Raw genomic sequence first — 243,613 nt, 5'->3', positions numbered from 1 at the left:
TTTTTTTTGGTGGGGCGGGGTTCGAGACAGGGTTTCTCTGTGTAGCCTTGGCTACCCGCGAACTCACAGAGACCCACCTGCCTCTGCCTCTGCCTCCCTCTGCCTCTGCCTCCGGAGTGCTGGGATCACAGGTGTGCGCCCAGATCTCCACACTTTCTTTTGCCCTTCCCCCACCCTGACTCCCTGTCACCGGTTTCTTTCAGAAGAGTCAGAGACAGAAGGTAAGCTGTTTTCAGAAGTCTCCCTCCCCTATCACAGCAGTGTGAGCAAGGGTCAGGGCCATGCCTCACTGGGCTTGCTTGAGATCCTTTGGAACATCAGTTTTGTAATTTATGTGCTAATCGGCCCAGGGTTGGGCAACTTCTCTCTGGAGAGGAAGGAAAGAAGCTTCCAGATGAACCGACCTGTCCCTGGCGGCACAGCAGCCTGGCCTTTTCATGATTTGGCTCCGGCATCCAGGCCATGCAACCTCTGATTCCTCCACTTCCTCCGCTGTAAAATGGAGGCGCTCCTTCCTATCCGGCACTGCAGGGCGTTGTAAAGAGGAGCAAATACTGACGGACAAGCAGTCTGCAGCAGACAGAGCCTCAACGTTCAATTCTAAAAGGTGTCAACAGTTACCACTCAGGGAGATTCCCTAAGAGCACTAGATGGCCATACCGGCGGATTTAAACGCTATTGAGCACTCACTACCTCAGTTTCCTCTTTGGAAGATAATAATAGAGCCTTTCTCACAGAGCCATTCTGAAGCATAAATGTGCAGTATTTGTTATCTGTCATCGACCGAGGTTCTTCCCACCTACCTTTCTCGTTTTATGCTTTAGCAAAATATCACCAATCCATGATAAAAGGCTGGAGTTAGGAAAGGATCCTAGAATGATAGATAAGCATTCACTCATTCAACAGACCAGGGTCAAAAATAACCTGAGTGGGGGCCGGAAGGCTCCCCTAGCCTTTCTCAGGGCTAGTCTTTTCATCAGTGAGAGGACAAGAGTTACAACTTAAGCCTTCCAATTTTAAGTTCCATGCATATCTCCATTTCCATTCCTCCAAAGACTGTTGGTATTTTTGCCACTAGACAACCCTTCCTAATTCTGATTTTAACCCTGAAATCTGTTCATACCATTAACTGCTGCACGACTCTCCCGCCTCCCCCTTACCGGACAGGGAAGGTAGTACTTTCTCTCAGACTCGAGGATGGCACTAATGGGGACAGCAGGTGAAGGAGGAGGCTATGGAGCCAGCAGCTGCTGGCAAAGGTTGCCCTAGTAACGGTGCAGGCTCCATTCAGGAAACCAGCCCAACTTTGAGAAGGAAAATGATAGCCTTCTCTGGCTCCTTACAAGCACAAAGAAGCCGGTAGGGTAGCAGGAAGAAAAAAGAGGCACAGGCAGGGTGAGGTGAGGGCCCATGCTGTCAGTTCCAGCCTCCCACCTTTCAGAGCAGAAACAGAAGAAAAGCATACAGCTCTTTGAATCTCCTGCCCTGTGTGAACCGTAAAAAAAAAAAAAAAAAAAAAAAATCACCCTTTTAACATGAACCCCTTTGTGGGAATAGAGGAAACAGGCACCCCTGTGTTCACCAGCTTTATGAAGCAATATGCCACGAGGGAAGAAACCCCAAATATTGCAACTTTACGGGGGCCCTAAACTCTCCTTGCTCTGTCTCCTCACTCAGACTGGTGACAAAGACCATTTGCTCTCAATTTATTGGAAACTTTTTTTTTTCACAGCTTGAGTTGCTTAAATGCTACAGCTCCCCTCTCCTGAACTCACTCTCAGACACTTGCTGAATGGGCCAGGCTCAATTATGCTCCCTCCACAGGTTCAGCTCACACTGTGACCCCGCATGGCTTCCTGCTATTCATATGTGTTACTTCCTCTTTGTGGTAATGGCTTGTGGCACTTGGCCAGAAAACATTATTAATTTCAGAAGTGGACTGACAAACAACAAACCCACAGTGAAACAAGAGGAAGTGCTGGGGAGGCCAGCTGTCGGCTGGAGCCCAGCAGTAGGAACTCGGTGTATGAAAGTTCTGGGAGGAATAGAGATGATCCACGAGGGGAAACTGCACTAACATTACCACAATGCACCCCTTCCCCCTTAATGGAAGAAAGAACGAAAAAAAAAATTCAAGAGGAAAGACAGAAGGATAGAAAGCACTCAGCTACTTGAGCTGCAGCTGGACAGCAAACGCTGCTTGCAAATCCCTGCTTTGAACCGGCAGTTTGGGGAATGCCAGGAGCGGAAACTCTTCAGAACTGGATTAACTGGAGCCAAGTTGAACTGCAATCCATTTCTGCTTTCTGGGTTCCTGCTGACTTGGGACAGCCAAATGGGATCCTGACTTGGTTACTTTTTCTGCAGTTTGGTTTTTGTACTTAGATGCTTAAAAGTGACTCCCAGTCAGGTTGACACAATTGCTTATAGAATGACAGCCACTTGACGACTACAGGTAGACTGCCAGAGAGCACTGGCAACAGTAGTCTCCCAAACTGCCTGGGAGAAAAGCTCCTTTTCCTGTTTCAAAATGATGAGATCAGGTGTGACATCCCAAAATGTATGTTCCAGCACTTTCATTTCTCCTATGCTCACCTCCTTTTACCTTTGGTTTACTTTACATATTTCTGTCCTTAGAAAAAAAGGGCTCCAGAAACTGACAGGATGCCTAGCCTTTTGCTCAGGAGGGAACTTCAGAAGTCTGTAACTGAGATTCAATGGCTGTTCTGGCCTACATCCTAAAATAGCCAAGCACAAAAGCAGACTTGAATTTGGAGAGCAAGATGTCATCCTAAGTGAACATAAACACTTAAAACCACATGCAAGTCCACGAGAAAGCCAACATACTATTAGAATGTCATGTGCATGAAAGAAAGGGACCCATTCTAGCTAGTGCTAGGATAATTTTCATTAGAACCAGACAGTCTGGAAAAAAATGATTATCTCTACTTCCTGGCATGTCCAAGACTATGGAGCTTAGAGATCCTGGAGGACAGAGGCTAGTATGTGGCTGCCTTGATCCTGGGACAGCCTTCTTGGGACAACTTATCAATACCCAAACCTCACACTCTAACAAGGGATATACTGCAGGCTTCATTTCTCTAACAAGGAGTAAAGAAGAAAACTTTCATTAAGCCTGAATCACTTATAAAGCATAATCTGTGTGCTGGACACAGTCAACCCTATGAGGTCTTGACTTGAAGCAAAATTTCACAAACTATCTGAAAACCATTGGTAACCTCACCCCGACAAGCTTTTATCAGTCCCCACTTCTTAAGTGTAGAACTTCATATACTAAGGAGACATTTACAAATAAAAGCACATTCAATAGCCAAAATAGTTATTTATTAATAATTTAAGGTTTTACATTCTTATAATAAATTCCAGCTCAAAACTTTACACCACGAACATCATGGAGCAATGTTAATTCTCCCTTCTTCATGATTGGATACATCCCACCTACCAAATGGGTACCCATGCTCACACACACACATACACACTTCCAGTTTAATTTTTTAAAAGAAACCAACCTAAAGTATTGCATTTGAGGTGACACTCCCTGAAAAATTTTGTACAGAGGTAATATGCTGTTTAGCACAGCTGAAGTTGTAAAAAAAGAAAAAAAGTGAGCCCACAATTTTGGTGTCTTTCCAAGATACCCCCTTTGAGACAATATAAGCCAAATATTTACAAAGGTAAGGCAGAGTCAAAACTACATTGAAAAAAAAAATCGCAAGGAAGATATACGTATGAGACCAAAGACTGCACCATAACAAAGTCTTAGTGATAATAATATCCATAAAAATGTCATCAGAATTGGTACAATAAGGTCAAGCATGCTGCAAATATACCCTTTGGATTCAAAAAGAGCAAATTTTTCCTTATTTTTTGTCTTAAGAACTGGTGTACTGCTCTTTCTCCCTTTGGATTTCTTTTAAACCCATCAAAGATAAAAACACAAGCCAAACGAACACTGTCAAGTTATTAAAGATCAAATATTTACAATAATCAAATGAAAGTATCAGTTTTGATTTGTTTTCCAAACCGATACCACAAGCACAGAGCTAAAATCTCTTTGGCTCCACTATACCCAAAGTTGAGTCAGTCTTCACTGAAGACAATATATAGTTAGTTCCAGATGCAATAGGAAACAGCCATACAAGGCCCTAAAGAACACTTGCTCCTACCCTACTTGGTCCTACCCTCTTTATCTGGATGGATGTCCAGTCCCTGCTTGGGTAGGCTGGGGTACAGAAGCAAACCTATTTCCTGGATCTAGACAGCATGTCCTGTCCTTCCGAAAAGAATGAATGGAGCAAATCTCTCCTTCTGTGATAACCAATTTTGCACTTGGCAACCTTGTCTAATAGACAGCTGCTGACATTTTGACACCTGGGGCCACACACAAAGAAAGCAGCCTGGTAGACGCTGCCCAAGAGAAACTGATGAAGGCATGGGACACTCCCGGCCAGGAAAGGTGGGTGCCTTTCACGTAGACTGCAGGGAGTCCACCTGGTAGACATTCTGGTTGGCGGGGGTGGTGAAGTACAGCTGCTGTGCCGGCACGCGGTTGTCACAGGGGCTGCTGAGTCCCAGTGTCCTTTCAAAGTCCAGCAACTGGCCCATGAAGTTGAAGTTGGGGGAGATGTTGGATTTCTTCATCTTGACGATGTCGTAAGCATCGTTCATGGACAGGTTGAGCTTCTGCATAAGGTAGGCCACGGTCACGGTGACGGAGCGGCTGATGCCCGCCAAACAATGCACCAGGACACCACAGTTTTTGCCTCGGGCCTCATCTGCAAACATAAAACGGCAAAGATGTCACCACACCGAAAACCACCCTTTGCAAACGCTCAGCCTAAACGCTGAATTAAGAAGGAATACCAAAAACAATCGTGTGTGGCAGTGGAGCCCCTGAAGGCAGCAGAAAAATGTGTAACTGAGATAAACACGTACGCTGAACACAATTACATATTTCAGATATTTCCTGTAAAGGGAGCTTTTGTATTAAGTTTCTACCAACAAAAAATTCCTTAATGTGTACATTCTTTGCCTCAGCATGTGAATACCAGAAACCCTGCAATATGGTCCTGAATGGCTCTCATACAGACAGGCAGACTGCAAGGGTCTATTAAATTATTCTCCAACTGTTGTGCAACTAACAATGGGGGTATTCAGGCATTTTAAAAGAGAGAGGGAAGTCACAGGGGACAGCCCATTAGGAGGAACAGGATGTCTACACGGCCTGAAAATGAGTTCCTTTGTAATAGGAAGTGCACTACAATGCCTGGAGATTCGCTTCTCTGAGGCTCCTAGCCCACAGTTCTTCCTGCCGGCATCAGGTTACCCAGAGGCTCACAGGCACCAGCACAGGGCAGTATCATTCAACCAGGTAACAGTTAGTATTCAAACAGCTTTCCAACAACTAACTTGGGCGTCCTAAAAAAAAAAAAAAAAAAAAAACTACTAGGTTTTCTTTTCTTTCTTTTTTTAAATTATGAAGCAACAGTAGGATTCTTGTCTATAAGGGAGTGCTTCTACTGAGCTCTCTCCCTTCATTCTCACACCCTACCTAGAGACGTGGAAAATTCGGCTGATGGGGAACAGTACCCCTTTAAAAATACAAATTAAATGGTTTTAAGAAAATGTTTCAAATAATCCCCTGATCTGCCGTGTCAACGGGCCCTGTTTCTCCTTTAGCAGGAAGAAAAACCACAACTAAGAATGCTCTAGGAACAGTAGAGACCTGCAGTCCAGCAAAGCAGCTTGCAGAAACACAGATTAACATCTTCAACTCCATGAGTGACTGACTGTAAAATACTCTCACCTATGAAAGAAATGGCCTCAGGGAAAAACTGGGACAGGTTTTGGCTCCAGTGATCCGAGATAGGGATTTGCTTGTATTTGAACTCCCCTGCGTTCTCAAACAGATTGGGCAAATTGGGGGTGACATTCAAGATGTACTTGATGCCAAACTCCTCCAACACGTCCAAGTTGGTAGAGTCCTTGGCACAGCCCAGGTACAGGAAGGGCAAAATCTCCACCGGGAAGGAAGGCTGGCTGTTGGACAGCGGGCTGCCATCCGAGTCCGTGGCACTATTGGGGTCTCGGTCAAGGTCAGATTCAATGTCCGAGGAAGAGTCGGAGCTGATGCGCAGGCCCCCAAGACCCAGCACTGGCAAGGGCGGGGAGCTGCTGCTGCACGAGCCGTCTAGATTGGTCTCGCAGTGCAGGGCGAACTCGGCCTGGAACTTACTGAAGCCACCTGCCAGAACAAGAAAAGCAATCCTGTAACCAGAGATGCCGTAGTAAATTTTCAGCCGCAGCTGGGTGCAGAAAACCACCACAGGTAGGTACCCTATGAATCTCCTGCAGAAGCAGGAGAAACACTTCAACGTGCACCTTTAGGGACATGACCGGTTGCCTCGCCGGGGAACATTTATTCTTCCGAATCCGGAAATGCACAAAAATGACAACCTCCCTTAATAGTCTGAGGGGCTAGGAGGTGCCTAGCTGCACCCTAAACCACCCTTCCAGTCCTCCGAATCTCAACTCGAAACCGACCCAAAGAAAGCGAGGCGAAAGTGGAGGCGCCTGGCCAGCTCCCCTCGGCGGAACACGCGCGGCAATCGCCTGCGGCTTCCCCAGCCCGGAGCCCGGCACCCGGGGCGCGCCACCTACCTTCCAGGTAGAACGCCCGGCAGCCTTCGTCCTTGAGCTTTTTGAGCAGCAGCCCCAAGACCGACTCTCCACCGGTGTTCTCATTCCAGTCGCTGCTGTTCTCGTCGTAGAGCACCACGGTGTCGGTGCCGCAGCGCCTGGTAAAGCGGTCGCGGTCCTCGCAGCGCGTGAAGAGCGCACGCACCGGCAGGTTACCCTTCTGCAGGCGCCGCAGCATGATGCCGGGGATGGCCACGTTGATGGCCGACTCGATGTGCGACGACTCGTACAGCTCCTGCGGTCGGCAGTCCATCAGCAGCAGCCGCTCGTTGCCCAGCTCCAGCTGCTCGTTGAGCCACGCCACCGTCTTGCTGATCGCCATTTCCGACGCGAAGGGCACGGGTCTGAGCGTATCTATCATGGGGGTCGAGCTGCAGGAGAAGACGGGGTGCCTAGCAGACGCCCCTCGAGGCAGTCATAAGCCGAGCACGCTGCGCGGAGCTCCCGCTCGCTCTCGGAGCGGGGTGTCGAGTCCGCCTCGCCTGTCCCAAGCCGAGGCTAGCGGGTAGGGAAGGCGACAGCAGAAACCGAGCCGGTGGTCCCTCCGCACCGGGCTGCAGCGGGTGACTCTCGGAGTCAGCGAATCTCCCTGAATGAAGGTGCCCAGTTCTGTGCCTCCCCAGTGAATGGAATCCAATTAATTCGGACTCCGTGCCACTGAGAGGAGAAAAAGGAAAAGCAAAGCCTAGCAGCTCCTAATCCTTCCCTCCGAGGCTGAGCCTCAGACCAAACCCCGGGTTTCTCGCCGGATGAGTCAAGGCTGGGTTTGCTCACAGTCCCTAGCACTCGGCGAGAGCACACCCCCTGTGCGAGGCAGCTCCTCAATGGATACAAACAGGCTGCGTCTCAATGGATACATTCTCTCGGCCAGCCAATGAGCGCGCTGCGGAAGGGGCTGTTGCCGTGGGGACGGGCCGGCTGGAACAGGTTGTGTTGATGAATTGTTAATGAGTTTGTCATTCACAAAAACGGAAAGGAATTTCCGCTCCGGATAAGCCCCAGTGCAAACAAGCTGCAACTGCGGGCTCGGCGGGAGGAAGGAGGTAGAAGAGGAGGCGGCGGTGGAGGAGGAGCAGGGGCGCAGGAACCAGGGCACTTGAGTTGTCTCGTGTTTCCTTCTGCTCAGAGTTCGCACTTCGCGTCCAACTCTTGCGCACCGCTGGTGCAATTAGCAAGCACAAAAGCCCTCCTTCGCAGCGCTTGCGCTCTCAAGCTAGTTTTAATAAAACTTGAGTTGCTTTTTTTTTTTCTTTTTTTCCTTTTCATTCCCTCCAAACTCTAGACCCAAGCCCGCCATAGCTCCGCCTCTGCCCCGAACCTCCACCCCCGTCTTCCTTTAGATCCTGTGTGGCGTTTGTTTGGGTCTTTTGAAAGTCTAGTTCTGTTTGTTCTGATGTTCTTTTTAGCCGAGGCTGTGTTGGGGCTGGTGAACTGCCTGGGCTTTAGCGACCCGACCAAGTGTTAAATGCTAATCCAACATCTTTCGAAACAAACTGGGGTTTTGTTGAAACATTTTTAGAGCAACTAAACAAACAAACGTTTGGATTGTCCAGAATCGGCCCAAACCCGGGTTTTCTCAACTTTTTTTGGGGGGAGGGCAAGAAAAACCTCATCAGCTAGCCCTACACTTTTCTGCTCTGCTGGCGTGGGGGGCCATTCGGAGCCACTGTTCCCAGAATCTTGCAACCCAACCAACGGTCACCCACCGAGCCTGGGGTGTGAAGCTCCCTCAATGATTTGGGGCCGGGAGGACTGCGGTCTGGCAGGGCAGCCAGGGCTAGGTGCCTGGGACGCCTGGCCTCACAAACTATCCCCGCAACCCCGGGGGACTTGCAAGGCTGAGGAAACTCGAGCACAAACGGCAGCTGGCTAGTGTGGAAGGCGATGCCGGTCCCCTATCCCTTCTCGGCTCCTGCGGGGCCCGAGACCCGCACAGAGCACGCTAGAAGCTCCAAATGCGCTTGCGCTTCTGGCCACAGCCCGGCTGCCCGGGGGGAGGGGGGCCAGGAGACGACCCTGGGCGAGCCTGTAGGGTGCGGGCGGAACTGTCACCTCCCGGAGCGGGAAAGGAGCCAGGAGTCCGCGTCCGGACCCCTCGGTTCCCGGGTTGGGGTGGGGAGTCTCAGGGACGGCCTGCGCTGCTCCGCACCGCCCGCAGGCGGCTCGGGACGGAGGCGGCGCGGCTCCGGGGCCGGATGGAGGCGTGACCGGCGGGGGTTAGAGCGCATCCCCGGCGAACACGGCCCCATTGTTATATAAAAGTGCGGCGGCCGCGTCTCCCGGACGGAAAACCACCTGTGTGCGGCGGCGGCGGCGACGGGCCCTGCGGAAGGCGCGCGTCTCGATCCGGTCTGCCCTCCCGGCCCCACGGAAAGAAGCCGGCCTTTGTCCCGCCCCGGCCGCGAGGCGGAAGCGCGGGCTGGGGCCCTTCCCGAATCCGGGGCGCGGAGGGCGCCTTAGGTCATAGGATCGCCCCGCACCAGCGCCGCGCGCCCGCGTCCTACCTGCTGTCGCCCGCACTGCTATTTGCATTTTTTCATCACCCGCCTCTTCCGGGGCCTGGGAAATGTGGGCTAACCGGGACGGCTTCGAGGTCCCAGGTTGCCAATTTTGGGGGCTCTCCCGCAGGCGGGCGCCCCTGGGGGAGAGCGTTTTGATGAAAACGGGGGTCGCCTCCATCTTCTCTCCGCGCCTTTTTTGGGCAGCAATGGGAACAAAACGCCCATATTTCACTGGATGGCTTCCAATCCCCGCTGGGGTAGGCCAGCGCTGCGTGCGCTGCATCTGACGCCCCCGGAGCCTTCCCCATCTGTCACAGGCTTTCCCACCCCGAAACGTTTCAGTCTGTGGGACCAGGGGCTAGGAAGAGAGTGGGGCGCTCTGCCGCGGAATGGGGTGAATGAATGGGGTGTCTCAACCTCCAAACAGAGGAGGGAAACAGGTTGGGTCTCTCTTTACCAAACTTCAAAGTGAAGCCACCCGAGATTTGGAAGGATGATTGCAACGTCTTGGCATGCAAGGAGAGCTCTAAGCTTTTCTTTTTTCATGTGTTTCTGAGTTTGAGTTATCTCCCACTTCAAGGAACTTGACCTTTTCGATCTAACTGTACTCGGTCACATTCTCTCTCCTGGTCACCCTTGTATTTTGTGGGGTCTCTCTACAATTAAATGGGCCCAGTGATGGTAATGGTAATGGTGTGCCGTTAGCTGGTGGGATTATATATTCCATGCTAACCTGCAAAAATGGCCTGAGCCCTTTGGGAGGTGTTCAAAGGGTGTGGCACTCCCTTTGAAGCCCTCCCGACAGCCTGCCCGGTTTCTCTCCCAGCCAAATCCTCGGAGGACTGCTCAAACCAGTTTAATTTACGCCAGTTTAATAGTGGAGCAAAACAGGAGATGTCCCAGGCCAGCCTCAAATGACAGTTTACCCAGGTTAACTGGGTGGAGGCTGCGTTTTTAAAAAACGTGGTTCATTGCACCAAACCAGGACAAATGAAATGGTGTGTAGGAAACAGTACTGTAAATTGGGCACATCCTTGTCTCTGTTTCTACCTGAATATTTTGGACAGCCTTTAGGAAACTTAGGTAATGGAGGTTAAAAAAATTTGCCTGAAGCTATACAATAGCAAAGAAAGTGCTCAGAGCTTGAGGCCAGACTCAAGACCAGGGCCAGAAACCATTAAGCTTCTATTTCCTGTTAAGACACACAAGTGTTTGTTTTGTTTTGTTTTAAGATTTACTTATTATAAAAAAAGATTTACTTATTTACTTTATGTATATGAGTGCTGTGCTTTCATACACACCAGAAGAGGAAATTAGAATTCATTACAGATGGTTATGAGCCACCTTGTGGTTGCTGGGAATTGAACTCAGGACCTTATATATGAATGCTTTATTCACATGCATGTCTGTCTTACAGAAGAGAACATCAGATCCCTTTATAGATGGTTGTGAACCACCATGTGGTTGCTGGGAATCTGAACTCAGGACCCCTGGAAGAGCAGACAGTGCTCTTTACCACTGAGCCATCTCTCCAGCCCCAGTGCTCTTAACTGCTGAGCCATGTCTCCAGCCTTGACACATGAGATTTTTAACTTGCTAAATTGCTACATTTGGATTTTGACCACAGATCTCTTACACACATTCCACATGTGTTAAGGGAGATTAATCTCTTTGGCCCATCTAAACAACAATGGTTTTCTTCACTGGTCCTCCCTTAACAAGATGGACTGCATTCTTTCTTCCTTAAGGTATATATCACAGATTCTAACCCTCACAGTTACAGTTGGTTACCTAGTAGCATGGGCTTGGGTTCAAATATTACCTCTGTCACTCACGGATAGTGAGGCAGCCCTACTCGGTCGATACTGAACTGTTCCGGGTCTCACTTTCTTCACTCACTCCAGGTTCCAGGAAAGTAGTGTGAATGAAGCAGACAAGAATGGATAGAGAAGTGCGTGCTTTTGTTCCAAGTAGGAGGATCAGAGTTTGATTCCAGAAAACCCATGATTTTGGTTGTTTTATTATTATTATTATTATTATTATTATTATTATTATTAAAATTTAAAAATAGATCAACACTTGATACTAGCCCTAGGGAAGCAGCGATAAGCAGACTGCCAAAGCTTACTCTCCAGAGCAGGGCCTGGTTGCTGAGTTCCAGGCCAGTGAGAGACCCTGCCTCAAAAAGCAAGGTGAGCAGCTGCCTTAAGGAACAACCTCTGAGGTTGTCATCTGCCTCCAAGGTGACCTCGAACTCACATACATACAAATACAAATATATTTTTAAAAATTAATATTAGCTTACCTTTCTTGAGCTTAACCTCCCGTAAGTGCAGAAATAAATTGTTCTGTTCTGTGTTAGGAAGTAAAAGCGCTACACAGAAAACTAAGCAAGGAGGGGAATCCAGAAATGTGTAAAGTTGGGACTACGTATACTCGCTGAAAGGACCTTCAGGAATGTGAATATTTACTGAAAGGACTATGGAGATAAGAGACAACTCCATAGCATAGGATGCAAAGACGGGTACTCTACTCATTTTTCCCTGTGTTACTAGAGACGCTTGGAGAGTGCTCCCTGGTCCTTTTAAAATTGTTTATTTTGAGAGAGTCTTGCCGAGTAACCCGAGTAACTTAGGGTGTGTATCACAGATTCTGTAGCCCTCGCAGGCCTTGCTTGAACTTGCAAGTCTCTTCTTCCTCAGCCTTCAGAGTCTGGAATTACAGACTCTATCTGCCCTGGGCCTGGCCAATTCGATGTTCTTTTAAATCGCTTCTCGGATAAAGCTAACTTGCTGCTACAGGTGACCCTTAACTGCTCAGGCCCCCAGGAGAAGCTCTCTCTCAAGATAAGAGTTCTAGCCGTGAGTAGGACTACAGGCTTTCTTGATGATTATGGCTTCTGTGCCTTTCTTAAACGTCATGGGTAGGAGGTTTTCTTATTTACTCACTGTAGTGCTGGAAGTTGAAACCAGGGCCTCGAATGTGCTCTGTATGTATTCTACCACTGAACCACATTCCCCAACCACAGGACTCTGTTTTAAAAATCAGAATGCAGAAAGTCACCTTGGACCCACTCTCCTGAGTATAGAGATGCACTTTGATCATCAACGCTAATGGTTGACATAGCCTAGAACGATCTGGGAGAGATTGTCTAGCTGGAATTGATCTGTGAGGTGATTTTATCAATTATGTTTAGTTCGTGTGGGAGCACGTAATCCCTTGTGGGCAGCACCATCCCATAGGCCAAGGGTTCCGAAGTATATTCATGGAGAAATTGAACTGGACATACGTGAGCATGTGTGCATTCATTTCTCTCCTCTTGCCCATGGGTGCCGTGTGGTTAGCTGTTTGGAATTCCTACCTTGACTTCCCCCATGATGATGATGTACTTGGAAATATAAGCTGAAATAAACCCCTCTCCCCTAATTTGCTTTTTGTCAGGTCTTTTATCATAGCAGCAGAAATAAAGCTAGGTCATGCACTCCCATGATCCTTGTTTGGGGTTGGGGGCTGGGGGGGGGGCTAAGTACCTGTTGCTGAATTTCTCTAGGTGTTTTGTTCACCCTGGAAAGCTTTTTAAAAGTTGTTAGTAAGTCTCTTGGTTACAAATTTTCTTTAGGCCCTTGGCTTTGCAGGGATTTTCCTGAGTTTAAGAAGCCTTGAGACTTGTAGGACCCAGATGAGTTGGCATGACCTTTAATCTTCTTGGAATAATCTCTGGATACAATGACATTTATTAACACATCATGTGAAAATAGCTGAGCAGATTTTCAACAAACAGGAAGAGGGTGTTTTGAAAGCACTGACTTAAATTGTAATATATTCACAATTTTCTGTTAAGATGTCCCACGGGGCCTTCAAAATTGCAACAGCTTTTGGAGCAGTTCAACCTCAAAATGGAATCTAACTTTATTTGAAGAGTACAGTTTAAAATTGCCTGATTTAAAATGAAGGTATATAAGAGTGATGAGATTCATCCTGAGGTCTAGGAGAGGCCAGTTGATTGACCTTGCAGATTCCGTGGAGATGTTATCTAGAGGATGCCTTTGAAGCTGACAGTCTCTAGCAAGGGAATTCATTTAAAGATAATGTTAATTCCTTTCATCAGTTTTGTTCCATTCTTTCCATTAGAAAACAACAACAACAACAAAAACCACCCATTTCTTTCCTGTTACAATTCACTTTCACAAAGTCAGAAATATACAAGTATATAGTTCGGCAATCACCAGGAAGTTGGCATTTCTGCCAGCTCATTTGCTTTCTTTTCTAAAATGGAGTGGCAGCCCCCAATCCCCTGCCTAATTGTGTCTGAAAGTCCCGGCCATCTACATACATACTCCTCTCTCCAGAGTCTTTCTGAGAATGCACCACGTGTGTAGACTCATGGGGATTAGCCTGAGTATTTGCCCCTGCTTCCGTTTATTGGCCTTATGGCTCTCCTTTCATCTTGTGTTCCTTAGTTACATGGGTGTGAGCAGCGAGCTCACTGCTGTGTTACCTACCACTCCCCACCACCCTGTCCTTCCCTCAGCAATCAGAAAATGTGACCGTGTTCATGCTTTGACTCGGCTTCTCGAACTTTCCTCAGAACCTCCTCCCCACGAATACACCGGTGAAAGCCCTGGATTTCAGTCTAAGCAGTGCTGCTGCAAGCCAGCTGGGCGCGTCATTACAGTCAAGTCTTGGTACATCACGGCGTAATGTCATGGCTACAGTTTATCTGTACCCATTAAATCTGTGGTGACTGGACTGGTAAACTAGCTTGACAGCTAAGGGTGCTTGGCCCGCAGACTTGAGCTCAGTCCCCTGTTTTAGAAAGAGCGAACTGAACTCCTGCCAGTTGTCCTCTGACCTCTACGTGCAGGCCGTGGCACGCATGCTCCACCTCCCCAGGAAATAAATACATGCAAGACAATTGATCTGTCTTGATAACCCTACAAAGCAGGTATATCATTACTTAGGTTTTACCACTGGGAAGTCAGAGCCTAAATGTCAGGAGCCCAGTTCACATCCCAGTTCCTTTGAAGCCTTGTTGGTTTGTACGGCATCCTGCCCAGTAAGGGTGGCACCAAAGCAGAACACTGCTCAGCCTGCTGTGAAGCCAGCCTGTGGTACAATGGCAGTGTCCACGTCATTAGTTAAATATTATCCTACTGGTCAACACTGGGTGTTTGGAAGTTGGACCAAGCTAGATTCTAGTCCTGGCTCAGCAACTTTGTAGTCGCTGACTTGAGGGAAATCGCTTCATCTCTTTATAGCCCATGTTCTCCATCTGTGAGATGATAACAATCCTATTCTACTGGACTACTGCAGTCATTGGGTCATATTTGTAAAGGGGTTAGGTATCCTGAAATGAGAATAACTGATAGTCTGCTATCTTGTTTCCAGTGATCACACAAACACCCACACCCACTCCCTCACCCACACCCTTCCACAGGTGTTTATTAACACTGTCTAAAAGGATCATATAATGAGAGAAAAAAAAAACAGTTTAACACTCAGGAGTAGATAAAAACCCAATTGTACAAAATTTGAGAGGAAAAATAAAAGTTAAGAAGGAAGGCAAAGTGGTTCAGCAGATTAAAAAAGTCACTTGTCACCGATGGGCAAGGGTAGCACACACCTTTGATCCCAACACTCAGGAGGCAGAGGCAGGCACATCTCTGTGAGTTCGAGGCCAGCTTGGTCTACAAAGAGAGTTCCAGGACATCCAGGGCTACACAGAGAAACCCTGTCTCCAAAACCAAAAACAAAGAAAGAAACAAAAAGTCACTTGTCATACAACACTGGTGATCGTAGTTGAATCTCAAGACCCCTGTAAAGGTGAAAGAAAAGAACCAACTCCAGAAAAGAACCAATCCCACAAGGTTGTCCTCAGGCCTACATCTGGGCTCTAACATGCATCTCCCTGACAGTGCACACACATTAATAATAGTAATAATAGTGAGGATGATGGCTGGGTCCCTCTTTACCACTCCTTTTCACTGCTCAGGCAAACTGCCAAGTCAAATCTTTGGGTGCTCTTTTCTTATGAAACCGGATCTCAGTAGGTAACCCTGGTTGGCCTGGAACTCCCTGTGTGTAACAGGTTGGTCTAAACTCACAAAGATCCACTGTACCCTGCCTTCAGAGTGCTGAGGTGAAGGTGTGCACGACCATGCCTGGCGAAGTTTGGTGACCTGTGGAGAAACCCAAGTAAACCAGGATGATGCAAATGCAGATTGCATTCCAGAGGTTTCTTAGAACACACCTGCTGAAATAGCAGGTGCTCTCTCTCCCCTGTCACCCGGCAGCTCCTGCTGCTGTGGACTGCACCTTCATTTTACCAGAGAGGGCTTGGAAATCTACTGGGTGAACCATGGATCCCTCATCTATCTCCTGGTGCTCCGAGTTTGTATGGCTGACGGGAGCACGCACTGAGCTGGGCATAGAAGAGATCTCACTCTCTGGGAATTTCCATGCTCCCTTGACTTAATGCCCTGCAGGAGCTTGTCAGATGAAAGGGGGGGAGGCTCAGAGCTGGGTGTGAAGCCACTCTTGTGTGACTGAAAGAAATCTTCCATTCCTGGGCGAGGAAGACTGCTAAGATCCACAGTGGGAGTTTATAGCCCGCTCCCAGGGAACACTCCACCGGCTTAAACAGTTTCTACAGCAATGTTTACAGTCATGTGACTACAAGATTATCTCTATCAAATGTCTGGCAAGCATCTGTCTTTTGGTCTCACCCATCAGGTGCTTATAAACCCACCAAAAGCTTTAGATTCTTCACCCAAACATCAAAAGTCTAAATAAGTACTTGCTATGCTGTGCTCCTACCTACCCAGTGTCCCAAAGAAAAGTGCTTTATGATGGCATTTCTCTGTTTCTGTTATGACGTCTGTATGAGATTTTTCTTTTTATGTAAATAAATATAACCACTACATAGCATAGTATATCAGATCTTTGATTTTTCTTCACACACCCCCCCCCCACCAATTTGGCTTTTCAAGACAGGGTTTCTCTGTATAGTCTTGGTTGTTCTAAAAGTCACTCTGTAGACCAGGCTGGCCTTGAACTCACAGAGATCCACCTGGAACTCACTATGTAAAACAGGTTGGCCTGATCCACTTGCCTCTGCCTTCAGAGTGCTGAGATGAAAGGTGTGTACCACGCGCCTTTACTAGTACAGGCTGCAACATTCTTTATCATGAATCATCTTAGTGACCAGAGATTTTTTTTTTAAGTTAGCATCAAAGATATTAGATGAAGTCTCTCCTCTGTGTGTTCCTGCCCTAATGCTTTATATGTGCCAAGGTAAGTACTGGCCCAACCTTTGTTTTGTGACAGGGTCTCACTAACTTAACCAGGAAGGCAATCCCCCTGCCTCAATTTTCTGAGTATAGGGGATGCCAAGCTTGTAAAACTGGGCCCAACTGAAAAATTATTTCTATTGCTGAAATTGATGGGCTTACAATATGTGATGATTAGAGGACTTGTGACCTTTTGAAGGAAGTCAGGCAGCTCACTGAAAGCATCATGGATCATCTCTAGTTATGGAGTCTAACCTCTGCCTCCAGGAAACCAAAGGACCTGCTGCTCAAGCAAGACAGCTTTGTGCCTTTGGGAGACAGAGGCAAGGACAGGACCAGGACAAAGACTATTTTCTTGCTGTGCTCATGGCCAAGGCTAATGGGGTAAAGCCCGGTTAAATGTGGTATGAGTTTCACTTTCATCATGAGAAATGCAGTAAAGAAGGTAACCTAGATGCGGGACCTGTGGCCACTAACGTCTAAGACTCCAGATTTAGCCAGGCAGGGGTGGCCCTCACCTTTAATCCCAACACTAGGGAGGCAGAGGCAGGGGGTTCTCTGTAAATTCAAGGCCAGTCTGGTCTACAGAGTGAGTTCCAGAACGGTAATAGTACACAAGGAAATCTTGTCTTGGGGGTTTGTCATACCCAAGGGTATGGGTATGACCCAGGTACTGTCATACCCAGATCCCCAGGAGAACTTCTATTCTAAAAGTCTACAGAGAGACCCAGGGAACTACATTGAGGCCTAGCTTTGACCTGAATTCCAGCTTTGACCTGAAAAATTTGGTATTTACCTTGCACCTTTACTGACTCAGAAACAGCTGCTTCTTTCTTTCCTGCTTTTCTTCCTTCCCTTCTGTTTTCCCTCCTCATCTTCTTCCTTCTGCCTCCTCTTCTTCTTCTCTCCCTCTCTGTCTGCAGTGCTGACAATTATACTGAAGGCTTTGGGCATGGTAGGCCAGTTCTTCCGCTGAGATATGCCCTTAGGATGCTTTTTCTCTTTACTTTTGGGTTTTGAGACAAGGTCTTACTAAATTGCCCAGACTAGTCTTGAACTCACTCTTCATTTGTTTGTTTCTTTGTTTTATTTATTTATTTATTTATTTTTTTGGGACAGGACCTCGCTTTGTACACCAGGCTGGCCTCAAATAGAGAGATCCACCTGCCTGTCTCCCAAGTGCTGGGATCAAAGGTTTGTGTCACCACTAACTCCCTCTTTTACCCTGGCAAGCCCTGAACTTGCACCTCCCGCCTCATACTTGAGTATCTAAGATTATCTAACTATGCCAGGCCCAGCTCAGAAGCAGAACTTTCGAAAGATATAGATGCCTCAGGCTTCCTCTTCAGGACTCCAATTTAGCTGATCTGAAGTAGGTTTCAGGGCATTGGCACTGTTTCAAAGTGCCTGAGAAATTTCTAATATATGTAACCTAGGCTGAGAACCAGTAGCCAAAGATTCATGAAATCTGAACCCACTGGCTCCTTGTCTAGACAGAGGCTTGCCTTGGGCATGAAATTAGTAAGCCTCACAATTACATGTGTGGGGACACCTGTACTTTTCTGTACTTGGAATGGACTTGGACTTCCTCAGAGGCATTCTGGCTTGTTTGTTTTGGTTTTGTTTGTTTTGGTTTAGGTATTTCAAGACAGGGTTTCTCTGTGTAGCCCTGGCTGTCCTAGAACCCAATCTGTAGACTAGGCTGGCCTCAGACTCAAGAGATCTGCCAACCTCTGCCCCCAAAGTGCTGGGATTAAAGGTGCTTGTCACAATGCCTTGTTTGTTTGCTTTTTAAATTTCTTTCTTTCTTTCTTTGGTGTGTGTGTGTGTGTGTGTGTGTGTGTGTGTGACAGGGTCATACCATGAAACTAGACTGGCCTGGAATATGATATTAGACCAGGTAGGCCACAAACTTACAGAGATCTGCTTGCCTCTGCCACCCAGGAGCTTGAGTTAAGGGCAGGTACTGTCATACCTAGATCCCCAGGGGAACTTCTATTCTAAAAGTCTACAGAGGGACCCAGGGAACTACATAGAGGCCCAGCAGCTAGGAAGAGCTTAGATAGGTGGACCACACTTTGAGAAGCTCCACGTAATGTCCCATGCAAGGAGCTCCAGTTATGGAGTATAGGAATTACCTTGAAATTCACAGGAAAGATAGATCAAACATTACCTTTACCCATACAGGTCAAACTTCATTCAAACAGACATAATTTTGTTATGCCCAAGACTCACAGACCCCAAAAAATCACCAAGGAGTTGATTCTGATGCAAATGCAGTGGGATCTTTATTACAAGCTCGAGCTTCTGCCCACACCGTCGCCTATGCAGTGGTTTTCAAGTGTAGAGCCTCAAGCTCAGGGAGAGAGGGGTTTTTATTTAGGGCTACAGCAAGGTAACAGCTCGGCAGTTCTATGACTGACTGACATTTAGCAAATATCAGGTGTGTGGAGGGCCAAACCATAATTGTTTTACTCATCCTATTGTAAAGAACACCTGGGTAAACTTCAGGTATTCACCAATTAGCCGTTGCCAGGAGTGATGGTTAAATATTACCAGAGGTGAGTGGTCAAAGCAGATTTTTGTGGGTTTTTTCTACTTTTTGAAACTGGAGTTTATGCCTAGGTCATTTACCCGTAAGACAGGTTCTTTTTCAGAAATGGGTTACACAGGCCTCACAATATTAAACATAACTTATCCACTTGTCTTCATAGACATAGCTTTCTGAGTTTATTCAGGTGACTGGAACTCGGTATTCAGATGTATCTGTTGGTGTGCCTGAAAGAAAGTTGTCCTAGGTAACAACTTCTAGTGTTTCCTGAGAACGAGATACATCCTAGGGCTGAAATGACTGCTGTAGCCTAGGAAATGATTCAAGCTAAGTTATCAGCACAGAAACCTGACCTGGGAAGCTAAATACATGCCTCAGTAGCTAGAATTGTGTGTGTGTGTGTAAATGTCATTGCAACAAAGAGGAAGTAGTGTGGAAACAAGAGGAGGAAGTGTTTCCTGTGAGGGGGAAGTAGGGTTGGTAGGGGGAAGTGACCCAGAGAACCTCTAGATAAGCCAGATGCCCGTGGAAGACCAGCGTCCCCCACCCCAAGGGTGACCAGAGCCCCCCACTCCAAGGGTGTTAGCATTTGTTGCTGGGACAAAACACCTGAGGAAAATCAACTCGAAAAAAGAGAAACGTCTTTGGAGTTACAGTTAAAGAGATTTTAGCTGTGGGGCTGAACACATGGCTTGCCCGTAAGAACACTGACTGCTCTTCCTACAGGACCTGGGTTGCGGCTCTCAACTGTCTGGAGCTCCTGTACCAAGAAATCTAAAATCCTTACACAGACATATATGCTGAGGAAATACGCAATGCTTATTTAAAAAGTAACAAATAGATTTTTAAAAGAGATTTTTAGGTGGTGGTCACATGGCTTTGTTGGTCTGGGGCCTGTATTGACGCAGAGAGAATAGCAGGGGCACTATTTCGTGGTGGCCAAGAAAGAAAGAAAGAAAGGAATGGGTTGGTGTCCCCATTACCGCCTTCAAATGTGCACGTCCAGCAATCTAAGTTTCTTAACTCGGCCTCACTTCCTAAAGTTTTTACCATCTCCTAGCATCTCCCCAGGCTAGAGATCAAGCCTTCAACACGCAGGCTTTGAGAGACATTCAAGATCCAAACCATAACCCCAAGAGGTAAGGAAAGTAAGGCACTCTTGGGGAGGGACAGAGTTGAAGCTGGGAGGGATGAGCATGCGTGGTCATCAGCGTGTAGCTGAGCAATGAAGAGGTAAAGGCCAGGCAAAGAACACGGGCAAGGCAGTTTAGAATCCCAGAAATGCACTTCAGATCCCACACTAAAGAATCTGAGCTTGAGATACTCCCTCCCCAGGGGAAAAAGCATAAGAAGTCACCAAGGGGACATGACATTATTTCAGAATACAATTCTGCTAACAGCGGGGTGAGCACGCTGCCAGGAAGAAAGGAACCGGGGGCAGGAAAACCAATTGGGAAGCTGTTGCAATTGTCCAGGAAAATGAGGCTACACCAACACACTTGTCCTCTTCCTAAAATAATGCACTCATCAGCCAGCTTCGTTTTCATCCTTTTATTTCTGAGGCTGGAAAAAAAATCACTCAGTGACTCAGAATCCCTCCCTAATAATAGAAGATGACAAAATACTTAGCTTACCTCATGCAGAGTGGTACTGAGAGATGCTTGCAATTGTAGCCAGGAAAAGGGAGAAATGTTATTTTAAAGGTGAGTCGCGATCATTTTTGTTTGGGGAAAGGAAACTGCCACCGCCCCCTAATGGTTTATTACATAATTTTTCAAGCCTACTGAGAAACTGAAGATTGAGCCAAGGCAACAGCATAACCTCTTTGAAGGATTCTTTTGCAGAAACGCCTAGTAGTCTCTCACCAGGAAGTGACATCTTCCATAGAAGTGCCTGTTGCTTTCCAGATGAAAGTGTTCTCACAACTTGCTTGGTTCCAGACACTGTTCTGCAGAGAGAGACTTTTGTAAAGACAGGCCTGGATTTCCCATTATGAGCAAAGGTTTAGTGGATACTGTTCCTATTATTCCTCTTGCAGGATTATGGGCTGGACACACTGGGAGGAGGTTATACAACATGGAAGTTAAGAATCAGTCATAACGTTTTCAGGTCTTCCTTTGTCCTTTGAAGCTAACAGTCTGTCTTTATAGTGAACGGCACCTAGCCATGACCTTCCCCCCAGCTGCCGAGCCTTTTGCCACCACTAGGAATCCGATGCCCTGGACCGTATGTTATTTCTCTGCTCATATTGATTGGAAAAGGATCGCTTGAATCTGTGAGAGAATGCACAGCATACTGAGACTGGTTTAAGTCTTGTCAAAATGAGTTTCTCTTCCACCTTAGAAGACATCTTGTCCTCAATATTAGTGCTGAGTTTGTGTCAGACATTCTGGAGATGGAAAGCTAAATCATATAGGGATGCTTTACTCAAGAGAAGAACAGTTAAGAGCCCAGGCCTGGTGGTACAAGGCTGGAACTTATGCTACTTGGGAGGCTGGCATAGGAAAATTCTAAGTTCAAAGCCAGTCTGGGCAACTTAGTGAGACACTGTCTCAAGATAAGAACTAAAGAAGAGGGATGGGTTTGTCATTCAATGGTAGATCAATTGGCCAAAATATTTGGGGCCCTCCATTCGCTCCCTAGTACAAAAGAAGAGGAAGAAGAAGAAGAAAAATGAAAGAAAAGGAGACAAGACTATTATCTAAGACAGAAGTCACGATGGTCGTACTCAGTGCTGTTAAACAGTGTCAGTACTGAAAACCCAGAAGGATGGCTATGTTGCATGACTGATAGGGTCCTAGTTCCAAGGATGGATTATCTGAGCTTACTCACAGTGGAGACCTCCAAAGTGCTTCATTTTCTACATGAAAACTAAATAAGATTTCTCAGTAAAGATGGCAGGCTAGCAGCTACCTCCATGTGCCGGTGAAGAAGAGATCTGAAATCATAAAGAACAGAGTCTAGTCTAAAAACAAATGAAAGAGCATTGGAAATCCACAAAGGAAATCAAAGAACCTCTGAAAACTACAGAGAAAAAGATTGGTGGTATATGAAAAGGTGATCTGAACACAGTTTCCACTGTGCAGCTAGCTCCCTGGAGGAGCAACAGAAGGTGTTTCTATGAGTTTTTTTTTTTTCCAAGTAATACTTCAATCTGAGAAGGCTGTTCAATAAGACCCCTAAATAAAAGTGGAATCAATATATACAAATCAACAAATATATATATTGCAACATGAAAGCACAAGGAATATGAAAAAGTAAGGCGATGTGACTCCTTAGCGACAGAACTCAAAGATACTGAAATAGGTAAAATGCTAAATGATTTAAAAAAGCAAAAATGGTTCAGTTACCAGAAAGATGGTATAAACAAGCAAGGAAATTCAGTTTAGGACCCGGAGAAGAAAAACAGCATTGTACAAGAAAAATTCAGCAATGTTTACAAGAAAATTAGCAACATAGACAAAAAAAATCAATAATGTACAAAAGAAAGTCTAGCAAGGAAACTGATGTTTTTGAAGAAAAATAAAAACTAAATAGAAATGTTAGAAATGAGAACATAAAAAACCCAATAAATAAAAACAAAGAGAGAAATGAGGGAAAGCATTATCAATAGATTTGACCAAGCAGAAGCTGAAATATCAGGGGTGGAGGACAACGTAAAGAAAATCTATACTCAGACATCAATGATGAAAATAAAGTCACCGAGCACGATCACACTGTCCTAGAACTCTGGAATACAGTCAAGGGAAACACGAGAATACACCGGACAGAAGGAGCTGAGAAAAACAGCAAAGGCACAAAGAATATGTTCAATGACGTTATAGCAGAAAATCCCCCAAATCGAAAGAAAGATGTAGACATTCAAACCTAAATAAATAAATAACAGGCACTTATTTATTTACCTTTAATTTTTTTCAGTTTACATTTTGATCACATCTCCCTCCTCCCAGCTTCACCCTCCCACCCTCTTCACCATTTCTCCCCTCCCCTTCTCCTCAGAAAAGGGGAGCCTCCCCCCTTACCAACCTACCCTGGCACATCAAGTTGCATCAGGACCAAGCACATCCTCTTCTACCGAGGCCAGACAAGACAGCCCAGCTAGGGGAAAGTGATCCAAAAACAGGCAACAGAGTCCATGTTAGATATGACCCCACTTCCTCCACTCGCTTAGGGACCCACATGAAGACCAAGCTGCCCATCAGTTACATATGCGTTGGGGACCTAGATGTAGTCCATGCAGGCTTTTTAGTTGGTACTTCAGTCTCTGTAAGCCCTCACGGGCCCAGGTTAGCTGTTGGTCTTTTAGAGTTCTTGTTGCTTCTGGGTCCTTCTAGCCTTCCCCACAGCCCTCCATAAGACTCTCTGAGCTCCACATAATAGGCATTTATAATCCCAAACAGACATGATGTGAGAACTTCTCCATGACAGATTATAGTCAAGATGTCAAAAGCGTAGAGCAAAGAAGCAATATTGAAAACTCTAAGGGGAAAATGCCAATCTACTGACAAAGGCAGAGACATCAGAATAAACTCTCGGAAAGCATGGGATGATGTACTTCAAGCCCTGGAAGTAAATGAATGCCAACCAAAATTACCGTATCAATCAAAGCCACCTTTTAAAACTACTGCAGAAATAAGGACATTTCAAGATAAATATGAATGGTAGCTGTTCTTGATCCTTTAACCAGCACTAAAAAGAGACTTAAGGGAATACAAAATACAAACAGTTTTCAACATGTGAATCGAGACCCCATGGGGGTCAAACAATCCTTTCACATGGGAATGGTTAAGGCCATAGGAAAACACAGACACTTACATTACAATTCATAACGGTAGAAAAATTATACTTATGAAGTAGCAACGAAAATAACTTTATGGTTGGGGGGCTCACCACAAAATGAGGAACTGATTAAAGGATAGCAGCATTAGGAAGGTTGAGGGGCACGGCTGTATACTGACTGATAGGGAACAGAGTCTCAGTCACAGGAGAGATGAACAAGTGAGAACTAGAAAGGAAGCCATTGTGAGGGACAGAGCAAACCAGCAGAGTCTATCCCTGATAGGGGAGAAAGCCAATGACAAGTAATCAAAGCAGCCGGGAAAACACAAGCAAAGGAATTAGCAATCACTTCACAGGAATTAGCAATCACTTCAACCTCAGAAGTGAATGCCCACAGTTCACCAATGAAGAGATGAGGCTGGCTGATTAGATTGAAAATACAGATCCAAGCAGGGTGTGGTGGCACAGTCCTCTAATTCCTTTAATTCAATAAGCGGGGAAGCAGAGGCAGGTGGATTTCCATGAGTTTGAGGCCAGCCTGGCCTACATAGCTCACCCCTAGGCAGCCAGAGCTGCACACTGACCCTGTTGCAAAAGCAAACACAACAAAACAAAAACACTAGACAAAATTATTGCCTATGAGAAACATAGCACACCGGTAAAGACATCTAGAGACTGAGGGTCAAAGAATGGAAAATAACTGATGAAGCAGATAGACAGAACGCAAAAGCAAGCTGGTGTAACTAGTCTGTTACATGACAAGGTAGATTTCACTCCGAAGTTGGCCATAAGAAATTTTAAAAGCCATGTCATGTTAAAATAATGAAGGAAAAAAAAAAAACCTTTCAAGGGTGGGGCAGATAACATGTGACACGAAAGCAGAAAAGAGGGCTCCCTGGAGCCAGGCAAAAGGAACAAAGGAGCACAGTTGAGGGCAGCGGGCTTGGGGAATGTGCAAGAACAATGTCTAGCCGGGAGGTGATGGTGCAGGCCTTTAATCTCAGCACTCGGGAGACAGGGAGACAGATCTCTGAGAGTTCCAGGCCATCCTGTCCCTCAGAGTGAGTTCTAGGATAGTTAGTGCTAAACAGAGAAACCCTGTTTCGAAAAACAAAAAACAACAGCAACCAAAAGAAAAAACAAAAACAAACAAAAAGAACAAAGTATGTGCATTTGTACAAAAATGCCACAATAAAACCCCTAAGTGTGCTAACATAAACAGTTAAAAAAAAAAAAACATAAAAACCAAATAGTACAGCATGATATAATGACGAGACATCTGGAACGCACGAAGAGACGATAATAAGATAACAAACACTTCCCTCCAAAGTACATGTGCATAAGTAATAAATGATTAGTTCTTTCAAGCGGAAATATTTGCACTAGTGTACTGAGTTATTCTGATTCATTTGTTTCCTGGAAAACGTCGTGGTGAAATTTGTCACAAAGCAACTGGAAGATTACAAAGAACAGAAGAATAAGCCTCATTAATTCTCACACCCCTCCCCCCCCCCGTTCTTATTTTTAAGGACAGTTGGAATATCACAGATCTCGGCCTGCTCTTGAACACATCCTTCCGTGTGCTGTTTTGATTCTGCAGAGAACTCAGAGAAAGCAGCCGGAAGCGGCCTGTGCTGACACGTGGGAATCACGCCTGCCTGCAGGGGAAGCGAGGAAGATTCATTTATTCACAAACACAGTACAGTGGGCAGCTACTTGATAGTTCTCATTCTGGTATAATTTTTAAAGCTGTCTCATGTGATTTAAAAAAAAAATGTATGCGGTTGCCATGGGATTTGGAACTACAAAGTAAAGTTTACCCACACAGCCAACAAAAGCTCCTTTCAAATGTCTGTATATATTAAAACTTTGGTATAAATATGCACATGTTTTTATGGAGTAAAAACAAAAACAAAGTAGGAAAAGCTAAAACATTATTGATTTGTGGGAGGGCGCACATAATACTTATGCATAGGATAAAATTCAAAAGGAAGGGAATAGAATAGAGTGAGGATGAGTCTCTCCTTAGACCATCCCTTTCCCCTCCCAAGAAAAGCATTATTAGCTGGCTTCCAGCATGTCTGCTCAGGCAGAGTTTATCTACAAGAATACGCATCCATACACATATTTATTATTATGACGCAGGTATAATAATAAATAGCATACAAAACTCAGGGAAATACAGTTAGAGTCTTCTCTTCACACATTTTGGAGATGGCTTCCTTGCAGAAAAGAGCATCCTCATTCCTTTCTTTCCCCTGTGCCTCAGGCGCTACCACTGAACTGTATCCCTAGCCCTTTTTTTTTTTTTTCACTTTTAAATTTTGAGACAGGGTCTCACTAAATTACCCAGCCTGGCTTCGAAGTCACACTGGATAGCCCAGGCTGGCAATCTTCCTGCCTCAGCTTCTACGCAGCTGGTAAACATTTTTGTGTTTTGTTTTCTGTCACCAGGCCCAGCCTCTTTCAGTCTTTATGTGCTTTTTCTCATTTATTTATTTGTCTCTATATGGGGTGGTGCCATAATGGGCATGTGGGGAGCGAAAGACAGCTTGGAAGAGTCAGTTCTCCCACCACTGTCTGGATTCTGGGAATCAAACTTAGGTTGTCAGAATGGCGGCAAGTGCCTTTTCCTTCTAGGATATCTTTCTTGGCCCCTCGTTCTTTTCAAGGACGCACAGCATCGTGTTACATGCTCATCCCCTAATTTATTTAGCTAATCAGAATCAGTTTTGCTAGCCCGAGCTGTGACTTACCCGTACACATCCTTTTTTTAAGTGAGCATATCTACAAATCTTAGATGTAGAGTCTTTGCTCAGAGTACATGAGCTTAGAACTTGATGGGGGCTATTCAAATGCCCTCTTTAAAGATTGCTAGGTTGCATTCCCACCAGGAAGCTATTTCCAAAGCCCTGTGCTGAGCTGATACTGACAATCACATAGTAACTTTTGATCTATACATCCTTTGTTAAAGGGCAAATTATTAAATTATGTTAATTTATTAAATTATTATAAATTTATCAAAGTTGAGCATTTTCCAGATACTTAAAGGCTATTAGAATGTCCTTTGTTCTTCTGGGAATGCAGCTCTGTGGCAGGGTACTTAGCTAGCCTTGTCTGGGTTCAATCAAAAACCAGAAAGCAAACACATTTTCTTTCTTCGGAACTACACACTCCTATTCTTCACCCGTTTCTAAGTGGATTTTCAATATTATTTTTATATCTTGTTAACCAACTGTAGTAATATATTCATGATAGTCAGTAGATTTAAATACCATGAATCAACCATTATTTTTATAAAGGGAAAAAAATAAGTGTAGAATTACTTATTTTCAAGTGCACTTTGAGACATAATTCAGTGTCTGACTTTTTCTTTCCAATCTCAAATTGCAATGGAAACTGTCCTCAGTCTTTAGGTTCCTTGTGGGGTTTATTTGTCATAAACTCTGTCTCAGCCATAGATTGTCTATGTAAACTTATTAAAAGATTTAAGTCTCTAAGTGAAGAGCTTTAATATTCCAGCATCACAGTTCCTGCCTTAGTGGGAGCAGAAAAGAAAAAGTGATACTTCCAAGTATTTGAAGTCCTTAACTCTTCCCCTCCGCCTTCAAGAAAAAGATAACATCTCACCCATTTAGAAGGAAGTGGGAAAAGTCCCTTTGCCTTTTTCTCCATCTGGTAAGGTTTTAAGTGTCTGTTTACCATCTCTAAACATCATATTTTGTTTGGCAGCTGAAATCTACACAAACTAGAATGAGGGAAAAAAAATTGTGAATGAGAAAGATTTTAAATACTACTCTGAATAGCTTTCTCTTAGGTAAGGAGTGGGAGTTACTGCTTGTGAAAAAGAGGACAGCCACCTAGGTAGCCGGTTATAAAGAGATGGGCAAGTGGCGTGTCTACACTGCAGGGGGCACTTGCATGAGAAGCTCTGCCAGGCTAGACTAGCCACAAACGATTCACCCAACCAAGTAACGAGGAGCCTACAAACAGATTTGATTTTCTTCTTTTCATGATGGAGATTAATCCCTGGCCTTCCCACGTGCTAAACAAGTTCCCTCCCTGGGGTTAACTTCCGGCCAACATCTGACCACAGACTGATGAGATTAAAGTCCCAGGTAAATTAGAGGAAACTCATCTCCTTGACACAGAGACAGTTGACCCAAACAACTCTAGCTAGCCTTAATAAGATTACAGATCGGCATCTACCTCCTCGGGAGGAAACGGACCGTTGGCAAGAAGCCAAGTTGAAGGCAGCCAGATAGAGATGCAAATAATTCTTAGCAAATATTCTGGAAAAGAAAACCTATGTCAGGAGATAAAAACCCCAAAGCTGTAAAATGAAGGAGGGAGAGGTGAGGCAGGGAAGGAAGAAATTCGAATGCTAGGTGTTGCCTTACAGACCTCATCACAACTCTGTAACAAACACAGCCAGTTGCTGTGTCCTGCAAGTCACCTTGATGACCTGTTGAGTGGTGAGAAGGGGTAGTGGAGAAAGACAGAGGGAAGTTTCTCCTTGAACTCAAATCCCTTGATTTAAATTTTGGCTTCCCTATACTTTTGGGTTGTTACTCAGCCATTTAAAAGAGAGGGTGGGGAAGCTAGATTACAGATCTCACCAGAGCGCCTGGAAGACGAGAGAGGGAAGCAGCCTCAAGGTGTGAGATGTGTGAGCTCATTCGAGCCACGCCTGTGTCCCGAAGCCACAGAGGTTCCTACTGCTGATGGCCAAATTCCACCCTCTCCCCAGATTGCCTGGAAAGAGCTAGGACTTTTAAAAAAGCGTGTTTTAAAAGAGCGAAAAGTAATTAAGATCTAAGAGTTACTCTCTCTGTGGCATTGATCTGAAAGACCGTCAGATTAAAAAGTCACCTAAATCATAATTTATGAGTGTGGGGGTGGTAATTCTACTCCTAACAGGATTTATGATCTTGATTTACGATTTATGAAATATATTCCGCCATCCTATATTTTCACCTCTGCACTGATTGCTCAGGAGCAGTCAGGTGATGTTTATTATTTATTATTCCAGGTGAATGTGGGCATTTGAGACCAAGGGTGGATGTCACCCATCTTCTTCACTGCTCCCTACCCTGTTTTCGAGATAGGGTTTCTCACTGTATGTGAAGCTTACCTCCATGGCAAGACTAGGCAGCCAGCAAGACCCAGTGATCTTCCTGTCAGCTTTCCCAGCTCGAAGATGCATGCTGCTCTGCCTGGCTTTTTGGGTGGGTGCTTGGACCCAGGCTGAGGGGCTCACGCCCACCGGGGAGGAGTTGCAGAGGAAGCCCCCTCCTCTGCCCGCTGAAGGCGTCTTTCAACATGTCCACCAGTCTAACATTCTAGACCTTTGCCTCCGAGTCACATGTACCAGTCTGCGCTAAGACATATCCCAAACCTGAGAATGTGTTTTATCCAAACCCCTCTTGCCTGAAAGGAATAGGCCAGAGACTCTTCTGCATACATGTGTGCTGTGGTTTGGGTATGGAGGGCAGATGGTGACGGCTGAAATAGAAAGAAACAGTCGGAGACAGTCTGTTAATTAAGTGAGCATATACATGAAGAAATAAAATAACAAATATTTTCCCCTATCATGTACATGGATGACCCCTGACAATTTAAATGAAAGAAAGGGCCAAAATGAAGCCTTCTGAGAAAGACTCTTTTTTTTCTTTTCTTTTCTTTTTTGATTTTTTGAGACAGCGTTTCCCTGTGTAGCCTTGGCTGTCCCGGACTCACTCTGTAGACCAGGCTGGCCTCGAAATCACAGAAATCTGCCTGCCTCTGCTTCTCAGAATACTGGGATTACAAGTGTGCACCACCACGCCTTGCTTGAGAAAGACTCTTTCCGGCTTTGATGCGGCTTTGATTTCTAGAACTCTAGTCCACCTATTCAAGCGAAAGAACCACAATTGCCTGGACACATATATCAGGCAGCTAACTCTAATGAGCGTTCTGGTCAGCACTGGTCCCCAAGCATGGAAAACTTTGTACGTCCTTTCCACACACCAACCACCACAAGCTCCAAGACAAGCAAGCTCAGATTTTCTGTTTAACCCATCTTTTTCTCTGCGAGCACAATCCGAGTTTTCTAGCAGCTTTTGCCAGCCCCTTATAAGGCCAGGGAGCTGGAGTTAGAACACGAGGAGTACCCACACGCTTACTTCATATCCTGCAGGAGAGAGAGAGAAAAAAAAAGACGGCATGAGAAATTCTGTTGTCATGAATTGAAATAGTTTTTCACTTCATGTCTAGTCTAGAAGGTCTAATGTCAAATAATAGTCCAACCTGGGTTTGGGCCTGGGGTTTGGATGACTACACGAATCCCAGCGGATGTGGACTGGCATGTTAGTACCTGACGGCGGATGCAGCCCCCACCCTGGAATGAATATAGGCTTCCAAAGGACTTGTTTCCAGAATGTAGCGGGAGGAACAACAGAGACAACTATGTGCCCACACGCTCAGCCATCTGCCGTTCCAACCACACTCCTTCCCCCCCACTTCCTGCAAGTGATTCATCTCTGCTTTTCTGCCTTCTTCAAAGATAACTGTGTAGGCATTTAAGGAGGGGAAAGTCATTACGAAAAGTGGAATCTGGAGTTATTAGGATGAGGTAGGGCAGATTAAACAGTCTGGAATTTCACAAAGCAAACAGTGTGGGGTGCAGACAGGATTCCTGTCTCGCTTCGCGGGGTGCTTCCTTTCAACAGGTACGCGTCCGTCGCCAACAGGTCACACAAGACGGCACGCAAGTTGCTAAAGAACCGAAGAGGAATAAACAGCGGAGGGATTCTGGACAGTCCAACTAGAACCTCCACACGCTTCAACCACCACGCTGACAGCGACTGACCGAGAGCCACTGACTGCTCTATACCAGGCTGTGGGATCTTTATGGCTTTTTCCAGACAGCAGGTTAAATAATAATAATAACAACAACAACCTTCTGTGGAAATCACACTTTGAAAGGAAATGCTGAAAAAAAAAAAAAAAGCCATGGAAGGTGATTGTGACTGTATCCCTGACACCAGAGTATTGACTGCAACATGCTCTGTGGGACGAGCTCAAGCGTGCCAGCCTGTTCTCCGGGTATTCGGGAGGTACTGAGCTACGTCACACTGGAGCCAAGCGCGCCTCAGCTCCAATCCTCACTCTGCTTCCAGCCTCTAAAACATCAAATTGCTAAATCTTTGAGGCCCTCTCTAGTCTCAAGAGGAGACTGTGAGATACCGAAACCTAATCTTTTAGTGGAGTGAGACAAAAGGAGAATGTAACATACTTACGTGGCCCTGAGACAAGGTAGCTAGGTCAAAATGAAATCCCTCTGTTTGTGGTGTTAGAGATATAGCCCTCCCCGTCTCTGTGGGTCTCTCCCTCCTTTCTTTTTCTTTCTTTCTTTCTTTCTTTCTTTCTTTCTTTCTTTCTTTCTTTCTTTCTTTCTTTCTTTCTTTCTTTCTTTCTTTCTCTCTCCCTCTCTCTCTCTTTTTCCTGTCATTGTTTTGTTTTTCCAGACAGGGTTTCTCCATGTAGCTGTCCTGGACTGGCTTTGTAGACCAGGCTGGCCTCACACTGCCTGCCTGCCTCCCAAGTGCTGGGATTAAAGGCCTTCACCACCACATGCGTTCTTCTCCCTGATTTCTTGTCATTTCGTTCAGTCTCTCCTGGGTTCCATATCCTAAGGCTACCAGGGTAAACGACTTAATGGAGAATTAGAGCCTCTGGTCTAGAAGTTCTCAGCCTTCCTAACACTGTAACCCTTTAATACAGTTCCTCAGGGTGTGGGGACTCCCAAACATAAAATTTTTTCTGTTGCTGCTTCATAACTGTAATTTGCTAGTGTTTTGAGTCATAATGTAAATACATGATAAGCAGGATACCTGATATGATATATGACCCCAGTGAAAGAGTCATTTGACACCCCCAAGGTGGTCACAACCCACATGCCGAGAACTGCTGCTCTAGTGCTTTCTGGGGCGACAGGGAAAAGGTAAATGTGTGTGCCCTTCCACCAGGACCACACAGGTAACGCTGTCCTCACTAATTCAAGATAGGGGAAGAACGGAGGAGACACACGGGTCTTGAAAGTGCTTTCTCTACCATAGATGGCAGTCCTGCCCCTTGTGGAATGTGAAGTGTGCCAGGAAGAGTGGATCCTCTGACTTAGGAGAAGATGGAGATACCATGTCATACCAAATTCTTCAAGACTCCAGCATAATACCTCCACTTTCTCATCTGTATGATGGGTGTTAGAACAGTACTTCCATTTTGGGTTGCTGTGACAGCAAAAATCTACACAAAGGGCCATGCACAAGGCTCAGGATGGCCAGTGTTATAGGTTACACTGTTGTTTTTATTATTATTATTATTTCTTGCCAGTAAGTGCTTTTGGTGGACTATTTACTGATTACATACCTTCATTTATTAAGTGGAGTTTTAATGACGATTTTATCTGAGAATCATTTGTTCACTCAGCTCACCCACTCATTTGTTCGTCACCGCCCGCTTACCAGCATCCCAGTCAGTCTGTGCTGGTGTCGCCCTGGACTGGAGAGTTGCTGAGGGGACTTGGGTAAGAAGCTGGGAGACAGTTGTGGGAAGCAAAACCACTCAGGATGTGGTGTAGCAAGTGTCCTTAGGGAAACCCTTATAAAGCACTGCAGAACCCTGAAACCCAAATGGACTTCCCAGAGAATTCCACTCCATAGGATAAGCAGCTCTCAAAATTCAAGCTGAAGAATTTCAGGCAAGAAAGCCAGCTTGAAGGAAACAAAACAACAACAAAACAACTTTATTTAATATTTCATGTGCATTGGTGTGACCGTGTCAGATCTGCTGGAACCAGAATGGTGAGCTGCCCTGAGGATGCTGGGGATTGAACCTGGGACTCCTGGAAAAGCAGCCAGGCCAGTGCTCTTAACCACTGAGCCATCTCTCCAGTTTGACAGTCTCCAGTTTGACACGTGATAGGATTTGTCTATACAGTCTGGAACCTTGTGGATTCCGAAGATCAGGATCAATCCCTTGATGGGGCTGTGGGAGCCGCCTGCAGCTGTGTCCCCACCCCAGGCGGCAGCCTGTCTGTTCCTAAGCCCCAACGGAAGGTAAGCAGCCCTCGGAGTTCAGCGGTGGCTCCTCCATGCTCCAACTACTGTCCACAGCTTCTGCTCCACTGCCAGCTGCAAGACCCTTTCTAACTCCTGTCACAGGCTTTACCTCTGTCCCAGTTCTTCTGGTTTTTTGTTTTGTTTTGTTTTGTTTTTAATGTGGGACTTTGGGTTGTTGTGTATGTGTGTGAAGGCCAAATAACGGCAGAAGGTCATCCTCAGGACCACCATCCAACTCCTTTGAGACAGAGTCTCATTGGCCAGGAGCTCGCCAGTTAGATCTGTGCTTCCTGCCGACACACCCACCATTGCTAGGCTGGTTCTGGTTAAATTCCAGTCTCCATCGTTGCAAGGCCAGGGATTTACCCACTGAGCTATGTCCCCAGCTCGTGTTCCGTTCTGTAGTTAGGTATCTGCCTTGCTTCTTCCTCTACATTCTGCCGGTAAGTTTCTCTAAGACAGAGTCTGTCTTTCCTGTCAGTCCTTCCTGTAGCATAGGTCCTTCCTCTTGTCTCCCAGGTCCAAGCTAGGGCTTGTTAATGGTCACCGCTCACCCCCACTCGGCCCTTTGCAAGTGGAGAACAGACTGACAACTTCTTGCAAGGCCTTGATTACAACTAAATGGCTGAGCAGCCATTATGGCCCAGACATCAACTCCCATTCATAACCTGTTTCAGGCTGCCTGTGGGAACTGTCTTGCTGAGTCTGGTTTGCCTTAGAACTGATAGGTTTCTCAGTATGGATTCTTCGCATAATGAGACCCTTTCATGATTGAGGTCCAGCTGTGCGTATGCTCAGCAGCTCTTCATCCCAGACATTTTCTTAAGCAGTGAGCAGAAGACTGGACACCAATCACATTGCTATCAGCCGCAACTTAAAAACCAAACCAAACCAAACCACCACCACAACAAAAACTTGGGTATAAAGTCACAGGAGGAAATAAAGACCATTTGGAAATTTGAGAACACACATGTTCTTTTCTTTTTCAAGAAGATTTTCAATATTTCAACCTGTTTTAATGCCCGCCCTTCTGGCTGCTTCATTAATAAAAACAGCGGCATCTTCTGATGCTCTTTTTGAAGCAACAGAATTTTGCAAATAAATAAATAATAGAAAAAAGAAACAAAGAAAACAAAGATTCACACAGAAAACTTTTTCCATTTGATGCACCATATTTTTTTTTTTTCTAAGAAAAAATGAATCCTGACTGGAGGGTACTTTGGAGTGAGTATGTTCATAGAAATATTCGGTGAGTCATGCCTGGTTGTTGCACGTCTATTCTGCTGTGTGGGGTTTCCAGAACAATTACATAAGTGTTAACAGAGGCAGGAACTTTTGACATTTGTGGCAGCTTAATGGAGTTCTTCTCATCATTGAAAATATCCTAATTGTTGTTTCCTTAAATTGAAAATGCATAAAGCTGGCAGAGAGGCCTGCATTGACTTTGAGGCATTTCTGTCAAGTATGCTTTGTTGGCAAAGAAACTGGAGGAAACTTGTTTGAAATGAAACCCAGCTGATCAAGCTGCAGCAAACACAGTGATCTAAGTCGAATTATCAAGTAAAAGTTACGTGACAGCAGAAGTATGAGGAGATGTTTTGGCTTTTGTCCTGTTACTACCCATGAAAATGTCCTTTAAACCTCAGCTATCCACAGAACGTGGCTTCCTTGGACAATCTACTAGCATCCACTGAGGGCTTAGGCATGTAGGTCCATTGACAGAGTGTTTACCCACCACACACAAAGCTCTAGGTTTGATCCTTAGCACCACATAAACCCAGCACGGCTTCCACTAATAAAGCCCCAGCACTTGGGACATAGAGGAGGGGATTAAAATTCTAGATGGTTCTAGACCATAGAGTGAGTTTAAGTCAGTGTGGGGTACAAAAGATCCTGTCTCAAACATAATTTTTTAAATGAAAATGAATCACTGAAGAAATAATGAGCTAATCTAGGTACCATTCAAATGCTTATTAAAAATATCAGTGTCAGACAGGTGTGGTGGCACACACCTTTAATTCCAGCAGTCAGGGAGGTAGAGGCAGGTGGATTGCTGTGAGTTTGAGGCCAGCCTGGTCTACAAAGAGAGTCCTGGGCAGCCAAGGCTACACCGAGAAACCCTGTCTCGAAAAACAAAAAACAAAAACAAAAAAAAAAAAAGAATTTTATTTTTCCTTTTAGGTAGCCAGTTTCCAAGATATCTAAAATGAGAAACTAAACAAAAATCTAACAAGATTATGAACTTTTTTTTTTCATCTCAAAAAAATGGTCCCTCAAATCCAAGGGTCTAAGAAGTTCTTATAGAGGCTGGCTCAGAGATGGGTGCATGGCTTTGCTACTGGCTCATTTTTCTGCAGATAAGATATTACAGGTCTGGGTGTTTCTGTAATTATTGGTTCAAAAGACAAAGGACAAAGGGCAAGCAGGCAGTGGGCTCTGACTCATAGAGCCTGTGTCCTGTGAGCTTCTGCTGAGGGGACAGCACAGCCCATGGAGTACATCTGTGCTTGCCCAAGCACTGCTGAATTCTCTCCTCGTGACTCCAAGCACTCAAACACCTTTCCCGAGCTGCAGACCCAACAGCACAGAGCACCTCACAGGGGCGTGGGCGAGGCTGTGTGAACCGTGTGGGCCGTGGCCGCAGAGGTGAGCGCGCAAGAAGGAATGTTGATTTAGTACGTATCGTTGTGACACACAGTCATTCTTCGAGTGTGCTTGTTGACGCTGGAATGTGGCTCACTCTTCCAGGACTGTTTCCAAGAACCTACTTGAACACATATCCTTGGGCCTTTGGGGAGAAGATGGAAAGAGTCATTTAAATGTGTCTCTGCCAAGCTTCTGGATAATATTTTAGGAGAGGAAATGATCCATACTTCGCAAGGCTCGGAGGATGGTGATGGAAGAGGACATTTTTGGTAAATAAGAACTTGCTGCTCATGCTGTTTTTATTACTACGGCTCTAGAATCTAACTTGAAAGCTGTTGTGGCAATCCCTCCAGTGTTTGTTGTTTTTCTCCAGATTACAAAGGCAATTTTGGGTATTTTGTGGTTTCATATGAACTCTAGGGTGCTTCCCCCCCCCTATTTTCTGTGCAGAATAACATGAGGATTTTGATTGCAATTCCATGGAATCTATAAATTTGCTTTTTGTAGAATGGTCATTTTCACAGTATTAATTCTACCAATCCAAGGCTGTCCCCAACAGCTGTCTAACTGGTAACCAACAGCTGGTTAATTGGATTCAAGGTCCAGTTAATAGGAGGAGATTCCTCCTTAGTACTGCAAACATACCTAACTACTGGTGAGGTCATATGCCCTAAAAGGTTTCCTTCCATTACTTTCCCCAGCAAAGGTAATTCTAATCACCTTGTAATTTTTATCAATACAGTTCTGGACTATAACCATTCTACACACTTAGAGACTTATATCCACAGAGAAATGTAGTTCTCACCCCCCCCCAAAGAAGCTTTGTTTTCTCAGCAGACTGAGATCATTACAGAAAGCCATGAATGGTAGAAATGAAGAGAAAAACTGACCCATGTGTCCAAGCCCAGCTTGGACCGCGCCACAGCTCCTGCACTGAAAGCTCCAAGCAGAGGGAGAGCAGAGACCGTATGTGTGAGGGAATGAGGAGGTCGGCTGTGAGAAAACGTCTTTCTGTATACATCCAGGAAATTACGCTCGTGAAATCTCAACAGTATGGTCACCTATACAGGATCTGCACAACGACAACAGAAGGGCTCGCGCCAGTGTGGACGGGGCGAATCTCGCAAGGTCTCACCGCTAGATGAAGAGCTACATGCAATCAATGGCTGTTGAGAAAGGGGGAACCTGGCTAGGCCGTGACAAGACACTTCATGGGATATCTAATTCTGTGGAGTTAGAATAGCTCTAAACATGTGTACATACAAGCAACACTAAGGATACACACATGTTCACATATATAAAAACATGCAAATATACATATGTAACAATAATTCAAATGAGGCCATGAGTCTGAGACTGAGTGGTAAAGACATGAAAGGAGTTGGCAGGAGCTGCTAATGCTGTAGGTAGAGCACTCATGTATGAAATGGTAAAAATAACAGTAATAATTAAAAATTTTTAGAAAGACAGTGCTGTCCAAACCAATGTGAAGTCAGAACACACTGTCAAGATGAACACAAAGACTGTCAGGGGAAATGTCTTGTTTTGCTTTCCTGAAAAGTTTTTCCTCTTACATCTCATAATCTGTGTCCAGTAATCACGAAGACCAGCTCTGCAATCCTCTCTGAGTCTGGCTTCTGCCCTAACTGCTCCACCTTTCCAGCCACTTCATTCGGTGTCTCATGAGCATTTGCCTGGGTTTATTCTTCGAACCTGACTCACTTTCCATCTTATTTCCACAACACACCTCACCAGGGGGATCTATCTTTCCACTGTTTAACAACCGAAACTTACTGTGTTTCTCTACATTCTCAAGGTGCAGACGAAGACTCGTAGATGGTGGGATGGGCTACTCCAGGATCCATTTAATTAACTGTCAATACACCCACCAAACAGGTGCTCACCCATGACTTTTCCATCTTTCTATCATCTCCCTTCACTTTAAAAAGTAAAAATTGTTCCAACATGGGTCAGGCGGCTCTTTGTTGATTATGGAGTAGTGATAGTGCCTGCACTTGACAGTCTCACCAGACTTCCCACAGGTATGAGGGTGAGACAGATACTGAGTTGTCAATCAGTGCATATCCCTAATGTCCTAATTATAGAAGAGGCATTTAAGTGCAGTATACAACATATTTTAACTTATTCGTAGTTTTCAAATCTCCCTTCCTTCTTCAATACATATGGAAGTACTTGAAGAAAGTACCAAAAAAAAAAAAATAGAGTTCATAAGATACCTTTTTCATTGTTGTATGTCCAGACACCGACAGGCATGTGCTGAGAATTCATTATATGAAAGAATGAATGAATGTCACTGGAAGAGAATGCTTTATTTGGCTAGTCTCTAAGCTTTCAGAACGGCCTCCTGAGCCCAGTGTCCCATCACAGTGGTCCGTGGTCTGTTCTTCTGACCCAAAGCTGCTCATCAGTAAGTTCAGCAGCTGTCCCTCTGCTACTTTTCAGGTGCCCCTTAAGGAGGTGGAGAAGCATGAGGCAAAGCCTTTCTTTAGACTTCCATACACCTCTCTCTTTCAGCATCATTTTAGCCTGCATGGGCTCTTTGCACACGTAAAGCTCGTGCTTAGGAGTTCTTGATGAACTACTATCTAACACCATATCTGACATAATCAACAGATCATGCTCTGAAATCTGCTAGATGTGTTGTCCAACATAACCTTACAAATTGCTAGTTCTTTGACCCTGGGTACTTTATAAAACCTTTCTGGATCTCGAATGACATCCGTGGAGAGTTCTACAGTGAAATAACACGAGCAACGATACTTATAATGCCTGGTGTGTGGCAGGTGTCTAGCGACTGTTGGCTCCATCCTGCTTTAGTGCCTCCTGGCTGTAGGGATGAAGACTTAAGGGAAATCATCTGCAATGAAACTGAATGAGGAAATAAGAATGAAATCCAAGCGAACATGCTGCATTGCTCCAATGTGAATTAATATCAATTGCTAGCTTTTTATGTACTACATAGGACAAAGTTAAGAAACAAAAGTTTTAAAGGATCTAGCAAATAGGATTAAAGGAAAAGTTAGTCCATGTATTGCCTGAAGAGCAGCAGACAGCTATTTCTCAATCTAAGACATGCTTCAACATCTTATTTTGTTGCTACAAACTCTCCACCTGTGTGTGTGTGCCTGGTGCTCATGCGCACGCACACACACACACACACACACACACACACAAAACACGCTTGTGGAGGTCAAAGGTAAACTTGCAGCAGTGGGCTCTCTCCTTTTATCATTCGAGTCTCAGGAATCGAAATCATCACCTAGTGGCAAGTGCCTTTCTTTGCTGTGCTGTCTCACTGGCTTTCTTTTCTTTTCTTTAAATAGGCCTTCAATGTATATCCTAGGCTACCCTGTAGCTCAGTGAGTGGTCCAAGCTATCTGATCCTCCTGTCTCAGCCTTGTTGGTATTGGGGTCATAGGCCTAAGCCACTATTCCAGTCAAGCATCTTATTTCAATGAAAAGATTTCTTTCCCAGTAGAGTTGTTTTGTTCCAAATGGGATGCGCTAGGGCAGAACAAGTTGCATTGTGGCCTGATCATTTATCACCTAAGAAGTTACCTGGGTGGAAACAGAGAAACAACTAGTCCTGAGTCTCAGAGTTGGGCAGCTGCCTCCTTGGGAAAAACTGACCCAGCAGCTTTTCTCTGCTCCTTCCAAACTCCCATAGTGTTTTCTTTGTCCACTCAATAAAAGAACCTGCTACATTAGTTATGTACCATATGATGCAATAAAGCACAGCCAGTTCTAGAAAAAGGAACGAGAGAAAATGCTGCTGACATTTTGTGTTTTGTGGGGGCCTTTCCCTTTATGTCACAGCAGCGCAAGCTACATCCGAAGTGCCGATATAGAAATGGATGTCGGATTCTCTCAAGTTAAGTCAAAACTCTGCTGCTTTGGGGGAAACTGCAAACAGTTTGTGTCCTCAGGGAGTCACGATACCCACCATGCCTGCAGCCAACCTTTCTCCACCTCTCCTTTCAACATTTTAAACTGCCTGGGGTAGCCATGTCCACCACACGGATTCAGACTTTGGAAGAAAGAGAAGGAACGAGGCTGAACTGGAAATGTTGAGCTGACCACAGTTAGGGCGACCTCTGTGTGTTTTCCTGGCACCGCTCCACAGCTCTTCCCGCCAAAGAAGCTGCCATATTACTACACGATGTGTAAAGAGATTTGATTTTCTACAAGGGATCCAGATTACTTTTAACGAAAAGATCACAGCAATTCCCTCTTCCTGAACAAAGTGATGTGAGGCACTCAGCAGAAGCTAGGCCTGTCCAGTGCTCTTGGCCTGGAATTCCAGTGTCCAGAGAAGTGACACAGAAACAGAATGGCTTAAATAATTTCATCCCAACAGTCTCAGGACACAGGAAATTACATGATCCCTCAAAGCTGAATTCCCAGCTTGTTTCACATGGATTTTTTTGGTTCTTGTTTTTATTTTAAGAAACCTGATTCTTTGACTTTTCCTTCTTTACCGTGAGCTATTCTAGATTCTTCTAATACATTTGCTTGTTTGCTTAACATATCCTGTGTCAGCTTCAGTTACCCACATCCCAGGATTCTGACCAAAATAGCTCCTCATATGCTTCAGGCTCCAACATACAAGGCTAAAGATTAAACTGTGGGGTGGGAGGTGGAGTCATTGGGTCAAATATTTACCAAGCCACCAAGGTCAATTTTTTTCAGGCCATTCATCTCCCAAATGTTGGCTTTACAGTGTCTCTTACAGGACGGTGACAGCTACACATGGGAGGAAGAGAAACCCTGGAGCCAAGTTTCCTGGAGTCAACTTGATCCCAGGCACCAGGTTCCCTAGTTCTGCCAATCATGAGCACTAGGGATTCTGTGGAGATGTCAGCGGTGCTGATCTACAGAGCAAGTTTCATTCAGTCTTACGAGGCAAAGACAAAGTCACATGGCAATTATGTAAGAAGTTATGATGCAAGAGCAGCCACTGAAGTTAGACCGACTCGTGTTTTGAAAAAGCACTGTGTGGGGATGATTTCAAACTCAGCCCTCCATTAGGAGCCTACACTATCCTTCCATTTGCACAGCAAATTCACTGCTTCCCCAGAAGGGTCAGGTTAATGGTGTTTCAAGGTCATAGTCCTTTGTATTCCTGTAACTTTTGCTATGTTTGGGGGTTATTTTAAGCTTTGGTATAAGAAAAGAACCCGTGATCAATAATAATCAGCCCTCTATCTTTGGAGTTTAGAGAATAAGAGAAAGGAGGAAATGGAGTGCTTAGCAGGGTCTTCTAAAAATTTGCCAAAGTTCTTTCCAATGTGTCCACATGTCTTCTTGTCTTCTCTCTCTCTCTCTCTCTCCTTTCTTCTTTTCTCTTTCCCTCCCTATTTCATCTTTGCTCTGGGTGTCAGTTGGCAACCTGCTGGGGAAGTCACATCTGCATATTCTTTTATTCAACAAACATTTACTGGGCTCCCACTAGGGCCGGGCGCCATATCCTGTATGAGGCACTGGTGAATTAAGCAGTTTGCCTATTTGAGTTTCTATTGGCGTGGAGGGAGACAAAAGCAATCGGGAGGATCTCACAGATCCACTTGGCCCACAGATAGAAAGTGAGTCTAGCATGGTTGGGGATTTGGATGGTTTTTCCAAGTGGAAATGGATACCTGTGTAAATTAACAGTTAGTATATGACATACTCTTAAACTAAGGAAAATTATGGAAAATGGAAATTGCCAACTTCAAAGAAATGCAAAAAGGTAAAAATATATGAGGGGAGCTTTTGTTTCCATGGCCTTATTTCAGTGTTTCTTTGTCTTTCTAGCTGAGGACCTTGACATAAGCACCCTGATTCTGTGAAATGATCTCTGATAATATGGAGACCCTTCTTCTAGTACTATCGCTTGATTTTGTGAGAAGCAACGATCAGGACTTTTCCTAATGTTGCAGGTCAGGCAACTGAAGTTCAGATAACTTCCTCAAGTGTGGTCGTTTACTTCAGATGTGACTAGAAGCTGGGCCTTACCTTTTCCTAGTCAACACTATGGTCCTCGTGCCCACTCCCATCTTGCCTTCATCTTCCTTCCTTCCTTTCTTTCTTTCTTTCTTTCTTTCTTTCTTTCTTTCTTTCTTGCCTTCTTTCTTTGCCTACCACAAAGCACTTTGATTCTGTTGGTTCTGTTGATGTGGGACTGGTCATTATATTCTGACTGGGACACAGAATACCCCTCCCAAATGTCACACATCTCTATTGAACACACACACACCTGCACTTTGCCACTATGGCTTGCCAAAAATTATTTGTTGTTCAAATATACTTTGAGGAAAGCATGAACTCAGGGACTATTCTGGAAAGACTCAAATTTTCATTGCATTTTGTTCATTCATGGGTTGTCACAGGAAAAAGGTCAAAGTGGACATATCCATCTAACTACTTTTTTTTTTCTTTTTTGTAAGTTAGGGACGCCTCAGAGCACCAGTTGCATTCCTACCACTGGAATCACACATGCTAGCACATTACCTCGCAACTGGAGAGAGGCTAGAATAGAGCTTTCGGTATTCGCCTAGGAATTTACAAAGGAATATCTTTTGAAAGCTTGAACAGGAATATTAATGTCAAATAGCATGGAAACTTGACAACCTTGTCCTAAAAACTCAGCTATGAGGTTATCTACTCAATCACAAGAGGCATTTCTGGCATTTCTGTTTGTTTGTTTGTTCGTTTGTTTCGAGACAGGATTTCTCTGTGTGGACAGCCCTAGCTGTCCTGGACTCACTTTGTAGACCAGGCTGTCCTCGAACTCACAGAGATCCGCCTGCCTCTGATTCTGCCTCCAGAGTACAGGGCATTTTTGCAGAACCCAAAATGGGCCATTTCCTAGGAATCTCTGTCTCATGTGGGTCACTTAGTGACAGTAGCCACAGAAAAGGACTGCTTTATAACTATATATTTGTCTCAAGCTTTCAAGGGAGTCCTCTTTGAAAAACTCAAAAGCAGGAAGTTAATTGTTATAATGTGCTAATCAAAAATGGTTCAGATGTTAGTACTTTTATTTTGGTTCCTTTTTTTTTTAAATTAATAGCTCAAAAAAAAAAAGAAAAGAAAAAAAAAAAAAGAACCCACCCACACAGCAGTTAGCAGTCTATCCCCTCTAAAGGAAACATTTTTAGCTCCAAGAAAATTCCTGTTTCTTCCCAAATCTGAACCCACAAGCACAAAAGCTCTGTTTTAGGAAAAGGCTTAGGGCTGGCTGTTTCCACAAGATTAGCCCCATTGATCCGAAGCACCTGTGCTTCTAGAAACATAGGACATTATCCACTTTTTTTTTCTTTTTACCATTTGTTCAGGAAGTTGTGCTTGGACTAATATTATTTATACAGCTGGGTGTGCTGACTAGGAAAGAGAAGATCAAAGTGGTTGGAGATTGTATAACATTTGAGGCGGACTCTGATAATCAATCAGGCCTAGCATACGGACCTGATTACAAAGTAACATCTTAAATTCTGTCGGGATGTTCTGTGAAGGCCCGAGCAGTCAAAAACAGCTGTAATCCACTTCAGATAATATGAGGACCGACTTTTAGAACATTTGCTCTTTTTGTTTTCTCGGTAGTGAGCGCTCATGAGAACGCCAGCATAGCATTAGGCATCGTGAGGGTCCTGGGCTTATTAGGAAAACACATCCAAATGGTTTGTGAGGTCTGTGGAACTCTGCTTGTTGCTTCCCCCTACCCCCACCCCCGTCCCCCCACTACGCCTGTTCAGCCATCTCTCGGGAAGGATGCAGAGCAACTGTCTCTGTTACAGGAAAGCAGCCGGAAGTGCATTTAAAAAGACGCTCATTAAGGGAAACAGCTCTTCCTGTCCCAGTGTCTAACCTTGATTGTTCAATTAAAATACTGGGACTGGAGGGAGAAGCAAGAATCCCCAAACAGGAAGAGTCGGATGGTTTAGGCAAAAAGCAAAAAGAGTTCCACTTCCCAAATTTAAACAAAAATAAACAAATAAAAAAAAATAAGAATAGCAAACAAACACCCCAAGAAAGCCAAGACGCAGTTTCAACTGAAGGATGCAAAGCAGTCTGCGCTCAGGGAGCACCAGGGAGCCTTTCCCAGCAGAGCTGCAAGGGTGGGAATAGCCCTTCAAACCAGGCACCTGGAGCTTGGCAAGGGTCTGCTGTCCGAAAGATGTCTGGCTAGCCGTTTGGAAAGGAATTTGCACAAAAGGCAGAAAGAAAGGGATGTCAGCGTGCCTCTTCCCTGTCTCGGTTGGAAAGCTTCCCCGAGAACTTTTTTTAAAAGGCTGACAGCTAAATTTAACTGGAGCTCAATCACTGAAACGAAGACGGTGCTCTTATGCAACAAATGAACAGTCGCTCCGCCCGGGTTTTCTTCCCCTACAAGGTAATGAATGAATGGTGCAGGCTCCTAGGAGCGCTCCAGCCATTTGGAAATGTTATGAATTCAAGGGAGGCAGGAAATGTGGAAGTCTAGTTCATTGCTAATGTTGTCTTCCGGGGATTGTAGACCTGTAGGTTGAACAGCAGGGTTCCACAGCTGGCGTTGTGTAATAACTGAGCATGCGCAAAATGCTTCGTAGATAGCATTCTCGCTACGATCCATATTTAAGACCATCATTTGTGCTAAGGAGCTGCAAATGTTTTTGTAAGAGAGCTTGCAGGAGCCTCATAACCGGGGACCTGGACTAAACACTCTCTCATGCTATGTTTGCTTCAAGGCAGCCTGGCATTCTCCTCTGCACCAGCGCAATCAGCTTAGATTCTGCAGGTCTGCTTCTGGCTTGGAATGACTTTCCACGTGATTTATATTCTTCAAAAATAAATGTGAAGTCAACAGCAATCAGTCACAAATGCCTGGTATGGAGTGGTGAGAAGGGCCCTTCACCTTTGAAGTTTCCTTCCCCAAACCCATGACCCTCGTCTAACCCTGAAAAAGAAAAAGAAAAAAGCCAATGAGCCCATACAGGAAAACATCTTACAAACCACATCAACGTTCTGCAAATCACCCAGAATGGGGGGGGGGGGATCAGAAAAACTGTCTTAATCCAGAGAAGCCTGACTGGGCCATCAGTGCAACGAGGAGTCTGGACGGGATCCTGGAAGGACGTTAGGAAAACAAACCGTGGAAATCTGGGTCAAGAGTATGCTGTCCATTGTTTCCTTAAGTGGCAGCAACTGTATGCACTCAGGTAAAATATTAATTATTAATGCTAAAATATTAACGCTGATGTGCCCTCTATGAAAACCTGACCAGCGTCACAATTTTTTTTCTATAAATCAAAACGGTTTTAAAAATTGCTTATCAAACAGCAAATGTGCATCATTATCTTGTCTTGTGTTTGTGTTAAACCAATCATGTGAGTCCATTTCTGCTTCAGTTTACTTCTCAGGAGCTGCTATTAGAATTTTCCAACAGGAAAACTGGAACATCAGATAGATTTGGTCTAAGGAAAAAAGGGGCAACAGGAACAGGAGAATTCTCTTCTTGTTCTTAGCCACCTGGCTATACACTCCACAGCTTGGGGCCTGCGTACTGGTGTCCAGCTCTCTCCACAAGGTCCTGGGCAATAAAAAGAATTCCAAGTATGATTTTGTTCAAGGTTTTTGCCTTTTAATAGGGTGCTCACTGGGATTTCCAGTAAACAGGCAGCTAGGAAGATAATCTCTCTGTACCCAAGCCTACTGCACTCCTCACGTCAGCTGCTTCTCATGTGACACAAGGCCGGATGATATTAGGGCAGTGGCGATAAATTCTGATTCTTAGGATTATGACTTCTCAGAGTGATTCAGGGATAGTGTACCTTCTCTTTTCAAAGGTATGAGTTATAGTCAGTGTAGGAGTGATCCTTGGAACTCATTATAGCAGGAGGCAGGCTCTTGTAACTTGCCTTTGGTCTCTAATAACTGAGATGTTGCTGGCAGCTATCTCAACAAGCTCCTCAGTTGTTGCCATGAACCATCACAGCAAACTTTTGGACTCATAAAGCTCTGAGTTCAAGTTCTATCTTCGAAGTTTGTTATTTCCCAGCTGTATGACCTGGGTGGGGCTAACTACAGGTTTTCCAGTAGAGATGATTAAGCTGATAATGGGCTTGCTTCGAAGTCATCAAGAGAATTAACCACTGAAAATACCTGGAATACAGGTCAATGATCTTCCATCTTTCCCTTCCCTTTCTTTCTCACGAAGCCTGGGCAGTGGGGTCAGGCACAGCTTGCACAGTTCAATCCCTTTCACCAATGTCCTCATGAGATTAGCATTTCTAACAGGATCAGGAATTCTTCTAGTTCATTGGTTATTAATCCTGAAGTTTGCAAATCTTCTCTTATGTGTGTAAAATCAAGAATTTAATATTCTCACTGAGCGTGGTAGTACATACCTTTGATCTCAGCACTCAGGGAGGCAGAGGCAGGAGGATCTCTGTGAGTTCGAGGCCATCCTGGTCTACAAAGCAAGTTTCAGGACAACTAGGACTACGTAAAGAAACCCTGTCTTGAAAAACAAACAAAACCAACAAAATAATAAAATATTCTTGTAGGATATATATGCTTATTGTGTTGTTTTCAATGGGACTGTCTCTAACTTTTCAGTCCTAGGAATTGTCTAGGTGGCTTTCTTGCTAAATCTAACATTGATTGAGCCCAGGAGCTAGGCAAAGTAGACAGTAAAAAAGATGGCTTAAAACGAGAAAGGAACTAGCTGCCGATAGATGTCTCGCAGCCAAAAGTGCCAGCATGTCTCAGGACAACCACACCAAGCAAGAAGCAAGACTGATTGAGAGGCAGCAGCTTAAACAGACAGACAAAGGCAGGGCAGGAAGAGAAGAGCCTCTTGAGACAGAAAGGGCCTGGAGGTGAAGAGGCTGGAGCAGTTCCAGTATGAAAACAGGAGGAAGCTTTTCCAGCTCCTGCCCTTTGTATTTGTGAAAGACAGCTGCTCTTACAGGAAGGGCGCTTCCATTATGGCAAGTAGACCAAGCATCTGTTCAGTCAGGCCTTACAGTGTGGCCTGCTCAGTTCGGCCATGTACACCCAGCTGACAGAATGGCTTTTAGGGATCTTTCAATGTTCGATACAAAAGGATCTTCCCAACCATGAGACCGGGGTGGTGGTAGGGAGGTGGGGTGGTAATGGAAGTAGAAGACACTAAAAGTGGTTCTTGCTGTACTATTTTGGAGAACTTTTATTTCATCTTTAAAAGGTGTATGAGAGAGAGAGAGACAGAGAGAGAGACAGAGAGAGAGAGAGAATGTGCCTGTGCACAAACATGCAGCTACCTCCCCACAAAAGCCAGAAGAGGAAGTCAAATTCCCTGTAGCCTTGAGCTAGAGTCCCAGGCAGTTTCGTCCGAGCTACCTGACTTGGTTACTGGAAACTGAGCCTCCAGGGGAACAAGGGCTCCAGGCCCTTGGTTGATTTTTTTTTCCCCCTTGGATGCTGAAGATCAAATCTAGTGTCTCATGAACGCTAAGCATGGGCTCTGCCACAGAGCCAAATTTGAATCTGAGGGCCACCTAAACAAACAAATGTCATCTATAACCCCAGTGATGAAAAATACCATTAACATTGTAACTTTTACTGTCTTTTAAATTTTTTTTTTTTTTATAGCCAGGCGTGGTTGGGCGTGGTTGGACACGCCTGTAATCTCAGCACTCAGGGAGGCAGAGGCAGGTGGATCACTGTGAGTTCGAGATCAGCCTGGTCTTCCAGGGCATACAGAGAAAGCCTGTCTCAAAAATATAAAAAAAATTTTAAAAAAGTTTTAATTTTCAACACACAGTTATATAGAGCTCATAATAGTGCCTTACATCTTTAATTCCAGCACGTGGGAGCCAGGAAGACCATGAGTTCAAGGTTAGCTTTAGCTACATAGCAATTCAAAGCCAGCCTAAGCTGCTTGAGACTCTACCTCGAGAAATTAAGGGGGTCTGGTGGGCAGGGAATATGACTTGCCTTGTATGAACAAGGCTCACATTCAACCTCACATTCAACTGAAAAAAGTATAGTAGAAAATGTGAAAAAATAGGAAATATTATTTATAAATTATTCCTTCTTCATTACTATTAGAATTTTGGTATATTCCCCTAAGTTTATTTCTCTGTTTCTATAAATAATATTCTTTACATGGAAAAGTTATAAACACTGTATATGCAATTTAACACTGGAACACGTTCACCTGTTCATCACAGGTGTTCATCACCTGTTCATCACCTGTTCATCACAAAATATCTCAAGATTACAAGTTTTCTCTTTAAATGTGTTTCATTTTGAATCTCAAGCTGATATCACAAAGAACAATTACATTGTTTCTATATTCTTCTGCCATTGGGATTTAGTTTATTTCCGGATTTTGTTACTTGAAATAACAATGTGATCATAGTGCTACTGCAACACTTTAAAAAAATTATTCTGAGGCAACTTAGGAAATAGTTTAACAACCTGGAGCACCATGTGGTTTGGGCTATGCAAATAGCCCTTTTCTGATGCTGCACTTGGCAACCTGGGATCCTTATCCTGACATCTCTCTCTGAACAGTGAACATGGTTGCAGCCCAGAAAAACTGTCCTCACTGAGCTGCATCCACACCCTTCCCTGAACAATGGAATATGTTCCTCTTCCTTTTAGTGACTACCAAACTTAGATTCTATTCATTTATACTCTGAGTGGGTAAAGATCTGAGAATAGGAGGCCAGTTCAGCCTGACTTGGTTTTCAGTGTATGCACAATAAGATAAAACTGTGTCCCCAAGTGAACTCTTGGGCAGAATCTCTTATTTGCCTTCTTATGGCGATGCATAATTAGGTGTGTATATGATGGAAGTCGGCTGTATCATGGGAAAGGGTATGTGCGCTGGAGGAGATGCTTATATAACAATCTGTTGGTCAAATAGAGAGCCATCCAACTCAGTCCATGGTAATCAAACTTCTCTTTCTGTTGAATCCCACAGAAAGAAGACACAGTCAATAGCTGGGAGCCTCGAGTGTTCTCACATGTCTCACTCTTGACAGTGTGATGTTTGCCTTGTTGTTGTTGTTTTTTAAAGATTTTTTTTATTATTATTTATACAACATTCTGCCTGCACGCCAGATCTTACTATAGATGATTATGAGCCACCATGTGGTTGCTGGGAATTGAACTCAGGACCTTAGGAAGAACAGCACGTGTTCTTAACCTCTGAGCCATCTCTCCAGCCATGCCTTGTCATTTTATGACTAAAGTTTCCTTGATACTTTTGCAAATCTATATAAGCCTTTCTTTCAGCTCTTTGAGTAAGAGGCCAAGGAACCAAGGAACCGGAAACACCAGGCTCAGGTCCCAGTCATTGATAACAATCCTGGAAATAGCATGATTTTGTTTATGCCAAGTTGTTTCTATGTATATAATAGAGATGTTTTGAGTGTTTCATACATATAGGGTACAGAGATACCCAATGAATTAGATACAGGCCCTGAATGTGGGAAAAACACATCAATGCAGTGAGGCTGGTGCACACTCACATACAGTATGCATAGTTTGATTGACCTTCTAGTAGGGAGTTTCAGGCCCTGTGGGCTAAAGCACAAAATAATTTCCACTGTGTTTGGTACCTTGTAAGTACCCAATAACAAAATGGTGATGACTGCAGCCAGCTAATTTCTGGCAGGATCATCTAAGTGTTTTTCTGTGATTCACATTCACAGGAAAATAAAATCAAGAGAGCAACAAAAAGGACCTCGTGAAGAAAAAAAAAAAAGTTGCTACACCAACATACAGCAAAGACTGTCAGATCCCTTCCAGTCTATAAATAAAGAACAGAAACTCCTGGAGTCAGTTCTAATGACACAATGTCATCCCAGCTTTAATGCTGTCAGGCAGAATGACCTTGCTCTCCTGTCAGACAGAGCCATTTCCAGGTAACAGGTAGGCAAGCTGGCTATATGTCTATTTCTGAAACAACCCACACAGCTGTATACACATTTTGATCTGATTTGATATAACTTTAAGAGCCACAACACAAAAGGGAACTCTGAAATTTTCCATAGGTAAGTGTTCTGGCACAGATTTCTTGCTTTCCCTCACTGCCTTCGGCGGCCAGGACCTCGGACCTGAACAATGGTTAATGTTTAAAAAGGATTCGGTGTGTTCTGCTTAATGACCTGTTCATTTCCCCTTCCTGCCAGTGCAGGCCTCAAGGAAGAGCTCTTCATATGACTTGAAAACACACAAGGAGCGATGATGCTCCGGTTACGGTTTACGGGGGAAGTTGCTTGAAGATAAGGGAGCTGTATCTTTAAGGAAACACTGGAATTGAGTTGATGTGGACCTTTGTGGGCGTAGGTTTACTGTAGTGTGTGGAAATAACCCACAGCCACCGCTGAGATGTGCATATGGATTGCGGACAGGAAATGAAGGAAATGCTGCATAAAACGGAAACAGTGGGATGTAAAAAAAAAAAAAATACCAAAGAGAGGCTCTCTGGGTGGAAATTGGTCAGAACACCATGGTCTAGATGTCAAATCCAGAACCCGGTCTGTTGGGTCCTTCAGCTACCTTCCTCTCTGTTATTAACCCTATTTCTCACTACTCCCCCATACCACGTTCTGTGAGGACCAGCCAGTGCAGAGCCTAACATTTCCTATAAACTCCTATGTACTCAGTCCTTTCCCCATCAACACTATTGGTTCCAATTCAGTCTTTATAACCCCGAACTCTTCTTTTCCTGTGACCTCACCGGCAGTCCCTTGTCACAGCAGACCTTCAGCAGTGACCTGTCAATGACTTGTTCATGATGACTGTGGATTCACTTGTGCCTGGTACTGGGCTTGGTTCTGAGGCTACACAGGTTTTAAATCTCAGTCATTACCCTCAGGGAGGTCACAGTTCACTTGGAAAAATATCCTAACAAAATATGGCAAGTGCAAAGGTCAAGACAGGCATGTGGAAGAGAGTCATCCTTTGGGGTGTCAGAAGGCTTCCTGGAAAGACTGATGTCAGAGCTGAGTTTTCTGGGAAGAGGAAACATCAAGTAGGTGAAGGAAGGTGGGAACTATACAGATAATGTGTGCCCCGAGCCGTGTAGGTTGGCAGCAGGTGAGGTGAATGGAGTGCTATGTCGTGCCGAAGCATGGAACTTTCACAGGATGAGTATGTCTCTGAATATGGCCGTCTTTTCCTACAGCTGAATTATCTGAGCTCTCCCAGGGCCTTTGTTTTCTGTTTTGCTCTGCCTTTTTCTCTGTGGCTCTGTTGTAGTCCCCAGGGAATTTTCAGGGAGTCTGGTCTACCATCCTGCGAGTGCCTTGCCGGCTCACTGACCAGCTCTTGCCCCATTGCCCATCACTGCCCTCAGGATCCTGTGCGGCCGTGGAAAAATGTATCGTGCTTTCAGCTGCAAGCCTTCAGTCGGCTGTCAGGCGGACCTGAGACCTCGTGAGAGCCTGACTCAGTGTGGGCATGTGTGCCCGAAAAAGCACCAGACCTCACACAGAAATTCCACCAGTCCCCACAGCCTCCCCACTATTTTTCCCTTTTAGCCTTTGTTATGAAGGATTACATTTTGGATTTAAAATCCCACTGACCGATATGGTATTTCTATTAATATTTCATTGAGTAATAATATAAAAAGCAAGTACAGACTATGAGTATTATGCCATCCTACAGACAGGAGGTAATCAGTATTTTAATTAAGATATAAAAATTGGTGTGGTGGGTACATTTTATTGCTATGGTTCTCAACTCCAACACTGTCAAGCAACCCTGGGTGAGTCACAGTCTTGCCTGGATTCATCTGACTTTAAAGATGGGAAGAATTTGTGGGCAACAAACAGCGTGGTCCAAACCTTTGAGAGCCCTACTGCATCCCTCATCCTCACAGAGAGAAGGCTGGGCTCCCGCAGTGAAGGCTCAGGCATGTGCGCACTTTCCCTGGCCTCACATTGCCTGGCACCTAAGTAAATAGACTCCATATATTCCACTGCTGCTGGATTGTCATCATTCATGCTCAGTTAAGTCCCAGATGTCTTCCACCAATGCCTGGGGTCAGGAGTGGAGTGAGGGTGGAGTTATAGAAAAACAGGGTAGACTCAAAGACAGAAAAAAAAAAAGAAAAAAGAACACTGAAACCAGCACTGGGCAAATTTTATGGGCTCGGTTGTTTCAAAACAATCACTTCAAAGTTATAGCTTTAAAATCACACATACACGTACACACACATATACACATACACAAACACACAAAAGGAAGAAAGGAAAGAATGAAAGAAAGAGGCAACATTCTGCCTCATATGTTCCTTGGAACAGTAGGAGTGGAACCTGTCTTTGGAAAGAAGACAGGAAAATCCTGGAGCTGAAAAAGCCGGAGAGCCAAGTAGGGGATTTTGGTCACTGAGTCCATTGCTTTTAGAACTCTCAAACAGCAAATATGGGAACTTATAAGCCAAGGAAAGACCTAAATAATACCATACCCTGAAAAGGAAACTATTAACCTGCTTGAAATGTCGCAGCTCCATTCCAAAGCTTGGTGGTATCTTAATGAGCAAACACCCAACGATAAGATGGTTGAGTAGAAGCCACTTACGCTCAAGGCTGCATCACTGAGACTGAGAAGACAAACAGTGATTTCTCATCCCTAGTAACTAGAATCCTTAGTAACCAAACAATCAGTTTCGAGCACCTTAGAAGATGTATGTGAGCTTGACATGGTGGCGTGCACCTGTGATCCCAGAACTCTGGGAGGCAGAGACAGGTGGATCTCTGTGAGTTTGAGGCCAGCCTGGTCTACAAAGTGAGTCCACCATGACAGCCAAGGCTACACAGAGAAACTCTGTCTCAAAAAACCAAACCAAACTTAAACCCAACAACAAAAGAAGAGATATTGAATACTCTGGGGAAAAAAAGCATGTCCTTACTGTCTTGATAACTCATGAAGACATTTCCTTATTCAAATTTTCCTTTCTGGAAGGTTCTGGAGAACTCATCAAAGACAGAAACCTTGGCAGCCATGATGTTTCTTGCACCAAGGACTACTTCAACTAGGTGCTCAATTCATACTTGTTTCTGTACGTTCTGTGAACTGCTTCGTTCATTTCCAACCTCTCCTCCTTCTCACACATGAATGGGATGTCAGGAACACTGGAAATGCTTTTCCAGTCTTTGGTGGCCTTTCCCATCTTTGAAGACAACAGGGATGGAACCAGAAGCAGGAGGGTTATTTCTTAACATATGTTAAGATAATTACAGGACAATGCCTGAATTTCTCAACTAGAGGAGCACCGTGGGGGAGAGTACCTTCTGAATGCCGTTTGAAGCACAGTCGTGGTTAAATCCAAGTTCAAAGCAATTCTCCAGCCAACAGTGCATTTTACAGATAACTTTATGGTATTGTTGAAAACACTCCTTTAATCTGTTGCAAAATACCAACACTCTTTCAGGGGCTTTATCAATATCATCAAACACCAGACAGGGAAAATTTGGGAACTCTTCAAATTCTTTGGATAGATAAATCCTGCAGAGAGATACAGGGAGTTCAAAATTACCCAGTCTTCCATTCCACAAGTCAACAAACTAAAATTGGTGGAAATGTGATCTGCCTAAGGTCACAAGGCCAGTTAGAGGTTAAGTAGGTTGGATGACCCTGCTTCTAATGCTCTACAGTATGGTGGATCTGGTTTTTAAAAAGTGTACTTAGGTTCCTACTATATCCTTAATGTGTTTGAGATACAAAGACAGGCATGATGAGGTTCCTAAGGGGCACACATTCAAAGAAGGAATGAGAAACAGGAGACAGTCTACCTGTGTAACAGTTTAGACTGACGGACCCTACAAGGGTCTCTACAAGACCCTTGTAGAGAGTGAGGTATCCAGTTTGAGTCCAAAATTTGAACAGATGATGATAACTCAAGAATCAAGTAATATTTCCCCAAAATAAATAATATCAAAACTCTTGCTGATTTTTTTTCTTTTGACTCAGGTTTCCCCGTGGCTCAGAAAAATACTTAGAAAGACACTAAATATACTAAGGATATACTGAAAGTATATCTTTTTTTTTTTTCATCATTGATTCTTCCCAAACAAGCCTGATGACCTGAGTTCTGTCTGTCCTGGCAACCCAAGTTAAAAAAAAAAAAGAGAGAGAGAGAGAGATGTGCCCAACAGCGTTGCCAGCAGTCCTGGGGGAGATGGAAGACAGACACAATATTAGTAGAAGAATGGATGGACTAAGAACATATAACATTGAATGGGGTCACACAATCTCAGAAAAATATGTATGTTTTCTCTCATATGCAGAACCTAGCCACTAATATATACACATATATGTAAACAATATACCTACGGGTGTGATAAAGAGAACAAGAAAGGCTAAATGTAAGCTGAGTGGTGGTGGCACACACCTTTAGTTTCAGCACTCCAGAAGCAAAAGCAGGCAGATCTCTGTGAGTTCAAGACTAGCCTTGAAAGGAGATCTAAGACAGCCAAGGCTACACAAAGAAACCCTGTCTTGAAAAACCAAGGGGAGTGGGGGAAGAAAGGTTAAATGTTAGGAGGTGAAGAAGGACTGAGTGCAGGTGGGGAGCATGACAGAGGATGTAAAACTGTTCCTAGTTCTACTTCTATCATGGAGTTCTCATTTTTTGTGATAGAGAAGTACATATAGTGAAAGTAAAAAATCCAACGTGAAGCTCTACAGCTTCAAACTGGCTATACTAAGTATAAAAGAGTTCACTGAAATGTGTAGACTCAAGGGATTTTAATTTGTAATTTTAAAAACACATTTATTTATTTATTTATTTATCTATTTATTTAATGTCACATGCATTAGTGTTTGTGTGCATGTACGTCTGTATGAGGGTGTCCAATCCTGTAGAACTGGAGTTACATTCAGCTCTGATCTGCCATGTGCATACTGGGAATTGAACACCAGATCCTCTGGAAGAGCAGCTGGTGTTTTTCACCCCTAAGCCATCTCTGAATCCCTTGCAAGTTTTTAGTTTATTATATACTACCTTGAGCTTTGGTGCTTCTTTTCTCCACATTCTTAACCTTGAGCAAAGGCCTCAGTCTCGTTTCCAAGGAGTTTAATGAAGTCACAATTGGGTCAAGGGAGAAAAGGAGTTGCTTGTGTGTGTCTAGCAGAAATGCAAGGTCTTCAAGCTTTGTTTGCAAAAGGCCTACAGGGCAGCAAGGCCTTGATCTTTGTTAGCATCTATAGGTCTTTGTGGTCTTCCATGCTGAGAAAAATGAGGTCCTCAAGTTTAAGAAATGCTTAAAATATTACAGTCAAGATGAAAGATGAAATTAATATACTTAAAGCCCAAGGCAAACATCACTGGATTCCAAGGCCCGTGATGGATGCTCAGTTTCACAAGTGATCTGATCACCACAGAGCTTAGCTGTCTCTTTTCTTCCCAAAAATCCTCTCCAGAGCTGTCAGCAAATTCATTTGTCGAATTTGGTCGTTTTACTTGAGCAAATGGCTTGTACAACACTCCCACTCCCCAAAAGTCCTGATCTCCCCATCCCCCACACACACCCCATCCCTCGGCTGCCTGTTCCTTTTGTCACAAAAAGGTACACAAAGGATGATTCTAAAATCTTATTATCATGAATTTGCTAGCTTTGGACAAATGCCTAGCTCTGGGAAAGAAGGATAGAGGCAGAGGAAGAAAATATCTTACAAATGATCGCTAAAATTCAGTTCATCCAGCTAACCCTGTCTGGAGGATGCTTTCTCCTTGCAGCCCATGAAGTCCAGAGCCAATTGATGAAGTATCTATGGCCCAGCAAATAGTAGCCTGTGTCCACAGTTAGCTAATTTACAAATTCAAATTCAAAGCACCAGGCTTTCTTAGTCTAGCAACCTGCCTTTTCACATTCAGAAAGTTTTCTCTAGTAAGTGTGTTCCATCTTTTACTGGCCAGGAGAGATAAATTTATCCATTTATTTTTGGTCCTCCTAATTTCCGCCATTGTTAAGGAAGACAGTGTGTGTGTATTCAGACAAGTGGATAAGAAGATAGAAAAATTCAGGAGTGATGGAAGTCAAGACTGCCATCCAAAGGGGCAAAAATATCACTACCATGGACTGCCAGCAAGAAATAACATGGTATTTTTGAAAGGATGGGTGTATATGGAGAAGTGTGGAAAGTCTAAATGATAATACACATAAAATAAAGCTCTGAAAGTGGCTTTTAAAATTATATATAGATAAACTTTTCCAAAGTCACATGTAAATACAGGGAAAAGAATGGCAGCTTTGGACAGTGAGTTCAGGAACATAAGTATGACATTAAAGCCATAATCCTGGGTTGGGGATCTATGGTAATTGGTAGAGGCCATTCCTTGCATGTCCAAGACTGCTGGACTTGGTTTAACAATACAAAGAAGATAGAGGAGAAAGTGAATGAAGACAGCTTGCTCCCAGAGCTGTGTTAGCGAAAAGAATGAGTCCATGCTCTGAAAGTGGAAATGCAACCAACAGAAGGAAATCATCTACCCATTTTTAAGGGAGGGAAATAAAAGTAGTTTGAAGGCTAATGAAAATGACCCACAGGAAAGACAGAAGAAAACTGATAATGAAGGAGACATAAGAGAGACTTAGCAAAGCAGTGTAATTAGATAGGCCAGAGCCATAGAGGAGCAAGCTTTTCTGCCTCCAAGAGCCTGAGTTAAGGACACGGCCTCAGAGAGTGGAAAGCGAATTGTGGAAACTTCCAGTAACATCTGTTTTCTCACAGGAATAGGAAGCAATGCTATCAGCTGAGAGTGGGAAGACTGGAAAAGCAGAAGGAGTTGTCTAAGGAAATGTGATATGATTACTGGGACGGATGAAAGAGGGAAACAGATATTATTCAGGACAAGGGGGAAAAAAGAAAGAAAAATACGTGTGCACTTTCACTTGGCATTGCTGCATCTGGGAATTTTTCTTAAGGAAACTATCAAGAATCTTTGCCAAGTTGTTCACTGGCAGGGCTTTCCTTAGGGGAATAAGTTTGGAAGAGTTGGCTCTAGCCACTGATTAATTAATCATCACAGCCTCTCCGCCGACGTAGGTAGTGAACATATTAATGTAAAAAGCTGTGGTCATGGGCCTTTAACCCTCGCCACTTAGGAGGCTTCTCTGAGCTAGAGAGTGAGTTTAAGACCAGACGGGACACCCTAGTGAGAGCCTGTCTCAAAAACTGAAAAGGAAAGGTGGGTGTGAGGCTCAGTGGTAGGACTAGCCTGGCACACAAGGTGCAGGGCTCAAGCTTCAGTATAAAAGAAAAAGGAGGGAACACCGACCATCTATTTAGAAGAAAAAGAAACTTTTACATCTGTCTGTTAAGTGTCTCTGTGTTTACATTTGTTCTTTCTTAGCATGGATGATGGAATGCCTTTTTGTTTGTTTGTTTTGGTGACTGAGTTTTTCTTTGATAAGCAGAATGGAAATGTGTAATGAGACAGCAGTAAAAATTTCCTGTTTCTATGACATGTGGCTCCTTTGTTTGGGGAATGCTGGAGATGCCTGAAGCCTCTCTTGTGCCTGTTTTGAGCTTCCTTAAGGTCACAGCAGCCTAGTAATGCCGTAGTGTCACCAGCTACACCAATACCACTAGAACCATGATGACAAAAGCAATATATAAGCCAGGCATGGTGGTGCATGCCTTGAGTTCCAGCATTTGGGAGTCAGAGGCAGGCAGATCTCTGTGAGTTCAAGGCCAGATTGGTCTACAAAGAGAGTTCAAGACAACAAAGACTACACAGAGAAACCCTGTCTCTAAAAAACAAACAACCAAAAAAAAAATTTGTTGTTTGTGTTTGGTTTTTGAGACAGGGTTTCTCTGTGTCACATTGGCTGAGGAGTCTATATTTTACCTGTGTGATTGTTTGTTTTAAAATACTTTAGCCCAGTGTAGTAGATCACCCTTATGATTCCAGCAGTTTGAAGCTGAAGCAGGAGGATTACTCTGAGTTTGACACCAGCTTGGGCTAAAAAGGGAGACTCTTACTCAAAAAAGCCAAAAATAGCTCTTTTTCACATACCTTGATAAGGTATTTTTCCTACACTAAAACTATCTAGTTGACTGAAGATGCCAATATTTTGCAAATAGAAATGAAAATACATTGGTAATATAAATAACTCTTAAGAATTATCTCTGGATTTAGAGAAATGGTTTATATCATTAGTATTATTAATTTTCTGCTTGTAATACTAAATTATTAATTGGAATGGGTAAAGGTGTGTGTGTGTGTGTGTGTGTGTGTGTGTGTGTGTGTGTGTTTATTTTGGTTTGAGCATTCAGGAAAACAGACTGAAGGTAGTAGTGGTGCATGCCTTTATTACCAGCACTCAGGAGGCGGAGGCAGGTAGACCACTGTGAGTTCAAGGCCAGGTCTACATCTAGAGTTCCAGGACAGCCAGGGCTGCAAAGAGAAACCCTGTCTCAAAAAACCAAATGAAAATCAAATCAAATCAAAGCAAAGGAGACTGAATTGGTATCTCAGCCTTTCACGTTACTTACTTTTTCATGTGTCACAATCTGTTTGTTCTTTTTTTTTTTTAAATCATTTTTAGAAAGAAAGTAACATATTTCATCTCTCCCTCCTGTGTTTTGCTGTTACCTCTAATTATCAGTTCAATGGGTGATTAATAAATGTATAAGGTGACCAGATCAAAATCAACTTTTACACCAGTTAATTAACATATGGGATGTACTCACAGGAGTCAATACCAGAAGGTATTAGCAAAGAGAATGTTAGCGTCAGCCTGACATTCCATGCCCGTTGGGGTCTGTTGGCTCTTAAGCCTGGGTCCCTGGACTCTCCCGACCTTCCTTTTTCTAGATCCAACTCAAGTATTGCCTGTCAATCCTGTGGTGAGTGTGTGAGGTCTGGTTCTCCCCAGGCGTTTGCTGGAAGGCCTGACTAGGGGCCGGGATGGAGCAGTCTGCAGTCGTGTCTGCCTGGGCCTGGCTCTTGCTGACATGTGATCCCAGGCTTGTCTGTATTTCTGAGGCTTAACTTAGATTGGGACGCCTAACAACTTAGATCAAATCACACCTACTGGTTTGTTAGAGGGAACTACCAAAATTTACTAGAATGACCATCTTAATTTTCTCTTGGCCAGTCGCTCCAAGTAAAAATGTGGTAAACATATGTGTCCACAGTGGATGAGTTCATGTAAACCAGGGAGGGAGTGCGTTTTATAACTCCAGCACTTTAGAGGCAGGGGGAAAAGGATTAGGAGTTACATAGAAAACCCAGCCTGCCTTGGTTACACGAGACCCTGCCTTAAAAGAACAAAAACAAGCTGGGAGGGGATGGCACACGCCTTTAATCCCAGCACTAGGGAGTCAGAGGCAGGCAGCTCTGAGTTTGAGGCCAGCCTGGTCTGGTCTACAGAGTGAGTTCCAGGACAGCTGGGGCTGCACAGAAAAACCCTGTCTAAAAAAACAAAAACAAACCAATCCCCTGCTCCTACCACCACCACCAAAAGAACAAAAACAAAACAAAACAAAAAAAAACATAAAACAATGATTCTCCAAACAAATAAGTAATAAATAGATGAATGTAAAATCACAAAGAATTTTGGTTTTATTGATCTGTTGTTTCATAATTTAAATATAAAATGTGTGTCACCTCTGACATGGCTTTAGCCCCCAGCCATCTCTCTTTTAAATGAATTGGTTCCCAGGGCCCACCTCCATGGCTTCTGGTTCAGCCTCTTCTCCCAGCCTCCGGGTAGGACGAGGCCACAGCCTTGTTTCCGGTGAGACACTTCCCTTGGAAACAGCTTCCCCAGAATTGCGAGTTGCCCCAGCACACTTGTAGCTCCCTGGGCCCCTCCCAATTGCTGTTAGTGGTTGGATAAGACGGGGCACTTTTGAAGTTAAAACTCATCCAGAGTGAGGGTTTGGGCAGAGCTGCAATCAGCAGGGCAGATCAGTGGATGTGTGAGTAGGCACTAGAAACATGACCCAGCGTAAACTCATAGTTTGATATTACACAATTGCATTGTATAACTTGTTTAACAGCAGACCTGGTACTTCCTGAATATGTCAGTCATAAGACACCCTTTTCTACTAGGAGAGGGAGAAAAAGGTATTTTCTTCCCATTCCTGATCAAGCAAATTATCGAGCTGAGGAAATCTGGTCACTTCAGGACTATACTTTCTTGGGGGTGTATTATTTGTTTTCTTGTTCCTGTGTAGGGCTGGAGTGAGGGCAGCTATTATACTGAAGTGGAGACACTTAACCTCCACTTTACTGTGACAGGCATATCTGCTTGGTTTTGAGGAGAGAGCAAAGTGAATCCTGCCAACACTGGGACAGACTGACCTTGCATGCTCCCTGATACTACATTCTGAAGAAACATATGATTTTTGCCACATACCTGGCCAAATGCATATGTCAATCAAAGGGACCTAGCACAGAAACCCAAATTCTTCAAAACAATGGTCAAACCTTTAGAAAGCACAGAGGTGGTAAAAGTAAATAAAACAAGAGCGTAGAATCATCGCAGATGGAAGAGACATCACAAGCAAATGCAATGCATAATCTCAGATTGCATTCTAGAAACAGAAGGAAACCGTATTTTCCGCCCCATGTATATCCGGCCAGTAGGTGATTGTGAATGTGAAAGAAATGGGTGGGTTAAACAGTGACATTAGATGACGGTACCACACCAGTATCAACTTCCTGCTTTCATTGATTTGCTTTTGGCCTCCAACTCACTTTGTCGAGGAGGACGACCTTGAACACTCCCGCTCCTGCCTCAATCTCCCAATTGCTGGGATTACAGGTGTGCGTTACCACACCTGGCTTATTTGCTGCTGGCATTCAACCAACGAGCCTCATCCAGCCTGAAGTTCTCACTTTCATAACTGAACTGAGGTTATGTAGAACATCCTTGTCTGTTAAAAATTCACATTGACAGTTCCAGTGGCCAGAAGCACCATGTCTCTAATTTTCAGTTGTCTCAGAAAGATAATGACTGACAGATCCTTGATGGTGGCCAATCAAAGCTGACAAAACCTTAGCAAGGGGGGGCATTTGAGCAAAAGGTAGATAGCAATCCTTTCTATTATTTTCCATCTTTTCTTTAAGTCTGGATTTAAAACAGAACGTGAAGGAAGTAGAACTACTAAGTGTATTTGTTTTGTTTTTCAAGACAGGGTTTCTCTGTGTAGCCTTGGCTGTCCTGGAACTCACTCTGTAGACTAGGCTGTCCTTGAACTCAAGATCAACCTGCTTCTGCCTCCTGAGTACTGGGATTAAAGGTGTGCTCCACCATAGTCGATAGATTTTTTTAAAAAATCTATCTTTTTTAAAAAATATGTAATGTATATGAGTGCTCTATCTGTATGTACTCCTGCATGCCAGAAGATCATATTATAGATGGTTGTGAGCCACCATGTGGGTGCTGGAAATTGAACTCTGGACTGCTGGAAGAGCAGCCGGTGCTCTTAACCACTGAGCCATCTCTCCAGCCCCTATCAAATCTATCTTAAACCCAAGTAGTTAGGTGACTTAACCATTGCTGTGAAGAGAGTGCTCACTGTGTTGTATTTATAAGTCCTCCTGAAAATATCTATCTCCGTGGAGACAGACCTGTGCAAAAGTCTAGCTGAGTAGATTATATGGTAACTCCTCCATCATACCATATCCATCTGCAGATGGATATGATTCATCCGCAGATCTTACTGAGCTAGACTGTGGCTCTGGAAGAATGGTGGTATATGTGCCAGTGAGGCAAGCCGTCCTCCGAGCCATCTTCTAAGTTTCAGCGCTCAGGAGTGGGTCTGGGAGAAAGGAAGGAAATTCTTCATCTTGTTCTTGTTCTCTTTTCCAAATTCTAATCCCAGGATCTCTTGTTGCTTTCCGTACACATGAAGGCAGGCTTGGGACAGGATCTCTTGTTGCTTTCCGTACACATGAAGCCAGGCTTGGGACACCTTTGTATTATACTCAGAGTATCCCAGATGTAACCCCCTGACAGAGGGAAGTAGGATTGTCCCACTTGCTTGAGCTCATCTGGGCTCGTCCCTGTTGCCACAGGGGCCCCACTCATCTACTTCACAACGGGGCAAGTGGGTGGAATGGTCTTTAGAACAGCCTCAGAGTCTGTTAAGTGGAGCCACAGAGCCCTGCACTGTTTTCCATCTCCGGCAACTCGGTCTGGGGCATAGAAGGGGTTCCTTGAGCATAATCCCTTCCTCTTCTGGGATGGAGAAGAAAGAACAGGGACGGGCCGCTCAGGAGGGGCGATAGGACGAGGTCAAGAAGACAAGCACTTAGCAGAAGTGTCTTAGTGATAAAGCAACTGTGCAGCGTGTGGGGGCCCCCCAGATTCCGCTCCAGCACCACACACAAAGGGAAAAAACAAAAGAGCGGAAAAGCCAACCAGAAGCCCTGCACAGGCTTTCCCGTGCCCTTCCCTCCCTTCTCTCTTAAATCGACGCTTTCACACCCTTGGATTTTCCTTTCTCTAGCCCCACCCAGGTTTCCTGTAAGCCCTGGCTTTGGCGCACACTACTTAGTGTTGACCTACATTCCGGACACTTCTGAAAGGAACAAAGTTTCCTCACAGTTCCCTCCCTGGAGCTTGAATTCCAAAGGTTATTTTCTTGAAGCCGTAGTCTTAACCTTTTGCCTCATAATTTTGAAGTAAAAGCTTTTTCAAGGCAGGTCCCCACAAAGTGCTAAGAACTGAACAACGCATCATTATGACCTTGGCGTCTATTTCCAAGTGCCACTGGCCAATTTAAACATCTGTAACTTTGCATGGGTCAGCCAGGCTGTGATCACGCTGGAGTTGATTCTAACAGTAAGCAGCAACTTTAACTCAAGTCAAATATTCCCTCTTTCCCTTGAAACAGCCAATATTACTATCACACGTAGAGTGCTTTTCGCAGGATTAGATGGCCTTGAACATGGGCCATTTCTCATTCATGGTGGTGAAAGTGAGATTTTGCAGTCAGTCAGTGCTTTAGGAACTCCCAGGCTTGGGAAGCAGGTGTTTAATTTTATGTCATTTTCTTTCTATTTTTTTTATCTTCTATCTTTCTGTCTCTGTCTGTCTGTCCGTTTCTCTGTCTCTGACTCTCTCTCGCGCTCTGGGTGTGTGTGTGTGTGTGTGTGTGTGTGCTCAGCCATGTGTGCAGGAGTCTGAGGAGATATGAGGTTAACTCAGATATCATTCTTAAGGAGCTGCGTACCATCTACCTTATTTGTTGAGATAGGTTGGTCTGCAGTTTATCCATTAGATAAACTGGCTGGCCAGCAAACTTTTTTGACCAGAGATCCTTTTGTCTCTACCTTCCTCCCCAGTGTTGGCATTATAGGCGCTTGCCATGATGCCCTTGGTTTTCTTTGCTTTGCTTTTTAAATGTGGATTCTTGAGGTTGAACTCAGGTCCTCGGGTTTATACAACACAGAGTGATCCAGCTCCCAGCTCCCCTATGCACACCTTTTTAATGTAACACTTTCAACACCTAAATTTATAGCATTATTGATAACTGGTACTCATACTGACATAGAAGTGAATTGGATTAGAAACTTTTGAGGTCACCCATGAATACTAGCAGCTTCTCAAAGTCTGTCTTTGGCCAAAGCTTGTCAAATGTCAGACCTGCTGCCTGTAATTTTGATGACTGCAATAGTTCTAAGGAGCTCCAGCACTTGATTTTGGTTTTTGGTTCAGGTAGTTTAGCCTAGACCATAACTCCTTACTTTTCTAACCAGCTTCTTTCCTGGTTGGACATAATTTCCTGGGTTGACATAATTGAGCGCCTGACTTCCTTAGCTTTGCATTTGTCCTTTAAAACGACCTCCTTTCAGTGAAATGAGCTAAATGCATCCATTACCTTTCAGTCTAACAGCTGTCAGTGTCCCCTGTCAATTTTTTTGGATCTGCATCATACAGCCAGCTTTATGAGGTGGCAGCCAGTGTCTTCATCCCTTGCACATGCGAGTTTTTCCCCAAGCACACTTCTAAATTTGTGTCTCACCTCTATAGCGTCACCAGCAAAGGTCAGAGGGCAACTTGAACTGAGTGTCATGTTCTTCAGCAGAGCCCTTGAAAACATGAACACATCCCTTTTTATTTGACAATGATCAGAATCAAGACTTCTATACCCAATCAGCTGCATGGAAGCCGGGGATTGGTAGACCCAGACTTTTGAAAAGGAACAAAAATGGATGATTATCAGCGTGTTCATAGAGGGAATGCAATGTGATTTCCTACTGTTTTTTTTTTTTTCACTAGCCTTTTCTATTGCAGCAGATAATCAAGAGCCTAGCTCTCACTTCAAGCTTCAGAGGGAGTCCTGGTAGAACTAAAAGCTAACATGTTTGAATTTACTACCTTTAGTGTGTGTGTTGTTTCTGACTTGGGACAAATGGCTGAGTTCCATTTGATACTTAACATATCAAAGCAGACCTGGTTGACAGGTTCTCCCAGCATCTCTCAGTCCCTACCCGGTTAGGGTATGGCTGCCATACCCCACCCTCGCCCTGAAATCTCCAACCCAGGGGCTGGGGAGCCCTTCCCCCCAGAGGCTCTTCCCTATGTAAACCAGACTTTCTGGTTACCCACACTTGTTTTTTGTACCTTTGTCCTCCTGACTACTGCAAGCCATCTTTCCCCTCTCCCCCTTCCCACATGGCCCAGCTCAGTCTGGTCATGTCCATTCTGGATGCCTTCAGATGGCCCTGTCCCCGCCTCTACCTACACTCTTCCTTTTATCCTTAATAAACTTTCTCTTTCCCCATACCTAGAAGAAGTCATGTCCTTTCCTTTCCCTTATTTCTTTTTTAATTCAATACTCAACACACACACACAGCTGCAAGTAATTGAAAACCTCATAGGGCTTAATCCATGGGGACAATATTTAAATTAACGAAAGGCAAGGTTTTGCTTTTGGTTTTCTACCACATTTCAAAATCTGTAACTTTCCTCTAGAAGTCTGCTTAGCATTTTATACAACTCTGTTTAAGACTGAGTGAGGGTCCTGAAAATCTTGAACAACTAGCAGACTTCCTGTCATGCCTCATTCACCAGCACAAGGGCACAAGGCCAGCCAGGGCCTCAGGGGAGGCAAGGAAGTGACTATCTGGCAAACAACGGAAGTAAGTTATCGAGACTGGGCTGGTTTCACTGTGTTCACCACATAAAGTTTTATTATTAAAATTAATGGATGTTATTTTTGGAGAGAGGGGACAGGATCTTGCCAGCCTTCTGTTTCAGCCCCCTGAGGGCTGATATTACAGGCATGTACCACCATACAAGCTTAATAAGCAATTATGAAAGTTCAGGAAAATACAATGAAAACTTCCTCTCACATTGCTACCCAAAGACGCTTCTCCATACATCATTTTAACTGTTCTAATCACATTACTTGGAAGAGGTGGTTTCTACTTACTATCTGATTATTTAAGACTATGGGTTTTAAAGTTTTTTGGTGATCCCTCTTTATCTTTTTATGCGCATTGGTGGTTTGCCTGCACATATGTCTTTGTGAAGGTGTCAGATCCCCTGGAACAGGAGTATACAGACAGGTGTGAGCTGCCATGTGGGTGCTGGGAACTAAACCTCAGTCCTCTGGAAGAGCAGACAGCGCTGCTCTTAACCTCTGGGCCATCTCTCCAGCCTTCGCGACTTTAGGGTTTCTGAAATCTGTTTAGTGTTTTGAAACGTTAAATAGAAACTGCAGACGGCAGCATAGAACAGTGGGTAGGTTAGAAAGCAGGGGTTTGAGAAGGATAGATTGCTCCTTTCTTTGGCTTGGGTTAGTGGCATTCCCACATGGCATAGTCAACGCTGGGTTTCCATCTCCGTAAAACAAAGGGGCAAGCCTCACTGGTTCTGCATTCTCAGCTCTGTGAGGAGGCGAAAGATGAGCCTCTGAGCACACGTGTCTCGCTGTCTGGATTCAGACCTAAACGGCAGGCGTGGTCCCAAAGACAAGTAGGTCAGGTGAGTGGAAGTGGCTGCCTGTGATGCCTAATACTTAACAAAGCTCTAAGCAAAATACAGCATGTGACACTAGTTCTCCCTCTTCTCCACAGAAGCCAGTGACTTAGCATTCGATGTAAAATGGTTTTTGTAGGCTTAGCACCAAATTTAGAAACAAACAAACAGAACAAAACACTAAAGGCCAAATCAACCATGTCTGCCGAGTTTGTAACTCTAGCTAAGGGGCAGCTAGGCTGGCCAAGCTTGGTAAGGGATGTAGGCAAGGGAGGTTAAGAAGATTGCTTTTGAGGCGGGCTCCTGGCTATATTAACCGGCGCACACGGGCCTAAGTCACCTCATGGTTCTGTTAATGGTCAACGTTGTACAGGAGTTTCGTTTTTCTAGCTTTTTACATTTGCAAAGTCATTTCTTGCTTCCCTTGCTGGGTCCACGAGGCCCTTTGTGGTTTGAGTTGAGCTTTGATATGCTCTCTGAAAAGTGGCTGGCACCAGCGACGGTCAGGCCTTCCTGCTCCTTTCATATATATTTTTCCTGCTCACATCTGGATCCACATCAAATCCCAGAGTCTTTTACCTTAATCACTGGTTAAGCTGAAGATGAAAATGATGAAAGTCTCAGACAGGTGCTGCCTTGCGAGAATGCCACCTGGAGCGCCTGACACTCTCCTTCCCCATCAATCTCTCCTCTTCACACGGAAAACAAGACTCCCTAGTCTCCTCTGGATAAAAGTGGTGCAGAAGAGGGGATTTAACTTTGAACTCTCTGTGTGATTCCTGCCTTTGACACAGTCATTATTAAAGAGTCCCGAAGAAGCAAAAGCCCCCTGCAACACCAGGCTTCTAAATGATTCATCTCAGAGACCTTGATATTCAATCCAGGTGTAGAAATAAACAGCGCGGCCCTCGGGCTCTATCCCTAGGCTTGGAAAAGCTTCAGTGAAATTCTATATCGAAGGCCCGGGCACTTCCCTGACTTTCTCTTTGTTCTACTAACTTTTTATCTCTGAAAAGCAAAGGGATTTCCTCCAGGGATTAAGCAGAGGAAACAACCTCAGGTAGGATAGTGTTTCATTAGAACTAATTCAGGCAAAAGTATCCTGAAGCCATCTCAGCAAAAAGTCCTTCCTCCCAACCTTGGACTGCTCCCCAAAATCCAGCATCCAGCAGGCTGAGTGAGGTCTTTCTGTTTCCTGTCTCCCCAACAGGAGGAACTGGGCAAAAAGAATAAAGCAGATGAGTGTCTCAACAGAAAACAAACCTTTTTCCTCTTACTTTTTTTTCAAAACTTTTACTGTTTTGTGGATAATACTATTTTGAAATAATTTTAAAAGCAGTAGATGACTGCTTTTGGTTTAAAGTAAAGAAACGGGGGTTGGGGGGAACATTTCTTCCCCCTGCCTGCCTCCTTCCCTCCATCTGTCCCTCCCTTTCCCCTCAGTCCTGGTTTCTGATTAATTTTCTTGTGACAGCTCATAGATGCAGGCAGGCAAAGAATGCCAGAGCAGGCTGCTGTTTGCCTGGAGTGCAAAACCCTCTTCTGATCTGCTCTACTTTAGTTTTATCACAAGCCTGAGGTCTGCAGAAAGACTAAGTGTGACAATAAAGGATAAGAATTTGTGTCAAAGAGGGCTGGGGGTTTAGCTCAGTGGTGGAATGCTTGCCCTGGGTTCAGTCTTGGTTTCCAAGGTGTAGTGGTGGTGGTGGTGTGTGTGTGTTTGTCAATGTTGCTATGGGATGGTAGCCTGGCTCATCCATCTCCAGCCAGCCTAAAACTAGATGAAAACACATTTAGCCATGATGCAAGGTCACTAACAGTCTCTGAAACAGTAATATAAAGTACATCCCTGGCAGGCTGGTTTCTCACAGTTTACAGTCCCCTTTGTCATCACGCACTTGAAAATCTTCAACGACAACTGTAATGGTTGGGTCTCTAATGTAACCATGTTTGAAATTCCTTCTGAAGTGAAACATATTTTTTTCTCTTTTGATCAATGATTACTATTCAAATTTTCAAAAATCACTTGTCTTTAGTTTTCTTTGGCTCCTACCTCACTGATGGTGACTCTACATTTTTAGAGAGGTGACCCCCTATCTAATTTGATTCCTAACACTTCTCTTTTCATTTACTCCTCAGTACATTTCGGGGCTTAAATATTTTTTACTACAACTTAAATTCTCTTCTTCACTTTTCCTGTATTATCAGACATTAAAAAAAGCTTACTCTTAGAATGTATGGTACACAAAATATTGAATAAAATTTTATATCATAAGGAATAGAACACAAAAGTGGTCCATCTTCATTTCCTTTAGTAACAAGACTAATTAGTTTACACAGAAATGGCTTTGCATGATTTTTTTTTAAGATATTGGTAGTTTTAATTTTGCTATAAATTATATTCCTATACATTATTATGCATGCACTTTTGTTTTCAAAGCTTAAAGTTTTTCAATGGTCCATATCTCTTATTGCTGGTTATGAAACACACTTTATTTTGTGAAGTCTCAAATAATGATTTGCTTTTTCAAATAGGGCTCAGTGTGCAGCCCTGGCTGGCCTCTTAACTCTGAGATCTAGCTGCTTTTGTCTTTTGAGTGCTGGGATTATACGCCTTGGCCACCCCCAGGCTAGAGTGTCTGTTTTTAGCAGGAAAAATGTTTGAGAGCTGACCCCACCTTTACAATATAGGCACACACACTCTCCCTTCCCCCTCTGTCCCTGCACTGACCTCTGCCTTTTGGCAAGCCATTGACCTATTTTCCTAGTAAGCCCAGGCTGCAATTGTTACCTGGTTGAGTCATAGTTGGAGACAACCCGGCAATCACGCTATGTTCCTAGAGTTCAATGCTCAGTGTACAATCACAAACCCTCTGGTGTGTGGAATCTAAAAACCGGTCACTTGCTGACAAAGCATAAGCCATTTGGGAAAATAAACATACTCTGACCTGGTGGTATACTGTCACTTAAAATCTACTGTAGATCCATCAACTTTTTGTCGTACTACTCAGTTTGCTCAGGGTTAATTTATGATTAAATTGTCCAAAGCCTCCAAATACTTGACTCACCTTTGCCTTCCGGCAGTTAGATACTTCTGTGTAGAGACAGATGGTTTATCTTCCAGTCCCCCTGCATGTGTGAAATTCCTCCCGCCCAGGAAAGAAATGTGAGGTAGGGATCTGGGCTGCCTTATCTTTAGAGAAAAAGCAGTGAGCAAATACTATTTGTTTTTCAAATAGCCAAAGGGCCGGGAAGAAGAGTTCCAGGCAAATCTTTTTCTTAATGACACTTACTTGATTCACATTCCAGCTGCCTCCTCCACTTCCTGTGCTTGCCAAGCTTTCAGTTAAGATGATCGCGGCATTAGTATTCTGAGTTCCTCTGGAGTTATTCAAGGGCTAGCATTTGGCCAGCACCCAAATGTTTTCTTTGTATGAAATGCTAATTTCTTTTATGTACTTATTCTTTTTGTCGAATTTAAAAAATGAAATATTAATATAGTATTAACCATCACACTTTCATTCCCCACCTCTTTAATATTAGTCTGTGTTCCTTCTAGTGACTAGGAAATCATATTCCTTGTAAATAGAGTCCCGTGACAGAGTGGATACACAGCAGTGACAGCTCACAGTTACTCAACACTTTCTGTGTAAACCATTTCAAAGACAACGTATTTGATTCTTTTCACCTTTCAGAAGTACGGAAAGCTTCATGGATATTTCTCTACGGGTCCACTAGCAGAGAGCCCAGGTTGAATCTGGCTTTAAAGAATGCAGGTGACTACTGAGCTATGGAGCAAGCAGCAGGACTCGATAATACCCACTCATTCTTAAATACATGTAACATTAAATTTTTTTAACATAGGCTGTTTCAGTTCACTCACTCTACTTTTTCATTTATTTATTTATTTATTTATTTATTTTTCAAGACAGGGTTTCTCTGTGTAGCTACCCTGGATTTGCTTTGTAGACCAGGCTGGCCCCGAACTCACAGTTCACCTGCCTCTGCCTCCCTGAGTGCTGGAATAACAGGTGTGCACCACTGCAGCCGGCAGTCACTCTGCTTTTAACTGCTTCTGGCTCTATGAGCAGAGCCGTGTTTTGAAAACACCTGAAATGAAAACCCTCTTATTTCAACAACCCACTGCTGAGCTGCTCCTATGAAGCAAGTGGCAAAGGGTGAATATGTGAGTGGATCTTTGTGTGTGCATATACATGTGACTGCATGTGTGTGTGAGCATGCGCATATGTATGAGTGTATGTGTGTGTGTGAGTGTGTGTGTGTGTGTGTGTGTGTGTGTGTATAGACAACAGGAAGTGGAGATGTCTAAGCGGAATCCAATCCCTTCACCCCAGCTAGAGGAAGAAGCATGTCCACTCAGGCAGGTGTTTGCAATTACAGCAAGACAAGCTAGCATCTGAGCTGCAGTATGAAATCTCTAACTTTTATGCACCACTAGGTCACTCAAGAATTATGAAAAAAAAATCTGTGAGCCAAGTCAAAGAACTCAGCAGCAGTTGGACTCAGATCTTCCCCAGGGTAAGTGGCTCATCTCTGTAGCCACACAGCAGCTTCAGCCTGTCCCACACTGTAGATCCTTTGTAAAGCCCAGAAATACTGCTATGCGATCAATCATGACTGTAGAACTGTAGCATGTCTGTCTTTCTCCATAGCAGTTAGGTGCATTACCTACTGAGTAGCACAAACATCAGATTTTATCCAGAGTGGGTTTTCAAGTTCACTAAATCAACTTTTTAATCTTTTCTCTTTACTTTGTTCTGTTTTAAGATAGGACTTTCCTATGAAGTTGAGGCTGGTCTCAAACCTGCAACTTTTCTTTTTCAGCCTCCTTGGTGCTGGGGACCCCTGGCGTGGATCATCTAAACAATATTCTTCTGTACAGTTTGAGAAAAAAAAAAAGCCACTAGATTTAAAAATTAAAATTAGAAATAATCTAGAAATGAGATGCAACCTAATCTTTGCAATGTTGAGATAACAGAGAGGCCATTAGACTGAGGCAGTGCTGGTACTCTGAGCATCTCTGAAGAAAATGCAGAGTGTAGTCATATTCCAGTGTAGCCAATCAGAAAGCACAACTTTTAGTGGCAATTACATGGTTACTGATGCTACTGATTTCTTTCTTGCTTCCTCTAATACCTTGTAAATGTTTTCTCTTGTGCTGCTGGGTGAAATGCTTTTTATCGTTTTGAGGCATGACTCTTGAGTCCCTGTCCACCCAAACAAATAATAGCAGGAGCATGGGAATATGGAGAGTATGTACAATACACGCTTGCATGAAAATGTCCTTATATAACATCATATCATAAACAATGGTTGTGTAGAATGAAATTAAAACAATTCAGAAACCAATAGATGTTTAAGGTGATAGAAGCTACTTAACCTGATTTGAAGATTCTATATTATACACTTGCACTTACTATCGATGTATAGCTCACAAATACATATAATTATTTGTTCACTAAAATAAATTACTGTTGTGCATGGTGGCATACGCTTGTAATCCCAGCCCTCAGGAGGGCAGGACCGAGGGATCATGAATTTGAGTCCAGCTGAGGCTACATAGCAAGACTACGCTTCAAAACAAACAAAATTTAAAAAGTAATAAAAAGACCAATAAAATTTTTCACTATGCTCCACTATAATCATTTAACAGGAGCATCAAGCTAACAAGAACTTAAAAAAAAACAATCCCTTGAAGCCATCAACATCTGTTAATGCAACTTGAATGAGTCCAAGAGAAGAATTTATAAGCAGCAGAAAGAAAATCTTAGCAAGCAACTAGGCAGAAAGTTTGAGTGCCGCCATGTATTTGGCGAGGCAGTTTATTAAGGAGAAAGTTCTGTTAGGGAACGTCAGGCAGCATTCCTGCCTGGAGGACAGGCCTGCTGGAGAGACAGGGAGATTAGACGAGAGGGGCTTCAGAGGAAGCCTGGTCAGGGGGATAGGGAGGCTCCTGTTTCTGTCTGGTAGTCTGGACTTGAACAGAAGCCGTTTGGCAATGCCTTCAAGGCAGACAACTCCAATCAAGGGAGGCAAGAAGACCCTGTAGGCAGATGGGCGTGGCTTAATGAAGATGACCTAGAGGGAAGGACTAGCAGGGTTAGGGGTGAGCAGACGGTCTGTGCAATTAAGCTTCTTCCTGTGAGATGGTGCCATGCTTTGTTGCAATTGCTTTTTACACAGTCTCTTGGTGACCCAGCTGGCCTCGTGCCTCAACTTGGTGAACACTGAGGATTATATACAGGTCTGTGCACCATGCCATGCCTGGCTGAGACTCATGCTTTGTTGACTCAGGCTTTTCTGGAACCACGCTAGCCAGCTGTGCAAGGGTGAGAAGGGGTGACAGAAGGGAGACAAATTATATGGGTCACCTGGAGTGATCTGTGCAAGTGATGACAATGACTTGGATGATTCGGGAGCCGGAGGTGGTGAGGGGTGACTTGCTGAAGGAAGGAACTATGTATGAGATAAAGGAATTAGGATTACTTCAAGTGCTGGATTTGAGCAATGAAGGGAAGGTCTTCACTTTTGAGGTGGTGAAGGCTAGGCAGGAGCTCCTGGTGATGTAGTGATTGGGGGTGATTATTTGGTGATGCCTGTGAAGGTCTCCCCCAACACTGGACATGTGACTCATGCTTTTAATATCAGCTCCTGGGAGGCATAGGCAGTTAGAGAGTCTGAGCTTGAGGCAAGCCAGGTCTATATATAGCAAGTTTCAGGTCAGTCAGGGCTTCACAAAGGTTTTGTTTTGAGATAAGGTCTCATGTAGCCCAGGCTGGCCTTGATGTCCTACTTCTGCCTCTACGTCTCCAGGGCTGGATTACACATGTGCTGGCAGCCCAGCTGCTTATTAGAGCTCTAAGAGAAGATGCTGAAGTCAGGAAGCAGAGGCCGCTGGTGTTGATGAAGGAGATTCCTCAAGAGATGGGAAAACAGAGGTTGGGGAAATCATAAAATGATTTTCCCTTAACAAATGTTCAGGGTATTTCTGATTTTTTGTTTGTATATTTGTTTTGTTTTTTGAGACAGGGTTTCTCTGTGTAGTCCTGGAACTCACTCTGTAGATCAGGCTGACCTCACACTTAAGAGATCTGCCTGCCTCTGCCTCCCAAGTGCTGAGATTAAAGTTCTGCACCACCACTGCCTGGCTATTATTTTTGTTCTTATTACCTTTTATCAAGGATCTGTGAAGATGAAGGAAGCATGTGGCCACCTCAGGTTGTCAGAGGCAGCTGAAGCTGGATCTGTAAATGGGAGCCCAAAGGCCAGGAGCAACCAAATCCCCTTAAGCTTATTGCAGACCAGGGCACAGGGCCTCTTCTAGAGCTGGTGAGTCAGGAGCAAGAGCTGGAGATAAGGCCCTGAATTCTGGAGCTCTCCAGGAGATTGGTACACACACTGTGGCCTAGGTGAGTGTAATAAGAAGGTTAGCATTTCCAGATTTTAAATATTTTAAAAGGAGAAGACATTAATTATTGTTCTTTAAAAAGAGAAGTATCTTTATTGTTTGAAGCATAAAAAGAGTAAATAAAAGTTGGTATTACATTTCATGTTTTTGTAATTTTCTCAGTGGAGGTATAAAAATACACGGCCACTTAGTTCTGTGAGCTTGTGAAAATGTCTAGACGGCCACACTTAGAGGACAGAAAAGGCATTTACAGTATACAGTTTTATACAGCTCATAGGCATATAACTGAAGCTAGTGGGAGAAAAATGTCTGCATTCCCACTTCAGTTCTTCTTTTTCAGTACACAGATAGCACTTGTGCCTGCTACACAGACGTGTCTGGCCTTCATTCTTCATGCCCAAAACCAGCTGCCTTGAAATTGCCTCTTTTTTACTTTGATTTCCATTTTGTTCAAGATAAAAAAACATTCTTAACTTGTAACCAAGATCTTTAGAATGCCTAACTTGTTTTCATTTCAAATCACAATTCATCAAAATAAAATAGACAGTACAAATTATTTTCTAAATAAAAATGCACTTATTCAGCCACCAGCTTCACCCTAAGCAATGGCATATGTGATTCATGTATAGCTACATCTGCTTTTCATCATTTGGCTTTTGGCACACTGAAATCACACAAGCTGTACAAACTGTGAGCACACGTTTAGTATGACCCAGACCACTCAGGGCTCACCTGTAACAGAAGAGCTTTGCATGGTACCCATTACTACCAGACAAGGAAAAGCCCTGCTGTCAGTGAGCACTGTTGCTAATTGAGATAAGATTATTCTGGGAGAATTCTGAGGGACCATCTTTTCAAGGCATTAGAAAAGTGTAGTTCTTTTGTGGACCTGAAAGAAATATGAGCCAGCTCAATTACACTTTTTTTTACATTTCAGGTGCTATTTGAGAGCAGTGAATGATTTCACCTCCAGGGTGCTGTTCACCTAAGAAATACACTAACTACCTTCAGGAATTGCCTGAACATGGTCAATCTGAAATGATTTAACAATAAAGTCTAGAGATCTGCTTACTTTCCTGGTGGGCATTTGCATATTAAATAAAAACTGACATTTCAAATAATATGGGGTGGAAGGGAATGGGGTAATTTAAATGTTCATAACTTTCTTACTGCAATCATACCTAGAAGGAGCTTAAATTGATCCTTGACATTGATTTACGTGTTTAAGCCAGTCCTTAAAAATGACTTGACCCTTTCATTCTATGGCTCACCCTCTGAAGAAACACGGAAACTAGTATGGTGGGGGGTGTGGGATGCCTTGCCGCCTTCCCGAGTGAGAACATTTCTTCATTTATTGGCCTGTTGCTCACACACTTTCCTGGTCAACTTCTCTGCTGGATGACATTGTAAAGCTTTTGCTGATTTTCAAGGCAGTCTTTTAGCTTATCTTCTGTCAAAGTCAGGCGCTGCTCCAGAATTGAAACAGTCTGCGAGAAAAGGACGACAGTGTCAGTGCCCTGTAACCCGGGGATTAGTGTGGTGATGAGGACGTCGTCATAGGAGACCCTTTTTGGGACTTGGATATAAATCATCTGCCTCCACATTGACTAAAAAACTGGGCTCCCAGCTTAGTGTGCTGTTGAGCCCACCTGCAGAGCAAAGCATTGTCAACTAGTGAGGAAATTAAAAGAAAAAAACCTAACCCAACCCAAACAAAACAACTGATGCGTCTGAAGAGAAAGGGGTGTAAGACAGGCCTCTGGAGAATGTTCTTATATATGATCTTCCTGAACTCAGGGTCAGGGATGAGGTCATCCACAGTTTTCTAAGAAGAAGCTACACATTCCTGGCCCAGGCACTACTGACATGTCACCACTGGCCATTTTGTCACAGTCTGTCTTGTAGTGACAGATGGCAGGGAGATCACTACAGAAAACAGCAAGACTGCTACTGGCAGTTCGGTGGGAGGACTGAAGGGTCGAGAATGTCTAAGCTAAGCTGCTGCTGGCCACAAGGACTCGCATATACGGAGATGTTAAATTTGGGAAAAATATCATTGTGATATTGTCCAGTCTTTTATAGCCTTTCTTTAAATGAAACAAAACTAAAGCCAATCCCCTTTTAAATTATAAACTAAACTATGGACTAGGAAGCCACATAAAACTCAAGTGCTTACTACGTTGCCCTAAGAGGCCAGCTGTCACTGTAGCCATGACCTAGAACTCTCCAAGCGGCTTTCAGTTTCTATCCCTTACTCTTCCATCCTGGGCTTTATTTACGCCAACCCTTAAATCACTTTCTTACATTTCCTTATGCTTTTAATTCTCAAATGTTCCCACCTTTCCCTTCCTTTTCTTGACAGTCAACCATCAGCAGGCTCAGGGCATTTGTTGGTGACATTTATAATGATCTGTACTGCAGCGACTATCCAATTAGCATAAAGCTCACTCTACTAGTCTCCTCTGTTGGTCCGGGGAAGGCTGCAGGGTCCTAAGCCAGAGCCACTGCACATCTATTTCCTCATGAGCAGGCACAGTGGCAGTGCCAGGTGTCTCTCCCTTCAGAAATGTTCAGTGACTAGTCAATGAGGGAATGGAAATGATAATTTGTCACTAAAATTCATTTCTTAATTGGCACACTTTCTCACGATTTATTTATTTATTTATCTATCTATCTATCTATCTATCTATCTATCTATCTATTTTTCTATTTATTTATTTATTATTTATACAGTATTCTGCCTGCATGTGTGCCTGTAGGCCAGAAGAGGGTACCAGAACTCATTATAGATCTCATTTGAGCCACCACGTGGTTGCTGGGAATTGAACTCAGGACCTTTGGAAAAACCTCTTAACCTCTGCACTATCACTCTAGCTCCCGTAATTGATATACTTTACAAATAAAAGGGGTTTTTGTTTGTTTTGTTTGTTTGTTTTTTGGTATTTTTGTTTTTCAAAACAGGGTTTCTCTTTGTAGCCTTGTCCTGGAACTCAATCTGTAGACCAGGCTGGCCTCGAACTCACAGAGATCAGCTTGTCTCTTCCTCTCCCCAACACCCGCACCTGAGTCCTAGGATTAAAGGTGTGCACCAACACTGCATAGATAAGAGTTCTTAAAAGAGGGAGGGAAGAAGAGAGGAGAGGAGAGGTGGGTGGGAGGGAGGGAGGGAAGGAGGGAGAGAGAGAGAGAGCAAGTGAGAGAGGAGGGTGCATTCTCTTATTGACTTGGTTACTCAGTAGTAGAGTTGATACAGGGAAGGCAAACAAGGTAAATGTCAAGACAAAGAGTGACTGTCCTTCCTTCTCAGAAGGTCATAGTCCTCATTTAAGAGCTTTTGCTTTCAGGTTCCATACAACAGTTCATCATTACATAAAGATAGTTGTGATACTAATAATATTTTCTTAAATGTCTATTATGTACCAAGTAACCTGCCAGATACTACATATACACCTGTATTATGATAGTTATGCATGCTAAAGTTGTTGGTGTGTACATTATCACTATCTTTAATGCTAATTCCTTTGTCTGCCACTGACAGTCAACTTGATCTTGCTTCTCCCCTGTCTCTCTGTAGTAGTTATAAACCCTGCAGCTTGACGATGGCTTCGGACAGGTTTGATTTGTGTGCGACTAGCTCATACTCCCTGTTCGTCATCTGCAGGCATGCTCCATTTTGCCTTCACCTCTTTAATATATAAAAGGAAATGAGCCCTGTAGAGTTAACAATAGCACAACCATAGGGGAACGTAATGAGACATGAAGTGATCCATTAATTGTGAGCCAGGAAAAGAGGAGAAAGGAGCCACAGAGGTGAGGGACAGGGAGGGAAGAGATTCATTTGGAGAGTCCTCAGGAAGATCTGACCGACAGGCCACAGGGAAGAAAGTCCTGTTAACTAAAACTGAATCTGGCATCTGAAAGGTCAGTAGTTTTTAAAGGGAAAGAAATGTCTGGTAAACACAGGGAGGTCCCCATTAGCACACAATTTCTTTTCTCTTTTTCTTTTTTAATTTAAATTTATTTTTAAGAATTTATTCACTTTACATCCCCATTGTAGCCCCCTCCCTCCATTTCTCTCCCCCCCTCGTCTCCTCCCCTAGACCTCAGAAAGGGTGAACCTTCCTCCCCTACCATCTGACCCCTGCCTATCAAGTCTCATTAGGACTGCTTGCATCCTCTTCTTCTGTGGCCTAGCAATGCCCCCTTCCCACCCTTCAACCAGGGGGAAGTAATTAAAGCGTAGGCAACAGAGACAGTCCCTGCTCCCCTTATTAGGGAACCCCACAGACACTGAGCTGCCTATTGGCTACATCTGAGTAGGGGTCTGGGTCCTCTTCACACATGGTCTTTGGTTGGTAGCATACAAATTCAAAGTGAAAATGTGCAAGTTTAATATGATTTTTAGTAAACAAATATGACTCCGAAGTCTCACACAGTTCTTTCTCACTGTTATGTCAAAACTCAAAACCACAGACATGCTGCTTAACTTCAAGGGCCCTGAGATGGTCTGTGCAGGAAAAATAAGTACCTAATTACTAGTTCTAAACACTGGTGACAGAGTAGAAGAAATAAGTCTTTTCGTGCCTGATAGTTTACCCGACAAGGGAAATGGACCCCGTGGCACTGCACAGTTTCTAGTAGCCCTATGATACATGCATAGCCAGTGCTAAGAACTGAGGTGATTTCTGTGCAGGAGCTATATGAGACTGAAATAGTCACTCTGGGCAAGACACTGTCCTTGCTCTATCTCATACGATACTCATGGTGATGTGGAGGGACGCTGACCAGCACTGTACACAGCAAAGAGGACAGCAAAGGACACAATCAGTAGAGCAGGCTGAGAAGCTATGGCTGTTTCCATCTCAACACAAGACTTCCATATATTAGGTCTACACCTCTGAAGAGCTAGAAGAATTTTAGTATAGTATTTAAGATCAGTTATACTTCTGCTGTGGTAAAACAGCCTCAAGAGACTGGCTAAGATTTTAAAATAGGAAGACAAGTCATCTCCCCAGGAAGAAACTGTGGAGAGAAACATTACATACTGGACAGGCAGAGAATTTTCAGTGAAAACTATAATCTTTGGTAAAATTTTGTACTACAAAAGAGTTTTTATGTACAATAAATTCTTCTTATGTTATTAAATATTTCTTTTTTCTACATTTTTTTTAAAGATTTGTTTATTACATGTACAGTGTTTTGCCTACACATACACCTGCACACCAGAAGAGGGCGCCAGGTCTCAGTATAGATAGTTGTGAGCCACCATGTGGGTGCTGGGAATTGAACTCAGGACCTCTGGAAGAGCAGCTGGTGCTCTTAACCTCTAAGCCATGTCTCCAGCCCCCTAAATATTTCCTTATAAGTGACCTAACATAGTATATTTATATTACATCACAAATTTGAAGGATAAAACATTACTGCTTAGGACCAAATGTCATTTATAGCATTGAGTACCTCTGCTGTTTGCACAGATGACACAGAATGCCAAGAGAACAGAGTGCTTGTGTACATATGAACACACAGACACACACACATACACACACACACACACACACACACACAAACACACGAGAGAGAAAGAGAGAGAGAGCACTTCTGAGATACTCAACAAATTTGTTCAGAATAGCTTAGCCGTGAGAATCTTGCTAATGACTATTTGAATTTGCCTTGCCAATAAAAATCCCCCCTGCTCCATTAGTTTCACATCCTGCTGCACCCAGGACTGCTCTATCTCTCTTAGCCCTGAGGCAGAAGTTCCGCCCACCTGTGTTAAAACATTGAGCTGTTCCATAATATGCTCCAGAGCATCAGTCACGGCAAGAGGTACGCTTCTCTGGCTTTCAGAGGGCGGGTCACTTAAGTCTTCCACTTTCTTTTTCACGGTTGAGGATGAACATTCTGGCAATAAGGAAGGGTTCAGGAAATACGAACAGATGTCTTCACCCTTGTCTGGCACAACTTGATGGGAGGAATCTGTTGTCTTTAATGTCATGGAAAAGATAGGAACAGAGTTTCAAAACTCAAATATATATATGTACACACGCATGCATGCATAAATATACATCTAATAGTTCCAGATTTAACTGAATCATTTATCTTCTTTATATGACAAAATACATAAATTACAATAAAGAAACAAGGCTAACAGTAAGTAAAGAAAATTTACAAAGGTTCATCATTTTCTGCGAAATACTTCCTAAATGTCTGTCTGATCAAAAGTGCTAACATTTAAGAAGATTGCTAAACAGAGTTTATTTTTCAATTTAAAATAAATATCTACATCCATTAAGATGACTATTAGTCCCCCCAAAAAGAACACGTGCTGGAGAAGATGCAGAAAGTTTAAATTATCATGATTTGCTGGTTAAAGTGTGAAATGCTGAAGCCCTTATGAGAAGAGTTTGTGGATTCCTCAAAAACTTAATCACAGAATTACCATAGAATCTAGCAATCCCACCCCGAAGTACATATCCAAAGGAACTGAGATCAGATGCAGAAGCATACAGAACACCAATATCCCCTGCAGCTTCTCACAGTGACTTAAAAAGAAACAATAACCATCAGCAGGTAAGTGTGCAAACAAAATGTACCTTAAACCTATAATGAAATTTCATTACAAAATGAAATTCTGACACCATAATGTGAAAAACCTTGAAAATATTATGTTAAATGAAGTAATTAGATATGTAACAATTCTGCTTACACGGAGTATTTCAAATAGGTAGATTAAGGGATAAAGGGGGGCTACCCATGTCTAGGAGGAAGTGTAATGAAAATTTATTGCTTAAAGGGTGAGAGAGTCCACTGATAGGAGAATAAGGGAGGATGGGTGGGAGTAGGAGGAGATGAGGGAGGGGGCTTATAGATGGGATACAAAGTGAATAAATTGAAACAAACAAACAAACAAACAAATAATTTAAGAGTTTCTCTTCGGAATGCTAAAAACCTGTAGAAATAAACAGTGGCTACAGAATATTGTGAATTGTGTGAATAAATCTCCTGCTAGTAAATTGTATACTTAAAAGTGATTTAAAAAAGGTAACTTCTTTTTTTTTTCAGGAGATTATGCATATTTTAATTTTTTTATATTAATTGCAGTTTATTCGCTTTGTATCCCAGCTGTAGCCCCCTTCCTCATTCCCTCCCAATCCCACCCTCTGTTCCTCATCTCCTCCCATGTCCCTCTCCAAGTCCACTGTCTATCTGACCCTAGCTTATTAGGTCTCATCAGGACTGGGTGCATTGTCTTCCTCTATGACCTAGTAAGGCTGCTCCCCCATCAGGGAGAGGTGATCGAAGAGCCAGCCACTGAGTTCATGTCAGAGACAGTCCCTGTTCCCCTTACCAGGGAAACCCACTTGGATGAATGATATTGAGCTGCCATGGACTACATCTGTGCAGTGTTCTAGGTTATCTCTATGCATTATCCTTGGTTAGAGTATCAGTCTCAAAAAAGACCCCTGAGCCCAGATTTCTTCGTTCTGTTGCTCTCCTTGTGGAGATCCTGTTCCCTCTAGGTCTTCCTAGCTCCCCTTCTTTCATTGTGCCCAAAGTTTGGCTATGATACCAAACTTAGCATCTGCTTTGATACCCTGCTGGGTGGTGTCTTTCAGAGGCCCAAAAGGTAACTTCTTTATTACATGTTTTATAATAAAAATTCTCCAATTAAGTAAGAGCAAACCACTAGCATATAAACTTGAGAAAATAATTCCATTTACAATAGCATCAAAATTTAAAATATTTAGGAATAAATTTAACAAAGTAAGCATCAGACTTGTACACTAGGAACTATAAGTCACCACTAAATATAATTAAAACTTCAACCAAATGGAAGGCACCTTATATCCTATGCTCACTGATCAGAAAATCAACACTGTTAAGATGGTATCACTTTCTAGGTGCTGTAGCAAATGCCTGTAATTTCAGCACTTGGAAGGCTGAGGCTGGAGGATCATGAGTTCCATGACAGCCTGGACTATCTATATATTGAGACTCTGTAGTAAAAAGATGGCAGTACCCCCAACACTGATGAATGTACTCAGAGCAGTCCTTATCAAACTTCCAGCTGTTGCCTTTTACAGCAAGTTTAAGGTGACCTTAAAATTCACACAGTACAAGGAACCCAGATAGGTAAAATAACACGAGAAAAAACATACATAGAAAAAAAATAAACAAAACAGACAACATACTCCATACTGCAAAACTTACCAGCAACTTACAGTAACCAACAAATATGGAACTGAGGATGTAGCCCAGTGCTAAGGCCTAGCATGTGACTGTCCTCCATGTATTTGATCCCCTCCACCTTCATTAGGCTTATAGAAGATCAACACAACAGATTTGGCAGGTCAGAAAGAAACCCATATATGAACACATAGGCAACTGATTTCAGACGAGACTGTCAAGAAAATTTAGTTTGGAAAACATAGTATTTCTAACAAAAGATGCAGGGGAAACTAGATACACTTAAAATAATAAATTTGTGCTTTATACACTAATATATAATATGTTGGATATGAATTCAACCAAGATCAGAATTAAAGAGAAGAGCTAAGACTATAAAACTTTTAGAAGGAAACAGGATTAAGATTTCCTGACCTGGACCTGGGACCGTCTAACCTGTGGATGCTACAACATGACAAGTGTATTTGGCAACATTCATAGCTATCCTGGAATGCATGTGGGCCTAGGTGAGGTATTCCCAAACTAAACAAAATTTCCTTATATACAACACCAAAAGCAAGATGACAAAGTAGCAAATAAATTGTACTTTATCATTTGTATTAAAAAGATACCATCAAGATAGTAAAAACAAATGGAAGAAAATACCTTTGAATCAAATACTTGATAAGAGACTTGTACAAATACACAAAGACTTGAAATTCAAGGATGAAAGATACATAACCTAAGGTTTGAACAGACATTTATTTCACAAATAGCCAGTAAGCTCACAAGCAAATGTTGAACATCATCAGCAATAGCAAATCAAAAGGACATTTACTTCACATGTACTAAGAGGGCTGAAAGAAACAACACTTGATAACAAATGTAGTGGGGATGCAGAGAACCTGGAACCACAGACACTGCTGGTGGGGCTGTGAAATGAAGGGCAACGTTACATTGACACACAGAATTACCACATGACTGAGCAATCCCACTCTTAGATAGAAACCCAAGAGGGCAAAAACCTATCCAAACAAGCTTGTGTGAAAATGTTCATGGCATCCTTCGCCATAATGTCCAAGACGCTAGGAACAATCCACATGTCCAATGCTATGACAATGAAGAAACAAAATATAGCATATTTCCATTACAATTATTTGCTCATCAAAATGGGTTGCTGACTAATTCCATAACTCAGTTGAACTTCCTAAGCACTAAGCTACATTTAAGAAGCTAGACATTAAAGGCTTCAATCAAAATGGAAAAATACGATAAAATACTAAAATCAGTAGTTGCCAGGGGCTACTGCAAAGGAGAATAAGGAGACATTGTTAATGCCCATGGGGGTGATGAAATGTTTTAAAAGTCTCTCAGGAATGACAGAATAGTCTAAAATTTGTCACAGGAGGGGCTCAAGAGATCGCTCAGCTGTTAAGAGGGCTGCTGCTCGAAGACTCAGAGCTCATTTCTAGCATTCACATGTTAGCTCACAACCTTCTGAAACTCCTGTCCAGGGGACCCAGTGCACATGCTTACAAAATGCCCATATATATAAAAATAAAGGATTTTGGGCTGGAGAGATGGCTCAGAGGTTAAGAGCACTGGCTGTTCTTCCAAAGATCCTGAGTTCAATTCCCAGCAACCACACGGTAGCTCTAACCATCTATAGTGAGATCTGGTACCCTCTTCTGTCCTGCTGGCTCACATGCAGGCAGAATACTGTACAAATAATAAATGAATCTTAAAAAAATAAATAAGAAAATAATTAAAAATTTGTCATAACTTTGTGAATTTATTAAATACTAGTAAAGTGCACATGTAAAAAGTCAATCTTATAGTATACAAATTTCCTCATTAAAGTTATTATAAAAATAAAACCCAAATAGAACATAGGCCTCCGATGTTTTTTGTTGTTTTCCAGTCTTAGGTTGCTGATTACTGCTGGAGGTCTTGGCAGAGGTTTGTTTCCAGGTGTTTCTACTGACCGAATGACATGTGCAACTCGCCGTAAGCTTTCTATACAGTCACTGACGCCATCCTCTCAGTGATCGTACAGGAAGACTCCGCTGGTTTCCTCTCGTGTCCCAGCAAGGCTGAGTCGCTTTTGACCTCCAAAGTATACTCTTGGCTTTCAAGCAAGGAAATAGACACTGAGCAGAAAACAGCCTGTCCAGGGATACACGTGATGCGTGTAAGAAAGACTCACTCTTCAGCCTAAAAGCTGCTGACACCCTCCACAGGCAAAACTGTGGGACAAGGCCACTGCTTTTCCATGATACTCTCTATCATAGTTTAGAAGTGAAACTTTCAAATTTCTCTCATATAAAGATGCAACAATTCACCATTTGTCAAAACCAATGAAAACAAACTGAAAATCCACTATTATTATCAGCTAGGGTGAGGTCAAGGGCCTTGTGTACACCAACCAAGCTTCGCCCTCAGCTCCGGGTCACTACTCTTACTTTAAAAAACAAAACAAAAGAAAAAAAGGGGTCATAACACATTTTGAAATGTTTACACAGTCACAAATAATCATGACAATAACAAGTTTAGCCTTTCATGGAAAAAGGTTCAACTTAGGGTTCAATCAATGAACTTGGGCTAAACCATCACACCGGTAAGAGGAAAAGAGGGGTAAAAGACTTAGAATCATAGGGAGTCAAAGCAAGAAAGGAACTTCAAGAGAGTCTTAATAGCAGCTTTCTTGTTCGGGGACAAAAACCAAACAGATTACCAGGACAGAACTTATGGGCATTATAGGAAAAGAAAGCATGCAGGCAAAAAGGAAAAACAACCGATCCCTACCCCAAACATCAGGCAGCTGATGTCTATCTTTCTGTCAGAGGGACCAGAACCTACATATGGGCTGATTTGTCTCTCACAACCAATCCTACCTTTGCTTTCTGTCTGTAGAGAAGAAAAATGAGAAGTGCACTTTAGAAGATTACCCATGTTTAAGATTCTGTGCTGGCAAACTTACCGAATGAGTCTACAGCACCACCTTTTCTCAAGCGTTGGTACGAATGTTTGGAGTGAATGCTTACAGGGCTCTGCATCGCACCAAGCTCCTGCCACTGACAAACATGCACATGATATGATGCTTGCTCTCAAGGATTCTCTGTTGTGCTGGGAAAACTACAGACATGGCTGGTACTAAGTCAGCAGAAAACACTGGAGACAGAGGACTCTAGAACTAAACAAAATAAACGAACAACCCAGCTGTGGTTGGGTTTAAAAAGGAAGATGTTATACTGCATCCCTTGTACTGCTGTCACTCGAACAGCAGGTAAAAGTGATGCATGCCTTGATTCTGCAAACAAGATCCTCCTGTGGCAGGCATCATCAGTGCTACAGCGAGGAGCAGGTCATACATGGTACTTGCTTGGTGATGTCTACAGTTCTCCTGGAAACTACTTTACCTATGAGGAACATAAGGGCAATTTCCATCTAACTTCTCCTTTGCTGTCAAACAATAAATCTACCACTGCTGTCAAAAACAACTGGAAAACAATGCATCCCAGACAAGGCCCAGAATGAACTGGAGTAGCTTGAAAGATCCTTTTCTGTGGGTTAAAAGGTCTCATTTTTTCACTTAACAAAAAAATACAGTAAAAGAACAAAGCTGCTTGACGTTAACAACACTGAAAGTCATGTTCTACAAACAAGTGATCCAGCCAATTCTTTAACATGTCATGTTAATTTTTATGTACAGGGAATTATCATTTACATAATTTAAAAATATGTTTAATTTTTAAATATTTTATTTATGTGAATGTGTGTTTGGGTGTGTGGATTTATGTGTGCATGTATGAAGAAATCTACAGAAGCCAGAAGAAGACTTCAGATCTCTCAGAACTGGAATTACAGATGTTTATGAATTTGGCTCCTCTGCATGGTCAGTAAGCATTCCGAACTGTTGAGCCATCTCTCCAGCCCCAAAGTATATTTTAATTTTAGTTAGCCTGAAGTTGGCATCAGGAATGCTATCACTTTTTACCTTACACATTAGGTGGGAACTCCCAGAGTTTGCTGGAACGGCAATTCTGCCTGTCCAGCTTGTTCAGGGATCATCTGTCTCTGTGTTCCAAGTACTGGAGAATTATATAGATGGGCTCTTACACCCACCTGATACTTATGTGGGTTCTGGGGGATCCAACCTCTGGTCTTCATGTTCACACAGCAAGCGCTTTAACCCTGAAGTCATGTCCCCTTCCTTGATGGGAACTATTAAGCAGGAGGAAAGAAAGCACAGGAATCACAGGCTGCTAAGAGTATACAGATTAAATAGGCAAGCAGTAGCAGACCTTCCCTGGGGCTTTGAAGAAGTAACTGTTAAGTGAGACCAGCCAACCAGTTATCTAGTCAAACAAATTTAGACACTTATGTGTTGGAAGGGTAGTTGACAGTAAACCCAACTGGAGTTTCTGTACACACAAAAGAGGGACAAAGGGTAAAAAGCATGGAGGCAAAGGAACCAAGGAATCTAAGCTGCTCAAAGACAGAGACAGACATAGGGAACCAGCAATGAAAAAAGGCAGGAAGCATGGGACTAGAGTCTCTTCCGGGGTTTATGAATCATCAAATGGGAGGAACGGAAATTGTGGCCAGAAAGGGAGGCACTATGCAGTTTACCAACAGCACAAAGGGTTTGGCCTGTCACTGAGTTCCTCTGAAAATCCTGACAAAGGCAGGATGACTATCCTTCAAAGGTGAATAAGAATTGCTCTATATTTGCGTTTGTTTTTTTTTTTTTTTCCTAAGAACAAAGCCATGTTGACAGGAGTGAATGGCAAACAAGAAAAAAAGCAAAAGCCTCCTCCCCTGATGAATCTGTCACAGGTCTACCACAAGAATTCACACTCAATTTCTAAAATTCTTAGAACTCTCGACTGTTCACTTTGAATGAAAAACCACGTGATTTGCATGCTTTATATCTATATCGTGTACTATATAATCTTGTAAAAACTATGCAGTTATCAAGTCTGATCGACTTCAATACATTTCTAGGATAAAAATTAGAATGTTATGTGTTTAGTTTTTTTTTTTTTTTAAGATTTATTTATTATTTATACAACATTCTGCCTGCTCACCAGATCTTACTATAGGTGGTTATGAGCCACCATGTGGTTGCTGGGAACTGAACTCAGGACCCTTGAAAGAACAGCACGTGTTCTTAACCTCTGAGCCAGCTCTCCAGCCCTGTTACATGGGTTTTTTTCCTCTCCAAAAGAATAAGTTTACTAGGTTCAGAAAGTATTTCTTTTTCTTTCCTCTCTTCCTCCCTTGATCCCTCCTGCCACCCAAGCCCTCTCTGTCTTTAGAGTTTGTGTAGCCCTTGTAGACCTGGAAATAGCTCTGTGGACCAGGCTGGCCTTGAACTCAGAGATCTGCTGGCCTCAATCTCCAGAGTGCTGGAATTAAAGGCATGCATGACCATGCTCTGCCTCCCCTTCCCCTCAAGTAAATAAATCATCTAATGAAAAGCCAAATCAACCATACCAAAGTATGATGATTAAGTCTGAATGTTGACTTCATCAGGTCTGGCATCACCTGGAGATGGGCTCTGGGCAATACTGTGAAGGATTTGCTACATGAGGTTAGCTGAGGTGAGAAAAACCTCACCACTGTGGGGGCAGCATTTGATGGCTGGAGTCCCAGATGGAATGAAAAAGGAGTAAGTGAGCTGACCGTAAGTACTCAAGTGTTTCCTACTTTAGTGCTCTACCTCCTGAATCAATACTGAACTGGACGGGCTACAAGATGTATGGTTTCTCAATATCCTACACAATGTAAGCGGGCCTCTCACACTCCTTCCATCACGACTGCCTTATCATGATAGACTGTATTCTCAAACTTAAAGCCAAAATAAACTTTTTCCCTAAGCTGCTTTGTCAGGTATTTTGTTGCAAGAACAAAACAAGTTAAAATTTAAGAAAATATCCCAACAAAACCAACCAACCAACCCAACCTACCAACAAAACCAATCAATCAACCAAACAACCAACCAACAAAAGCAACCCAATCCAACCCAACCCAATACACAAAAGCAGAAAAACACAGAAACTTTGGGCATAAAGTTTTATAGAGGTCTGTAAAACATATCTTCTATGTTGTCTACTGGGATATCTAAATGATTTTGTTCCCTTGAAAATAACAGCTGAGGACACAAATCCAGCATTACCATTGCTTTTAATTGTTATTTTTGTTTCTATAGAAACTGATCTGTTTTGAAGGCATGAATGGGTGGAATACTAGGACAAATGAGATTTACATAAAAATGTCTTTGTACTTTCACGTATCACTATATGATTAAGAAAACACAGATTCTACTACCAGTTCCTCACTGGACAATCCTAATGCCCCATCTGATCTGGAAAGCTGTGCTATAGTAGACATATCTTAGTTAATAGTTAATGACTTAAGCACTGACTACAACCATCTGTGGACTGGGAAAGAGGCAGCGAGTGAAATGGAATCAGTGCTCTCTCTTCTGAACTGACACTGAATTCAAAGGGCTGCAGATGTATTTTTTCTCAACATTTTGTGCAAATACGGCACCAAGAAAGCTTCCTGCCAATTCAGGGAAAACAGATGACCATTACTTTTTGTACATCCTATTGTTAAACTTCAAAGGGTATCCAGAGTAAGAAAGCCATACTTAATCTCCCCTTTACATGGAATTTCACAATATGTCAATGCATAGGGCAAAAATCTATAGTTATCTTTAACTGTTTTTAAAAGCTAATATATATATGCACAGTCGTGGGGTGCTTGCTTAGAACTACTAAAGCTCTACATTTGGTCCCTACCACTGCAAGAAATCAGATAAAAAAAGGGGTGTTTGCTGTTCTTCCAGAAGGTTAGGTCCCATCACTTACATCAAGGTCAAAACCACCTGTAACCACACCTCCAGTAGATTTTATGCTCTCTTCTGTCTTTTGCTAGCACATGTGCACACATATACATAATTAAATATATATATTTAAGATGATGTATTTTTACAGATATTTTACATTCAAGTAGTTATATGCTAGAAAGAATGGTAGCAGTGGGGCAGGGATGGGATGGGGGTGTGGTGGGGGTTGGAAAGCTACAGCTGATTTAGTTTCATCCTATCACACCTCAGAGAACCAATCTGTTCTTCTTTGAGAATTCATGCAAATAGCAATCAAGCAAAATTAATTCAAGAGATTGAGATGGAGAGTGTCCCCATTATAGCACCCACATGCCCAAAGGCAACACAGATCCTTGCTGCTTTCTAGCAGGTAACAGTTGATTTCTTTTTCAAGTTCCAATTATGCTTTTAAAAACCCAATGACATCGGGCATGGTGATGCACACCTGTAATCTCAGTACTTGGGAAGCAGAGGCAGAAGGATCTCTGTGAGTTTGAGGCCAGCCTGTTCTCCAAAGGTGTCCAGGACAACCAACCAGGGCCATACAGAGAAACCGTATCTAGAAAAACAACAACAAAACAAACCCAAACAAACAAACAAACAAACAACAGCCCAGTGAAAATCATATGGAATAACAAAGTACCACTCTCCCCTAGTACAGCAAACGATGTGCACCTTTCTATGCTCTTTCCCCCTTACATTACTACATCATCCTGTGGATCATTCTAACTCAGTCCCTTTGCTTTTGTCAGCATGAAGACATCCCTATTAGAACTTCACATGGTCTCCTGTGATGCAGGGATTTCTATTAGTTTCGGTGCTTTCTTTTAGTTACCATTGTTGACTGTCCACAGCAATGAACACAATCTGTCCCCGCCTGTCTTAGTTACTTTTTTATCGCTGTGACAAAATGACCAAGGCACCTTACAGAAGCAAGGGTTTTCATCACCCTCACAGAGGAAACCTAACAGCAGGCAGCCAGGCAGGCATGGTGTTGGAGTAGCAGCTGAGAGCTTACATCTCCATCCACAAATGGGATCCACAAGCAGAGACGGGGCACACACTGGGAATGGGGCGAATCTTTTGAAATCTCAAAGCCTGCCCCCACTGACACACCTCCTCCAACAAAGGCACAGCTCCTGATTCTTCCCAAACAGTTCTACCAACTGGGGACCAAGTTTTCAAACATATGAGCCTACGGGGAAATATTCTCATCCCTACCTATCTGCCAACAGTATGGGGACAGCCAATTGGAGGGCTCTCCCCAGAGTAGACCATTTCTTTAGTTACCTGTAATTCTTTGTCTAGCGTTGACGTCCTGTGAGATTTCCCCTTCCATGTTAACATGTCTACTGGTGTCATTCTCGTGTAGGTCATGTTTAGGCAGTCATGTTGGTGAGACTTTATGAGTGTAGCTTCTCTCATGTTTTTTAGAAGGGGAAATCTCACAGCCAATTTCCTGTTCCTTTGGCTCTTATGGTTTTTCTGCAACTTCTTCTGCTATGATCCCTAGCCTTAAGGCAGAAGCTATGCTGAAGTGTCAGAACTTGGCATCACATGATGGGCCACTCATTCTCTGTATTGTGATCAGTTATAGTTTTCTATAAGGGTCTCAGGCTGTTGCAGTTCATGCTGAGGGGCTTTGCCAAGTCTTCAATTGCTCGATTTCTATTTTTCCCAATGCAGGTTGAAGAGCTGTCTATAGTCTGGGCACTGGTCTTCTGTTCTTCATATGTATGGGGCACTTCCTACTCTGGTTGTTTTCACTTTGATTTTATGAGTGTTTATTTTTGGGGGAAATGTGTGTTTTTGTTTGTTTGTTTGTTTGTTGAGTTAATTTTTTTCCTGCGGAACACACTTGCCTCAAGCTCATGATCCTCCTACTTGGGCCTGTGTATGATCCTAGGCACAAGCATCATGCCTGGGGCCAAGTTTCTGATTTTAATGTGACCCAATTCATTGAATGCTTCTATTATTATTTGTCTATTTATATTTTTCTTTTAAAGAAACCCTTGCTACCCAGAATGTATAAACATTTTTTAGAGCTTTTACATCAGTATTGCTTTTCATATTAAAGTCTTTAACCTCTCTACTGTTGGTATTGTTTGTGGTTAAAAGCCAGGACATATCTTTATCTTTACAATGACATTCATTCATTCATTCATTCATTCATTTTATTAATGAGTGCTCTATTTCACTATTTCATGTATGCTTGCATGCCAGAAGAGAGCATCAGATTCCATAGATGGTTGTGAGCCACCATGTGGTTGCTGGGAATTGAATGAGGACCTCTGGGAGAGCAGAGTGCTCTTAACTTCTCAGCCATCTCTACAGCCCTATTTTTACTTTTCATACTGCCAACTGTCCCTACAACGTTTATAAACTGACTGCCCAGGGAACAGCCCATCTTCATAGAAGTGAGAAGTTCAGGCTTTCAGGTGGTAACTGTTCACACTTGTATGGGTGTGCTTCAGTTCTTACATTATGGAAGAACTTTTTTTGCAATATCACCACATGTACAGTTTAACAAGACTTTCAAATTTCGTCAACATTCTGGCTGTTTTCAGTTCTTTTGCACATCCACATTAACATTCACTTTTGAGGATTCTTCAAAAAATCTTACTGGTCTGCTTATGAGAATTGTTTGAAATTTTCAGATTAATTTGGAGGGAACTGATAGTTATATTCCATAGAATCTGCCCATCTATAATCACAATTACCCCTCAAAACATTAATTAATGTAGAATTTCATGTTATTCTGACATGACAGTCATCCTATGGTCATTTCAATGAGGTCTCCAGAAGTGAGCATGCCACCATTAATTTTATATTCCACAGTGTATAACAGAAGGCCAGTCAAACAACAGGTTAAAGACTGTCTTAGAAAGAGAGAGAGAGAGAGAGAGAGAGAGAGAGAGAGAGACCTTACAAATTGTAAAGTTTACTTAAAATGTATTTGTGAACAATTATTTTCTAGGCTTGCTTATTCTCTGAGAAAAGTTATAGTCCTTGATTACTCTTATAAGGCACTATTTACTATTTCTGAAAACTTCCCATGCTAAAATTAGCAGAAATGAGTTTTGTGTTAAGAGTAGTTCTTAATGCCCCATAGAGCAACTAAAGCCGGCTCTGTGCACGTGAACAGACTTCATCTTCTGTACTGTATCTGTGTTAATGCTGTAAGAGGTGACTTCAAGGCAGGAACTCATCCAGCCACTTAACAAGCCACATTCAAACACGGCAAGCTCTGTGGCTCATCACTTATAGGACAAACGTTTCATGTATTGTTCTATCCACCATTAGGCACAATATGAGCATTCTAGCAGGATTAACAACTCTGTGCTGACTGGTAACAGTAACAAGTATTTAGAGTGCAGTACTGAGACTCATCCTTCAGTCTATTTATTGTCATTAGGTCACCCAGAGAGTGAAAGCATTCTAATTTGCATTTATAAAACAATGAAGTCTTTATCCATTTCCCAAACAGATACACTCTGCCTTTATTCCATCACTAGAGTAATTCCATTTTCTTAAAACAAACAAACAAACAAACAAACAAAATATGTATATATATGGAACATCAAGCCACAGACCTGATTTTAATCTTTTAATTTATGTGTATCAACTGAATGACCTCTTAAGTCTCTATGTCCTCCTAACTGAAATGGAAATGATAATGTTGGGATACAATCTATGGCTGTTGTGAGAATTTAGGTTTATTCTGCAGTTTATATTAAACTAGAGAGCCACCAATATCATCCTGTGTAACCCCATTCTAAACTGCGTCTTTATAGAAAGTGCATGGTGTAATCTTATCTCTTTCAGACAGCTGACAAGATGGTAAACACTACTGTAGGAGGCATACAAAGTAATTGATAAAAGTTCTTCAATTAAATAAGCACTTGATTGATGAATTAAATATTTCTTTAGTCATTATGCTCTATTTCCTCTTCCTTCCACCTGTTATGCCCAGCTTCTCAAATCATAAGCAATTAAAGGGCATGTGGGAGTTCAATAATTAAAACTACTGGACCAAATTAAATAAACATTATCCGAATCATAAATGAAGTACATGCTAAATATATATATTTCAGATGAAAGTCCTCCACACAAAAATGAAGTCATTTTAACTATCAGCTTGTCAGTCAGAAATACTTGCGTGTTCTCTCTCACATGCAGTACTTAAATCAAATTCACTAATTTTAGATGTTCAGCTCAGAGTTTCTGTTGAGACCACCCATCTCAAAAAAGGCCATTGGGAGAGAGATGTCTTAAGGGAGGATGAATAATAACTTAAAAGTAGTAGGAGAGAAGAATGCAAAAACTAGGAGTGAAATAGTTTGAGTGGGGGTTTCGGGGGGAAGATAGGAGTAATGAGTGAAAAGGGGAGAGCCAACTAAAATGAAAGGAGTATGAAAAAGCCATATGGAAACCCACCATCTTTCAACTAAACTAAGAAAAAATAATGTTATAAGGGAGATACCTGCATGGCTAGCAAAAATTCCTCCCTTGGAGCTATTAGTTATTAAACAAAACCTTAATGCTAGGAATGGGATAGTTCCTCATAAGGTGCTGGTCAAGGAAGTCCTAGAATACAGGCTTTTGGCATAGCACATGGTACCCAGCAATGCTAAGACTCTATGACTGAATACATCACACACCTTGGTCATATGACATAAAGAAATCAAGCTGGAACAGAGCCAGAAACCTCCTCCCTGATGAGCCGTTTTCAGAGTGCTATACAGGCTATCAGGGAGAAAAGTCTACAAGCATCAACCTTCCTGGTAAGATGTGCCCATTTGTGCAATAGTGACATGGTTGGTACAGGGGTAACCAACTGTTGTCTGACTAGAATTGAAGCCCACTTTACAAGAAATAATCCTTGTCTGGTTCTCAAAGTGGGAAGATACAGGACCTAGGGGATGGACACTGAATACTGTTGTTTAGCTAAATTGACATAAATTCAAATCACCATATATACATATATTAATATCCACAGACAGTTACCACTCTTAGCCTTAATCAAAGAAGCCTGTATTTCTAGTCAATTAAGATCAAATCAGAGTCTTATGGCTATCCAAGGTTCTGAGGATTAAGTGACAGATGAGTGCTCACCCCCTAAACAAGACATTTTATAGAAGTCTCTCCAAGAATTAAGGACTTTTGTAGAAGATAGAGCAGAAAGTGTGTAAGTATTGGAAGATAGGAAGAAAGACTGAACAATACACAGCCACTGTTACCAACACTCAACAACTACAGATGTGTGCACTGGGCTGCACAAGACTGAGCTCATCAACGGACAGACAAGGATAGAAGAGGGACCCAGGGAGCCCTACCCTTCACGGATGCGCTATTTCCTGTGGATAGATTTAGGGAACCTTAAGAGTCATTAGACTGTGCACACAGGATGATCACACAAAGCTCCAATGGATAATATCAATCCACACAGATGGCCCGGATGAAATCAAATGGTTCACACAACAAAACCAAAAGCCATGAATCTGGGAAATAGGTTAGGAGAGGAACAGCATGGGGCTGATAATAAGGGAAGAAAAAGAGGGAATACGGGAGAGTGGATAATGTGCTATGTGTATGTATAGAACTGTCAAAGAAAAAATAAAAAATTAAGAGATTGTCAGAGGTTGTAATAACAAAAGCTTCCAATTTCACTCAGATGACGAAACTGTATATAAAGAACAAGATCCTCATAAGGTGTAAGGTAGTATATATCGCAACACGTTTTTGTCTGTAAAAGTTAGATGCTTTCTCCCTTTCTTATTTTGCTGATCAAAGAAACTGAGAAACCCAGGGCAAATTTTAAAAATAATGGCTTTGATAAAGTTTTTCTTCATAATAACTACAAGGAAAAATAGCCTGGGAACATAAAACCTTTGAATAAACCACAGAACTCAGATATTTTCACAGATGCCATGTGTTAAGGAGAATGACTTAGGGGGTTGGAGGGATGGCTCAGAGGTTAAGAGCACTGGTTGTTTTTCTAAAGGTCATGAGTTCAATTCCCAGCAACCATATGGTGGCTTATAATCATCTATAGTGAGATATGGTCCCTTCTTCTGATGTGCAGGCAGAACAGTGTATAAATAAATAAATCTTAAAAAAAAAGAGAGAGAGAATGACTTAGGAAGTTCTATGAAGAATCATGACAAGACACCTTCCCTCTTGCAGTCGTGCACACAGGAACACACATACATGGCTGAACAGGAAGTTCTAGGGAGGAAGTCAGGCCCCAAAGCAGGTTCTTTATGTCCAATGGTCAAACACTTACCTTTTATTTCACATTTTAGCTCTAGAATTTATTAAATAACAGTATTATTCAAAGAAGCTGTCTTCTGATGATTCCCTCTGGTGAATGAGGTATGGCTGAGAAAATGATCTGTCTCTCATAATCACAAAACGTTTATTATGAAGCCGGAGGATAGGGGTCTCCCTTTGGGGCTTTATCACTTGACTGACCAACCAGACTCTCATAAGTGTATTTCTAGACTAGAGTCTAGAGATTTCTCTTCTTGCCTTAGTGCACAGTGCCATTAAGAACTAGCAGACCCAATTTCAGAGACCTTTCCTCCCATGCCCCATCACTTCCTCCTCATCATGTCATGATTCAATGTCCCAGAGGTCAGGCACTTGCCACTGTGTGTTGGGATTGCTCCTGCAATCGCCTCCTAGTTCTCCATGTCTACAGTCTTTCTTCTCTCAGCTCTCCTTTCTTCTAGAGGGATTATTCTAAAACTCAAATCCTACTGTCCTGGCTAAGAGCCTTTTGTGTTTCCCCCAAAACTCTTAGGGTGAATATTAACACCTGAGAAGGACCCACCAGGCACTCAAAATTTATCCTCTTCTCTTTCTGGCCTGATATGTGGTTGATTCTGCAGCTTGATACAAACATTGTGGTCAGCCTGTGTTCGGTTCTCTGAATCCATTCCCATCTCAAGCCTTCTTGCCTTTGCAGTTGCTGAGTATGCGCACACACTCTGTTCTTCTTCTTATTGTAGAATTTCTTATAGCTTCCACTTGAGTACTAGGGACTTCAGAGACACCATCTCTGATTAACTTTACGTTATCATAATTTTTCAGGGTAAAGCACACGCACACTTGCCCACTCACCTCACACGTCACGACTCTCTTGAGCTCCTCCCACAGCGCTGCAGCCCTTCTCCGCCAGCACTAGCCTCCCCTCTGCACACCTCTGCTGCTCGGCGTATAATGGGCGCTCAGCCACTGAGCTGAGTCTTCTGCCCACACCTCCCTCTATTCACTTTTCAGCTCACTTCATTCATCCTGGTTTCTCTCTATACGAACTCATCAAAACAACACTTCAAAAGGTTACCAGTACTCTGTCCTGAATTTGTCAGAGACTCCTTTCTGGGGTTTTCAGATGTGTTGACTGACAACATTCTTTTGGAATATTCTTACCTGCTAGGCTGTCATGACACCATTCTCTGGTTTCAATGCTTCCCTCTGATCTTTTCCTGTCTCCTTGGCAAGTTTACCAATTTTCATCAAGTTATTTTATTAAAACATCCCAAGGCCTAGATCTAAACCTAAAGTATTAAATTACTGTACATATTTTGGTTAACAAAGTACTTGCACATAATTTGAGGGCACACTTGTATACAATGAATACATTGATACTTGTATATAATCAGATCTGGGTAGCTGTACCTGTCACCTTGGGGCATATGTCCTTTGTGTAACTAACCCTTTTTCTACTCTAGAAACCTGCTCTAAGCTTGTTGCTCATTACTACACATATGCAGATTATTTGCACAATCTTATTTCTACACTACCCTTTCCTTTAAGCTGCATGTATGTGTATAATCTTGTACACTTGCCATGTGTTACTATTACCAAATGACTCAGACACATCAAACTCAAGGTGTCCAAATTAAAACTTGGAAGATCCCTTGCCTCCATGAACCATTTTATCACTTCATAAGCTAGAAATCCAGAAGTGATGCCTGACACATTCTAAACCTTATCAATTGTACCGTGTACCTCTCAAGTGAACCCCATCCTCTTGGGCTGCACTAGATGAGTCATTCCAGTTATCTTCCATTTCTGTCTGGATTACTGAGTTATGCTCCTAACTGGCTTTAATGCATCTGTTCATCCACTAGGAAGATTATTTTCCTATTGCAAAAGACAACATGCATGTTTGGTCCCCACGATCTTCTCCAGACTGGGTTCATGATAATGCCTTAAGCTGCCCAATCTCTGGGCTCCGTCCTTTTTTTGTTCTTAGACCAGACCAAGCAGGGCAGTCTTTATATACACAAATCTTGGGGAGCTTATTAGTGATATGGTTAAATCTGGGTGAGACCGGAGACTACCTCTTAGTTAATACCCCATACGTCAGTCAGGCAAACTATTCCAGGAACAAGGCTGTAGGTCTCAGTTCCAGTGACTCTCAGAAGTCGTCTCTGATCTCAGCTCACAGACACTAGTGCTTCGGCTGATGCTTCAGGTTTGTCTTCCTGTTGGCTCATGAAACATTCCATGGTTCTTTGCTCACCACTGTAGCCCACACAGTCTCTCGACCTGCAGTGGCCCAGTGTCTGGCACATTTGTTTCTTGTGAGAGGAATGCCACCCACTGAGTCAGTGCCTGACTTAGGCTGAGTCACCTTCCTTCATGATGTTGGTGGAGACCACAGCATTCATCACCCTAAACTCTACAACCACAGAAATCCAGCTCATCTTTGGCTAACACTAAGGTATTTCTAATTCAGCTGCATTTGGGGTTTGCAGAGCAATGGCCAGAGGCCCATTTGATTTGCTATTGACATATGATTTGGTATATGCTGACTGACTTTTTTATTCTCACAGTCCAGCTGGCACTAGTACAGTCTATCAATACTCCAGATTCTCCAGTACCAGGCATTGGAGAAGAAAAACAAAACAAAACAACACCCCAAACAAACAAACAAACAAACAACAACAAAACAAAACCAAGGAAACATCAACAACAACAAAACAAAAAACCAAAGCAAAACAAGTTAAACAAATAAACTGAAGCAAATGTCAGTCACTACTGTCAGATCTGAATCTTCACCTTAGTGGGAAGAATGGCTCAGAGGATGGCAGAGGCAGGACATAGGCATCCTTACTTTTTGTCATTAAAAAACTATTGCATAGACCAGGTGTAGTGGTGCAAGAATTTAATCCTAGAATTTAAAGGCAGAAGAAGAGGTGAATCTCTGTGAGCTCAAGGCCAGCAAGCTCCAGGCAGCCAAATCTACACAATGAGGCTCTGCCTCCAGTAGCAACAGCAGCAAATGTTAAAAAACAAACAAACAAAAACAAAAACCCTTGATTTAAATAAAAATCATTTCTTAAATAATTACAAAATTATTTTATCTTGTAGGAAAATGGTATAGAAAAAATTATATGTTAATAGCTGAACAGAAATACTAGTGCTTTTGCATAAAATAAGTTGTAATGGGGGCTATAATACAAGAATTTAAGTGTACAAAACACAGGACAGGAAGAAGCAATATCACTATTGCCAAGAAAACTGCCTGCACAGTGCTAAAGCAAAAGCTAAAAATAAGAAGCATATTCACAAACATGTTCATAGTCTGGATGCAAAGCCTAGAACTGTCACTTCCTTTGACTAATAAATGAGTAAAAATAATCGTCACGCTTAGTATAAGAAAGGAACAGCTCTTAACACTTAATTAACTGCAACATTGCATTTTCTGGAAAAAAAAAACCACTATGGGTCTCTAAATCAGAAGTTTTAAATAAATGTAGTAGGTTTTAGTTTACTTTGAAATTAAAATTAAAACAGCCTCTTATAATGTAATGATTTGGTAAACTTGTTGACATGTTCAATTAAAAAGACATCTGGACTGGGGCTGGAGAGATGGCTCAATGGTCAAGAACACTACTGGCTGCTCTTCCAGAAGACCCAGGCTGGAGTTCATAGTGCTCATGGTGGCTCATAACCAGCCACAACTCTAGCTGCAGAGGATCTGATACCCTCTTCTGGCCACCACAGGTACCAGTACAAACATACATACAGACAAAACACCCATACACATTAAAAAAAAAAAAAAATCTTTAAAAAAATCTTGTATGTTTGAACTTCTGTAATTTAATTGTGTACCAGTGAGACTGTTTTTCTGTGGATGGGAATAGGGGAATGCTCATGACACATTAGTGCCCAGAGTGTAAGAAAACATCAGATGCAAATGATTACCAGAAAAGTAAAAGCAAAATGACATTTAAAATACTGTTAATAGGAACCAGCAAGATGGTTCGGTAAAGGCATTTGCTGTCAAGCCTACAAACTCCTGCAAGCTGTCCTTTGGCCTCTATGAATGGGCACTGTAGGCTGTGCCCTCTAAAGCCCCCCCTCCCACATGCACACATAAAAAATTAACACAGTGTTAATATCAGTAGGTACTGAAATGTACAAACATTCATAGATTTTCTGAAAGTACAAATCTGTAAGACTATATATTTTTTAGACAAATTCTTCTTCAGCTTATGAACTTGCAGATCCGCTAAAAATAAGGAGTTATATTAATTATGTATGGCCTCAACATTTTATAGATTATTATCCCCGATGCATATTTCCAAATTTAGAGTATGATTTAGTGGACATTAGCAAATGCCTGATGCTGGATGACACGTGGGGGCGAATGCATTTGACATAGTCGATCTGGGGAATGTGAATGAAGAAGGGCGTATTGTACTGAACCAGAAACCTCACAAGACACCTAGTTAACAAGAGAATTGGACTGGTCCACCACAGGGACAAAGAAAGGACACTGCAACACACACATCACATCTCAGTCAGTGCAGGAGAGAAACTGAGTCTGAGTCCCTAGGAATTGTGGCTCCGCATGATCTGAGGAACAACAACAGAGAGATGGCCAGCACTCTGCAAATAGTGTCATCTTGGTAAAAAGTGCCTCCCGTTGGCAGGAATGATAACCACCACGTGGATCTGCTAACACAATTTTCCTCCCAACAAGCTCAAGGTATTTATCAAGAGAATGGAGCTCTGCTTAAAAATAAGTCAACAGAAAACAGAATTTACTTTATGTAAAGAAACCACTCTAAAATAATATCATATACACATCTACTCAACAAAGGAATTAACATCTGCACCCACAGGACAGTAATGACACTAAAACAACAAGAAAAACAACGCCCTAAAGATCTTTGTCCACAGTTTTGACCACAAACAGTACCCTCCCTCGGCAGACGAAAATAAAAATAGGTGCTAGGCAAAAGTAGGGACAGGGATGGAGGATGGTGACAATAATGTTACGGAGGGAGGTGCAATCTTGTCATTAGGAAATAGATACACGCTATGTCAGCTCAGGAAGCCACAGACACAAAAATAGGTCTAAACAACTTCAGAAAAAGATGAATGCATCCTATGCACAGTCCTTTATGATAAGGATCCAGTATTAAGTTAAAGATCGGTGTCACCTAAGTACAGCACAGGTCAGGGATTTACATCCTCTGCAAGTGGGTACAGACAACAGATAAAACATGAGGTGGTCTCCATGACCAGCGAACAAATTTGAGCATCAACCCCAGGATCTAATTCCTCAGCAGAGACTACACCAGAAATCCTTAATACTTTTTCCCTCCCTTTCTTTCTTCCTTTCCTTCTCCAGCCAGAGTTACTGATCTTACTTTTTTTTATTATACTACAGTGACAAAGCTTGGACTTGGTTTAAACAATGTAGGGAAGGAAACTAAAACTGAGACTCCAAGTGACAAGGTAGGTGGGCAGGGTCTTAACCATTTGGGGAGCGAGGGACTCAGGCAGGACTTAGTCCAGTCTGAGCCTTGCTTGCCTTCCACCCTCCTAGCTGTGCAACTCTGGGCACACTGCCTAGCCTCTTAAGATCGACTTGGGTAATGAGAGAATCTACGTAAATGCTAAAGCAGGTAAAATGTGAAGCAGTACATTTTTATAGGGACCACAGGAATGAGCTGAGAATACTTCCAAATCTGATTCAGTGAAGCTATTAAACACTCACCTGTAATACTTCATTCCTAGATGAGTGACACAAGCTACTAAAGTTAGCAATTATTTTCAAATTATTTTATAAGCGAAATGCTAAGCCAAGTGGGGTATTTTCTTGGAACTGTCAGAATAATCTTAAAGTTTATATGGATATAGAGGAGGAAAGGCCATTTTAAAACTGCAACAATTAACAAGGTATTGAAGAAGAGTAAACAGGAAAACAAGAACAGAAGGCTATCAAAGAGAAAGTATTTTTAATGAATGTAATTCAAATAAGCAAAGAATTAATGTAAACTGAGGACATATGTTAAATTATAACTGCATCTGATAACTAAATTAATATATTTAAAAATAAAGCATATTGTTAAAAATAAAACTTTAAAAAGAATACCTAGAGATATATTTTGAAGTTTCAGAGGGATTTTTTTTCAGACAATTGAAACAAATGACAGAGATAAAAGACTCTTTTCTCAAATGTCAACACAGCTATCAAGAATCAAGACAAAAATGATAAATGAAGAAAACATTTGCAGCTTCCAGCAAAAGGTCAATCTTTTGAATTGAAATGACTTAAAAGATCAATTTTTAAATGAACAAAGTAGGAAAATGAGAACTGTACATAAAAGAAGGGCTGAAAGCACAGATGAACAGAAAATCAATGCTATATGAATCCCTAAAAACAAAATTAACTTGGTAATACTTCCTATTCATCAAACTTGTTATTGTTAATGCTTTGAAACTATCTAATAACAGAGATAAAGTGAGGCCAGGAAGATGGCTTATTAGGCAAATGTACTTGGCACCAAGCCTGACGACTGAATCTCTCCAACCCCAGAAGGCACAGGGTAGGAAAGAGAACTGTTTCCCGCTCACCATCCTGACCTCCATATGCACACGTGGACGTTCCGCCTTCCAATAAGCTTACGGGAGTTTGTTGTGAGATTGTGTCTCCTCATGACGTCAGGAGCTTGACCTGAAAAGTCACACCAACATGACTGCCCAAATGTGAGCTGAACAAGGATGACACCAAAGTCCATGTCAATGCGGACAGGAAAAGTCCACAAGGCCTCAACCCTGCACAAAGAATTTTTGCAACTGAGGAGTGCTGAGAGTAGGAGAGGTGGCCTGCTGTAGGAAAGGGCACATCAGTCAGGTATCCGGTGCCAAAGGTCAGCCCTGAGAACACACATACAAGGAACACAGTATGGACTGAGTAGGTAATATGTAGGAATATATACGTACAGAAATATATGCACATGATGACAATCAGTAAAAGAAGAGGACATGAATTTGAAACAGAGTGGGGAGGGATATATGAGAAGATGCAGGTATTGGGAAGTGAATGATGATTTTTCCCTAAGCCATCAGCCTCCAGGAAATCCTATAAATTACTACTGAGAGTAAATATTTGTATACATATTTTAGAGTGAAATTAATGCTCTGAAGCTCTTTTTAAAAGTTCCTACCCTCTGGTCCAACAGTTCCTCAATAGTACAGAGTGTATTTCTTGCTACCATAACCATCTTTAGAACTGTGCTGTGAAGCAGACAGGCACTTCTGCAAATCTCAGTATCTCGTGACAGCAGATGGCCTTAGGCTTTGCAAATGGAGACCGTGAGATGGAAACTTAAGGTCAGGGGAGTGGAGACTTGTTCTTCTTTGCCTGCCTGCTGTTCCTGTCAACCTCACCCTGGCACCAACTCTTAATGATCCTGAGTATTTCAGTGTCAGCTGGCCAGTGTCACTGGAGGTCTGAGTATCTCCATGGTGTCTGTCCCTCAGCTCCTGGGCCTGGAAGACCAGCCCTCTTCTCCAAGCTTCTGGATTCTAATAACCCCAGTCTACTTCAATGGGTGAACAATGTCTGTTTGTTGTATGAGGGTACACACGTGTCTTCTAATTTTTTCAAGTATCATTTATTCTTTATAAAATACAAAATTTGCTGCCATCGAAGCATATGCTATACAGTAATTAAAAGCACATATTCTAAGGGCAAGTAGAGGTCAAAAATCCAGCTTCATTATTTGGTGACCAGATGGACTTGGGAAAATTGTACTAATGAGGCTAGATTATTCTGTACAGAAGGAGTAGAGACGGAATTTTGTTGAATGGATAAACAAACCATTCCTTGTTACAAAATTAAATCATATTAGTTTTGTTGTTGTTGTTGTTGTTGTTGTTTTACAAACTCTTATGTGATGCCTACAGGATTTTTTTCTGTGACAAAGAAAAATATTCATTTTTGTTCCTTAAACTTTTTTGAAACAGTTTCAAATTAGAAAAACATTGCTATAAAAACAAGAACAGAACAACAATGAGAATGTAACAATGTAGATTCTCTAATTTTGTTACAAATGGCATCTAGCTATATATCTACACTTCTATTACCCCCAAATCTTCTGATAAATTACTAGCATGTGCTCTTTTACCTGGATTAGGTCAATGCTGACTAACCATTCCCTGACATAACCATGGCACTATTATGAGAACAGTAAACTTAGCATTGGCATTCTCATTTAAAATTCAGTCTACGCTGAATTTTTGTCAATTTTCACCCCTTGATGGTGAGGTTGAACCCAGTCCTCAAGTAAGACAGGCCGTTGTCAATCAGATGCTGTAGTAATGTTCCTGAGATAGAGTTTTCTACCTGACCGGGATCAAATAGAAAAACACACCACATTACATTGCATTTAGTTGTAATTAAACACAGAATAGCCATGTAATATTCCATCTATTGACATACTACCCTTCTATCTAACAAATGCCTTTTAAAGGACACTTGTCTTATGCTCTTTTCTTGTGGCTGTTGTTACAGTAATGCTAGGATAAGCATTCCTTCATAGAGCTCTTTGTATCTTATTCATTCTTTAGGGTGACTTACTATGTATCATTCAGGATGGAGCTGAACAGTGTTAGCTGTAACACTTACTTTAACAGCAAAAATTTAACTTAAGAAAATCCCTACAGTGGTCTAGAGGTTTTGTAAAGACTGGAGAGAGCTTAGCAATAAGACAAGCTAGTAAACACACTGATCAATGACCCTTTTAAGGCTGTGGAAGAAAGAAAGAAACTGGATTACGAGATATAGACATTCAGAGAGCCTCTATGAACCAAAACACTTTGTTTCTAAGGAGGGAAGAGGAATGTTCATTAAAAAGACATTTTGGAGAGGAAGAGGAAATGCCTGGCATTCCTTCTCCATCTCCTCTTCAAGTTAAAACAAACAAGTGAAGAATTTTGCCACCATAAACACAGAAACCCACCAAAAATTTGTAGTGATTTGGAAAAGAAAAGTTTAACAGTGCACAAAGAACCTGAGTCTTATTATTATCTCAAGGGAGGAAAAACAAAATGCAGCAAGGAGTTGGAAACAGTGAAATCAAATTAGTCTGAAATATTTGTTAAATGTAAATGTCAAATCAAATCAGTCTGAAGTTTAAGTACTGAAACTGGCTGGTTGATTTAGAAATTCTTTATCTGTGCTTGAGAATGTATGATTGTGTACTAGATATGATATCTTTTATGATGTCTGACTGTCCCAAAAGTAAAAGAAGGGATTGGCAAGACTATTGCTGGCCTTAATAGCCAAGATTATAAGGTTGTAAATCTTCTGGAAGCACTAGATTTCATAGACTGTGACTTGACAGAGCACTAAGGATGGATGGAAGAGTATACTTTATCAGACTCACTCTTTTCACCATATACTCAGTGTCAAGGAAGGCTCAGGGCCAACTCACTCACTTTTCTATCTAAGCAGCACCCAATAACTCAACCCTCATGGTATAATGCACAGGAGGGCAAAAAAAATAAGGTCACTCTACTCCACAGCCCTACGGATGGCCCTGAATTCCTTGGAGTGGGCAGGAAGCTCTTCACGCTGCCATCCATTCAGGAGGCAAGCAACAAATTTCCTGTGTGAAAGCTCACTGCTGCTCTTGCATTCCTCAGGGTGCACATCCTCTCAGCTCAGAGGATGTTGCTCTTCCACAGGAAGAGGAAGGAACCAGTTGTCACTGGATGTGTGGGCTGAGGGCTGCGGGCATTTTCCGCATGCCTTCGCCTCAGCTGTGGGAACTAGGGACACAGCTTGGATTCCCAGCCAGAGAGGAGCTGGCGGTGTCACTGGGGCAGTCATAGTTTAGAAAGAGTACTGCAGGAAGTTAGAGGCAGAAACAAGACCTGAAACTTCCACACCTCCAGTGCCCAGAAATGTGCTCATTTTCTAAAGGGATTTGCAACATTTATGTACTCTGTCAGGCAGCCAATAGCATATTATAAAGAATCCTTTCGTAGAGTTTACTGTTTTAAAAAATACACTTACCATAGGAAAATTAAAACAAACAAACAAAAACAATAAACAAAAACAACAAACAAAAACCTCTCTTGTCACCAGGAGTAAAGAAATGGAACAAAGTATTAGCTAACCAGGACAACTGATATAAAGTTGACTTGTACATAATTTTTGGTAAATCCATTGAATTTTCTTTCCCTGTGACTTTGAAAGTTAAAGAAGCTCAAATTAGCAATTTCTGAGGGTTACACGACAAGTAAATAACTTGGACTTACTGTCATGATTTTTACTGAAGAGATTAATATAGGTAGAAAATGACAATCTTGGCCTGCACCATTTTCCTGCACAGAGAGATTAATTGAAGGCTAAGACAACGAGAGCTCTGTTCTGAGAAAGGACGCATGCTCCTTTAACACACATTTCTGTTGTTAGTGCTTTAACATCAATCTCAAAGCACACAAAGCACGAAAAGCCATTGCATTTAAAACTATAGCAGATTCCACAACATGTGGCCCTGATGTGCTGTAAGAGCAAGGACCTAACTAATCCGGAAAGCTTTCCCCATTTCTGTTTCTTCTATGCTAAAGACTGAATCTGAAAAAAAAAAAAAAAAAGAAAGAAAGAAAGAAAAAAGAAAATGTTTTCTACCTGACAGAAGACATGTGAACACTCATTTCTTTCCTCGTTTACTTTTGTTAAGTATGCACCTTCTAGCTCTTCAATGCCTTTGACAATTTAATTATTTCACATATTCAAATTTTGTAAGGAGGACTAATTTTAAGACACTTCCTCAATCTTTAAAAAAATTTTCCCTTTTATTCCCACTAAGCACACCTTAGAATCTAACATTCAACATCATTATGTAACGCTTGATGCATTTACTATTGGTTGAAATAAAGACAAACGGCCTTTAATGGAAGAAAGTTACATTGAGGGAGGGAGGCACCAGTTAGGAGTCCAGCGAGTCCAGAGGCCAGGGTCGCATGGTCACCTGTGTACTTCCTTCCAAACCCTCAGTGCAGAACAGGACACAGACACTGCAGGGCCACGGAAACAGTGTTCAGAAACACACAAACTCGCCTGTTTACTACTGCCTGCTAACAGAGCTGTTAGAAATCCTATGTGCTACACTTAACAAATCAAACACATCCCGATTAGCTGTTGCAGAGTTTAAAATCCCTAAAAAGACCCTGACCTACTCCAGAGTGAGAAGATGCCTGTGAGTAACACAGGAGAGTTAGCCCAGGGAAAGGCGGCATTAGGCTATTCCACCATGACTTACAGATGTGCCTGTTTTGTTTTTTTGTTTCTTTTTTTTTATGATTTATTTATTTATTTGTGTGGATGTTTTAGCCTGCGTGTACATCTGTACAGGAGACAGTGTTAGATGCCCTGGAACTGGAGTTACAGATAGGTGCTAGTGGCCATCTGGGTTCTGGGAATTGAACCCGGGATTTCCAGAGAGGAGTCAGTACTCTTAATGCACTCTTCAGCCTGCACGTGCATTTTAAGTTGTCAAAATTCCGTTTTAGTTTAGAGACATTTGGATTTCAGACACTGTGTTCTTTCAAATAAGTCCTTCCCAATCTTTGCTTACATAAGCAGTTAGGAACTGAAATAACTCTGAGCTGGTTACACAATGTTGTCCGGTAACCAGGATGTACCGTTGTCACAACACCAGAGGAAATATTCTGTCGGCAAATCTACTCCCCCTGTGTCCACATGTGTCCACACCACATTATTTTGTAGGTAGTATGTACCATATGGTCCATGAAAGTGGGCAACCTTTCCCTTCTCTCAAATAGGATGATGCAAAAAAGAAGCCAATGTACTTTGCTGAGAAATGTGAATCTAAGTGCCATTAGATAGTGCACTTCCCAAAGTCACAGGAAAGGCAGAGGATCTCCTTCCTCTGTGTCTAGAACCCGAGACAAGAAAACCACAATTGTTTTTCTCTCCATGGCTCTTTATCAAAATGACGCTGAACCAGAAGATCTTCCTAGCTACCCTAAGATTATTCAGGGCTACACCTTACTGTCCCCTGGGAGAGGAGGTAGGCAATCCCACAGCTGACATCCAATCTGTCAGGAAATCCTCTTGGCTCTGCCTTCAGATATCGTCAGAACTCTGCCATCCACGAGTGCCTCCCCTGCTCCTGCCTTGTGTCAAGCCACCACTGCCCAAGCTGGTTATTTCCTTAGTTCTCTAGTTCTTGTCCTTGACCCCACTGCCACAGCAGTACTTCCTTACTCAGATGGCACCTGCCATGTGACAGGTGTTTTGCCCACACTCCCGAAGCCTCCTGCCATTGTCCAAAGCCTGGAGTGCTTTTCTTCTGTGGGGTTTTGATACACTATCCAAATACACTTAGGTTTTTAATCTGAAACTTGCCTGTTTCCCTAAGATACAAAATGGAGCTTTTGGGACAGGTTTTAATTTACTGTTTCTTTCTCAATTCTTTAAAGCCAAGAATGGGGAACAACACAGAATAGCTCCTCGATATTTACTGGGGGACACGGATATATATGAGTGTGCATCCTTCCAGGATTTGGTCACATCTGCCACCTATTGGGCAAAGCAATGTAAAGGACCAAAACTTACAGGCATGGAGTTCAAGAACACCCAGAAGTAAAGCCACAACACAGGGAGGGAGGAACAGACTGGGTAGACATAGAGTGGGGGAGGAGAAAGCTGCAGGAGGAGAGAAGGATATCCAGAAGTAGATTACGGTACATTTTATTATCTCGGTGCACATTTTCAAAAAATTAAAAAAAAAAAAATTAAACCTTGTTCTGCTTTCCTGAAATTTCCAGTAAAATATCCTACCTATCTCTGCTCAGTCTAAAGGGAGATTTCTCCTGGAAAAGTCTTCTATTGTCCTCTCCAGGACACTAATAATCTCTTCTGGAACACTGCCTCTGCCAGCATTTCCTGTCAAGGAAATGCTCTCTGTACTTGACATCAAGAACCCTGTTCTGTTCCCTCCATCGCCACTTTATTTTGCCTGCTGAGGGTGGGTGCTGCTGAGCAGCCCCTCAGCAGTACCTTCTCCAGGCAGCCTGTCTTCATCTGGCCACTGGTTTAAAGAACTGCACATCCTAGGATTTTTTTTTTTTTTTGGTAATGTAACTTTAACTTCTCAGTTTACTATAAATAATTAATTTGATCTGAAATGCTGTACCTAACTCTAAAGAAAGGCATACATGTTACATTTATGCTATGCATTGCAGCCAGGATAAAGATGAAGACAAAAGAATGTGAGAGTGTTGACTGCATTCTGTTCATCTACCTGTAAGACAAATAATAAAACTAATGCATTAAAACTTCAGACTAAGCTGTCGGGAGTGGCACATGCCTTTAATCCCAGCACTTGGGAGGCAGAAGCAGGTGACTTTCTGTGAGTTCAAGGCCAGCCTGGTCTACAAAGCAAGTTCCAGGACAGCTAGGGCTACACAGAGAAACCCTGTCTCAACACCCCCCCAACCCCCAAACCTTAAGACTATAATTTACCTGAAAGTAACAAGTTTCTGTGTGTGTGTGTGTGCGTGTGTGTGTGTGTGCGCGTGCGCGCGCCTGGTTGTAGGCGGAAGTGTTCAGGTAAATGTGGAAACCAGGGGTCATGTTCAGGTGTCATTCTTGGAGGCTATCCACTCTGTCTTTTGAGACTCGGTCTCTGAAGGGCCTGGAACTTGCTAAGTAGGCTGGACCATCTGGCCAGGCTCTCCTCAGTGGCAGGGTTACTGGCTCTCACCACCAGGCCCAGCTTCATTGATTTGGGGAGCTCAGATTCTCCTGTTCACATGGCATGCACTTTGCAGATGGTGCCATCTCTTCAGTCCCAACAAACTTCTATTTTACTCCTATTTGAGAAGAGTAACAAAGAGGATCTGGCACCCTACGCTGTGTAGCCACGTCATAGACAGTAAGTGCTAAATGCTTATCTTATGTACAGTTGTCCCCCATATTAGGGATGGAAGCAGGGGTTCAAACATGGCAGCCAAACTTCAAGTACTGAACTAAATCCCAGACATCCCTAATTCAAAATTTAATGGCAGAACCTTGTTCTAGTTCTATGAAGATATTGACCTAAACCAGAATCCTGAAGAAAAGGCTCTTTTAAAAAAAGCCAGAAAACTACATAGTAAGTGACTTGATATAATCAAAATAAAGATTAAGGCATTTGAGAAGATAAACATTTAACAACCATGTCTATATAATTGCCAATACCAACCTTTTGCAGAGAAACATTTGGGGAAGGGTACAACCAAACTTTAAGTATACAGATTGGTAACAACTGATTTTGACTCCCAAATATTAGATCAAAATTTCTGCCAGGTGTTAGAGATAGAAGTGCAAGCCACAAATACCAACTGTTATACCGCATGCCTTAATTTCTCCTCAATAGTAAGATACTAGAGGAGAGCCAAGTCTCACTTTAGTGTGCCTTTCTTGTACTAGGTAAGTTACTATGGATATATAACCCCAGCCCTTTGTCTTTTGGCATAGAGTCTTACTGTATAACTCATGGTGGCCTCAAACTCAAACCCTCTTTCCTCTGACTCCCAAATTCTAAGATGAGAGAGATGTGCTACAGTGTCTGGCATCACTACTTTTAAAACCAATTCCCCGGAATCTTTCACGTAAAGTGTAGTCACCAATGTTAGACTGGCTTTGTTTCACAGTTCAGCTAGTGCTCCATTTTTGTAGATAACTACTCTATTCAGTTTTACTCATGTTTCATAACTTGTTTCATACTCATGTCAAACTTGTCATGTTTGGTACCCACAGATACCGTGTAAACTAGCTGATTCTGGTTACTCTGGGATGGGCACTCTTCTGCTCTAGTTGGGGACAGGCCCACATCGCAGCAAACCATGAGGATGCTCAGAGTCTCCAAGTCCTGATTTTTGCAATGCTTAAAGGGTACTGGCAGAGAGACTGTAGCTCAAAAAGTCGAACAAAAAGGTTTAATGATCAGAGATAGTTTCTAGGTCAAGAATAGTAAGCTTTAGTCTGCTGAATTTGTCACAAGGAGAAAGCCCATGTCACAAGCTACCTACCTACTCACTGTACCTACCTATTCAGTGTAGTCAACTCACTGGACTACATAAGGTCAATGGTATGTGTTGTGTCAAATTTGTTGAAGACTATGGAAAAAGCATGTGGCAAGTTTAAGAAAGCTAGCTAATGTTTGGCTTAACAAGTCATTCATTCATGCAGAAATGCTGATGGGGCTATGTACGTGAGCATGCTAAGTGCACAGACCAGCTTCCCCAGTGAGTCCTGACCTTCCCTTTGATAAGGAGCATCTGGCTGCTACCATGTGGTTCTTGTTACTGCACCTTCTCGTGAGAAGAATGTCCTCTGCCCAACATTAGTGCTGAGAGGGCACTTTGAAACTCGATTACTTCCTGGTACAGGTGGAACTCATCTGCAGAGACACTATTTTTGGCATCTACTTGACTCTACGTCAGGCTGTGGTTCTTTAAATTTTCACCCACAATACTGGACTAAATGGACAGCTTAGCAGCAGTGTTGTCAAAGGCAACACTGTTCTTCCTGTTCTCATAGCAAGGCTTGTGCTAATCAGCAGGGCTACCTGTGATTTGTTTAGAGGAGCAAACAGACTCAGGATACAGCTCAAGCTATTTCTGAAGCCTACATTCAGAATGCAGAACATACAGAGAATTTTTATAAACAAAATTACAAGTAATAGTGATATTTTATTTCTGGACGATCCATCAAGAGATTAACAAAAAACAGGGGTGGAGGGGGGAAAGGAACTGCTGTCTTTAGAGCTTCTAAAGGCAACAAGGCAGGGAGTCTACTCTGGACAGCAGTATAAGGCAGGGGCGGCAGGGGGGCAAGGAACAGGGAGCAGGGAGCAGGGCGGGGTGGGGGGAGCAGGGAGAGAGGTTGAATTAGACTGACTTGAAGGTCTTTAAAGGAAAAGCTGTTCTGCAAATGGTTGCTGCTCCCTCTGGTGGCTGTTTAGAAGCTTATTAACGACTTCTATATAAAGGCCTGCTATGATGAAATGTTAGGCTTCTCAGCTGACATTTTATCCCTGTCCCACATACTTTTGAAGGAAATAACTGTGATAAATAATTTAACACTGATTTCGTTAGAGAAAAGAAAACTTACCGTGGTTGAATCAAATGAAATGACATCTACAACAGGGGGAGAAGAACTCTTCAGATCCATTACCTCAAGTTTTGGATTAATCTGTGTGCACATATAAAATACGTTAATGTGACACCTTCTATCATAAGAAACCATGTACTATTTGTAAAAAAACAAACTATAGAGCGTTCGTAATATATTCTAAAAACAATTGATAAACACACAAGTACTGGCAAAATATGAATTCACTAAACCTACCAATGTACATGAAACTGACAATTCATCTACAGAGGAACAGTAAAGTAGAAAGACCCACCTCAAGGGATGCAGGAAAAATCCTAGCCAGTACATTAAAACAAGAAAAAAAATAGAATGTTAAGATGTAAGAATCAGAAAGTAATAAATTTTCGTTCAAAATGCAGTGATGGCCGACCGAGAAGCAAACAGAATGTACCACTGGGTCCTCAGCGCCACTAAGAGAACTGAAGAGCACTGCTATACCCACTCAACACAAATATATTTCAACATGAAGTTAAAATATGGACAGTAATACCATGAAGAGGAAGAAAATTCCCCAAATATTTATGGGGAAAACTAAGACTTCATTGTCATTAAAAAAAGGAACAAGTAAACAGAAAGCTATACCACAGCTAGATCGGATGCAAGGTACACTATAGGTGGGAAAGAAGCATAGTCAGACTCAATGGCAATATTAGTCAATAGAGAAGGAAGACTGACAATTCTAAAAATTGGCTAGGTCCATGGATCCCTGTTAGGAAGGGTAGGCAGGAAATAAGTAGAACCCGAAATGTGATGATCAAACTGTAAAACCAACAGGAACAAACAAGTAATATCTTTATTATAACCAGGATGGAGAATGGCATCTGAGAAACGGAAAAAGCAAAACCATAAGGCAAGGGGAAAACAATGGAACAGGAGATATGATGATGTCTAATATAAAAGGGGGCAAATATCTAAAAGCTATACAAAAGGCTTATACATGGAAATATAGAAAACAGAAATCTCCATGGGAGAAAAAAAAATCTACAGGAATTGAAACCTACCAGCTGATGAGTTTATCTGCATCTACTCATTATAAAGGTGCCCAGCAGCATTATCCACGACAAAAGTGACATTTAAAAGAAATGCCATTTTGGAAACTAGAGTGCTCCACACTGCCAGCAGCAGCGCACAGCGCTTCGAAGCAGCATGGACTGTGAGTGCTACTGTGGGGACTGCCTGTGAGGTAACGTCACCGAAACACAGCATGGCCGTAAAGATGAGCAGCGCACAGCTCCATACGACATGTAAGTGTGTCAATTCATGTTATATCCACACATCTCAAGGCTTTTTATATGAATAAAAAGGCAAATTGCAGAAAAACATACTCAATATATCCCCATTTACAAAATTATGTTTCTGACCATTCAAAAGTAAACAATATTTAAATATAGATTTGAAAACATGTATGTATGAAAATTACAGAAAAGAGGGAATGATTTTATGTATTGATGACCACCTCTGAGGAAAGTTATTTCAAAGGCCCCAAAACAAATCAAATAAAATCCAATAGCCCTCGAAGAAGTTAGCCACGGACAACAGGAGGCAGGACTTTATAGCGTACCAGTGGTCCAACATTCTGCTTAGGGGCCCAGAAAAAACTTCTAGCACATTGCTCAGTGACAAAGGATACTTAGGAAGGAAACAGTTTAATACAGCTTCTCAACACAAAAATGAAAACAAACAAAAGAAAGAAAATGTTAAAAAACTAGTCAGAGAGACAGGGTGAGACAAAGAGCTGCCCCTCAGCCCTGGCAGAGCATAGGCATGGTACAAATGAACAAATGCGCAGAGGCAGGAAAAAAGAGACACACGCTGGAGTGGGAAAAGGCCAAGTCACAAAGAAATTTGGGGAAACCATGAGGCTGGAGTCTAAAGTGCTTTAGAGAGACCTATCTGGGAGACGGGGGACAGTACTAACGTCTTAGTGGGCTGAGCCCCTGGCAAACAACTGACCTTTAAAGCAGTCAGGCTTGATGGGCACAGCTGAAGTTCTAATGACTACACTTTATTTATATCTCTCTGTGTGAGAGCGCATGCATGCTTATGTATGTGAGTGCACCATTGTACATGTGTGAAGGTTTAAGGTCAACTTGTGAGATCTGGTTTTTTTTCCATCCACCATGTGAATCCCAGGGATTAGACTCAGCTGACAGGTGGGCTGCAAATGCCTTAACCTGCTGAGCCAGCTTTATACCTGCTGGCTTGGTTTTGTTTTGGGGACCTATCACACCACAAGCTGGCCTTAAACTCCTATTGCTTTTTCCTTTGCTTCCCAAGCATTGTACTTACAGGCTTGTGTGTCACCATGCTCTGTCCTCCAGCTGTGGTTTAGAAATGTTAACCTCATCTTATAATGCTCCAGCTCAGTGTGTTAAGGTAGAGGTGTACCAACACATTGAAGAGGGGTAAACTTGTTTTTGAGAAGGATGGAGGACACTGGCCCAGTTGTCCAACACCTCTTCTTCCTTCCAGCTGTTTTCTAGTAGAAAACAAACACGTCCTCATCCATCTCTGTGAGGAGGAGACATCTGGGCTGACTTAATTCCTTTTAGTCTGAGCTGAGCTGGCCAGAGAGACATTTTACTCTTTTCTCTACTGCCACCTAGTGTGGATATTAAAATGGCCACCACTTGGTTTTCCTTCTCTGAAATAGAAATTGCTCAGAAAGTTTAAGCCACAGACTACAGAAAAATAGGCGCCTCCTGTGAAAAATCTTTGACTTCAGACAAGTTTCGAATTTATGTAACTGATAGTATTTTACTGCACTGTAGCACAATTGCTGCACATAAATCATGCTGACTTGAAGTGGAGTGGGACTGAGAGTAGCCGAACTGGGGTTGACAACTGGATTTTTGTGAACGAGAAGGTTGTATAGAACCTTCAAGAACCCTCACACTGAGCTGAGGGCCTACCGAGAAGTTCAAGAACATCAACACCCGCACTAGCACAGTCTGTAATGCTTCCCTAGACGACAAGTTTCTGAAGAGCTAGGAATGAACCCTTGCAGCTTGGACCTCCAGCACAGACACGTCAGTGCCTGCTCGCAGGGCCAGACTGTAGCTTCTGCGAAGCTGAAGCTCTGCAACAGATGGGGAAGGGTGCACAAGGAGACGGAGGGCCAGGGCTGCAGCTCCAGGGCTGTCAGCTACTAGCTTCAGCTCCAAATCACTGCAGTTCTCATGTAGATAAAAGCATTACTCATTTTCAATGTTTGTAGCACTATTAAATAATTCATGTAAAGACATGGAAAAATATTGTATAGGCATTATGTATTCTTATTACTATTATTATCATATATGCGCCTTAGCACATTTACTGAGGCCAAAACAGTTTAAGCATGTACTTCAGCTAGAATTAAAATATAGAATTGGTAGACAGGCAATTATATTTTTGCCCTCAGTGGTAATGTTTTTAACCTTATTAGCAGATTAAGGTAAAAACCTGATCTAAGATTTGAAGATTTATATGACTACAACAGAATTTTCAACAATGAATCATAGTCAGGCCATTATAAAATATTTACTTAAATGAAAGGACTGTTCTGTCCTGCTAGGTAACATATAGAATTTCATATGCAATTTATAGATTATGGTGATATTCAAGTGGCCATTTGGCAGTTGAAAGCAAACAAGATGTTTATTTTATTAATAATTTTGATGTAAGTGCTTTCTCTTCTAATATTCTGTAAGTCTAGAATAACTGTGAGACCCTAGTCTCACAAAGCTTATCATCATCCCTTAGAAGGCTTTCTGGTTTTCTCATTAAATATGCAAAAGAGGAATAGACAGTGCCATGCAAATGTAATAGTTTTTTTTGTTTTTTTTTTTTTCCTGGGACAGTACAATATACTTCTCTCACGGCAGGGAGACACGGTTGACATGAAATACTAGTACTAAAGTATATAGGCTTCTATGAAGTATGAAGACACCCATGTAAAAACTGGGTCCCAACAACATGGAAAGACACTGTTCTCATGCTTAATTTTAATCAGGATGGAGGGCTTCAGCTCCATGTCTGTCAGTAGACCAGGTGAGACACAGGGAGGTGTCCACACAGCAAGGCTTCTGTACTCCATGCGGTCTTTCACGCAGAAAGATGGATGCTCAAGCAGTTTGGCTGTCACCCTTCTGTCTATGTAAGGATTAGTAGTAATTTACACATATAGCAGAAAGAGCAGAGATCTGAGGTTCCTTACCTTCCTTTAGGCTGGCAAGCCAGTGGGCTTTGCAAGGGCCAAACAATTTTATGTAGAAGATTAAGAAAACATAGTAAGTACATACCATGTTTATCTTTCAGACCTAGAAAGGTGAACATGGTATGTACTCACTTATTAAGTGGACAGCAGTTAGAAAGTACAGGATAACTATGCTACAATCCACAGACCCAAAGAAGCTCAAGGAAGACCCAGAAGGGATCTCACTGAGAAGGGGAAAGAGAATAGATATTGAGGGGGTTGATGGATGGAGGGAACCTGCTGAGGGAGGGAGGGGGGATGGGAGCAGGAGGAATCAAGGGGAGGAGGACTGAGGAAGAGAGTACTAAGATAGAAAGAACTAGTGGGGCGGGCATCTCTGGGACAAGCTAGAGACTTAGGACAATGGAAACTCTCAGGAACCTATGAGGGTGACCCTAGCTAAGTCTCCTAGCAACAGGCAATATGGAGCCTGAACCAGCCATCTTCTATAACCAGAAAAGACTTCCAGTGGATGGAAAACCTTAGACCCATAATTTGTCCTGCCAATATGATTATGCAGGAGTAAAGATGGAGCAGAAACTAAGGTCAAGGACACTACAAGAAAACATACAGAACCAACTAACATGGGCCAATAGGAGCTCACAGAGACTGAACCACCAAACCAAGCATACATGGGACAGACGTAGGCTCTCTGCACATAGGGAACAGTGGTGCAGCTTGGTTTTCATGTAGGACTCGTAACAGCAGGAGCAGAAGCTGTCTCTGACTCTGTTGCCTGCCTTGGGATCTCTTTTCCCTACTGGGCTGCCTTGCCCAGCCACAATAGCAGAAGATGCACCTAGTCCTATTACAACTTGATATGCCAAGACAGGCTGATACCCATGGAAGGCTTGCCCTTTTCTGTGGAGAGAGGGAGAACAGGAGGCCAGCAGGGAGGGAAGCTTCATTTGGTATGTAAAATAAATTAATTAGTTAAAAAAAAGAAAACACAGCAATATATAAAGCATAGGGAATCTATACTGCTCAAAACCCAAAAATAAAATACTCATGGCTACTAAAAAGAAGAGAAGTTACTTCAATACTATGATAAAAAATAATTTTTTATTTTCATTAAATTCTGAACACAGAATGTTTTCATTTTAAAATTATTTTTGAAGTAATGTAAATGCACTTTTCTAAAGTTTTGACAGAAAACCTTTTTCAAATTTTTAAAATTAATTAATTAATTTTTTATTCACTTTACATCCGGTGGTAGCCCCATCCCTTCTCCCCTCCCTGTCCCACTTTCCTTCCTCCTTCCTACCCCCCTCACCTATTCCTTAGAAAAGGGGAGCTTCCTTTCCCATCCACCCCAGCTCATCAGGCTGCATTAGGACTGAGCTGGTCCTCTTCCCCTGTGGCCTGGCAAGGCAGTGCTGGCAGGGGAAAGTGATCTAAAAGCTGGCAAGTGAGTCCTTGTCCGATGCAGTCCCCACTTCCCTTACTATAGAACCTGCATGAATCCTAAGATGCCATCTGCTGCACCTTTGTAGCGAGCCTAGGTCCAGTTCATGCACGGTCCTTGGTTGATGCTTCAGTTTGACAGGAAACTTAACCCACAGAATTAAGTATTTTAAAGCATAATTTATCATAAGTAGGCACAGTATTTCTCTCCTGATCTAAGGTTTAAATTTTAAATTAAGCAGTTTTTTTTCTTTCTGCAAGGGATATATATATATATATATTTATTAACTGAAGAATTTAAATATAACTTGATATCCAATGATTTTTATAATGCTAAAAATAAGCTTTGTATAAAAAAAAAATCATATTTTGCTTTTTTGTGAGCTTATTTTTAAAATGAGGTGATTGGCTGTTTATACAAAGAATCCTTTTACTTCTCTGGCACAGCATCTGGAGGTGTTTTACAAAGGTCAATCACATGAGTACCTCCAGGTGATTTAAACGGCATACCCAAGGCCAACTTTCCTGGGGCCATACAAAATGTTCAGGCTTGCTCTCTGCATTCACACAGTGCAACTGTCCCCTCATTCCATAATGAAAAGGCAGCTTTTGATAGGAATAAGTGCACATGAGAAAAGTACAGCCAGGAGTGTCTTCACACAGTCTGGGTCATCCTGACCGCACCACACAAAGAAGCCTGGCTGGTTTCAGAGCTCTCAACGGAAGAGTCAGAGCAAGCGACTCAGTCAGCTTGTTGACACTGTGAAGTCTAGCTCTCTAAATGACCGGAAGTGATAGTAAATCACAGAGCAGATGGCTTGACAGCACAATGTCAGAAAAGACCACTCAGCTGGAGACCTGTAGCTTTCCTACACGTCACCTGGCTGAGTGCCATGTAACACTCATGCTAAGTGCTAAGTGACAGGGCCAGGGACTTCTTCACCCTGACCACACCCAGACAAGTCATAGAAATAAAGTCCAAGAAAAAGCCACCAAGGACCGAAAAAACAGCTTTTTTAACACAAGAAAAGGACACTCAAGAAACACGCACACGCACGCACGCGCGCGCACACACACACACACACACACACACGCACACACATACTTATTTTGTATGAATATATGACCATAAGAGGCCAACAAATACATTTAATAACTAACAACTGAGGAAAAAATTACATTCTTGGGCTGGAGAGATGACTCAGTGGTTAAAAGCACTGGCTGCTTCTCCAGAGGACCTAGGTTTGATTTCCAGCATCCACAGGGCACTCCCAAACATCTGTCACTCCAGTTCCAAGGGATCTGCTGCCCTCTTCTAGCCTCTGCAGGCACTGAATGCACATAGTGCACAGTCATGCAGGCAAAACACCCATACACACAAAATAAGAATAAATCATTATTTTTAAAAATATACATTCTTTTGTTCAAAGAACAAAAGGAAAAATGAGGGCTAAGCTCTGTGGTAGATCTCTCGTAGCATGTATGAGTCCTTGTTGGAGCCCCAGCATCAAATGCACACAGGCAGGCAGGCAGGCACAAAATGATGGAATAGTAAAAACATTTAACAAAGCATAGCGGTTTAATGTTCATGTGATTATCCAAAAGGATAAAAATTACAGACAAGAATTAAAAGTTAATACTGTCAATAAGAAACAACACCAGAAATTCCCAAGTATGGATGAATTAGACCAAATTTAAGAAACAATCTCCTAGGTATGGAGAACACGTATAAGTCCCAGCACTTGGGGATCAGGAATTCAAGGCCAGTCTGAGATAGTGCTGAGTCCCCTATTTCAAAACCAGCAAAGAAAGCAAAACCACCCCGAGCTTAGGGTGTGTATACTTCAAATGAGAGCAGCAAGAAGGCCCAAGAAAAACCAAGAGTGATGAAAACAAAGCTAAGAAAGTGATTGAGTGGGGAATAGAGAGTGGATTGGAGTGTCTCAGGCTACTGTGCAAATTAAGTCTCAGCAGTGTGTGCTGGATGCAGAAGCCTGTGACCTGAACACTTGGCAAGCAGCAACAGGCAGCAACTCTTAATGTTCATGGTTATCCTCCACTACAGTTCAAGGCCAGTCTAAGCTACGGTCTCAGAAACCAAAACAAGAAAACATAAGAAAGCAAAATAAATACTCTAAAACTCAAAGTCTGTAATGAAAGAAGAGCAATCTCAAATGCGCAGGAAAACAGTGATTTCTGGTGTTAGCTCTTGGGACAGAAATAGACTTAAAAACAGAATCATACAAGACAGACTTACAGCCTAACACGAGGTAATGACTCAGCAAAATAAATTTTTCTTTGAAGGGAAAAAACTTAAATTGATATCAACAAATGCTTTCTGTTAAACTGATAAGACTCCAACAGTGGCTCATGCCTGTAATCCTGGTACTTGGGACACTGAAGCAGGAGGATTGTTCTTGAGTTCAGGGCCAATACAGTACATAAAGTGAGAATCCAATGAACCACTCCCAGAAAGATAAGCTATTTTCACTTAGGAAGTAAGTGTGTGTGTGTGTGTGTGTGTGTGTGTGTGTGTATGTAGCCAGAGGACAACTTGTGGTAGTTAGGTTCTCTTTCCACCATGTGGCATCTGTGGATTGAAGTTAGGCCATGTCAGGCTTAGTGTGGCAAGTGTCTTTATTGCAGGCTTGTAAGGTAAATGTGTGTGTGTGTGCATGCAAGCACTAAAATGGCTCAATTATTATATTTAGTGATAAATATTTTCTTTAAATGTTCATGGGTGGGTTTGTTTGTTTGGCTACAAAAGAATTCCGGAAAGCTGCTTCAATTGCTGTTATAAAAATGCTTGCCTTTTAATCCTAGTCTTTCCTTAAAAGTAACTGGTTAGGAAACAAGTTAAGACTCTGCAGCCTTAGACTTGATTTCCCATTTTTATTGCTGTCAAGATAATTTTTAGCTTTATTTCCGAGCCTTCAAAAAGTGAACCTAAGAGCTGTTGACCTCAGCACACACTACCGTACACCCATGCTTTTATTTTATTAGTGGAAACAACAGACTTCCTCAGAGTGTTGTTATTTTGGGGGCAGGACTAAGTTTTATATAACTCAGTCTAATTTGAAGGAGCTGGTTTACTAACAGCCCTACAATGACCACGAAGTGTAGGATCATGCGCACAGCATACTCACTTCAACAGTGCCCTTGTTATCTTGGTGGGCATGTGGGGACCGTGGATAGATGTCAAGAAGGTGTGGCGAGGACTCAAAGTGCAACCTTTTCAGGTTTCTTCTAGGATCTTTACAGTGTAACTGAGTGAAGTTAGTTTTCCACAGCAAGACCTACAGAGAATCAATGGCATTAGTACTTAAAGACTTGCATATAAACAACAGAGCTGATTTTAAAAAGTCAAAGAGGCAGAACTGCCCTGAACAGTCAGAACAGCTGTGCGTAGAGATACACATGCCTGTCACTGCTCTTTATTATTTCCGGCAGGGAGGAGAGTTAGCATCTGAATTGCCTTTGTGCCCAACTTAAAATCCCTATGTTGAGCTGGATGAGGCAGACATGCAGCTGGGAGGCAGAGGCAGGTGGATCATTGTAGGTTTGAAGCTAGCCTGGTCTATATAGTGAGTTCTAGGCCAGTCAGTGATACAGAGTGAGACCCTGTCTTAAAAATACTGCCCTCAAACCCAAACTAAACCAAACCAAACAAAATTCTTAGGTAGGCAATATTTTATAAACTCAAAACATTTCTCCCTGCCCCTCACCAAAAACCCCACACCATGTTTTTGACTTGCCCATTGATTTTATAACTTTTGGTCATCTCTTGTATATGTACATTTGCTGCAGCAAAGACCTAGATTTATATCCTCAGGAGGTTCAATATTTGAAGAAACAAGATGTACAGCAAAATCTTAGGCAGTAACTCAGGTGAAAGAACGCTGAAACTGGGCATGCAGTAAATGTCTACTAAATGTATTATTTACGATAAATATACCAAGAGAAAATACCTGCAGAATTCTTGTGCCTGTTCAACTGGATCTATTTCAGTTATGTGACAGCACTAACTTAACCTAAAATCCCACTGACAATCATCTCAACAGACACAAACCAGCTAGTAATAAGCATCCTAGTAAGGGCATAAGGTCTGTCCATAAATCAAAGATGTACAGACCTGCGTATCTGCACCGCCTGATGCAAACAGCTCTCCATCCTTCGAAAACGAAACAGTAAAGACAGGTCCCTAAAAGACAAAAGGAGGTAAAGGAAAAAAGTATTGAGAGCTGTTTCCTCATGGCCAACAGGACTGAGTACCACCTTTGCTTTTTACACACTGACTAGTGTATGATGGATACCAAGTAGCTAAAAATGGTGGCTGGGTACAAATAAAGAACTGCCCCAAGTATGTGAGAACACAAGTAAGTGATAAGAGGCAAAAGAATAGAATGGCCTTTAAAAAAAAAAAAAGCTTGCATATGCATAAGCTGTTAGAATTTCTGTCAAGCCTTTTCTAGCTTTCTGGTTTGTATTTAACCAATTACTAATAAAAACTGAACAACGTGATGGGACTGAGGCTACATAAAATTTCCCAACCATAACAGACTCACTGAGAGCTCTCTTCTGAAGCAGGCTACAGGCAGCCACTAAAAGTTTAAGAGCAGGACACAGGGGGAGAGCTGTGAGTAATAACCAATCAGCATCCCAACCACGAGGATGAGCAACTAGAATACCACAGAACAGCTGGAGGCCACTGGGGAAGTTGCTGACATTTTCTGAGAGACAAGAGGACTCAAAATTAAATGATTCCTGAGAAGTTGGATATCTCTACTTTGGGACCAAGGTACATAATCTCTCAGTCCACCAGGACAAAGGAATTATTTTAATATACACTTAAAGAATATACCAAATTTTGGAGAAAACATTTTGCTTTATTTAAGTATACTCAGTGTTATGCTTTGAATATAAAATGTCCCCATAGGCTTTTCTATTTGAACATGTAATCCCAAGCTGGTGATACTGTCAACAAAGGCATGGAATCTTCAGGAGTGGAGAGAGTACATCACTGTGGTGTGCTTCCCACTTTTATAACCTGGTCCCACTCCCTGTCCTCCCCGCCACGCTTTCTCTCAGCTTCCAGACGGCCAATGCAGTATGACAGGCTGGCCTCATGCTCCTCTGGATGACTCCCTGGCACACTGTGCCCCTTCTAGAACCGTAATGGGAATAAGCCTTTTCTCACATCAGCTGCTTCTCAGGATTTCTTATCACAGCAACAGTCACCCTGCCACAGAGTTCAGCTGTTGCAGCTTCATAAACACCTTTATCTCCAGATGAGAAACGTCATCTGTGTGCAGTGTTTTTCTCCTAAATGTGGTTCTACCATTGTCCTAATTATGTAGTATTACTTTATAGATATCTCAACCCTTGGCCATTGTTGACTGATTGTATTTATTTGCCTTAAACTTGTGTGTCTGCACAAAGCTGGATCTGCTTTGCCCTAACCCTGTCATAAAACAAAAGAGCAGAGCAGGAAATTGGGTAGGGCAGATGAGGCAGAGTGAAGCCTTATCTTTTAGACCATGAAGCCCACTCTATTTTGAGATATGAGAGCTTGTACTCACCTAAAAGAAAATACCCAGTGAACAAAGCAAAAAACAAGTACTTTATTCTAAAAAGCTTACAAATTTGTATATTTACCCACAAGAGAAGACTAGTTTACAGACTTAAAATGTATCAATCTCTTTTCCTTTAGTTCTAAAACAACTGAGAAGTAAGACAAAAGAATAAGGAATAGTAGAACCAAAATATCAGCTTTGTCTCCAGTAAGTTTGTTAAAAAAGACTATGGTGCATCTGGCAGGCAAACTGGTGTTCTAGAGATAGTATCTGGAATGAACCAGGCATGATGGCCTAGTGATAGGCAACACTGGATGCTCAGATGTAGCCAATTGGCAGCTCAGTTTCTACGCAGATCTTTGAGTGAGGTGACCAGGGGCTGCCTCTATCATGAACTCAGCTGACTCCTGTGTGATCACTCGCCCTTGATGATGCTGCCTTGCCAGGCCACTAAGAAAAAGGTTCTAAGCAGTCCTGATGAGACTTGACAAGCTTTGAGCAGATGGCAATGGTGGAGAACTCCTCCTTTCAGTGGTCTAGGGGAAGGGGATGAGGGGAAGAGGGAGGGAGGTTAGGACTGGGGAAGTTGACGGAGGGGGCTTCAATTGGGATATATAATGAATAAATTGTGAAAAAAACTAAAATAAATAAAATAAAAAGAATTAGCGAGGGAAACACCAAAGGCAGGCTCATGGCTGAGGGCAGGGAGAAGAAGGTGTCAGGCTCTGATTGCTAAATTTCTTTGGAACTCACCAATCAGATGGATGGAAGGAAGGATGGGGAGAGGCGTGAGAGCTGAGTATGGGAGCTAGGGAACCAGTAGTCATATGAGGGGAGAGACAAGAAGTATCCACCTCCATCTAAGCAGGTTAGCCAGTGCTACTGAAAGAGCAATAGTAGTTACTTTTTTTTCTCACGTATTTTATTCACTTTACATCCTTGCAGCCCTTTCCCTCCTCCCCTCCCAGTTTTACTCTCTCCCTCCCCATTCCCATCTCCCTTTTTCCTCAAAAAAGGGGAGCTCCCATGCACCCCAGCTCATCAAGTTGCATCAGGACTGAACATGTCCTTTTCCCCTGTGGCCCATCAAACCAGTCTTGCCAGGGGAAAGTGATCTAAAACCTGCAAGTGAGTCCCTGTCTGATGCAGTCCCCACTTTCTTTAGTAGAGGACCCACTTGAAGCCTAACCTGCCCATCTGCTTACATCTTTGTAGGGGGTGTAGGTCCTTAGTTTATGCTTCAATGTCAGCAAAACTCTCTGTTCACTGCTTAGTTGGGTCTGTTGTTTTTCTGTGGAGCTCCTGCCTCTGGGTCCTTTTCTCGTTCTTTCCACTATTCTCCAAAACTTACTATGCCTCGACCAACAACATCTGGCTGTGAGTCTCAGAATCTGTTTTGAAGCTGCTGGGTAGAGTCTCTAAGAGAGTGACTCTGACACGCTCTTGTCTGTGAGCTTAGCAGAATATCCTTCATAGTGTCAGGGGTCGGCACTCTTGATAGGGTGGGTCTTTGGTTGGGTCAGGCATCAGTTGGACATTCCCTCAGTCTCTGCTCTATCTGTTCTGTCTTTATCCCTGCACATCTCGTAGGCAGGGTAAATTTTGGGTTGAGGTTTTTGTGGGTGGGTTGGTGTTTCCCGCCCTTTACTAGAAGACTAGTCTAGTCAGATGGTGTCCTCTTCAGTCTCTGTGGTCTCTGCCTCTAGGAGTCTCTGCTTGAGTCCTCTCATATCTTCCCAGGAGCCTACCTTGATAGGTCTCCAGCTTGTCACAGAGATATTCCCACCCTAGTAGTAATTACTTAATGAATGAATGAATTTACTTAATGAATGAATGAATTGGTTTTCAAGAACAACAATAAATATTATTTTTAAGAAGATTAAAAACTTAGAAGTAAAAATAATCAAATTATAGGAGTAGCAGCAAATGTACATTACTACTAAAAGAAACAATAAAGGCATATAGTAAAGGGGACCAGAACTTAAAGTGTACCTCATTTGGGAAACAGAAATCTTAGTACTGATACCGTATGTCCTTGAAGTGTGTATATGAGTCTTCCCTCTAGAAGATCCAGAATCTTAAGTGTTCCATCAGAAGAGGCAGTGACGAGGCTGTTACCCAAAGGATGGAATGACAGACAGTTCACACCGCCGCTGTGAACTAATTTGTAGAAAAGAAACACAAAAATCCAGAAAACAATGGCTTATGTAAGAGATCTTTAACATCATAACTGTAATTTGATATATTATAATTGACCATCTTTATGATCTTGCTAATTTTTTTTTCAGAGAATGGTTCTTAAGTTTGAACATGTCCTTTGATTATCAGCAGCTTTATTGTGAAAATAAGAATCAGTCCGAGGCAGTACCTCTAAAACAGCAAAATTACTGTAGCTCACTGAAGCGGGTTAAATATTCTGACATCACGTGGCATTAGGCCTCCAGTTAACAAGGCAGAATAACTTCAGAAACGAGGCTACATCACGTAATGAAAATCTTATTAGACACACAGCTATAAAGTATTTGGCTATATTACGAAAATAATTACTAGTAGATCATTATCAGCTCATACAAATCCTCTAATTTAGCCTTAAATTAAATTTGAAAAGCATTTGGGGGCTTGGGACTAAGGAGTGGTGAGTGCGGAGGCGTTTGTGAAGGGGAGTCTTGTTCCCAAGTATGAGGAGTCACTGTGGACACCATCCTTTCCAATAGGAGGCAGTATTAACACAATGATCAAAAAGTATGGTTTTTTTTATTTGTGTGTGTGTTTTTTTTTTAAATATACTATGTTGTCCCAAAGTCTTAAGTTGGTTCTCTCAATTTTTCTATGTTTAAAATGAAAGAACTAGTGATATCTATTAAGAATAGTGCAAGGGTTTACTAAGTTCTCTTTTACACAGAAATCATGGACTACATGAAACAAGTGGTAGATATTATTTTCATGTGCAACAACAATGTGGTTTTAATATGCATCTAATATTACCCAAGAAAACCATTCCCATCTCTTTCAGCTTTAGTACAGCCACCCAGAAGGAAGTGATTTCCTCTAAGTCAGTTATTCCCATTCATTTGGGCTCTCATTATCTTACATTACTGATTTTCACAGTATAAACAACCAGCACTCGAAAACTCCCATAGTAATTTTTTGTTTGTTTGTTTGTTTACAATCTCCAAGTCAGTTTTAAAGTCCCTTTAAAAAGATAGACAGGATTGGGGGTGGGGGGCAGACATGACACCAGACCTCTATCTAGTCCTCTTTCTGGTGTGGTCTCACTGACTAAATCTCACCCTGCTTTTCAGCATTCTTCCTCTCCTTAATTGGCATTATGGGGCTGTGTGGCCAAGCCAAGCTTTTAGGAGCTGCCAGAGCCAACACTTGTGCCCTAAACTCTCTGCTTACAATTTATCAAGCTGAACCAGGACCAAAGAAGCCTCTTGTCATCAGCCACTCAAGCAAGCCATGCCTGGATGGAGAGGGAAGATTGGTGGGTCTACAGGGCTGCTGAAATATGTTTTATTCTCGGTACCTTTCTTATCTCTCCACGTTGGCTATGTTCCTCTGCTTTCTATTTGGATTTGGTGAGGTGGAGGAAAGAGTACTGAGTACTTCCAGCCCTGAGTACTGACCTTTAAGCTCTTCCAATCAGTGCACCTGAGCCCTGCTCTTTCTTCTCCCTCTCAGCTTGGAGACTCTGTTGAGCTGTTTGGGTTCTTTCTGGACTTGTCTGAATTCTGAGGTTCCTTGTCTTCCAAGCCACTATGGAGTCTCTAAACAATCTGGAGATTTGCCAGTATGACAGAGACGGCTGTGTCCTGTGACTGTGTCGGCAGCTAGTAGGGAAGGGGTGTAAGGTACACAGAAAAGCTGCGGTGCTTGAGATACCTTACTGGAGCTTGTACAACCGCGGGATATGAAGTTTGTGCTTTCTTGGAACTCTGAGAGAGTATTCTCACTTGTCTTTTGTAACTTTGGTGGGTTATCTAAGATCCCGCTATGAATCATGTAAACTGTTTTTGTCTGCCTTATCATCTTTACTCTATGTTAGAGTCTATGATGTATGGTTTAATGGACATTGAAAATTGGATGGCTACTGCAACAGTCTATTTAGAAATTTATTGAATAGAAAAAACAAATGCTTGATTCTGGCCCACTCTTAATGGGGTGTCAGGCCACATGCTGTGCTAAGGTCTCATAGGGAACCACAAAGCCCTTTATTTGCTTGGAAGGACCCCAACATTCAACCAGAGCTGTTCACTTTGAACTCCTTGGTGTGGGGGCTTTCTGAGACATGTCAGAAGGGATAGCTGGCCCACTGTGACACTGTCAGAATGAATCACTATTAAACATCACTTCAAACTGGCCCAAAACTTTTGGCGAATATCTATACTTGCTTTGACTACCAAGGTGAGCTTCCAGTCAAAAGATGATTAAACAGGGACAAAACTTTACCCGACTTTGGTTTCCTGAATATGAGTGGCAAGCCTGTGGCAACTTCTGCACCAAAACAAACCAAAAAAGGCCACACATTAAAACTGCTGTTCTTGGAATGTCTAATTTGAAATGTGTAAACCAGCGTGCTTTTGTGGTGATTTCTGGACTACAAAAATATATAGGAGCTGTTGCCTTGTCTGTGTGTCATCTTTTTCCCCATATTCATTTCTCTACTTTGCTGCCATTTTGTTGTTAAGAAAGAAAAAGAAAGAAAGAAAGAAAGAAATCTTTTTAAGGTGTTTTTTTAGCAAGGCCTAGCTGACATGCAGACATGCAGAGTTAAATGTAGAGGTTGGGACTGGAGGGAGAAGGAGGAGGAAAGTTCATTTAATACCAAGCTGATGGTGCTTGCCTAGATAAGGCTTAAAAGAGGCATTTAAAGATTGGTTATGTAGGCAGGTGATCTTAATTTGTATCATTCTGTCAAACTCAATTGAATCCATCTCTCATTTGCAGTCCATTTAAGCTATTAACAAATGTGTTTTATAAATTGCCAATGTTCAGAGAAATAGATGAAAATTGCTTTCATCTAGATGAAGATTCTTTTTTTTATGTCTGAATATTATTTATTTATCTATTTTTTAAATTTTTTATTTAACTTATATTAATTACACTTTATTCCTTTTGTATCCCCCCATAAGCCCCTCCCTCCTCCCCTCCCGGTCCCACCCTCCCCCCCTTTCTGCATGTCTGCCTCTCCCCAAGTCCACTGATAGGGGAGGTCCTTCTCTCCTTCTTTCTGATCTTTTTTTTTTCTTCTAGATGAAGATTCTTGAATCTTTACTGAGAGTCAGATTATTTAGAGTTAAAAATTTTAATTAATATATGGAATTCTATATCCAGGAAATACAAAAGACTTTAAGCCTATAGATGAAAATCTATTAAAAGGCATAGGTATTTTATTCTATTAAAAAGTAATTTTGGGGCTGTAGACGTAGTAGAGCTGCAAGGCCCTCAGTTTAATTCTTAGTACTTAAAAAATCCAATTACCTAACTTCAAAAAGCTTTTGGAAAAGGTGTTTCAAAACATAAATTTATCTAAACGATTTTCTAAGGTCAAAAGTTAATGCACTGTTTTAAGAACAGAACCAAATTCTCTGTATCTAAAGCAACAAGACTTAAAATAAACCACTATTGTTCTGTTCTTAGTAACATTTACAAGAAAGAACTGGCGAGGAGGACAAAGCTGCATTTCATTGAGATCACTGTGCTTTCTGGTGACCTTAAGGTTTCTTGAATACTAAAAACTGTCTTAACAAACCCAAGGTTCTCGTAAGTATCTGTTACAGTTAAAAGCCTTCAAAGCGATTGCTTTACAAACTACCATCTAAAAGCAATTCTATTATATTACATTTAGTATCTTATATGTCTGGAAATGGATAGGGTACATGTCAGATTTTCACCAATATGTGAAAAATGCAGACTTAAAAACATGCTTCTTTAAATAATAATCTGTTTGGCTTGTGCAAGTAAGCATTTTGGGTTTTGATATATGAAATGCACATTGACAACAGAAGATAAGTGTGTCACTAGCACTGAGCTTCTGTGGGGGCTGCTCTGATGCTTGTACTTTGATGCTAATTACTAGCCCTCGGATCTGGTTACTGCCCTATCCTTGTATAAACCTGCCTAAGACAGTATTCCTGATTGGTTAATAAAAAAGGCCTGTACCTGGGCAGGATGGAAGGAGGTGGGTGTGGCCAAGGATCCTGGGCTTTGGGAAACAGGAGAACCACAGGAGGGGAGGAGAAACAGAAAGGGAGAAGGAGAAACCCATGATGGGGTAGGAGAAAAGGAACCACATGGGCAGACAGGACTCCAACAGTGGCATGAAAAGGAGTGATTCTGATGAAGGATAAGCAAGCATTTACGGAATTATGGACAAGAAGCAGCCCAATTAGGAATGGTTAAGGTGGATGGCATTGGGTTGGGGATGGGAGGTAGATGGGGAGGTTACTGAGATGGTGTAGGTGGAATACCTGCCCAGCCCAAGGTAAGTAAGGAATTATAAAATCTAACAGGTGCCTGTGTCTTACTGATTGTGATAACTGGTTAAATAATACTGCCGTAATAATCATACAGTAAATGACAAACATATTTAGCCTCACACCATTTTTTTATTTTCCACAACAGGCCTTAAATCTGTAAGCAATCTAAAACTCTTACTTTCTGCCTATAGATTTGTTATCTTACTAAGTCAAGAATTCTAAATTTTTGCTTCAAAAGAAGATTATAAACTTATAATCATGAAATGGGTGGCTGTGATGCAAGTGGTTATTGGCTCCTTGGTATGTGGAATGTATTTATGTTCCTTGAATATATAAGCTTTCTAGAATGTACTATTTTAAATATTTATTTTTTATATTAATTACAGTTTATTCACTTTGTATCCCAGCTGTAGACTGCTCACTCATTCTCTCCCAATCCCACCCTCCCTACCTCATCTCCTTCCCATGCCCCTCTCCAAGTCCACTGATAGGGGAGGTCCTCCTCCCCTTCCATCTGACCCCAGCTTATCAGGTCTCATCAGGACTGGCTGCATTGTCCTCCTCTGTGGCCTGGAAAGGCTGTTCCCTGCTCAGGGGAAGATGATCAAAGAGCCAGCCACTGAGTTCATGTGAGAGACATTCCCTGTTCCCCTTACTAGGGTAGCCACTTGGATACTGAGGTGCCAAGGGCTACATCTGAGCAGGGGTTCTAGGTTATCTCCATACATGGTCCTTGGTTGTGTATCAGTCTCAGAAAAGACCCCTGGGACCAGAATTTTTGGTTCTGTTGCTCTCCTTGTGGAGCTCCAGACCCTCCAGGTCTTACCATCTCCCTCTTCTTTCATAAGATTCCCTGCACTCTGCCCAAAATGTGGTTATGAGTATCAGCATCTGCTTTGATACACTCCTGGGTAGAATCTTTCAGAGGCCCTCTGTAGTAGGCTCCTGTCCTTTTTCCTGTTTTCTCTTTATTCCAATGTCCATCCTATTTGTCTTTCTGAGTGAGGATTGATCATCTTACCCAGGGTCCTCCTTCTTGCTTAGCTTCTTTAGTGTATAGATTTTAGTATGATTATCCTACTACTTATAAGTGAGTATATACCGTGTGTGTCTTTCTGCTTCTAGGATACCTCACTCAGGATGATCTTTTTAGATCCCACCATTTGCCTGAAAATTTCATGATTTCCTTGTTTTTAATTGCTGAGTGTGTAAATATACCAAATTTCTGTATTTATTCCTCAACTGAGGGACATCTGGGTTGTTTCCAGCTTCTGGCTATTATGAATAAAGCTGCTATGAACACGGTTGAGTAAATGTCCTTGTTATGTACTTGAGCAAAATTTGGGTATATGCCTAGGAGTGGGATAGCTGGATTTTGAGGAAACACTATTCCTAATTGTCTAAGAAAGGCGTCAGATTGATTTCCAAAATGGTTGTACAAGTTAACATTCCCACCAGCAATGGAGGAGGGTTCCCCTTTCTCCACATCTTCTCCAGCATGCATGGTCACTTGAATTTTTGATCTTAGCCATTCTGATGTATGTGAGGTGAAATCTTAGGGTTGTTTTGATTTGCATTTCCCTGATGACTAAGGACATTGTGCATTTCTTTAAGTGTTTCTCTGTCAATCTATATTCCTCTACAAAGAATTCTAAACCTGAACAATATCTACTCAGCAACCCAGCCATACAGAGGATACTAGAAGGGAAACTCCAATCTAACAAAAACAACTACACCCAAGAAAACATAGGATATAGATAATTTCACAACAAAAAATTAAAAGAAAACAAGCAATGAAACACAGTAACACCACCAACTCCACAATAAAAGAAAATAATATTCAGTGGTCACTATTATCTATCAACATCAATGGACTCAACTCTCCAATAAAAAGACACAGACTAACAGAATGGTTGCAGAAACAGGATCCAACATTCTGCTGCATCCAAGAAACACACCTCTGCAACAAAGATAAACACTACCTCAGAGTAAAGGGCTGGAAAAATGTTTTTCAAGCAAATGGACCCAGAAACAAGTGGGGATAGCTATCCTAATATCTAATAAAATAGACTTTCAACCAAAATTAATCAAAAAATATGAGGAAGGGCACTTCATTCTCATCAAAGGAAAAATCCTCCAGGAGGATATCACGTTCTGAATATCTATGCCCCAAATACAAGAGCACCTATATTTGTAAATGAAACATTATTAAAGCTGAAATCATACTTTTTTATTTTTATTTTTTTAATTTATTATTTTTTAAGACAGGGATTCTCTGGGTAGCCTCGGCTGTCCTGGAATTCCTCTATAGAACTGGCTGGTCTCAAACTCACAGAGACCTGCCTGCCTCTTCCTTCCTAGTGCTGGGATTAAAGGCGTGTGACCCCCAAAGCTTAGACTACAAATCTTAAGGGCACACTCTGCTACACTGATGTTCTCCTAACCTGAACTGTGTGTATGTCCTTTAGTTGCGTGTAGCAGGCCAGTCTTTCTTTACTACTCTCCATATTATTGTTTTGAAAGACAATTTTCCCTGAACCATGGCTCATCATTTTGGCTAGAATGGCTACTCACCAAGAGCTTGGGTCTCCTATCTCTGCCCACACAGAACTGGGGTTATGTGTATTGTTGCACATGGCTTTTACAAGTTTTGGGGATTTGAACTCAGGTCCTCACGTTTTGCATAGCAAGCACTTTACCCACTTAGCCATCTCCACTACCCACTCTAAAATTGTTAGTGGTACCAATTTTTCCCAGGCTTGTATTCATGAGTTCCCAATTGTTCCTTGCCTTTCATTTCTATGCAGTTAACTAGAATGTCTCACTTTATATCCTTCAAGCAGCAGAGTAAGTCCTAGTAATTTCCTAGTAATTAAAAGCACGGACGATGGGCATCTAAGGGGCACATTTCCAAACAAGTCCTTTTACTGTAATTAGAAAATGCTTGTTTTTTCCCATAGAACAAAATTACTTGTCTGTATGTATTTTTCAGGGCTGTCCATTTGGTATTGGATAATCAATTGGTGTGCTCTTCTCTGGGAAAAAGACTACTTCTCCCAATGTCAGCATTCTTGGCTGCCTGCAGTTCTTATTTATTTATTTATTTATTTATTTATTTATTTACACCTCAAATGTAACCTCCTCCCTTGCCTCCTCCCTGTTTGCCTGCAGTTCTTTGTATAGGGTTGAGGCCTCCTGAGCTTTCCCTCTTTTCACATGAGCCTGTCTATTGGGGCTGTCCTTGCTCACATCACATTTAGGCTGCTATATTGGTGAGATACATGGGTGTAGCTTCTCTCATGTTTCTAGGAGACACAACCTCACAGCAAATTCCCTGTTTTTTTTAAGTCCTAGAAAAAAAAAAATCATTCCAGCCCCTCTTCTGCAATGATCCCTGAGTGATAGGTGGAAAAGCTGTGTTGTATACACACAAGTAACATTATACAGATTAAGCAGGTTGTATTTATGATTTTTAGGAACAAACATAGAGGCCATGAATCTGAAAGAGAGTGGGAAGTTGGGTGGGGTGGAGATTTCAGGGGAATGCTTGGATTTGGAGGCAGGAAAGAGAAAGAAGAAATAATGTAATTTTATATTATAAAAGAGATAAAATTAAATAGAACCTGTACATAAAAGTAGCCTGTTATTGTTAAATTATACCATTCTTTTAATGAAAACAAATTTAAATGTATTTCTGAGGAATTAGGATGGCTTGATGACCATACTGCTGTCAATCATAATATTGAATGCAATAAAATTACCAAGGCTGCTCCCTTTTTTAATAAAAAGATTTCTTTATTTTAAAAATGTATGTGTAAAGTGTTATGCTTGCATATATGTAAGGGTACTATGTGAATACCTGGTGGCTGCAGAGGCCAGAAGAGAATTCTAGGTCTCCTGGGACTGGAGTTTTGGGCAGTTGTGATGCCACTGGTCTTCTGCAAGATCAGCAAGCACTCTTAAGCACTGAGCCATAGTTAGAGCCTCAGTTTTTCACCTTGCAGAATTCTAAATGTGAGTAATCAAAGACTTTTTGTTCCCTCAGTTTCGATCCTTGTCTAAAGCACTTAGAATCAAACTTAAAAAAAAAAAGACCCCAGTATGTATTTATTTTTTGAAACCCATATTTCTTTAAATATTTGCTCTTGTTAGTAGTGATTTATATTTTTCTTATAAAATTTTGACTGTTGTCTGCTAATATTCTGTATAAATACAGCTTCTAACAAAATAATCTAAGTGATGTGAATGTGCTAGGATATCACCCACAGGACAAATAGAATTAAACTTAAGCCATGAATTCCTGCCATCTATGCTTATTTACTTGATTTTGGCCCCAAAGGGGAAGGATGACATTTAGGGAGTCTTCTTGACACTGGCTCCTTGTAGTATTTCATCTTTCCTCCCCTGACACAGGATCAGATCAGATCAATGGGAACACTGACTCATTACAGTGACTAGGGACAGTTAAGATAAATTACTACTAGATGATTAAGTAGCTATGCCTTCAGAGAAAATTGTTCATAGATAATGGGGGATGTCTTCAGAGTCAGAATAAAGTTATGATAGACATGGTGGTACATATCTTTAGTCCCAGCACAAGGGAGGGTAAAGCAAGGGGGTCATGATTGGGGCCAGTCTAGGCTACATATGAAGACCTCTCAAGATGAACAAAATTCACTTGTGTGATCTCTTCCAAAAGCAATTAAAGCGAAGGGATGACAGAGAAATGGTTGTTATGCATGGTTGTCTGGCAGCAACTCCCTTCTTCTAGAGTCCATACATATATTTTGGTTTTTTTAGAGGCAGGGTATCTCTGTGTAACTCTGACTGTCCTGGTACTAGATTTGTAGACCAGGATGGCCTTGAATCTGTCAGACATCCCCCAAGTGCTGGGATTAAAGGCTGCCCCACCACCACCTGGCTAGAGTTCAGTCTCAGCAGTCCATAATCCTCAGAGCCCTTAGCAGGGAAGGTGATTGCCGATAGAATTTACTTACATTTATTTCGGTTTTGGATCCTAGCATTTTTCTTTCTGTTGGGATCTCAACTTTTAGATGTAAGCACCTGGCTCATTTCACACAGATGCCTCAGTCATTACAGCTTGGTCTCTTCTCAAGCACTAGTTTATTACGGAGGCAAGAAAACCTACAAAGCCAGACTGGCCAGACACGCTAATTCCCTCAAGGTTGAGCAATATCTAAACACAAGGAAAGAACTGAAACAGTCACTTAGAAGCTGCTTTTGCTAAAATGCTGACTCCTTACTCGGGCCACAAGCAACTGAAAACAGGATGAAAGACTGGGATCTTTGCCCTCATTTTGTGTCTGTCTGTCTGTCTCCTTAACTATGGCTAAAAACACATATGCAAACAACACATGTCCTAAACCTGTAGTCACCTTGGATCCCTGGAAAAACAAAACCACTCACAACAGACTAATCCTCCAGATGAGAATATTTATCCAACAAAGGCAAGCTTCACAACAGGGCAAAAATGACCTGAATGTAGGAGCCAGATTCATCGCCCCAGCAATGCAATGAAAAGGACTTTCTCAGCCTCCTTTACAGAATGAGAGCTAAGGTGACGGCAGGGAAAGCCTGGCCAGGACCGCTTCAGTACACAAGTCCTTGCACCCACCCCTCCTCGGTTCTTCCTCTGCCCAAGGTCACACTCCACGGCAAACTTGGGGGAAACTGCTTTCACTCCCCCACAGGGCCACACTAAATACATTTGCTGTCTCTGCTTTTCACTGAAATGTAAACTAAAATAGAAACGGTTCTCCCTTTGTTGTCTTTTTTCCTTTGCTGCTGCTCAGCTACTCTACTACCTAGCCAGTGCAAGTGCAGCCTTAGAGCCCCATGTAGAGAGATAAACCAAACCACAGGCCTTTCCCAGAGAAAGTAATACTGAAACTTCTTTGTTACCTTGATAGTGCTGGAGTAATTTGTTCACTCTTATATCCCAGATTTTAACAGTGTGATCAGAGCCTGCTGAAGCTATGCATGTTCCAGTAGGGTTAAAGTCAACAAAATTTGCAAATCTAGGAAGAAAGAAGATGACGGCTTGACATTTCAATTTCTTTACCTACATTTTAAAGTTTAGATTACTTATAATATTTACTTAGCAAACAGATCCATATAAGTGTACAAAGGGAATGGACTTACCCTACAGAATCTGAGAAGTTATTAACACACTGCTTACTTGCAGTATCCCAGATTTTAACAGTTTTATCCTCACTACAGGACACGATCAATCTTTTATCAGGTGAGAATCTAGAAAGAGAAGATCCTACATGTGAGCAGCTTGGGACAATCACCACCACACACCTCCATCCCACACTCAGGTCAAGCTAAACAGGGGAGATACCAGAGGCCACTGACACCACAACACACAAACTACAGAGCAAAATTAACATTTGGCAACTGATATTTTTTTTCTTTTTTTGTTTTTCGAGACAGGGTTTCTCTGTGTAGCCTTGGCTGGCCTTGAACTCACAGAGATCGCCTGCCTCTGCCTTCCTGAGTGCTGGGATTAAAGACATGTGCCACAAGGGACCAACTTTGCAACTACGTATCACTATGACAAACACTGGAGATCCTTCAAAGACTACACATGTTATATAAACTAACCATGTTCCTTTTTTCTGTTTCTGTTTATAATAAGTAATTGATTTAGTTTTGTGGTTTTCCTGGAGATTTTTATTAATTCTGCACTTTGTCCAAATCAAATACCTCATATTTTTAAAAGTACTCTTATTTCTTGTTTTTTTTTTTCAACTTTTATTTTCTACCATTATCTATACAACTCAAGAGATTTAAAAAGACTTATCCCACCAAACTAGTAGTGGAGCTTTTGTTTAAAACAAAGACTGATGGTATGTGTTGAGAATCAAAATTTATGTGGCATCAAACAAGCAGAGTCTTCCTAGACTTAGACTGAAAGCAGTTCAAGTCACTCAGAATATGTATGTATGCATACATGTATGTATGTATGTACGCATGTATGCATGTATATATGTATGTATGTATCTATGTATGTATGTATTTATTTATCTAGACCAAGCCATAGTGGCACCTGCCTTTAATCCAGCAACTCAAGAGGCAGAGTAAGGTGGATCTCTGAGTTCCAGGCTAGCCTGGTCTAAAGTAAAGTGAGTTGCAGAACAGCCAAAGCTACCCAGAGAAACCTTGTCTCCAAAAAACACCAAAGACAGAGAGACAGACAGACAGACAGAGAGACAGACAGAAAGACATTGCAGACATCTTGTCTACCACTTGTACATGGTTTTCCCGTTTACTCTTTATTTGCAACAGTAACTGCCTTTAAAAGTCAGAAGAGCTGAAGTTCAGATAGTTAGGAAGCTACACACAGTTTTTTTACGAGTTACATTTTAGCAGGAACAAAGCCCAGAAAGTATAAAATTAGCCCACAGTGGATTTCATGTGTAGTTTCCCTGAAGTCCAGAGTCCAGATTGTTGACTTTTCAGTTCAGTGTGGAATATGATTAAAGGTTTTGTTTTCTCTGCACTCTTATTACTATTATTATTTAATTTTTGCCTACATGTATGTCTGTGTGAGGATGTTAGAAGTCCTGGAACTAGAGTTACAGACAGGTATGAGCTGCCATGTGGGTGCTGGGAGTCAAACCCGGGTCTTCTGGAAGAACAGACAATGCACTAAACTGCTGAGCCATCTTTCCAGCCTCCTAACTTATTCTTTTTTTTTTTTTTTGTGATTCAATTTTTTTAATTTTATTTTTCTAACTTATTCTTAAGAGAGACCTAGAAATGATTCTTCATGCCTGAAACTCTGAATCCTACACTTCTAAATTCACCATGTAAAAAAGTAAATAAACAAACAAACAGAAATGTTCTTAAGCTCTGTGTGAAGTAATCTCTTAAAATGCATGAAACTCCTTCAAGGAAGAAAATCTTTAATTCTTTAATTCTTAGTAGTTTTCTATGATTTTAAAATGACAAGCAATATTTTACTAATCTTTTCTTCCAGAAAATACATGACAAATATTAAAATACAAGGAATAGTATTATACAAATAAGCCTAAATACAAAAAAAAAAAAATCCTCATTTGATGTGGATTTGGGTTAAAAGAAAAAAAAAAAGCTGACACATTATCTTCATGGAAATAAACTTTTCACAATAAATATAAACTAGTGCAAGGAATCAATTCGTATTGCCTTCTCCTCCTCCTGCTAAGACCAAATCTTATTATGTATGCTGGCTGCCCTGGAATGATACATAGACCAGGATGACCTTGACTTCACAGAGATCCCCCTGCCTCTGTCTCCAGAATGCTGGGATTAATGGTATGCGTCATATCCAGCTACTGTATTTCTTAATAAGTCTTAAATTTTTTAATTACTTAATATAAAAATCTTAAGTAACAAGAATATTTTTTAAGAGATGGAGTTATTCCTAACATTTGAGGAAGTAATGATAAATCACTTAACCAACTGGACTGGTCCAATCACAAATCATTGTATTATTTTTATTTCTGTTGTCATTGCTAGTATTCTGGTGCTAGGGATCAAACCTAAGGTCTTGTGTATTCTAAGCAGGCACTCTTCCACTGAGCTATAGCTTCATGACATTACTGATCAAACCTACCACCATATCACATTATCTTATCCATATTTATTTAGCCCCTATATCACAGAACGGTTTTTAACACTTTTCCTATGGAAATTAATTTAATATTCAAAACAATCCCATAAACAGGTACTATTTTCTTGTCTCCACATGCAGATGAGCAAACTGAGGCATACAAAGGAGTGTGGTGGCTTGAATGAGAATTTTCACATTTCAAAAATCAAATACAGAGCTTCATATATTTGAGCACTTAGTCCCAGATCTATTGCGTGCTACCATGGCCTCTCTGCCATCGTGGGCTCTTAAATACTCCATATCTGTAAGTCCTAGCAAACTCATTCTTCTGTAAGTAGCCTTGGTCACAATGTTTTATCACAGCAATAGAAAAGTAATTAATATAGAATTTGGTACCAGGAGTGGGGTATCATTGTTCACAGCTTGACCATGTTGACTTTTTGGAGGAATATTAAAAGATTCTGGGATTTTGGAGTAGCAATGTGTTTGAATATATAAGCAGAGCTCAATGGGCCACCTTAGTAGGAGCTGGATGGCTAATGATCTTCAAGGATCCCTCCCAGCTCTCCTATTCACTGAAGGGATTTCAAGTGTGTGTGTGGCTTTTACATGGGTACTGGGATCAAACTCAGATTCTCATAGTTATGTTTCATGCATAATCATGATAAAAATTAATAAAAAGAAAAACTACACCAACTACTATTGGTTGCTATTAGTTGTTAAGTAAAACAAGCATGGTCTCATTCCTTGTGATGTTTCTTGAGGAGAACAAGCATTCATGGGGTTACTCAAAGATTAAAAGAGTATCTGCCAGCACCCAGGCACTGGGCTTCCCTGAAAAACAGGAATGCAGTTAGAAGTGAGATATAAGATTTTTTACATGAAGCATTCGTAAATGGTATGTAGATATTAGTATCAGCAATATTTTAACAACAAAAAACTGTCCCACCAGAAGCTCCAGGGAAGAAACGGTGTTTAAAGTAACATGTTAGTAAGAAAAAGCAGGTTTTCTTCAGAAGCAAAACCTGACACTAAGCAGCAGGCTCAGGCCTGGAAGAACTCCCTGGTACTAAAGTTATGAAGGGGTGGTGCACCTCAGATAAGTGGAAAGGGCAGAGGAGGCTGGGAAGCAAGTGGGGGAGGGGGAGGAGGATGCTCTGTAGCCCAAGAGGTCAGGCCTTTCCCCTCCCCCTCACTTTAATTAATGCATGTCCTTCTCCTTTGAGAGATTGAAAGTGGTCATGTTTTCTATCTCCTCCTTCTCTTTGATTTTTAATTAGAGACATCAAAAAATAAGTTACTATCCAAAAGATAGGTTTCTCTTTGTCCTGACTTTCATGAGGAAAAGTTAAGACTTTTATTGTCAAGGATCAAACAGCATCTAGCAGGACTGTTAATTTTTAAAATGTTAGGAGTATGACTGCTGATTCTCAAGTTAATTCTACCCAACCACTTTTTAAGACTCCAGAAATCAGTCAGTGGTGACTAATGGGTTCTCTGAACAGCACTTGACAAATCCACTCGAAATTACTGTTGAATCCCTTAACGATCACTGGCACAGCAAAAGAATGAGGGCATTTTAAAACTTATTTTTAAGAAAAACTGGGGAGAAAGGAAAGCTCAAGACGCCCCCACCACAGGCACCAGCCCAGCTGTGCCAGGGCCACGAGGAGACCAGCCGCCCGACTTCCATTCGCCGTCACGTCCTCGGATTTGTTCCAACACTGTTAAAACACAGTGGATTACTATCAAGTTCTGGGCGTGCAGACATGCCTCACCTGAGGACATAGAAAAGGCGTATCGGAAACAGGCACGTAAACAGGCAGACAAAGATCCTGAAAATAAAGAAGCAGAGTGGAAATTCAAACAAGTAGCCGAGGCATATGAGGTATTATCAGATGCAAAAAAGAGGGACATCTATGGCAAAGACGGCAAGGAAAGATGAAGTGGTGGTGGAGGAGGTGGAGGTCACTTTGACAGTCCATTTGAGTTTGGCTTCACGGTATGTAATCCAGATGATGGATGTCTTCAGGGAATTTTTTGGAGGAAGGGACCCATTCCATTTGATTTCTCTAAAGACCCGTTTGATGACTTTTTGGAGAACCGAAGGGGTCACCGAGGAAGTGGAAACAGAGGTACTGACTCATTTTTCTCTGCCTTCGGTGGATTTCCTGCTTTTGATAAAAGGCTTCTCTTCATTCGGGTCAATAGGTCATGGGATCTTATTTCATTCTCTTCAGCATCATATGGCGGTAGTGGAATGGGCAACTTAAATCAATATCAATTTCAACTAAGGTAGTTAGTGGCAAAAAAAAAAAATCACTACAAGGAGAATTGTGGAGAATGGTCAAGAGTAGAAGCTGAAGAAGGCAGTTAAACTCCTTGACAATAAATGGTGTGGCTGATGAGAACACCTTTGCAGAAGAATGCCATCGGTGAGGCCAACACTCACCAGCTCTGGCCCCTGAGCTAGTACCGGTCCCATCCCCGGTCCCTGCCCCAGCAACAGTTCGGCCCCCATCCCGGGGTGGCCGAAACTATCCAGGCCTACCCCGACGGTTAAACTTGTGTCTAAAAGCAACTGGGAAGATGAAGAGCAGGGCAGGCAGTGGGTTCCTGGCCATTGGAATGCCTCTATGACCTCAGCAGGGCTCAAAGAAGGTGGCAAGAGGAAGAAGCAGAAGCAGAAAGAGGACACGAAGAAGTCGACCAAAGGGAACCGCTAGGCTGGACTTGGCCGCAGCCACCGCCGCCACTCTGTGCGTATGGTGAGAAAGCGCACAGCAGCGGCGCACTTTTAGTGCCGCTCAGGGCCACTTGGCTTAGCAGGATGGACGTAGGCTACTTGGCTTAGCAGGATTATGGACGTATGCCCACGTATCGGTAGGATCAGGGGTGTTAGAGACGGAAGTGAAAAGCTTAGGTGGCCCGCCTAAGCTTGTGACACTGCCTTAGCCTTGTAACTCTGCTTTTCCCCAACAGTAAATCCACAGAACTTTCCAATTGAGTTTTAAGGATCTGCCTCTTCTTTTCAGCAGCCCAAGCCCTGCTCCGAACACTGAGGTATTTGTAGGAGCCCATAGGGTCCAGGAGGGATCTGGGTCTGTGTTCATGATAGACTGTCTCCTGGCGGCAGTACAGTGTGCAGTTTTAAGCACAGCGGAATTTACAGGTAATGTAAGATGCGTCTTGAGCCATGGTGTCAGGCTGCTTTTGATCAGGGTACTCTGGCAACACACAGACCATATGGAGCCACCTCAGATGTAGAGTCTTTCCTTATATTTATTGTTCAACTTTTAATCTTCTTGAGGTAGTCAAAATTCGATACCAAATATAGTTTAGTTTTTGGGAAATCTCATCTTTTCTTCTTAGAAACAGTTGTCCTTTTTTCAGTCAAAAGTTTTGCTTAGCAATACCATTTCTAGCTTTCCTAGGTCAGTGCTACTGGCTATTTACACAAACATATAGCACACAGAGGCATATGCTAAATAATCAGCTATGGAGCAAGAAGCTTGACCTCCATTTTTTAAATTGCAAATGGCCCCTTCACAAGCATCGTACTGTCACAAATCCGTACCAAGCTGTCACTTAACCTGCGGTTCACTGAGCACCAAGTAGTTGTAATGCTGTCTCACTTCTGGGCTGCACATGCCCTTGGGGACATGTTCCTTTGTTTTTTGGCCATGAGGATCTGTTGCTAAAACTTTTTCCCCTTGAAAGTGAGTACATCATAAAAAAGTGTTGGTGGAAAAAGAAAAAAGAAAAACAAAACAAAACAAAACAAAAAAGTGTTGGTGGGCTTGAGATGCCAGCAGTGGGTCCAGCAATGTGGAAAGGAAAGTTTTATGAGTTATGGGCACTGCCGTAGCTAGGAGCTGGGACAGGGTCACCTGAGGTTTGAGGAGATTACCAGGAAGTGTTTGCTTGATTTTGGTGGGAGATGGTGTGGGCAGTTACCATGGAGTGTGGATTGGTGTTAATGTGTGTTGTGGAACTGTGACCCTCAAGGTGTAATATATTTTAGTGCTACTGACATAAATAAAATGTAAACATCAAGAAAAAAAATAAAAAGAAAGAAAAACTGGTTTACAGGTCTTTTAGAATAGCCCAAGTTAAATAACAACATTTCCTTAACTTGGATTCTACAGAGTTTCTGAAACTATATAAAGTTGTATGTCTACATTCATACAAGCTGTTTTCATCTGGGTTGTTTCCTTTTTTTCTTATTTCAATGGGGATGGAGAGTCAATGCATGCTAGGCAAGAGCTTGTTCAGTGAGCTACAACATAGCCTTTTTCTCTGATGGGATTTTTTATTACATTTTGAGGGTGAAGGTCAAGGTAACAATGAAAACACTGATATTTCCTTAAGTGTTAAGAAAAGAAGCCATCTGTTGACCATATCTGCAACTATCAAGGAACAAAAATCAAGTGAAGATGGCATAAGGAGAGTGAGTGTGGCTCAAACAGCAAGTACCTGCTCCGTCATTCACCACTTCCATGCCTGATCCTGGGATCTTTACCTATGAACACAGCTGCCTTCAGTGCATCCCCTCAGAGAGTCATGAGCGTGCCTCCGACACTGAACTCCAGTCTCTGGGCATCATTTTCCTCCATTAGTTATCACCCTCCTCTCAGGAAATAGTTTCTCTACCCAGAAACTGCACACACATGGTTGATTTCTACTTCTCTTCCATGTCTTCACTTTCCCTCCATTTTCATGGTCCCTTTCAACTGCAACTGGCACTTTTCCCTCTCACAGTACACAAGCAACTGAAGTACACTTGAGATCTTAAATCGAAGTATGTCACTTTCCCTCTAAATGCTTTGGTGGCTTTACACAGGTTGTGGGCAAAAGTATGGCACCCTGCTTGCTAACTGGAGACCCTTCAGGACTATGTCTCCTCATCTGCATCAGTGGGATCTTTCTGGCACTGTAGGCATCTTCTCTCAGAGCCTTGCTCTTCCTCACAAGCTGTCCTGATGCCCTACTCCTAATGTTACCTCATAAAAAAAAAATTGGGGGCCAGGGAATCAGGTAGGTAATCTTCAGACCTCCACTATCCCTTCTTTCCTCCTAAATCCAATGGCCCAGTTTTATCCCCAGCTCTGTAGCAGATCACTTGCTGTAGGTGTCCCTTCCTCTCTGGCCCCATCTCCAGCAGATCACTCAGATCTTCTACAGCCTCCCCCCCCCCCCCGCCACATTCCTTTGTCTCAGTCTCCAACTTCTGCAGGCTCTCCATGGGAACCCAACAGCTAGGCACCATTCCAACCAGAAAGCAGACAGGCCAGCGAAGCAGGTACACAAGCTTCAGCTCTTCACTCTCCCTCTCCAGACTCAAACCCAAGTCTCATCCCCAGCTTTGAAGGAGACTACAGGCTGTAGCCTCACCTCCTTCTCTGGCCCGATTCCCAGGGGTCTCAGTAGATCCTGGTAGCACACTGTTTTCTTCCATCTAGTGGAACACCAGGGACCCTCTTCTAACCCATCTCCATCTCTAAGTGTCACCTCCCAATACCAGGAAACATATTCTACCCAGAACCCCCAGTGGCCACACCTGGTAGGATCTCAGAATCATTCCAGGCCAGGCAGCCCACAGCCACCACACTCTCCTAAGAATTAGAAAGGACAACAAAAACCGAGGAACTGAACACCCATCCAATAAAGACAAAACCAGACACCACCACCTAGAATTACAACCAGCCCAAATCCAGATGCCCAGAAGCAAGCATAAAAACAATAACAGCTAGGATAATAAGTTCCACTAAATCCCAGCAACAGTAGGCCCTGAGAAATGCAATACAGCTGAAGCACGAGAAAAAGACCGTAAAATAGTCTTTATGAATATGTTAGAGGCCCTTAAACAGGAAATAAATAAACCCATTAAAGAAATCTATGAGAATGCAAACAGTGAAAATGAAAAAAAAAAATTCAAGACTTGCAAGTGGAAACAGACTCAACAAAGAAAACTCAAACTGAGGGAAAACTGGAAATGAACAATTTAGAAACTTGAACAGGAACCTCAGAGGCAATCCTCACTAACAAATACAAGAGGTGGAAGAGAAAATTTCAGTCACTAAGACAAGATAGATGAAATGGATAAACCAGTCAAAGAAAATGTTAAATTTAAAACAATCCTGGGATAAAATAACTAAAAAATCAGGGACAATGTAAAAATGACCAAATCTACAAATACTAGGAATAGAGGAAAGAGAAGCAATCCAGGTCAAAGGCCCAGAAAATATTTTCAACAAAACCATAGAAGAAAATATCTCTAACCCAAAAAAGATGCCTATCAGGGTAAAAGAAGCATATAGAACACCAGATAGGTTGGATCACCTGAGAGAAAGTCCTCTCAGCACATAATAAACAAAACACAAACCTATAGAAAAAAAGAAAATATTAAAAGCTACAAGAGAAAAAATACTAAATTGCATATAAAATCAGACCTATTAGGATCACACTTGATTTTTCAATGGAGACTCTAAAAGCTAGAGGGTGTGGGACAGATGTTCTACAAATTCTAAGAGACTGCAGATGCTACCCAGACTATTATACTCAGCAAATTTACAATCATAAAAGAGGGAAAAGACATTTTTAAGCAATACCCATCTACAAACCCAGCCCTACAGAAACACTTAGAAGAAAAACTTCAACCTGAAGAGGTTAACAACACCTAGGAAAACACAAGAAATAAATACTATCAGACCAGCAAATCACAAAACAAACAAAACAAACAAAAAAGTCAGTAGCCCTACTATATGAAAATAACAGATTGAGAACGAAATCAGGGAAACATCACCTTTCATAATAGCATCAAATAATATAAAAATCTTGGGTAACTGTAACCATGCAAGTCAAGGACTTTCATGCTAAAACCTTAAAGTCTTTGAAGAAAGAAACTGAAGAAGATGGAAAGAGCTCTTATTAGTTGGATAACATAGTAAATATGGCCATCCCACCAGAAGCGATCTTCAGATTCAATGTAATCTCTATCAAATTTCCAACTAAATTCTTCACAGAACTTGAAAGAACAATTTTCAGCTTCATATGCAAACACACACACACACACACACAACCCATGTTCATAATGGGGGAGAAAGACCCACAATTGGCCATCTCTTGTCACCAAATAAAGCTTCAGTCTCAGGAATGGGTTACATCTGAGTTCTTGACCAAACGGACCCCATGGGAACCCTCAAACAACCCAGGCTATTGCCAAGGCCACTGCTGGCTCTCAGCAAACTGGCAGTAAGGCCCTATTACTGAAGATAATGCTTGCACAGGTTATTGAACACAGAAAAGTTGATCTGGTGCCTACCTAGAGCCTTCACCCTGACAGACTAGTATTCATAGTACCTTAGGTACTCTGCATGTTATCAAAGGAGAAAGGTAAACACCAACCCAGATATAAACTCTTCAATCCACAAGAGTGAACTGCAATAGTGCAATAATGACACAAAGCTTGTGGGAGTAATCAATCAAAATTTGATTTGTGTAAGGACCACTTCCTGAAATGGAACCCATACCCACATTGCTTGGGTGGTCAAGAATAATCTTGACTAAATAAGACTAAATAATCTAGGGCTCTAGGGGAAAATTAAATACTACTATTCTATTAAAGAAGCGCAGCAATAAAATGATTCCTAAGGCCATTTTGCTATACTCGTATCTGTGTCTTGCTCAGACATCATAAGAGAAATGTCTTTCTGCGGCAGATGGGAACAAATACAGAGAGCCGCAGCCATACAATTTGCAGAGAGTGAGAAAACTTGGAACACTCAGCCCTAAAAGGGATATCTTCAAATCCCTTGCCTCGAGGCACAGGTAACTCTGTGAAAGAGGAGACAGAAAGAGCAAAAGATCTAGAGGGGATGGAGGGCAGCAAAGAATCAGGCCACAGTGGCATGCATAGAGCTTACACAGTCTGCACATGATGGAGTCCTAAAGCTGATAGGCATCATGGACATATACCCCCAATCCCTAACCCGGAAGCTATCTCCAACTGATAGCCACTTGCAAAGGAAACTTAGTTTTCTCTAGTAGAGTCTCACTGGGAAACAAACCACTTAAGGGTAGGTCCCATACTCTGCAGTCGATGGTCAGCATGAAGCAAACTCAATGGCACTGCTAGTGGGTCTTTGCTCAGGATGTTAAGTCAGACCATTTTGTTTTGTTTTTGTTTTTCCTCTTCTACTTTACAGGTCCTGTGCATACATATTATGGCTTCCAGTTTTGGTTTTTGTGGGATTCCTGACTATGTCAATGTATGTATCTCTGCATCTATATGCATTTTCTTCGGCTCCTTTTCTTGTTTCATTATTTTATCATATTCTAATTTGTTATTTATTTATTTTTATCTTATTATAATTCCTTAGATGCCTGTTTGTTTTCTAACAGAGACAGACAAGGTGTGGGTCTGGATGAGAGGGGAGTGGGGAGGAACTGGGAGGAGTAGTGGGAAGGGAACCAAAATCAGCACATATTATATGAAAAAACTATTAAAAAACACACTCAAAAAACAGACTTTATACATCCTTCAGACTGTCTACTTCCTCAATACTCCCCAGGACACAGTCTTACAGGGGCACATATTCACATTTGCATGACACTCCAGCAAGGGTTTTATGTCTGCTTTCCTAACGTAAGAGAGACATCTACCCCATTCGCTCTCTTCACCCCATACGATGCTGCACTCAATAACTCCACAGCGCATGCCTAGGAAAACAAAAAGAAAAAGAACTGAGACAAATTTAATAATGTATGTAAGTCAATGGGTGCTGATGTTTAAAATATTTCCAACCTATAAGATAGGATAAACATACTAAAATCTATACACCTGAAGAAGATAAACAAGAAAGAGGACCCAGGGTAAGATGATCAATCTCACTTGGAAAGACAAATGAGATGGACACTGGATGTAGGAGAAAATAAGTAACAGGACAGGAGCCAACACAGAGGGCTCTGAAAGATTCTACCTCACAGTGTATCAAAGCAGATACAAAGACTCATAACCAAATCTTTGGCAGAGTGCAGGGAATCATATGAAAGAAGGGGGAGTTAGTATGACCTGTAGAGGACAGGAGCTCCACAAGGACCAAATTTATCTGGGCACAGGGTTTTTTTTATGAGACTGTATCTCTAACCAAGGACCATGTATGGATATAAGCTAGAACCCCTGCACAGATATAGCCCATGGTAGCTCAGTATCCAAGTGGGTGACCTAGTAAGGGGAACAGGGACTATTTCTGACATGAACTAAATGGCTGGCTCTTTGACCTCCCCTCCCGCCCCCACAAGGGAGGAGCAGCCCTGCTAGGCCACAGAGGAGGACATTGCAGCCAAAGATACCTGATAAGCTAGGGTCAGATGGAAAGGGGAGGATGTCCTCCCCTATTAGTGGACTTGAAAGGGGGCAGGGAGAAGATGAGGGAAAGAGGGTGGGATTGGGAGGAAATGAGGGAGCGGGATACAAAGTTAATGAGCTGTAATTAATGTAAAAAACAATAAATATTTCCAATTCACTGTACAAAAATGTTAAGTATACTAGATGTCATGAAACTGTGTACAAGAAATTGTGAAAGTAATAAATTTTATTATACAGATGGTTGGACTCAATGATTTTTTTTTTCCCAATAGTATAAAGACTAGAAAAGTATTATGTGTTTGGTGAAAATGGTACTTCATTCCCACTTCATGCTGTCTTGTGATACAAGATACAATACCGTATCAGTCATGGGCAATGCAAGGAGCAGCCAGCGAGCCAGGAGACCACCAGGGGAGGTAAGTGATGCTATAGCACAGTGTGTGGCCTGATAAAGGTGCCCAGCAGACTAGATACACTGCCTGTACTTCCAACTTATATTGGGTTTACAATGCTCCAGCCCTACCAAGAGTCAACAAGTATCCTAAATAGTTTACTGTACACACACACACACACACACACACACACACACACACTTGGGACTGGGGAGATGGCTCAGTTGGTAAGGGGCTTGCTTGCTCCCTAAGCGATGAGGACTGCTCAGCCCAGCAGCCATGTGAAAAGCCTAGGTGGTGGCACATGTCTGTCTTCCTGGATGTGGTGTCTTAGGGTTTTGTTGCTGTGAAGAGACACCATGGCCATAGCTATGCTTATACAGGAAAACATTTAATCGGGCCTGGTTTATAGTTTCAGAGGTTTAGTCCATTATCATGGAGGAAAGCATGGTACACATAGGCAGACTTGGTACTGGAAAAGGAGCTGAGAGTTCTTCATCTGGACCTGCAGGCAGCAGGAGGAAACTGAGACACATTTCCCTGGACAAGGCCACAATACTCCAAAAAGGCCACACCTCCTAATAGTGTCACTCCTTATGGGCCTGGGGGGGGGGCATTTTCATCCAAATTACCACAGATGGGGAATGATCACAAGAGCTCACTGGCCAGCTAGTTTTGCTGACTGTGAGTTGCAGGTTCAGTGAGATCTTGTCTCAAAACAGTAAGGTAGAGAGAAAGAGTAAGATAGTGGACCTCTGGCACACATGGGCACAAAGGAACACATACATACGAATATAAAACACACACACACACTTTATTTTCTTTTACAATTCATAAGCTCAAAAGAGTACTCAGAATAGCAACAATTAAAAATTAAAAATTAGAGGCAGATTCTTTTAGGGCTAAAATTAATGCTGAAAAAGCAGTAATATTGGAAAATTTCTCTCATTCTTAACCTCTATTATTGTTTTTATTATAGATACCATAAAGAATCCTTTATTTTACAATATGTATCATGAAAATAAAAGGCTATAAGTAAACCTTGAAAATATTATCTTTCAAGAGTTAGTATTTATTTCAAATTATGTCTTCATTAATAATTTAAATATTTTAAATTGATAAATATAAACAAAATTTGACGAACTGAATTTTTATAGTTCATGCTTAATGATAGATAACATACATAAGATACTTTTATCTTTGTTCATGCACAGGCCAATTATAATTCTGAATTTTGCTATATACATTTGAACATAGTCTCAGGCTATAACTTCAATATCTTTCTATTTTAATGGTTACATAATAAAACTAAATTTAACTAGTTTTTAAATTTGAGAATTGGGAAAAGTTAGTTATTTCTAATTTCTCAATATACCTTTTTTTTTTTTTAAATGTGGTGGTAGTTTTGTTATCAGTTGTTTGTTTTTTGAGACAGGGTCTCACTCTGTAGCCTGTACCTCAAACTCACTATGGATCATAGGATGGTCTGAAACTTTTAGTCTTTCTTCCTTTGACTCCATTGAGATTACAGGGGCATGCTACCACACCCAGCTAGACCTTTTAGTTTGAAAGTATATTTATTCCAGGTAAACACTATTTGGAAAAATCAATGCAACAAAAATTTTAACTCTCTGTCTTCTCCCGCCTCCCCCCACACCACCCAGTGTGTGCATGTATGTAGATTTGTGCACATGCGTACAGATGCCTGTGGAGGCCAGACGAGGATAACACAGCCCCTACAGCGGCAGTTAAAAGCATTTGAGAGCCACCCCAGCACCGCTGTTAGGGACTGAAGCAGGGTCTTCTGCAAGAGCAGTACGCCTCCAGCACGGAGCCTGGTTTCCAGTCTCTCAGCACTCCATCAGTGGTGTTTAACCCGTGGGGCGCCACTCCTTTGGGGTCTGAGCTCATCCTGCACAGGGGGGTTGTATCAGACAGTCTGTGTATCCGATATTTACATCATGATTCATCACAGTAGCAAAATTACAGTTATGAAGTAGCAACGAAATAATTTTATGGTTGGGGGTCACCACAACATGAGGAACTGTATGAAAGGGATGCAGTGTTAGGAGGGTTGAGAACCACTGCCCACCATAGCATGATCTCTATGATGAAACTTTAAAGCTGTCTTTGAGAATGCAAAAACCAAACCAAAACAAACAAACAAAAACCAAAACCCCCAAACCACAGAACATACAATGAAGAAATATTTCAATAAGATGTTGGAATACAGATAAGGTCTGTAAAACATTTATTATTAACATTTTCAATGTTTTTTATGTTTCAAAGTCAGGGTTTCACTTAGCTGGCTTTTTCCTTTCCCCTTTTATTCATCCTTTTTCCTTTTTTATTCAGCCTAAGACCTCAGACCAGAGAATGACACCGTAATCAGTATGGATCGTCTCCCTTAATTAGTTCTCTTTGGAAAAGCCCTCAGATACATACTCAAAGGCACGTGTCATAACCAGCCTAGATATTTGTTCTAAAGTTCCCTCAAACTGAAAACTACAATCAGCAGTCACTACCCACTCCCAAGAATGGGAACAGACCCCTTTCTTGTTTTGGACAGTGTAAGTCTAGGCTCTGCAGATGTCGGCCTGCGGACCCTCTTCCTGGGGCCCCTCCACAGGCGTGCAAGCATCTGGCCCAAATGAAAATTACACAAAAATTGTGAATCATGGACTGAATCACGCTGTCAACATCTCAGGGGCTTCAGCCTTCAGACAACTGGTTGTGGGGCTTCTCAGCTGTCATAATCATATGGACCACATCCTAACACATCTCCTTTCATGTATCAATATGCATATCCAACAGTTCTGTTTATCCAAAGAACCCTAATAATGAGACCACAGCGAGTGACACTTCAAAGGCTGTGACTATATACCTCTGCATAAACATATTTTATAAATAACAAACAAAAAGCTAGGAAAAGGCAATACAGCACATGATAAATGACATTTTTCAAGCTCAAGAAATGACAGCAGATGGAAATTGGGATCTAAACAAAACAAGTAAATTATGCTGGCACTGGAAATACGAACACAAAATATAAAAGTAATTTTTCTTATTTTCTTTCAGCTAAAACTGGCTGCTTAACAATCTGAGTTTTTATCATATATACAAATAAAATTGTCACAAAGTAGGTGATGTGGATGGGTAATGGAGATATACTTTTGTAAGTTCTAACATTTTGTCTAAAATATTGTAAGATAAAAGTTAATGTATTATAGATTATGTTAAGGATGTATAATCAATTTCTAGATGTTATCAATGACCACAAAAGTAACAAGAGTAAATCAAAAAAGTCAATAGAGGAAAAAAATGGGAACCAAGAAATATTCAACTGAAAAGGAGAACAGGAAATAAGTAAGTGGGGTAAACAACACAGCAAGGCACCAGGCTAATCACAAGACCAACCCATGAGTTCACATGGACTGTGAACTGCAGCTGAAAAGCAGAGATCCCAGCGGGGTATGGTGGCTCAGAACTATAATCTCAATACTAGGTAGGCTGAGGCAGGATGAACATGAATTTAAGGCCTGTCTGGGTATATAGCGACCTTGTCTCTATAACTACTTAGAAATAAAATAACCTTTAATAGTCAAGTACATAAAATACATTCATTAGATAATAGTCATACCTTAATAGCATTCCCCCAAATTACATGCAAATATGCACAATGACTTTTGAGTATCTCATAAAAATGTTGCCAGTATAGCCCCAGGAGGAAGAAACGGAACACAAGAGCAACTGCTGGTTGATACTTAGTGATACCTCACTATAGGAAGGAAGTAACTCAACTGTATTCATTTTATGGGACAATGGACTGAAGCTCAGAAAGGTTAAGTGCCCAGGATCACATGCTTACTAGCGAGCCCATTATTTAACTACTCTGTGTTGTCTCTGCTCAAGGCAACGATGGTACTGTATCACTGTGGAGGGATTCTACTTAAACAAAAAGAGGGTGCCCAGCAACAGCAAGAGGCAATGAACAATAGCACCCACCATGACTGCATCTTGGCTACAGGGCTGCCTAACCAGTATGGATACATATGAGACTCTATCACTCCTAGAGATTTTCCCAACAAACCCTTCTCGCCTTAGCCCAGGGTGCAGTAAGCAGCCTTCTGTATAGTATCTTGACTTTGTTGGCCCTCTCGGAGGCATCCAAAAGGTCTAGGCCCTCTGCAGCAGGCAGTGCCGTCATAAGTACATAAGCTGCCTGTTTCTGACTGCCAAATGCTCAAGCATGACTCAGTTCCTGCTGACCTCTCACCACTAGACACAGACTGAAGAGAGGACTTTAAGCCTTGCAGACCTTTTCAGTCCTGCTTTAGGAGAACCTCTTCAAGGCTATAATTTCAAAGAGCATTATGGAACAGTCTGGGGCTGAATGGCACCTAGATATTCCTCTTAACTTTTCTGTTGTAACTGCCATAAGATGAGACAACATTAAAATATGGGTATAAACAGAATCTTAAGAGTTCCGGAAGGCATATACATGGAAGGTCGCCAAGAAGTGAAGTTCCTTAACTTTCACCAAATGATTTATCATGGAGTATTCCTCAGGGCGGGGAGGGCTCTGCAGTTTCATGAGTCACTCCAAACAGCATGTAAACAAGTGACGTTTAAAGTCTCTCAAAACCACAGGCACCAGCACAACAAAGGTATTCTACCATAGTCGGGTGTGTGAGTGAGTAAACACCCTGTCAGTCTGAACAAGACAACGAAAAGGTACAAGGAACAGGTGGAACCATGTAAATGCTATGATTAGCATTCGCATGTAATAGTCTTGAGTTTGTATTAAAGGCTCACAAAAATGACCTAGTGCCAAAGAAACTCTTGAACACTGCCACCAAAGTTATCTGAGAGCAGAGAGCAGCATATGCCTCCACTTGCTTTATCCCCTCCCATTTCTGGGTAATTATTCTGAGCCCTTTTTAGCCCACGGAGACAGTAGTTCTCAGATTGCATGGGACTGTCTTCAAATGCCCACTCTCCAGGTATCCACATTACCAGCTCCCTCTGCTCAGTCAGCTCTCGGCTCCAATGTCACACTAGTAAATACGACCTCTCCAAACTCTCTCTGTGTGTGTGTGTATGTGTGTGTGAATGTTAATACACTTGCTGTCTGTTTTCTCTTGGCAGAAGAGGCTCTAACAGTGCAGGATTTCCATTTCTGTTTCTCTCATACTCACAGAATCTAGAACAACGCCTGGCAAGACAGGGAAAGAAGCCCATGCTAACAGACCTGCTAGACATCAGCAGGCTCGGTCTGGATGATGGGTGAGGAAGCCTGTGGGTGGAAGCAATGCAGAGCTGGATCAGAGAGTAAGGCTGCAAGCCCTGAGAAAAAAGCAGCAAATGCAGAAACTCAGGACACACAGCTGCGCTCTGGAGGAGCTCTGCACAGCTGTGCGAAGGCTGATGAATGGTGAAAGGGACAAAGAGGGGCAAGGCTGTCATAGAAGAAAACACAAATGAGCCTAGGCTAGGAGGCACCAGAGGGTGAAGAAGGGAAACAGCATGGTCAGACCTGCTTTTGACAGAAGTAGTAACAGGTGTGGAGGGTTGCGTGTATGCGTGTGTTCCTGTGCATGTATGCACGTGCGCACTTGTGTATGTGTGTGTGCGTGTACAGAAGATTCAGTAGGATAGAGAACATTTAAAAGAGGACCTTAAAAGTTTCCACAAGGGCCAATGATATTCAACTAAGGGCAAAGGATTGGTGCAAGCAAAACAGGTATTCTGATTAGAAACTGAGCCTTCGTTTGGAGGCTCTGCTTCTGTTTCTGTGTCATCTCCTACAGAAGCATCTGATATGCACAAGAGCAGAAGCAAAGGGGAATATTCCCAGCATGCTCCTTTTCCTCTTTTTTTCCTTTTCAGCCTCTCTTTCAGCCTTTCTTACACGCAGAAAGCAGAGCATGCGATGAGAGAGGAAGTCACCTGTCTACCTCTCAGGCTGTTCTTCTCTGATCAGTATTATTTTTAAGTCAGTTCTTTGTGGCATCTCTCAGCAAGCATAGACCTCAGCCTAAGAGAAGGACAGGTCATTCCAGCAAGACTTCTGTGCTGCCTACAGCACACAGACAGACCTGGGAAGGCTCGGCACTGCTACCACTAACAGTAAGAAGCTCGACCTTCCACCATGGTCCCTATTCCCAGTAAAAAAAAAAGAGAACAGTATTTTCCCAGGCTCCTACTGAGTCTTTCTCTAGCTGACAGTGTCCAGCTGGAGAAGGCCAGTCCAATGGCAACATTCAGTCCCAAACACCATGAACTTCTATTTCTCATTCTTACAATAGCCTGTCAGGAGGTGTCATTAATGTGGCTGAGAAGAGGGCAGCAATGTGGCACATGTAGGCATATAAATACTGGAGCATCTTGTCCCGCAACACTGCCTGTGCTCTACCCATGTCTGGGAAATGATGCTCCCAAGAGTACACTGGGTCCCTCAGGCCATGATGCTTTTCTTCTGGTTTCCTCTTCCCTCCTCCCACCTGAAAACATACTGCAGCCACTCTTGCCTTTCCCTTCCCTCAGCTCTGGACCCAAGGTGTTTCTCTTGACTTTCTCTTTTTTTTTCCTTGACTTTTCATCACATAAATCTAGTTCAATAACTCACTCACACTCTCCCACATCCTTTCCTGTATCATTTTCCTGTAAAATAATAATAATAATAATAATAATAATTTAGTTTCTTGAACTCATATATTTGGTTATGAGCCTAACTTTTAATGGCTGAGCCATCTCTCCAGCCCTAGTTTCTTGAACTCAAAAATCATTTTTGAGAATTTTTTGTTGTTTTTGTCTTTTGTTTGTCTCATTTATTTTTCCCTTTTATTAAATATATATTTTCTCATACAGTATATAATCTGAATACTTTCCCCTCCTTCTACTCCTTCCAGTTCCTCCCCATTTCCACTCTCATCCAGATCCACTTTTTATCTCTCATTAGAAAAGAACAGGATTCTAAGAGATAAAAACAAGACATAACACAATAAAATATAACAAGATAAAATAGAAACCATCATACTGAAGTAATGTTCCAACTGGGTTATTTGGGAATTTCCATGGGACCCTTTCAGACAACAGCTCAACTGGATGAAAGCCAGTCCCAGTCCTAGACACTTCCTCTGGTAAAAAAGAGAGGCTCCATCTCCCTCGTTATTTGGAGACCTCATTAGGATCGCCTTCATATACTGTAAGAAGTTCCACTGCACTGGGTTTCCTTACCCCCTCAAATGCCCTTCAGTTCTAGCTGTCTGTCCCCTCATTCCCTCCCTCTTCCCACCTGATTCTCCTGTTCTCACCTCCCCTTCTCCTCCCTGCTCCAGCGCACCCATAAAATCTATTCTATTTCCCCCTCCCCGGGAGAGCCATGTGTCTCCCCCACCCACCTGTGACTTCCTCTATGCCTAACAACAAAAACTATTTTCCCTCTTCTCTCCATGCATAGCCTCAGAGAAGCATCATTTCAACACATGGTCTTGTGGGTCATGTTATCAAGTTCAAGAGTATGTACTCAGCTAGCTCTCACCAGCACATATGTATGCCCCAAGTGCATCAGAATCATTAATATGGAAGTGCTCTTTACTTTTTTGTACACACACATCCATATCTTCTTTTTTTTTTTTTAATTCTTTTGTTGTCATTGTTTTGGTTTTTCAAGACAGGGTTGTGTTGTGTGTGTCTGAATGTGTGTGTGTATGTAGTCTTGGCTCTCCTGGAACTAGCTCTGCAGATCAGGCTGGCCTTGAATTCACAGAGACAACTAGACTCAAACTCCCACTAACATTGTAATCTGGCTGGGCCCACAGGGACCCAGTGAGCATACCTGTGCCACCCTTTCTGTGAGATGGCTCTTCTGTCCCCATGCTAGAATATGGGGTATGGGTGTGCCAAAGCAGCCATTTCTACCAGGTATTTGACCTGGTGTGAGGGAACCACCATTTCTTACCACTAGCTGAGGGACTAGGCAAAGGACTCTACTTTAGCCTGAGTCACTTCTGACCTTTTTCTAACAGAAATAGGGAGGGAGAGGCTTTTCCTGGGCACCTTCTAAGCTGTGAGGATTTAAGCCTCAGTTCCAGTGTGTTTGATAGAACACAGCAAGCTTTCAGAGGCCCAGAATCATTGCTGGTTCTGGTTGTGCCTTGCTTAGTGTAACAGTATTAAACACAGAAGGCGATTCACCACCACAGAGGAACAAAACACATGCAGCTGGGCTTCTGACACTTTCTAGCCATGAACCTTAGCTTTTACTCCCTGGAAGCCCCTTTTCCTCATCTGCCAAGCATGCCTTCCTTTCCAGGCAGCAAATCCAATCTTTGGTCTCAGCAAAGTATTGGGACCCCAGAAAAACCTCTGTGAACCCTTCACTCTTCCACTCTTTCTATCCTAAAAATGAAAATAAAACAGTACCAGGCTGACAACACTGCCAAATGTGGCCCTCAGCTGGAGATGTAGTATGGACCTGATTGAGGCAAAGCTGTTAGTGGCCACTGTGTGCCTTAGATGGTTGTTTGGCAGCAGGGAACCCCTTCATCCAGTTCTCAGATCAGCTTCCCTACTTTACTGATCTTCCTTTTCACAAGTTGTTGCCTTCAATAGGTGGGCTGTGTCCTGAGGCTCCTTTCTAATGCCTTCTCTTTAATGGGGCTTACCTTTCTCTCAATTACAGATGCTTCATCTATGCTCTCCTTGTCTACAACTTTAAAGTTGTTCTCATGCCTTTCCTCACCAAGCGTCACACTTCTCCTGTCTTATTGCTCTCTCTTACTGCAGATCTGAATAAGGCAGGGAGCAGTGGCCACACCACAGCCTGAATGCTATACTCTCAACATTTCTCTCAGTTTCACTCAAAGTCTCAGGAAACAGGCAGAATGCTGCCAGACTTATCTGTAATTCAAATGGTCTGTAGGCCAGTTCCCAAGCAAACTCCCACATTCACTCTGGTCAACAGAATCTGCCTGTAGGGTGGTTTGAGTCCCAAGTCTCAAACTCTTCAGCATTCTTTCCACAAACCAGTCAAATGGCTAACGAGTCATATGGCCACACCAACTACCCCACATCTGGCTACCAATTTCCTACATTAGTTATGTTTCCTCTCTGCTTTGTGAAACTCAAGTTAGGGATAGAAGGGTTTCGTTTGGTTCACAGTCGAAGTATACCATCCATCATGGCAGGGAAGTCACAAGGGCAGGAGCAGGAAACAGCTGGTCACACTACATCTGTATTTGAGAAGCTGAGAGACACAAATGCTGGTGCGTGCACTAGCATCCTTCTGTTATCAAGTGCAAGAACCCAGTCCAAGAATCCAGAATGGCGATGCTAGAGTGGAGCTTCTCACGTCAACCAACCCAATGGAGAAACTCCTTCAGAGAATGCCCAGAGGTTTGTCTTTTAGACAACTGCAGGCCTCGCCAACTGGTAACACTCATCACTCCACAGCGCACTGCCTACCCCGTTACGAGTCAGCTGGGGAAAGGAACGTGTTTTGTGACGTTTCCTCTCAGCCAGGGCCTTGTTCCCCTGCTTCCAGCATCTGTTCCTTGCTTTTCTCTAACAACCTCCAGGCTCTCATCTCCCTGAGAAATCTCAAGGCTTACTCTTTCCTCCTTTATTTCTCTGCTTGAAGACAGGCTTCTCTGTAAGGCAGCCCTGAACGCCATTTAAAATGAAACAGATTTACTGTGTGTATACACACACACATACATACACACACACACACACACACACACACACACACACACACGTATATATAAATGCAGCATATAACATATATATTTACATTTCAACTGCCTGACTCTAGAGTGTAAGCTCCATGAAAACAGGAGATTCTGACAGCTTTGTTTATAAGTGATTCCAACACATGCAAAGCAGTCACAGAATAAACGTTTGCTGAGCGAATGAATGGACATTACCCCAGTCCCTGCCCGGAGGCCGGGGTGGGGGTGGGGAATCAAACATAGCCTGGAGCAGGAACAACATGGTGTAAAGAACGGTTTGCACCTACTTGGCACAGCGCACCCAGTGTGTGTGTCGGTACAGGGAGTAGAGGAAGCGCTGACGGTACATGTTCCACACTTTGATGGATTTGTCTTCAGACGCTGTCACTAGTAACTGGCCATCAGCTGAAAAGTCCACACTTCGAACTGGGGCCGTGTGTGCTTTAAGTTCTGAAGATTTCCCCTTCCTGAAAACACAAGTTAACAGTGACAAGTTACTTAATAGTTAACTATCAGATTACTACGTTCACAGCTTAATGCCCAGAGAGCCTTAAAGGAGCAGGGGGAGTCGCACAGCGCGGCACCTTCACTCACACTGCTGGGCCCTGGCTTGGTTCCTGGAGACCACAGATGACAGAGCGGGGCTGCTCCCCCAACCCTGCTTCTGTCTTAATGGGAAGCCGGGGCTTAAAAAATGCTCTGAGCCAGCCTCTCCACTATGGTAACAAACAATAACTTTGATGTTTCTGCCTAGAATAGCTAAGGATGATGGCCCCAGAGCAGGGATTGAAACCATGCCATGTGGAGTTCTGTGAGCTAACAGTCTGGGCTGGGAGAAGGACCTCCTGTGCTACCTGCCTTTATACAAAATGTCTCCCGAGAGCCCTCCACCCCTGCATTCCCCAAGCCCATACCACCTCTACCAGCCACTATCAACTACTGAGGCCCTGGCATGTACCTCCTGCCTTGCGAACCTCATGGCCTCAATCTTATACTTATGAATAAAACTAAAGTGCTTTGAAGTTTCACGTACAGGAGTTTTCTTAGCTGGGGAAGAAGAAAAGACAAGAGAGTAGTAGAGAATACAATGTGAGGCACTGTAGGCGAGCAAAATCTTCTGAAAACAGATGTGGGCTGGTAACTCTGTAGACGCCCTCATCCACACGAATGTGCACTTTTTCCCAAGCAGCTCCATTAACATGTGCTACGTGAAAACCCTTGTAAAAACCTCAGGTTTTCTTCACTTTAAAGAAGAGTCAGCAGGCTAGATGGCACTGAGGTCCAAGATGAGCGCTGGCAAATTCTGTGTCAGTGTTAAGCTTTCAAGGCACAGGCACTTTGCACTATAATGAGGACTTAGTCAGATTTGCATTTAGAAAATCACTTCTAAGATGTACATGGGGAGATTGCCATTATGCTTGAAAAAGGTTAAGAGGACAGACGTCAGCCAGGCATCTGTCTTAAGATTCTCAAATCTCACACAATATCCAAACACCTGCAGCTCGCCCTGTATCTGCTACTTGGGATTGGAGCAACAGCAGCATGTCTCTCCAACAGAAGCCTAGAGAAGTCATATGCATCACATCAGCAAATCCTATGCTTACCACTTCCCCCGAATAGCCCTCTTCTTACTACCTGGCTCTGCTTGCCTTTGGGAACTTATATATTTAGCACCCTTCACCTAGATTATTGCAAAAGCCTCTTAACCTGTCTCCCTGCTCTAATCCTTTATCCACCCTCACCATCATCTACACACTGTGCTTGTCACTTGTTGGAAAGGTAATGCCAAGCCCATTAATCCCAGTGTAAATGTGTTACTGGCTCCCTCAGCGTGAAGAACAACGCCCTAAGCTTACTGGCAGGATATCCTGCCACTGAGCTGAACTTTGTACCCAGAGCCATCACAGTGCTTCCACCACAACCATGTCTCTCATTCTCCCTGACTTAGGAAGACGTTTCCCATCTGAGAGCCCTGAGCAAACCACACTGCTCCTGACCTGCTAGAACATCTAAATTACTGCAGTAAACTCCGACATGTAAACGCTAAACTATTTCTCGCCTACTAACCAGTACATGTTCTGAGGACAGAAATGACCTTACTCATCTCTGTGAGCCCACCATTTAATGTATGTCAGATCCACAGAAAGAGTTCAGTAACCATCTACTAGATTTCACTGGGAAGAATCAATACTTTAAAGCTTCTGAGATTCAGCCTGGCTTGTTCATTCATAGGGGCAAATGTGACTTTATCATTAATTTCTATCACTAGGCATATAATAATGCATGTGTAATAACTGACATTAGTATTCAACATCCAGGAGAGATTATGCATGACTACTTCAATTTTCAAGAGGAGCCCTTGTGAGAGAAACCAGATATAGCTTAGCTTGTATTTGCTCAATCCGAGAGCCAACAAAGAAAAGCCTTGTCATGTGCAGTGACCAGGAAGCTGGCAGGCTTGGGGATAGACTCCATTCTTCCTAGGACATTCTCCAGTGAGGCTAGCCCACCCTGGGACCTGTTGCACAAGATAATCAGCCGACACTAGGGCAGTGGAGTCTTGTGCTGTTTGCTGGGCTGGTTTCTTGCTGCTCTCTACTGAATTCAGCCTGATTTTGTTGAGTTATTCTGAACAGCCCAAGCGACACTGTTCCATTGACGGCCTAGTTCTTAACAGGTCCAGCAGCTTCTACTTTTCCCATTGTGACGCTCACCTGCCACTCTGTGGCAAAGTGTAGGCTATCCTACTGGACAAGAAGGTGCAAGAAAACCAAGGCCCCAGACTTGTAACTGAGGCACACTCTGTCATTTCTGACTGTGTAAGTAACCTCAGTTAACACAAATAGGGAGAAAAATACCCCAAACACCCACAGTATAAAGACAGGTGACAGGTTTTGGATTAAACTACTCAGTTTGAGGGATTTTAAACAGTGATAGGAAACTAATCACTGATATATAAATTACTGATTGCCACGAATCACCATTGCCCTGGCCTGACTGTGACAATATTTAGAAGGAGAAACCAATGGATAGAAACACAATTACTATGCAGATACCTATACCAAGTTTATGATCAGTGAGATTTTACTGCACCTACCCTAGTATGCTTTGCTTCCTGAGATTTCCCAAGTCATTAATAGATGACAGGCTGCAACTCTTTAAACAATGAATTAGCCCCCAATGTCCAAAGCTAAGGGTTTTAAAGCCCCTGCTTCCTCTTGAATGCTAAACCCTTCTCTTTCTCCTCTGACTTTCCCTCCAGTCCAAGTACATTTTCATGTGAATTCTTCTCAAGAGTCTACTTCTGTCACTATAATATTCAACTTTTCAGAGCAGAATTTCCCCTGGGTGGTGGCAAAATAAAATACCTAGAGGCAGGCAATCACTCATAAGCATTCTTCCTCTGTAAGTGCCTGGGACTATTAGTTAGACATTGCAAATCAAATCCTGCCACAATAGAGTCAAGGGAAAAGGTGGTGCTCCCATCCTTTGACACAGGACAGAGGAGAGTGACAGTACACATAGTATTCCTTAGAAAGGTACCCTAGAAATAGGTGGGGGTAGATATATAACACAAGGTAGCTATATGATACAGGGGCAGCTCTCGAAGCTGTTGACTGGTATGGTAAGGAAGTTGTGCTATTCACTCTTTATGGATGTTTGAAAATTTATTTACTTAAATTTTAAAACCTAAAAAAATATCCTGACTCCAAAGCTTTTTACACGACAGGCTATCAGCTCATGTTGAAGAGCATCTCACAGAAGTTGTCATCAAAGAATACAACTTCAGCAAATGCAATGACATATATATCAATATCTCTATATCTCCGTCTCTCTCTCTCTCTCTCTCTCTATCTCTATCTCGGTGGCTTATCAAGACAGGGTTTCTCTATTCAGCCCTGGCTGTCCTGGAACTCAAGCTATATATATGAGGCTGGCTTTGACCTCAGAGATTCAACTGTATCCACTTCCTGAGTGCTGGGACTAAAGGCATGTGTCACCATACTCAGCAATGATTTACATTTTTGTCAGAAATTTTTTAAACATGAAAATTCTAGAGCTCCAAAATGAATGCTAACAAACAAAGGCCAGCCACCTACAGGAGTGTTGACAGGGTTCCCAGGGCCCCCAAGAACCCATGACTGGGCACTACGGGGTTAATGAACTGAGCTTTTGATACATACCACTGTGTTTCTTTCAGATTTACACATATTTCTAGCCATCTCTCAAACTTCAGGCATATTGTGCGTATCTCCAGGTTAGAAATAATATTTCAAAAAGAGGACATAATTTTGAGTTGAATTTTGAGAAACTTGTATGAAGCAGTTTGGCTTTAAAACCAGGGCAGTTTATTTGTGACCTCAATGATTACAGGTCATGAGGGAGTTGAGGCATCCCCAAGAGGCACATTAGCAGCGGCCAGGCCTCGGTATCCTCCCACAGTTCCTGCAGAAATCTTCTCCATGTTTGCCGCTCTTACCTGTCAGGAACCCAGAGTCTCACAGTCCTGTCTCGGGAGGCGGAGGCTATTAAGTTTCCTTGTGGAGAGAACTGCACGCTGGTTACAACATCCTTGTGACCCACATATCTGTAAGCTCTAGCCTGTGGCTTGAAGTTCCATAGCATGAGAAAAGTGTCCCAGGAAGCAGTAGCTGTCAGGAAAGAGAACAGACCAGCATGAAGACATGACCGCGTGCTTGTCTCATCAACAAGGTGAAGGTGTGAGTAACAGAGAAGGCAGATGCTGTATGTAGGGCTGGCCAGGTGATGGCAAAAGTTTTTTATTATTTAAAGATATTTTAATTTTATTATGAATATTCTAACTTGGTAGTGTCCTACTACCCAGCAGGGTGCTAGCCCCAGTGTTCAAGAATTGCTTGCTACAAGAAGGGAGCACACCTTGTTGAAGAGGGCACAAGGCTGGACCATTCTGTCTCAGTCTAGTGACGGAAGTCAACTAACCTTAGTGTTTCAGAGGGACTACGTGAACATCACTGCATCATCCACAGCACTCATATACCATTTGGCTTGATTCTTCCTGTTAATATTTTGTCTTTATCTCTTTAGTGCTTCTCTTTAAACATGAGCATGTGTGCACACAGAAACAATTTTTCTTGAGCCATTTGAAAATGCATTGTGTAAATCAAGTCATCTTTATTCTTAAAAGTTTCTGTGTGCTCTCCCTTAAATGTGGTTATTCTCTCACATAGCCACAGTGCAGGTAAGCTTAGGAAATTAGTCACCCAGCGAAAGCACTCTAACTTAGTCAATTGATCCAGAAACTCTTTAAAAGCTGAGTGAGATGGCCTTAAAATTTGTTTCTGCTCTGTAATTTTATGACATTTGATGATTAATCAAAAGAACTATAAGTCAGACATTAGCTTAAAAATCTTTAAGTGAAGGAAAAATGAATGTGATCAACGGTAGAGATAAATTACATGACAAAGGATGAACAAGAAACCCTTAGGAAAGGTGGATTTAACTTATGCCTGTAAAACAAGTTCTATTATACACGCATCCCAAAACAGCTCCAACAATAAGATTCAGGTCACTGAGATTCAGTAGGTCTATAGGGTAAGGCTTAGGAAAAAGAGCAGCTTTGTAAACTTGAAATACAGTGAGTATCACTGACAGGAATAAACAGGGCCCAACTTCAGAAAATTATAAAGCCTTCTAAGTTCTCTAGCCTTTAAATGATCTCTGTGTTCACAGTCCGGTGAACTTGTAGGTAAGAGGGAAGATAGTCGGTTATTCAAGCACTACACCTAGGACCCTATTTTAATTCTATGTAATGCTCTAACAGGATACACAAAGGGGCAAGCAAGACAGAACCTGTTCTAAGAAAGATCACATACAACAGCAATGCATCCTTAGTACCAGCATGCATGTGGGGTCACCTTAACGAACCATTTACTCATGTTAGACATGGTGATGGGATGGTCTGTTCTGGGAAAGGTTGGTGAAATGAGAGGTGAAATGATCTAGATAAGATGGCAAAAAAGGGGTGGGGGAAAGCACTCTGAGTAGAAGGAACTCCACTTCATCTTAGCCAAAAAGCCTGCAAGCAATTTTGGTTGTCATTTCTATTTTTATTTCACTTTTAGACATGGTTTTACTTTATAGCCCAGACTGGTCCCAAACCTGCAATCTCCCTGCCTCGGCTTTCAAAGTGTTAGGAGTGCAGGCATGCACCGCTGTGCCGACAGAGAGGTTCCTGTGTGAAGCCTGAGACTGCACCAGAAGACTGAAGACAGGCAAGGAGGCACGCGGACCACAGTAAACAGGAGGGAGAGAACATGTGAGAAGCGGCCTCGCAGGGCACAGGGCGGGTCAAGGTGGCGTGGCGAGACACACACACACTTTACTCCAAGTGCAGTAGGGAGCCACTGGGGTTTGAGAAGAGGGTATCTCATGCTCTGGGTAAGAAAATTGTCACTGACATTAAAGAAAAAATTTTTTTTCAAATGAATAAATTCTGAATGTATTACAGATTAAAATATCATGGTAAAACAATAAGCTTTTAGAGAGCCTCAAATAGCTTTATGACTGAGTTAAGCTGTTTGCTTAAACAAGATATATAGACTGTTCATTGTAAAGAAAGAGAATAACATTTTAAGCTACAGTTAAATGAAAAAAAAAAAAAAAAAACTGTTCCATGAAAAAAAATCATTGTAAGTAGGGGTGGCATTACATGTCTTTAATTCCAGTGCTTGGAGGAAGAAGCAGGCAGATCTCTTTGAGTTCGAGGCCATCCTGGCCTACATAGTGAGTTTCAGGCTAGCCTAGGCTGCACAGTGAGACCCCTGCTGAAGAAAGGAAAAAACAAGACCAACAAAACAAAACAAAAAAACTCCACTACTTTGCTGAGCATGGTGGAACATGTGAGCGGTCCCAGCACCCAGGAGGCAGAAGCAGAAAGAGGATTAGGACTTAGAAGCCACCTTGGGCTACAAACAGTAAATTCCGGGTCAGACTGAGCTATATGGGAAGGCCCTATCTTAAAACACACACACACACACACACACACACACACACACACACACACACATACAGAGAGAGAGAGAGAGAGAGAGAGAGAGAGAGAGAGAGAGACTGCTAACCAAGATAATATATGTATGTATGTATGTTAACAAAATGTATTTAGAATTTACAAATATCATATAAATCAGTAAGAAAAATGCATATGACCCAGCAGAAAAAGAGGCAAAGGGTTAAATAGATTCTCAATTATAAAAGAAGAAAAACTATAGGCCAATAAATAAGGAAAGGTGCTCAATTCTGTTAGTCATCTGGAAACCACTGTCACCACATCCTTAGCCAAAAGTTTGCCATGAAAGAGACAATGAATCTCTGAGGACGCTCCCATCATGCTGCTTGGTCTCTGAAGTGGCATATGCACTTACCATGTGACTCAACAGCTACACTCCAAGCTATATACCAAACAGAACTTACGTACATTTCACAAATGACATGTCAGTATTTGTAGCAGTACTGTTCAAAGTACCCTAAACTAGAAACTCACTACCCATCAAAACAAAGTAGATACAGTCATGCTATAGTCCTCTTGCATAATTAAATCTCACTTAAGAAGCAAATTAATTCCCGGGTGTGCTGGCACATGCCTTTGATCCTACTCGTAGGAGGAGGCAGGCAGATCTCTGTGAGTTTTAGGCTACCCTGGTCTACAAAGCAAGTCCAGGACAGCCAGGGCTATTACACAGGGCTGTCCCAAAAAAAACAAAAACCAAAAACCAAAAACCAAATTAATTTATAAAGTTGGTTATGAACCTAGGAAAATAAAAATAGATTATATAGACTATAGGGAGTTTTTAGAAAAGAACACAGCAAAGTTTCCTTAAATAAGACATTAAAATTATCCATCATAAACAGAATGACTTGGATGACATAAGAAACTTCAGCCAGGCCTATGTGGTCAAGGCTTGTTCACCAGTTTGTGGTATTATTAGGAGGTGGCGGATCTTCAAGAGGTGGGGGGACCTAGTGGGAGGGGTGAGATTTGGGGGGAAGACCTTACAGGGTATTAAGACACCAGCCCTTTCTGTCTGCTTCCAGTCACCAAGAGGAGAGCAGCCTCCTCCATCATGTACTGTGACAAACTGCCTTAGTACAGGCCTAAAAGTGACAGAGGTAACTCGGCCACCAGAAGCACAAATACCCTTCCCCTCCTTGAATTGCTAATCTCAAGTGTTTGTCATAGTAATTCAAAGCTGACTAATGCCTTACTGGTAGTGACTCTTTTTGCTCTAGGATTGGTTTAACAGTCATATCACGCAGGTAATGGAGAGGGGCCACAAGAAAGAAAGCAACTCCAGGGTTACAATAATGGAGTTTGGAGGGGATGGTTATCTTACTAGGTCTGAGGCTATGGAAACTGGAGGGATAGAACTGTAGGGTTTGTTAATGGGTTTTATGAAGAGAAGCAGAAAGGTCCTGATTCCAAGGAGCCCAGGAAAATCTAAAGGCCACTTACTGAGATGGGGAAGACCAGGACAGAAGGGAGTCTAAACCAGTGGTTCTCAGCCTTCCTAATGCTGCAGCCCTTTAATACAGTTCCTCATGTTGTGGTGACCCCACCATAAAATTATTTTCATTGCTACTTCAGAACTGTAATTTTGCTGTAATCATGAATCATAATGCAAATATTTTTGAGACAGAAGTTTGCCAAAAGGGTCATGACCCACATGTTGAGAACCACTGTCTAGAAGCAAGATGGGGTGGAAACCAAGAGTTTGTTCAGATACAGTAAGCTGGAGAAGCTAATCAGACATGAGTACAAGTGTTAGGTAGTGAGTATATACCCGCCTGGAGACCAAAAAGATGTTTTCACTTCAGTGTGATGGCTCATGCTGTATGCTGTAGAATCAGGTTCTAGTGAGGCCTACCATTTATGACACACCAGAAACAGAGATGTCCAGTTACAAGTGTAGCTTGCAATACTTTTTCTCTTACAATTTAGGAAAACAAAACACAAAAACTACTAATGCATTTTTTTTTAAATGGGGCTGGAGAGATGTTTCATCCATCATGAGCTACTCTTGTATAAGACCCAGGTTCAATTCCTAGCACCCATATGACAGCTCTCAACTGTCTGTAAACTCCAGCTCCAGAGGAGTCACAGCTTCACACATGCATACATGCAGGCAAAACACCAACACAAATAAAATAAAAATAAATAATAAATCATTAATAAAGAAAGAAAGAAAGCAGGGTATGGTGGTACGTGCCTTTTATCCCAGCACTCAGGAGGCAGGGGCAGGCAGATCTCTGTGAGGTTGAGGTCAGCCTGGTCCCCATAGCAAGTTCAAGGACAACCAAGGGTGTTATACAAAGAAACTTTGTCTTGAAAACACAAAAAGCAACAACAAAAAATATTCACATTAATAAGTAGACAAGCACTGCATCTCTCTCCCGTATTTGTTCTGTCTCAGGCAGCCCAAGCTGACCACAAACTTGCTGTAAGCCAACCATGACCTTCAATTCCAAGACCTGCTTCCTGGCTGCTCAAAAGGTTATGGATGTGTGCAACCTCACCCAGCCCTTAATCTTCTTTCTTAATTAAGAACTGTTACAGTAAACTCCAGGACCATTATGAAAAAGGATTTGCGAGTATGGATGTCACAGCTGGACCATGTGACCCTAGAATTTGTTTTCATACATTTCTATGGAACCACACCCTATGTAAACATTGCCTTGTCACTTAAAATGTCAAAGATTACAGTATTCATCATTCTACTTCTCTATTTTAAGATAAAATGCCAACGGGAGGATGTTAAGAAAAATGCTAGCTAGTAAAACTACTATCTTAGGAGAAACTTAAATATATAAGTTTACACATATATATGTACACACATATACAAGCATACATACATACATACACATATATAATACATTATCAAAATGGCAATCCATTGTTTGAGGAAATCCTTGTTAGGACATAGAACAAATTGGGTTTCTCTGTCGCTGTGATAAACGCTAACCAAAGACAACTTGGGAGTGCAAAGAGTGTATTACATCTTATAACTCCATCACTGAGGGAAGTCAGGGCAGGAACTCAAGAAGGAACATAGAGGCAGAAGCTGAAGTAGAGATCATGGAGGAATGCTGCTTAGTGACTTGCTGTCAATGATTTCCTCAGCCTGATTTCTTATTGCACCCAGGATCACCTGCCCACGAATGGCACTGACTACACACCCTCCCATAACAATCAACAAGCAAAGAAATGCGACCACCATCCCCAGATGCCCACAGGCCAACCTGATGGAGGCAAATCTCCAACCGAGGCTCTCTCTTCCCAGAAGATTCTAGATTGTGTCAAGCTGACCAAAACTGAGCACACTCTGCCCTGCTTGGTCTCTGGAGGTGAGATCACAGACCACTACCCAGTAGGGAAGTGGGCTTTCCTTCACACTGACTGGAGGGCCAGCAGAGGCTTTTGTTGCTGCTGTTGTTTGCTTGTTTTTGCTCCTGAAAGAAGAGCATCCTTCCGTGGCCATCACTGATTTAACAAGGACTTACCTGCAGTTACGTACAGGGTTATCTGTCAGGAGTACTCTTCTAGAGCTAGGTGCAGTGGCATCCACTTGTAATCTTTCAACATTTGGGGCTAAGGCAGGGGGACTGTGAATTCAAGGCCAGCCAGATCTACATCATGAGATATGTCTCAGGAAGTCAAAGATGAAACAAAACAAAATGCTATTTTCTAAAACTAACTGGCATTTTCTTCTGTTTTTGTGGGTTTTAAACATTATCTCATATGTCCTTTATGTGTTAAAATCAGTACCTAATACAGACCTTGAATACTATGAAAGGGTACCTAATGAGCTTCCTTCTACTCCTTGGCCACGAGGTTCCTTTCCTGGAGGATGATCACCGGGAATTCTGTGTGTTCACAGACATTGGTGTGTCCATTCTTGTGTATTCTGTGTATGACAGATAACAAGCGTTTGCTCTTCTGCACTCTCCCCCTCCTTTTCCCTCCTACTTAGTGTATGCTGGAGCTGTTGTTTTGTGAATACAAAGACTTGTCTTGCTCTGTTTCCCTTTCTGGTCTTGGTATATTTTAATTTTGATAATTCTAAGCCTAGAGAAAAATTATAAGACAGTACAAGAGACCATCATACCTTCTTTCCTTACTAGAGATTTCGCTATGTCTACATGTCTACATTTTTGTCTGTATAGAAATACCTTTAAAAATGTATTTTTTTCCTTTATCATTTGCAACAAAACTAGAACTTAAAGTCACTCACTAATAAGTGCTTTGTCCCTAGTGAAACTCATGCTGCAGTTTGTCCCAAGGTAATTGTGTTCATGTATTTAGAGTCCTATGGGTTCTACCCTCTGAATGGATAAACCTGCTCTGTATCTAGAAAGATACCTCATAGACAGCACTCTTTTGAGGCTCTGCTTAATCAGTTCTCAGGACCCCAGATTCTCCAGTCCACATCTGGAACTGCTCAGCCAGTGGGACCTGCTACATGCTGTTGTATGTCTCTGATACCCTGCAGGGAGTGTGTAGCTGGGAAGAAAGTCAAGGTGTGAGGCTCACCAAGGCCATTGTTTGGCACTCTGGCTCAATGCCTGAAAAAGGTACAGTGTGTACTGAATCTTATTTTACAGTTAATTTCAGATTCCAGGTACTGTCATAACTGAAGGGAGAAATCTCTATACTATCACATACACTATCAGTATTACATACTATCATTCTTTAATAATAATACCCTATTTGGGTTTTATTCCATGCTGCTATGTAAATGGCATGAAAATCATATAAACACATCATTCTGATTAATCTGCAGGACAATTATTGCTGGGGTAAGTAGCAGTATTTGTGTGTGTGTGTGTATGATGTGCAATTTGTGGGCACAGGTGTTACAGGGTGAGTATGGAGGTCAAAGGGCAACTCTGTGTAGTCAGCTATCTCATTCCACCTTCATGTGGGTCGTAGGAATCGAACTCAGATTGCAGGGCTTACGTGACAAGTACCTTTGCTTGCTGAGTCATCTTACTAGCCCCACATCTCTTCATAAGTTTAAATTATATGGTCCTTCAGGTCATTTCATTCTGTAGTCAAGAGGAGCCTGGCAATTTGAATCACCTTCATATGGAAAGCCCTGAGTTCTGCACAATCACTTCAGAAGTCCTCTTACGGTTTTTTGCTTCTGTTCTTTGCGACTACACGTTTGCAGGTCCACTCTGTACCTGCTCCTCCATTTCCAGCATGGCCTTGGGGCCACAAAAGAAAGCAATGAATTGCCTTCCTCAGGGAAAAATAAACAAATCTAGAGAAATTAATGATAAGGCATTCTCTATCAATCATTAAAAAACTAAAATGTAATCCTTAGGTATACACATTTATAAGCCCAAATAAAAGAGGATTGCACAAAAAAAAAAAAAATCACCATACTCTAACTGGAAATAGAAAATGTAAACAGATTAAATTCTCAGAATCTGTCTGTACTATCCAAGCACTGCACCATAGTTGAAGCAATGGACCTAAATTAAAATTTCTCTGCTCTAGATGAGTTTAAAAAACAAAAAACAAAAAACAAACAAACAAAACCTCTGCTGTCTAAAGGAGCTATGGGTGCTTTTAAAAATAAACCAGTAAAGAGAGAGAGACAGGGACAGAGAGACAGAGATGGAGAATGGAGAGGCAGTGGAGCAGGATACAGATGTGCATGTCCCTCCACGCCCCATCCTTGGTTCCCTCCAGGTCTCACCAGAAGCTAAGCCTCAAGTCTCCATGTTCATCAGTCATGGCATCAGTCATGGCATCAACTTACACTCCACAGCGCTTTGCCTATCCCCTTGGCTAAAGCCCTGTACTAGGCTCTATTTCCTTCCTAAACGTGACCCGGGGGCCTGAGCAGCACGGATACATGATCTCCCTTATAACCAGAGACCTCCTTAACCACTTCAAACCTGTTCTGACTGCTTGGAGACACCAAGTTTCCTGAAATCCTTGAAGGCCACCATCTCTTTTCTTTCACAGTTTACCCTCTTCTGGTCATGGCTGCCTCTCTGCTCCAACACTTACACACTTAGTTTATTCAAGAGTACTGTGTTAGGTACAGAGGCAGACGAGCTGGCTTGGTCAGTAAAGTGTGCTTACCTTGCAAAGGTTGCAAACATGAGGGCCTAAGTTCACCAACCCCCAGAAGCCATATTAAAACAACAACAACAAAAACCAAACAAACAAACAAAAAACAAAACAAAACAAAAACAAAAAAAAAAAAACAGGCATAATGACATATACTTGCAGGCCCAGGGCAGGGAGGCTTATTAGCCAGCTTAGGCAAATCAATGAGCTTCAGGTTCAGTGAAAGAGCCTGTGTCAAAAAGTAAAGCTGGAAAAAGACTAAGATACCTGACATCAACCTCTGGCCTCACACAAATGTGCACACTCATGCACCCACACACAACCAAACTAGTAAATACATATGACACACACACACACACACACACACACACACACTGCATATCACAGACATAAAACCACACAGGGTAGAAATGGGGCCAGAGGAATGATACCTGACACCGTCTTCTAATCTCCATAAATAGGTGTGCATATGTGTGCTCCCCCTCCCAAATAGTATCTGACCCATACAACCTGTGAGGTAGGGGAGGAGCTATGCTAATGGTAAAAAAACTGAAATTTCTAAGTGAGGCCTTCAAGTGGAGAATCAGGCAAAGAAATCACATGCACATACATAAAATGAAATTTAAAAATTTCTTCCCTTTGATTGAAAATATACATGGTCCTTGGTTGAATGTCAGTCTCAGAAAAGACCCTGTGCCCAGATATATTTGGTCCTTGTGGAGCTCCTATCCTTTCTGTATCAGACTAACTCCCAATCTTTCTTATGATTTCCTGTACTCTGCCAAAGGTTTGGTCATGAGTCTTTGCTTTGAAAACACTGCTAGTCAGAGTCTTTCAGATGCGCTCAGTAGACTCCTGTCATACGTTCAATGCACATCCCATCTGTCTTTCTATGTATGGATATAACCTAGAACCTCTGCTCAGATGTAGCCTGTGGTAGCTCAGTAACCAGTTGGTTTCCCAAAGTGAGGGGAACAAGGACTATTTCTAACAGGAACTCAATGACTGGCTCTTTGGTCTCCCCACCCCCCAAGAGAGGAGCAGTCCTGTTAGGCCACAGAGGAGGGCTTTGCAGCCAGTCCTGAAGATACCTGATAAAACAGGATCAGATGAATGGGGAGGAGGTCCCCCCTATCAGTGGACTTGGAAAGGGGCAGGGAGAAGATGAGGGAGGGAGGGAGGGAGGGAGGGAGGGAGGGAGGGAGGGAGGGAGGGAATGAGGGATCGGGACACAGCTGGGATACAGAGTTAATAAAATGTAACTGATAAGAAAAAATAAAATAAAATAAAAAAAAGAAAATATTCTTTTCTCATACACTACATCCTGATTAGTTTTACCTCCCTCTACTCCTTTCAGCTCCTCCCAACCCCTCCCTTTAAATATATTTTTGAATCCCTTGCAAGTATGTTGAGGGGGATGGCTAGCAACTGCATGTTGCTCGATGTGCAAAAAAGGTCAGTGTGAAGTGGGTGACCATGGGTTTATGGTGTGTGAAGAGGTGTGGCTAAGGACTGTCATGGCTCAAACATTATCTCAGGAATTCCAGGATAATTGGATTTTGCCTGGCAACTGGAGGGACGAATGTGGGAGTGGTGAGTTGCAAGCAGCACGGTAAGGCCCACTTACCTCAGTGAGGAAGGAGCCTCAGTGAAGGCAATGAGCAGGAACAAGAGTTCCAAGCCAAAGCTATGGACAGAGTCATGAAGGGGGAAAGCAATTTTGCATGCTAGGCTTTGACCATGGATTTAGGAAGCAGGTGATGGGGTCTGCTACTGACGAGATCCAGCGTGTGACTACACACTGAGCTGCTGAAGAGGCATGGGAGATGTCTGAAAAGGCTCCTTTTGGCTCTCAGTGCTCACCACCTGTTTGCCCAGCTGACCCTGCCCTTCAGCATTTGCCCCACCATAGACTTTGCCTTCTGTGTTATCCTATACAGTGACACTCTTCCAGCCTTTGATTCTTTGCCTATCTCTCGATCGAAAGCTCAGAGCTAGGAAGGAATCAGACACAGACCATTTGCTCTCAATCTTCTGCTTGTTCCCTGACCATATCCTTCCTGTAACTTTAAATATCCTTTATCTACTTAAACTCCCAAAGCTGTCTTAGGCCTCTGTCTAGCTTAGGATCATCCCCCTTGTAGGCACAAAACCTCCTCTGAGGGTACTTCTTTAACAGCGCTAGAGGACTTTACTATCTGTTTTGTTTCCACGCAGTAACCATGAGAAGTTTGAAGCATAAATCAGATCTTAAGAGCCATAGAATAAATCCCCAAACACACTTCTATTTCCTGTAGCTGCCATAACAAAGTACCACAAACTTAGAAAGTTAAAACAACAGAAGTTTATTCTTCACAGTTCTGAAGGCCAGAGGTCAAGGTGTTGACAAAAAACAGTCCCTCCAAAGGCCCTGGGTAGTCCCAGTCCCTCTCCCTCAGTGCCTCTTCAGTGGCCGCCTCCCTGCAGTCTGCCTCCTCTTATCTGCTTCTGACTTACTTGTTTGAATTGGGGACTGGGTATCTGAGGGTAGCCCAGGCATATCTAAACTCTCAGTAATCCTCAGCTTCCCTAATGATCACAGGCATGTGCCACAGGTTGTTGGAGATCAAATCTATGTTCCTATACATGTTAACCAAATGACCTATCCCGGATCACCACTGCCCTCTATCACAGCAAAACTCTTAACACATCATTTCCTCTATTAGGGCAACAGTTTTCATGTACACAGGAAGCCAAGCCTCCCATAGCAGGCACCTAAGGAGTCTGTTATACCTGTAGGTCTCTAGGTCCTGCCCCATATATGTTGAACCAGCATCTTTGGCAAATGATCCCCTCAATCCACATCAAACATACTAAAACATCAAAAGTACGAGAACATACTAAATACTCAAGCTAGAATATGGAGGATATCATTCTTGTTTGCTTTTGTTATTTGGTTAACAGAGTCCATGTAATGTAGCCAACGACGACCCTGGGTTTCCAATCCCCCTGCCTCTAACTCCAACAGTGCTATAGGGGAGGGTTGGGTGGGAGTGGTCTGCTTGTTTGTTTTGCTTTTGAGCCTGTATTTCACTCTGTATCCCACTCAGGCCTCCCTCAGCCTTTCCAAGGCTGCATTATAGGCATGAGCTACTGTGTATTTTTCTTCTAACGGCACTTGTCAAAAAAATTAGCACTCAGAAAGACCATAAATTATGACTTTAAAAACACTTTTGCCCCTAAAAAACCCACATCATAGGTTCTAGGGACTAAGACGGTGGCAAATCTTCCTTAGGGCCATCAGCCGCCATTTTACTGCCTCCAGTCCAACTCCTACTTTAGCTCTGGCTGCCTGTTCTACAAGCTCCTCTCTCTCGGTCTCCCTCTGAGTGACACACTCTACCCTTTACCTTTTCCCCACTTCCCTAAGGCAGGTCTTTCCAGCCCTTGGCCTTTCTTGTACACTCCCTTTCTGCTATCTCCAGGTAGCTGAGTCCCTTTTTCGGGCTTCTGTTAAATATTACTTTTGTGGTCAGTTATTCCTTTCTCTCATACTCCATTTTGATTGCCACCCCTAACCTGTTCCTTTTCCTCAGTGCTGACTGTTCCTTTGTTCCATCACAGTAGTTACACAGGGATTTGTGTGTTTCCTTGCTCATATTTGTCTTTCCCATTGGACTATGAACTCTTCATATCATTTGGGGAAACACATCTGTTTTGTTCTCTTGTACATGTATATTTAGAGCACATGATAGCATCTTGCACACAGAAGCATGAGCTAAAGGGTTCTTGGGTCAACAGTCCCTCCCTTTCCCCTTCGGAACAGGTTAGAGAACTGCAAACAAATGACTTAGAACGCTGAGCAGACCGCAAGGGATATCTCTTAGCTATTAAGTGCTAGCATGTCGTGCCTAGCCTGGCAAGCCATAAAGCTGAGCAGAAGCAAAAAAGTGTATCTGATTATTATTAGAAATTAGAAAGATGTTCTCGTTGTCCATTCTGCCATGGCACAGCTAATATGACTAAGGCATTTGTTCCCCCTTTTGTACCCTCCACCTTCCAGGCAAAGGGATAGACTGTAGGTTCTCAGAATTTCTAGGAAAAACTGATATAAACTGACTTTTTACCTTCCTCCTAACACTAAGCTGCACAGTTAACACATGCATTACAAAAATTCTCTTCTTTGGGAAGCCTGGAATTTCCCAGGCTCTTTTCTTGTCCACAAGTACATTTTAAATTGAGATAAAATTCACATACTATAAGCCCTACCCTTTACTGCACAATTCAGTATTTTGCACCAAGTGGAATCACTCAATCCAGAATATTCTCATGACACCACTTTTCTTCCCTTTAACCCGGAAAAGAAAAATTCTCCATTAGCAGCCATTCTCTAGTTTCTCCCTCTCTAAAGCCCTGGCAACCACAAATGTACTGCATACAGTGTGTTCAATCTTCCTCTTTATATTCATGAGACTGAGACACACAGATAACACGTGATTTACAAAGTTAAGAGTCAACTCAGAGAGTGAGCACCTGCTCATTATTATTATTATTATTATTATTTTGTCAGCTTGACATAATCTGGAGTCACCTGGGAAGAAAGAGCCTCAGTTGAAGATCTACAAGTGTGCAGGGCATTTGATAAGAGGTAGAAAGAGGATCAGAAGTTCAAGGTTATCTTTGGCTGCATAGCAAATCTGAGAACAATCTGGGATTCATGGGACCCCATCTCAAAAGAAAAAAAAAATCACACATGCACGATACGCTGCACTGGCGGACACAGGAAGAGTAAGGCTGCATGGTTGAGGGGACAAGTATCTTGAAGGGAGAAGTGCCCACATGCCCAGGGAACCACTTGTTTCTTGTACATCGACTAAACGGGTCCCAGAGATGCTTGTCACTTCCGTTTGCCCAGCTGCAGTTAAGGCATAACTGTGCTGACACCGCCTCCTTCCTGGTTAACGGCCTCTTACATGGTCAGGGAGGAAGTCTGACATTTTAGACTCTGTCTGAACTATCAAGTAAGTAAACCAATTTACTTAGTTATATAGATAGTTTCTGTAACTATCATACTACATCCTAAATGTGTACATGTGAACACTAATTCTATAGACTAAAATCATCAGAATCCCTTTGCAAAGATGAGGCATACATTTATTGCACACCTTCATCAAGATTACAAAAACCATTAACAAAAAGAAACAGTCACTGTTCCAAAAATATAAGTCTGAACCTTGGCTTTGTGCTCATTCAAAAATATTGTTAAAGCAGCAATTCCAAAAGACAAGTCAAATCTAAGTTTTATTCATTAAAACTGAGACAATGAAATAACTAAGAGTAGACAACTTGAAAAGAAATCTGTCTTTTGCCCGGAATATTTCAATCTGCTAATGTCGATGCATAGGCAAGAACAGACTACTGGCTGAATAAACACACTTTCCCTTACAAACAAGGAATTTAAAGTTATGGAATTCCTTCTGATGACTACATTATCATTTTTAAAATAAAAACAACGACTAAGATTCTTATGTAGATAATCTATTCACAGGACTGGTCAGTAAACAACAAAATGGAAATCTCCTTGCTCATCAAATATTTTCCTAACATTTAAACATATAAATTTGCTTACAAGGTCAGCCCCCAAATGTCTATAACAAAATAGAAAAAATAGGTAAGTGACAAAAAATGGAAATAAGTGAAAGAATATGGTGTATTTTTCAAATGAAATTGGAACACGCCTACATATAAAACACAACTCTATTTTCCTTTATTACATATAGTATTCTAAATTTTACTCTTCTGAATATAAATAAACTACCAGACTAAAGAGGACTGGTGGGTCATGACCACATACAGTGAGAAAAAGGTAAACACAGAATTAATATATATATATGTTAGTCCTAAAAACCTCTTCTCTGTTTTGAGAGGGGACTCAAGATACTATATAAAAGTAATCTCAGTAGTCACTTCCAAATCTCATCCATTTTAATGCACTCTTGTGATGGGGGGGGGGAGGCTGGTCGGAACAAAAAGGCAAAAAGAAAAATTTTGCAAAAAAAAGTTTTTAAAAATAGTTTTTAAGAAGACATGGCAAGGCAAGAGTGCACTTAGGAAAACTTCCTTCTTAATGAGCATTTTTATATATTCTCCTTAAATAAAATCCAGGGTCAGGCATTGCCCAAGTTTATCTAGACAAGCCTTTGATAAACTTTAAGGTTGTTGAATAAGTTATGGAGAAGTAGGAACAGATTTTCATTCTAAGAGTCTGTGAGGAAAAAAAAGTCACAAGTACACACAAACTTTAATGTTTTGAAATGGTCATCCTAAACAATTTACTTAAATTCAGAGTTTATAATCCCTCTCTCCATCCAAGCTCTTAAGTGAAGACTGAAACAATCTTTTTTGAATTCCTGTGGGCTCCTTCTCTATAGAGCATGCATTTTTGTCAAAAATCTGAGACTCACTCCCAATTTTTGGCCTGTGATTTCTGGAAAAATGTTAGTAAGGAACCAGTAAAAATGTCTTAAAACATGCTTACTTCTGAAATAATTTAGTTTGGAAAATACTTATATTCTTAGTCAAAGAATTGCTTTGAAAGTGTACAAGTTTTAAAAAACAAGATCAGTTCAACAATTGTCAAAATAAAATAACCATAACTACAATACCATCCACTGAGAAACACACCACTTCAGGGGAGCTTAGTTCACCTAAGTCTGAAAGTTGCTTTTCCATCTTCAAAACTGAACACTGCCCGCTACGTTAAAAGACACAAAAGTGTTCCTAGAAATCGCACGGTGGGTGAACGGAGGACAGGGGGGGATATACGATTGGCCTGTAGATGGAAATGGATCCTCAAGAAGCAATCTAGCAATTCAGAATGGAAAACTGAGGCCCAAGAAAGACAAACTAAACCTACGTCCTCCTCCCAGTGAGGACGTTATTGTTCATTCACAGTAAGGGTTGCTGAGTGCGCCAGCTGCCAGGTGCTGACCATGAGCTTAAAGGCAGCCATCACCAATTACCAAGATGTCTGTTTTCCCCCTTGCAATCTGGAAATAAATCCTCCAAATTTCCCGGTTAGGGAGAACTCTTGGGGGAGTGGAACAATCTTTGCACGACTGGGCCCACTTTCAGTTTCACACATTTCAGTAAACACATTTGGGGGTCAAGCTTCAGAGAGGTCTCAATTGTGTTTACTTTAAAAGTATTAACAAAGGGAGGCTCAGTATTCTGAATGAATCCGATTCTAGTGCATTCACAACTTAAGGAAGTGCGACCAGAAAATGCCCTATATTCACAAATAAGTTCACAGAGCCAGTGGTGTGATGCACTGCTATGCAGGTCAGTTCAGCCCAACAGCTCACAGTTATAAAGAACAGGATGTGAATGTCTCATGGTCTCATTTTAACCTGAGTCTAGTTTTCTGATATACCTGTCTGTCAAAAAAGACCCCCCACCATCTGGTGGCACACATCTGTAATCCCGGTACTTGGGAGGTGGAAGCAAAACTCAAGAGCTCAAGGCTAGCCAGGGATGCCTAAGATCTCTCTCTCTCAAAAAAAAAAAAAAAAAAAAAAAATCTCCAAACTTGCATTCAGATCAATACCCTCTTCCAATGAAACATATATCAACATCAGGCCTTTTTCTCCAGATCACATTTCTTCAACGTTTATTTCCTCAAAGAAAAATTAGTTTTTAAAAGACCTCAAATTTAATGTGCTGGGCTAAAAGAAATTCAAATACTATGTGATCAAAATAGTAATAGCTCTAATTATACATTCACACATTGTGATTTAAAAAAAAAAAGGACATGCAACAAATTTCCCTATCAGCATGAATCATATCCCATTTTGCTTGGACTTTTACATTCTTTAACATTAAGTCTTACACTTAAATGTTTTGCGGTGCTGTGGATCAGATTCAGGCTCTTGCACATGCTGGGCACAGTCCACTGCTGAGCTAACTCACAGCCCACATTTAAGTGTTTTGTGCATCTCAGTTCACAGCAGCTTTCTTTAAAGTAGGAGACCATAGTGACAAGGCTTTTAAATAAAACAACCCAGGAGGAAAGAAGGCACTTTGAAATACTGAGTAGTGCTCTGTATACCCAGTTTCAGATATCCCCAAATGAACCATGGCTTTCCAGCGTTCTTACAGACAGCTGCAGGGTGACTTCTGATAAAGTACAATCATCACCAAGGCACTTGGACTTCCCAGAAGCTGCAGTCAGCTCCCAAAAAGAAGCTGCTCTTCTATTTCTCAAACCTCCAGATCTGATTTTTATCAAGGGAGTTACACGTTTTCATCTGAACACTAGGTCGGCCTTCAGATGTTCGGTAAGCACTGAGACACAGTCCTGTGTGAGGGTGAAAAACAGTCCCGTCTTCTCTGAAATGCCAAATGATATTCACTGGAACAGGGAGCCCATCTTTGGGACAGTTCTGCATCCCCACGTGATCCTTATGTTCGGGGACCTCTGCACATAATTCAGTCACAGAATTAAATCTGATTTCTTTGTTTGAAGTGTATTCAAAGAATTGATTGCCTCCTTGACCGTGACATCCAAACAATGAAAGGTTAGCACCTGTGGGGTTGTTGTCAGGAGCGTTATAATCTAAACACTCATTAGAGATGCCTATACTACGGACAGCTCCGTGCCAGCCAGGTCTATCCTCGGGGACATGCAAGTTGGAAAACACGTTTTTCAAATACCAGTCGAAGCTCTTACATTTCAGCCGTTCCCTCAGCAGCCTCCTTTCGGAAATATCACCGTAGGCCTCTTTCCTTGCCGGTGGGTTTCGGTTATAGAAATGCTCTTTGTATTCATCCATCCATACTTCGGCTGCCCTAGCGGTATTCTGTAGGAAATTGGGGCGAGCATATGGCGCCCGCTTGGGAAACACGTGGCCCACGTGGGAACATGGGTGGATCTCCAGTTTGCCACCACACTGCCAAACCCGGAAAGACAGCTCAAGATTTTCGCCTCCCCAAACTTCCATCCCAGTGTCATAAGTTCCCAGGTACTGAAAATACTTCTTGCTGACAGCAAACAGTCCTCCTGCCATGGTGGGTGACCTGATGGGGTCGATTCTTGATGTCCGCCGGTCCCTTTCATGTTTGGGGACAGAATGCCACTGGAATGTTAAACGCCAGTCAAACCCACCAATCATGGGCTCCCCAGTCTGCATGTAGAATTCAAAAGTATTCCAATCAATAGTATCGATAACAGGACATACAATTGCTGTTTCATCACTACTAATCCTTTCCAAAAGTGGTTCCAGCCAACCAGAGTTACACTCACAGTGACAATCCAGGAAAGTGAGGACATCCCCGGTGGCAAAAGTGGCCCCAATCAGGCGGGCCCGGACTAGGCCCTCTCTCTTATTGGTTCTAATTAAGCGAACTCTATCGAGATTGCTGATATAAGCTTCAAGCTGCGCCTTCAAATAAACTCTGTCACTCAAGTCATCGACCAAGATGATCTCCTTCAAAAGCACCGCAGGAGAAGTCTCTAAAACGCTGTGGATGGTTCGAAGCAGAGTGGACCAGGCCTCGTTATAGAAGGCGATGATGACGGAGGTGGTGGGAAGCGACCTGTACTGGAATTTCTTGGCTTTACACTCAGGCATTCTTTTATCCTCTATGTGGCGGTGCAGAGAGATCCTGTCACTGAGGTAAATGTTGATAGCATATCTCTCAATGAGTTCTTCTTGCTGCTTTAGTTCGCCCTCGTTGAGCTGGAGTTTGCTTGCTCTCCCCCATTCCCCAAGAGCACGGGAATTTGCAGGGGGCTTTATATAAAGAGGCTGAGACAAATCCTCTTCCCTGGTCTCAAGGTCTGAGAGGCGCCTTGGCCCCAGCTCCCTGGCATGGCCGGCTCCGGGAGAGGCATACAAAGTGGAGACTGAGAGCTCCACCAAGATATACGCCAGTGTTAAAAGCGCCAGCAGCAGGCAGCTCTTGCCTGCCCAAGTCCACCTCACGGCCATCCGGATCCTCGCGGGTCGTGCGTAGACGCGGCCACGGGAGCCAGCACGCGGGGGAAGTGCAGCGGAGCCCGCAGCTGGAGCTCCCGGCTCAGGTAGGGGCGAACTTCCGAGCAGGTCCCTTCTTTCATGTAGACGCTCGGCTCCTTCCCGCACACCGGAGTTTCCCAGGGGTCACTTGAGACCCCTCGCCCCTCGGCCTCCGGTGCAGCTCAACTAGTCCGTCCCCACTTCCTCCTGCTCAGTCTCAGAACTTTTCACAAACTCTCCAGCCAATACTCCACCCTCCCTAGCCCGATCACAAACCCCTCCCCTTCCCACTCACTCCTCCTGGTGGTTAGTTCACGAAAGTTGTCTGTCAGGCCCAGACTGGCAGCGCCTATGTAGAGCAGAGGCCCGAGAATCCGGAGTGGCCCCTTGTGCGCCCCATCGCGCCTGACTCCCTCAGACAGGGTCTAAGGAAAGAAAGGCTTTGAGCCAAGTGAGCTTTGGTTACTATCACAAAAGGGGGAAAAATTTAAGAAAGAAACAAAAAACTTACCAAGTTGTTTGCAGTTGGGGCTGAAGTCCGCGGAGGTGATCGCAGCTTTGTGGCCTTTAAAATAACGTTCCAGAATCGGGTCCTCCTAGGATGGAAAGTTGTCAAGTTTGAAAGCAGCTGCAGAATTCCAACTCTCAGAGGTCAACGAAACCTGTCCCCGGGGGCCGAAGAGGACTCCACAGTATCCACAGGCAGCAAGGGAGGCGCGGGCGTCACCTCTCCGCAGCAATGCTCGGGCACTGGCCCTGGGCCTTCCGGAGGAGCCCCCAGCCGGAGGAACCCCCAGCCGGAGGAACCCCGAGCCGGAGGGGACCCCAGCCGGAGGAACCCCCAGCTTGAGGAGCCCCCAGCCGGAGGGGACCCTAGCCGGAGGAGCCCCCAGCTTGAGGAGCCCCCAGCCAGAGAGGACCCTAGCCGGAGGAACCCCCAGCTTGAGGAGCCCCCAGCCGGAGGGGACCCCCAGCCGGAGGAGCCCCCCTGAGGACCCCCCAGCTGGAGGAACCCCGAGCCGGAGGAACCCTCAGCCGGAGGAGCCCCGAGCCGGAGGAGCCCCCAGCCGGAGGGGACCCCAACCGAAGGACCAACCAGCCGGAGGAGCCCCCAGCCTGAGGAACCCCGAGCCGGAGGAGCCCTCCACTGAGGAACCCCCAGCCGGAGGAACCCCCAACCTCCTCCAGCTTGAGGAGCCCCGAGCCGGGGGAAACCCCAGCCGGAGGGGACCCCAGCCGGAGGAGCCCCCAGCCGGAGGGGACACCAGCCGGAGGGGACCCCGAGCCAGAGGAGCCCCCAGCCGGAGGGGACCCCAGCCCGGGCTCCCGAGCCAGCAGCCGAGGGACCCGCCCACCACGCCGAGCCGCGGTGCACGCCGCAGCCTCCCGCGCCGTTTAAACCTCCCAGGTGATTCTGACGCAGGCGCGCCGCGGAAGCCGGCCGGGAAGCCGGGGTCCCCGGAGCCGCCCCTGGCCTCAGCCCCGAGCGTCGGGATCGCGGGAGCAGCGCCCACCGCTCCTCTCGGCTCCCCGCTGCGGGGAGCTAAGGTCGCGGCCAAGCTCCCGGGCTGGGGGCAAACATCAGCCACCGCGGCCCGGCAGGCCATGCGTGTTTCCCTGTCGACCTGATCCCGCTGCCATGTAGTCGGCTCGGGCAGCGGCGGCGGCCCTTACCGGAGCGGAGGCCATGCAGGGGGCGGGCGGCGCCCGGAGCCTGCGGGGGCCCGGGGGGGGCAGGGACGAGGGGGGAACCCCGCGGCGGCCGGAACCGTCAGCCCCGAGTGCCGGCGCCTCCCGGTCACTACAACAACTACGGCCCAATCAAAGCCCGCGCTCCAGGCGTGGCCAGAGGAGCCCCGAGATACGGCCCGTGCTGCAGACAGCTGACGCCTTGGCAGGAGCGCGCCTCGCTCCCGCACACCGCGATGCTCGCGTGCAGGCCACGTAGCATACTCCGGGACGGTGCGGGGGAGAAGGTAGTCACCTGGAGAGACTTGTCGTGATCCGTGGTGGCGAGGCGGACCTGAGCCTGTGATCGATGCAATCAGAGTTCTATTACACCTTAAAGAGACCGCGCCCAAAGCTGCTACACCTTGTGGAGACCCGGAGAGGGAACTTGGCTGAGCAGGCAAGCAAGTTACTTCAACTGTGCATTCACAAGAACTAAGTTCCTGGCGGAAGACTTGATTTTTGTCGACTGTTTTTGCACGAAGTGTAGATACAAATGCTGGCAGCAAATGATGGATGAACATTTTACTCAAATGCTCACTCCATTTTCATTTATTTGCTGTTTGTTCCATTCTGATCCGCTCTTTTGCATATGCTTTGTTAAACTCCCTCGTATTTGAAGTCGTCGGAAGACTTGGAAACATGCTTTTAAGTTACTAGACCACGTGGTTACTATAATGGTTTCCACTGTAGGCTTTCTAACATATAGTATCATTTGTGCTTCCGCAACATGAGGTTCTCGATGAGTTATAGAAGGGAGGCCACATCTAGCGCCCTTGACAAAAAACGACAGCAATAAACTCTGACCTGAAGCATAAAGGACTCAGCTGAGAATTACATCTGGAACAAAACTTCTTGGCAACAAAATGTCATGATAACTGGTAAGATACATGTTCTATGTAAATGAAAGGTGTCTTAATTACAGGGTCTCTAACTGGCTGTGTCGTGATTGCATTAGTCTTAACCACTATGTAGCAATTACATAGGTAGAGACTTCAGTATTAGTGTAACACATGGGTGGTTGTTAAATATCTGTTGGTTGTTGGATGTTTGACTCCAAGGGCTAACTTTTGATAGAAACAAAACAAACCCCAAAATGCCAACATGTTTTCCCTGCCCTTAAGAGCTTGCTGTTGTAGGGCTCAGTTGTAGAGTGCTTGCCTAGCATGAGCAAAACCCTTGCTTCTATTCCCAGCACCAGATCAACTCACTTGGTTTCAGTAGCTATAGCACTGTTGGAGTTAGAGGCAGGGGGATTGGAAACCCAGGGTCGTCGTTGGCTACATTACATGGACTCTGTTAACCAAATAACAAAAGCAAACAAGAATGATATCCTCCATATTCTAGCTTGAGTATTTAGTATGTTCTCGTACTTTTGATGTTTTAGTATGTTTGATGTGGATTGAGGGGATCATTTGCCAAAGATGCTGGTTCAACATATATGGGGCAGGACCTAGAGACCTACAGGTATAACAGACTCCTTAGGTGCCTGCTATGGGAGGCTTGGCTTCCTGTGTACATGAAAACTGTTGCCCTAATAGAGGAAATGATGTGTTAAGAGTTTTGCTGTGATAGAGGGCAGTGGTGATCCGGGATAGGTCATTTGGTTAACATGTATAGGAACATAGATTTGATCTCCAACAACCTGTGGCTCTGCCATTCTGTGGTTCACTTTTTTAAGATGTTCACTATTGGACATAAAATGGTGTAGCATCGTGGGAAACAGTTCTAGAAGTTACTCAGAAATTAAGCAATTTACTTATGATCCAACAAAACGGGGACTAAATACCCGCATTCACCAGAATTTATAGCACCATTATTATCTGCAGCCAAAATCTAGAAACTAGAAACAACTAAGTATGTAACAGATGAATGGTTAAGTAAAATATTTATACATAAAAGAAATATTATTTGGCCATAAAAGCAAGTGAAGTTTTGATACATGCAAGCTATATGATAGTTGCAAGCAAGTAAATAAGCAAGACACACACAAAACTCAACATTGTGTGATTAGATTTGCATTAGAGTAGATTAGAAAAAGTAGATGATTATTTCTTGTAAATTTGATCACAGTAAAATACTCTTAATTTTAGAAACAGGAGAAATCAAGGCTTCGGAATCCCTCATAGCTATGTCTAATATTGGGCGCAGCAGATTAAAAGGAAGGAGGTGGGAGAGATTAATTCAAAAGAAATGAGGATACAAATACAAGATTTATTTCTGATTGTTTAAATACTATTTTTGAAATCTTCAATTATTACAAGTAAATGTATGTTTTGTTTTTTGAAGATAGGCAAACCAGAAAGCCAGGAGGCAAAGCAAGTTACGAAAACATCATATTTATCACTGTAAGTTATCTCTATATCTATGGTAGATATTCTACAGCTGCTCATTGAGTTCTTTTTGTATCGGTCATTGATTGCCATAGTAATGATGTGTAACAACTGTAAGGGTCAGTGTCATGCAAGACTAGACTGTTATTTAGTTCCTTTGTAGACAAGAAATACTTTAAATTAAATAGACGTAGAGATGGGCCCTAGGGTATAGCCTGCTACTTTACTAAATGTTCATGTTTTCAAATTGTCTTCTAAATATTTGTGTTTATACCCTTAGGCCTGGGCTGCTCTCAGCATTGGTCAGGGAAGCGGTTTTTTGCAGTTGGCAGCACTCAACTGGTTAGAGTGCAGAGAATAAGAGTCTGTAAGCGCTCAGTCCTCAACAGAACATCTCTGTCACACCCTACCCCAAGTACTGAGGAACATCGCAAAAGAAGAGCCAGAGGATAAGGATGAAGAGTGCTGTAAAATGCAGTCTTCTGGCCATGACGTGGCTATTGTGCATACTTAGCAGCCTATGTTACCCGCACAGGATCGAGCTGGTCCAAATTCTAGCACAGATGTGGGCCGCGCTCTCTAGTCCCCACCCCCAAATGGAGAAGCTAACCAATAGCTGGTTTCCCATGCCCCAGTGGACCGCCCCACTTAAGACACTTAACAGCTCCTCTGATTGTAAAGTCCTGATGTCTCTTTTGTGATTGCAAGTTGTTTTATTTTTTTGTTTGTTTTGGGACAGGCCCACATTGGCCTCAAACTCCAGACTCTCTAGCTTCTATTTCCCAAATACTGGAATATCAGCTATATGCCATTGTGCCTAGCCTTGACATTGTATGTATATTGCAAATGTACAAAAGATTGTGTCTTTCGAGGCTGGCATGATGGCTCAGAGTGTAAAGGTACACTCTGCTTGCTGCCAAACTTGATAGTCTGAGAAGCAAGAAAAAATAGTCTGAGAAGAAAAGCAACTCCTTTGTTGTCCTCTAACCTCCCCACAACAGGTTCAATATCCCTTCCAGTAAAAAAAAATTGAAATTGTACACTAGCCATGGTTTCAATAAGTTTTGACCAAGATAAAAAAGTAAAATCTCCCATACATTCATCCCACAGCCCTCATTTGTTGGTCTAAGCTGTCCTGTAGCCCTTTCCATGTTTGCTTTTCTCTTCCTACCTTTTCTGCCAGTAGCAAAAGCTCATAGGTAGACACTGGGAAACACAGCCAAAGATGAAGTATTTTCTAACCTCAAACCTGAGTGAGTACATGTAACCCATTTGCTACAGTGATTATTTTGCACTTCCCTAAATCTCCATTTTAGCATTAGCATGGAAGTGCCCACAGGCAGAGTATATCAATATTTGTAAACCTACAAAGGTATCACTGGAGACTACATAAAGGGCAAAGCAGCTTTTAGTTGGCTCTTCTGCTGAGCCTTAAAAAGGTTTGGTTTTAGTGTGGCTTATATCTAGGTGAATGGTGTTCCATTTTGGATATCCAGGCACTTAAGTGGTGCCACCTACTGTTCATTTTATTGTATGGCATTTACATTAAACAGTTGTTTAAAGGCAATGGCACCTGTCTTCTTGATACAAATGCTCACTCAAACTGTGGGAAATTATGTAGACAGGAAAAACACAAGATAAATGCGAACCAGTAAAACATTGCCCACATTTTGGTAGGCTATGAATGATTTCCTTTAACCAATATTCAGTCTCTAAATCTTACCAATTGTATCCTTATATCCATTCCTATCTTCCTATTCTGTCCTTTTGATTTCTGCCTCAGAGATGATTAAATGCTCTGGAATTAGACAGGTTTTCATCCTCTGTTTCCTAGAGTATTTTCATAACTTAAACATGCTTTCTGACTTCAAGGCTTTCTCTTTTGTCCTTTTTTTTTTTTTTAACTGATGACAGCTACATCAGTGCAGTGTGCTAAAAGTACAGATTCCTGAACCCACCCTCCAGAGGTTTTGATATAGAAAGTCCAGTGTGAATCCTAGGAATACGTTGTAAAGCAAGTTTCTTGAGCACTTAGAAGTTGCATTGCCATTTCGGAACTCTGTGCATGCTGGGCTATGAGTCTTTAAAAACACCTCAAACCAAGTCCACTTTTTCCTATTTTTCCTATATGTGGTTACATATACTCTGGGGCCAGTCCATAGGCCATTGCTACCCAGGTATGAACATCCAGATTTTGACAGTTTTGCTAGGTGCTTCCCGAAGCAGAACATGTCTCAGCCACTCGTTCCAGCTTGGCTATGAAGAGACCCACCCCAGGACCCGTGTTTCTGTGAAATGATCTCCTCCCAGGCTATCACCCTGCAACACATAGCCTGTACCCCCTTTCCTTCATGTTTCCTTACTGTGCTATCTACAGCTTCACCTGGCATTGTTTGTGTTGCTGCATTATATCTGTATTATGTATGTATCCACCCGCTGCCATTGTGGTGAAGGGCCAGGAAAGACAGAGTTGTGCTGTGTTTATTTAGATACCATTCTGCAGAATCTCAGCCCCTGAAAAAAACGGTAGAGGCTCTGGAATTACAGATTTTAGCATCATTTAAAGAGATAGGTTGCAGGAAATGATGAATGAGAAACCAGTCAGTATAGAATTAAATTACGTAAAGTTATGAACAGTCTGTAGAAATCATTGGAGAGATGCAGGTACCTATGTATTGACCATATTGTAGTTGTACAGCTGCAGATATATTGAAGACGTTAGACTGGTCTCTGGAGATGTTCTTTGGAAAGATTTTATTGAAAAAGGGGTTTTTCAGCAATCATTTTAAAAGTGCCTGTCAAGCGTTAGATCATAAAAACATGATGAATGATTACTAATGAGAAAGGAACTTCATTTAGGGATGATCATGCTCTGGAATTAGATAGTAACTGATGAATATGCTAAAAAGACCTAGTGGGTTCTAGAAAAAAAAATTTTTTTTTGAGATGGTTTATTTGTGTAGCTCTGGCTGTCTTGGAACTCACTCTGTAGACCAGGCTGCCATTGAACTCAGAGAGTTGCCTGTCTCTGCTTCCCAAGTGTTGGGATTAAAGGCATGTACCACCATGCCCAGATTAGAATCTTCTTGACAGTTACAATAGATTTTCAGAGTTCTACCCAGTTCTATTTCAGTAGGTCTGGAATGAGACACCCAGAATTTTGGATATCTCCAAATGGAATGCTTATGCTTCAGGGGCTTTTTCACTGACAACCGGTGGGCTAAACAGAAAGTAGGGGTAAGGGAAACAGAAAAGAATAGCATTTGCCAGGGCCAGGAGAAAATGGGAAGATGGGCATTGTTTAAAGGGCATAGGATTTCTTTCAGTCTGTGGAGATTAAACCATTCTGTAGATGGATGGTGGAGCTTGTACAGTATAACTATGCTTTATGGCACCAGACTATAATCGCAGCATTGGTTGAAAATGATGTATGTCTTACCACAAAAGAGGAAAGGGGAGCCAGGTAGAGGCACACACCTTTGATCCCAGCACTCGGGAGGCAGAACCAGGGAGCTTTCTGAATTCCAGTCTAGTCTGTCCACAGAGTGAGTTCCAGAACATCCAGGGCTACCAGAGAAACACTGTCTTGGAAAACAAACAAGCAAAGAAAAAAGGAAGGAAGCTGGAGATGGCTAAATGATTTAACTTAAATACTCTTACCTGGGTTCAGTTATCAACACTCCTGTGGTAGTTCATAGCCATCTGTAACTCCATTCCAGGGATCCAATGTCTACTGCTCATATTTGTAGGCATCAGACATACACATGATACACAGAAATACATAAACAGTCACTGTATAAAATGAAATAAACCCAGCAAGAGTGCTGAAAGAATAGAGATGATTAAGGTGTTATTCATTGGATGAACTTTATTACAGCAAAGTACAAAGGAATGAGATTCTGCCCTACTGGAACAGTGCTAGGAGTGTAAAGAAAAGAGAGAAAGTAACAACAAAGGGACATATTTGTGTAAGTGCAATTAGAAATGAAGCTAGGGACATAATACTTGATTGCTGTCCTTGGTTCTGAACCAATAACACTTCCCTGCAGATGGTTCTCACCTATCCTGATAAATTGGCAACATTTTGTTTGCCAATTTTTTATATTCTATTTTTAAAACCCTCCATAAAGCTTGTGGTTTTAACATTTAAACCCATTTTACTAGAGACATTATAGCTTTTTAACATTTCAGAAACAATAGAGTCAATATTTTACTTAACCAATTCTGTTTTGGTTTTCTTACATATATTTATTCATGTGTGCATGCACATGTGTGTCTGTCTGTGTGCATGTGTGCGAAAGTCAAAACAATTTGAGAGAATTAGTTCTTTCCCTTGTGGGTTCCAGGGATCAAACTCAGGTTATCAAGCTTGGCAGCAAGCACCTTTAACCTCTGAACCATCTGGTTGTACCTACTTAAAGTGTGTGTGTGTGTGTGTGTGAGAGAGAGAGAGAGAGAGAGAGAGAAAGAGAGAGAGAAAAAGATAGCGAGAGATGCACAGAAATTTTAGCTTCAATAGGTTTCTACTTAAGAAATTATCTCTCTTTTTCCACTTGAAAATCATGCTTAGTTTCCTTTTTAATCCTAAATAAGACAGTGCATTATTAAGTTGTTAGTGAGGCATCACTAGGACTTTCCAAATGACTATACAGAAGACATGGGGGAACGTGGAATGGGCTGACTGGGAAGTTTTTTGCTGAGGAGTCACTGCTCAAGGAGGCTTCTTGGAACAACCTGTGTACTTGGGTTTTGTGTCCTAGGAGGCACCACTGGCCCTCTAATGCTTGTCTCCAGAGTCATTGCATGACTGACTTTGCTTTCATTCTTACACCTCTTCTGTGTGCATTGCTTCATTCTCTCTGATTCTACACTTATATCTTAATTCAAAAGCTTGTGCCTTCCGGCTTTAAAAAAAAATGGCGAATAATGGACTTTTCATCAAAGAAGATACATAAGTGACCAATTAGTGCAGGAGACAACTCCCATCTTATCTGTTAGTGAGATGGGAATCGGAACCACAATGAGATACTACACCATACCCACTAGAGGAGTATTGATCACAGAGAGTTGATAACAAGAGCTGGTGGGGATATAAAAAGGCTGATGATGAGTTCTGACAAGTTGCTTCTATGGGTGTGAAATGGTATAGTAACTGTATCTACGAATGGGATGTCTAAGTCCTGTGGAAATATGTTTAACTTTTGTGGAACAGCCATAGTCAAGACTCTATTTCTTGACTATGAAAGCGTTCAAAGGTTTAAAAATCTGCATAGCATATAAGAAAGGACTCCCACATTTCTGTTTGTGACAATCAAACACAAATGTCCATCTGGAATCACACTTGTTCATAGCAAGCACTGGAAACAACTCATGTCTTTAAACTGGTCAGTAGTAAACAAAATGAGGTTCTTGCATATGGGAGATACTACATGGGAAATTAAAAAACTGAAGTACTAGTTAATACTGCAATGTGAGTGAAGCTTCAGAACATCATTTTAAGAAGCTGATGGCAATATATGATTCCACCCATATGAAATGTTCAGAATAGGGAACACCACAAAGACAAAAAGCGGATTGGTGGTTGTCCCAGATGAGAGAAGGAAGGAATAGGGAGACACTTTGTCATGGCTATTCTTGGTTGTCAACTTGACTACATCTAGAATTAACTACCTGCCCCCCCCCCCCCCCATGGAACACACCTGTGAGAGATTTTTGCTTAATTTGAAATGGGAAGAGCTGCTTCTAATCTGGATTTTTGAAGTGGGAATACACACCTCTTTTGAGCTGGGAAAACTCACCTCTAATCTGAGCCACACCTTCTGCTGGAAGCCTAGATAAGGGCATGAAAGAAGGAAGCTTTTGCTCTTTGCCTGCTTGCTCTCATCTCATTAGCATTAGAGACTACTTCTTCGGGATCCCAGAGTATACTGAAGATGAGCTGAAACATACAGTCTCATGAACTGAGCAACTGCTGAATTCTTGGAACTTCCATTCATAGGTGGCTAATGGTGGATTAGCTGGACCATAGTTTGTAAGTCATTCTGCTAAATCCTCCTCCCCTCTGTTACTCTAGAGACTGACCAATACATACAGCTAATGAGAAGGGGTCTTCCTGCTGGGATGCTGAAAATGTTCTGAAATTCATAGAGATGGTTTTCTACCTTGGTGACTGTACTAGAAACTACGGATTCGAACACTGAAGGAAGTAAAATAGGACTTTCTTCAAAAGAAGCAAAAGTAATCGCTTATTTCTTTTCAGAGTGTATGTTTTAGGCCGCTGATCAGATCTAGGATGTAATGACTTTGTTTTCAGCTCATAGTGTGTTGGAAAGAAATGGAACCTCTAAAACAGTGGTTCTCAACCTGTGAGTCTCCATGCCCCAGGGGGTTGTTGAACAACTCTTTCACAGGCCATCAGAAAACACAGATATTTACATTATGATTAATACCAGTTTCAAAGTTATAGTTGAAAAATAGCAATGAAAATAATTTTATGGTTGGGGGTCACCACAACATGAGGAACTATGTTAAAGAGTCATGGCATTAGGGAGGTTGAGAACCAGTGCTTTAAAAGATAGGGTCTAGGGGTTGCAGTCATGGAGGGGGCCCTCATCTTCTCCTTTCTGCTGTGCTATCCAAAAAGCTCTCCATATGTTCCTCACCATGGTGCTCTGCCACATTACAGCCCCAAATCAATAGAGCCAATTGATCACGCTTTGGGAAGTCCAAAACCACAAGCCAAATCAACCTCCTCTGTTTATAAGTTATTTTCTTGTATATTGTTACAGTAAGAAAAAGGCAATTAACACACGGCCATTAAGCTTAGGGAACTACAGCTTAGTACCCAAAGGACATGCTAGATTCACTTGTAGGGCTGTATTAGTATTTTTTCTATCATTGTAACTACAATACCTGACAGAAAGAACTCTATGGAAGAAAAGCTTATTTGGTTCCTGCTTTCAAAGCATTTTAAGACTATAGCTCCTCGGGCTTATGCAGTTGGGCAGGACATTACAGTAGCACGGGGCAACTGTTGGTATCACCATGGACCAAGAAGCAGAGAGTGAAGGTAGAAGTGGAGTTGGGTATAGCCTTCAAAGGCCCATCCCTGCTAGCCTACTTCCTCCAGCCAGAGGCCACCTCATAAAGGTTTTATAGTCTCCCAGAATAGTGGCACCATCTGGGGAATGTGCAAAATGAACGTGGAGGAGTGTGGAGGACATCTTAGATTCAGAACACGGCAAGAACCACCACCAGGATGTAAACCCACTATCTTAATCTGCTTTGGGCCTTGAAGGTTGCCACCAAAACTCTCACTAAAGTGTAATCCCTAGTGTGACATAAGAAGGTAGAATTTAAACCCCACTGCAGGCAGGAGTTAGCTCGGAGTTAGCTCGCCTTGCCTTTCCTTTCTGGGAGACATCTGCTTAGACACTTGCTTATTGCCTTCTGTCCTTGCTTTTAGTACAGTGCCGCTAGTGTGGGTTATTATAATAGATTAAATTGTAAGTAAAGATGGCTTCGGATGAGCCTGCTCCCATTTCAGGAAGGGAACCCATGTCATTCCAGTAGTTAGTGTTTAGCAGGAGTTTTGTTTTTTGTTTTTTGTTTGTTTGTTTTTTTCCTTTCATTTCCTGACATCCTAAGGTTTGCTTGAAAAAATTATTTATTTATTGTTTGTGTGTGAACATGTGCACACATGTATGGATGCCAGTGTGTCACCCCACATATGTGGTTCAGAGTACAACCTCTGGGGGTTGGTTCTCTTCTTCTACTATTCCTCTTGGGTCCTGTGGCTCAAACTCGGGTCACTAGACTTTGCCTTTAGCTGCTGAGCCATCTCTCTGATCCCGGGGAAACATTCTTACTGGAGGAAGGAGATGACCACTCTAACACCTTGATTCACCCCGCTCTGTAAACATAGAGCCCTATAAGGAGAGGAAACAGAGGAAAGAGGAGTGCATGGTGTTTGACGGTCAAGGCCCTGGTGATGAGGTAGGAAGCAGAGTAAAGATGGAGGTTCTCCTGCCAGGTCTTTACAGCTGTAACATTTGGCACAGCAGAGACTGCTGAGTTGCTGGAAATTACCCAACCTACCCGGATAATTTAAATCAATGGTTCTTAACTAGAAACAGGTTTCCCTACAGGGACTGTATTGCAATGTCTGGAAAAATATACATTTACCACTACTGCATGGGTGCTACTGACTTGGTGAATAGAGATAACAGATACCATGAAACACATGGAAGGCACAGCTCTCACTCCAAGATCTGTGCAGTTTCAGGTACATGACTGCACCTACCGCAACCATGATGTTTGTGAAATACACTAAGTCAATTCACCATTGACTGATTTCCCAGTGTCCCTGGGTTTTCTAGGTCTTAAAAATAGTTTCTTAAGTTGGCATGAGATGTGATTATGTGTGGCTTTTTCTCTTGAGATGCTGTTACCAAATCATGGTGCACATGTCACAGTGCCCACGGGATCTTGAACTCTTAAAACTCTCAATGGTACCTGCATCAAGGCTTACACAGCATCTTCCTTGAAGCTGCTTTGCATCTGTTTCCTGTTATCAGATCAGAAATGTTTTGAAATACCGCCTGGGGATGTGAAGAGTAACCTATTGATATACTAGCTGATTTGTTTCATTGGCTACATAATTAATAATTGATTTTTTTCTTCTCCCACTGCTGAGTAATGTTGCTGTTACATTTTGCACATGCTGATCTTTATGACTACTCAGAACAACAAAAAAGTACAGTAGCTTTGATGAACAAGCATTTCAGTTCATTCCTGTCAAAGACAGGAAACCAAAAGCCTAGGGAGGCTCATTGACTTACCTATCTCTGTTCAGCCTGTCAGGGACAAACCAAGAGCCTGCAGGCTGGGCCCACCCACAATGACAAAGGTGCAGCCACACCCAAGCTGCACTCAGTAAGAGGTGGTTGCTTCTGACTCATCTTTTTGAATCACTGGTGTTTCTTTTGGATGACAGTTTTTGCCCTCAGCCCATATTGGTATTTTCTTTTCACAAGTGGGCCACACAGTTTCATTAGGCACCAAACATTAGTAAGTGTGAGTGCATACAGGAAATCCATTTTAGTAGCCCATGTGAATAACAAATTAGGCAGAGAGTTTCCAGGGGTAATTTGGGTACCCTAAGTCAATTGCAAGAACTATCTTGGATATAGTTATGCTGTTTCTACTCTACTAATAATGGAATCACCGCATAACAACCTCAGGTTTATTGTTTGTTTGTTTTGTTTTGTTTTTCCCTGAGACAGAGTTTCTTTGTGTAATAGCCCTGGCTTTCCTGGACTAACTGTGTAGACCAGGCCGGCCTCAAACACACAGAGATCTGCCTGCCCCTGCCTCCCGAGTGCTGGGATGAAAGGCACATGGAACCATGACCTGCAGATATCTTTTTATATTTGCCAAATCCAGCAACTTTTGACTGGCTTGGAACCAAGAAGAGCTGGAAAGCACACCCTTATCTATAGGGGGCAGCTGCTGTTTACTGTCAGGAAATATTTCTAAGATACACAGCCACAGTGAAGAGATTATTGAAATTATCAGGATAAGATGGGAAGCCAGAGCTTTGCTTAAACATCTCCTTCATATTAAAAGGGGTTGAAGAATTTCTTTTTAAAGATAGGTTATAGGAGAAAATTTTCAGTGAACACTATGCCCGTTGATTTTGATAGTATTTATGCAAGCTACAAAATAATATTCTTCTTTCCCACCCACATATTGAGCACTTTGAGCCACACACATCATGGAGTCAGCTTTGGTAGTGATACTATAATAATAATGGACTTGGCTTTACTTACCCACCTGATAAGCTTGCAAATAAATTCTTAAGTTGAACTAAAAGTACCTCTTCTTCCTTAATTTAGTCCCTGACCACAGCAAGACAGAAGTCACCCTATAGCCAGGAGAGCAAACCAAGTATTTCCTCTCTGGAGACAGACAGAAACAGGTACACCTGGTTGAGCTGAGTATACCTGGCTCCTTCTTCCAAACTCTGCAAATGGCTTTTCACAGGAGAGAATGAGGAAAGCAAAAGAAGAGAGGTCAGGTTAGCTCCCAGGAAGAAGTCTTTCCATGCAAAAATGAACTAAATAGAAGTGAGTTGCTTCCTTAATCCGTTGGACCTCATTCTTGTACCTTCAGGTTTGTTTCTTCCGCCTGCCTTAGAGCCTGGCTTTCAGTGTTTATAGTTCAAGAGGGGTTGATGCAATAGCCAAGTACATCACTGTGCTGCCAGCACTTCAAGGACATCAACATCTGTTCAGGATCTGTCACTTCACTAGAGAATGCCACCAGCTGCAAGGCTCATTGGTGCATTAGGGACTCTTTCTGTCTCCCCCCCTTCCCCCCCCCCCGTGTCTGCTGAGGTCTCAAGACAGTAGGTGGCCTGTTCTCCAGTTCTGAGGGAAGGGGATGAAACACCAAATAGGGCTCCCAAGCAAGAAGCAGCAATCTGATTGCTTTTTGTGACTGGATGTTAGTGACTAGCCTTAATGTTGTGATGATTACAATGGTCTGATGATGCATAAAGATGAATTTTTTTAAAAAATTGTATGTGGTTTTATTATATGTTGTAGCCACTGTATATGAAATAGTTAAATCTTGTGTAACAAAAATCCATGAAAATTCAGAGAGGTAGCTCGTAAGGACTGGCACATGTTATAGAAAAGCTTTTTGTACAGACTTCAAACTTAGTTCTCAGTATTTATTGGTTCTTGAAAATGATTGGAGAAACCTCAAGATTATGACTACAAAAAGGAGCAGAGTTTCTGGGGTCTGAAGGGATTTGTACTTGAAGACGCTGCAGTCAGCAGAGGGTCATGTTGAGCGTGCTGCAGACAGAACTGTTTCAAGTTTGCAAGCTGCCTGGGGAGATGTCATATGGTTGAAAGCCTCAGGTGGCATTCCAGCCTCCAGCTAGAGCTGCTGAACTACCTTCTTCATGGCTGTGATGCTGGAAGAACCCAGCACAGTGCTGGGGACAGCAATGACAACTAATCAGTCTGAGTGAGGGTCAGCAGGTTGCTGGATGGCAGGGGCTGAGGCTGAGACGAATATTTTAATTACAGAGAAAAACACTTTAAAAAAAAAATAGAGGTGACTGGAGGATATCTTACTATCAGCAAACACACAGAAGGCTTGAGGCTTCTCCCCTTCCCCATGTACTTCTCCAGGATTTCACAATGCTCTTTTAACTGAAGAAAATAATTCAGTAATTGAGGTTTTTTTTTTTTTTTTTTTCTTCACATAGGATCTTTTGTATCCCAAGCTAGTCTTGAACTCCCTAAGCAGCCAAAATGACCCTGAAACTCCAATTCTCCTACCTCAACATCTCAATTACTGGGATTAGAGGTTTGCAGGACTACACTGGTACAATGCTTCGAACATTCTAGGCAAATAAACAGCCAAGTGAATTGCATCCTCATTTGTTTTGGTAATTGTGTCTTATATGTGTTTGTTTCATCATTGTCGTAGTTAGAGTTTTGTTGCTGTGAAGAGACACTATGACCCCAGCATCTCTTATAAAGGAAAACATTTAATTGGGCCTGGCTTACCATTTAGAGGTTTAGTCTGTTATCACTGTGGTAGGAATGGTGGCATGCAGGCAGCCATGGTGCTGGAGAGGTAGGTGAAAGCTGTACATCTAGATCGGCAGACAGCAGGAAGAGAAAGAGGGAGAAACACTAGGCCGGGCTTGACTAATTTGAGACCTCAAAACCCACCCTCTAGTGACACGCTTCCTCCAACAAGGACACACCTCCTAACAGTGCCACTACCTATGACCCTGTGGGGACCAGTTTTCATTCAAACCACCACAATCATTAACCACAAATGATACATATTTACTTGGTTAAAAAACAGAAATACCATCCCAGACAGACCAGCTTGCAAGACAGTTGGGACATAGTTTGATCAAGGGTACAACTCTGCTTTCTGTGATGCTCCTAATTCTGCCCTTCCTCTTTTCCAGTTTCTTTCTCACACTAGCAGTCTTCTTAGTGACAAGATGGCTCACAGTGACAGGTGCAGCTTTGGAGGCAACAACATCACTTCCCACTACCATATAGCAAAAGTGCCGGGCAAAACACCTGTGAAGAAATCCCTGTGGCAAGGGAAATGTGTGTGGATTGGATTGGGTATTATTAATTCCCTTAGTCACAAAATGTAATTAAACTACCCAAGATCTTAGACACTAAAGAAAAGGAGAAAACAGCCAGATATGTGGCAGCTACTTAATAGCATTGATACTGGCTCCATGTCAGTCACATAAGGAAAAATGTGTACCAAAGCTTAGGAGGGACTGGGTAAAAGGCGAAGCCTTTCAACCAAAGGCTTTAAGATGGAAAATGAATTGGGGCTAGGTAGGTGCCAGAGGGAGAACCAGGTTATGTAGGAGTTGAACAAGTAACACTAGGGCCTGGCTGCTGGGGGTATTCTTGAGAGAATTCTATGATATAAGCAACATGGTTACACTGGACACTTCAGCAATTGTCTTATTGAGCAGCTGGTGCTGGAGAGGTAGAAGAGAGATAAGATGTAGGTCAAAGGATTTGGATACAGTAGAACCCTGCAAGAACCAGAAAATAAAACATACCCAGACTGGCTAGTGAGAAGAGCTCCATCCAAGGGCTATTTGCAAGGAAAGGTGCAATCAGGAATAAGGGACGCAGAGCTGGGACAGAATTTACACCTTGGGGCTATCCTCACCAATAAGTCATTTCTGTACGCAGGGAGCCAGCACCAAAGAGCCAGGCATGGTAGAACATGTGGGTTTGCATGAGAGCAGCTGTGGGGTTTGATAGAGGAACACTGCCTACCCTTATCAGCCTGCCTCAGAGGAGTTGAGAGAAATGATACTCCCAAAAGATTCCTCTCTTATCAATATGGGTGACTGGTTAAGATCATACTAAGAAGTGGGGAGAAAGGAAGGTCACTAATGAAATCTTCGAAGGTCACCATCCCGGACAAAACATCCAGAGCAACATAGAAAGAGCCAGAAATAGATCTTGAAGGACAAACAGAATACAGCATAAGAGGAGGGACGAACAGTGGAGAAACAAACAGAATAACACATCTTGGAGCAATAACGTAGCAGATGTTTGGAGCCCTACTGTCCCCTAGAGGGCGCTCCCAGACTTCACTCCTTTAGGAGGCGAACCCGGATTGCCATGGACTCAAAGAAGGAGCCTTTGCCTAAGCATTGGGACCAGGAGCAGTAAAGGGATTGGATTTGGGATAGAGCTATTCCCCCTTTGCACTTAGGTTCACCGCACTGGAACTGATGTATAATAGACAAAGCCAGCACTAAGTGTCTGGTGTGTGCTAAGTTCCTGACTTCCACCAAACACAAGTCGTTGAGGTAGGTACAAAATGATTGAATTACAGACATGAGAACCTGCATGCACACCACTCACGCATGGCTGCTCCCTGCACTGTTTTGTTCCCATGCTACCGGATTAGTTGAGTCAAAGTTTTCCTCTTCTTAAAAGGCTAAATAAAGTCAGCGCAGGGTCTGTAGAAAATACACATCACCATCATCTCACAGAGAACCCAGAACACTGCTTGTTAGCACATTGTTCATGTTGCAGAGGCGTGGGCTGCATTTATTTTGACGCTGCCAATCTTTGGAGCTTTTACAGTAGGTAGGGAGACAAAGCGCCGAAATCAGGGGCTTAGCCAAGGAAAAGGGAACCCAAAAGGATCCTCACCAATATGTCAGCAAAGTGACAAGGCTGTAGGGGCCACCGAGGTTCTGGAAGCTTCACTTGGTCCAATTCCATTTTCAAGTTTGAGGCCAACACTCCTATTCAAGAGTGACAGAGTTTCTCACTGGGTGTTTTAGCACCAAACGACTGAATCGTGGAAAATCCCTTAACCTTGGTGCCCATGAACAAATTTCATAAGGTTTTTTTTTCTCACTGATAATAAAAAATAATGAGATAAATAAAGGGCATTGTTTTTTTTATTAATTACACTTTATTCACTTTGTATCCCCCCTGTAGCTCCCTCCTCCCTCCACTTCCAACCCCTCCTTTCCTCCCCCTTCTCCACACATGCCCCTCCCCAAGTCCACTAATAGGAGAGGTTTTCTTTTCCTTCCTTCTGATCCCAGTCTATCAGGTCTCATCAGGAGTGGCTGCATTGTCATTTTCTGTGGCCTGGTAAGGCTGCTCCCCCCTCAGGGTGAGGTGATCAAAGAGCAGGCCAATCAGTTCATGTCAGAGGCAGTCCCTCTTCCCATTACTATGGAACCCACTTGGACACTGAACTGCCATGGGCTACATCTGTGCAGCGGTTCTAGGTTATCTCCATGCATGGTACTTGGTTGGAGTATCAGTCTCAGGAAAGACCCCTCTGCGCAGATTTTTTTTTTTCTCCTTGTGGAGCTCTTGTCCTCTCCAGATCTTACTATTTCCCACTTCTTTCATAAGATTACCTGCACTCTGAAGGGCATTGTTTTTGTCTTGACCAGTTTCAACAGGTGAAAATGCATCTTACTTGGGCCTGTTATATTCTTCAGACTTCCCCCCTATTTCACAATAGCTGACCTCTGCCCCTCTCTCAACTGTTTTACCTGCTGATCTCATGAAGTATTGGAAAGAAACAGAAGGAACACTCAAAGTGCTTAGCTGAAAAGTATTCCATAGAGGGACAACTTAGAGAGAGGTGGGCATGGTTAGCCTGGAAGCAACACTTGCTCAGGCCTCAGGTGGGGATGAGTCCACTCAATGTTTGCCGCAGGGGCTCTGGGAGGCAATGCTACTACTAGTTTAGCAAAAGCTAGAGTCATACAAGAGAGGTCTCACTGGCTGGCAGCTGGAATACCTCCTGGACAAGTAACAAGACAGGGATGGCAGGAGGAGAGCGTCAAAATGCCTGGCTGTGTTCTCCTCTGCTCTCTGGCCTCTTGCCAGGGTCTCCTTGCAGAGAATGAGAAAAAGCAAATGGAACAGCAGGCCTAATGGAGGTCAGTGTCCCAGGCCACAGAGCGTGACAGGAAAATGCAGAGAGCACGTCTAGGAATAACAGTCCCAGGCCACCCTGTTGTCACCCCAGCTTCCATTCTGGTCTCTCATTTAGCTTCAGAAACACAAGTCCCAAATACAAGGCAAACAGCTTCATCATCTCCCATCCCTAATGGGGATGGAGGCTAGTCAGATTCTTTTCTGGAACCTGAACTGCATGGTCAGCCATTAGGAGGACATTAGGCAGCAAGGGAGGGGAGGAAACAACTGGAATGAAAGAACCCACCCCAGGCCCTCACCTGGGCAGGTCTAATCTGATAGCCATGGATTCTCTGTTCCCCTTCTCACCCTCAGCTGCTGGATGCATCTCACAGCATACAGGCGTCTCTGTTGTTCCTGCAGCTCCCTGCTCACAGTGAATATTGGGCATGCAGTGTAATGAGTCCACATATGGCCACTTCTATTTTGTAGCAACAATTCCAATGTCTCCCTGATAAGAAAAATCAGGCATACTGGCCTATTCAGATGTGCCACTGTTTGCCCTTGATCAAGGGTATGAACAGCCTGAAAGTTTCCTGGTGGCTCCTGGTGGAGAGTCTTCATATGGTACAGGACCCCAGCCCTGCAAGGAGAGTGTTCCAAGCATACAATAGTCTTCAAGTGAAACATTGAGTGTCATGTGAGAGAAACCGCTCCCTCACCCAAGGCTGGCTTTCCAGAGTACATACCGGCCACTGATCCGACCACTTCAGAAAACAGCCTCTACTTCACAAGATGCCATCTCTCAGCAGGCGTCTCGAGAGCATTCCCTATGCCACTCTGTCATCTACTTCAACACGATGGTAGAGCAATAAACTTTTATGACACAAGCCTTATTCCCACACTTTAATTGTGAATGAGACAATTACATTAGTTAGTACTGCACTAACATTGCTGCATGTGATGCCATGGAGAGGAAGAAGCCAACCAGTCGTGTAGGTGGTGATGCCGGCAGAAGTTTGGGAAGGAAAGGGAAGCTGCCCTTCGCAAAGTACAATTCCCTCAGATCACCGTCCCTTCCATAATGAGGCAATCTAATATACTCAGCCTCCATGATGGCTGTCCCCAGGAAATGGTACCAGATGAGGTGAGAGGAACTCCAAGCTTTTGTCTCTTGTTTTGATTCCCGTGTCCCCTTTCTTCATAGGCATAAACATGGCTAGTGTATCAGACTCTTCAGACTACTGTAACAAAATGCCACAGACTACGTGACTTATAGATACAGAGATATAGTTTTCACAGTTCAAGGGGACAGGAAATTCGGAGCTTAATAAGATGCTATATTTCCTGGCTCACAGATAATACCTCCTGTCACCCTCTGGAAGGGCCTCTGTTGTCATACTATTAATTCTGTGAGAGCAAAGCCTTCAGGAATTAATCATTTCCCAAGTGCTCTACCTATAATGCCACCACACTAAGTTTCAGCATAAGAATATTAAGTCTAGAACTGTAAACATTTAAGTGTCAACATTACATATTCAGAATATGGAAGCCAGGAGGCAAGAGACTGTCATGGTCGTTCATCTCCTCCTTTAGGCTCATGTTCTCTGGGAGACCAGAATGGGACCCAATAGTTTCTTACAACGTTATCATACAATCACTTTCAGGTGATCCTGACAGCAGTCTTCCAAGCCTTGGATAAATCGACCAACTCATTAGACACTCTCTATAAATATTCCTATCTCAGGAAACCATGAGTTATCTCTTATTTTGCGTGACTCCCCATATGTACTTCCCTAAATGATGAGATTTCCCTCTGGAAATCTCAGGACCAACTTCAGGACCAACCCAGAGAGACACCTTCTGAAATGAGGTAGTGTCGCCTTCTTCCTCATCAATCGATCATAGGAAATTCCCCATGACATCAGAGTCATAGTTGGAGGGAAAGTTGGGAAGCAGCAAGGAGCCTGAGTCATCTGCTTATGCAGAGAAGGGCTGAAAATAGAGCTGGAAAGGTGAGAGGAGGTGGAAGAGCAGCTCACCCACACATGTGTGGTTCCTTACCCTTACGTTAAACCAAAATGACTCCTTAGCAAGCCTGTTAGCTGTGAGAAAAATCCCAACAAACACAGCAGCTTCCACATCACATGCCAACAAGGCAAGGAGAGTTTTATCTTAGCCCATTTGACATATTTCAGATTTATAATATATCTTACAGTGTTTGTTAAATAAACCAGAGTCTGAAATCTGGGCTTAACTGATTTTTGCTAGGAAGTGTTTAACATTTGTGGTTGTGTGTGTGTGTGTGGTTACATGCGCATGCAGGTGTACATGCGTGTAAGGTCAACAGTGGGTGTCGTTCTTGGCAGCTAGCTACCTTGTATTTTGGGACAGGATCTATCACTAGCCTAGAGCTTACCCAGTAGGGTAGGCCAGCTATCTAACAAGAGACTTCCTGTCTTTGGCCATCCTCAACTCCAGTCTGTACCACTGGCCTGGATCACAACCACACACCAGCATGCCCCTGTTTTTATGTGGGTGCTTGGACCAGAACTCAGCTCCTCATGCTTGTGTAGAAAGCATTTTACTAACTGAGCCATCTTCCAGCCCCCCAGAAAGCCTGCCTTTCACTGTGAGCTTTTGATAAATTTCTTTGTCTTAATTTATTTTTCCCCTCGGTTGATTCATCAGTCTCTGCAAGGCCCCCAGATTTTTTTTTTTTTTTTTGGCTCTGTTGGTCTCCTTGTGGAACTCCTGTCCTCTCCAGGTCTTTCTATCACCCCTTTCTTCCATAAGATTCCCTGTATTCTACCCAAAGTTTGGCTATGAATCTCAGCATCTGCTTTGATACACTGCTGGGTAGAGTCTTTCAGAGGCCCCTTGTGGAAAGTTTCTGTCCTGTTCCCTATCTTCTATTCCCGATGTCTATCCTGTTTGCCTATCTGAGTGAGGATTGAGCCTCTTCTCTAGTGTCCTCCTTGTTGTTTAGCTTCTTTATGACTGTAGATTTTATTATGTTTATCCTATGTTATATTTCTAATATTCACCTATAAGTGAGTATATATCATGTGTGTCTTAAATGCTTCTGGAATACCTCACTCAGGATGATCTTTTGTAGATCCAGCCATTTGCTTGCAAATTTCATTATTTCCTTGTTTTTAAAGCATGGAGATGACATAGAATCCTGTTCAGATGTAGCCCAAAGGCCTGCTAGAGTTTCCTAGTAAGGACAGCAGGGGCTGTCTCTGACATGGACTCAGTGGCCAGCTCTTTGATCACCAACTCCTGGCAAGGTGGCCTAACTAGGCCACAGACAAAGAGGATGCAGCCAGCCCTGATGAAACCTGATAGACTAGGGTCAGATAGTAGGGGAGGAGGACCTCCCCCATCAGTGGACTAGAGGAGGAGCATGGGAGGAAAGAGAGAGGGAGGGTGGGACTGGGAAGTGATGAGGGAGGGGGCTACAGCCAGGATACAAAGTGAAATAAATTGTAATTAATAATAATAAAGAAAAAATTAAAAATTTCAGGAGAGATGGCTCAGTGGTTAAGAGCACTTTCTGCTCTTCCAGAGGACCTGAGTTTGGTTCTCAGCTCCCATAGCAGGCCTCTCATACCCACCCATGAGCCAGTTCCAGAGGATCCAACATCCTCATCCATCCTCTTCAGATATGTGTGAAGACACACACACACACACACGTCTTTAAAAAAAAAGTTCTTTGGGGCTGGAGAGCTAGCTTATCAGTTAAGAACATTTGCTGTTCTTGCAGAAGATCCGAGTTTAGTTCACAGCACCCAAACAGTGGCTCGCAAGTAGTATGTAATCCCATCAGTTCAAGAAGATACAATATCCTTGGTTCTCTTCCCTTTACATATCTCTTTGGCCTACTTTATCAGACTTCTTCTAAGTCAAATAAAAATATTCTCTATTCCTATCGATGTGAAGTTTGCATATATATCCACATACTGATCCTGATCTCTAAGCTCATTAATTCTAACCTAACTGCCTCCTTGTTGTCCTCTTCAAAAAGCTGACAGTCATCTCAAACTCAGTGGATCCAAACCTCAGTTTCTAGTCTTTCTTTGTAGTCTACTGGTATCTGCAAACACTGGATATATGTGGTACAAAAGTAGACACTCAGGCAGCACACACACATATATAAGAAATATTTATATATAATATATATAAACCATGAAGATAAAATTTTAAAACAAAACTTTCGTTCTTATATTTCTTAGTAAGGTGGGAAAGTTCACACTTTTTATAAGACTGGCTTCATGCAAACATTAATGAAACCATTCGATACCTAATAGGAATACAATAAAATGTGCCTCATTTGTGAAACTAGAGGCCAGGAAATGAAGCAAGAGGAGGCACCAGGAGTTAGCAATGTATTTTTCCCCCTGAGAAGTTACAGGAGTGACTTTATTTTTGTGAAATTACAACAAGTTGTGTATTTGCAATATACATGATTTCATATACACCTATTCCATAGGACAAAATGAGGTGTATTCCACTGATGATGATCTTCCTTTAAATGCTTCCATGAAATAGGAACTAGATGAGAAAAGTCCATGGAATACTGCACAATGTAGTGCTTTCTTTCAGCTGAATTGCCAGTCTGCCAGAGCTATTTATTGAATGGCTAGAACACAAGGAATTGCTTTAAACACTGCCTAACTATACAGCAGGAGGATGATTATAGAAACAACCAACCCATTCACAGAACAATTATTCTCCAAGTACCTACTGCATGGCAGACAGTCATCTAGACACTTGAGATTCTGTGAGTGAGCAATACAGACAGAACTCCTCACCCTGTGGACCCAATCCCTCGTGAGAGGAGACTGTCAATTAATAGCAGTCAACAAACAAATCACAAGGTATGTTCGAAGAGAATAAGGGCTACTCAAGAAAATTAAGCAGCTAACAGAGATGCAAGGTATTTGGTGAGGGGAAGATTGCAGTTTTGAATAGGATGTTTAGGTAGGTGTGACCTGGAAAGTGGTCCTTAGGCAAAGATGAGATGGAGAATAAATCAACCATGTGCATAGCCAGGGAAGAAGAAATGGGAAGGCAGGAGACAGCTTAAGGCAAATGGGCCAGTATAGTTGGTGTAAGTCAATACTGAGAGTGGAACTGATATGAGTCCAGACACTCAATAGAGGGGAAGACAGTTGTAGACTGTTACAGGATTTCATTTTTTTATTTTCAACTGGGACAGTTTTGTGGTCTGGATGTGAAATGTCCCCCCATGGACTCATATGTTTGGACACTTGCTCTCCAGTTGGTGGAGCTGTTTCAACAGTGATGGGACCTTTAGGAGCTGGAGCCTTGTTGAAGGAAGTGGGTCACTAGTGTGGGGCATTGAAGTTTTACAGTGTGGCCTCACTTCCTGTCCACTCTCTGCTTCCTGGCCGCTGAGGCACTGTGGCCACATGTTCCTGCTGCTATCCCTGCCATGCCAGGATACAGTGCAACTCTTCTTAAACTATAAACTGAAACAAATCCTCCTTTTTTTAAAGTAGCTTTTTGTCAGGCATTTGGGCAAAGCAATGAGAAAAATAACTAATATAGGCACCATGGCAGGAATCTGAGCAAAGGATAAGCATTCAAGGCATGTGGCAGAATTTTTGTAAACAGACTGCAGAAGACAGTTCAGATAAGAGGCTATTTTTATTCTTTTTCAAGATTTAAAATTTATTCTATGTTTATGGGTATTTTGCCTGAATGTATGTATGTATACCATGTTTGTGCCTGTTGCCCACACAGGCTAGAAAAGACCGTCAGATCCCTTGGCACTGTTGCTACAGATGGTTATGAGCCATCTTGTGGGTGCTGAGAATTTTAACCAGTTCCTTTGCAAGAGCAGCAAGTACCCTTAACTGGTGAACCATCTCTCCAACCCTAAAGAGGCCGTCTTTATAATCCATGTAAGAAAGGCAATGGCATAGAGCACACTGGTGCCAGGGAATGTACCAACAATAAAGTGAGGAAGTCTTTAAGATTGAGCCAGTGATATTTGTTGAAGGATCGCATATGAGCTATCTTAGGTTGGTGTTCTATAGCTGCACAGAGAACCATGAACAAGGCAGCTTTTACAAAGGAAAGCATTTAACAGGGGCTGACTTATAGTTCAGCGGTTTAGTTCATTATCAGCATTGTAGGAATCATGGCAGGATACAGGCAGACATGGTGCTGGAGTGGTAGCTGAGAATTCTACTTCAAGTTCTGCAGAGAGAGAGAGAGAATGAGGGAGAGAGAAGAAGAGAGGGGGAAAGAGGAGGGTGGAGTGCCACTGGGCCTGGCTTGGGCTTCTGAAACCTCAAAGTCAACCCCCAGTGACACATTTCTTCTAACAAGACCTACTTCAATCACGCCACACCTCCTAATAGTGCCACTCCCTGGTGACCAAGCTTTCAAATCTATGTGCCTATGGGGGCCATTCCTATTCAAATGACCACATAAGATTTGTAGAAAGAGAGGAAGAGTACATGATTTCCAGATTCTGATCCTGAACAGGTGAAGCCATCATTGACCAGATGAGGAAGACAAAAACTGAGGTTTGGATCCACCGAGTTTGAGATGTCTGTCAGCTTTTTGAAGAGGACAACAAGGAGGCAGTTAGGTTAGAATTAATGAGTTTAGAGATCAGGATCAGTATGTGAATACATTTGCAAACTTCACATCAGTAGGAACAGAGGTTATTTTTATTTTGCTTAGAAGAAGTCAGATAAAGTAGAACAAAGAAGAGAGTATGTAAAGGGAAGAGAACCAAGATTAAGGTCTATTGTACTTTAAGAAGAGGCCCTAGCCAAGTGAGATGGCACACGCCTTTAACCCCAGCATCCTGGAGGCAGGTGGATCTCTGACTTGGAGGCCATCCTGGTCTACAGAGTGAGTTCCGGGTCATCCAGGACTACACAGAAAGATCTTGTCTCAAACAATAAAATAAAATAACAACAGCAGAAAGAGTACCCAATGCATCACAAAGGCAGGTCAGCCAGTTCTGTCCTAGTGTATTCCAGGACAGTGACAAGAGCATTTGATTCAACACCATAATAACAATAACACCATAGTAATAATTTTCTCCCAGGAACATAAGTCCAAGGACATTTTTCCAGGTTCCATGCCAGGCCACAATTATGAGTAATTGTACAGTACCTGTCCTTTCCTAATTATTGCAAATTGTTGAGTGAATTGTTTTCAGGCTTCTGGGGGCAAGCCAAATCTCTTATCATTTGAGTCCTTAGTAGAGGTTCTTGGCACTTGAAATATACCTAACAGGCTTTCCTTCCTTCTGGATACTCAAAGAATACTGGGGCAAAATTCTTCGGGATAGCTTCCTTTTTGAGTTGGAACTGGAACCCAGCAATCTATCCATACTGTGCATGTCTCTTCTTCCTCATCAACTCCATCTGGATCAACTCTTTCTGGTTATTAAGGATTTATCTTTCTGTTTTCTATGGTCTCACACTTTGAGGAGCCCACTGCCTCTTTTAGGCATCATGGTGTAATGGAGGCTGGTCTCAAACTCAGGGTCTTCTTGTCTCATCTTGCCAAGTGCTGGAATTAAATGCATGAGCCACCATGCCTGATTCACTGCATTTTCCTAACGCCTCCACTTCAAGACCACCGTCTCATCCCAAACCACTCCACTCCATTTATCGTCTTTGCTTTGTGCCTCACTGTTCCTGTCACTCCATTATGTCTTTTTGTCAGGCTGTTTACTCTTTGCCTCTTCCACGGAAATGTAGTCTCCCTGAGGCAGGGAGTTCTCTTGTTCTTTCTCTGTTCCCAGTATATAGATGTGGAAAAAATACCTTGACCAAAACAGGCAGTCCAATGCATGCTGGACATGAATGAATTAGCATTCTCAGGTCTGGTAAAAGATACCATGTGATTAAGTCATTAAAGTAGATGAGGGTGAGAACAAGTGAAGAGCAAATAATGTTTGAATGCTAGGATGCCTGCACTCTGGTGGGCTGTTAAGCTGACCAGAGTACAGGTCCCAGAGTTCAAACTTCCCGGTCCCGCCAGGCTCTGAAGAGGAGGCACTTTGAACCTTGGGCAAGCATCACCTTCATGCTGGGTGATTTCTCTGGGTTTTCAGTGAGAGTCAGCTCCAGGTGAAAGTGCTGGTTTCACAGTAAATGTAGCTTCTCATGTGGGATTAATATTTTATTTCGTCCTAAAAATTGTACCCACCAATGCTCTCCTCACCACATAGCCCCTGAAGAGTGGGAGAAATTGTGTTTCTCACCTCAGTGGAAATAGGTCAGGAGTCCTTTAAAAAAACACTTAAAGGAAAGGACTTGTGAAAACGAGATTCTCAAAAGAGTCTCTATGTGAGGCCTTGAATTATTATTTTTTAAATCGAACTTTGACTTTGAAAATTTCCCCAAACACATCTCTTCTTCCCACCCTCCCCCACCCACTGCCAAATTAATATATTCAGACTGAAGCCTGCTAACACAGTAGCCCATTGTGTAGAGGTCAGGCTCAAGGGTGACCTGACCCTGTGAACACAAAAGTGCAAGAACCCACATGAGGTGCGCCTCAAAGGCAGAGATGTCAAGGGTGGCCGTAAACACACAGCAAAACCCCACAAAAGTAAGCAAGAAGGGAAGCCTTGAGAGTGTCCTATCTTGCTCCTCTTTAGGAGTTAAAAAGATTCTATTTCTGTCTCAAGCGTAGGCTTAGGCAAACTCAAGTCTTGCTCTTTGTGGCGGGCTGTGAGCAGGGTAAATGGAAACGGGAAATTCCTCCAACCCTGTCTTGGAGATGGGACAAAATCTCCCAGTGAGCAAACTGTGTTTCTCCCTTTCCCGAGTCAGTGTTAGCTCGCCCAGTCAAACTTTCTTTAGTCTTTTACTGATTCCACAACTTATTTTAATTTCTGACTTTCACTTCCTACTTCCTTTCCCACAGATGGTACTGGGTGAAACAGAGCCCTGTAAAAGTAAAGCTCAAAAGACTTTCTCTTCTTTTTTGGCTTTAAAATGTCTCATATGATTACAGAAGAGTCCCACCTTCTCTGCCCACACATATATTTTTCCTCTTCTTAGCATTAATAAGTCTAAACTTTCATTTAAAGAGGAAACCTAGGCTAAATAACTGCATCTCCTTTTTGCTCTTAGACGACTTTCTTTTTCATGGTAGGGTAGACTCTAGTGTATTGGATATGCACACGAACTCCCCGCTTTCTTCCACTGAGGAAAGCACTAGCACTGGGCAGAAATGTGTGGGGACACTTGAGGACTCTGAAATGTTGGTAACAAGCAGGGCATGGTGGCACATTCTTGAAATCCCATAACTGTGGAGACTAAGTCAGGGGCATGGCCAGTTTGAGTCTAATCTTGGTTACATACTGAGTTCTGGGCCAGTCTCGGATATGTAACAAGATTCTGCCTTAAAAATAATAAGAAGAATAGAAAGAATAAGTAAATAATAGCAGGAAGGTAGAAAAGAAAACCAAAATGATGAATTTAATACCTCTCCCATTTAGCATTCCCTGGAATGAACTGAACGGTACATGGAGCCAGAACTGAACACTGAGGAAAAAGCAGGGCTCAGGAGGTCCAGCTCCAGCCCAAAGTACATGAGAGTGAACTCCCAGTACTCAGAGTGGCCAGGGGGACCATTACATTGTTTCTTACCTTTAATTTACTTTGGTTTCCCAAGAAGTTCTACCCCGGTGGCTGCTGTAGGAGCCAAGGCTCTGCGAGAGGCCATCCTTGTCTGCTGGAGTGGCTGTGGGAGCAAAAGAATTCAGGATCCCGCTTCTTTTCTCACTTTGTGTTCTCGTACCAATTGGCATAAGATGTGGGGATAATTGCAGGAAATGCAAAACAAGACAAATCTAGCAAACCGCAGCTTCTCAACCAGGAGCCCAAAGAGAGGACCCCTGGGAAACCAGGAGGCGCCAAACAAATGAGACACCGGGAGTTTGGATCGCTGCTCCTGAAAATTGTTCATGAACTCACCCTTGATTTGATGTTAAATCACATGGACATCGATTGCTGAGCAGCAGGACCATGACCTGGACCCTGGACAGCCAGGATCATTGACTGTACATTGGCTAAAGATAGAACTGAATAGGGTTCAGCAGATTTTGAAACTTAGGTTGACATTGGAATCATAATCAGAGTTGGCTGGTTGAAATGTGTAAATTCAACATCAATTGCTTGTTAAAACAAAGCTGTCAATATATATTGCAGGATTTAAATAAGATCCTACAATTTCATAACATAAAATTGAAAAGGTCAGTCAGACTGGCAGAATGACTCAGTGGGAAAAAGTGCTCGCTGTGAAAGCCTGATGACCCGCGTGTGATTCCAGGAAGCCATGGTGGAAGGAGAAAACTGACTCATAAAAAGTGTCCTGTGACCTTCATACATGCATGCTCACATTCACGCACAGCATAACACACACACACACACACACACAACACACACTAATAATGATAATGGTGGTGGTGGTGATACTGATGATAATAATAATAAACAACTTTTAAAAAGATTGAAAATGTCCAGAATATAATTCTGAAAATTGCATCATGTAAAGTAGCAGCTGATCATGAGCCACTCGGGAAAACCAGCACTGGGTTACAGCACGCCATCACGCCTGGCTCCCTCACATGGACTCTGGGGATAGAGCAGGGGTCCTTCTGTTTGCACAGCGAATACTTTACCAACTAAGCTATCTCCCAGCCCAGGAAAAAACATTTCAAACACACTAATGAGAAAAAAATAACACATTAAACAAGACTTCTATAACCAATAAAAATAATCTCCAGGAGTCTGGTGCGGTAGCGCACACCTGTAATCCCAGCACTCGGGAGCCAGGGGCAGGTGGATTGGATCTCTGTGAGTTCAAGGCCAGCCTGTTCTACAGAATGAGTTCCAGGACAAGCAAGGCTACACAGAGAAACCCTGCTCAAAATCAAACAAACAAACAACAAACAAAAAACCAAAAAAACATTTTCGGTAATTAAGAAAAATAAGAACATTGTCACACAAAGAATAACTGAGAGAATCCATAGACAGGAGGCCTCCCCAGGAAATACAGCTGAGGAGAGTTCTTGAGACACTAGTGAAATAACACTGGGAAGAATTTCATAAGGAAGGAGACTGGACATGGCAGACACCTCAAAGAATCTTCCGTCTATAGTTTTGAATATGCTTGATGATTAACAGCAATAATTTAAGTTAGCGGGATTTTGACTGCATACAGATGTAATAAATGAGAACTACACAAAGCAAGACAAGAAAAGGAATCGAGGTGGTAGTGAGGTTTCTGTGTTCCTCTTCATCTGATAAAATACTGATTCTAAGTAAATCTGGAAAGTTTGTCTGTGTGTTGAAGTGTCTGCACTTCAGATGGAACAGTACTTTGAGCACATTTACAGCAATATTAGAAAAAAGTTTGAAATCAGTCGTCTAAAGGCCTAATTCAAGAAGCTACAGAAAGAAAATTAAAATAGGCTCAAAGAGGCCACTTGTGTCCCAGCCACCATCAGCCACAGTCACGGCCCGGCCTCGCTCCTCAACTTGGCAGAAATGCCCAGGCCTACAGAGACTGAGGGATGCATCGAGTCCCTGATTGCTGTTTTCCAATAGCAGAATTGGAAGGATGGGAACAGCTGCCAACTCTCCAAAACTGAGATTCTTGCCTTCATGAACACAGAGACGGCTGCTTTCACAAAGAATCAGAGGGAGCCTGGTGGAATTAATCCTGTGACTACATTGAGCAACACAGAATATCAGCCAATATAATCCACTATATATATTATCCATCTGAAAAATAGATTATAAACACAATTGCAAAGTGTACAACTTATGTGTGCACACAGTGTAGGCCTGTAATCTCAGCACTTGGAAGGCTGAGGCAGGAGGATCACAATTTCCAGGCCCATTTGCCATACATTGTGAGATTCTCTCTCAAGATAAAAGCAAATTGAGCAAACAAAAGTATATTTCACACACACCCATAATACCTTTACAAGAAAACAAGATAAAAACCTTCATGACTTGAGCTGGAGACTTGCGCTCCTTCAGCTCTCCAGCATCCACTGAAATGCAACCCCTTGTAACCTCAGCACTCCATGGAGGAAACAGTGGGTCCCTGGGCAAGGTGGCTAGCTAGACTAGATGAGTGCATGAGCTCTGGGTCTCAAGAGATATGCAGCCACAATCAATAATGTAAAGAGCAATCAAGGAAGACACTAAAAATCAACTTAAGGCCTCCACATGCATGCACATATTCAAATGAGCCTGCACACATGCAAACAGGCATGCGTATGACATATACAAAGGAGAAAATATTTAAAGAGTAAAAGCTTGAACCATTAAAGAAGAAATTTATAGGCTTCATCAAATAAAAAGCTTGCTAATCAAAAAACATTTTAGAGCATGAAAAGAAAGCTTGATATTAGGAGAAAATATTTACAAATCACATTTCAATGAAAGATTTCTATGAGCATGTGTGAAGATCCAGCAAGTTTGAACAGTGAGAAGCAATCAAATTATAAAGTGGACTAAAGAAGGGTATGTGTAAATGGAAAATAGCTCATGAAAGGTACACAATCTCACTAGCCCTTGAGGAAAGGTAAATTAAAATCAAGGCATCTGTAAGAGTGGTAAAAATAAAAAATACTAAAATATCAAATAGTTGGTAGTGATTCAATGGCTAAAACGCTAGTGCTTGGTTGGCGGGAAGGTAAAATATCAAGTATCAAAATATCACAGTTTTTAAGTAAAGTTAAACACTATCTATCACCACATCTACAAGCCCACTTCTACATATTTACCATAGAAAAACAAACGTTACCGAAAGTAGATCCCAAGTGAAACTGTTCATAAATGTTTATAACTGGTTCTATTCATAGTCACCTCAAAGAGGAAACGATGTAAATATAGATGTTCTCCAAGTGGGAAGGAGAAACAAACAGTGGAACATCTTTAACAATGGAATTCTTTTCAGCGCTGTGCAGAACCAGCTATTGAATCATGCAGAAACTTGGATGAATCTCAAAGTCGTTAGGCAGAGTGAAAGGAGCCAGGCTATGGGGTGGATTCCACTTAGAAGACGCCTCTCAAAGTCAGGACGGTACAGATGGGCAGCAGAACGAAGTGGGTTCCCCAATTAGGGTTCAGAGGGTTGACACAGAGGTGGCTTTGTGTTGCTTGTTTGGGGCTTTGGTTTTGAGGCATGGTCTTGCTGTATGCCTCAACTGGTGATACTCCAGCCTAAGTCTTTGGAGTGCTGGATTACAGGTGTGAACCCTCACACCCAGCCAGAAATGTTTATTGTCACGGTGTTGGTTGTAATGGGGACTCTACGAATTTATATACATACCAAAACTTACAGTGCCGAGCACAGAAAAGGTCATTTTTGCTGCTGTGTTTTTTAAAATCAGGCTAGGAAGACAATGGAGGAATGGTCAGGCCTTTGAAAAAGTGGACAAGTGTAACCTTGCAAAGTTTTCCTTCTTCATTTTTGGGAGGTGGGGGACTGCCTAGGTTTTTCAGACTTAGTAATCAACAAGTTTGCTCCTTCCCGTCTCCATCAAGGCAGCTCTGCAACCTGAGTCACTGGGTCCAGATCTGGAACAGATAGCATGGAGAGGACAGGCTATCAGAAAGTTAATGACTTGGCTGCTCACCACGGCTTAAAGGAACAAGGAGGATATTCAAACCTTAATGGAAGCATTCAGCTCAGGAGACGGGCGGTGGGGGGGGGGGGCGCACTTTACTTTTAATCAGCTTTCCCTGAGCTCTGTTCCAAGCATTTGTTGGGTCAACAAATGACCAACCTCAACTTCATAAGCTCACAGCAAAGAGAAACCATTATGTTCCTACGTTCTTTGGAAAAGAGCTCTCTGTACAACAGAACTATGCTACCCAGGGCAAAGCAAAACTTCAGGTTTGTTGATTTTTTTTTTTTTCCCTGAACTGGAGGCTCTCTAAGGATTTATCTGCCTTGTGCACCATTGTTTTCAGCATCCAGGATGTAATGTTTTTGTATTCAGTTAGGACTTCTGAGATTACAGTTGGCTATTAAAACTGTTTTTAACTGGTTAACATTGTTTTGTAGGCTCCCTGCTTGTAAACTGGTTTAGCAGTCACAGTAAAAACAGAGGAAGATGTAAAGAAAAAAAAAAGATGTTGGTGAAGTGGTCTTAGATGTTAGAACACCGTACTTCAGAGCAGAAATGGGAAGCATGGGCAGAACCAAGCTTAATTCCTCTGTCCAGAGGAGAAGCTCAGTGAGTGGAAGAGCCAGTGACTGACTGCCTGTGCCACAGGGAGGAGAAGAAAGAATCTTTTGAAAGTACGGCGTGATCTAGGACTTGCTTCAGCTTGGCTAGGTCCACAAATACATCAGAGCATGATGGGAGAGGGGAAAAGAAAATCCCTGCAAACCTCCAAGCCAGCCAGCCTGGTGCACACTGTGACAAAACAAGGGACCCCTGTTTCAGACAAAGTGGAAATCAAGGGCCAATACCCATGTTCGCCACCTGACCTGCACATTTGTACCATGGAACTAGTATAGCTGCGCATACACATGAAAACATGGCACTCATGCAAAGATTAAAACAAACACTGGGGCCAGGGAAAGGCAGTTCCCTACGGAAGGGTCGTAAGGGCCAGAAGTTGACATTTTCAGGACAGAATCTTGTAGATTTTAAGGTCTGGCCAGCTAGTACTTTGGTGACACACTTCTTAGTCATTTATATTGCACAGCAGGTGGAGGGGTGGGTGAGGGCCGTGGCTCTCTTTAAACTGGAAGGACTCATCCATAAGGAATGAGTGTGACAGAGCTTTTGTTGTTGGCCTTGGCAGAGAAATCTGACCTCCTCTTTGGAAGGACTCTTGCTATCCTGGCCTTTGGGGAACCCTGTTCTGCACGTGTCTTTTGGAAAGACAAGAGTCTGTTGGCCAAGAGCATAGGTCTAGGATGTGGATGTGCCAGGCCAAGTATGGCCACTTGCTTTGTGATTTTAAACCTATAAGCATTCCCTTCGAATGTCTGCTGTATTAGTGATAAAGCCAGGATTAGTTCTCTTGGGTTATTTAACTCAAAATCCCAATTTTGTTACTTTGTCGCTTAAAGTCAGGCACAGCTTCCCATTGCTCAGACTAAACATCCCAGGCCCTTACATCAAGGGACAACATCCTACACTTTCCTCATTCCCTAGCCCCTCTCCTTCGTCCTGGCTCTGCTGCAGACACACTGGCTTCTGGCTTGTTCTCCATACACTGATGCCAGCCATGCCCCAAGCACAGTCTCTCTGTGCTCGCTGGCTGTGCCTTCCTTCCAGAAAAATCTCCCCTCTGAAGAGTTAAGAGGCACTCTGCAGTCTTCCATGCCTGAGTTGGAACACCCTGGCTCTGTCCCCTGCGGCCCAGCTTAACCTGTAACCGCTCCCCCACTTTCTGTGCTAGATCTCCTTTACCCTGCTCCACTTTTCCACAAGGCCTATCTCCACCAGCACAGCACATAATTAATTATTGATCTTGTTTATTGTCTATCTCCAGTAGTTGAACACAAGTCCTAGAGAACTGGAGATTTTTTTTTTTTTTTTTTTTTTTCTTCATTGGCTTATCTTCAGCACTGGGAAGGAGTAGGTGTAAGAGAAAGTTTGATAACTGTGTGGATAAATGAGAAACCACCGGCTCCTTATGGGTTGTTTTATATATATATTTGTTTTTGTTCGTTTGTTTGTTTGTTGAGACAGGGTTTCTCTGTGTAGCCTTAACTGTCCTGGATCTGCTTTGTATAGAAGGCTGGCCTCAAACTCAGAGCTCCGCCTGCCTCTGTTTCCCTGAGAGCTGGGATTACAGGTGTGTGCCACCCCACCCGGCTTGTAACCATTACCTCAGTTAAAGTCCTCTCCCTCGTCGATTTTGTTCATGTGTCCGTCCCCTGAGTCATCATTTATATGCACGTGCCTCACAAAGAACTAGAGGACAGTGGGCTAAGTCATCACCAGCTTACTCGCCAAGAATCCAGGTGGCAAAAAAACACAAACAAAAATGTTCTGTGGTGTCACTGTACACCAGCAAGGGTGTAAAGCAGTTGATGTAGACAGTGCTATTCTGGGTTAGGATGGTCAGGGAGGTGAGCCTGGGGAAGTGGCATTTGAAGTGTGGGTTAGGGGGCTGAACACAGAGCTGTGATGAAAGATGTTTTCGGCAAGAGAGCAGAGAGCAGCCCAGGCAAGGGTCCAGCTGCAGCAGGATGATTGGCACATTGCCTCACTCACCCAGCCAAACATCTGATGGCATTATCTGCTATGGTCACACCTATCCCTCATAGGCCCAGCCCTGCAGGAGAAACTCCCCCTCCAAGGCTGGCCGTGGTGCTGTAGGGCTGCTGTCTCACCCTTCTGATGCATTCTCAGCACTGTTCTTTTTTTAATTAAATTTTTTACTTTTTTTTACATTAATTACATTTTATTCACTTTGTATCCCAGCTGTAACCCCTTCCTCATTCCCTCCCAATCCTGCCCTCCCTCCCTCATCTCTTCCCATGACCCTCTCCAAGTCACGGGAAGGTCCTGATAGGGGAGGTCCTCCTCCCCTTCCACCTGACCCTACCTTATCAGGTCTCATCAGGACTGGCTGTAATGTCTTCCTCTGTGGCCTGACAAGGCTGCTTCTCCCTCAGGGAGTGGGGGGTCAAAGAGCCAGCCACTGAGAAAATAAGTAACAGGCAGGAGGCTACTGGGGAGGGCCTCTGAAAGACTCTACCTGTTTATCCTATCTTATAGGTCTAATGTCCACTTATAAGTGACATACCATGTGTGTCTTTCTGTTTCTGGCATACCTCACTGAGGATGATCTTTTCTAGATCCCACCATTTGCCTGCAGATTTCATGATTTCCTTGATTTTAATTTCTGAGTAGTATTCCATTGCATAGGACAGGAGCTCCACAAGGAGAACAGCAGAACCAAAATACCTGGGCACAGGGGTCTTTTCTGAACTGATACTCCAACCAAGGACCAAGGCCCATTCATGGATATAACCAAGAAGCCCATGGCAGCTCAGTCTCCAAGTGTGCTCCCTAGTAATGGGAACTGTCTCTGACAAGAACTCAGTGGCTAGCTCTTTGATCACCTACCCCTGAGGGGGGAGCAGCCTTACCAGGCCACAGAGGAGGACAATGCAGCCAGTCCTGATGAGACCTGATAAGCTAGGGTCAGGTGGAAGGGAAGGAGGACCTCCCTTATCAGTGAACTTGGAGAGGGGCATGGGAGGAGGTGAGGGAGGGAGGGTGGGATTGGGAAGGAATGAGGGAGAGGGCTACAGCTGGGATACAAAGTGAATAAACTGTAATTAATATAAAAAATAAAAATTTAATTTATAAAAGCCTCCATGGGTTGCCTTGGGTCTGCCATACATTCTGCGCTAGTTCGTTCTTGTCCACTTAACACAAAACAAGAGTCAGTTGGAAGAGAGAACCTTGAGTGAGGAATTGCCAGCCACTGAGAAAATAAGTAACAGGCAGGAGGCTACTGGGGAGGGCCTCACTTAGATTGGCCTGTGGGCATATCTGTGGGGCATTTTCTTCATTAATGATTGACCTGGGAGGACTCACTACCCTGAAGGCAGTGTCAGGTCCTGAGTTGTAAAAGGAAACAAACTGAGCAAGCCACAGAGAACAAGTCAGTAAGCAGCACTCCTCCATGGCTTAGCATCAGCTCCTGCCTCCAGGTTCCTGCTAGAGTCCCTGTTTTGACTTCCTTTAGAGATGGACTACTACCTACAAGTATAAGATGGAATGAACCCTTTCCTTCCCAAGCTGCTTTTGGCCTGTGGCCAGTAACAGAGAGGCAAACTAGACCACCTTCCTGCCTAGGATGAACTACACTCGCAGTGAGCAAATACATCTGTTCTTAAGCTGTTTTTGTCAGGTATTTTTGTCATAGCGACAAGAAAGGAACAGAAACGCTAACATTATTCCCGTACAAGATACACTCCAATGTGAAAATGAGCTGTGCTCAAAAATAGATGGATTTAAAAATAGGAAACATCCATACCCACCAAGCCTCTTTATTTTTTGCCCCAAAGATGAATTTTCTTCCTCAAGACTAAAGCTCTGTTGGAGAAGGGTCTTGTGTTTTCAAATGCTGATTTCAGTGTCATGCCACAGGCATTGTTTTGTACATTGAACCATCTCCTGTACCCATGTGATGTAAGGAATGCTCCCCAATAGTCCCTGATTGGTTAATAAGGTTGCTGACAGCCTGGGCTGGGAAGAAGTAAGGTAGGCAGAGCTAAGGTTCCCAGGTTTAGTGTCTCAGGAAGACCACGAGGAGAGGAGAGGAGAAGGAAGAGGACTGAGGCATAGAGGAGCGAGGAGGTCACCATGGGATAACCAGGAGCATGTGGCCAAGAGCAGCTTGCTCTGAGGACTGGCCTGATGGAAGAGAAGAAGCCCAAATGGAACACGTACAAGTATTTGGGATTTTGGATGGGAAGCAGACAAGATAGTTTAGAGGGATGATATCTGCCCAGCTCTCGTGCTTTAAGGCTTATTATAAATCTAACAAGTTTCTGTGTCTTTTATTTGGAAAATAACTGGTTTATTATAACTGCTGCAGTAATAATTTCCTATATTAATTAACACATACAGAATAATCAATTCATTATACAAAGTCCTTTTCTAGCCCCCACCCCAAGATAGGTTTCTCTGTGTAGCCTTGGCTGTCCTGAAACTTATTCTGTACACCAGGCTGGCCTCAAACTCAAGAGACCCACCTGCCTCTGCCAAGTGCTGGGATTAAAGACATGTGCCACTGCCACCCAGCCCATTTCTACTTTTTATTTTTTCCTAGTTAACTTTTTCCCAGTGATTTTTCTTTGTTTTTAGTATTGTTTCCTTTACATTTTTGACTAATTCACGTTGCTTGTACATCTTAATGCAATGTGATATTTCAGCACATGCAATCATCATACATTGCTCAAACTCAGTTCCCATGCTAACCTCCAGCAATTATATATATATATATATTTTAACTTCCACACATGAGAAAAATATATAATACTCACTTTTAGGTGTCTGGCTTATTGTACTTAACATAATCTGCAGTTTTGTGTACATTGTGTGACTGTGGGATCAATCTTTATTACTGAACATTATTTAATTGTATGTATATTTCTGTGTTTATTTATTCATTGATTGTTACCTAGTCTAGTTCTATACCTTAGCTGTTGTGCCATAATACACTTAGGTGTGCCATATCTCTAGTTTGCTTATTTTATTTCTTTGGATATATGCAGAAGTGGGATAGCTGGCTCCTGTGACAGATACACTTTCAACTTCCATATTGTTCTCTATAATGGTTATACTAATTTACGTTCTCATCAACAGTTGAATTTCTTTTCCCCCACATCTTCATCATTTCTTTTTTCTTTTATTTTTACAGCAGTCTAAGTTCTCACTAGTATTTTCCATTGCATCTTCATCAGATTAAAACATTTTTAAAAGTTTCATCCTGAAAAATCATCTACTTGTTTACATTCTTTCTCTATTTTATTATCTATTTCTCTCTCTCTCCTCTACATCTCTCTCTCTCTCTCTCTCTCTCTCTCTCTCTCTCTCTCTCTCTCTTGAGACAGGGGCCACTATATAGCCCTGACTGTCCTGGCACTCATTTTGTAGATGAGAGTGGCCTAGAACTCCGGTGCCTGCCTTCCTCTGCCTCCTGGAATTACAAGCACACGCCACCACCGTCCAGATCTCTATTTCATTTTTGTCTTTTCCTACTCATTCTCTCTTTGCATCTAGCATTTATGGTAAGACTTATAAAGGTTATCACAGAGATAACAGATATTTCAGCCCCAGTTATATTATAAAGCTCAATTTGTCTACAGTGTAATTATTTCAGGTATGCTGTGGTTGGTTCTGCCTAACGAATCCCTGCTTTGGGGATCTAATCATCCCCTACATCATTCCATGGAAATATGGCTCAGGTTGTATGGTTCAGGATCACTGATGGCTCAATTCATTCCTCCAGGAGTGGGCACAAGATCTAGGACTGGGCAGAATTCTACATCAGGATTGGTTGAAGCAATAATGGGTACATCACACAAGCCAGTCAAAATAGGTACTCCACTGTCTTCTGCGTATTGTCTCAAAATCTGTACTCTTCCTGTCAGGTTTTTCTTGCACTTCTCACAACTTCCTTGTTTACTTTCTGGATGAAGGCATGGATTCCTCATTCTATCCCTTGATCACGGATATTATTATGTAGGCATAAAGACACGTAAAGCATGTCTCAAGCATATAAGCTGTATATTACCCGTTTGCTTTTATGTTTCTCTCACTTGAAAGAAAGAGTGTCAGCACAGCCTTGTAGTTTCCCAAGTGTCCATGTGCATCACTTTCCATGAGCTGCTCTTGCCCGTGACAGAGTCAAGGACTAAGCACAGTTATTTTTGAAGTATATATATATATATATGCTCAGTGAATGTTCTCAACATTCCTACTACTTCGACCCTTTAATGCAGTTTCTTGTGGCATGGTGATCCCCAGCAATGAAATTATTTTGTTGCTACCTCATAACTGTAATTTTACTACTGTTATGAATCATAATGTAACTATATGATGTACGACCACCAAAGGGGTGGTGACCTGCACGTTAAAAACTGCTGATCTAGAAGATTAAGAGACTAATGATAGTAAAAAAAGAGTGAGAAAGAGGAGGGTAGGAATGTATTAGAGGAAAATATGGTCCAAGTAGCTTATATGTTTATGTGAAAATGTCTTTATCATATCCAGGGCTGTGTACAGTGAATATATACCAATATAAACATTATATAAAACTTATTTGCTGAGTCAAGTGTCACCTCATTTTGTCTAGTGGTGTACTGAGATCAGAAAGTGAGGTTAAGAGTGGAGTGGGCGTGGCTGGCTGTAGTTGAAGACTCATCTGGGCGGGGCTATCCAACAGGATGCCTGTGGGTTCAGTTTAGTCATCAATTCTAAAGCAGCTTTCAGCTCTCTCCCCTGAACTTTCTGTTTTCTATGCCACCATCCCCTCTGCAGCCAGAGTGATATCCTCTCATCAGATCTTTAATCCTCCTGATTTCCAGCCCGTGTGCTTCCTTCATCAAGGTCCTTGTTCTGCCTCTTGCTCCATCCCTGGCCCAGCCACAACAGCCTTCTTTTCATTCTGGAAAATCCAGTCCTTGCCTAACCGAAGGCCTTTTCCTGGAGCATCCTTCCCCTTTTGTCTTTCTCTGGGGCCTTGCCTGAACCCTCTTTACCTCTTCTCCTTTTAGATCTGGTCCTTGCAGTTCATTCTTGCCCTGCACTTTCATTTTTCTAGCACCTATCAGTGCGTCAAGGGGATTGACAGTAGGTCCTCCATAGAAAGCCTTAGGCTGTTGATTAAGGTAAATTCAAAAGTGTCTCACAAGGGGGAAGTCAGGAATTGGTATTTGTAAGGTTTTGAAGGCTAGATTCAGATTATAGTTTAAAGGCAAGTTGATAAAATTTAGAAATGTCAGACAGATGGAGGTGAGAATTCTGAAGCAAATTTTGATAAGTGAAAAGCTGTTTGATAAGGGAGTTACATGGGCTCCCTGTCCTTAGGAACTGGCTGTTCGAGAAGGTAGATTGATTTAGAGGAAGTTTTTCAAGCAAACAATAAGGGTGTTGATAGCCTTGCCTCCCTGAGCAAGAATTACTGGAACAAATAGTGAAGTCATGTTGATGTAGGCGGCCTTGGTTCTTACCTTGAGCTGAGGTATGTGGCTGTAGGCAGTCTCAGTTCTCACGACCCACCTGTATTTGTGTCACCCCCTTACCCAGAGTTGTGGCAATTGCAGCTTTAGATGTATCGTCTGTCTGTCCCTTGTACTCCATGGGGTCTGGAGGAAGAGCTCCCTGCCTTTGTTTGTCACTGTTTCACTTGCAGAAATACCTGGTAAATAAAAGGTGACCAATGAATACTTGCTGTATGATTGAGGCGTCGGGCAGTCGTCTGGGTGGACAGGTAGGGAGTGCATGGGTGAGGGCAGGAATCAGAGCTCATTTCAGCTTCAGCTTTTGAGTGAGAGCAGCTTTGGGAAATTCGAGGTGAGCTTTGGAGAAAACAAGCAATCCCACTGCAGAGAGACTGAGTCTCAACAGAATTCAGTAGAAACAAAAATGAAAACTCTATAGGTTTCATTTGTTCAAAAAATGGCTTCCAAAACTCAAAGCAATGTGAGGCTTCTTATTGGCTCACAGGCAGCTTATTTTGCTCTGACATGGTCATACCTGCCTGTCTCTGTAGAGAAAAGCCTGTCCAGGCTTTCTAACTCTTCATATCAGGGCACCAGTGTCTTTGCTTCAGAGCCCCAATCTTACAATCTCATTTAACCTTAACTGCCTCCTTACAAGCTCTATCCTTAAAGAAGCCACATTGCACATAAGAATTTCAACACACACATTTGAGAAAAAAAATGCAGTTCATAATCCATTGTTTCAGAGAAGGTTTTCAGAGAAAATTCTGCCTCTGTCTGTCTGGGGTAAAACTAAATGCAATGAATGGCAGACACAGTCCTGAATGCATCCAGAGAATCTTCTGTGTGCTAACCGACTTCTAAGGGCTCAATTAACTCATTAAATCTCATGGTGCCTCTCCAGGTAAGTGCTTTAATCGTCTCCGTTTGCAGATAAGAGACATAAACACAGAATAAAAACTGCTTGTAACTACATGAGCTAGGATGGGCTACACCAGCATAACTTTTCTATACTAGGAAGTTTTACGTTAAGAAGACAAAGCTGTGAAATGTTTGTTTTTGAAAAATTCCTAAAAATTTCTCTGTCTTCAGAACACATTGTTCAACTGCGTACCAGATTGCTCATCAAAAGGATGCTCATCACTCATCCAGAGTCACTTCAAGAGATCTTGGCTGAACGTGTCCTCTCCCAATCATATGTCACTAAATTGGGACAGTCAAAATCAGATCCCTGTGTTGAAATTTTCAGCTGAACACAAGCTTCCTAAATCCAACAAGTACCTACCTCTGAAGTTCTCTGAAGATACAACTAAGATTCTATCAAGGAGTGCTTCCTGACTCCATGAGCAGAGGGGAGTGCATCAACCCCAAAATTCAGGAACATTAAAGCACTGATCTTTATCTGTTAGATGGCTCATCACAATGCTGAAATGAATTCAATATGCGCCTAAACCAATGACAGAAGAAAGATACTTAAGTGAGCATTGTCGAAAACATCACCCAGTCTGGGTCAGTTGGGTGACGTTTAGAACAAGGAAGGTCCAAGGTCTTACTGAAGTATTGTATTTGGTTCACAAATAGGTTTACATTCTGGCTTCATCTTTGCTAGTGATTTGAACTTGGGAAAGTAGCTTCCTTACTCCTCAGGTAAATGAGCATAATATTAGTGCTGATGTTATAGAATTAATTTGAGGACCAAGTGGAACTGTGAATGCAAGGTTTGCCAAAAGGTAATTGGTGGTATTAATTGTCATTATCCTCATTTTCTGCAAAGTTTTAGGGCTTGGATAGACAGAAGATGTGATCATTGCTATATTTCATGACAACTGGAGATTAAAAGATGAAAACTGCATTGCAACAAGAGAATTTAACACTGGATTTCCTGCACCAGTTTCATACCCTCTCACCTCCATGCTAAAACTAGTTACCTTGGCCACTGAGGAAAACATTCTGTACTTAGATGCCAAATGCCCCACTTGACACTGTGTTCAGGAAGGCTAGGCAGGGGCAGAGAACTTTCACAGAAGCTTGACCTTAGAAGGTCTGGAATTGGGAAGCCTGAGAGAGAGAGATGAGATCTGTCAACGAAACGCTGTGCGTTGGTGTGGGATGTGTAGGAGGCTGCACTCTTGTTCGCTAGATGCTATCACGGGTGATGTAGGAGAAATGATCTCACCTAGCCCAAGGTCATTCCCTTCCAGATGTGCTCATCCCACCAGCAAGCAAACCCTGCACCGAAGCCAGCAGGGGCGTGGTGCAAGGTTCTGCAGGGTCCTGCATGCCATGCCAGTTTGATGTCTGATCTCGAAAGATGGAGACTGTTGGGGACAGCGGGGAGGACATTCTTCTCGAGTTTCTCTGCCTTCAAACTGAGGTCCCCTCTGTGCTTCCAGGCCCCCTGCCTTATATGTATCATCTTATTTAATACTTCTCAGCAATCTCCCAGGCCTTATTATCACCTTACTAAATTCTTATATGATTTCTTTGTATTTTATTATTAAGTATAACTTTGGGGAAAAAAATTTAAAAAGTGATTTCTGCACAGACGAGAGAAGTGGTGTAGTATTTGGCTGACTGTGTGAGCAGAGAAGTGGGTAGAGAATCCAAGATAACAACTTCAAGGTCATGAGCGCAAGGGTGGGAAGAAGCAGACTGAACAAAAAGAATGGTGATTGCCTTGATTTGAATACCATGGACTTAATTAACAACTACATATCCAGGGGGGTGGGTCGATTAACACAAACATCCCGAAGAAGCTTTGGAGTTTATGAGGCTAAAAAGGCCAGACTTTTGTCTACTTGTGATATTTCCTTTGAGAAGTGGAACAGATCTTCTGCAAAAGAATTATTATACTAACATTAAAAAAATAATACAATATTGTGTGTCTTTCTTACATTCACTGTCAATTTTTATTCTTTGTGGCTTTACTTTTACGTTAAAAGCATCTCTGTCCACTCATTGCAATCCCCTGGGTTCTAATAAATGCATTGTATCTTAAGATACAAGGGTGATTCATTTCTCTGTTATTTAATACCAACCAACACTTTCTCAGGAATAGTCAAAATACAAATAAAAGTTCTTCAAAAGTAACCCCAAGGCAAGAGATGACTGTTCCAGTGTGTGAGCTAAGGATCAGCCCTTTCGTAAAAATGTTCCAACTTGCTGAACAGTATGTATTTCCAAGTTAGAACCTTACAGGGCCTGTTAAGCAATCTTTGAGGAAAAAAACAAAGAACACCACCCTAGAAAATATGAGATCTGCAAAATTTTTCTGCCACAAAAACTTCACAAACATTCCTCAGCATTCTTTATGGATATTAGCTTCGTGAGGGTCTCCATAAGGATACAGAGGTAAAGGAACATGGAGCTGAGCAAAACTTAGAGCACTTAGGTTGGAAGTATGCTTAAGGTTCAAGGTGTACAACGATATTCACACAGGGGGAGCAGGAGACTGGCCTACTGAGGGCCCTGGGGGAGAGGATGGGATTAAACTTGGTCTTAGATGATTAAGTGGGGCTGGGGGCAAGGACTGATCCTTAGAAAAAGTAGAATGGTTTACGACCAGCCTTTACTGACTGATGTGAAAGGAAGGCAATGGGGTCTCATGACAGTGTGAAGCTATAAACATACCAGAATTGTTTCTAAATGGAACCATTAAAATCTAGGCAAAGGAGTAAATTTCCTTTGCATATTATTAAAGGAATGAAACCAGATATGTTACTCAGTGTTCTGAAAACATTTTCCACCACTCTTCCTGGCAGGCAGGTTGGTAGTGGCTGCGTTGTCGAAGGTCTTCACCCTTTGATCTAGCCAGGGCGGCAAGTTCAGAAGATGAAGATCATTTTCTGGGCTCCTTCCTAGTCTCACCTTGGGCTGCTGCAGCTGGTAAAGGAATTGCAAAGTTTCTCTCCGGCTTGTGCTTTGGTAAGTTGACTTGCTGCCCTTCTGGTAGGGCACAGGACGGTTATACCCTAAGTTTCCCCACATCCTGCCACATGTCGGTAAGAAGTTCTTCATTAACCATTCCTCAGGTTATACTGGAGGTGGCGATCTATCAGCCTCGGTTCAGAGAAGCACTGACCATCACACCCCACTTCAGTCATGGAGGTGGCACCTATAAATTTGGGGTCCCACACTCCAGGGGAAATGACATGGAAGGAAGTGTGGTTTAAGCTACTCAGATATTCAGTTTTGAAACTCTGCATCCCAAACATTTCCATGCATTGTGGAAAAGAGGCAGGAAAAAAAAAAAAAGTAAGAGCTGGAAGACAGGTTGACACCTTGCAGAATAATGTCTTCCAGGACATATGGCATTTCTGAACTCATAGCAGCTGGGATCATCTGCACAGGCTTCACCCATCAATATCCAGTCACAGGAAGGGGAATGACTCACGAGGTCCTGGCCCTTCCTGAAGGCAGTTAATGCTTGCGAACAGAGGGAGAAACATTTTCCTTAGGGTATCCAGTGCTAAGTCTTTCATGGTCTTGTGAGCTACTCTAGTGAAATTTATTTGGATCTACACAGAGCAACAGAGACAAACACACACACACACACACACACACGCACACACATAGGGGATGGACTAGTTGGGAAGAGGTTATAGGATGAATGTGTTCAAAATACACTATGTATATGTATGAAATGTTATAATGAGACCCATTATAAATAGTTAATACAGAATATGTAATTATATATTGATACACATTACAATTAGCACACATATTAACACATAAGGTATAATTAATACACGATACTAAAAAATATTAAAAAAGAAACTCTCTGTGGTCTGGATTACAGCTCATTGCTGTAATCCCTGCAGTCAGGAGGATGAAGGATGAGGATTGTCAAGAGTCCCAGGTCAAGGTGAGTGAAAGAATGAGACCCTGCCTCCAACAACGATGCAACAAAAACCAAGGAAGGAAAAAAAGAAGAGGAGAAGAACTCAGAAATTGGATTCATTTTCACTCTTTTAGTGGGCTGAGCAGTAGAGGAAGTTAGCCTGAGAAATTCTAGCATTGAATCTGTCTAAGTTTAGGACATTTTCAGTTTTTTGATCCGGGCAGCCCTTCCAGAGCACCCGGTAAATTCTTCCTGGGTTCACTTACCAGCCAGTCACTGTTTTCTCACAATGAACAACATACACACACACATCGCACACAGTTTTTCTAACCATGTTTGGTTATTCTGTTCCTTGCAGCCAGAGTTTTAGTGAGGACAAGATCTACTGCACATGAACTTGGTGGCCATCCTGAGTCCCCAGAGTTCAGACCTCCCGTGACCTCCCCCACTCACTCCTGTCAACTCTTCTAAGAAGTTTTCTTATGACTCATACCTTCTTGGCATAAAACTATCTTCCAGTAAATCTCTTTAAGTCTCTCCCAATTTTTCCTGGGTATCCCCAAATGGGTGTTCATAGTCTCTCATAAACTAATGTCGGCCTAGACCTGTTCTTTTTGTTCGCTGATGGCTTGACCTGTAAATGACACTGCAAATCATAAAAAAATGATAAAATCTACATTCAAATCTCTACTGCCTGGAGATGCTTCAAAGTGTTTTGGTTCTTGGGGTGTTCAAATACCCCTAATGTTGACGGAGATGGGGGGTGTATTTCATTGTCTCATTTTGTGCCGAGGAGCTACTTAGCAATTTTTCCATATGATTAACGTTTCTATAATGCTTCCTGGTGAGAGTTCTGTGTTACCAGAAGAGCTTCTCAGACATGCTCCATAGTTCATTAATGTGCCACTAACACTGCAGCAGCACCTTGGGTCTTGGGGCAGTCTGATGGACACTGGGAGCATGGAATCCTGTCACATGTTTACAAGCCGTCTTATTTTGTCAATTCTAGCATATGTAAATCCTGCACAGGCCATCATGATATGTAAGGACAGAATCCTGGGAGAGAGCTCAGCGGTCTAGCCGTACACAGAGTTCTCTCTCTGCTGCCGAAAGAACACAAATCACAGTGGACACTGTGACATTACTCGCATAATCGTCCTTTCCTGTTTCTTGTTCTTTTTTCTTCAGTAGAAAATAAAACCTGAATGCAAATGAACAGAGGGGCTGTGTGTGTGTGTGTGTGTGTGTGTGTGAAGTAGAAAATGATTTCTGAGTGTTGTTTATTAGTTCCTCCAAATACCCCCAAACACACATACATGCATGTGTGTGTTCGTATGCATGTATCTACACATACACACACACACACCAAGCCACACTGCTATTAGTAAATAAGTTCTACGCGCACAGACAGAGACTAAATGCTCAGAAAGTGTGATGAATGGTGGAAATTATTTGATTGTTTCTGGCTTATTCAAAATTCTAATTTCAGTTTCCCTCCAGCACTAGGAAATGAATATACAAGCATAATGTGACTCAAAAATTAAGAGTTTAGACTCCAAAAGGAATCCGAAAAATTATGAAAAAAACATACAGGATAAGCAGGGGTACAATGCAATAGGAAGCAAAGATGAAGTTGGAAGGTGATCTACGCGGTGTATCCGGTGAGCTGCAGGCCTAGCTGGGAAATTCTTACTGTCCTTTAAATGATGCCTTCATATAGTACACAGTGTACAAAAGATAGGCAACATTTTCACCCTGAGTCAAGTAGCGATTCCTAGTAGTTGGACTTAAGGAAGGTATTTTGTTCTCGTGAGCTTGTGAAGGGTGAGGAATTTTATGTAAGATGGGGGTGACAGGCCATAGACATGCTTAACATGCCAGTGCTGTCTTTGAACTAGTCCTTAGTACCCTCTGGCTAGACACAAAGAAAAACAGTCGACTAGGACTCTCATTACTGTGTAATAGATGCTCGATATTTCTTCAATTCGAGGCTACCTGGTATAAGCCAACATTGGCATGACGCTAAAGCTTGAAGTAGAAGTGAATTCTCTTCTACTACGTCCTCATGGAGATGTGCAAGAGAATGTGCCTGCATCTCCCCCAGACTTTCTGAGTGCCTGGATGTTACATTAAAAATGGAAAAGAACCAGGAGGAACTAACCTGGGAATTCTGGGGCTGTTGTCTGCGTGAGCCATCCCAGCAGAAGCATGAAGCAGTGTCTTACCATTAATGCTGTCTGATAATTCTGAGCATTGACTGGGCTCCTTCAGGCGGGTCACACTGAGAGCCCGGGGTTATCTCAAAGGCTGATGGAGGCTGATGCTGGCCATCAGGCGGCTATCAGCTGGACCTGAGGCCAACATACTTTGACAGGCTCTTCTGTGTACATCCCACTGTCTAAACAACATTCTGTTCTGAGGACAAGGGCTGCAAGAGGTTGACACTGGAAAGAAGCAGGGTGTGTGTGTGTGCGTGTGTGCGTGTGCTTGTGTTAGAGAGAGAGGGAGCACACGCGCACACACACACACACACACACACACACACACACACACACACACACAGGTAGAGGCTGAATTGCTCTTTTATTTTTAAATATACCCATACTTAATTTTGGTGTATTTTTTTCAAAGCACAAAGTTTTCTACCTTACCATGCTCTTGCTATCACCGTTTCTCCTTATGGTACCTGTTTGCCGTATTCCAGGACTCCAGACTTCACCGGCATCTTACTGATTTTTTTCTATGACATGTTGCTCTAAGCACACCTCACCCGGCATGCATAACATGACTGTGCCATCGCTGGTCATGGTAACTGTGATCTGTTGTTTACATGTGTTTGCCATGTTTCCCCTCAGTACAATTGCTGTGTTTTCCCCTCTCCATGTTCTGTGTTCTGGGAACAAGCTGCCAAGTCTAAGCAAGGTTGGAAGGGAAGGGGAGGGAAGGCGCTCCTGCTTCCTGCAAGGGAGACATCTACATAAGTTGTTTGAAATTCTTGTATCTGACAGATTTGCCTTTGCTCTCCCGTTTATTTATATCCCTATGGATTCATGTATATTCGTTTTATCATTTAAAGCGGTAGCGCAGCACTGTGTGATTTATTTTATAGTTCAAAGTCTTCTAGTTTTCAGCACTAAAGGTTCCTTCAGTTTGGAACTACACTGTGTCCCATTTGCATAATCTCATCTTTTAATTTTTTTTTCATCATTTCCTTATTATATTCCGGCACTTCAGGATGCTTCTTCAGGTTCTCTTGGATTCTCCCTACACTATCTTTAAAATCAGTCATTTTGCAAAGCCTTTTTAAAGTTTTATTTTTGACCCCACCATCACCACCATCAACATTGCTATCTTTTGTGTTTGTGTGTGTGTGTGTGTGTGTGTGTGATCTCATACATGCCATTGTACATACCACAGCATACATGCAGAGGTCAGAAGACAACCTTTGGAAATCAGCTTTCTCCTTTCACCACGTATTCTGGGAACTGAACTCACATTGTGAGTATGATTCAGAATTTTTACCAACTGAGTCATCTTATGTTTCTTCCTCCCACCCTTTAAACGGAAAAATGGCATTATAACACCTTCGCTCCAGATGGCACAGAAACTCTCCCAGTTAAGAGTTACAGGTCCACCAGGTCAAAAGGGAAGATGCTGAAGGCTTAATGAGACCGGGTAAAGATAGTATTTTAGTTATTTTTCTGTTGCTGCAATGGCATACCGTGACAAAAGCAACTTCGGGGAAACAGGGGTTTGGACTGTAGTCTACCATGCCATGGAGGCCTGGCGGCCAGCAGAGAAAACACAGTGGCAGAGTAGGAGGCTGGGTGGTGACATGGCATCCACACTCCATATGTAGAGTATGAAGAGGGGGGGGGGCCAGGATGAAAAGCCTTAAGCCCCACCCCCACTGGCCAGCTTCATCCAGGGTGGTTCCACAACCTTCTCAAACAGCAGCATTAGCTGGGGGTCAAGTGTTCAGATACCTGAGCCTATGGCCATATTTCACTTTCAAACCATGATAGATGGAATTAAAAAAAAAAAAAGCCACTGGTTGAGGAATGTTATGATGAATATTTGGAAAATGCAACCACTATCGGCACCAGAGCAGATGTCTCGATGAGAGAATGAAGTCTGGGGTGAGAGTCAGGAGGCCAGGAGTCGTCTATGTGGCTGTGTGTGTAAAGAGTGTTCCAGGCGCAGTAACAGTTACTGCATAGCATGTGTGTGATACCACACCTAACCTTCTCGAGGAACAGAAAAGGCAGCAGTTTAGCCAGTGGAAGGAGTGACACGGAGAGATGGGGATGGAGAGGTAAAGGATGAGGGTGGATTATACAAGGCCTGGAGGACACTGACGGTTTGGATGACGAGCCGTTGCAAGATAGAGACTGGGCTGTGGTGCAGGGCTCTTCTTTGTGTCCTAGAGTCGGCCAGGCTGCTGCTACCTCCATGGTGCCTGGCTACCTTTCCTGCCTGGACAGTTCCTGTTGCTGTCCCTGGAGCACTGCAGGCACTCAGCTTGAGTGGCAGTGTCAGGCAGGAGCAGTGTGTCTTGCCCAGTGTCAGGGAGCTGGGCGTGTCCATGACTACAGCCAGCATGGGTGATTAGCCCAGAGTCCTAGGTGTCTGCTTTAGCGCAGGCTCCCAGAGTCAGGTCCACATTGATAAAAAGCTGCATGATTCCCCAGGAGAATGATGACAGTTTTCTAGTCAAGATTGAGCAAGGACGTCAATGAAGCCTCCGTCCACAGCTTGCACCTCAAGCTCCCCAGAGAACCTGGAGCTCAGCAATTTGACAAGACTAGCTAGCCAGGGAGCCTTGTCTCAGCATTGCTTTACAGACATGTACCACCGTGCTGGGGCCTTTTATGTGGATGCTGGGGATCTACACTAAGACTTTCGTGGTTATGCAACAAGTGCTTTACCTGTTGAACCATCACTCCAGCCTCTCAAATTAACTGCTGCTATCAAAAGAATCCATGACCTCCATATGATTAAGTCAAACATGCAGTGCTTGGCTCACTGAATTCATTGACACCATGTCTTAAAAAAAAAAAAAGGTGGAGCGTGATTGAAGAAGACACTCAGTGTTGACCTCATCCTCCAGGATGTGCACACATACCTGCATGGGCGTCAGCCCCTGAACATGCGAACACACACATCACACACACACACATCACACACACACACACACACACACACACACACACACACACACCTAAAGTTAAAAAATAGATTAAAGGCATGTTAAAGACATGTAGGTAAGTGGAACCAAAAGAGTAAAAGGCTGAGTGTAGTGGTTTAAAATGGAAAATGTGAGGTAAGGAATTGGACGTAGTAAAACTTGTTCTTTGACAAATTTTGCTCCACAAAGGAGTAAGAGAAATGATGTGATCAAAAGGAGAGGGAAATGCGCTTAAGAAAATTTTGATGCATGTCCATGGCATAAGTCATTAAAAGTTAAAGGCTTAGGAGAAAGATAGCAGATAATTAGAGCAATGTCTTTGTCTAGGTGACAGAACCTGGGTCAGTCCCCTAAATCAGTGGTTCTCAACCTGTGGGTCAGGACCCCTTTGGGGTTCATGTATCAGATGTCCTGCATATCAGATATTATTCGTATAGTAGCAAAATTACAGTAATGAAGTAGCAATAAAATAATTGTATGGTTGGAGGTCACCACGACATGAAGAACTGTAATAAAGGGTCACAGGGTCAGAAAGGTTTTGAACCACTGCCCTCACTCCATCAAGAAGGCAGAATGCATAGACGTAGATCTGCAGGCAAGTCCATCAATGGTGATGACCCACTGAAATCCCCTTCTGGCCGAGTCAATTAGGTTTGGTGAAGCAGGAAAGAAGATCTCAGCTGGTCGCAATAGTGGAAGAGGGCATTTTGGCTGTGTAAGAAATGAGTGTGAAGGGACAATGAGCAGCATCATGAGGTTAATGAGGGTCCTTGTAAAGTGAGGTCATTAATTGACTGCTTCTCCCCGCCCACCATCAAGAACGGTGCTGACTAGACAGAGATGGTTTCACAGAGTGCAGCGAACTGGTAAATGGGAAACAGATGAAGATATAGGAGACTGTAACACGATTAAAGCTGGGTGGGGGATGATGAGGGTATACCAAGTGGTCCAGAGTGGGGGGCAATGGAAACTTTGTGACACTATAGACTTGAACGGTTAACACACATATGGTTGTGAACAACCCTGCTCACTAGGGGAACTGAGCTTTAGCAGCACGCCCACCAGATTACCAGTCCCAGTTCCCTGAGGCTGGGGAATGGCCTACTAAAGCGCTAAGTTTGGAATGAAGAAAAAGATAAAAATACTTCCTCCACCAATAAGAACCAATAACTAGACAAGGTTGTAGCCAAAGTTTTGTTTGTTTGTTTTTTCAAGTGCAATAATGAGATTCATGGTTTTGGGCTGTGGATATAGCTTGGTGGTGGTCTACGTGTCTGGCACACCCAAAGCCCTGGAAACAATCCCCGGCACCACAGGGCCTCCTGTTTTCCTTTCTTTTTTAGCACCAGAGAAAGCTTCCAGCATCATATTAAGGCAAAACATTTAGTTTAAAACTGTCTTATTTTTGTCCCAGGTGGGGTGTTGTTAACACCCTTTGCCCAAAATTTGCTTAGAAATTGATAAATGTTGCAACACCCAACTAAGAGGATAAAGAGATTCATTCTTCACACTTGAAGAACCATAGGGTAGGTATCCAAACCAGGCTGAACATGACTGAGTGGGCGGGGCTGGGCTGTGGGAAAGGCAGAATGAAGTAGGCTTGTTTTCTGGAAGCAACAGATAGAATGCACTTATGTTCTCACAGGCTTGGCCATGTGTAGGGTCAAAATGGGGAGGAGGGTTGGAACCTAAAGCTGTTAGTGGTCAGGCATAAAAAAAGTGGAATGCGCCCAGGGGAGATGGCTCAAGGGGTAAAGGAGCTTGCTGCCAAGTCGACGACTTAAGTTCGAGGCCCAGGGCCTAAGTAGGTGGTAAGACAGACCTGACCCCACTAACTTGTCCTCTGGCCTACACATGTCCTCTCTTAGCAGGCATGCACTCTTGCCCCTGCTCACACACACAAAGAAAATAAAATAAAATGGAATCAGTCTTTATCACAAGTTATGTGTGTGCTACAAATCTATTGTACAACTAATTAAAATCTTCAGCTTTGGAGTTGGGCTGGGATTTAAATCCTGTGCCCTTAACCCTGTGGTCCTTATTAGCTATTTGACCCTCTGGAAATTACCTAGTGCTCCATTCTGTGAGCTTGACCTGCAGGCTGCAGGGGATCAGAACAGCATTATTTTAAACCTGCCTCTTCTCTTTATGGCTCTTGTCTCCTGTATTAAAAACTCTCATTGGAGTGGAATTCTGTGATTGTGTAGAGTACCTGAGAAATGAAATTTTTACTTTTCTCAAATCTCAACTAATCTAAGAAAATAACAACAACAACAACAACAACAACAACAAAATCCAATACTTGTATTCGTTATTGGTAACCAGATTTTAGCATATTTAGGACAAATTTTGTTTGTTTCTACCTTTTCTACTGTTAATTTTATGACATCTAAATCACCAAATACATATTTCCAATGAAATATCTGAATTGAGATATACTTGAAGTATAAACGTTATATTTTGAACACTTAGTTTGTAAACAAATTTTATTAAAATATCTCACTGATTAAAATTTCTGTGGTTTCTTTTTTGGGGGGTTAGGGGGAATGAGATGGTACCCTGTAGCACAGATTGGTCTTGAACACACTATGTAGCTGAAGTTAGCATTGGGTTCCTGGTCCCCTCCACCCGTCTCCCGAGAGATGAAATAACAGGTGTGCCATCAAACCTAGCTTGGGTTGCAATATTTTCAATACTCTAGGTCAAGACATACTATTCAAATTAGTACCTTCTTTTTGGTCTTAGAAACGAGACTATCCAAACACTTCAGTTATGTGCCTGGCTTGTGTCACCATAATAGGTAATTTGGGCACAAAGAGGCCATCTCAGGCCTGGCTGTCATGCCAGCTGTCTTCTCCTGTCTAATTTTGGTGGCAGCTGGCTGGAAGGAGGAAGAGAGGTGGTGGAAAGGGATGAACATTCTTTCTGCCCAGCAGAAAGCTGTGGCGAAGACAGCGTCCGTCCACGGCAAGTTCTTTAGCTCACAGGTGGTTTCTTGTGCAGGTGGTTATTTCTGCTACATTCCAGGCAGCCTGTGCTTTTTGGAGAGGTTAAAAAAAAATGTCATGTCAGTAACCCAGGTGAACCATTCAAAGGCAGCTTTTGCAATTGTCAGGAGTTAGGGGTCATGGCTTAGGGTCTGCTCAACACAGCCTCCTCGTGGCATGAAGGGGGGTGGCTGATTAAAACACTGTGGGCTTCTTGCAAGTAGGCTGCGTTGTCTTCCTCTCCACTAGGCACTTCCAAAGGATGCCAAGGGTGTCAGAAAGAACAGTTAAATGTTTCATCTGCAAATGAAATACAAACCAAGAAATGAGCAAAAAGAAGCACTCAGAAAACAGAAGTTAGCTTCCCTACCTCACACACCGCATTATAGTAACTGCATTCCCTGACCCTGGTTGAACAAAAAAAAAAAAAAACAACATTAAAAACAAGCCAGTCAAATATTTACATGCAGAATCAGCCCTGGCAGCAAATTCAAAGATGACTATTAAAGCCCGCAGAAGTTGCTTCTGTATCGGGGGCTTTGAGACTCCGGGCCTCAATTAACCTTTCCAAATAGGAACTGACAGCTTTGGATGGAAAATATGGGGTGACTAAAATGTTTTTGAAGAATGTTTGACTACAAAGTAAACAGCCCGAATAAAAATATTAAATCGGATGCTGCCTCCACATTCCATAAAGCTGAACACACAGCAAAAATGCACTGTATACTTGAAAGAGATCGCAAAACAAGCCGGGCTTAGCCAAACTACATGGAATTGGTTGTGTTAGAATAAGACAGACAGATTTTTTTTTCTAGTTATTTTAGGTCTTGACATGATGCTGCTACACTGACATTAAAGGCATAACTTCAGCGATCCTTATCTTGCAAGCCTTCTTGTTATTTCTGGAGCCAAAGCAATGCATGAGAAAATATTTAGTAGATGTATTACTCACTTTGAAGGAGGAAGCTCTTTTGGTGGTCAAACTATTTGTGTGTGTGTGTGTGTGTGTGTGTGTGCATGCAGAACAATACACTACATATTCTTCAGATTCAGTATTTCATTATAATGGAAGCAGAAGAAAGGTGACCTTAGGGAATTCATAGCATCGTAATCAGAATGCTACAAGACAACACATACAAATGCTAAATGTCAGGGGTGCATGTCTACAAGTCAGTGTTTCATCGTCAGTGTCCAGAGGTTCCATTATGCAGCCCATGTTTATCATTGGAATGCTGGTATGTGTCTGTGAGGAGTTCAACGCTGTGTCTCTGAGAATCTAGTTAATCAGAGAGGCCTTTCGTATCAGCCAGCTGTAGAAGAGCCTTTGTTATATTTTAAAGGCATGTCAGTAAGTCTGAATTGGTGAGCCTCGTTTCTCTCTCTCGGCTATGGGATTTCTCTGCTGAGTATTCTTTCACTCTGAATTCTCATGCTTCTTGGACTTAATCCTGCCAATGCTCTGGCTTAGGACATTTAGAACAGTATTTTAATCATTCCTGTATCAGCCTCAGATACAGGAATTGTGCCTGATTCCCCTTCTATATGGTATAGTTCTTGCAAAAGATAGAGGCACCGAGCACATTTCCCAAACACAATTAAAGGTCCCGCCTCGAGGTTTCAGTATAAGATGACAGCTTGTTGCTTTTGGGCTGTGAATCAAGTGGGTTCTGCATTGTTGCTCTGGCGTGCCTTTCAGCTTGCCCTCTAGGACTGAAGGGCACTTTAAGCCCTTCAGTTTAGCCTGCTTCCACCACCTGCTTCCTCTTGCCGTAGGGGAGAAATGCTTCCCTGGTCATGTTCCTCTCTTACCTTACGTGGACTGCACAGAAGAGTGGTGCAGGCCGTGGGTGAAATCGTTGCTTCACTGGACGGTCTCCTGGGGACTGAAGCAGCTTTTTCAGAATGGTTGATAAAAATTATCATCACCTGTTACACAGCACATTCATCCTTTCTCTGTTTCTTTCTTTCTTTTTTTTTTTTTTTTAAGACAGGGTTTCTCCATGTAGCCTTGCCTGTCTTGGACTCTGTTTGTAGAGCAAGGTGGCCTCGAACTCACAGAGAACAGCCTTTCTCTGGTTCCCTAAACTGGGATTACAGGTGTACACCACCATGCCTGGCTTAATTCTTTCTTTCTCACACACATATTTTGTTCCCTTACCCTCAGATGGCTTGGTCGATAAGGTTGAGTCATGTCTTTAAGGCTTCACATACATGGATTTCTTTTTTTCTTATCCCTCTTTACATACAGTGGACCATTTCCAACTTGATCAAACTTGCTATAATTAGCAGGGTATAAAACCACACATGTGGACAGTGCCGAAGTTTTGGCTAGATGTGAGAGGTCATACTTGCACAGAGCAAAGCCTTCTTCTAAACATAGACACTAGAATTTAACCTAGAAAAAAGGGATAAGAGATTTCCTTTCATTACACACGTCTCTAATAAAAAGCTTGGATCTGAAATAAAAACTGAAGCTCCTTATACTTAGAAGCGTTTTATAATAACTATAATGTAAAATCTCCCCCCAAAATGTTTCTGATAAAAGCAATTTCCCACAAAGGGAAAATGGGAAAAGCTGTTTCCTTAATAACGCTATTAGCACTTTTAGTTATATCTTCAACTATATTCACAGTCCCATAATAAATTTCAAAAGAGCTTTGAGTTTTAAATATTTATCATTTGATAATAATAATTTTTACTGTGTGTGTCATGACGTGTATAGAGGTCAAAGAATGAGGAGTTCTCTTCCTCCACCTTATATAGGCTCCAGGGATTCAACTCAGGTCACCTGGTGTGGGTAGCAGGTGTCTTCACCCACTGAAACATTTTGCTGCCCCGAAAGCTTTTTATTTTATGCGTGAGAATAGTGGCTCATGTCTTTGCTAGAGATCCAATTGTGAACTGCTCATGTCACCTGCTTTCTCACTCCTCTGGGCTGGAAACACATGATGGTGTGCAAAACATAAATGGAGTAATTCAGTCACTGTTATTTGCATCCATTAATCTTTCAGGGAAGAAAGCTGAAATTGCTTATGAAGGTGGTCTGCTATTTATAGGTCTTCCAGTCCCCAGGCAGTCATGAGCCAGCGCAGTTTCCTGATGTACTAAATGTAATTTCTTATCTACAGCCACCCCACACTACAGCCACCCCACACCTACAACACCCCACGCCACAGCCACCACCCCACACCTACAACCACACACACTCTTACAACCACTGCCATGTGCACAACGAATTGCTGTGCATCTCTCTCACTCGACACTGCTGAGAAGGGGCACCAGGGACTCCAGGGCACACCTTTCAAATGTGCTCTTCCTGTGGGTCAGAAACATTGGGATTTCAGCAGTGGCCCCTGTTATAAAATTGGAAACTCAATTCCTGGGATGTCCCGTGTTTGGACAGTGGGCACAGCTTGTGCTTGTTCCCCATCACTATATCAATGCCTTCTCCAGCAGCAGCTACCATGCCATCCCTGATTTTCTCACTTGCTGTCCCTGGGATTGCAGGAATATTAATTTGAGTGCCCCATTATTGTAAAAAAATATTCCTTCCTCATAAATTTATGGGTATGTCAGCCACATATGGTTTCAACTTTCTTGTTTGTCCTTCGGTCCCACACATTTAATCCGCTGGATACTTTGTCTTATTTGTGATAATTCACTGATTCCTATAAACTGTATAAACCATCTGAAGAGGCCAGTCTGGATTCCAAGACTTTTGGGAAAGTATACTGACATCAGCTCATTTATCCACCAAATCTTCTATTTTAACCCCATTTATTTGTACCACTAATTTGGGTCTCTGATTGTTAACCTCTGTGTGCAAGAACTCAAGTCTTCTTGTTTTCCCCAAAGCAGCTCTTCTTTTTACTGGAGCAGCCTTGCCCTTGATGTAAGGGAACAGTAACAACTGAGCAAGTCTATCCCCTGCCTTAATTTGCTACTCCTTTTTCACATACGCCATAATTTTAATTGTTTTCTTGCAATCACCATTTATGATACCTGGACACACAATAAGTCCTTGAGAAGTTAATCCACTTTCCCAGGATTATTCCTACTGTCCCTGAAGGTAAAGGACCATACACACTAACACAGAGCACACACAGACACATACACACACAAACACACCGAGGGAGGCAGACAAAGACAATGAAGAAACTGATGGATAGGAGTAACCAAAACTTTTTAGATTAAAGTGACTTAGAAATTGCCTTTAGAGGCAAAAAGAGAAAAAAAGAAAATCAATTAAACATTCTCTCTTCTGGAGTACAAAAGTTTTTTTTTTTTTTAGATCTCATTTCAATTAAGTATATAGTCTTTATATATTGATCATATTTACTAATAATCATGAACTTTAAATTTTACCTATCAAGTGATAAATGCCATTTGCTTTTAGTTATAGGGTATGTTGTAGAAGCCAATTTTAGAATTGGTGGATTGCATGCTTAAAATTTATTGTTTACTATTTTTAAGTGTGTGTGTGTGTATGTGTGTGTCCAAAAGGTCAGAGGTGTCATGACTTCCTGGAGCTGAAGTTATAGGTATCTGTGGTCTGCCTGATGTGAATGCTCGAAATAAAAATTCCGGTCTCCTGAAAGAGCAGTGCGTGCTCTTAACTGCTGAGCCATCACTCCAGCCCCACTGAAGCTTTAAATATGGACTTGGACTTTAAAAGCAAGGAAACAATGTTTTCATTTAACCGACTAACTTTAAAATTGAGAGATTTTAATCTTGCTATTAGCACAGGTTTCAGGTTAGTTTATAAACACTGTTAACTGCAAACAGCTAAGTTTAATAACCTATGTTTTTCTTCTGTACACTTTTTTTTTTCCCTTGAGACAGAGTTTCTCTGTGTAGCCTTGGCTGTGCTGGACTCACTTTGTCGGAGAGACTGGCCTCGAACTCACAGAGATCCACCTGTCTTGAGTCCTTGAGTGCTGGGATCACAGGCGCGCACCACCCAGCCCAGCTTTCTGTACATCTTTTGAAAGAGCACTAGAGACACTTCCATCTTTTTAGGAGTTTTTTTTTTTTTTTTAAATTTTATTTTATTAATTACACTTTATTAACTTTGTATCTCCCCATAAGCCTTTCCCTCCTCCCCTCTTGGTCCCATCCTCCCTCCCCCTTCTTCACGCATGCCTCTCCCCAAGTCCACTGATAGGGGAAGTCCTCCTCTCCTTCCTTCTGATCTTAGTCTATCAGATCTCATCAGGAGTGGCAGCATTGTCATCTTCTGTGGCCTGGTAAAGCTGCTCTCCCCTCAGGGGGAGGTGATCAAAGAGCAGGCCAATCAGTTCATGTCAGAGGCAGTCCCTCTTCCCATTACTATGGAACCCACTTGGACACTGAACTACCATGGGCTACCTCTGTGCAGGGGTTCTAGGTTATATCCATGCTTGGTACTTGGTTGGAGTATGAGTCTCTGAGAAGACCCCTGTGTTCAAATTTTCTGGTTCTGTTGCTCTCCTTGTGGAATTCCTGTCCTCTCCAGATCTTACTATTTCCCACTTCTTACATAAGATTCCAGGCACTCTGCCCAACAGTTGGCCATAAGTCTCAGCGTCTGCTTTGATAGTCTGCAGGGCAGAGCCTTTCAGAGGCCCTCTGTGGCAGGTTCCTAGGTTGTTTCCTGTTTTCTTCTTCTGATGTCCATCCTCTTTGCCTTTCGGGATGGGGATTGAGCGTTTTAGTCAGGGTCCTCTCTCTTGATTAGTTTCTTTAGATGTACGGATTTTAGTAGGTTTATCCTATGTTATAGAGACACTTTCATTTTTTAAAATAGCATCTTAGGTGAGCAAACTGAATTTCTGGCACTAAGCATCTCTCCAAGTGAATTTACCATTTACCTTCAGTGCTCATTTCTGCATTTGGGGACTACCAGTCTCAGTGTTTCTGAGTTCTCAAACTTTCATTGCATATTTGAATCAGTTGGGAATTTTAAAAAAGTTCCCAATGCTCTGGACACAGCATTGACCATTGGAGGTAATTTTAAAATTGGCGGAGTAGTGACATATTTCATCATTATTATGAGAATAAGATGTGACCAGGGACAAAGTAACTAAACCTGGGTAACTGATCCAACACATCAGTGCATCTTGTGGTATTCGGCTACAGGATAAATGGGAAAACCTGACTGGGTCATTGGCACACTCATTGGCTCTCCACTCCCCAGATGTGCAACACAAAAGCGACTCCATTTTAAAGAAAAGTTCCTTCTGTTGACTAAGTATGCACTGAAGTGGAAACAGAAGCAAGTTCTATTTCTCTGATGAATCTCCTTGGTAGTCTTCCTAATGCTGTGTTTATGACCCAGGGGGAACCTGCAAATTCCTTGCAGCTCAACCTTTTTATTTCAATTAAATCAAGGGAGGCAGGAACAGCTCGATCCTCACAGGGCTCGGTTGCTGCTGAACGTGCAGTGCCATTGTATACTCTTCTTATAATCATTAAAGTGCTCTCCTGTCTCTACTTCCATGTGACCATCAAAGGGCAGGGGCTGGACTATGTCCCTGCTGAGTAAACTGGGGGCTCAAAGCATTGTTAGAGCAAGACTGAACTGAGGCCTGAAGCAGGTCTATGGACCGCTGGGTAAACCTCCTCTCTCACATCGCAGAGCCTTGGCACAGGCGGAAGGAGTCTCCCCCAGCAGAAGCTTCTGTTTTGAGTGATGCTGGGGCCGTGATGTTGTAAAGTGCTCTACCTTAGGGAGAGTTTTCCAGTCCTTATTTTTCTAAGGAAGGTTTTGTTATGTGTATCAGGATAGCGAAGACCTCTGTTTTTCCTGCCTCAGACCCTGGGTGGGCACTACCACATTCAGTGGAAAAACAAAAAACAAAACCTCACTTATCACCATTTGTCTCTTGTAGTTCTGTTGTGTGAAGCACAGAGACAGGGTGGTACTGTACTGCAAAGAGGTAAAAAGTGCAAAAGGGCGCAGGAAAGCATGGAGTTCCAGGAAGACCTTGGTGGGTGCTGGGAGAACAGCAAATCGCTCCCAGCAGAGAAAGCAGGACAGGCAACAGCCTAAAGCTAGGAGGTAAGAGCTAGTTAAAGTTTCTCAAGTGTCATTTACTTAACTATTTCTCAAAGAGGGAATTTGCCTAAATTCGTGATAATGAAGTTTCAGGTGTGGCATGGATTTAGTAGGGTGGGGTCAATGAACTCAAGGAACTACCTTATCTGGACTCGAGATAACAGGGATTTATGGTAATAATAACTGAAATAAGGATATTGACAAAAAAGACTTGAAACTAAGAGGTGAAAGAGGAAATGCAATTTACAGCATGTCTATCAATCATCTACTGTTGGAGTCCATGGCTGCTGACAGGTTATATAACTGGAGTATTTACCAGGTGGTCTTTGATTATTGGGCTAAACATCAGCCTGGTGGTAGATAGGGTTTCTGAAAAAAAATTAGGCAAAGGGTTTTTTGCAGATCTTGCTCATGTCTTTTTGTTTTTTCTCCTCCCACCCCCTTTCCAGAAAAGCAGTTGTTTCAGCAAAGTAGCAAATCTTAATATGGTTTAATACAGACAGATGTAAAATCTTGCTTTGGACTAAAGCCTAACACAGTGAGAATGAGCAGCAGATGTCTGTTGAAATGTGAAGACTATAGCCTGACAGCAACATTCTAAACAGAAAATGCAGAATGGATTCCGAGTCAAACTAGGGCTTGAATCTTGGCTTTACAGGATATATAAAGATTTGGAATACATGCAATGAGGAATGGACCTGAGGATAATGAAAGACAAAAGGTTAGCTTGAAGTGTCAGAAAACAAGGAAATGAGCGAACTTTCATTTCTATCAAGACTATGAGTGTGCTGTAAAGTTGTGAAGAGGTATGAAGTTGAGGGTAGTTCTGGTTTAGCCACCAAGTTGTGTGGCATGAAGGTGGCAAAGCCCTCCAGGCCTATGACAGAATAGGATGAGAGAGCCAACAAATACATGGTAAAGATGAAGTTGACAAGTGTCAGCAGGCAAAGATGAGAGAAGAAAGATGGCAATGATGCCATAGATAAATATGACCAGCAGGTGCAAAGAGTTTTTCATGAAGCCAAACAAAGGGCAGGTTGAAGGAAACACTGATGTTAGACTGGAGAGCTGAGAATGGCCATCTTTTGTTTCCATAACAACAACAAAAGTAAGTTGGAAGGTTACTGTGATCCACAGAGAAACTTCCATATGGCCTGAGCAAATGAAGAAGAGGTGAGATACTTAGAAATGGTACCAGCCTTGTGCCAATTGGATGGGCAGGATAAGTGTAAATAAACACAAATAAGAAAAGATGGGCAATAAAGAGGTTTTGCTGGAATACAGCAAACTGTATTAGGTTAGTTCTCACCAGACTTACTAACACTAAAGTTGTCTCTTACTGCCTATTCAAACTTGTTTTCTTTTCGACACAGGATTTCAGGTGTAGTCCTGGCTGTCCTGGAACTCACTCTGTGGACCAGGCTGGCCTTGAACTTGCCTCCCAAGTGCTGGGATTAAAGGCCACCACTGCCTGGCTCTATCCGAGTTTTTAAAACATTTTTTCCCTTCGTCTTCCAGCTACACTGACCACTCCATTTTGGCCCTGTAACTTCACAGGCACCAACCTATTAGAGCCTGTGTGAAAGGCACTTCCTGAAAGTTTAGCAGGTGGCGTCCCCTCCTTTGTCCCTGCTCCACTGTTACTCATCTACGAGGACCTCAGTGACCATACTATCCAATGCAGGGTTACCCACGACGTTGATCTGATTTATTCAGATCCTGTTTGATTCTGATTTGGGTCAGAAAGGTATGAATTCCTCCTCACAGGTACAAGTATTTGTTGAATGAACTCTTGGACAACAGGAGATAAGCAACAACAATGAAAAACATGAAAGCAGTTAGCAGCTAATTCAGCAGTAAGATGGGGACTGATTCCTAGGCAGTGATGTAAGATGGCAGGATCTGACTCCTTACAATTGATTGGAGTGGCTGTACTGTTTGAAAGCCTCTGCCCCTACCTTTCAGAAGTGGAGAAGTACTACTTCCCTGAAGTAGTACTAAGGTATTAAGACTTTTTGTTAAGGAAAATACTGCTGAAACACAAACTCACTCACTAAAGTAAACTCGGGGGACTATGGGGTGAAGGATTTCAAACACGGCTCTGAAACTTTCAAAGAAATGAAACGGCAGCACAAGAGTGGACAGTGTGAAAGCAGTGCATTCTATTCTGTAGATCATGTTTCTTCTTTCCAGAGAAAAGAATGCTCATCTCATTAATGTGATAGATTTTTATCCCACATTAATAAAAGTGATGGTCATTAATGCCTTCCATGAAACTCCAAAAGCACCCATCTTAGACCTTCTAATTGAAGCAGGTTATGAACAGCACTATCCTGTCTTCCTCTGACCCTTTAGCTAGAGGAGGGCTGTAAGGAAAGCCTAAGCTTCATACATCTTAAGCAGTGATTCTTTGCCTCTGTCTTCAAGCTGTTGTGTAGAATGGATCTCAGAAGCATGTTATTAAAAAAGATCAGCAGCAAAGGCAACACTACACATATGCAGAGATTTTGTTTGTTTGTTTGAGTCAGGTTTTTCTGTGTAGCCTTGGCTGTCTTGACTCAATTTGTCGACCAGGCTGGCCTCAGACTCACAGAGATCCACCTGCCTCTGCCTCCTTGAGTGCTGGGAGTAAAGGCATGTGCCACCACAGCCAGCTACACAAAGATTTTTTTTTTTTTTTTTTTTTTTTTGATACTGGTATGACTCAGAGCTGGGGCTCTTCAAAGTGTGAAGCCAGGATCACTTCTACCATGTGATTCAAACCAAGAGATAGAAGCTTCTTAACCCTCAATTTTTCGGTATGTATAACGGAAGTTCACAGGGTTATTAGTTACACAAGCCATATAAAATGTCTGGCATACTGAAAATACTGCGTAATCCTATTTACAGGCCAACCACCCATTGCTTCCATGAAAAAACTATGACCTTTATGTTTTGACATAAATTAAGAGAAGCTTAGTCCTGAGTTGAACCCAAGCCTGTATGTGCATATCACTGACATCAGTGCTTTTCATAGGGCAATACTGCTTAAGGAAATCATGCCAGGCACCAACGCTGTAATTACACACATTAACTTTAAGCCCATATCTTGGAGCTTTAATGTATTTTTCAAGAATAACAATTAGCACTCAGAGAAAATGGATTGAACCAGCCTGTTTGCACTGCATTTGACTGCAAGCTTTTTTGCTTTTCTTTTACAAATACAAAAAAAATGGAAAAGAAAGAATACTCATGGCAAAAGTACATAGTAAATGGATTGAGAGCATAAAAGGAAAGCTACCAGTCTGTTGGCTGAAAAGCTACCAATAAATTATGTGGATGAAGATAATTTATTTTGACACATCCTATGAGAACAGTATAGCAAC

At 42.6% G+C, this 243,613-nt stretch overlaps 3 protein-coding genes and 1 pseudogene across 8 annotated transcripts; all 4 read right to left on the bottom strand.

Moving 5' to 3' along the window:
• Nucleotides 1-3,323: 3,323 nt before the first annotated feature.
• Nucleotides 3,324-7,955, bottom strand: Dusp6 (dual specificity phosphatase 6). Of its 2 annotated transcripts, XM_021643210.2 has the most exons (3): nucleotides 6,682-7,955; nucleotides 5,828-6,265; nucleotides 3,324-4,796 (listed from the first exon to the last, which is right to left on the bottom strand). In XM_021643210.2, exons 1-3 carry the CDS (start codon nucleotides 7,079-7,081, stop codon nucleotides 4,489-4,491), a joined length of 1,146 nt encoding a protein of 381 aa, XP_021498885.1. In that variant the 5' UTR covers nucleotides 7,082-7,955; the 3' UTR covers nucleotides 3,324-4,488. The 2 variants fall into 2 exon arrangements, with proteins under 2 accessions (XP_021498885.1, XP_021498886.1); XM_021643211.2 differs by lacking the exon at nucleotides 5,828-6,265.
• A 65,055-nt stretch (nucleotides 7,956-73,010) lies between these two features.
• Poc1b (POC1 centriolar protein B) lies at nucleotides 73,011-208,414 on the bottom strand. 5 transcript variants are annotated; one of them, XM_060377958.1, is made up of 13 exons: nucleotides 208,116-208,414; nucleotides 179,932-180,016; nucleotides 160,786-160,957; nucleotides 156,593-156,772; nucleotides 138,588-138,644; nucleotides 134,352-134,459; nucleotides 134,112-134,227; nucleotides 123,734-123,867; nucleotides 120,267-120,335; nucleotides 119,281-119,430; nucleotides 110,455-110,535; nucleotides 78,714-78,929; nucleotides 73,011-74,433 (listed from the first exon to the last, which is right to left on the bottom strand). In XM_060377958.1, exons 3-13 carry the CDS (start codon nucleotides 160,929-160,931, stop codon nucleotides 74,329-74,331), a joined length of 1,362 nt encoding a protein of 453 aa, XP_060233941.1. In that variant the 5' UTR covers nucleotides 160,932-160,957; nucleotides 179,932-180,016; nucleotides 208,116-208,414; the 3' UTR covers nucleotides 73,011-74,328. The 5 variants fall into 5 exon arrangements, with proteins under 5 accessions (XP_060233941.1, XP_021498880.2, XP_021498877.2 ...); XM_021643205.2 differs by lacking the exon at nucleotides 208,116-208,414 and adding an exon at nucleotides 181,405-181,444; XM_021643202.2 differs by lacking the exon at nucleotides 208,116-208,414 and adding an exon at nucleotides 181,095-181,226.
• Nucleotides 171,747-179,638, bottom strand: Galnt4 (polypeptide N-acetylgalactosaminyltransferase 4). Its single transcript, XM_060377957.1, has one exon. It carries the CDS (start codon nucleotides 179,391-179,393, stop codon nucleotides 177,657-177,659), a length of 1,737 nt encoding a protein of 578 aa, XP_060233940.1. The 5' UTR covers nucleotides 179,394-179,638; the 3' UTR covers nucleotides 171,747-177,656.
• LOC132652526 (guanine nucleotide-binding protein G(I)/G(S)/G(O) subunit gamma-5-like) lies at nucleotides 194,260-198,907 on the bottom strand (annotated as a pseudogene).
• Nucleotides 208,415-243,613: the final 35,199 nt, after the last annotated feature.

Source organism: Meriones unguiculatus, chromosome 2 (assembly GCF_030254825.1).
Source record: "Meriones unguiculatus strain TT.TT164.6M chromosome 2, Bangor_MerUng_6.1, whole genome shotgun sequence".
NCBI lineage: Eukaryota > Metazoa > Chordata > Mammalia > Rodentia > Muridae > Meriones > Meriones unguiculatus.
Note: the sequence above shows the minus strand (reverse complement) of the source record. Positions and strands in the feature narration are given on the sequence as shown.

What these genes read in the sequence shown, in the direction of transcription:
- Dusp6 (XM_021643210.2), bottom strand. Translation starts at nt 7,081, where the DNA reads ATGATAGATACGCTCAGACCCGTGCCCTTCGCGTCGGAAATGGCGATC. An exon ending in CCGGGCGTTCTACCTGGAAG is followed by an intron (nt 6,266 to 6,681) that starts GTAGGTGGCGCG and finishes TTGTTCTGGCAG; the next exon opens with GTGGCTTCAGTAAGTTCCAG. An exon ending in TGAGGCCATTTCTTTCATAG is followed by an intron (nt 4,797 to 5,827) that starts GTGAGAGTATTT and finishes TTATGTTTGCAG; the next exon opens with ATGAGGCCCGAGGCAAAAAC.
- Galnt4 (XM_060377957.1), bottom strand. Translation starts at nt 179,393, where the DNA reads ATGGCCGTGAGGTGGACTTGGGCAGGCAAGAGCTGCCTGCTGCTGGCG.
- Poc1b (XM_021643202.2), bottom strand. An exon ending in AACTTCTCAGATTCTGTAGG is followed by an intron (nt 134,228 to 134,351) that starts GTAAGTCCATTC and finishes CTTTCTTCCTAG; the next exon opens with ATTTGCAAATTTTGTTGACT. An exon ending in AGCTCAATGTTTTAACACAG is followed by an intron (nt 74,434 to 78,713) that starts GTGGGCGGAACT and finishes CTTTTCTCGCAG; the next exon opens with ACTGTTTCAATTCTGGAGCA.